The sequence below is a fragment of the Phocoena phocoena genome, chromosome 20, assembly GCF_963924675.1.
Source record: "Phocoena phocoena chromosome 20, mPhoPho1.1, whole genome shotgun sequence".
NCBI classification, from domain to species: domain Eukaryota; kingdom Metazoa; phylum Chordata; class Mammalia; order Artiodactyla; family Phocoenidae; genus Phocoena; species Phocoena phocoena.
Window position 1 is genome coordinate 27,794,214 of NC_089238.1, and position 288,358 is coordinate 28,082,571.

Below are 288,358 nucleotides of genomic sequence, written 5' to 3' on the forward strand. Positions count from 1 at the left end.
GGAGGAGATGCCAGCCCATGTTATGTCCCACCAACCTCCCAGAAACACTCATGCTAGAATCTGTCTTGGCTGAGAGATGCACATGCCACCAGGAAGGGCCCTGAGTCAGACCAAATATGGGCACAAGCAAGCTGATTGGCCAGAGACAACTAGAAAGCTAACCCCATTACTATAAAACCTGAGACTCTGAGCCACACGGCAGAGCAGTTCTCCTGGGTTCCCTTACCCTGCTGCTCTCCACCCGGGCACCCCTTTGCAATAAAGCCTTTCGCTTTTGTCAGTACGTGTGTCTCCTCAGACGATTCATTTCCGAGTATTAGACTAGAGCCCACTCTTGGACCCTGGAAGGGGTCCCCCTTCCAGTAACATTATGTGCAGCCCACTTTTTTATTCACCTGAGAGCAAGAACTCTTAACAAAGGGCCCACGGGGGTCAGCAGGCTTTACAGGGGCCACAAACTCCCTCAAAGTTATATGAAAAGTTGTGTGGGGGGGTATATACGTGTGTGTTCTGGACAGAGGATCTATAGGTGTTATCAGATTCTCAAAAAGATCTATGATTCCCCCCAAAATTCAGAACCACTGCCTTATGACAGCTCAAGAAAGTTTTAATGTGAAGTCTTACAGTAAGTGATCCAGACACAATATATTAATTATATTTTTATCACAATCAAAGAGGCTCCATGAAAATAGCATGCAGTTATTGGTACCAAAGGTCCAACAGAAGCCTTACATCACATTGTCCCTCTCCAGAAACTTGGTTGGGCATAATTTTTTAACAGTTCCCAGTGAAAGAATTTTATAGGTCACCCAGTCCCAAATCCCAAGCTGAACCCCATTTTATTTATATGCTGACAGCAGTGAGGCTCAGAGAAATTGTATGACCTGTCCTTGTCCCCCTGACCCACAGCTGGGTCACCACAGGCCAGGGGTTAAAGCCAAGCTTGTCTCCTGAGCTCCTTTCTCCACCAAGCAGTTGGCTTTTGTTGGACGAGCACGCCTAGGACTGTCACTTGGCTGGCTGCCAGCACCTGCGCACTCTGCTGAGGTCCAGGTTCCTGATACACAGAAGTTAACGCTACATGTATCCTGGCTCCAGCTCATCTGGGGCGCAAACCTCAAACGCCCACTTTTTTGCATCTACTTTCAAATACGAACAAAAGAGAACATTTTGTGGTGACCTTCTGTACTAAGCCAGGGACACCCTCTAGTCTGGGATTCAGAATTAACTACTGTGTAACCGGCACCACTCCCCAGAATCTTATGACCTCTCTCTCAGGGCCTAGTTTCTGAAAGAATTTCTCTCTAAAGACAAACATATTTAATGGTGACCATTCTTTAAAAATAAAGAGAATCTGGCTTTGGAGAGGTCACGTGAGACCTGGCCTCAGAGATGGTAAATGATCCCATCTGGAAATAAAATGGCTTTAAAGCATGGTTTTCCAATAATTAAATTAGGGGAAGCAAAGAGAAATGGTGCTAAGGATGGCGGGGCTGGATAGATAAGCTTTATGGGGTGTCAGGCCTCAAGAAAAAGACTCAACAAGGTAGAAAGAAGGTATCAAGCTAAATCACTAATGAGTTTCCACCAACAATTTTAAAGTAGTGAAGGTCCCTTACACAACAGCCTGCTGTGTGTTCGTGCTCACTGAGAGCCATAAACTGGGCTGGGAACCCTGTGGGATCCAGGGAGAGGGAAAAAATAGCCACTGTCTTCAAGGAGTTTACAGTCTAACTGGGAAGCTAAGCATAAAACATAGCAACCAATCAATGAGTAATGCAAGATAGGGTGTAAACAGGGTGCCATTATTTTGATTTTGGAGAAGAGAGCTGCCAGTGTGAGTTGAAATAGAAAGGGGAGACTTCCCTGGCGGTACAGTGGTTAAGACTGCGCTTCCAATGCGGTGGGCAAGGGTTCAACCCCCGGTCGGGGAGCTAAGATCCCACATGCCACATAGCTCAGCCAAAACATAAAAAAAAAAAAGAAAAAGAAATAGCAAGGGGAGGGAAGGCCTCCAATTAAGTGAGCACCAACTACAATCTGTAGGAAGTATTTACCCGCTCCCCTCTAGCACATGCATCTCGACATTCTAGTGCAGTCAAAAGATGTCTTCTAGGGGCTTCCCTGGTGACGCAGTGGTTGAGAGTCTGCCTGCTGATGCAGGGGACACGGGTTCGTGCCCCGGTCCGGGAAGATCCCACATGCCGCAGAGCGGCTGGGCCCGTGAGCCATGGCCACTGAGCCTGCGTGTCCAGAGCCTGTGCTTCGCAACAGGAGAGGCCACAGCAGTGAGAGGCCCGCGTACTGCAAAAAAAAAAAAAAAAGATGTCTTCTAGTATCAGGTTAATTCAAAGTGACTTTGTTGTATATCCAAAGGACAAATAGGTTATAAGGCTAAGGATACCCTAATAGGTGAGGCTACATAGAGACTCAAGTAGGGCATTAAACACTCAGAAGTATGTTGAATTTCTCTTTCAGATGCTTCAAGATGATGAAGGAAAAAGAAAGTCAACGGCACATCAGGAATAGGAAATGCCCCCCAACATCCATCTACCTCTTCTACAGCAGTCGTGGCTTAAAATGTGTCCCCCACCCCACCTAGAAGTAGAAATGTGTAAATGAGTTATAGATACCAGAGGAGGGTTGGGGCTTATGACATCTGGGGGGGAAGGCAGCAAACCAGGAAGGAGGAGATGTTGGAGAAAGTGAAGCATTCTAGAGGAGAGTGAGAGTTAAAGGGCCAGAGGCATTATGAGGGCAGAGCAGGAGGAGTGGGAGGACTCTGAAAGGGGACGCATTAGTCTGAGTTCCTGGTGATAAGGCCCCGTGCACTTGGGGAATGCAAACTGATGGCATAAAGAGATGGTGCACTGCCATGGGCAGTTTTATCTCTTCTCTCCCCTCCCCTCCACCATCCCACCTTGACTCTGTATGATTTGGATTTGTATCCCCAGAAATGCCAAGTGAAGAGCTGTCTGAACCTCTGTTGGTTTTTGTGCCCTACTAGCTGAAATCTTTATTGAGTAAGGTAAGTGCTTTAAGTGAAATAACTCGTTTAATCCTCACAGGGATCAACAAAGAGAAAAGGTAACTCCCTCCCTCTTCCTCCACCAGTGAAAGGGAATTGAGACCACTTTGGGGGGAAAAGGGTCCACTCCTATAGGAACCTCATCTGGAAAGGAAGAAACAGTAAGGTGATTGCCCTCTCTTCGTTATTCCTTCCTTATCACCTCCCCCAAGCATCCCCACCAATAAAGAACTGCAGAAACCATGGCCCAAACATAGGGAGGCTGGCACCAAGTTAGACTCACAATTCAACCCATCTGCCCCACCCTGAGCCTGAGTATTTTCCTAGTTTATGAAACAAAGGAACCAGCAAATACCCTTGATCAGGACAAAAATAACTTGTAAAGTGGAAAGGAGCAGGACCCTATGAGGCCTTCCCAGACAGACCCCACCTCCTCATCCTCTCCTTTAGCTCCTCTCTGAAGCACCTAGATAATATTATCTGATGCTCATTTCCTGAGTTTTTCAGATGCTAAAACTACCACCAAATGGAAGAAATTTACTACTTGATGATCATGAGCAGTAGCCCCCAGACCTTCTGGTACCTATGGATTGATGACGTTAACCCCGTGAGACTGCCTTGTTACCTCACCATCAACCAATCAGAATTGTACATGAGCTGATCACATACCCTGGGACGCCCCTCCCTCACTTTACCTTTAAAAATGCTTTGCTGAAACCCTTCCCAAAGTATCAAACCACCTGTTCTCCTCTCATTGGTGCCTTACAATAAAGCTGCACTTTCCTTCACCACAACCTGGTGTTAGTACATTGGCTTCACCGCTCATGGGGAAGTGAACCCAAGTTTGGTTCAGTAACAAAAGTTTCCTTGACACAAACTCAGGTTTGCTTTCCCCATGGGTATAAGAGCTGCTTGTGCATGTACACACACACACACACACACACACACACACACACTCACATCCCTTATTGGATGGGAGTATCCTTCGGCCCCTGGAAATTCACTCCCACTATAGCTCATCTTCTCTAGTATCTGAACCCTCCCAGAGTGGTCTTTCTCATTACCTTGTAGATAATGCCAAGACCTTACCAGCCCACTCAAAAGGTAGCACCTCAGTCCCCCATCTCTCTTATACATCCCAAGACTCCCAGCTAACACTGGGCACTGCACAGTCACAAATGAGTCCAGTTCATGTTCCTGACCATTGATCCACCATCAATTTTTTCCAAGCCCTAGGCATGCGATTATCTCGACTTACAAGATAAAATCCCCAGGCCTCTCCCCTCCCCCTCCTCCTCCAACAAGCAGACATTGATTTTACACAGAATGTGCATGGCTTTGATGGTGTTATTGCAATCAACATGAAAAATACCACCACAGTGCTTATCCGGATGTCTCAGTTGTTTTGCCTCACAGCACAAGTGATTGTTTAAAGAGGCTTGACACTGTTGGAGTCTTTAGTTTTATGGATTTTGCAAAGCATTGCTCTTTGTCTCCTGGGCTGGCAGGGGAGAAAGCTCTTTTTTTCAAGGGAATGGGCAGTGCTTTTAGACAATAGGATCCAAGGTGAGGGCTGATTCTGGAAGTCCCTTAAGCGCCCGCATTTAGGTGGCCATGGTTCCGCAGGAAAGGCTGCACCTAACTGGTCCCATGCTTTTAACCTGCTTCCTCTGGCCAAGTTACCCCTTTATCACCGTCTCTTTTCCATGGTGTTCTGCCATTCTTATTCCATGCTGATCCTAGGTAACTACATGGGTTTGTTCCTTCTCTTTTACCTCCCTGCCTCTCTCTTTCCCCCACATCACAGCTGAGCAATTTTCCAGCTCATCTGATCCCCAGCAAAAGTCAACAAAGAAACTTGGAACACACACTAGTCCCTTGCTACTCCTCCCACACAAGCCAAAGATCCAGACACCCCCACGCACACCCCGCAATCTCTTCTCTCCCTCTGCCTGTAACGACACAGTCATTTGTACCCAGTATGCCCACCTCTCCCATCAAAATGAGACGCCCCCTCAAAAGGCTGGAACTCTTCAAGATGTCTGCTGTACCTACCTATGGCTTATTGTCCAATTTAGTGCTGAGTTTTCATTATATTGTGAATTAAAGTGCAGATAAGGATTTAGCTGGATAATAATGAAACCATGTATTTGAGAGCGATTGCTAAATTCTCAAGCAGGTTATCTCAACCTGGGCACTATTGACATTTTGGGCCAGATAATTCTTTGTTTGGGGGGAATGTCCTATGCTTTGTAGGATGTTTAGCAGCATCAGAAGTCTGCAGATGTTGCCGAATAGCCCGTGGGTGGCAAAATCATCCCAGTTGAGAACAGCTATCCTAGGGCATCACAGGGTGCTATGAGACTAACCTTAACACGAGTTCATGAAGAGGTGATGAACTGTAGGGCAAAGTGAAATGTAGAATTTAAATTTAGGCTCACTTACTCATCAGGCCTTTCCCTACCTCTAGTCTCCTTGGCACCCCCTACCAAACCTACACAATGATATTGTCTGTCAAAATCACTGACCTGTCTTCTGAGGGTCAACAGGAAACTGCATTTCTACTGGCCCATCAAATCTCCTGGCTCTAAATCTAATTGCTGAATTTATTAGACAATGTTTAAGCCCAAGCTGGGATTCTCGGCTGATTAGAGTACATAGAACAAAACTGAGCAATCCTTGATGACACCCTTAAAGAAAGGGATCTAAGCTTATAGTTGGGACAAGTGGGTTTGGGGTCCAGGTCAGCTGGGAGCCATTGGGTGACTCCCCTGCCCTCATTGGCTTCCTTGTTTGACTTTCTTTCAGTAGAAGAGCACAAAAAGAAGAGGATGGACCCAATTAAGGATCTTCAAACTGTTGTGTGGATTTCTAAAGTTTAATAAAGGTATTGCAGGAACCACCCTGGGAGACGAGAGAAAATGAGATGAGGGGTGCCAACCTGCTGCTCAAGTGTTGAGTCAATAAGATCCATTTTCCTCTTATCTGTTCTTCATACTGGGCTTCTGGGTTAAATTTCCTTCTAGAAAGAATGTTTCAACATACTGCGCACGCATATGTGTGTTTAATGAAAAAAATTCAATGGCACTTGTTAAAGCACAGTAAAGAAGACTTCAGTCAAAGGGGGAGAGGCGATCTCAATAGTTATAACCACACTAGTGGGATTTTGCAGGAGGGAGAAAGATTGCGCTCAACTCTGAAGGCATGGACAAGAGGGAATTTATGGGCAAGTGCATGGGGTCGGTGGGCGGAAAATTACTAAGAGAAAGCATTAAGGGTAAAGGGGGTTCTGTCTAAACCAAGCTAACATGATTCTTGCTGAAAACTGGCCAGGGTGGTCAGACATCACCTGGAGGGGCAGTGTGGTAGAGAATGAGGAACCTGATCAGATGTCAGAGGTGATCAGATATTGAGGATGGGGGATTCGGATTAAACTGAATCAGTAGTATTCTTGCTAAGACTGGATTTTACCCCCAAAACTCACAGATAGGCCTAGGAGAAGTTTCAGGAGCCTGACTAACGTTTGATCAAGCAAAGAATCTTCATCAGTGTGTATAATTGTTATTAAAGTTTTAAAATCTCTAGGCTACATATTATCAACGAACCATTCTCGTTCTAACATTCTAGAAAAACCCTTAACATAGACATAATTTTGTGTACAAAAATACTTGAATGGCCACTAGAAGCCCGACTTAAGGAGAGCTAGAATTTGACCCTGTAGGGGTTTCCTCTACTCTTCTAAGTTCTCGGCCTGGGCCCCTGGAACAAAAGACAGATTAATAAGAGAGAAGCCTACAGATTTACTGAATATAAGTTTTATGTGACTCAGGAATTTTCCTAAGGAAATGATCACCTGAAGAAACAGTCAGAGGAGTATTTTTATATTAGGTTTGATGAAGAATGGAAAAGTGGCGAAAAGTGATAGGACAAAATAGGGTATGAGGTCATCCTGGCAAACTGGGGGAAACTTAGCAAGGCCTGTTTGTTCAGATTCCTGTTGGTGTCCTTCCACCTCAAGAGATAAGGATGCTTCTGTAGGAGGGCACCTCTCAACTGAGGGTCTTACGATCTGCTTGCGGGGAAGGCCAGAAAGTCCTTCCTGCACCTGCTGTTTCTCAAATTCCTTCAGCTTGAAATATTCGCTATGCCACAGTGCCATATCTTGGGGTAGCATGTTCTGAACCCTGTCAATCCGTTCCTTCTTCGCTTCGCCGGTACCACATAACCGCCATGGGAAAGGACCAAAGATACAGTACATTCAGGAGAGCCTGAATTTAAAGGACATGTGAGATGGTAGCAAAGCAAAGGGGAGAAGTTGGGGTTTAATCAACTCTTCTCTCCTCAACCATCGCCTTCTCCTGCCCAACCCCTTGCCTCTTTGCTCAGGGCTTGCTTGCAGCCGAGATCTACCAGTGCAGGCAACCGTCTCAGCCTCTCCCAGCCCTTCTGAGCCTCTGCGGAGGACTGGAGCCCTCTGACTTATTTCTGAAGGCTGAGCCTTTGATAGCAGGCCAGCCTGGCAGCCCAGCTCCGCAAAGTTTGCCCTGAGCCCGCAGTGCTCCTGTTTTATTAATACTGCACAGAACGAGAAGAACCAGCCTGAGTGGGAGCTACAAAGACACTCATCTCCTAAAATGTGATATTTGATCACAGGAGGATTTTGCGGTGGGATAGTTTATAATCCTAAATTTAAATCCTTCCTGAATTTCAGACGTTCCGGTACCAAAATCCTTTTAGGATTTTTCAAAGGGTGTAATCTGTTTAGAATTTTAAAAAAACTCTCTGGCCCATTCTTTCTCCAAAAATAGGCTTGCTACATTTTTAACTTCCTTTAAAAGAAAGAAAGAAATGCCTTTTTAAAAAATTAAATTTGCTGTTTATTTGATTTCAGGGGCAACTGTTTCTAAGACATCCAATGAAATATTCTTACTAAAATAAAGTGGGATTTGTTTTTTCAGTGACTGCAAATCAACCCAGAAGAAACATTTATTTTAAAAGGGATTAAAGAGGGAGAGAAACAAGCTGTGTTAAGGGGAAGAAACTAGAAATACACAAGAAAAAACCACAAAACTCTGTTCTCTTTCCTCCATACCTCCAGCAACCTAGGAGAAAACAGGCTGGTTGCTTATGCTTATTATAATTTAAATGAGAGGGTGGAGAATAAGTATTCCCTTGAGTGCTGGAGGTAGTGAATGAAAGGGAGAGAAGAGGAAGTGGGAAGGGCAGAGAAGGAAGCTGAAAGGAGGGGGAATGAAAAAGACACTGAAGGTGTGTGCCCTGCTCTGCTTCTGAGCAAGCCTTACTCTCTGGGTAGACCTGGGACCTTTCTGAGGGTTGAAATAAAGGTTGAAGTTAGGAAAGTGTCCCTAAAGACAGTCCACAGGTAGAGATTGACTCAGAATGGCTGAACCTCCTGGACACATTTTTCCATGTGATTTTCATTCCATTTTCATCATCTGTTATAACATAAAATTTCATCAACTGTAAATGTCAGTTCTTCCCTTTATTATTTGCTAATGTCATAAAAATCTGAATTGTTTGCTTTGTTAAAGGGCTTGCTGGGCATTGACTTTTCCTTATTTGTACTTTACTACCCCAAATGTGTGGGGTTTATTTATTTTTTAAAGAAAATAACGTCCCTTTTGAAATGGGATTTAAATAACAGAGCAAGGTTTGCCATTATCATAAATGTATAAAGTGCTTTGTGAGTAATAAAATGGATCATGGATTCAGGATAATTCAAACTGAAATGTTATGTTCAGTATCAAGATTAGATTACGTTAATGCAGTTCCTTTTAAATGGTTTAAAGGCCATCAGATGCATGTGAAAAGAATCTGTATCATAACTTAGAATAAATAGACTGAGACATTTGTTTATAATGTCAGTGCTAAACAAATCTATTACTACATTTCTGCATGTAGCGTTATATTACCACTGCTATTAAACAAACAGAGCATGAAGATAAATTATAGCTTTAATTATAAACATTACCTTTGCGTATTTATTAATTTAAAATGGAACAATGTTCAATAACCTTAGGTTATTTATATCAACTAACATTTTAATTAACTTTGTTGTATTTATGCGTCTTGGTAATTGTTGCTACCAGGCACATGGAGCTCCTTGAATAATGGAAGCAATCTAACTTATCCCTGTGCATATTACCCATTAATGGGATGGTAACATTGTAACTCCTGACAGAGAGTCAGACTTTGCTGCAGGAACTTCTCCGGCAAGAGCCTACGGCTCCCAAATTTGCCTTTCTCCTTGGAAACCACCACTGAGGAGCACCTGGAATTCCTGGACAGGCTGTGGGAAAGGCAGAGGAGCCAGGAATTATCTTGCGAAGTAAGTAGTCAGCACCTTTCCAGAAGGCTGAGCTAGAGAATCAGCATAGTAGAGCATATGGCCAGAGGCCATGGCCCTTCCTCAATAGTGCTCCAACTGAATACGCCCAGCACAGACATGAATCTCGGTTGTAAGATTCAGACAGGCAATAACACAATTCTTTATTTTTCATTAATCAACTTAATTTTTTTTTTTTAAGTCTCAGTTTGCAAGAGGTTGGTGGGAAATCCTTTCTCAGTCTTTATTGGAGTTGTACTAAAATTCAGAATGCAAGACCAAAAGAGGGGGAGACCTCTAGACCCCTTCTCCCACCATATTTTCTACCTATAATCTTTGCCTGCTTTTCCATTACTCTCTTGGAGCCTTGTTGCTACCCATTTTCATGCCCGGAGAGGTCTGTGAAAGCTGCACAGTGCCTCAGAACTTTTTCCTCTCTAGTTAGACCATGTAGTCATACCCTCTGAGGCCTGCCTGTGTATCTCTTCAGGGAGCTGGCCCAGAGCAGTGGTTGAGTCAAGCCTCACTGTGTATACACAGGCCTCTTCTCCTATCCAAAGCCAGGGGAATCTCCACTCCCTCCCTCCTGTGTCCTCATAGTTTTCTACTCATCCCCAAACATTCCTTCCTTTTGTTCTTTTCACAATAGGCTTTGTTAGTCCCTTAAACCTAAAGACAAAATATTCAGAACACAAAAATTGATTTCCCTGTCGCTGAGGGCAGGGTGGGCTTAATCTTCTTATGCTACCTCAGACTCCAAGATATTAGGGGGAAGAAGAAAGTATGATTACACGGGAATGGGGAACAGGGATCTCTCTAAACCCTTGTTCCCACATATGGGTACCCATCACATCCTTTGCTCTCCAATCCCAGTACTAACCACTCTATCTGAAGGACCTCGAGAGGGAGCACGTTGAGGGGAGGAACTCTTTCTTTTTCACTAGACTGTCTCTTGAACTGAGCATGCAGCCAGGCGCAAAGAAAATGCATAATATACATTTGTTGAAACAATGAAAACAAAAAGTAATGATCTCCACAACTGGTATCAGGCAATTCTGATAGTATAACACGATCTGCAGCCAGGGCACTGTCTCCACCTTCAGAAAATAGGAGGGGTCTTCCCTGGTGGCGCAGTGGTTGAGAGTCTGCCTGCCGATGCAGGGCACACAGGTTCGTGCCCCAGTCCGGGAAGATCCCACGTGCCGTGGAGCGGCTGGGCCCGTGAGCCATGGCCGCTGGGCCTGCAAGTCCGGACGCTGTGCTCCGCAACGGGAGAGGCCACAACAGTGAGAGGTCCGCGTACCGCAAAGAAAAAAAGAAAATAAGAGGGTCATTTCTGGAGGTCGGCATATCCCATTGACCTGTGAGTGTTCTCACTCTAGACGTGGTATTACAATAATGTCAGGGGCCAACATGTCCATGCCTTGACTTCCTTGACGAAATTATGAGGTGATCAAAATAGGAAGTGTTTTAAGGGACATACTCACAAAAAAATTATTTAAGTAAACTTTCTTCTTTGCCTATGCATTTTAAAAGATTATTTCCCCCATTCTTGAAAAAATTTAGCCTAATGATGAGCATATGCACACGTACACTCTCCAGTTTTCATCTCCATTCTCCTGCTCTCCCCATAGACCCCTTTGCCATCACCTCCATCTGGAAGAGAGAAGATCTGGATTCTATTTCCTATCTTCTACTGACCAGTTAAGTAAGCCTTAAACATCTCCAGATCCCTAAGACTCTGCTAATTTATCTGTGGAATAGGGTCAATAATTTCATCCTTATCAGATTGATCAGTGTATCCAGTGATATGATGAATATGAAGACATTTGAGCAGAAATAATATCTCATCTCATGAAACAAGCTATTTTACTAAAACTTTCTTTGGGAAGATTCCTAAACAGAAAGCATTTTTAGCAGCAAGGTCATGCACAGGTTCAAAAGCACTGCGTCACATTGTCAGTGGTAGCAAGGAGCTGGATGTCCTTTTTTTTTTTTTTTTTTGCGGTACGCAGGCCTCTCACCACCGTGGCCTCTCCCGTTGCGGAGCATAAGCTCCGGACGCGCAGGCCCAGTGGCCACGGCCCACGGGCCCAGCCGCTCCGCGGCACGTGGGATCCTCCCAGACCGGGGCACGAACCCGCACCCCCCACATCGGCAGGCGGACTCCCAACCACTGCGCCATCAGGGAAGCCCGCTGGATGTCCTTTGATGTCCATAATTTGGTAGGGAGATAGGTAAAGTATGGTATATGACAATGGGATACTATGCAGTGGTCAAAAATAATGACCTCTAGTGAAATAGAATCATCGCACTGAGTAAACCAAGTTAGAAGTACAGTAAGGTTATCAAATAATATCATAATGCAAATTTAAAATAAACACATGGAAGACAACACTAGTGTTTCTCAAGGCTGCAGTCTCTATACATATATCAATGCATATAAGGTGGATTGCGAGTAGGGTGCGCATTTAAGATATTAGCATGGACATCTATAGCGAAAATTGGCATGGGGCTGGAGAGAAAAGGTGATGCAGAGAATAATCAGAAATGAAATAAAAATAAAAAATGTTTTCAAAAGGTTCAGAGGAATGAACTGAGGAATAAGAAAGACCAAATCTCTGCATTTGACATATAAATACAATTTTTTTACAGGAGGGAAAAAAGTGCTTGTATTAGTTTGTTACGGATGCCATAACAAGATACCACAAACTGGGTGGCTTAAACAACAGAAATTTATTGTCTCACAGTTTTGGAAGTTAGAAGTCTGAAGTCAAAGTGTAGGCAGAGCTGGTTCCCTCTGGGGGCTGTGAGGGAAGGATCCGTTCCAGGCCTCTTTCCTTGGTTTGTAGGTAGACATCTTCATGTTCACATGCTTTCTTCCAAGTAAACCTGTCTGTCTCCAAATTTCCCCTTTTATAAGGATACCGATCATATTGGATTAGGGCCCACTCTAATGACCTAATTTAACTCAGTAACCTCTATGAAGACCTCATGGCCAAATAAAGTCATATTCTGAAGTACTGAGGGTTGGGACTTCAGCACACGAGGTTAGTGGGGGGACACATTTTGAGCCCAAACAGTGCTATATCTCAGTCAATTTAGACAGACATGAATATGATGATCTTAAAATTATTTTAGATGTCTCAAACTATGGTCCTGATAAAACATTGTAGTTGAAGATTAAGGGAAGAGTTACAATAAATATTTCTTTAATTATGAGTACAAAAACAATACTTCTAAATAGTTACGTAATTCACGATTTTTAATAAGTATGTCTAAACGAATCAAAGGAACAAAATAAAATATTTGACCATTTCTAAATATCTCTAAAAGTTTATACATTTAAGTTAGCTATAAAATTTTTTAAATCTCCTCATTAGGAAATTAAGGGATCACCCCATAATCAGCTTGCTTTGTATTTGCATATATATTTGTAGCCATAGATAGAAAAGTGTATATCTACCCAACTGTGGCTTACCTAATTAGGTATCTTCTCTAGGAATGGTCCCCACATTACCCATGGAAAATTAATCACTCTCTTTTCTGGGTAACGATTTGTTTATTTATTCTATTGTATGCTACAGTCATTTAAAAAAACATGTTTGTCTTCTTTATTAACTTATGACTTTCTTAAGGGAAGAGATCATCTCATTCACTTTTGCAGCACAACACCTGACCCATTTTTTCTAGTCACTTAGTAAATATTGTGGAACTGAACTCAGCCTTTGTTTCAAGATCTTCTTTTCTTCAATTAAATAAGTAATACATGTTGCTTACAGAACATTTAAGCTATGTAGATTTTTTGGATTGTCTGGAAGGATGATTTCGAACAAAATGTAGACCATATGGTATGTTTGTCCCTCTCAACAGTATATCTTGCATAATAAATAATCTTCTTCATTGTCATGTTTAGTGGCCATACCATGTCCTACTGAATGGATGTCATAATTTATTTAACCTAAAAGCTCAACACTAAGCAAGTGTTCATTTTCAAGTTTTCAGTGTTGGAGATGCAAGTGGAAATAGTTAGAACTTATAATATATGACTTTAACAGTGCCCAATTGGACCTAAAATAAGTAACAATATAAAAGGCTTGAAAAGCATAAGTGTAAGGAAGATCAGATCTTAAGCATAAACATTGAACTGTTCTCCCCAGCCACAGAGAATTTTTCTTCCCCCTCAAGCACACAATGAATAATTTATGAAAATTGAAGATACATTATTTCACAGGAAAAAAAAATAATAGTTTCCATAAGATAAAAGGAATACAGATGACATTCTCAGAACTTCTTTCAATAAAACAAGAAATTGACAATAAAAATAAAAAACAAGTCCTCCTCTCTCAAATTAAAAAACACTCCATTTAACATTCTCAGGTGAAAGTTGAAATATAAACCAAAAGGGCATAAGTCTTCACTTTTTTTTTTTTTTTTTTGGCCGTACTGCACTGCATGTGGGATCTTAGTTTGCTAACCAGGGATCGAACCCATGCCCCCCTGCATTGGAAGGTGGAGTCTTAACCACTGGACCACTGGGGAAGTCCCAAAAGGGCATGACTCTTTAAAAAATTAAATTACAGAAAATGCTACCTGTCAGAATCTCTAGGGTACAATTAAAGTGGTGATCAGAGAAAAATTTGTAGCCTTAAATATTTATGTCAACTAAAATGATGCCATGAATAAATTCCCATCTCAAAAAAGCAAAAAACAAAATGAAAAGAAAGCAGAATAGCATAATAAATAAGATAAAACCCAGAAAAACAATAAGTAACTCAAGTATGATTTCCTTTTTAAAAAAACTGATACACAAACCACTAGATAATCTAATCATGATGAAAAGGCTGGTGGGAGGAGGTGGGTTGGATTCAAATACATAAAGTAAGAAATGACATGTGGGAAATAATGAATTAGTCTGGGCATGTTAACTTTGAAATACTTGCAGGAAATCCAGGTGGAGATGTCTACAAACTGTGGGCATGTGTGTCTGAAGCTCAGGAAAGAGGTCCAGGCTGAAAATAGGAACTTATCAGCCCACGTAGGTGAGTGAGTGAGGTAGACTATTGCCTGGCTATTTCCTGTTCACTCTTAGGTCCATTCTTCACCCCTTACCCTCTAGTTGTAGGACATTTCCTGAGTGTTGTGGACTACTAGTTTCTGCCTGGCTTCACCCAGTGGGATACCCTGGAGGAGACAAGGTGGGCAGAGATGGGAAAAGTCAGTGTATTGGTGCCTCTGCTTATAGTCACTTCTTCCGCAGTGGTTGCCTCTCCCTCTGTGGCTCTAGCTCCCAGCTGGGCAGCCTCTGCTGTGGCTCCAGCTTCCACAGGCAGCCCTGGCTCTGGGATATAGGTATTGCCACCTGCTCCCATTATGCCTCCGGTCCTAGGAGCGATGCCGGTTTTCCATTGTTGCAACTCTCTGGGTTGCCTCAGCTCCCCCATTCAGCTTTGCTGTTCTCCCAACCCTTTTATAACCAGTTGCCCTTATTAACTTTCCTTCTGTTGCACTATCTGGTAGTGCTTCTATTTTCTGAGTAGAGCTTGAGTGTCAACTTCCCACTGCTGAGCAAAACAGGAAGAATTAAGAATCCAAATTGAGGAGCCCCAGCATTCAAGGGTCAGACAATTGTTCTTGTGATTCTTCCTCTTTCCCCCACAACAAAGTTGTATCTTAATTAGTGTCTCCAAGAAACAAAATGTTGAGTGCCAAAGGAGAAATGGCAGGGAGGTACTGGGGGGCTGCCTCTCAAGCTCCTTCACAGCATCCAGGGCACTAGCTGTCTCTTGGAAAAGGGACCCTCAGCCAGACAAAATATTCCACTCAGTGGCTGGACTGGGTTGTGTTTATAATCTTAATAACACACCAGCTAAATCAAGTCAGCCCTACTACCTTAGTTACCATTTAATTGCCTGTAGTTTATATCTTGCATATTCAGTGGTTATGTGATTGAAAACTTAACCATTAAGCCACTTAAGTAAGAAAGAAGACAAATATTAACACACGCTGCATGAGAAACTTGGATTAAATAGAGTGATTTTACATCTCATCAGATTTTTTTTCCACGAACTACTGAATAAAGCTTGAGCACACGTGCTGAGGGTGAATTCTCTTCAACCTGAGCTTAACTATGATTTTTTTCCCATCGATAGAGCTGCTTACAAAATCATCTATCTAAATGTGCCTCATTAACCTGTATTTAACTGTGTTGAGTACCTGGGGATCCCTGATGTTTCTGGAATTGATTATTTCCCTCCAGGTGAGTCTCAAAGAGCTCTGGGCCAAGGAAACTTTAATGGATCTGTTGACGTTTCCAAAGATTTTAAATTCCAGTCCCTCTTCCCTGACCACTAGTCCCTATCCATTTTACTTTTCCTGAGGGAGTTACAAATCACTTTATCTTTGCCTCCAAGCAGAAACTATGACCTAACAGGGAACTTTGACCTCCCCAGAGCTGCCCCAGAGCTCCTGCAGCCCATCAAAGGGGTCTGGTGGTCTAAATGACAGATGACACTTACTGCAGTCAGGAAGTGAGTAAAAATTAATTGTGCTTTCAGGAAGTGTGCAATGTGGTCCCTGAAGGATGAGAAGCAGGCCCTTAAAAGGCAAAGACCAGGGCTTCCCTGGTGGTGCAGTGGTTGAGAGTCCGCCTGACGATGCAGGGGACGTGGGTTCGTGCCCCGGTCCGGGAAGATCCCACATGCCGCGGAGCGGCTGGGCCCGTGAGCCATGGCCGCTGAGCCTGCGCGTCCGGAGCCTGTGCTCCGCAACGGGAGAGGCCACAACGGTGAGAGGCCAGCGTACAGCAAAAAAAAAAAAAAAAAAAAAAATCTCCTTAAAGAAGGCAAAGACCATAGGACACCCACTGGCTCTGTTCACAGCTGTCCAAGCTTTCTGGGCAGTGCCCACAGGTGACTTGGTGGTGGATGCTCCATGAGGGCAAGGGCCCATTCTGCTTCAGTGCTTCCAAAGCCTGGCCCATAGCAAGTGCTCAAAAACTATTTATTGAATGGCTGAATGAATGAATCTCGAGCGACACTAATGTTACTTGTTTAGAATGGCACATAGAGACACAAACTTTCAAATCTGAAGACACTTAGAAATTGTCTAGTTTCCTGCCTTCCCTTTGGAGGCAAATGCGGCATCATAACCAGCCTCTGGAATCAGATGACCACTCCACATGTAAAAATGTTGACTCTGAGTGAGTGACTAAACTTCTCTAAGACTCAGTTTCCTCATCTGTGAAATGGGATAATAAATATAGGTACATTACAGGACTGTTGTAAGAATTAGATGATACACCACACATTATTAACTAAGAAGAGTGGCCAGTCCTCAATATATATTAGCTCTCATTACTTAGGTCAGGGAATTTGGTTTAAGTTTAGTTTATATTTTTTTTGAAAAATGGGAACTTTTTTTCCAGACAAAATATTGATAGAAATCTCACTAATATATAGCAGATTGGACCCTGGTAGACTCTGATGGGAGTAGGGAGTCATAAATCTCTAGTTAGTTTTCTTCTTGTCCCCGGAGGTGGCCCCAGAGTCATTTCCAGTAAAACCTAAGTTTCTGGAGAAATCTTATATTGTATTTATCTGGATCACTCTTCTCATTCCATAGACAAGGACAGTACCCTCAGAGAGGGGAAGTGACTGACCCAAGATCACACAGCAAGTCTCTGACCCAAGTTTCCTGGATTTTCCTCTCTGCTGTGCCACTGCCTTCAGACTCCAGACCAGCAGGACCCTTGAGAGTAAAGCAACTTAATCCTTTCCCTCTATAAATATCCCTTGTTGGTGTTAGACCCGCTCATTTAGGTTTCTCCGTGATTAGGAGTCCTAATGCTATTTGCCTGCTTGCTGTGTCCACTCATAGTTAGTTATTATTTCAGTGTCTTATACCAAATAACCTCCTGAGATGCATAAAGACAAGGTAGTACCTCGCATTTGGCATTGAGGACACATCCAGTTTCAGTGTGGTCACCTGCCCTTTTCTGGATTTTGTAGTTTTGAAAATAAGGCAGAAATGTAAGAAATCTTTAGGAAACCTTGCAGTAATGGTGACTTACAGAATACTTTCCTCTAAGATCACAAATAAAATAAGGATGCCTGATATCACTACTTCTACTCAAAATTGTAATGAAGCGCCTGGGTACTGTAATAAGGCAAGAAAAAAAAGGATAGGAATTTAGAAGGAAGAAATAAAATAGACACTATTTATAGATGATTTAATTTCACATAAGGGAGATTTTTTTTTAATTGACAAAACATTAGAATTAATTAGTGAGTTTAGCAAGATCTCCGGTCACAAGGTTGATACACAAAATTCAACTGTATTAAAAGCTACAAGCAACAAAGAAAAAGAAAATAAATTTTAAAAAATTGACTGAAAACTTCAGGACTTAAGAATACATCTAATAAAAGATATGTAAGACTCCTGTGGTGACAACTACATGACATTGAGAAATAGTAAAGATAATCTAAAAACAATGACTTAATGAGTACTTTGATGTTGTATGCTGGACACTCTGGTAGACTGAGGATACAGTGCTAAGTGAAAATTAGACAGGTCCTTATGCTCTTGAGCTTGCAGTCTGGTGGGATAACCAGTAACCATTAGATAACCATGCAAACTAAATTTGTCATTTTGCAAATGTGGGAAGGGCAACAGAGGAAGGTGCAAGGTGTTTATGAGAGCTTCAGAGATCTGCCCCAATCAAAGAACTAGGGAAGAATTCTCAAGCTGAGCTCTAAAGGAAGAAAATAAGTTAAATGAGTGAAGAGAAAAGAATATTCCAAACAAAAGGAGCAGCATGTGCAAAAACTTTGTGCAAAGAACAAATACGAACCATAATTGAATCAACCATTCTTGGTATTGATGGTTATTTAGGTCATGTGGTAGACTGCCAAAGAGACTGCAAAGATTCCCCTCCCTTGGGTAGTACTCTATTATATGGGCTCTGGGCTACGCCACGCGCCTTGCTTTGGTCAATGGGATGATAGCAAACGCTGATGCAAGTGGAGACTTAAAAAATGTGGTACGGGGCTTCCCTGGTGGCGCAGTGGTTGAGAGTCCGCCTGCCGATGCAGGGGACATGGGTTCGTGCCCCGGTCCGGGAAGATCCCACATGCCGTGGAACGGCTGGGCCCGTGAGCCATGGCCGCTGGGCCTGCGCGTCTGGAGCCTGTGCTCCGCAGCGGGAGAGGCCACAACAGTGAGAGGCCCGCATACAGCAAAAGAAAAAAATGTGGTACGTTGGGGCTTTGTCTCTCTTGTTTCACTTAGAACCCTGAGACCACCATTCAAACAAGCTATTGGAGGTTAAGAGACTGCATGGAGGAAAGAGTAGCTATCTCAGCTGACCATCCAGCCTGCCAACCTTCAGACACATGAGGGAGGCCATCCTAGGCCATCCAGCTGCAAAATGCCAGCTGACCTTAGACATAAGAAAGTCAAAAGAGAGTCAAAAGCCAAGTCAGCTGAGACCAGAAGAACGACCCAGCTAACTCACAGAATCATGAACTAAATAAAATGGTTATTATTTTAAGCCATTATATTTTAGAGTAGTTGTTAGGCAGTAAAAGCTAACTGATGCAGGTTGACTGCAGTTTTCTGTTCTGACCAGCAGGGCTTTAAGAAATGTCTTTGCATATACATCTTGGTACACCTGGCACATAGCAAGCCCCTAGTAATTGGTACTATTACTGTTATTTAGATAAATTAGGGAGCTGCACAGATGAAGAAACTGAGATAGAGCTAAAGTAAACTGAAATACCCAACTCATACATGGGGAAGGAGATATTTGGGATTAGTAGCCAGGTCTTCAAATCCAATTCAACATTCATTTAAACCCATCATCGTCTTATCTTGCTAAGTGGAGAAAAAGCAACACAAATTTCAAAGTCAAAGATCAAAAAAGTTTGAATTCAGTTTGCTGGGTTTCAACCAGTCTACATTTTTAAAAACATGTGCTGTTTAATCCTCACAGCAAACCTTTCTTGTCAGGAAGAGCGTTCCAACAAGAAAGACCATTGGGAAGGTTGGCTTCAGTTTCAACAGAGAAATATTGCTGTGTCCCGGGAAGGAAATGTAGACAAGCATTTCCCCCAACCTGATTGGTCTAATAGTAGCCACAAATCATGAAGGGTTAAACAAAGATAATGAATTCTCTTCTGCAGGGAATGGTAAAGTTTATTTTTTGTCCAGCCTGGGGAATTACAAAAATATTATTTTCCTGGAACTTGGAAGGAGAGTTCGGCAGACAATATGAACTTCAGGAAAATATTTTGGTCATTAATTATGTCATAAGCAAAAGAGTAAAATAAACTGTTTATTATCACATATAAAATGCTTTTGATCAGTCAACTGAAAAACTAATTTCATTTTCTCATTACACTGCCTCAGGCATCCTTTAACATCAATTTTTATTATAGAAAAAGCAAGGAAATTGAAATGATCAGTTAGGGTGCTGAGAAAAACATTTGCTTCAGAATTTTTAAAAGTAAGAATAATAAAGCAATGAACCTCTTTATCATTCATAATAATCACAACTCATCTGGTGAGGGAGGAATTCTGCTCCAAGGGTCTAGAATACCATCCCACTATAACCCTCTCCTTGAGTCCTTGGAACCCTCAGGGTTGCTTAGCACTGAAAGAGATGCCAGGGGCCCTGTTCATGTATGTTGGAGAGACTGTGTTGAATTTCCAGCCCAACTGGCTTGATGTTTCACAAATGGAACCAGGTGGAAGGGTGCTCTATTTTCACCCAGAGAAGCTATGCCTAGGACTGGGGAAGCACGAGCTTGGTCTCAATCTTTTGGCCCAGAAGCTGATATTATGGAAGAAAAATAGCTTGATAAAAAATAAGAAGTTAGGAGACATATTTTCTGAATGTGGCCTTGCCCTTTACAAACTATGTGATCATGGGCACCATTCACGGGCTGAGTGTCCTGACTCACCACGGCGTTAGAAAGCATTAACAAGGTATGTGTGTGAAAGCACTTTGTAAGTAGTAATCAAAGCCCATTTTACAATGGTTGTTGAGATAACAAGGCCTTGGCTGGGGTGGACCTGGGACTTGGCTGCTTCTAGTGGAGGATCATTGACTATGTACAGAGCTCTTGCTTTTTGGCTATAGAGGAGGAAGTTATTCCGGTGTAGCAGTGGGATGAGAAGGGAAGAAAGAAGGCCTTGGCAATGGAGTGATGACAGAACCTCTGGCCCCTCGTCAGCCGAACAATCTGATTGAGGGCCCCACGGAAAGACAGACAGGGAGAAACTAAAAGAGCCGTGGCTCCATGAGACTTGCGTGAACGTCCTGATCCAGGGTCTGGATAACAAAGCTGTTGAGGGGTCTCGTCTCTGACCCACTTCTCCACACACACAGTGCAGCGTCAGCAGTCAGATGCCGTTACATGTCAGGAAACACAGGTGGTGATGCAAGCCTTGACAAGATGGCAAAGGCAGAAGGAAATGAGGAGACTGGCTCTTCAGTACACATAGCCTTCTCTGCCACCCAACCCCCCAAACCTAATATTTCCCTTATTATAACTGCTGTGGCTGGTAAGAATCTTAGCTAAGGCAAAGCACGCTGGGTACACACGGGCCCAGTGGAGAAGCAGTGTCCTCCGAGAGCTGAACAAATATCCCCATTTCCTCAATTGTCAAGGCAGAGATAAATTTTGAGCCTGTACAGCCTAAGCAGCTCTGTATGCCAGGTAGGAGCCAAAAACAGGACAAAACCCTGCCCTTAAGGATAAATCAATCTACCAGGGAGTCAAAACTAGGGCATGACATGACTTCAAGAGCAAATAGTAAATATGTAACTGTGTGTTTCCTGTTAGGAAGGATGGACAATGTGGAGTAGAGGACGGTATCTTCTCAGAGGAGGACAAAGCACGCTCCAATATATGAGACCTTATTATTGATGCCTCCTTTATTTTACTTTTGTCCCACTCACCTCTGAGAAATGTGTGTTGGTTGTACTCCCATTATAGACTCCAAGGAAGGACTTGCTGATGGATCACTATGTCCAGATGCTCAAACAATATGGCCAGTGTGGTGTCCTTATCTCTCAGCTTTGCTTTCCTCAGCACTGGCTCCATTCTCAGACACACGCTCCCATGTGATTGGCTAACGAGGAGTTCCAAACTTACATCCTTCTAGCATCAAAGAAGACTTCAAAGCAACCCAAGTGCCCATCAACAGAAGATTGGTTTAAGATGTGAGATATATATATATACACACACACACACACATATACATAATGTGATATATATATATGGTATATATACATATATATAATGTGGTATATATAATGGAATATTACTCAGCTATAAAAAAGAATGAAATATTGCTATTTGCAGCAACCTGGATGGATCTAGAGAACATTATGCTTAGTGAAATGTCAGGCCGAGAAAGACAAATACTATATGACATCATTTATATGTGGAATCTAAAAAATAATACAAATTAATCTATATACAAAGCAGAAAGAGACTCACAGATACAGAAAACAAACTTATGGTTACCAAAGGGGAGAGGGAGGTAGGGAAGGACAAATGAGGAGTATGGGAGTAACATATACAAACTGCTATACATAAAATAGAGAAGCAACAAGGATTTACTGTAGAGCACAGGGAATTATACCCAATATCTTGTAATGGAATTTCTATAATGAAGTATAATCTGCAAAAAAACAAAACAAACAAACAAACAAGCAAGAATCACTATGCTGTACACCTGAAATTAGCCTTAACACAGTATTGTAAATCAACTACACTTCAATTTAAAAAAAAGGAAAGAAAAAAGAGAAAGAAGGCTTCCTTTTTCTCCTAGTTTAAACTCAAGCTCTAGAACTGAGTCTCTTTGGCCCTGGATGGCCTGGCTTTGGTCAGGTGCCCATAAGAACCAGGACAATACAGTATTCTGATTGGCCAGGTTTGGGTCACATAACCTTTCCTGGGGCTGACAGAAGGGTGGTTTCTCAAGGTAAATAAGGTGCCCTGACTGGTAAAGGAAAGCATGAAGGCAAAAATCAGCAGATGGCTCTGTAAGCACCGACAATTATGCTTCATCCTTTCCAAGTTTTCATTAGGGTTCAGTTTAGAGCCTGAAGTTCATTCAACAGGCACAAGCAGGTACGGGGCAACGACAAAACAATCCTGTTTTTCTCCAGCCAAGATCGCCCAACCTGATGAAAAGGATGATTAATCCAGCTGCCTCCCAGTAATCCACCAGCCCATTTGGTAACCATCTGTCCACAAGGCAGCCCCAATTAAAGAGGCCTGTATTTGTTCTTTTGGAAAATGTTATGATTTTTCAAGTAAACAGTAGAAACTTCATAAAGACATGAGATTTATTGAAACTGCCAAACTGTCTGGACTTGATCAAACTGGTTTATGCTGGTTTCAGTGTGTGCTCCATTCTCTCCATTTTATTATCATAAACAACAATTTCTATTTATTTACGTAGGACCAGAACTTCTCTTTATGTTTTTCACATATTATTTCATTTGATCTGCACCAAATCCATGTGTGGGTAAGTATCATTGTCAGGCCTGCTTGACCAAGGGGGACACTGGCAACCTAAGTGATGAAGGGTTTCCAGAACTCAACTTGGTGCCAGGCATGTGCTGTTTGGAGCCCAGTTCTCCCGACTGAAAACCATGTTTGTTCTGGTGTAGTCTGCTGTGCCTTGTAACACCACTCACATACCCTCTGTCCTCATTCGTCACCAGTACAATATTAAAAAGAAGGAATAAGTGAGAGAAACACTTTCTCATTTTCCACACTTGGGATTTGTGCTACTTCAGACGTAGACAGCCAAGGTCATCATTATATTTCATTTTAATCAATCAGCAATTTATTGTTTTTATGGAAAAAAAAAACAGAACACTGTCCTAAACACTCTGGTAGGATTCACAGATGAATAAGAAATATTACTTACCCTCAGAAAGCTTGATGCCTAGTTGTGGACACAAGACAAACTTGAGAAACCTTTATACATGTTTTTGTAAATTTTATAAAAATTTAGATAGATGATAGATAAATAGATAGATAGATAGATAGATAGATACGGACAGGTAAAAAAGTTTGAGAAAAAAATAAGTGAAAAGATGGCCCTACACAACTCACAATAAAATTTCTACACAAACTGTACAGAGGACAAATGAAAAACGGGTTCAAAGAAAAAATGGTATCTAAAAAACTCACCCTTTAAAGACCCTTCTTGCCAAATCAAACCTGTTAAATGACAGCAAATTGCTTGAAGTTCAGGGTTTCCCCCAAGACCAGCTCAAGACTTGGGTCCTCCTAAAAGTATCGCAAACCCTATCCTTTAGGCTGTTTATGAACAATTAGACATTGCATTTTAAGCAATGAAACTGTTCTCAAATTTGGAAGTGCACGGGCTTGTCTTTATTAGTTAGTCATAAGCCTCGAGAAGACCTAAACCTTGTTTTCTACCTTTTTCTTCCCTCCTCACCATGCCCAGAAAGAGTCTGTATCCACAGCAAAAGCTAAAAGTACACGGCTGCTTTAACCATGCAGTGTTCAGGGAAAACATTCTCTGAGAGACTGGCAGAGCTCAGAGCTCAATGGGAAGCACACCATCAATTCAGGTACTTCCAGTAGCCTGACTCTCATTTGGTCTCACCTTGAATTTTCCACCTAGCATACCGTAGATTACCTTAAAAGAAAGGGAGAGATGATGAGTAGCTTGGTTGACGAGAGGCATACTCTAGACCCTTGGGGTGGGGACATATGTTTAATCTCGGTGGTCCCCACCCTACCCTTAGACACCTCTCCTTCATGGTCATTTGAATCAAAAAGGGACCTATTTCCCATGGACAGCAAATTCAAACAGATTTGAGCACCAGGGGCTATGGGAAGATGCACCTGAATGGTGCACAGAATAAATAAAATAATTGGACTCTTTTTATTAAATTCAATGCTTCAAAAACTTCCATTTTTTTCTCCTCCTCTACCCTGTTAAATGCTTCCACTTGTGCTTGTAAGATCTGTGCTGGAACTGCCTTAATAAATTATATCTCTTCCGAGCAATGAGTTGATCCAGCCTTGTTTGGTACATCTGTTATAACACATCACAGCCTCCCATAATTACTCTTTTATTTAATTCTACACATTCTGATTAGCTGTGTCGGTTCCAGGCGAGCACTAGGAGTGTGGTAAGTGCCCTTCATTCAAAAAGAGTTCTTCAGAACAGTGTGAAGTGAAATTAAAGTAATTATTAAGTCATAGAAACTAAATACAATTCCACAATCGGCGGCAGGGCTGGCAAATAGCTAGCACGCCACAGTAAGAAATGTTCTTTCTGCAATAACTCCTAGTATCTGGTTCTCGACAATGACATGCAGTGAATGAAGAGGCAGGAAAACATAGAGTTGAGGACTGCTTGAAGATTTAAAAGGAGCCTTGTCCCAGACACTGATGGAAACCAGAAAAGCAGCAGTCTCAGAGACAGAGCTGAAGTGATGCGTGTGATACTGTGGCTGGACAAGCCTGCCTTCCTTAGCCCTTCTCTTCAGTTTCATGAATATTCTGTGCACCAAGAAGCTTTTAGTATAGAAGAGACAATTAAATTCAAGCTTTTCACCATTGCATCTCTTGCACCAGAGCGAGTAATAGGGCACAGGGCAATAGACTGAAATTAGATTGTAGCAGGACATGTGTACTGACCTTTTCTCAGAGCAGATCTATTTACTTTGTGCTGCAGCTCCACTTGTAGGAACTGATGTACTCCTAGCTGGAGTAAAGGTTAAGAAATGTGTGCATCTTAATTCATCTGGATTTCAACTCTGCTCTAGTCTTCTGCTTACCTTGTAGACCAGCATGGATTGGCTTCAATGAAACTGAGCACGCAAAATTGTTTTGAACTTAGTCTTCCTCTGGTTCTTCTATTATTGTGTGCAGTGGTTCTCAAAGAGGTGTCTTCAGAGGCAGCGTTAGTGTTACCTGGGATCTTGTCAGAAATGCAAATTTTGAGGCCTTATGCCAAACCTATTGAGTCAGAAACTCTAATTCCACAGGCACTGCCGGTGATTTTTTTTTAAATTAATTTTTATTTATTTATTTCTTTATTATTTCTTTATGGCTGCGTTGGCTCTTCATTTTTTTGTGCCCGGGCTCTCTCTAGTTGCAGCGAACGGTTGTTGTTGCGGTGCGCGGGCTTCTCATTGCGGTGGATCTCTTGTTGCGGAGCACGGGCTTTAGGCGCGCAGGCTTCAGTAGCTGCGGCATACTGGCTTAGTTGCTCCGTGGCATGTGGGATCTTCCCGGACCAGGGATTGAACCCGTGTCCCCTGCACTGGCAGGTGGATTCTCAACCACTGCGCCACCAGGGAAGTCCCGCTGCCGGTGATTTTGATGCACACTATTGTCTGAGGACTCCGTGTGTGTGTGTTTTAACCCTTCAAGTGCTTTTAATATGCAGCCACTGATGTAGTTCACTGGTTCCTAAAATGTGGAATGCAGCAGGTACGACTGGTGACACACAAATATTAAAGATAAGACGCTTTGGGTGGTCTGGAATATGTGATTTCAAATGACACTGGAATGCAATTTTAAATAATATTGAATCTCTTAGCAAAAAGTTAATCCTTTTCGAGCCTTCTCACTACTCAAGAAGACTCAGTTTGGTACTAATAGGCTCTCTAATATCTCTCTAACACTTGATAATCTCTCTTTTAAATAAAGATGTACCAGGACTCCGCCTCAGAACGTTTAGCATTCAATAGTATCAAGAGAGAATATGATTAATATCATTATATTTTATTTGGGTTATCTGTATAGGTTGCTTTCTATTTACCTCAAATGATACCAGTTTTTATTGTGATATAAATTTCCCTTTCAATTATTTTTTCTGAAAGGAGAGTAAACGAATTTAAAAAGAAATACTAAGTAAATCATTTAAATAATAGAGTACAAATGACTCTCAAGAACTCACTTATAGGACAGGGAGGGCAGGCAATTTCCAGGGCTGTACTCCATCAGTAGAGATTAAGCCTAATTTCCAACACCAGCTCAGCCTGTATCTCCAGGCCTTGACCTTTAGAAAGGTGACCTAAAGCCTGAGACGTTTGCCATCAGTAAAGAAAAATTCCATTCTGGTTACTACACAAATTACTAAAGTAGAAAAGTGACTCACATATTTCAGAACCATTTCTTTTTTTTTTGTGGTACGTGGGCCTCTCACTGTTGTGGCCTCTCCCGTTGCGGAGCACAGGCTCCCGACGCGCAGGCTCAGCGGTCATGGCTCACGGGCCCAGCCGCTCCGCGGCCTGTGGGATCCTCCCGGACCGGGGCATGAACCCATGTCCCCTGCATCGGCAAGCAGACTCTCAACCACTGCGCCACCAGGGAAGCCCCAGAACCATTTCTAATCACAACATTTGAAATCAAAAGGGTTCTGGATTACCCCAAAAATTAAAATATCAACAACAGTCAATTTCTCCAAATTCAGATTAATTGAACTTGTGTTGGTCTTGAAGAAAAAACTTACGTTTGCTAATTTTTATAAAAGCTACAAGTTTTTCAATATAGAACTTGGAAAAAAACAGAAAGAAGAAAAGTATCACATCATCTATATAAGTACAGATGTCCCTAAAAGGGACTATTAAGATTTTGGTCAATTTCCTTCTAGTCTTTTTTTTCTCCATGGGATTGTAGTACCAATATACATATAATTCTGTGCATGATAGTGTAACTTTTTCTTTTCTATTTTAATGAGGATTGTATTGTGTGAATAATAAAAGAATAAATAAATGACTTTATAATAAGGGTTTCTATGTCTACATTTTCTGTATATAAAGTATATCTCTTAGCTTTGCTTTGGGCTACAAATAACAGAAAACCTATCTCAAATTGGCTAAAACAATAAAGACGTTTATCAGGTCACATAACAGAAAGCCCAAAGTAGAGCAGACTGCAGGACTTTGACATCAAGTACCCAGGTTCTTATGTCTTCCAAGCATGGGTTCCATCCTCAGACTTGTAGTAAAAAGGTTCAACAGTTCTAGGTATCAAGGCCAGCTTTCCATGGAAGAAGAAAACAATCTCTCCCTTTAGACCTTTCTTAGGAAAAAGAAAACTTTCTGCAGAAATTCCTCCAATAGACTTCTCACTTCTCATGAAATGGAGTTGGATTTCATGCCCACTTTTGACTCAGTCACTCCCTGGTCAAGGAAAAGGGCATACCCTGATTGGCTCACGCCAAGCTTCTTGGGCAGAATGTATTTTGGTGAATCAGCTGCCATTCCCTTCAAAAAAGGAAAACAGGTAGGGAGGTCTTTTTAGCATATTGACATAGCAAATAGTGTGGTGCAATGTTTAAAGGAGATATTTAACCTCTCAATGGCTAATTGCTTTTGCAAAGGGCATAAAATTTAACTAGCCTCTAGATAACTTTGAGTCCCTCTCTGCTTTGGTCCACTCTGTATCTGTGGCTTTATTTACTCACCATTTCCAAGATATTTTTACATTCTAATCAATGTTTATTCTCCCTTGTTCCGTGAACACAGCATTTTCTTCCCCAATGATGTCCTAATCAAGTTTTACTTCAACTGCCACTCCATAACCAGCCGTTTATACTTACTCATATTTATAGAGCACCTCTTAGTTAAACAGCAATGCCCCCGTCCTGTACATTTGTTGATTTACCTCCTACAGCCATGTCTTACATTTTTCTATCCCATATCTACTCTCCCGTGTGTCTCGCTGATGGCACCCTAAATTGCCATGGAGGAATACCCCTACCCTACGGTCAATCCATGTGACCCTAATCTCTGCTCAACAGAGAATAAGGACCAGGCAGCCCCAAAGACTACTTTAAAGAGGGACACATGACCCAATCAGGGTCCATTGGGCTGAATCCCAGAGATTTTAGAACTGTTTAGAAGAGAGAATTTGCTTTCTGTTGGGATTGCTTATGTGATTTAAATCTGGAAATCTCGGCAGATATCTTGTTACCAAAGAGACAGCCTGTCTGAGAACGAAGGCAAAGCAGATGTAAATCAAGAGATAGAGAAGATGAGGGACTTCCCTGGCAGTTCAGTGGTTAAGACTCTGTGTTTTCCACTGCAGGGGGCCATGGGTTTGATCCCTGGTTGGGGAACGAAGATCCTGCATGCGGCATGGCAGGGCCAAAAAAAAAAAAAAAGAATAGCACTGAACATCCAGGATCCAGCTATGCCTAACACACCTAACACCTCTGGGCTTTCAGCTGTGAATCAAAGCATTCCCTTTTTCACTTACCCCAGTTTGAATTTGATTCCACCACTTGCAAACAAGACAACCATGGCTAATATGGCCCCTTCTTCATCATTCTAATTCTGTTCATCCTTAAAGCTTTAGTTCAAGTACAGTGCCATCTCCTCCAAGAATTCTCCTCCATCCATTCTAAGCTTCACTTTTCTCTCTTCTGAACGCATAGCACCCAACCCAGAAACAGTTTCAGCTACTTGTGGCCTATTGTGTCTTTTATTAAAAAATGAGTTTTAACCCTAAGTAAAATATTGCAGGCAAAAGCCATGTTTCACTGAGCTTTTGTATGCATATCAAGACTTGAAATAGAGCTTAGCACATAGTAGAGACTCCCTGATTTACTGTATGACATTTTTTTTTTAATAAGCTAAAGATGCTTACTAAGCATAGGGTACTTGAGAAGGGACCAAGATGTTATCGGACTTTTCAAATATAATGTGAGTTTCCTGCTATGACCCAAGAGGACACACCTGTTTCAATCTCAGAGGGAGGTCCTTGAAAATAGAGCCCCCCAACCACAGCTGGCATCTACGTAAGTTGAAGAGACAAAGAAAAAAGATGAAGGCCGAAACATCCCTCTTATGAAATTAATGGAGACCAAGGTGGAAGATGAGCCATCAGGAATGACAGTCCCATGAGTTTACTAATCCTAAAGCCCATATCAGAAAGAGTTAACTATCTAGTCTTGGCAGCACTGGGCCAGAGGAGCTTCCCTTGGAGTGAAAGAAGCAGAGAAATCATGCTCCCTGCGGACAGCTCACCCTCCCTAGAGGAATAAAGTCATATTTGAGCCTACCATAGCCAGTTATTCCCTTCATATTTACAATCAAATATGTCACTCGCCCTCCCCAAGGAAGGGATGGAGAGGAGAAAACCAGAGGTGCCACATCTGAAGTGTTCCCTCCACCTTGAAGGAAACATCAAGGGAAGGGAAGAAGCATTCCCAGCCCCCAAATGTGCTCCTAGCCACTTACCTTGCTCAAACCTTAGGGGCACGTGACTGATGGTTGCTAATGCCTCCTCTTATATTCTTAGTGGGTGAAAAAGGTTCTCCAAGTGATTTTGTGGAACTAGTCTAAGAGACCGGGTGATACCAATGAGGAGAAGTAGACACAGTGTCACTTCATATGAAAAAGTTCTCCTCTTTCATTATTTCCTGGCTTTTTCTCCTTCAGGGTTTGCTTTCTAAATCTTTCTTTTCCATGTTTTTGGGACTATGCTGAAGTGGAATTTTATGCTTCAAGAAGAGACTTGATGAATCATGGAAAGTGTAATTGACAAAGAATTGGCATGTTTTTCACTCTTCTTTTTTCTGCATCAGCTGAATAAGATTACTGTCTTACATGGATTATTTTTCCAATAATAGGGAAGGCTATGTTGGCAACAAAAATTGCAAAACAGCAACATCATAAGCTTGCCTAACCATCCAGTGGAAGAGAATTTCAACTTGAAAAGCACTCTTGGTCCAGCAAACCAAGGACCTGAGTAACAATTACAACTGACATCATTAAACATTCACTTTTTTTCCTATGGAAAAATCAGATCCTCTAGGATTCTTAGAGGGAAAAGCAGAAACATTAGGGGAAGACCTTACATAAAAACCTCTCTGTAAAGCTTGGATGGCACACATGAGTTTGTCAGACATCCAAGTCCCATGTCATTAATCAGAAATGACAGTCTTTATTCACATATATTTAACTGAAGCTGCATAATTTTAGACTCCAATAGGTCTAGATAAATGACCCTAAGTATTGTACTTTTCCAAATTGACAGTGATTGATGATAGAGGAAAGAAACAAATGCAGAAAAGGAACCCTGAAGTAAACACTGAAAATCAGTTATACTACTTTGGGGGAAAAAAGTTTGGGGATTTTCTTCACGACTTTTCCTCTTTCTTAGCATCTCTACCTCTTTAATTTTCAATTTCATCATTTGCGCTTTGCCAAATGATCCATATTACAACTCAAATCTCAGTGAGATACTGTGACTGATTTAGATATGTTTGTTGAAATAGGAAGGAAAGATAATGACTAATAAAAATTCATCCACTCAACAAATATTTCCTGGGACTATTCTATATACTAGGGATTCAGGAGTCACTGAGAAGGATACAGTTTTAGTTCTTTGGGAGCTCACATTTTAGTGGAAAGAGACAGGCAATATCCAAGTAAACAAATAAATAAATGAGATCATTTCAGAGTGCTAAGTTGCATAAAGAAAATAGAGTGATTTAACAGAAAGTGATGTGGGATTTTGGCTGAATAGGAGCCAGGTTTTTCAAAGAGCATATTATGCGGAGGGAGTAGCAAGTGCAAAGGCCCTGAGGCACAGACAAGCTTAGTACTTGGGAAGACTAGAAAGGAAGCCAGCATGGCTCCTTTAGTGAGTAAGATGAGAATGGTAGTAACTCAGGATGGAGAGGTGGTCAGGGTTCAGATTATATAAAGCCTTTTAGGTCATTATAAGGATTTGGGGTGTTAGGCTATGTGAGTTTTTAATAAAGTGGAAGGAAGACTCAATCCTATTAAAATAATATCTATAAACCATTGGGCCTTTATGTGCAAGGCATTGTGCCAGATAACACTACACTTCCATTATTGTATTAGCTCCTTGCAAAGAAAGGGTTATCATTGCCTTTTAAAGATAAGGAAATAAGCTCTGAGTAAGATCACAGAGCTAGTAAGAAACGAAGGCAAGATTCATATTCAAACTTCAATCCATCTAGTTCCAGAGTCAAACGCTGCCCACTATACCCCACACTGAGTCCCATCATCTGTATTTTCTTATTTTCACAGAAGTATTAAGGAACTAATAACACACATATACCATATTGTTGCCCTTAATTAATATAGAAGAATGTTTATTGACAGTGGATAGAGTTCTCTGTATCCCCTGGAACTAGTTAATAATTCTTTACATTAAACCTTCCCAGTTCAAATTCCTCTATGGCTTCTGTCTCCTGACTGCACCCTGACTAATACCCACACCATTCATAGCCACATCCCCCATCCTGCCTGCAGTGTCATATTGTTCACTGGTGTGATAAAGGCTCTAAAAAGTACCAGCTCAATTTTGTTTAACTATTAATAACCTTCCCAGGTTTATTTGACCACGAGACCTTTTTAATAGCTGAATACTTGTTACTTAAGTACCTTAAAGTGCACGGTATCCCACAATTCAGTTTCAGAAATGCTGCTTTGAGGACTCATCACTAATCTAATTAATGTTTCCTAAGAAGCTAAAAGTGCTCACAGCCTCCAAAGGTATTAATTTCAATTTAATACATTATTGAATATCTAAAATGTTCAGGATACAGAAAGCTTAACAATAAATGGAGATGGAAATGGGAAAGGTGAATGTGAAAAATGCCATAGAGAATTTTCGGTGGAAAAATAGAGGAGTGAGCAATTCATCTTGACTAGAGGAAATATCAGGAAAACATGCTTCTTGGAAGCAGGGATATGTGAATTCAGTAACAGAGGATGAGCAGATTTTGACAGAGATGCATACAATGGATTGGGAAAGGGAAGGAAAAGCTGACATATGAAACAGGATGAAAAGACGTATAAGCATTAGTCAGGACTCTTATGCTACAAATGACAAAACCCAACTCAGTGGCTTCAGGAGAAAAGGGAATTTATTGGCATGAAGACTTGAGAAGTCCAATCTATGATGCAGGCGCCCGGATCCAGAGACCTACATCATGTCACCAGACTCAGGTTGACTCTCCCTTCTCTTGGCTTTACTTTCCTTGGCTGGACATCATTTTCACCCCTGGAGTGTCTCTCCTAGAGTTAGCTGCAATAAACTTATGTATGTTCCTAGGCAACCTGAGTTAACAGAGAGATTTTTCCAACCCTAGAGATCTAGACTGTGACTGAGTCACACGCCCATCTCTAAATCTAACCCTGTGACCAGGAGCGTGTGATGCTCTGTTTGGCCAGGCCTGCTTCACATGTCCATCTTTGGGGCAAGAATGGAGTCACTAACACCCATACCACACAGAAAAGGGAGAACCAGGATTCAGTTACCAAAAGAAGAGGAATAGCTACTAAGCAAGCAAAAAACCTTACAGATTGTACTTCACTACAAATATAGGAAAGAATAGATGAAATGATGCTAAATTTGATATTGAGACTGATGACCCCAAAATTAAGGCGAGTCTTGTCCATACGTGAAATCATGATTTAACACGTGAAAAATAGAAAAGTCATAATTCACTCTAAGGCACACATCAACTTTCTCAAACTATCAGCAAAACTGGGGGTGGGAGGTGGGGGAATCCATAAACGTAGATTAAAGAGAGTTTCACGACAGCAGAAGAGACATCGAGATTTGAAGCTTTTCAGAAGTCATGGGGTTAATTCCACTCTGGTATTTTTTTGAGCAACTTTGACTGATGACACTTTTATGGGGAGGATGATAGGGACTAAAAGTAAGACAAGGTGATACTGCTTCCTGACAGTGGGTTCATAAAGCTGATATTAGACATTCAGGGGCAATACAAAAATAAGGACAGCAAATATTGCCCCAATTCCTCATTACCCAGGAGCCTTAATATTAGATTAACAAACTAAAGCTGCCACAATGCTGATAGGCCCTGGTGAGGATCTGCTAACAAGATGTGAACACGCTTAATAAAATGACCAACTCTTGCTGATATAGAGCCAACTAATTACCTGCCACATAGCCAGGCTGCGGTCTCCTGGCTGGAATTGATAGCAGGCTGTCATTGTGAGAGGGGACAAAAAGGCAGTTCAGGGTTGAGGAATAAGAAGAAAGGGTTGATATATTACAGTGGACACTGTTACTTTATATCAAATAATCTTGGTTTGCCAAGAGTCACACTGTCAGGCAAGTCCAAGCTAGTATTTTTAGGGAAATCTAGAGTGACTCAGAATCCCATCCACATACCAAATATTGGAGAGGGGGCGATGAAAGCTACTTTAAAGTTTGGCTTTCAGGAACAGAGAAAAGAGAAAGTATACTAGTGCTGTCGAGCTCAATTCAAGAAACATATCTTTTTGTAGATATTCTGTACTCTGGGATCCTAAAATATGCATACGTTACATTCCTGGTATAAAGCGATTCCTTCTTACAAAAATAATGTCCGTTTGGGAAACCTCTGCTTATTGCATTGCTATTAATTTGAAGATCACTCAGTTGCAAATCTTCTAGTGTTTAGGACTGAAGTTTAGCTAGAGATTTCTGGTTAAGTAAAAAATACTAGCCACGTAACATGACCACTAGAGTTTGCCCTTTGGCAAGAATATCCATGTGCATTTAGTAGACTCACCTCACTTAAGTAGGCATAAGCTACCTCCCAGTGCCTGGGAATTAAGAAACTTTGAGTGAAAACAGAACAAACCACTGACTATGTGCTCACGTCAAGGCATTCGGCCTGCTGGCCTTTCTTGACCCAGCTGTCACACAGGGGATCATGGTGCTTTTTTCCAGCCACACGTTTATCTCGTACATCAGTGTTACATCCAAAGATGAACGTTCATTCTCACACAAAGGGGATATTGACCAGGAGAGCCTGGGGCATTGGCAACTTTCTGAAAATAAAATGATAGGAAGCAAAATAAGGCAACAGACGCATAATAATAGTTCACATAGGTGTGCAAAACAATAACTACAGTTTGTTCATTTGCTTAAAGGGTCAAAGTCCCTCGTTTATTATGTTTTTCTCCTTTCTAGGGCAAATGAATGGAGGGCGTACTATAGAACGGAATCTTCTTTAACCAGCTAGTGGGTTTATTCCATTAGCCCATCTACTTCATATTCATCGGTATCGTCTTTCCTCCTCTAACTTCAGCATGTAATACCTTTTGGCTGGTCCCTCAAGACACTGTATATTTCCATGTTAGCAGCCTTTCACTGTAAGTAGTAAAAACTAACTTTGATCCATTAAAAGACAAAGGAGAATGCATTAGGCTTATTTATGGAATGAAGTGTTGAACATTCACAAGAATTTGGGAAGGAAGAACCAAGCCTACTATGGAGATCCCATAGAGGAAGTTCCAAGACCTTCTCTTAACAAGTGTTTTCTAAATCAACGTGATGATAGGAATCACCTAAGATTCCTTGTTAAAACTATGATTCTTGGGTCCAATCTGGACCTACTATATCAGAATTTTTCAGGGAGTAGCCTGAAATCTGCATACTTAACAGAAAAGACTAAGAAACACTGAAAAGTGGCAATATGAATTCCACTCCATTGGCCTTCTGGCTCTGTTCCAATTGGCAGTTCCAATCTGATTGGCTCACCTGGGGCCAGGTGTCCCTGATCCATCAGCTATAACCAGAAGGGCTGTGTCAGAGGACTCTGTCCTATGCATCAAGAGGCAGTTCCAAAGAAGGAGAAATCATGAACAGCAGGGAAACCACCACTAAGTCATTCTACCACCAATAAAATAAGCCAAAGTGTGTAGAAATTCATTATCAGGTCTTTACAACGCATCCAGAGTTCTGAAATACCATATCAACAATTTTTAAAAATCATGAAACAAAACTGTGCTGGAAAGCTGGAGGAAATGTCCCATTTGCAAATCCAATCTGGAATTGGTGTTTGGATAGAGCAAGTGGAAAGAAGTCAAAACATAGAGCCTTACAGTGAAAAATGCAACATTGGGGACATCATTTATGTTATGTAGGTCCAACCCCTCTCCCCAATCCCCAGGCCCACACCCTGAAGTGTTCCCAAATAGGAATGCTTGCCTATTGCGCTGTATGGAAAGCATCAAGTCAGTGGACAAGCTTGGGACAGACCCACACCCCACTCTTAGCTGGCTTCAGGGATGTTACCTTCCATGTCTTCTGCTCTTCCCCCAGGAGGCCCCACAAAGACTGATTTTGCCAGTAATAGCAGCTTTACAGTCTTCTTTGTCCACAAGGTCTTAGTCACAGTGAACATTCAATAGATGGCTTTGCTGCAGGCGTAATTTCAAATGCCAGAAAAGCATCTGACGATGTTGGGTGTTTGGAGAGCCATTGTTTGGAAGATTAAGTGCTGTCCCATGTTCAATCATTTATTCGACAGCCAAACAGGGAACCTAACGGGAGGAGGCAAGTGAGGCCTGGATGTTTCAGTGGATGTTGCAGGGAAGAATTTCTCTCCTTATTTTATATGTAAAACCAAGGACAGGGAATCTGAACGACCTGCAGGTTACATGGCCTCACTTTGAGGGACAGACTACTGGAATAGACTCTAGGCAAAGTCCTCACTTAAAAGGTAGGCTGAGGGCACATTCCCAAAGCCAGAAAACTAATTTTGGCACACAGCAAAAGCAAGTGTACCCTTTCCCTGGACTCCTGCTAGATGCATTGTATCAGCCAACTCTCTGAGAAGAATTTCCTTTGCAGAAAGTATTTTACGCGCACTGTTCATGCCGTCCAGTGTGCACTCTCTCCTTCTGGCAACAGTACTCTGATTTTCATAGGGGAACTACCTCTCCCTGTTCTCGGTCCATGTATTGATACTTCTAGGGGAGTTGAATCTATCCTCTCCAGGGATGAACAGGTGACTTGAGCTTAACCATTCAGAGCAGGACGTTGCGGTAGTCCACAGTGATGGGTTTATGCTCGGGCACAAGACCCAATCAGAACCAAATTAATGCAGTGAGATTTTCCTGGGATGGTGAGGGAGTACATCCTTTGTTCCGTTGAGAATGCCAGCAGTAAGGATATCGTGAGCCGGTACTTCCAAGAGTCAGTGAGTGGAACCTGAGGATGCAGATGGCACAGTAGACAGCAGAGCAAAGGCACAGAGAAAATGAGCCCTGACTAGTCTATGACTTGTTTGTGCTCTTGGCACCAGCTGAGCCTGAAGTCAGTCCTGTCCCTGGACTTTTCATTTACTCAAGCAAATAAATTCCCTTATTTTCCCTTGGCCAATTTGATTTTGGGTTTTTATCTCTTGCAACTGAGAGTCCAATTAAAACAGGAATGAAGAGAATAATGCACTTCGTCAATCCTGTTTCTTTAAAAACAATCTATTGAAGGAAAAATAACCAAAAAACTATCTACTGAGCACCTGTTCTGGGCTTCTAAAGAAGTAGAAGGCATCGTCCTTCCACCAAAATTTGCTTCGTCCCTGAAGGAAAAGACAATGTTCATGCGTGCACAAGGTATGGGGTCACTTCTACTTAAAGCGATGAAGAGGGTCAGTATATCAAATGATATACCAAGGGGCTGAGGTGCTACAAAGAGAAGGATCAACATGGAAAGTAAAAGGAGGTTTTCTTGGAAGTGAGGTAAGCTGTGTTTCTTCCCCCTTATGGACCTGGCGGAAAGGGCCTAAGTTTGACACAGCATTAAGTGTTTTGCTCAACTCTGTAATCCTCTTTGGTGCCACTGAGAAATCTAACAAATTCAGCTTCCCCTTCTCAGGTGCTCTTTGGTAAGCTGGATTTGGAGAACTTTTCCAACGCTCCAGAGGTTGGTTCAGATCAGCCAAAGTCATCTTGTCATCCCTCTGCAATAACTGTTAGGGAATGAACTATTCTTAAATGTCTTACTATTGATTACTCATGAAATTATCTAGAAATCAGTCAACCAACATCTTTAAGCGTTTTTTGTGGACCTAGCACTTTCCTTGGTGGTGAGGGGATACAAATGGTCATGTGTAAGACATGGCCCGTGTATTCCCTGCAACATAAAATCACTGGTGACCCACACATCAAATTAAAAGAATCTTTAGGTGCTTATTTGGTATTACGAAAGAGCAGAGGTTGGTTCAAGGAGAGAGAGGTCAAAATGTAAGCTCCCTAAAGAGAGGGTTTGCATCTTAGGCAACTTATTCCCACTAAGTACAATTCATGGCCTTACAGAAGGCACACTCAGTGGATGGATGTGGATTTAACAAGGTTTACTGAAGGTTTGCTGAGAGTAATATTTGGAAGATACAAGCCAGGACGATGGGAAATGCTCCACTTCTACTTGTGAGATTCCGTCATATGGGAAAATATGCTAGACTGTCACTGAAAGACTGATTGGCTTGGCTGAACTCCAGACCATTCTGTACATTCACAAGTGAGTGAAAGATGGTTTATGAGATGCTAAGTTTCTCCATATTGGACTCCAAAAGCATTTCTTCTTTCTAACCTTGAACTGTGCCCTTCTCATTAAAGATCAGAAATAGGGCAAAGATTGGAAAAGTAACTGGGACATAATTGCCTCAGGTAAAGGAAGTCAGAAGTCTTAAAGGACAAGTGAATTTCTCCTGCTGTGGGAATTTCCCTGGGTCATCTTACACTTGCGTACTGTATTCTAGCCAATGCCTGGGTTACCATTACCCCTTCACAGTAAATCATCCTAGCATATTTTGGAATGTCCCCCATTGTCCAGGAGTGGTTGGGTAGAGTGAGAATATGTGTGTTCAGCCTACCTTTCTATGTGTTCAACATTCTATTACAGCCCTCACCAAACTGTTTTATAATTACTTTCATCTATAATTGCCTAGATCTCCTTGCTTCTGCCCTTGCTGCCCTATAGTTTATTCTCAACCCAGAATGATCTGTTTCAAACATAAGTCAGATTGTGTCATTCTACTGCTCAAAATTCTCACTCTTTTTTTCACTCAGAGGAAAAACCCAAGTCTTAATAATGGCCTAGAAGATCCTAGACCAGTTATTCTCAGGGGAATAGGAAATTAAGAAAACCTATGGAGGCTTAAAATAAACAAACAAAAACAACATCTAAGCTGTACCCCAAACCACTTACACCAATCACTGGAGCTGTTATCTGTTTTTAAAGGTTCCCCAGGTGGTTTATTTTTTTGTTATTATTACGGTGAATTTTGAACATACACCAAATTAGAAAGAAAGTATACTGACATCCACAACTCAGTTCCCACATCTCGCAACCCATGGCCAAATGTGTTCTTTCCCCATCCCAACCATTTCCCCCATCTTGCATTATTATGGAGCAAATCCCAGACATCATCTCATTCTATCTATAAGTATTTCAGTAAGCAGCATGAAAAGCCAGGGACTCATTTTTTTCCAACATAAGCACAATATCACGATCTCACCTGATATTGTGTGATCCGGAAAGAAATTAACAGCCATTGTGATCCCCTGTAAGGACTGAGAACCACCACCCTACATGGCCTGACTCCCTGCTTCCCACTTGGAGTTCATCTGCTTTCTTCCACACTCACTCCCCTGCAGCCAAACTGGCCACCCTCCAGCATCCGAAACACACTAACTCTCTAGAGCCCTTGCACTTGCCATTCTCCCTGCCTGGATGCTTTTCCCCCAGATGGACATCCAGTTTTTCCCTTGCCCATCATCACTCTCTCTGTGAGGCTTTCTTTGACTACTCTATTCATGACTGCAGTCCCTCCTCCGCTCATCCCTTGATACCCTCCCTATCCCCCTTCCCTGTTTCTCTTCATCCACTGCATTTGATACCCAAATTCTTATTGAATTAATAAAACCATATCCCCAACACAATATAATTCCATGAGAGAAGTCACCATGTAAGTATTTGCTGAACAAATGCACGAGTGAATGACTCAATTGGGTAATATCATGCCTACCTGTGAACCAATGAGATGGTGGGATAAAAGGTAAGAAGTAAAATAAATACTCTATTTCATAAAGATTAGAGAAAGCCCATACAATTTGTAAACATGAAAAGGTAAGACTGATTAATAATTAATGCATTCACAGAGAGCTATTACTGGAAGGTAGGGTGTTGGAAATAAAATCCTAAGCTCTGAGGTTAACATCAGAAAGGACAGCTGTTCTCTTTTATTAACAGTCCCTTGGGCTGCTTGTACCAGAGAATTTAGCCAGGTTGGTAAAAAGGGACACCACACAAGACAATCATAAAGAAACAGTTGGGACTTCCCTGGCTGTCCAGTGGTTAAGACTCCACGCTTCCACTGCAGGGATCACGAGTTTGATCCCTGGTCAGGGAACCCAGATCCCACATGCCATGCAGCCAAAAAAAAAAAAAAAAAAAAAACACAAAAAACAGTTGCGATATGTCGATCAAGCTTAGCAGTACATATGCACGTGTTGTTATACGTTCTACATAGAAATAATGGAGTGTGCAAGACCAGGTCCAAGTAGGCAAAACCCCAGCATCCTTGCTCACTAAGCATTCATATTCTCTTTTGCAGGAGAACCTGATCTCAGGGCTCATCGTACCGGCTGCTGCTCTCATGGAATCAGGAGCATGCCTGGCCATCTGCCAGGTGTAGGAAACAGCAAGATGGTTGAGAATTTCTGAAAGGCTGGGGCTGCACACAGCCATAATACAGTACTAAAGCCATACTTCACTACCTTCCTCTCCTAGGGCCAAGGAGGACGATTGGAAGCAGTCCCTTTGGAAACCATACTTAAAACAGGCTGTTTCAATCCAGACTTGGAGCATTAAGTATTGGCTGCTGATATAACAAGAGAGGTAACCCTTACTCTCCCTGGCCGCTAAGGCACAGACGTCACGCTTGTTGGTACCTGGTGGATAAATATTCAAGGGCACCATCATTAGGGCAACAGGCGGTGGATGTGCACGAATAATGGTCTCCCGCCTGGCACCCACTCCTCTGCCTTAGGAATCATGGAAACTAGAGAGGTGTCCAGACAGGAAAGATGCTTCTCACTTCTCAATGATAACACGGTGCACCTTGGAAACCTGTGATCCTACTGTAATAAAGACTCCAGTCATCAAAGCGTAGCAGTTACCTTTGAGAGTCTCAGGCAAAAATTCAGCAGTGGCTGCCCACCCATGAGTCAGAGAGAGGGGCAACAGGAGAGCTGTATTCATTTTCATGCCCAATACATGTGTGTTGGAAAACAAGTCTCTCACCAAAGTCTTTTGTTCTGTGATTTACTTTCCATGTTCTACTGTTCCGCGCAAGAAGAGCCGCCGAGTTCTTCGTAAATGCAGGCCTGCTTTGTAAATGCAGTTAAGAGGAAATGAAGTTTCTCTTAAAACCCTAATGAATTTTCTTTTTGGTTGCTTTGCTTAGGGGTGATAGGGACCTAGGCTCATCATTTTTTTTTCGTTTTGGAAGACACGGGTATTTATGTATATAATGATGGGATGTCTGTAGATTCACTAATTCCATCCAGAAACATTAAAATAAGCATTGGGCTGATGTGCAATGGCCACAGTTTGGTCCAACAGAACTTTCTTTTGCTGCTTTGGAGAAAGCTGAAGAAATTAGTACTTTCCACAGAATAGACCCATTTTTTTTCTTCTCTTCTTTTACCTGCTAAAATAGTTATTTGCGTTCACCCATTCATCTGGGTAAGCTCCTGAAGCCCCGTGGGTGACTAGAAAGTGAACTTACTGCTGGAGGTGAGTTAGGGTAAGTGGGTCTCCCAAGGATGCAAAAAAGAGAACCTGGCCTTTTATATTTGCAATTTTGCCAAACCTTGTATAAGTTTGTAAACATCATAAAATATGTTACAATGTTTATAGCGTATGTCTCTTATTGTTAAGAACTATTGTGAAAGTAGGAGCAGAGTCTACTTCTTAAAATATTTTTTATATAATAGTTATGGCATCCAATTATACAATAGTAATTGTGAATAATTATACCAAACCCCAGTCTGTTTTATGACTACTTCTCATGCTGAGCTCGTATACTCTATATAAACACCATCTGTATCAAACATAAAACTCTTAGTTGTTCTAAGAACACAGGCTCACAAAACGTAGCTTATTAGTTCTGGAGCCAAGTAGTTACATGGCTATCGCCCGGGTGCCCACAAACCCCATGAATCCAATGATCTCCTTCTTCTCGGGCTCCGTTCTGTTTTTTTCACTCAGAGCTTAGTTACCTATGCGCTCAGGATCCTTGTGGGAATCGTGGCCCACATGCCCAGACCACTGACCCGCTTCCGCAGAGGTTTTGCTTATCATTGAATGTGCTTACTTTGCTCTGCAGAGTTCTGTTCATTTTCTGTATATGAGGTGGTGATTTAAGCACTTGAAGTTGGTCAAGAGCAGTGCTTCCTGAATTTCTCTTGGTCAAGTGGTATCGAGGTCTTTGGGTGCCAGACTGTTCCTCCAGAAATCTTCAAATGAAGCTTTCCCCTGAAGATGGTCCTCACTATGTGAAAAGTTTTTAACAATGAAAGGGAAGAGCAACTTGAAAAAACATGACTCTGGGCTCTGAACAGTTTTTGGTTCAAGAATTTAAACCGTAAGATCCAGCAATCCCACTCGTGGGCATATATCTGGAGAAAATTATAATTCAAAAAGATACATGTACCCCAGTGTTCATTGTAGCACTGTTTACAATAGCCAAGACACGGAAACAACCTAAATGTCCATCGACAGATGAATGGATAAACAAGATGCGGTATATATACACAATGGAATATTACTCAGCCATAAAAAAGAGTGAAATAATGCCATTTGCAGCAGCACAGATGGGCCTAGAGAGTGTCATACTGAGTGAAGTAAGTCAGACAGAGAAAGACAAACATCATATCACTTATATGTGGAATCTAAAAAAATGGTACAAATGAACTTATTTACAAAACAGCAAGAGAGTCACAGATGTAGAAAACAAACCTATGGTTGCCAGAGGTGGAAGGAGGGGGAGGGATAAATTGGGAGATTGGGACTGACATATACACACTGCTATATATAAAATAGATAACTAATAAGGAACTACTGTATAGCACAGGGAACTCTACTCAATACTCTGTAACGACCTCTATGGGAAAAGAAACTAAAAAAGAAAGTGGATATAAGTATAACTGATTCACTTTGCTGTATACCTGAAACTAACACAACATTGTAAATCAACTATATTCCAATTTTTAAAAATAAATAAAATAAAATACTAAATTAAAAAAAAGAGAAAAAATAATGTGCACCCCAATGTTCATTGCAGCAATGTTTACAATAGCCAAGACATGGAAGCAATCTAAATGTCCATTGACAGAGGAATGGATAAAGAAGTTGTATACATATACAATGGAATATTACTCAGCTGTAAAAAAGAATGAAATAATGTCATTTGCAGCAACATGGATCCACCTAGAGATTATCATACTAAGTGAACTAAGTCAGACAGAGAAAGACAAATATCATATGACATCACTTATATGCGGAATCTAAAAAAAATTGATACAAATAAACCTATTTGCAAAACAGAAACAGACTCACAGACTTCAGAAACAAACTTATGGTTACCGAAGGGGAAACGTGGGGTAGAGGGAGGGATAAATTAGGAGTTTGGGATTAACATATACACACTACTATATATAAAATAGATAATCAACAAGGACCTACTGTATAGCACAGGGAGTGCTAGTCAATATTCTGTGATAACCTATATGGGAAAAGAACCTGAAAAATAATGGATATATGTATATGTATAACTGAATCACTTTGCTGTACACCTGAAGCTAACACAACATTGTAAATCAACTATACTCCAGTATAAAATAAAAATTAAAAAGTTTTAAACCTCTTGTAAATCAAGTATACTTCAATTAAAAAATTAAAGAAAAAAAGAATTTAAACCTCTATAGACAATTACCTAGCCACCTCAAGAATCTGACCTTCATATTTTGTCCAAAATATGAACAATGTACATATTTTGTCCCCAACGGAAAAATAAGTTGTTATTTGTCAATAAACAAACTTCAGACATGACCAACAAATAAACAGAAATTTCTTCACAGTAATTAAGCCCAATCCCAAAAAGATCATTTGTTCCCACTCTAAAAAGTCATTCTGCTTTGACTGGTAACTTGTGTCCAGCAGTTAAATGAGCCCCAGATACACATTTCTGGGCTCTTGAAGATCTAGAAGCAAATAATATTGCCATTTTTTAAACATATTAACCTCTTGCAAATTTTCCCTGATAGAAAGTCCTGATCTTCTTGCTAAGATTTTAGAATTTGTGCTGCAAGAAAATGTAATAATTTTTTGGTAAGAAGTTTTCTCCAGTTAGCATAAACAATGATGATATTATTCTCTACATGAAAAAGGATAGTGCATTTCCCCCAGGGAATTAGGTTCTGCTTTGGAAAGAACTGTAGTTGTACTCACATTCCTTGGCCAAAATATTCTGAATATCATTAAAAAGTTCCATGCTAGGTATGCCAGCCTTTGGACACAATTTATGAAAATGGTGCAAGTCCTCCCAGGTAACTGTCCAAACGGCCAAAGATGGATATCTTAATTTGGCATCCAAAAAAGCACACTAGAGGTCAGACTGTATGTAGGTCATTTCCTCAGACGCTGTTATTTGTCCCCCGGGATTCCACACACTCAATATGAATTACAGAGGAGAGGATTAAGAGTGGGCAGAAAGGGTGAGGGTGGAACAGCAGGACTGAATGATTTGGGCAAAGATCTTGTATCAGATTTGCAAATTACCAATGAAGACAGCTTTACAGCATGGCATCATTTTCGCTCATTGTGACAAACTGGAAATTAAGGCTCCCTCTGCATGTCAGAGGGATGACATTTAACAAGGAATGTCACTGCTTAACACAGGGAGATCAGCTCGGTGCTTTGTGACCACCTAGAGGGGTGGGATAGGGAGGGTGGGAGGGAGGGAGACGCAAGAGGGAAGAGATATGGGAACATATGTATATGTATAACTGATTCACTTTGTTATAAGGCAGAAACTAACACACCATTGTAAAGCAATTATACTCCAAAAAAGATGTTAAAAAACAACCAAACAAACAAGGAATGTTATCAAAAGACTCTTACTTGGTAACAATAGATCCTTGGAGGCAAGGCAGACTGACCAGAAAGAAAAAGTAGGCCAAAAATCTGAAAATAAACATAAGACCTGGATCTCAAAATAACCATGATCCTGTTGACTCTGTGTAAGTCACTCAAACACCTTGTGAATGAAAAGCCTCAAAATATTCATTCACCAGAATGCTGGTACCTGGTATTATGGATGAATATGTTAGAATGTCATTCAATTTTATTTAACCTTAGCAAGTGATTGTTTTCAAGGTATCTTTAGAACTCTGTTCATCTAAAGTTAAGACAGTAATAAAATCTTGTGGACAGGGGACATAGGATTGGAGGTCCTTACTCCTATATTTCCTTTGACAAGTGGCAGCCTGTAGTAAAACACACCCTACTTAGCAAGGGGCCTTGGAAATGAAGTAACTTATGTAGTAGGGCGCAAGGTCACTACCCATAATCCCTAGGAAGACGCGTTCCCTATCCTGTCATTGATTTCCCGTGTTCAATATTGATTCACCAGATTCCTTAAATAATGTGTAACAATGCACACCTACCTGGTGTTTACCCATCTCAATGTTCCCTGAAACCTGCTTTTTCTCCCTTTATAAACACATAGAGAAATATTATGCTTTGGCACTTTTGTGGCACCTCCAGCCCCAACGTTCGAAGCCCACAAGTCAAAGCTGTTTGCCCGAATACAAAATAATCACAGAGAGATCTTGGTAGGGAAAACAATCAGACTGGAAGGTATTCACACTGAAAAAAGTGCCATGTGGCATTATGCCCCATTGAGAACACGGGCTAGGGGGCATTCACTTTGGTTTACTGCCTGACTAGCCATGAGGAAAACATGGATTAATTATTCTCTTTGGTGCTGTGATGGATTTCTGCCATCTATCTATCTATTTATTATCTATTTATATTTATCTATCACCCGTCTATTCACACGCACATATTTATTTACACCTCCTACATACAAATATACAACAGTTATAAATACATGTCAAATATATATGCCATACCTATACAAATATTAGAAGGTAGACGAAATAATAGGTCTAGAAGGAGAAGATTTCCATTCCAGTTCTGACTGTGTCTCTTATAAGCAAAGAGATACTGGAACAAGTCACAACCCTCTCTGTGCCTCAGTTTCCTTTTGTGACATGGGGTTCACTCCTGTCCTATCTAGAGAGGGGACTAAATGACAGAATACACAGAAAACTGCTTTGAAAAGTACACAGTACTATATAAATGCTGGGGATATAATGAGATGTTTTACAAAAGAGCATTATTCCTCTGCTAAGAAGTGTACATCCACATTCACGTTTTCTATCTGTGAACGTTCTTCTTTGAAATTAAATTGAGACCATAACCAACATCCCTCCCAGTGCTGCCTGAGGTTTTACTCAAGCGAAAAAGCAAGGCCTTCTTTTTATCATTCATCGCATTTGAGTTCAAGCACCGAGAGGTACTTTTTAAAAGTGGTGAAAATAGCTTTCTTTTCACAGCAGAAACACAGAAAAGGATCTCCCTCTGGATGCTAATATAAGGATGAGGCTTATTCTGCAGTTGTCACCAAAGATGCCTTGATTCGGATTTGTCGATGGTGTGTTCCGCCACCAGGAATTTGGGAGTGGTGTGAGAGAGCACGTGAAGCCATCATTTTATTTATTTATGTGAATAATTAAAATATTGAGATACATTTTCAAGTGGGAACCTTGTTCCATTTTTCATTTGGCTTTTAGTGCCAACCGGATACATCTTTCTCAAAAGTGAGTTAAGATAAAAATCCTTCATGTATTCAATCAACTCTGATCCTGCTGTTCCTTACTCAGACACTTTCAGTGCTTTTTGAATTGAGCACAAGTCCCCGGCTGGGCGTACAAGAACTTCTACAAATCTAATCCCAAACCTCCTTTCTAGCACTTTCTCCCGCTCACCTACCCCCAAACCACTGTGTGTCCAAGTTGCTATATTCTCTCTCTCTTTTGTTTTTTTGGCCTCACCGTGTGGCTTGCGGGACCTTAATTGTCCAACGAGCCCCTGCAGTGGAAGCGCAGAGTCCTAACCACTGGACCGCCCGGGAAGTCCCTATTTGCTATATTCTCTACTGCTGTTTTAATGGCGCCTGTGCTTTCAACCCAGGTGGCTCTTCTCCTGTTCCCCCTTGTCTGGAGATGCCTCCTTCTTCTACCAGGGTAGGACTTCCGTCTCGGCCTGGTGAAATTCTACCTAACCTTTTAAGGCACATCTTAAATGCCAGGAATCCCACGCAGCTTTCCCTAATACCCCTAACCAATTGCAATCTCTTCCCTTTCTAAATAAATTGTGATTTTTCTCAGATTACCAAAAAAAAAAAAAAAAAAAACACCACCACACGCACACACTACAACCCACATGCCTTCTATGTTGGCACACTGATCATCGACTGCTGGGTGCTTTCCCTCACAACACTGAAAAAATAAAAGCTCCTAAAGTTAAGGATGGCTTTTATTTTATTTTTTTAACGTGTATTATGAAAAATTTCAAACATATACAAAGTCAACAGAAGGCCCTGTTTATTTTTGCATCTCCTTTGGGACCTATCATAGTGTTTTGCATGTAGCAGAAGTAAATTTAAGTAATTAGGGCCTTAGGCAAATAGAGCTGTCTGTCTGCATATCTGACTCCATGCTTGCTGGATGGTTAAGCTTTTCCTTTCCACACAGCAGCACATACAACCCACACACCTGTAGGATCACAGTCAACATGGGTTAAACCCATTCACCAACTTTCAAAATTCAGGGAAAGTGCTTTGAGAATTCTCAGGGTTACGTCAGAGAGTCGGCAAAGCGAACTGTGTCTGAGAGGATGAGGAGAAAAACTCATTAATATTAAGAACATTTTCTAAGAGAATTCTAATCTGGTTGTGTATCTGTGTGACTTTCCAGGTGAGGCACATTTCTTGTAAATGTGAAATATTTGACCGATAACCTACAAGTGTTAGGGCTCTCTCCACATACCAGAGTCTTAGCCTTTCTTCACCTTGCATTATTAACTGACACAAAATATCATTTTGAAGAAGCCTCCCTCTTCCAAACCCTCACCTCAGACCCTTAATTCTACTCTTTGAGACAGACTTTTAAAGAAATGTTGTGCCTACTTAGCCCATTGTTTTGCTATTACTGTGCGTGTGTGTGTGTGTGTGTGTGTGTTTGGGGGAGCAATGAAATCCTTCAAGCAAACCAGAATTCTAGAGTGATAGCTTACATGCCCATGCTGTGTCATCTCCAGTTAACTCAAACTGACTGTACGCTTTGCTCTTCTGTGAGTGCATGGAAGATCAATAAATACGGGGAAACTCCAGCCCAGCTCCCCCACTTTCCCATCCGATGCGAGTAGGTCTGAGGCGGATCATGCGCCCGCGATGTGTGTGCCACAGCTCGGGCAGGCAGGTGGTGCGGGGACACCACTCAAGCTTGGCCTATTCAATCCCGAGTCCTGTACCGCGCATTCATGCATAGCAAAACACCATCTGGTCCTATTTTGCCTTTAGCAATCACAGCTGACCAAGAACGATAATAACAGCTGTTGCAAAACAAAAGCCAGACAAAGGGGGTGGGGACGGGGGCGAAGGAAAGGTTAGATGGAAGTCCAGCGCTGAAAAATGCTCCATGAAGTGAGAAATGGGAAAGAAACCATTCAGATGTCTGAATGGACACAGCAGAGGACCGCTACTTAAACTTGAGATATTAATCCATCTGTCTAGAACGCTTTCAACCCTCCGCCGGGTGGTAAATATATTGCAGAAATTATGCCGCACGAAGGCATTTAAGCTTCTGTTCCTTGAGTCGGGAGCTAATGACCCCGTGTCAGCTAAAAACGAAAACTCCTTATCTTCTTTCATCATAAGGCAGGACAGGTTAATGCAAAAAAGAGAGTCTGTTTAGCCAGAGTAATAAAATAGTGTGCACATGGCAGGGGAGAGAAAAGGTGTGTGGTGGAGGACCGGGTGAGGGGGGGAGCCTCGTTAATGTCTGTGGACCAGTTAAGAGGGAAAGCGGTTAGGCCGTTTAGGTGTCCCGCTAATCAGATACCACATTGCTCATGCCTATTTTTCATTACCCTGATTCATTTTTGACCCGTAAAAGTACACCACGTACTTACTTATGTCTCAGAGATAGGAACCAATCCTGTGTACAAAGTGAAATGCAAGTCGACTCATAATGCGCGTTATCGGATCCTGAGAATAATATGGTAACAAGGTTGGGGAATTCTTTTCACGATTCAAGCTTTTTGACGTTTTCAAGACATAGTTTTGCCTGGTGATTAATGCTTTAAACTGTAGTAATTAAGCTGTTTTTTTTTTTTCTTGAAATTGACCATCAATGGCTTAGCAGTATTTAATCAGATGTGATAAAACCCAAGATTTATAAAAATCATTTAATAGATGATACAACACCTGCTTCTAACTGCAAACAGTTGAAAACAGACTTCATTTGCAATTCAGTCTTATCACTAGTGACATTTTTTTTCCGAGCAATACTTCATGGGTTTTCAAAATGACAATTACAGAACTAATACACAATTACTGTCACATGTAGTTTAGCAATTAATTTTGAAGACATTTGTCTAAAGGCTTCACAACAGAATATAAAATGGTTCTTATTGTTATGTAATGTTAGTTTCAATTCACAGAAAATCTTTTACCATCGGCTCTGCTTCTGATGGGTTTGATGCAAGCAGCTCATTTCTTTGTGGAATACAATTGCTCCCTTGTAGATGCGATTAGGCACCATTCTTAGATTGTTTGAACACTGATACCTGTCAACTAATACATCTTATGAAAAGCTTCAATTTAGACATAAATTTTCCTACAGCCAGAAATCTATAAATTTATAATTAGAATCTCTTGCTGTTCAATATTTGTACATAATGCAGGGGATGAGAAGATGATGAAATATTGAAAGCCGAATTCATTATTCATAGCCCACAACATACAGTAAATATTCTTTGAAATACAACAACTTTGAGGAATCCATATTCCATTATTTTTTGAATGTCTTGCACACAGTAACCACGGATACCACTACTCACACCCTAATTTTTTCCAGATTAGGATTCTGGTCAGGGTTAACACTTGCTGTTTTTAATTTTCATTTTATCATAAGCGGTTGAAGACTGTTGCCAGTGGTAATTTGCAATTTTTATCAAGACCTCTTCATTATAGCTTCTGACAGGACAGATGCTGTAATTAATCATGCAGGACAACTGGGGATAGTGGTCACACTGTTCTCAAAGAGGAGTCACTACAGAGCAGGAAAAGGGGGGAAGAAATGGGCACTGAAATAATTATTTTGGCTTAAGAATTAGCATTCACCATCTATTTTAACAGCAATAAAAACACAGTGCCAGCTAGTCCAAGCCCCAAACAGAAGACAAGTGCTTCTTCCTCTATACTTACCTTGCACTTGCATCTTAACAAAATGATAATCATAAAAAATTTCTCATGGTTCTATTTCTTTTCCTTTTTTTCCCTTTTTTGGCCGCACTGCACAGCTTGCGGGATCTTAGTTCCCCGACGAGGGATCGAACCTGTGCCCTCGGCAGTGAAAGCGAGGAGTCCTAACCACTGGGCCGCCGGGGAATTCCACTAATGGTTCCATTTCTAACGGTTAATTTGTTTTTTTACAGGCTCTGGTTTGGGGCCATGCAATCCACATTCTTGGCTATGAATCTCTTATTTCCAGTTGAAAATGGAAGAAGATGCTTGGGCGCAAACACAGGTTGGTATGGGACCTATTCCCCCCCCCCTTCTACATATTCAAGGAACCCAAAGTGAAATTTGACATATTTTATTTTGAAAAGTGAACAGTAGTTGCCTGGTTGTTGCATCAAAATACAGTCTGCAGTTTTTACTGAAATGTGTTTATTCTATAGCAAGATAAAAGCATTTTTGTTTTAGTTAAGCAAAATACAAACAACTTAATTGCTGCTATCATAACTCATAAAAAAGTATAAAACAGCATAAAAACACAATAAGCAACGTAGCAATGAATGGTTTATGTCACCAGTGTTTACGTTAAAGCCTTGTTTATGAAAACTTTACAACACATGGTATGAAAACTTACAACTTTGAAAGAAAATATTTACATTGATTATTCAGATGTGGTGCGCCTTTTAAATATTCTACCGGTATTACATCATAATAAAGACTCTTGCTCTTTTTTTTTTTAAATCTTAACTTTTGTAATAACTGTCTCCATTTAAGTGCATTTCCCTTTTAAAAATACAGTGTTTTTCATTTTCGAAACTTGTCACTCAAAACACAGAATATAATATTCACATTCTTTTCTTCTAATTGGAATGAATATAATGGGCTAACAGTGGTCATAGATATTGTTACAACATATACTGTGGTTTGATTTGGAGAAGTCATGGGTAAAAAGTGAAAAGGAGTCAATAATTGAAACTAATCACTTGCATTTTTTTTTTTTTCTGGAGAGATTTAAGGAAAAAAAATAAGAGCTTTGGCAAAAGTCTGTGATTTACATTATGTTTTTCATGACAAAAAAAATGCCATCAACGATTGACGTCATACAAATGTTTGTATGAAACTGGATTTTCGTATTTCAGGTAGTTACGACTGTGCTTTTTATTTTTAGGGCTTCGGAAGTTCCAATCGCCTTGAAGTGTGGTTTCTTCACTTCGGGAGAAATAAGGCCATTTGCTATGACTCAGAGAGGCCAGTTTATTATAATCATCAGTATGTCCCAGGATTCATTAAACGGTTTGATTCACATATTGTAGGTAGAGCCTGAATAAATAAAAAAAGGCATCACATAAAAGAGCACAGCTTTTCCTGTTTAAAAACAAAGTGGTTTAGAGTCAGCTAGAAGATGATTTTCAGCTACACTGTAGTTCTTATTGCCTATCTAATAGACACTTGAGAGGACCGCGTGATCTTTTACACATTTCTGCATAACCAACACCGACTCACGAGTTGCAGCCGCACATGGTTTACTCTCGGACGCCACTCTCCTCCAGACGCGCAGATCCGCCTGCCACGTGCGTCTTCAGAAAATACTGACCTGCGATAATACTTGAGTCTGTGTCTGAGACTGTATCTGTGACTGGTGCTGCTGAGAGGCTGGCTGGGGGCTCCCGATGGCGGGGACGGGGGACGTCATCTGGGAGGCGACGGGGGAGTGCTGCCGGGGAGAAGGCTGGGACTGGTGCTGCATGTGCTGCAGCTGCTGCAGCTGGAGATGCTGCTGCAGCTGCTGCAGCTGCTGCTGGTTGATTTGCTGCTGCAGGTGCTGCTGCATGTGGTGCTGAAAATGCTGCTGCTGCATCTGCTGCTGGAGCTGCTGATGCATCTGGTGCTGCTGGAGCTGCTGCTGCTGCATCTGTTGCATCTGTTGCTGCTGCTGCTGCTGCTGCTGCTGCTGCAGCTGCATCTGGTGCTGCTGGGTCTGCACTGAAGGGCTCACTTGGGTGGAGGACGCCGAGCCCACCATGGAGCTGATCAGCGGAGCCCCAATGTTCGATGGCATGTTGGCTGCAATGGTGACCGAAGTGACGATCTGGTTCATGGGGAGTCTCATGGTTAAGGGTTTGGGAGCGATTGACCTAGGGAGCGATTGTTGGAGAGTCTGAGGGGAGGCCGACACTGTTCCGTGCTGAGACAGTGGAGGGCTGAGAAGGAGGGAGGAGGTCAAATTGGTGGACGCCAGGGTCTGCTGAACAGAACGAATGGTCTGGGCTTCTGCTGATTCGGCAGCAGCCTGCATTTTGGGGGAGAAGGTTGGGGTATTTTTAGTATTGTAAATTGATGTCAGAAATGGCCACCATGATTCATGCTTCCCTGAACCCAAGCACTTTGTCATGTGACTTTAAAGCTCCTTCCAGAGGTGGAGTGACACCCCCCACCCTTTGAATCTGGGCTGGCCTGGCACCTTTGCTCTGGTCAACAGAATGTGATGGAAGTGAGGCTTCAAAGTCTGTCTGTCTGTGTCTGTCAGAACCTACCACCTCGTGATGACAGCCATGTGGCCCAGTTACCCACTCAAGAGCCAGCTCACTGCCAGCCAACTGCCACATAGGTGTATGAGTCCAGCACCAACCCCCTGAGGCTGACTGCACACAGACGAGCAGGACTAGCTGATCCTGCCGAGTCTTGGTTGAGATTTAAAGACCCAGCTAGTTAACTGGCACTTTCTGGGATAAATGCTTATCTTTTCAAGTCATTGGGCTTGGGGCTGGTTGTTACACAGCACTATTGTAGTAAAAGATGACTGATACATATATTTAAGAGTAACAATTCTTTAGCATTTAAGTCTGAACTAATGTCACCAGCAAGAACCATTTTGAAAGACAACAGAGTATAGACTGCCTGAGTTCAAATCTAGCTCTACTACTCAACAACTTTGTGGCTTGGGGCAAGTTAATTCACTCATCTGTTCCTCAGTTTCCTCATCTATAAAATAGTGTTATATGGTATTCACCTTGTATAGAGGTTGTGAGAATTAAACTAACTCATATTTATTAAGCATTTAGAACAGTGCCCGGCCTACAAAAAGCACTTCGTAAATGTTAGCTATTTTCATTAATTAACAATTACTACTACCAGAAAACAACTGTTACCAGAAAACTTCAAAGCCCTGTATATAATAATCAAAGCCATGATTATTTATAACAGTGCTCACTTGAGTATAAGAAAAACATAACTGAATTCTTTAGAGACACTAAATTGAAGTACTTTACAACTTTAGAAATATTTTTAGTTTACCAAATATTTTCAGAGATTTCCAAAATTTAGCAAAGGAGTCATACATAAAGGGAGAAAGTTCAGCACTCATGTGACTGCGTAACCTGTTATAAGATAAACAAATGACCTGGGGCTCAACATGGAGAGAAACTGCCTAATATATTTTGTACTAAAAACACATAATTACCTCCACAAAAATAAATTATTTTAAATGCAACTGGGATTGGAATAATTCCTCTTAAAGACTATTTTTTCCTCTTATTCTTCATAAAATTTGGTTTTTTTGTAGGGAGTTGTGTATGGGGGGAACCTTGGCGGCATCAAGCTGCCATCCACTCTCTTTAATGATTCTGAATATTTATTTCTAGATTTTTACTACTCACATTTATAAAATCTACTATTAGAAGAAACCTGAGGAGTGACCTTACATGGAGAATCACTCAAGGTAGGAAAAGCCATGGCCGATGGCTTCTGTTTGAACACCTGATCAGTGTAAAGCTCCGTCCATCGGTGGACAGTTCTCTGGTTTTGTACAAAAGCTCAGGGGGCGCTGCATATTACTGGAGGGTCGTGTTCTGAAGCCTTTGGGTAAGAAGAAACCTGCAAATACTCATAATTATCTTTAAAAACAACCATTAAATCACCCACAAAGTAGAATATACACAGTCTTCTACATATAAACATGAACATTATTTTTATATACTCTAATATGAAAAAATTGCCAAGCCAGTCTTAAGGAAGAAACTACAAGAAAAGTCTATGTTTAAACACCTGGCAATCACACCATTATGCCTATGAGATGCTCCCCTAGTGCAGAATGGAAAAGGGTGGATGGCTGTGAAGAGCTCCTGCTCGTCCGCCGGGTCTACTCCCTCATGGTTGAATATTAAGCTTCTATTAATTTTGTTGGTTGTTGTGAAGATTAAAAGTGAGAGTAGGGCTTCCCTGGTGGCGCAGTGGTTGAGAGTCCGCCTGCCGATGCAGGGGACACGGGTTCGTGCCCCGGTCCGGGAGGATCCCACATGCCACGGAGCGGCTGGGCCCGTGAGCCATGGCCGCTGAGCCTGCGCGTCCGGAGCCTGTGCTCCGCAACGGGAGAGGCCACAACAGTGAGAGGCCCGTGTACCGCAAAAAAAAAAAAAAAAAAGTGAGAGTAGAGTCACATCTTAAGCGAAAGTCCCAGGCTCTGATTGTAGAGACTTAAGTTAAATGCACATGTGATGTTTATCATTTCTAATGCTGAGGCTGAAATCTCGCTCACTTGTAACCTCACTGCTTGGATGAGTTCTTCCATCCAGGGCACAGAGATCAAGCTTAGGCTTCCCTTCCATGATGGCTCTTATATTTGAGGACCAAAATCATACTCCCCCAAATCTTTGCTTCCATGATTCTTTCAATTATTTAAGTATTATTGGATTTTCGGTCCTTACCATCATGGAGGCAACCTGCTGGAGGGCCTTCAATTGGTCAACCACTGGGAACCAATTCCTTACATGTGATCTAATCAGCAGGCTGTACAGTCAGTTGCTGCTTCCTGTGAGGTCACCAGATTAGCAGCTATTTCACACTTTGGGTTCAGGTTGAAATTATTCTAAATTTAGACCTCAAGGACTAGTTTAGTTGCCTGTCATGTCTCTGACTATAAATTTAGGGTGCACTTACCTAATGAAAAAAACAAAACAAAAACACCCCTCCCCCAGTTTGGATTTATCCTTTTTAAATTCCATCCTATTGAATAGCTTTTTAGAATCAATGTAATCAATCAATCCATTTGGAAACATTTCCGAATCGGATTTTAGTATCCAATGTAAAACGTTTACGTTATCCCTTCTAAGTCGGTCACAGACCTGATCAGCCCAATCATGGATGCTATTTCCAGAACGCCTTTTGAGTTACTGGCTCTTGGCTTAAATCCATGTATGATCAATTATTCATGCTCTAATGCACAAAGATCACCTACACCTGCTTCTAGGTAAATGAATGAATAAACGATCCACGCAAGAAGTACATGCACATTGTTACTCTAGTCATGTCACTCTGTCTAATTAGCCATCAAGTACACCTCAATTCTTAACATCTGTGGCCCACACATTCTACCAATGTGCAAATCCCCATCCAGAATAGGTATATCTCTCAATGTGCACCTTCCAGAGTCTCAGAAAAAACTTTTGCTATGGACCTGATGAATGTTTTCTCTTTCTAATGAGGTGGGAAGAGTCCTAAGAGCTATACCTACGAGGTATGGGAGTACCTCTCTTGATCTGGTTCTGAGCAGCTGCCAACGGTGGATCTTACAATTCCGGTGAAGACGAGAAAAGAGGGCTAAACCCTTTTTAAATGGCTCTGCCGGCAACACTGACCATGCCCTGAGGCCCTATGTGGTACTCTGAGGCAACAACAATGACAATGAAATGGAATCTCTGCTTGCCAGGGGAAATACATCACGAGCAAAAACATTAGTTCACATTATCCTCCCCAAAGCCTCTCTAAATTCTAGAAAGGCTAAGGACAAAGTTAATTAAATGTTAAAAATATAAGGTAACAGCTCATGCTTCTTTTGGATCAAGGTAATAGTAATCCAGAGTGACATTTGCTTTGGACTACTGTTGCATTTTATAATACATCAGGGCCCAGTGTATATTCTATGTATAATACATGTATAAATGTCTTTTTTAAAGTACTTGGAGCATAATTTTATTTTAAATAATCATGAGGCTTATGTATTTATATGATGTGGAACAGTTTGGTCAAAAACGCAACATCCTCTATCATATTATATCCTCTACAATGCAACCATTGAAGAATTTATGATCTGATGTCCAAAAATGCCTAACATACTTCTCAGTTTAAATAGAGGACATTGACACAGATCTCAGTCCCCTATGGGAAGAAAGGGGCTGTTTGAAATCTGTCTAAATAGCTTCAACATACATATATAGAGATCAGTGACTCCTGGAAACAATTTGGATTCATCAGCTTGAATGAACACTTATTTTCCATGCCATCCTTGGGGTGATCTCTAATGGGAACAAATAAGTTTATGAGTTGTTCGAGATGTTTTGTTTTTTTTTAATCAACTCGAAGAGGAGTTGCATTTATGATTTCAATGCTCCAGGGCTCCTAACTCTCTCAGAGACTGGCCGCCCCTGTCTGGGTTTACCTTAGAAACGAGGCTGGCCCTATATGCAGCCAGGGCCTTCAGGTATTCTTTTTTGGCGGCTTCCGTTTTCCTTTTATAGACCTATTAAAAGACCACAATTAGCACCACCTTTAGCACACACATTCTCAGCCATAAAATAACTGCTGGGCAAATTACGTCGCAACAGAACTCACATAAAAAGTTGGTCTCCCTGGCTTTGATTTTTAAATGTAGAAACACACACACAGATATTAAAACAAAATGAAACCCTGCCACACCCACTGGGGCACAACTCTGACGTTTACTACGGCAAACAGAAAAAGATTTCCGGTTGCGGCATAGAATTCATGAGAGTAACAGCTAAGGGCCTTCTCTTCGGGCAGTAAATAAGGTAACAAGGATGAAATTTGCGGCAAATGGTTTAAATTATAGAAAGTTAAGGAACTTCTCCATCCATGTCTTCTTTCCCTCACACCCATTTCTAAGCTGAAACAAACCAGAGGATGAAAAACCAACAATAATAGGGAAAGTGTGTGAAGACAGAAGAGATAAGATGGAGGCCTTTCAACCTGGGTTTTCTTTTGGAGAAAAAACAAGAAAAATCAGAGATAGTGAAAGATGAAAGATTTCCATTACTGAGACCAGTGAGTTACATAAATATATTCCAGTATATTAAACCTCATTTGGGCTTCCTTTTCTTAAACTGTGGTGTCTGATGGCTGGCTGTTATACCAAAGTGCAACTATCCTTTTCTCCAGAATTTAAAAGTTAGATGCAGCAGTTTGCCAGCCCCCTTAGGATTACATTTCTAGGGTAGAAAATCAGTCTGCCGCATAGAGCATGAAGCTCAGTGCCAACAAACAGGCAGATTCTACAGCTGCACCATCCCAAGGTAACCAGTTGGTAGGAATGAGGAGGAAGGAAGAAAGAGAGAGAGAGAGAGAGAGAGAGAGAGAGAGAGAGAGAGAGAGAGGGAGGGAGGGAGCGAGGGAGGGAGGGAGGGAGGGAGGGAGGGAGGGAGGGAGGAAGGAAGGAAAGAAGGAAGAAAGAAAGAAAGAAAAAGAAAATCAAGGGTTTTCCACTCCTTATTCCTGAAACAATTATTCTGGTTTATTACTAATAGGGGTCTATTCTTGTGAGGATATGGAAAATCAACGCCCACGAATGGTCACTGGAGCTTCATGCAAGGAGCCAGGGGAGGATTGAGCCCCAAGAAAACCATTCTTCTCTCCATTTGTGTGGAGGACTTGCACGGGGGAAGATGGGAAGCTGGACCTTAAGGAAGTGTCTCCCACCAGCATGGCTAATCTCTCAATGCCTCTCATACAGCCACGCTTTCAAATGAACTTGGAATAAAATTTCAAATGCCCGATGACAATAATGAGACACGCAGAGTCAGCTTCAAAGTTTGGAAACCCCCCAGGAGAGCACAAGAGTTCAGAAAGATGATCAAAAAAAAGGCAAGCAGGATGGACCTAATCCCTTTGTAGTGCCTTTTTTTAACAAAGGGGGGAAAAATTCCACATTATTTAAAATGAAAAGATTATCATCAAAAGTTTATGCTTGCAGGATACTGCCTGGATCTCCTCCAACTCTCTTCTGAATGGGTTCTGAACACACACCCTTAAGGGAACTGAGAAATCCATATAACTGCAGAGTGGTTTGGATTTACGTGTTTGTGTTTTTTAATTCCATAGCTTAGAAAGGCTTTCATGAGACGCAATCATATTAAGTGGATGTATTCACTCAGAAAAGGTGTAAAGAATAATCTTGCAATGACCATGATGGATCTTTGCCTCACCTGCTTTTGTTCTTCTCCAAGGCTGTCCCACATAGATGCTACGATTTTTGAGACCTCTCCAAAGGTTGCATTAGGGTTTTGACCTTTAATTGCAGCCTGTGTGTCTCTGAAAAACAGGGCATATGCTGACACTGGCTTCTGTGGCTCATTGGGATCTTTCTTTTTCTTTTTCTTTGGAGTCTTGGGCTTCTTGCCAGAATCTGGAGCAGCTCTTTTCTCTCCAATGGCCTGCAAAGCAGGAAGAAAATTCACTGCCTAGAATGTACTTGCAGAGAATGCAGAAAGACTTACTCAGGTCCCCAGTCGTTCTTTTAAAGTTTTGTTAAACATCATCAACAGATGAATCACCACCAAGTGTGGGGGAGGGGTAAGTTTGCTTAGAGTTAACTGGACAGCAGAGATTAGCATTTAGAACATTGATTAATGAGACCCAGAAGTATCTTCAATACATTCGCAACATATGTTCTAAATAGCAATTATGAATAATGAAAAACAGAACGCTCTGTACCGAGTAATGCCATATATATATATATATGTATGGGCTACACATGTACCCATAAACAAAGTATTTTACATTTTCAAAGGTTTTAGAAGTAAACCTAAATACTATTCAGGATGTTGATCATATTCAGATATTTTATATCAGGTCCCTTAGCCATAGAGGCATACCATATGTATGATCGGTCTGAATTGATTTTTTTGAGGCTTGGTCTTTTATTTTACCAGAATATTACTTTGCTAATGGTCTCCGGAAACTCAAATGGAAATTAGCTCTAATCCCTAAGCTTGCACAATAAGGGAAAGGTCACTTTTATTTTCTAAAACAATAAAAACTTCCTAAAGAATAGGATAACAAGAAATGTAAAAATGTCAAAACTCTAAGTAGAGCTAGAAAGGAAATGGATACTTTTCATAAAATTAAAAACCTGTGAAAGAGCAGCAACAGTAGATACTTAAAATCACCAAGGCTAAAAAGAAGACTAATAAGGCGATGTTTATTATTACATATAGTAAGTAACCCTGCCCACAAGAATACTGGCCTAGAGACGCTCACACATATTCACAATGAACTCTGAAACTGAAACCACAGAGATGATCTGGGTACCGTTCCCCACATTTATATACCACTGAGCTCCAGTACTCACCTGCTACCATCATCTAATTTCAACAGTCATATAACATACTCATCAGAGAAGCAGGGGAAATGATTTATCAACCTTGTTTTATCTCCCCCTAGATTATGATATGACTATACTGGAGATAATTTTGCCGTTGACTTCATCAAGAATGCTGAAGTGTTTGACAGAATCTGTTTTAAAAGCCAGCCTTGGGCAAGATCAACAGAGATAGATTCAAGTAGTAACAGATTGGCTTTTAATGGCCTTGAGTCTTGAATCTTAATTCAAATTTTCCAAGAGTATCATTACTTTCTGAAAGAGGGTCATTGGGAACTTAATCCAATTACTAGCGTTCTTAGGGAGGAAACGGATAAGTAACTTTTCTTTGAGAGCTCTGAACCCTCAAGGTGTTAGGAAACCAAGAACCTACTTGTAGGTGGGCCTGTTGTTTGTACTGAGTAATAACCACACCCATACTTTATACCAGTAGTTTATGCACTTCAGTAGGTGTTAAGCTAGATCTCACCTCTCCTCCAAAATGCCATCTTTCATAACTCACACGATTAATTCAATAAAATTCTGTAGACCTCATAGTCTTTTTTCTAAATCCTCAGAATAAGTGCAACTTGTTTAATCTAGTTAATGAATCTGAACTTGCAAGGGAGTCAGATGTCTGTTCAGTTAGAGCTTCAATTGGAGCCAAGTTTTCCTTCAATGAAAAAATATTATGTAAGCCACATGAAAAAATATATATACACAGATTTTTCTGAGTCAAACAACTCTATTCTTTTCTTGGAAGAGAATTTGGCACTGTTTCCGCCAACAATACCCTGACCAATGGCAAGATGAAAGTTATTTCCAGTAAAGCTTTTTCTAAATAAGAAGAGTTCTATTTCATTCTTTGTGAAACAACATTCAAGTGTTGACAACCTTTGACGTCTTTCTTGGACAACCATGACTTGCCTTAATCATCATTAGCTTTTAAGAATAAACCCAAAATGAAGAACCTCACAGTGTAAATAAAAGCTCAGAATTAATTCTCCTAAAGAAACTTCTGCATAGTTGACTCAAAGGGCTGTGAAAAAATGGAGAAATAGCTTTACCCAAAAGACATAATCAACAATAACGTTAATCTTCCTTTTTCAGCTAAGTTGCTTAAGAGATATACTGGATTCCTTGTCTTTACACAAAACCTAGACCCTGGCTTAAAATGGAACAAGCTAAGAGTCACATAAAAGGTTCTCTTTAGAGGTGACAATTTCAGATTGATACAGAGGTAATTATTAAGATCAGTAGAAATGTGAGACAAATGAAAGGACTCCATTTGAATTGTGTAATAGCCAGTTATAACTCAGCTGTATCTTATACACATCCCTCGAGTTTCTTTATTACTTTCCACTTCATCCCACTGAAGTCCTTGTGAGTGTGAACACAGACTGCTAAGTGCATTTCCCCACCTTGTGTCCAGTGGGGAGTTAACATAATGGGATAGACCAAGTCCTCTTTCTTAAAATCCCTGCAACATTTCTCCTCTTTTCAGCTAACCTCCCTCCTCTTTTCATCACCCACAATCTTTTCTAGCTCCTCTTCTTCCATTTCTATTTAAACGTAAATGATGCTCAAGGTAAAAATAAGTGATGTTCAATGTTCTGGCCTTGTCTCGCTCCTTGCGCACTCTGAGAAATCCTGATTACTTCTATGTGCTCACATCTACGTGCAGATGGTCCCCAAATCTATAGCTCCATCTCCAACAGACTGAGTTCTAGACTCACATGGAAGCAACTCAAATTCAACCCCTACCATGTCAAACTCTCATCTTCCCCGTGGGGGAAAAAAATAACACTCCTCTCTTCCTAGGTTGAGCCTCTCCATTCACTGGTAGCTACGCTGGCTCTCAAGCTAAAACCCAGTGTATCTTTTATTCCTTCCAATTCCAGGGGATCACCAAACCTTAATAGATGATTCTTTCTCTTGAATGTCTCACTAAACCGGTACCTCCTGTCCATGCCTTCCTTTGCTAAAATAAAAAGCAAACACTTCATAACAAAAGGACGTTTTAATTGAGTTCCTTCTCTCTGGTCCCTCTCTTTATAACACATTCTATAGACAGCCCAAGTTATCTTTCTAAAGCATAAATTTGCTTATGCCATTCCTCTATGCAAATAATTAATCAGCTCTCAACTACCAACAGGGGAAAGGCTACCACATTTCAGCCATTTCTTTCTTCAACTCATTTCTTTCTTCCCCCATGTCACACTGCTCACGATACCCATAAATGGACATGTAATATCATTTCTCTTTCTACCAGAATGCTGGCCTCTGTCTTCTGCCTCACAAACTTTTATGTATCCTCTTAGAGCTAATTCAAACATCACCTTCTCAATAAAGGCTTCCTCAAATCACTCCCCTGGGCAGAATCGATGACCATCTCAGCACACCAAATACATCAATTATACCTCTAATCACATCTGGGGCTAGTTTTAAACATTGCTATTTGTTCCCAGCGGGAAGTCCCAGGGGCAATAATTCTCTTAGAAATCTTTGTATCACCAGAACACAGTAAAACGCCAAGCACAGAGTAAGTGTACCACACATAATTAATAAATGAGGAACGAGTGATTTTGTACCTACAAGTAAGTTCAGTGAAACAGAATACTTTCCTAGGCATTCAGAAAAGTCGTACCTGCAACTAAGTTTTTACTTCACACTGTGCGTATTTGAATCACGTGTCATTTCCCTGACAAAAGCAAAGATGTAAAACGATTGGAACTCACTACGTGATAAACCTCATCAAAGGTGCAAGACTGTCCAATGGGCCAGCAGTTCAGCCAACCAACCAGATGAAACTTGCCTACCTGGACATTAACTTAGAACCAGAGCAGTTCAGAATTTCTGGAAAGTCTAGTGCAAGCCTTCCCTTTTGCCGATTTAGGAAAATTAAGCCTAAGAGTTAAGCGACTTACTCAATGCCTTACAACTAACAGGAGAAGCCAGATCTTCCAATTTTCAGTTGAATACACTTTCCACAGAAAATAAGTAAATATAAAAGAGTGAAGAAAAAAATTAAACCACCATAAATTCAAATGCTACTCCAAATCCATGAAGCAAAAGAAGGTACTACTGTGAATGAAATTCAAAGACATGCGCATGGGGTGATTCCCAATTCTCTGGTAGGTTATATACTAAAGGCAATTAACTCACTCTGTTGGATTCATCAGCATCCTCTTCATTGATGGAGCTAGAAGGGGAGGGAGTCGCCGATTTGCTCGCTGGAGGTGAAGGAGACGTGTGGGGCACACTGGCACCTCCCAAATTCAACCCCAACTGGGCGCTGAGCTGAGACTGGTTGATGGTGGTGAGCTGGGCAGGAGGCATGATCCCAGAGCGAGCAGCATCCGTCATGTGGATGATGGACCTCATGATCAGGGAGGGATCCTGACGGTATTGTGAAACTTGGGTGTGGCTCTGATCCTAAAGGGGCAACAGCAAGGGGGGGAATTCTTAGTTTTCCCAAACATCAATGAGCTTACAGGGGTTGGGAACGAAATGGGGAAAGGGGATCAAAAGGTACCAACTGTCAGTTACAAACTAAGTCCATCATAAGGATGTAATACACAGCGTGGTGGCTGTAGGTCACGGGACTGTATTGCATATTGGAAAGCTGCTAAGAGAGCAGATCATAAAAGTCCTCTTCACGATAAAAAAAAAACACCTTTTTGGTAACTGTATGATGACAAATGTTAACTAGACTTACTGTGGTGATAATTTCGCAATATATACAAATATCCGATCATTACATTGTACACCTGAAACTAATATAATATTAGATGTCAATTATACCTCAATTAAAAAAAAACAATGAACTAATAATGTCAGCAGTTCCTTAGATAGGTTTGACAGATCTGACTTATCTCAGGATAGCTATTAACTGTCTAGTTATTAATTTATTAATTAGAAGGACTCATGCCAGAAAGCTGAAAGGTCAAAAGCACAAAGCCCAAATTATCCAGCCTAGTCTACTGCACCAGAGAACTATCACTGGATGACTTAACTAAGTGATAACAAAACACTACCAGCAAAGGGAAGAGAAACAGCCACCCCTTGCTTCGTGCTGAGGAAACTGATGACAAGGAAAGGGTGGAAACAGAGGTCTAACCCCTTCAGGCTCACCAGTTGGTTTGCCATCCTTCTCCTGCACAGTTCTGGTTCTACTACCCTTTCCCCAGCTCTGCAAAAGGGGAGAATCAGTTCTCTATTTTATCCTCCCAGGCATGCATATGCCATATAGAGAGGATGGGCTAGAGAAGCACCGAGCAAGCATCTGTTTGCTTCAGGGCACCCTCTCTGTAAAACCCTCTGTGGTTAACCAGAGGGTCATTCCAATTCTGGATTACATTGTCAATGACATTTGGAAGTCAGTCCATGTCCTCAGGATTGGATATCACGTTTTTCATCTTAAACCTGCTTTGTTTTCTTCTGTTCAACCCATCTGATTTAACGTACTAATGAATTTTTAAAAATATGTATAAGGAGGAGGTAAAGACAATCAGAATTAGCTTCTCTGAAGGTTACTGCCGTCACTTCAAATGTAGCCTTCTCTGTATTGGGCAGTCACGTAAAAGGCTTTAGAGTTGCTTCTTCTTCTTCTTTTAATTCCAAAGAATCAAAAAATGAAGACATGCTTTTCAAATGACTTACTTTAAGACTTGTCATTTAGAGTGAGTCTGTGATTTTCTTGAAACTCTCCTGACTCACAGTGACCCAGAATCTAATTTTATACGCAAGCCTATGTATTCCTCTTTTGAATCTTTCTGATAAGGCTTATTTTGCTCTTTAAAGAAACAAATGAACTGTAACTTGGAGCGTTTGATTTCTTGATATTAAATATTATAATGCCACTAAATAAGAAGCCAGAGCTATCAGTAGGAAACTAGTTGAATCAATCATGATCGACCATACTACAAAGTATTATGAAGCTTTTTAAAATAATGAATTAGATTTATGTGTATTGACCTAGAGAAGTGATTCTCAATTTTGGCTCTAATGACGTTTTGGACCAGATAATTCTTTGCTGTGGGAGCTGTCCTTTGCATTGCAGGATGTTAACAGTAACCTTGGCCTCCACCTACTAGATGCCAGTAGCAACCTCCCTCCCTTCAACAGTCATGACAATCAAAAATGTCTCCAGACATTGCCCCCTGGAGGGCAAAACTGCTCCCAGTTCTAGAAAACCACTAATCTAGAGTGATATGCAAGATATAGCAAGTGAAAAAGCAAGTTGCAAAACAGAGTACAGACCCTTTTTGTTTAAAAAAAAAAAGTGTATAAACAATGGTTACATTATATCGGATTGGATTGGAGGGGCAAGGAGGGAAGCATCTTAACTTTTTCCATTTAACAAAACAAAAGAAGCAAAAACTAAAACACTCTAGTTAGGAAAAACTAAAAAGAAGAGACACAAGTAGTTAAAAAAGTCTGTAGCTAATTGCTAGGGTTTAATATTAAATATATAAATTTTCCACTTCTTAATGATTTCTGAGTTATCAAATTCCTGTGGAATCCTGGAGAAATGTGTCACTCATATCAGAAGAACCCCAACTCTTCTTTGTCTCACTGACAATATCCTCTTCCACTACTCCTAAAATATTACCTTCTCCGGGCAGGCATCCTTCTGCAGACTTGTATGGCAAAAGTGGATTTTACGCTATCAGTTTGTCCTAATTTCTTTTTATTAGCATTCTTCACACATTTAGCTATTTCTCTTCAAAAATCTGAGCTGACTGTCCACTCTTCCTCATTCTTTTAAAGTTCCACCATCTCTTGCTTACGTCACTTCCAGCCCCCCGACTCCTGGGATTTAAGCTATCTTATTCTTTTCTTTTTATTGTTTTTTAACATCTTTATTGGATTATAATTGCTTTACAAGGGTGTGTTAGTTACTGCTGTATAACAAAGTGAATCAGCTATACGTATACCTATATCCCCATATCCCCTCCCTCTTGCATCTCCCTCCCACCCTCCCTATCCCACCCCTCTAGGTGGTCACAAAGCACCGAGCTGGTCTCCCTGTGCTATGCGGCTGCTTCCCACTAGCTATCTATTTTACATTTGGTAGTGTATATATGTCCATGGCACTCTCTCACTTCATCCCAGCTTACCCTTCCCCCTCCCTGTATCCTCAAGTCCATTCTCTACGTCTGCGTCTTTATTCCTGACCTGTCCCTAGGTTCTTCAGAACCATTTTTTTTCTTTTTTTAGATTCCATGTATATGTGTTAGCATATGGTATTTGTTTTTCTCTTTCTGACTTCACTCTGTATGACAGACTCTAGGTCCATCCACTTCACTACAAATAATTCAATTTTGTTTCTTTTTATGGCTGAGTAATATTCCATTGTATATACGTGCCACATCTTCTTTATCCACTCATCTGTCAATGGACACTTAGGTTGCTTCCACGTCCTGGCTATTGTAAGTAGAGCTGCAATGAACATTATGGTACATGACTCTTTTTGAATTTTGGTTTTCTCAGGGTATATACCCAGTAGTGGGATTGCTGGGTCATATGGTAGTTCTATTTTTAGTTTTTAAAGGACCTCCATACTGTTCTCCATAGTGGCTGTATCAATTTACATTCCCACCAACAGTGCAAGAGGGTTCTCTTTTCTCCACACCCTCTCCAGCATTTATTGTTTGTAGATTTTTTTTGATGATGGCCATTCTGACCGGTGTGAGGTGATACCTCATTGTAGCTTTGATTTGCATTTCTCTAATGATTAATGCTGTTGAGCATTCTTTCATGTGTTTGTTGGCAGTCTGCATGTCTTCTTTGGAGAAGTGTCTATTTAGGTCTTCTGCCCATCTTTGGATTGGGTTTTTGGGTTATTTTTGATATTGAGCTGCAGGAGCTTAAGCTATCTTATTCTTAATTTTAGTCTCCAAATACATCTTTCAGAAGGCTTTTTAAAAGTCCTTTCAGACTTCTTTAAATCTAAGTATTTTAAAATATCTACAGGCCACTCTAGAGTATTTTAATTCTGACTGAATAATAATAAATTAGTTAACTGGCATGGCCATGAAATAGGAGGATACGACTTACACAGTTTTCTCATTAACTGAGGAGTCACTTTGTTTTCTTTACTTCTATGCCCACGAACATCAGCACGTATAGGTACTTGACTGATGCATCCCAGACCTACAGTATTTCAGAGGAATCTCATGGTCACACAGAAGGCCAAGGAGTTAGTTTTCTTGGCTTTATCAGCTCTTCCTGAATTCCACCTGCAATTTATGCCTTTATGATGGATCTGGTTGCCTGAGAGTTCCTGTTGACAAACAGCCAAGGTTCACAAACAAGGAACATTGACTGTATATTTACTTGGGGCCAGGATTTGTGGTAAGCTTAATATGCATTTTCCAATTCAATCCTCTAACTTTCTGAATTAGATACTATTATACCTATTCTTGGCTAAGAGTGATTCCCTAGGCTACTGAGCTAGCTGGTGACTGCTTGATGGAGAAACTGTGCTCTAGGGAGCCATGGTGCCACTACAGTGGAAGCACGTACTGACGGAAAGAGAGAAGAATGGGGCTCTGAGTTCTGCACTGCCACCATCCATCCCCCTTTAACAAAAGCAACTCAGTTTTCGTTTGCTTTATAAATTGAGATTCCTCACAACATTTCACCAAGAAAAAATGGGTTTTCCTGAAGCAGGGACAGTGTGAAAACCACTCCTGAACCATACTGGTGGTGGGGCTAAGGTCTTGCCAAAACTTAGAGCCATCTACATGGTCTTCAGATCCAAAAAATGCTGGCGCACCTTTTCTAATCTCCCACAGGACCATACACCAAGGACCGTTAAAATATTGTCAAGTAACCTCTGAACAACATAATCAATGCATCAAATTGTGCTAGCATTTACCACGGTACACAGCTCTCCAATAATAACTTCCTATATGTAAGGATTACAGTATAAGATTAATGGTGAAAATTATCTCTTTAGAGAGTCAAGTTCCTTTAGGGCCACCAATTATTAACAACTTCCTTGGGGAAGCTGACGATCCTGAAAATCTCCAATCATTTTCTATTTAAAAAAAAAGGTAACCTTTAAAAGACACTTCCTTGGATCTTAGGATTTCTACCTAAAAAGAAAAAGATGTCAGCTCAGTTGAAAAGTGTTTATTGAGCACTTACTATGTGCCAGGCCAGATATCTTTGAAAACTAGAAAATTACCATATGATTCTTTTAAACATGACTCTAATTTAGAAGGGACTGATGAATTTACTATAACAAAGTGTAAGCAAGAATAATTCATATATACTCCTCCAAAATAGCTCACCATTTTTCCTAGCAGTACTGACATGAGAAGAAAATGTATAACCATGGATATAGCTCTAAGAAATTTAATGCATTTTTGAGACTTCCCTGGTGGTACAGTGGTTAAGAATCCGCCTACCAATGCAGGGGACACGGGTTCAAGCCCTGGTCTGGGAAGATCCCACATGCTGCGAAGCAACTAAGCCCATGTGCCACAACTACTGAGCCTGTACTCTAGAGCCCGCGAGCCACAACTACTGAGCCCACGTGCCACAACCACTGAAGCCCATGTGCCTAGAGTCCGTGCTCCACAACAGGAAAAGCCACCGCAATGAGAAGCCCGTGCACCCCAACGAAGAGTAGCCCCCACTCGCCGCAACTAGAGAACGCCCGCGTGGCAACGCCCCAACGCAGCCAAAAATAAATAAATAAAATTTTAAAAAGGATATTACACAGATACAGACTGTATTTCCCCACACTGTACATTAAAAAAAGAAATTTAATGCATTTTTGTAAATCATTACGTTTCACTTATTAAAATTAAGGCTTGAAATATTTACCAATGATCACTGAAAGGCAAAGCAACTAGTGGGTTATAAGAGATTGCTATTAGCGCATCCAACAATAAGGACTGAATGCTGGTAGCTTCTTCAACTCCTTTCACAATTATGTTTCATGTGGAGAGTTTACTTGTATCACTTCCTAAACTGTTCATCATTTGGAAACAACTCATTCTCTCTTCTTATCTCACTCTGTCTTCTAATTGATAATATTAGATAAGAGTTTCTCAACCTCTGCGGTATTGACATTTTGGTCTGGGTAATTCTTTGTTGGGAGAACGCATCATATTCTTTGTTTACAATGCACCTTGAGCATTGTAAATGCTTAACAGCATCTCTGGTCTCTACCCACTAGGTGCCAGTAGCCTCCCCTGCCCCACAGGTTGTGGCAGCCATATGTCTCCAGACATTGGCAAATGTCCCCTGATGGGCAAAATCCCCCCCTTTCCTGTTTGAGAATGACTTTATTAGACAAATATAATGGAACTCATCTTCTTGAGGGGGAGGAGGAGGGAGTGTCCAAAGATTAGGTTCTGTCTGTGAAAACAGAACACATGTGCATAAACAAGATTCAAACTGTGATACTGTGAAAAAAATAAGCTAGACCAAAAAAAATTATTCTGGGGAGGGTAGCTACATTTGATTAAGTCAGCAAGAAAGGCCTCTCCAAGATGACTTTTGAGCTGATACCTGAAGAATGAGGAGAAGCTAATCAGGAAACGAGGAGAAAGTATGTTCCCGGCAGAGGGAAGAGCATATGCAAAGTCTGAGGTGGGAGAGGGCTTGGCACTCTTGATAAATGGAAAGGAGACCCGCAGAGGTGGGAGCCGGGTAGGCAAGGTAAACAGCGAAATGCAATGGGATCGGAGAGATGGGAATGGGCCAGATCATGCAAGGTGGGGAAATCAGGGGATGCTTCCTTGCAGAGGTGACCCACTGAGCTGAGGTGTAAAGGAAGAGAAGAAGCTAACTGAGCTAGAAAAGAGGGAAGAGCATCGTATGCAGAGAAGAAGAACTTGTACAAAGTCACGTAGCATAAGGAAGCGCATCACGGATAAGTAAGGGAGAGGTCAGCGTTACTGGCCAGGGAAAGCGAGGCTCGCTGTGAAGCTGGAGAGGCAAGTAATGGCCAAAAGTAACAGGCCTTGTAATCCAGCCTAGATTTTATTCACGATGTAGAAGGATGCCACTCAAAGTTTAAAGGCTTGGTACCTATCCAGCGATGTTACTCATTCCAATAAGTATTGACTGATCAGGGGACTTCCCTGGTGGTCCAGTGGTTACGACTCTGCCTTCCAGTACAGGGGGTGCGGGTTCCATCCCTGGTCGGGGAGCTAAGATCCCAGATGCTTTGCAGCCAAAACACCAAAACATAAAACAGAAGCAATATTGTAACAAATTCAATTAAAACTTTAAAAATGGTCCACATCAAAAAAAAAAAAAAATCTTAAAAAATACTATCAACGGACAAAGGATTAATCTCCAAATTATATAAACAGCTCATTCAGCTCAATATTAAAAAAACAAACAACCCAATCCAAAAATGGGCAGAAGACCTAAACAGACATTTCGCCAAAGAAGACATGCAGGTGGCCAAGAAGCACATGAAAAGCTGCTCAATATCACTAATTATTAGAGAAATGTAAATGAAAACTACCATGAGGTATCACCTCACAGCAGTTAGAATGGGCATCATCAGAAAATCTACAAACAACAAATGCTGGAGAGGGTGTGGAGAAAAGGGAACCCTCTTGCACTGTTGGTGGGAATGTAAATTGATACAGCCACTATGCAGAACAGTATGGAGGTTCCTTAAAAAACTAAAAATAGAATTACCATATGACCCAGCAATCCCACTACTGGGCATATACCCAGGGGAAACCATAATTCAAAAAGACACACGCACCCCAATGTTCACTGCAGCACTATTTACAATAGCCAGGTCATGGAAGCAACCTAAATGCCCATCGACAGATGAATGGATAAAGAAGATGTGGTACATATATACAATGGAATATTTCTCAGCCATAAAAAGGAACGAAATTGGGTCATTTGTAGAGATGCGGATGGACCTAGAGACTGTCATACAGAGTGAAGTATGTCAGAAAGAGAAAAACGGATATCGTATATTAACGCATATATGTGGAACCTAGAAAAATGGTACAGATGAACTGGTTTGCAGGGCAGAAATAGAGACACAGATGTAGAGAACAAACGTACGGACACCAAGGGGGGAAAGTGGCAGGGGCTGGGGGTTGTGGTGTGATGAATTGGGCGATTGGGATTGACATGTATACACTAATATGTATAAAATAGATAACTAATAAGAACCTGCTGTATAAATAAATAAAATAAAATTCAAAAAAGAAAGTATTAACTGATCATACTTCATGGGCATCCATCAATTGTGGACAACTTGGGTTTAATTATAAATAGTATAAATATATAGCCTAACACCTCAACTTATGTTTTGAAGAGTACTCAAGGATTAGTTTTTGCAGTCAGAAAGGTCATTCAGAATGGGCAGGCCGTGGACTTCTAACAGGAAGCACATTGCCTTCTATCTATAAGTACAATTCAACGAAGCCTTTGCGCAACAATGCCTTGATGGTTTGTCCATGTCTTGGTAGGGGGAGTGCTCAGCTGAGGCTTGCTTCTCTCTCTACCTGATGAAAGAGCCTCTTTGTCCTTTGTTTTTTTAAAACAGGAAACCAAGGAACAGTGAATTTGGGGTAGAGGTCCCCCGTTTTCTTAAATTGCCTGAAATCCAGTCTATTATTGAACGTTAATCATTTGAGTGAATGGTTAAATCTGAATAATTTTATATTAAAAAGGAAATTTTACATCACTAGCATAAATTAAAAACTGGAATCACCATAATCAATGGAATGCCAGATAAATACTAAGTAAAGGAAACACTGAATAATTCTATTACAGTCCATCTAAATATGCAGACCTGCCTAAGGTTCTGAGCCAGAGTTCTGCTCTCTTTTTTAAAAAGGATGAAAGAGAGATGTGAAAGACTCATTAGCCCCAAACTGAGACTTCCTTCTTGACTTAAGATTGAAACAGAACGGAAAGGTGAAAAAATGTCCCTACTGTGTAAATCACCGTGTTATATTACCATGTCCATACTTCATATAAAATATGTGGGGTTTGGGGGGATGGGAATGGTTTGCTCTTATTTCTTTAGCCAAGAAAACTCTCCCTCCTCTACATATTCAAATCTTTTTCACTCCTACTTTCCAGGCCTGTCCCTCCATGAAGTCCTCTCAGAATGAATTTCCCTTTCCTTCCCATGCCTGGAATTTATCTTTGTGATGCATACTTGGTGATACATAATCACACATCCTCCTGTTTTGCGTTTTTGTTTCTTTTACAAATGTAAGATATAAGCTTTAGAATAGATTTTACAATTTTAAGTACCACACCTTATTCTATTTTATCTATTGATACTTTAACTCAGTTCAGTGATGCTTACTTCCATCTGAGTTGATTTTATCACAAAGGATTTTTAAAAATCTAACATGCAAATGTATTTAATGTACCTTCCATCTACATTTAAAGTAAATATTCTCTGTAACAATGTAATATCAGATTTTTATAATAAAGGGTAACATCTAATTAAGAAGCAAATAACCCAAATATATTAGAAAGTGCGACTAAATACATTTTCACTATGTGGTTTTTTAATTAATATTTCTTGAGAAATGGAGTAATTAATTATCAGTAATAAAAACTGCTTTGTATTAATAAATATCAGAGAACTACAAATAGGAAATCCAGTAATTTTATGCTCAATTATTTAGTTATGTCCTATAGCGAGGTTAAAATTTTATTTCCAAATAAACAATCAATCAACATTTATGCATAGCGAGTGCATTCCTAACCCAAATAGAAACTGAAACAAACACAGTCGTGCCAAATACATCAATGATAATTACAGACCTACATACCCTAAAGGTTATATTTATCAAAATATCTGCACCGAAATAGATACTTTTTACTTAATAACTACTCTCAGGGTTATAATCAAACATACCTACACATGAAAGTTTTGTGAAAACCAGTCTTCCCCAAAGTTAATAGTTTCTTAGCAAAATAAAAATTTCAAGAGTTTATCATAAAACAATGGTATTTTCTTTTGTACCCTCTAACTCCTTTGTTTTACCAAGGAGTCAGCCCTGTGTTGATTTTATTCAATCCTAAATTAAAATTTTAAAGAGGAATTCCATTTTTACAGCTGTTGATACTTTAAACCTCCTCCCACCTCCATTTTTATTTAGTATTAAGGTACATTCTTAATAACAAATAAATATTCTTTCATTATCCTTTCATTCATTCATATATTCCACAAATATAATATTTATTGAGAGCCTCATGTATTCCAGCCCAGACACTGTTCCAGGCCGGAGGATGACAGTAGCAAACAAGACAGATGAGGGGACAGGACAGGCCGTAAACAAGCAAAGGAGACCGTTTCTAAGGGTGACAAGTGAGGCCACAGTACAGGAGTAACTCTCATCCCTCTAAAAACTGTTTGACCCATCAAGCCAGTTTTATTTGGGAATCTGAGTGACGTAGAATGGTGTGTCTTCTGTCCCTAAGCCACAGGGAAATACTGCCAGCGCTATAGAAGGTTACAACTGTAGCGTATACATGTTAAAAACAAGATACAGGGAAATAAACCATAGCCTAACTTTTTAATAACATGTTTCCTTGAATGGGATAAATCAACCAAGTAATCACATGTTGCCCTTCACAAGAGCTAATTGGGTTTTGTAGAAGTTTGGAACATGCCCCTCCTTTAATACATGATCCTAAAGTTAACTCAACCTTAAAGACAACACTCATACGTTCGGGGTCAGTAGGCCTTTCCAGGCAGAGAATAAAGAATATTTCTTTTAAGCCGTGTATGGTACAAGGTTATTTGCTCTACCAAAAAAGGCAGCTCGTAAAATGTCTGTGGCTTGGGTATTTTGGGTAGACGATTGTCCAGGTGTAGCAACAGTTAATTAAAGTGGCCCTTGGACAGCATGCCTCTTTGAAGCAGTCATCAGACTCCGAAGTTTTGTATTACATGGAAGAGACACTGCTGACCGAGAACTCAGTTTGATAAATGATCGGTCTCTAATGATTAAGAACAATACATAGCACCTAGTAAGTGCTCAGCAAACGTCTGCTAGAGTTAATATGGTTTTAATTATAAACTTTGGGCTTGGCACAGATAGGTCCCATTCCACTCAAAGTGAGTTATTTTGCTTATGTAAGATGTGCCTTTTCTATTGTTAATTTACAATAAGAATACGTTTGGACCATGACCTGACCAAAAATAAACATTACTGAGTTAATCATTCAATTTGTATGAGAACTTGTTGGTCCCCCCAATGGCTAAATGGTAATCGTCCTGTGGAATTTAGCTCTGCCGCCTCTATTGACAATGGCAATGAACCTGTCCATAACAATAATAAGGGCTTGTTCTAATAGAACGTTCCATGCATTAAACACATTAATGACCCATGAAATAACTGTTTTATCTGTAACACATTAAGCTACATTGCTAAAACGATGTATTAATTGAAAAGTCTGCGATTTCTCTTAACGTAAGACTTTGGATAGTACAAAAATGGCATGGAAGTTATTTTGTGAAAATAAAAATAATTCAGAATTAGACCCCTACTAAATGACTGTACGAGAAAATCAAAACTTCTAAAATAAGCCTGGTAATTTTAGGAGTATTATTTTGATACATTCTTATTTTTCTGATCAAAAATGATGTCTGTCTGGATTATGACATAAGAGCTTTGTGAATATTTTAAAAGCTGGTACTTTTCTTCTCTGTGTGCATACCTTCTGTAAGACTTTTTTCTCTCTCATTCTCTTTCCTTAATGGGTACAGAGACTGCCATACCCAAATTTAGCTCCCTTACTTCCATCTTTGTCAATTTTCTAGTACTATGTTTGATATTATCAGAGCACCAGTAGTGTTCTCTATAAATATGTGCTATCGCAATTAAGTCCAAAGCAACATCAAACAGAAAACGTCGCTCTTCCAAACATGAAACATAATGCACGAAGAAAAAATATGTGAATTATCAGTGTGTTTTATAAATTCTCTTTTGGGGGGCATACAAAATATCAGACTAGAGACAATTATGTTACTGTCTGTTTCTTGGATATCAAAGAGAATTTTGAAATTCATCAAAGCTAACCTTCTGTTATGTACAACAGGCTAAGCTGAAAAGAATGTTAACAAGTTCAATTTTCATTCAATCAGCACTACTGCTCTCTGAAATGTTTCATTGCAGGAAAGAAATAAAAATAATCTATATGATAATTATGAGGATGAATCCCCCAGTAACTTTCAGCTACATGAAAGGTCAGTTCTATTCAAGATATTTTATCAGTCCCCTGCACATACTCCTGTCCTGTCATTTTAAATCTGAACAGCATTTTATTTTCCCATTTACTGCTACCTGCAGAATTAAGTACTTAAGCCAAATAAGAAAAAAAAAAAAAAGAAATGTTGAATGCTGGCAAAGGCTATAATAGCATAGAGATAAATCGTTCAGCTGCTCTCTCAAGCCTCTAGGGCTGCAGATTTTTCTTCTCCTGGTGCACTGTGGGTATTCAAAACTTGTTCAACATGATTTCATTTCATTTCAGGCACTGCCTGAGAAAACTAAATTACAGAATCAATCATACAGAAGGTCAGAGTGAGACTTCATTACAAGTATTGCATGCTTGCATGAATATCTTTCATTTATGACTGACCCAATATGTCACAATAGCTGTCTAGTAAAAATAATCCACTTTCTGAAATTGATGTACTACTGATGTCAATGCTACTCAGCAGGCTGGGCAGATTATAGAGAGGTGTTAAAAAAAAAAAAAGAAAGAAACCTTTTGGAGCACACGTTGTAGATTTTTAGGATTGCAATCTTTTGTAGATTAAAATAATTTCCAGTTGATCATCTAAACTGACAATAATGCTTAGAGGTAACCAAACTATGACTGTTGATTTCAACTTGCCAGCGACACCCTGTGTGAAAATACACATATCCACAACAAGCAAATCAAGGTTGTTCTTTGAAGTCACAAATGCATCGACTTTCAATTTTTTCAACAATTCTCTTTTGAATACCAGGGCATTATTTGCATATTTTGAAATGGGAATGCTAATCATTAAGACTCTTTTTAATCCCCCCTTTTCTTTTCTGTTCCTGCTTTCTGTTTTTTAAATATAATGGCAGAAACTTAAGGAAGATAAACATGTTGTGCTGGTTGCCAACAAAAATGCAGCTAATCAGTAATGTGACAAACTGTCACTCTTTCTGAAGGAAAACCAGTGAAGCTCTGAAGAAAAGCTGGTTCAATACCCCATAAACAAGCTGGCTTTTCTTCTTATATGAAAGTCTTAATTCACCATAGCAATCCTTAACAGACAGCCATATTCATTTGGATAATAAAACTTCTTACTTGCATAAGGTATGATAACCGGTGCACACTGGGAAGCCGAGTGCGTGATGCATAAAGTATTATTTATTATTTTTCTGGTGACCTTCCTAAGGGAAATCTCCGAGGAGCTGCTGTGGAGCATTACGATGTCGCCAGCCACCTCGGTACCCGGAGGGAAATATAGAAGAACCTTGACATAACCTATTTTTAACCATGCCTCTGGCGATTCTGAATTCAAGTTTATAGGTGAACATGTCAGGTAGTACATAGAACAAAGCCAACGACACATTGTATTCATCATAATTCTGTCCTGGTACATTTTATTTTTTCCAACATTTGTGATTTAAAATCCCATGACATTTCTTCAAGGTGAAATTCTACTAGAATTTTCAACAAGATTAGTTTGTTTCCAGCCAAAATAAATATCATTTGGGTTCAGCAAAACTTCAGAAAGGCTCCAATAAATGTGATGAGGTCCATGTAAATACCATGACATCTTGCACTTGGCTAAAGTACTCATACTTTTAAAAATCAATGAAATAAGTCAACGGCTTGAGTGATTAGCAATACATTACGAAAGAAGCATTAAAAATTGAGTCCTCTCTTCCAATGCCAGTCCGTGAAAGCATTGTTCTTTAAGTGTATGTGAATATCATAATTATTTTATGATTCCATCTTTAGTTCTTTCCCATATAGTAAATTCAATTGACCATGAAATGAAATTTCATAGTCAAAATGCCTCCTTTACACTTTTTTTTATAGCAGCAATAACAGTTTTATAGCTTTAAGGCAAGGTAATTCATCAGATGTTTAATTTAAAGGCAGATTCTTATATTATTAATAAATATTTACCAATTTAATAAAGCACACATTTTAGCATGCATTATATGGTCTTTTAACTATTTCCCTAACTTAAATGAGCCTCGCTGAGCATCTATGAATAATGGTGAACCCTAGGCAAACTCTCTTGGTGACTAAACACCCTTTTTATTTTTATTATTTTCCAGGCACAACGTTGCAAGCCTCATTATAGAGGAACAGAGGACAGAACCCTCCCTTCCAGTGTCAAAGGGACAAAAATGTAAGAAAGTTCACAGGAAACAATTATTTGTGATGGCGAAGAACGTTTATGAATACTTAATGACCATTTCCCGACTGTTCCCTGCATTCTTTTCTGACAAAAAAGTAAAAATAAAAACCCTGATGTTCAGCTCAGACACAAAAGATCACAGGCAAAGAAAATTATGTTGCCGCAATCCTATTTGGGAAAGTAATCTTATATTTCAGAGAGCACACGGAATCTTTGCACTGCTAATCCACTACATATTTGGCAATCATCTGTTGTTATCTGGGGAATTAACAATGAAACCAATAAACATCGCTGGCATGGTCACAATGTGCACAGAAATATGTAAACAAGCAACAGGAATTGTTTTTTGTTATACCAACACATCTGTTTCATTTTATCAGGGTTAAAAAAAAAGCCCTATAAACTATTAATCTTGTTTGAAAATGTCTGCCTAGTACCTCACCTAGATAGACACAGATGCATTATATACTATGGTAGAGAAAAAAAAAAAAAAACAATCCCAGCAGATGAGCTTAAAATACTTCAGCAGATTTACTCTGGTGATTGCTAACTATAATTGCACACTAAGAAAAACAGAACCAAAATTATTGCATTAGTAACCTTGGCTCTCTGGAGGGCCTTACTTGATGTTTACGACAATAAATACCACAATTAGGTATACTTCACACAATAACCCGCTCTATATTTTTCTCTGCTGGTTATAAGCAATTATTCTTTCTCCCTTTCTCTGTACCACAGTTTGATATTTCATCTCAGATAGGAGCAAATCATGTATCATAAACGTGATGCTTTAATCCAACAAATGCAAAAGACCCGGGCACTTGATAAGGGCTTCCATTTCTAAAAACTCTCCTGGGCAAACTTTCAACTCAAGTACACCTCTTTGTCAAACCAAAGGCAAGGGGAGACGCCTTTGCTTTCAAACCAATGAATCAGACTTCTCAGAAACTCATTTCAAACCAGAAGGAACTTGTTGGGTCCTCCTCTTTCAAGTCAACCAACCCAGCGCGCTCTTGTCCCACACCAGGGATTAATCCACTACCTGCATTTAAACGGCATTGGGAGGAACAATCCACACGTCCTCCGGTGGATAGGCACGAGCATGTTTTAGCACATGGGCTCTCAGATCTTTACCCTGCGAAGGACAAACAATAACTAAAACACTTTCAAGCAGTAAATTTGCTGCCTACCATATGCAACCCACTGCTATGAAGCACGCCATCTTGTTCCACGAGATTTCTTGAGATTGTAATGGAAGGAAGATCCAGGCTTTGAGGGGGAAACTGGGGCGTGAATTCACTTCCCTGGGAAGGCAACGGATCGCTGAGGCCTTGAAAAGGTAGAAGTACATCAGGCATGCCCAGAGCGGGGTCCGACTCTGGAGGTGGCGTGATCGGGGGTATTTCAAACTCCTCATCTCCGAGGCTTGGTGTATGGAACGTCTGCTAAAGGAAACAAAATACAGATATCTTCATATTCTCTTCCTATATCTTATTTCTCCTTGGAGGGAAAACGAAAGATTTCGCATGAAAGTACTACAGAGCTAGGCCAAATATGGATTTCTCAAATGAAAATACCTTAAACACAGATTTCCATACATAAAGTTTTGCTGATCATTCTGATTAAAGATTTGAGTCTCATTATCATATGATTTTAATGGAGTATCAGTATTAACAGTTTTTTAATGCGTACTTAATTAGCAACATCTGTCTTTGTTGTTAGTTGGAGCACCAGCGACATTAGATTTGGCTATATAACAAATTACCACTTTATTGATATGTTAGTGAAACGACTCAAACGCTTACATTATCCACATGCTTCATCAAATGCTGACGATTTTGTGGAGCACACACATGACATTAATCCAGAAGTGAACATTACACATATTTACTTTCTGCCACAATATATAAAACAAGTGATATTGAATGTATGGTTTGCTTTTTAAATTTCCTTATTGGTATATCCTCAAGTGCAATGAATGCTTCCATGGAAATTGTTACTGTTTGTAATAAAGCATTTCATATAAGGATTATCAGAGTACATATATCCGCGGCTTTTATTTAAATTGTAAGGAGAGTTATTTTCTTTTACAGGAAGATTTTGATATGTATTTATCAGAACACTTTTCTTCCAGTCTTCAGCTTTTTTTTTTTTTTTTTTTTTTTTTTTTTTTTTGCGGTACGCAGGCCTCTCACTGTTGTGGCCTCTCCCTGTTGTGGCCTCTCCCGTTGCGGAGCACAGGCTCCGGACGCGCAGGCTCAGCGGCCATGGCTCACGGGCCCAGCCGCTCCACGTCATGTGGGATTTTCCCGGACCGGGGCACGAACCCATGTCCCCTGCATCGGCAGGTGGACTCCCAACCACTGCGCCACCAGGGAAGCCCCAGTCTTCAGCTTTTAAAGACCACTGAACGAGCATAGAGATATACTGATAGAAATGTTCTAATTCCATGGATGTTGCTCAATTACCTAGACAAGTGTTACTTCTCAAGACCTAGGTAAATAATGCATTGTTTTCTTCATGGCTACTTAGATTCTCAAAGATAGTGTTTTCACATAGGGCCTTGAGATGCAAATCAGGGCTGCCTTGCTGAACCCCATGAATTGTCTTTCTTAAAATAGAACTTGGATTTTGTGGGGAGAAGGGTCAAGGTCTAGAATATTTTTTTGGTAGGGTGAAGGGGTTCAGGGACAGCTCAGATACTTTTTATTCCTAGCTCAGAGGGTCAACATTATAGTTCATTTATTACTAATAGCATTTTTTGAAGAATGAATTGGTGCCACATAATTTGAATCTGTTGTAAGTGGTTAAAAGGACTAATTAAGGGCTGAAAATCATCCTTCTTCAAGCTATCAATGATGATGTAACTTAAGAACCATTTGAGAGAAAATAGAAACAAACGCAAGGGGAAAACAAACAAACAAACAAAAAAAACATTTCTTGGGCTTCCCTGGTGGCGCAGTGGTTGAGAGTCCGCCTGCCGATGCAGGGGACGTGGGTTCGTGCCCCGCTCCGGGAGGATCCCACATGCCGCGGAGCGGCTGGGCCCGTGAGCCATGGCCGCTGAGCCTGCGCGTCCGGAGCCTGTGCTCCGCAACGGGAGAGGCCACAACAGTGAGAGGCCCACAAAAAACAAAAACAAAAACAAAAACAAAAACACATTTCTTGCCTATAGAACCTGTCAACTACTATTTGTATCTCACCAGAAATAAAGAGGTCACAAGCTATGGGAGTCTATGGCAGGACAATTGAACATCTTGAGGTCCTTAGCAGATTTAATAGATGCAAAACATTAGAGCATAATAACACATTTGAAAGCTAGAATGAAATATTAGATTTTCTGACATATTTATTCCAATAATGACCCCCCCAAGGATGTCAATTTCTGACTGTGGTACCCCGAGTTCTCAAACACAAAGGGATGAATTGGCCACAAGCGTGGTTGGCTAATGAATGTAACCCTATGGCTGCATTTGCCGTTATTTTGGCACTAATGTGGCCTAGTAACAGATGCAACTGTAATTTGTGACTCATTTGCTACCCCATTACTGCTTAATGAAATCTAACATATCACATTAACAATACGGATAAACACTCATTCTTGATATGTGGCATTTGGCTGTTTTCATTACCACTGTAATTAACACTTGAAATATTATTTCAATAAATATTTAAAGTACTTTAAAAATGGTCAGGGTAATCATGACACAGACAGAAAACATAAAGCAAATGTGTGAATTTCAAACTCAGAGCATCCTGGTCCCCGTAGTGTTATCTACAGGGCGATACCTGTGGGAAGGGGATCGGTTTCAGGCACAATTTAGACTTTACAGCATCAAACCTAAAGTCTTCCTGAATTAGTCTGTACTCGTTAAAATGTTAAAAAAACAAATAAATTTACTTTTAATGCAGTGATTGGGAAATTAGGCACATACTATAACATAGTGCATTAACATTTACTTGGGCTTTATTTTTTGTTCAAGAAAAGATGTACAGTGAAATAATTATATAAGATTACTTCTTAAATTCTAACATGTCTTAAGTGAGGCAGTTAAAGTTAAGGAGGTTGTCATTTTTATTTCTGTTACGGAATAAAGAGAGATCTTACATATTATGTGTTCCTCCAGTATATTTTTTAAAAGACAAATTAATTTTGAGCTAGAATTTAATATATTACTATTTCACAACCTAATAAAATAATACCATAATATATTATATAACTAAGAAAATGCTAAAATCTTAAATGACTTTTAAAGAGGGGTAATCCATTAAATATAAAGTTAAACGTTCCTTAGAGAAAAGAGTAATCACAACACTGGTTATCTGAGATAATAAAAATAACCAAGTATGGCAGCAACCAAAGAAAAAGACATTGACTTTTGCAACTATGCCATATGACCAATATCAGGTTAATCAGTTAGAGTTTATATGATTACTTTTTGCAGATATTGACTTCCCAGTGTTTACCTTGTACATGTTAAAGTAGTATGTACATGATTAAATACCATCTGTACTGAAATGTTCAAAACATTTGTTCCTTTTGATAAAAATGCAAATCTGGAGAACTGTTGTATCAACATATAACAGCCAATGTCTGACACGGTGAATTATCACAGCTGGAATTAAATTGTCTCTGAACAGCTGCTGGCAGTAGAGCTTTCATCAATGTTTGATTCAAATGTAGGGAAAAAAATCCTACAGAATGAAACATCATGTTGTCCTTACAGATGGGGTTTGTGCTCATTATCACAAACAACACAGCAGCCAGTGCCAAACAATATTCCCTTATCTAGGCAGTATCCTTGGTTAGAGAGATGATGGTCACTGCAAAAATGATTAATCTACGGATACCCTTAGTTCTCGATTCCCCAACTTTTTCTACTAATTTCTCCAAGTTAATTTCTTCCATACCACTTGCTTCCCTGTAACTGAGATCATTTACGAAGCCATTATGATTTTCATTCTCTGGGGTCAAGCTGGTCCAGTTTCCTGTATTTGAATGTATTTGGAAAATGAAGACTTTTTATTACAGGAATCACAAGAGGAAATGTTCCATCTGGACCAATTTCACTTCTGCTTGTTCTTGTTTTAAAATCTTAAATCTCACACAGTCTACCATTTTTAAGAAACCATTTCTTTTTTTAAAAATTTGTATTGGAGTATAGCTGATTCACAATGTTGCGTTACTTTCTGCTCTACAGCAAAGTGAGGCAGTTATACATATACATATGTCCGCTCTTTCTTGATCTAATCAAGATGGAGGTTGTTCTGGAGGGCAGGCCAATGAGACCAAGACAGCAGCCTTAAGTCACTAAGTAGGGAAGGGCAGTGAAAACAGCAACAAAAATATGTTTGTTCCATGGGCACTGGTAAACTGCAGACAAACTCAGAGCCACCATGGTGTTGCATTTCAAATCCATCGCCTGATTTTCCTAGCTATAGCCGAGTCTTGGAGCATGCCCATTCATTCATTCATTCAATACATATTTATTGAGCAACTACTATGTGCCAGGCACCGTACTCGGGTGTGGGAATCTAACAAAAACACTCATTTTACACCACTCTCACTGAAGACCCCAGAAATTGTAATACTGTTCTGCCACACTGTTCCCAAACCATGTCAACTTAATGAAATTATCCCCAGAGCTGTGTGAAGTTTAAATATTTTCTATTAGGAGTCCCTTCCATCCTAGTTTCCAAATATAGTTTGGATAGATATTCTATCCTTTCTTATATACTTACTTTTGCTTGCATCTATACTCTTTTCATCAAGAGATGTGTATGTGAATTACTAACGTTCCTAACAGCCTATGGACGAGTGATAAAGACTTGTCAGGTTATTTTCTCTTCCAATAGGTTTTTCTCGTTTTTCCTCCAAAGTCGTTACCTCGTGCCACATAATAACAAGATAAATTCAATACTCGGCTTTTCCCTTCAAGCCTGTTAAATGATCTAAATAACACACAAAACATGAACAGATACATTAAGGCAGACACCTACCTCGCTGGCTGCAAAGAAAGCGTTGTTTGCTTCAGCCATATTCATGTAGTTATTGTTATTTCCAAACTGAAAGAAAACAGATCATTTTATGTTAATATGCAGCATCATAAAGAATTCTGGGGGTTTACTTACTGCTTAGATGGGATTTGGAAAGAATGTTGGTGTTGTGAGATAAAAGGGTGGTTTCACTCGGACCAAATGTGAACTGTGACAGATTTCAGAGCACTATGCTATATGCTGTCGGCTGGTTCCCTCAGAAAATAAAGCACCGAGTTAAGCTAACACGATAATTCTAGAAAATAGTGTTGTTTCTCATCGAGACTAATAGCAAAGGGAGACAATTGTAAACATTTGGCCAACTGGTCACTAGTGGGTGTTGTTTATCGAACTGGCATTTGTCAGGTTAGCAGGAAAAGAGTTTCCAAGAAAATCACCCTGACACATTTTTAAAGCATGTTGGGATTTCATAGCTTACTTTTCAAGAACAGATGTCACAAGTGTGGGTAGGTTAAAATGTGAATTAAAGTGAATAGAATTCAATTCCCAGGACTCAAATTCTATTTTCCCGTGAATGGGGTGTGGCATGAATATGAATAAATAATAAGACTAAAGAGTATTTTTTAAATCTCCAGAGTTTAAAACGATATCTATATCCATCAGAGCTGTTGAAAACAGTGGTATTTAATCTCTCAATGTAACGTTAAGTGCAAAGAGGTTTAACATATAAGCGGGATCCTATGAACACAGCAATTTTTATTTAATTCCCTAACACAATAGCCCATTCAGGCCATCACAAATAAGACTGTATCAGCATTTCAGACATAAGCTCTTTCCTTCTAGAGACCTGTTATCAAAATATAAAACTTGGATTTTGGCAGAAACGTATTTTCAGGTTCAGATGGTCTAAGTAGGAACGTTTTGTTGCTTTAAACATTCTCTTATCAGTCTGGCAATGTGGAAAGGCTCTGTGAGCATAATTATCCGGAGCTATATTATTTTCATGATTTTTAAATGGTAAAAGAATGCCCTTCTTTTTATAAAGTGTATTATTTCCTCCCTTTCATGCATCAAATAACACATAGGTTTGGTCTCCACAGGGTGAAATGTATATCCATTCTCTATTATAAATAGAGCTAGTAATTATTTAAAGTAAAAGGCACAATTTTCCCAAAGAGATGGGTACACAGATAGATACAAACACACAGATAAATACAGAGAATAAATATAGATACAGACACATAGATATGAAAGACCCACATAGTCCTCCTCCCAATAAACCCACAAGCACTTATTTCTGGGAGGCTCTCATCCTCTGACTCTGAACCTGTAGGATTCGTTCACAGAAGCAGGACTGACACGCTGCACTTTCTCATGTCAGCGATCCAAGAACCAAGCAGGATTTATACGGAAGGCTCTAAGGGTTTCAGAACGCTGTTATGGTCTACAGAAGCAAAATCCCACCCTGTAAAATCACACCTAAATACATCCTCACACAATGAGCCCTCAGATTCATTTGGATAAGTATCTTTATAAGGATTTATGAAAGATGTATTTGTGGCGCTTAAGAAAGCCCTTTATCTAGTTTCTCTGAAGGCATGTGACATCAAAAACACATGGTGATGGCTTCACAAATGTATACTTATCTCCAAACTCATCAAGTTGTATACATGAAATATGTACAGTTCTTTTGTAGGTCCATGATACCTCAACAAAGTGTTTTAAAAAGCATTTTAAAAGTAAAAAGAAACACGTGAGCAGGAGCATGAACACACACACACAGTTTTCCCCCATTTTTTTTTTTTTTTTGCAGTACGCGGGCCTCTTCCGTTGCAGAGCACAGGCTCCGGAAGCGCAGGCTCAGTGGCCATGGCTCATGGGCCCAGCCGCTCCGCGGCACGTGGGATGTTCCCGGACAGGGACACGAACCCGTGTCCTCTGCATCGGCAGGCGGACTCTCAACCACTGCGCCACCAGGGAAGCCCGATCTTGGAATTTTTGATGAATGAATGATTTTAGAATTAAGATCTCGGGACTCCATTTAGAATGTTCTTTTTGGAGATTTATGAGAACTTGGGCCGCGATGTATATTCCGCGTACCAATTCCTGACTCAAACCTCGCGAAAGCCTGTATCACAACTTTACTGTTATTTAAATGTAGGTTTTGTTGGGGAATTAGAAATCCATTTAAGGCAAACAGCTCATTATCAGCGAGCATTTTTTTAAAGATTAAACTCACTTATTATCTAATAGCACCTAAAACAACAAAGAAAAATAAAATGGCTATTTAACGAAGGGCCTAAACAATTCAAAAAACAAATTAAGCTTAGAGTGAAATAAGAACTGGGTTAGAAATCCTCTTCTGAACAGTTAGTATGCGAATGTAATTACTGAAGAAACCACAGCTAATCAGCTGTGAATTGTATCCATTAATTAGTATTTGCCCTGGAGAAATGAGAAAAATCAGTAACAACGCTGGCACGGTGGCGCACTGATGAGCCACGAGACGGCTCCCACCGTGGTTCCTCAAGCAGGTGGCTCCAGTGGTCCACGTAATTTGAAAAGCTCTCACCTGAAGTACTGAGCTGGAATTACAAAGCACTCCTCGAATATCTTTTGTATCTATATAAGGCCTTAATTAATGGCTTTTAATTTGGAAACACTCGGCGATCAGGCGGGAACAGCTATAAATCATTTCAAATGGAAGCAAAAGTTCCTATTCTGTTTGGGGTAAAATATCTCCTCTGCACACATGGATTCAAACGTTGACTTGTTGCAATCATCTTTCTTCTGTGCAGTGGGCTGGGCCCCTGGTTTAGAGAGGAAGGGTGTTCAGAAAAAAAAAAAAAAAATACAGGATGCCCAGTTAAATTTCATTTTTAAATATACCACTTTTTATTTTAGTATAAGTATGTCCCTTGCAGTATTTGGGATTTACTTATAGAAAAAAAATTATTCTTTATTTATGGGGGATTCAAATATAACTGCATGTTGTATGTTTTTATTTGCTAAATCTGGCCACCCGACTGCCATGGTGGACCTGATCGGGAAGAAAGGGATCCCACGTTTCCCTGGCTTTACCTTATCGAGTAATGCTAGCTTAATTTTATTTATTTTCTTTTAAAACATGACCTCTGAATCTCGTGTTGCTTGTTTCATGTGAGAACAGGTCCAATTCTGAGAGAAGAAGTGATGCTTTGGGGCAGATCTCTAACAGTTAACTTTAACTGAATTGTGTACAATTAAATTTATGTTCTAAGAGACCATGACATCGGTAAACACATTATATTACAAAAACCCTAGGTCCACGAGGGAAGGGGCCTTAATTGCGTTCACTGCTGTCTCCCTCAGAACTAACAACTACGCCTGGCATATGAGAAGCCCTCCACTATTTGTTGAAGGAAGGGAGAGAGGGAGAAAGGTCGATCGCATTTTAACTTCAGTGTATCATAACCAACTAACTATCATAACCAACTAAATGGAGCAATTTTATCCCTTACTTTTTTTTTTTTTTTGCGGTACGCGGGCCTCTCACTGTTGTGGCCTCTCCCGTTGCGGAGCACAGGCTCCGGACGCGCAGGCTCAGCGGCCATGGCTCACGGGCCCAGTCGCTCCGCGGCATGTGGGATCTTCCCGGACCGGGGCACGAATCCGTGTCCCCTGCATCGGCAGGCGGACTCTCAACCATTGCGCCACCAGGGAAGGCCTATCCCTTAGTTTTTTATGATGATAATGATAATAAGGGTTTACCCAGTGAAGTCCTCTACATAGTTTCATTTAACTTTCCAGAGTGGGACCAAATGTAACTTATTTTCCCAAGAACCAGTTAGAGAAATATAATTACTATCCCTATTTTACAGAAGAACACACTGAGGCTTTTCGGGGTCATGCAACTTGCCCCAAATCGCAGATACAAGCAATGAAGTCTGACATCCCTCCTGCTGCATAATCTGTATCACTTAGGTTCCAATCGCAGCAAAAAACTTGAATATTTCACTCAGTGATCAATTTCAAAACTTTATTTTTAACTATCTTACTCAAATCTTGAATTTCCCAGAGGGTATCTCGTTTACTAAGTCTAGTAAAACGTTCCTCAAGAAAAGGGTTCCAAAGTCCAATAAGTTTGGGAAAGGCTGCGAATCACCACCCTCTCTTGGATGAGTCACAGTGCTCACTGTAAAGTTAAAGGCTCTGAGAAGTCCTGCAGTTCACTCTTCAGCAAGTATTTCTATGCCTACAACATGCAAGACACTGGAGACAAAATGACACAAAAGACAGCAAGGTTCCTACTTGGACACACCTGACTCTTCTTTAAGTGGGAGACAGTAAACTTCCCTCCCAGGTTCGCTGTGGAGCACTTCCTTTTCGTTTCCCCCACGACACCTTGTGGGAACACACTCTGGGAAACCTTGTTCCAAATCCTTTATTGACAGTACTTTCTTACTCTCCCTGGATCCTTCTTATAAAAGCTAATATCGTAATTTTGCACCATGGTAAAATTTACACATTTTGCGAATCAACTAAATGCGAATTTCTACATTATGTGATTCTAAGTCACCTTAATTTGGCCTATTTCCAAACTTTTTCGATGGTAGCTCTCCACTGATGTTCCTTCCAGGATCCCCTACCCAATGATATAAGGTTCTTCTACGCGATTCTAAGTCACCTTAATTTGGCCTATTTCCAAACTTTTTCGATGGTAACTCTCCACTGATGTTCCTTGCAGGATCCCCTACCCAATGATATAAGGTTCTTCTATGGGATTTCAAGAGTCAGAACAAAATATTTCAAATAAATTAAATGAAACTCAGGTGAAACAGAGAGTTAACCACTCTAAAGAGCATTTAAAAACATTATGAAAGAAATAGGCCAATTCCAAGTGTTTTAAAGACCTCATATATATTGGGAAATGGTCACTGTGAGGCAGGGGCATTTATGAGGTGTGCTGGTGATGATCGGTCCTTTCCAATTTGATAGGCTCTAATAGGTGTGATCCCCAAAGATACATTCCCAAAAGATATAATTATAAAGCAGTGCTAAAACAATTACTCTGCGTGTCGAACTTCTGTATCTTAATAATTTCACAAAAGAACATCTTCATTGTACTTGGAGGTAGGTTTGCTTTCACTGCTTGATGAGTAATTATAGCTTTGGCAAATACAGTTTATGAAGTACATCAATTAAAAAGGAGCATTGCAGGATTAAAAAAAAAATTATTAAAGACCATCGTGTTTGTGGCCTGACGAGCCATGTGAAATGCCAAAGTGAATTAATGGAGATTGTTAAGTCTAGCTCGTCCAGCAAAAGGCTTGGAAGACAGTGAAACAGCAGACAATAACCCATCTGTAATCACAAGACGAAGACTTCAGCCTGATGAGTCCACACAACATCATTTTCACTGAAATTATTTTGACACCCATGTGAAGAATTGTATGGGCTTCTAATAAAGCAGCATTAACTACAGGGTATCAAACAGCTAAACGGCACAGATTTAATCCTAAAAAAAAAAAAAAAAAGATAATCCTTTGAATTCTCTTTTCTTTTTTCCCATTAGATTTGTTAGCAGACACCATCCAATTTGATGCCTCAGTAAGGACATCTGTCAAGTTGCTTACACAAATGAACTGTGCCATCATGGATCAAGTGTGCCAAGCATGGTCACATGGTAGAGAAGGCTGCACTACTAAGTTCACACACTCTCGAAGCCTCTGTTAACTGCCCCGCGGAAAAGAACTTACCAGAGATAATCAAGTTTTAACCATTTTCAGCAGTGGTAATCTGTTTCAAGATAGAAAGCCCAAAAGAGTGAACACAAGCCCCAAATGGTGAATGATAATAATACTGATGATGATCAGAGGTAAATTTGGAGTGCCATACCAGGAAACAGAGAATGACTTGGTCAATAAAGTCAGTCTGTACCAAAGGTTAGGGGGTCAACAATAGGCTAGAAACAAAAAACTGCAAACAATGGACTATGAGGTATAATTAGCAGAAGAACAGACATACATATACACACACAATTCTGCTAATTATACAATTATATATTGAGAGAATTATGCACCCACATATATACAATTATACACACTTACATATATACATATGCACATACAATAACAGGTTCAAGTATAAAGCAAGATTTTTTTTTAAAGAAATAAACTTTCAAAAACATTATTTACCTTTGCATACACTAAAAACTCCTAGATAATTATCTCCCAAGCACCGGACTCATATATACAATTGCCCACAGCACTTCCCCTTGGTTGTCAATAGGCAACTCAATCATGTGAGCAAAACTGAATTCCGCATCCTCTCCCCCAACCACTCCACCCGCAGCCTCTCCTCATCTCCTTTGATGGGGAAGTGACTCAGTTCCGGTGATTCAGGCCAAAAATCATCCTTGAATCTAGTCTTTCTCTCTCCCTTCCCTCATCAAGTCATCAAAGGACTCTGTTGGCTCATCTTTCCAATTATATCCAAAGCTGACCGCTTGCCACCCCTCCGCAGGATTCAGGCAGGCCCCAGCCGTCCGTTCCCTCCTGCATCCCTGCTGCAGCCTCCTGGCAGGTCCCGCTGGCTCTGCCATGCTCCCACCACAGTCTATTCTCAGCACAGAGCCAAAGAAATCCTTTGAAAATCCAAGGCAGATCACATCGCTTCTCTGCTCAAAACTGGGCAATGGCTTCTCATTCACCCAAGGGAAGAAGCCCAAGTCTGTACAATGGCCCCATTTCTTCTCTGACCTTTGCCAGTGTTCTCCCCCCTTGATTATCCTACCCTAGCCCTGCCGGCCTCCTTGCTGTTGCTTCAAGACCCGGACACATTCCTGTCTCAGGGCCTTTGCACTGGCTGTTTCCTGTGCCCAGACTGTTGTCCTTCCAAGTGTCCCCATGGCTTGCTCACTTCCCTCCTTTTGAGTCTTTTCTCAAATGTCACCTTCTCTCTGACCACTGTATAAAATTTCTTTGCAGCCCTCCTCCACCTCTAGAACTCTACCCTTCTTTTCCCTACTTGATTTTTTCCATAACACTTTTCAACATATTTCTTGTCTTTCTCCCCCACTAGATTGTAAACTTAATAAGAATGTGTTATCTGTTGTTTACACTGATGTCCCAGTGCCAAGAAGAGTGTTTGATAAATAGTAGGTGTTCAATAAATCTCAATTGAATGAACAAACAGGTGAATTAATTTCTAGATGTGAAGTGATGGTATGTAGAATTGTCCTCCAAGCCAAGCAGGGCACAGAATAAGCACTCGAAATTCAAATAAAGAGGATAAACCAAGCATCTGTTACCACAGGCCCCTCCAAAAACCACGCTTATGGGGAAAAGTGGTAATAGGAAGAATTATACATTCTAATAAAATGAATATTTGAAACACTAGAGATACTTAGCTTGAAAAAAATGCTTTATTCTAGCAAATGCACTTACACTTTTCTAGAAAAGATAAAGAGGCCTTGGAGTGGTAAGGATGGATGCCTTCAGTGGCCAAAAACAAGCTGCAGTGAAAAAAGGGGCAAAAAGAAAAGAGAAAGCCAACAATCTAACATCACTGGGGCAAGAATTTGAGCATTAAATTTGATAGTTGATTTTTTTCTCATTGAAAAAAATCCTGGTTTTTGAATTTTTTGCTTTGTAGTCTAGGTCAGAGTTTCTCAAAGTGTGCTGCTAGGGACCACGGGATAAGCAGATGCCTGGTAACGGTGCAGATGACCTGATCCCCACCGTGGATTTACTATATCAGAATCTCTAGGCAGCAGGAACCTAAAAATCTGTATTTTTTTTTACGGGCTTCTCAGGAACTCTAAAATACACTCATACTTGAAAACGATGAGCCTGATTAATTTTAGGCTAATGGGTAGAAATTTCTTTTTTTAAAAAAACCTTTCCATATACTGGATGTTGATCTTCCCGAAATGCTGATATAGCACGGGCTGTAGTGTTTAGAGTAATAAAGGCTTCGTTCAATTATTTACAATCTCTTATTACCTTTCTTGCTTAGAGGAAAAAGTAATCACTTGTGAGGTGACCCCCCCCTCCCCTCCCCTCATGACCAGAAGGACTGAAACATCCTAACTTGGACCAAGTAGGAAATGCAAGTTCCACTGTTAGATTTTTCAACACGTTCTGTGGACCCACACAAGAAACAACAATGCCTAAACATATGGACTCTACCCAAACAGGGAGGCCTTTGGATTTTCATGATCTGGACACATTTGAGTCTGTGAATTACATAGCCATCTGGACTAATTAGAAGTAGCAAGAAAAAAAAGAAAAAGAAAAAAAAGTCCCAACAACTTGTGAAACCCAACTGCACTTGTTTAATATCAGAAAAACAAATATAAGTAGGGGAGAGGGTACTAAGCTTCTCCAATCAAGTTTTCTTTTTAGCAAATATGGAGCAATCTTTGGGACTGGCCCAGCAACCGAGCATCACCAACGTTCAGAAAATAGGAGAAGGGCTGATTTTCCTTAAATACACACCAAAAGGGGCCAAATATGCTGTGGAGTGACCATGCCTTTTGTGTAATTATAGTTTATCTCACTTCCTCCCAAAAGCCTTACCAACACTTCAGTGAGTACCTATTAGATGCTAATTAAAAGGATATGGTTGGGGCTATATCTACCTTTCTGAAGACTTCAAGAAGTAGAAGTAGAAGGCATGTTTGTTGGTTTTAAGCGATGACAATTCAGTTAGGGTGATACGACAAAAACAGTTATCAACCGAAGGGCCAGGTCAGTGAGTGACACGGACAAATGGTCTGCAAGTTTAGAAGACGGAATCAAAAGGGAATGGCCTTTCCGAGGAACACGTCTTGAACCAAGGAAGAAGGCATTAGGAGGGAGTGTCCCAGGCAGAGAGGATGGGGTGAGCGAAGCTGCAGACCTCAGTGTGTACTGGCTTCTTTCCAGGAACAAACAGAGACCTATCTGGCTGCAGGGGAGGGGTAGGTATGGAGGGAAGGTGGGGTCAGCTGGGAGAGACGGTCTGCAGCCAGGCTCTGGAGGGCCCTGAAGGACAGTCTAAGTATGTTGAAATGCACTGAACAGGAAGGTCCAGGAAGGATTTTGTTGGAGGGAAGAGGGAGCGAGAGAGATGTAAAGCCCGCCCCTGAGCACACAGCTAGTGGGAGGTATGCAAGATTGGTATCAGGAAAGACAGAAGCTGGGAGAGCAGTTAACACGGCAAGCCTGGCGCAAAGTTGCAGATGCCAAGACTGGGCAGAGGCAATAGAAGGAAGAATGAAATACAGACAGCACTTTGAGATCACGAGTCAGACTAACCGGCTTTGTGCTCCAATCCTGCCGAGCTAGTTATGGGATGGTAGGCAAGTTACCGAGCTCATCTTAAGGACAAGTTCAAACCCCAGCTGGGCTACTTGCTAGCCATGTAATTGTGCACAAGCTAGTTAGCCCCTGTGGCCTTCCGTTTTTCCATCTCTACTGCTGGGATAAGAATACCATTTGCCTCATCCGGGGGGTTTTGAGAACTAAATGGGTTAAAGCACAAAAAGCCACCTTTTCTATCTGTACTCATGGCTAAGGTGACATTTCAAAGAGTCTTGCAGAAACCAAAACAGACCAAGCATAGCTGTTTTACAAACTGCTGTGGCTTATATGACAGCACAGGAGGGTGTTACTACCTAAAGAACTCCAATGGCTTCACAGTGATATTCAGAGTAAAATCCTTACTCCTCCTGTCCATGGGCTACAAGTTCCCACATGATCTGGCTGCTGGTTTCTTCTCCAAACTCCCGCCTAAGAGGGTCACTCTCGCCCGCTCAGCTCCAGGCGCTCTGCCCCAGCTGTTCCTCACTCCCTTCTCCAGGCCAGCGCCCTGCTGCCCTTCCTGCCTGGACTGCTCTCCCCTCTGTCATTATTTTATGTAGGTTTCTGCTTAATGTCCCTCCCCAGGTCAGTTTAGCTACAATGGCACATACACCCCCATCCTCGGTCTTTTGTCTATTCCCTTGCTTTATGTCCCTTCACAGGACTTCACTTCACTGCCTGACTTCACTATTTGGTTGTCTGTCTCTCATCTTACTAGAACGGAGTCCGTGGTGACAAGGAATTCGTCTGGTTCCATGTGGTTTCCTCTGGTCCCAGTGTAAGTATGGCTGCCCCCAGTAAGTATGTATCAGTATTATCAGTGGAATGCGTGAGTGAATGAATAAGCCAGAAAGATCCAAGTTCAAGTCCCAGCTTTACCACTTACATGCCGGGTATCATCAGGTATGTTGCTTCATGTTACCTCTCTGAGCTTCTGTTTCCTCATTTTTTTTTTTTTTTTTTTTTGCAGTACGCGGGCCTCTCACTGTTGTGGCCTCTCCCGTTGCGGAGCACAGGCTCTGGACGCGCAGGCTCAGCGGCCATGGCTCACAGCCCCAGCTGCTCCGCGGCATGTGGGATCTTCCCGGACCGGGGCACGAACCCGTGTCCCCTGCATCGGCAGGTGGACTCTCAACCACTGCGCCACCAGGGAAGCCCCGTTTCCTCATTTCTAAGGAGGAAAGGATAGAACTTTGTGGGACTGGGCTACGTAAGGAGAAGTAACATAAGACAAAGCCCCCAGCAAAGGGTCTTATATGGAAGAGACACATGATTTAAAAAAAAAAACACACACAAAAAAGTTGAGAGTGAAGAGCCTGGGAAGGTAGGAATTTGGTAATGTGGGAAAAATAAATGGATCATTGAAACATTTCATGCAATATTTATTAAGTGCCTACAATATAAAAGACAGTAGATATTGGGTAAAAAATATGTGAATAAGACTCAGTTTCTACCCAAGAAAAGCTTTAATGGAAAAGATAGGTAGGACGCCACATGACAGGTGCTGCACTAGAGATATAAGCAAAGCACTCCCCCCCTGGAAAGTCAGCAGACATTTTCAAATAAGAGGAGCCATTTAAATGGGGGTCTTGAAGGATGTGTAGGAACTTGCCTATGAGACAAGAGCATTCTGGTAGAGAAAACTACTTGTCATGAAGTTGGACTGGCAGACAAAGAAACGGGGATGCGTGCATTCTTGGCAGAGAGGACAGAGGGAGAGTAGATATGGGAACCAGTAAGTACAGACTGCTCTTTGGAGAGGTTTAGCTCAGACATGCTGTATGGATAAAAGGCCACTTGCAGATGTTTGCAAGTAGAGGTAAGACTGAAGACAGAGGAGAAGGAATATCAGCCGACAATAAGCAGAAGAAAAGTTTCAGAGTGTAACCTGCAGAAGGTAAGAATAATGCTTTTTCTGTGTGTCTTCCATTGTATTTGACAAACTGTGGGCATCTTTTATATAATGATAGCAACTTGTAAATTAGACGTGCTTGGTCTGTTTTGGTTTCTTGAAAAGTACTGAAATGAGAGCTAAGAATAGCCATTAATCCGGAGAGAAAAAGTGGCTACTTTCTTTGATGTCACTGTAAGAACCAGAAAGATCCCTGCCCTGCCCCCAAAAGATCTGACATTCACATGCAAATTTCTGTTACCGGTAGTGCATCGGCTGGGTTTAGAAAGGGCTGTGTCTCGTAATAAATTCTAATATCCCTGGGAGGAAGAACAACTTAGTTCTCATCTGTCACGGGCACTTTAGTGTGGATTCGTTTATAATAAGTAGATCCACTGATGCACACAGTAGGTATCATCTACAAGGATGCTCAGGAAACAACACCTTGGAATGCGGAGAAAAGGAAGGGAACACTTCTGCACTGTTGATGGGAATGTAAGTTGGTGCAGCCACTATGGAAAACAGTATGGAGATTCCTCAAAAAATTAAAAATAGAACTACCATAAGATCCAGTAATTCCACTCCTGGATATTTATCTGAAGAAAAGAAAAACACTAATTTGAAAAAATATATGCACCCTGATGTTCATTGCAGCATTATTCACAATAGCCAAGATATGGAAACAAGCTAAATGTCCATCAATAGGTGAATGGATAAAGAAGATGCGTATGTAGTAGTATACAATGGAATACTACTCAGCCATAAAAAAGAAAGAAGTCTTGCCTTTTGCGACAACATGGGTGGACCTAGAGGGTACTGTGATAAGTGTAGTAAGTCAAACAGGGAAAGACAAATACCATATGATTTCATTTATATGTGAATCTAAAAAACAAACAACAAAAAAGAACAAACAGAACAGAACAGAAACAGACTCACAGATACAGAGAACAGATGGCTGCTAGAGGGGAGGTGGTGGGGGGGAGGATAGAAATAGGTTTCTGAGAGTAAAAGGTACAAACTTCCAGTTGCAAAACAAAGTAAATGAGTCACAGATACGAAATGTACAGTGTGGGGAACACAGTCAATAACTATGTAGCATCTTTGTATGGTGACATATCGTAGTGATCATTTTGAAATGCATAGAAATGTCGAATCACTATGCTGTGTAACAGGAAATAACATAGTGCTGTAGGTCAATCATACTTCAAATACAAACAAATTTATAGAGAAAGAGATCAGATTTGTGGTTACGGGGGCGGGGGGGGAGGGGGAGAAGGAATTGAATAAAGGTAGTCAAAAGGTACAAAATTCCAGTATAAGATAAATAAGTACTAGGGATGTAGCATACAACATGATAATTAACACTGCTGCGCGTTATATATGAAACTCATTAAGAGAATAAATCCTAAGAGATCTCATCGCTTGGAAAAAATTTTTTTTCTATTTCTTTAATTTTGTATCTGAATGAGATGATGAATGTTCCCGAAACTTATTGTGGTAATCATTTCATAATGCAAGTCAAATCATTATACTGCCCACCATAAACTTATACCATGCTGTACGTCAATTATATCTCAATAAAACCGCAAGAAAAAAAAAGAAAACAACACCTTGGAAAAGCCTTCCTTGGCACCACCTTGCCCACCCCTGGCTGCACTGGATTCTCTTCTTCCAAGCTCTGAGGCAACCTGTACATCACTGTGCTAAAATGATCCATTTTCATATCTCCCTCGAGGGCAGAGGCTGTATGTGACCCACTGGCCATTGCAGCACCATGGCCTGGCCCACAGGAAATACTCAACTGATATGGCCTCAGTATCAACTCAGGGGTCCTTGCAATTGGCAGCTTCGGTGTGTAGCTAAGCCATTATATTTTTGGGCACATGACTCAGTCCACTTCAAATTCAGGTGAACCACTGTGAGGGTTTGCCAAAGCACTGCCAAGTCTTAAAACAAAATAGAAATGGAAAGTCATCTAAGATAAAATCTGAGTTATTTTCCTTGTACTGCCAGACTTTGTAGTTCACGCTGCAATCAAAAGACTTAAGGACCTCAGAGACTTTGCACTGAAAGCAAACTTTCAGGTCTCTAATGACACGACATATTTATACTGAATACCTTCAATCAGTCTCCCGGGCCTTGCTTCTCACACAACCCTATGAAATTTCAAATGTAAAAACGGAACCACACATTAAGCAAAATGTCCCTCAGTATTTTCAAATGAAAACATTTCAACTAATTACAGCATTTCTCTAGTTCAGTAACCAAACTCTACCAACCAAAGGTAAAACAACGTGTTCTCTAATTTCAATCAATCCCTCTAATTATGAGTTAGTATGAATTCCGTCAAAACATCAATGATTTTCTACATTGTCTTCCACTCTTTGATCGCTAAAGTATAAAATTTAATGCTCCTAAACTAAACTGTGTCATATCATGTTTGGGTGCCTAAAACAAATATGCTCATATAGAGATGCAGATAAAGCTATAGATATACAGATACAAATACACAGATATACGGATCAGTGGTTCCCAACCAGGGGCAATTTTGCCCCCCAGGGGATATTTGATCCTGACTGGAGAGAGTTTTTATTGTCATGACCAGAGAGTGTTCTGGCATCTAGTGGGTAAAAGCCAGGGATGTTGCTAAACATCCTGCAATGCACTGAGCAGCTCCTGCATCAAAAAATTATCCCATCCAAAACGCTAATAGTGCCAAGACTGAGAAATCCTGATATAGATCAGTTCATACGTTAAGCATAAACAAAAGCTATTTAAAGTATTTTAAAATACACATTACAGGATTATTGCTTCTACACTCTCCAAACACAATCAGTGTTCTTTCTTCAAGTGGGCATTATGCTGATTTTGGATATATCTACTTATAAGATAATTGACTGCAATTAAGGATTATCTTAAATGTGTTTCAAATATGTATCAACTAGTTGGTTGTCAACTCTGAAGCTTTCCATTTATATAAATACTCAGTTGCGTGTTTCTTCCCTGTTTTGAATAAGTCAAGAAGTAGAAATAGTTTAAGACGTTATTCTAAGGCTAACATTTTAAAAAGAGCAATAAACCTATAAATTCTTCCCGAAGAATGATAAGTGACTTAATGTGTTTATTTTCCAGTCTCAGTCATATTTGTTACACCAAATACTGGAAGCCCGCTTAACTCAAAAATCATCAATGGTAAGAGTTGGCCAGCACACATAATACAGAATCATTTAAATCAAACAGGATTACATATGATGTCTATAAATGTCTATTAATTCACATCTATCATTTCCAAAAGCTTAAGAACAAGTCTCAGATACTTGATAAGAAATTATAAGAGTGTACGAGAACCCTGTTTCTGTTCTGGCTATGGAAGCATGTCAAGGCTAGTGCTTTACAGTGTAGGGTTGGGAGTTTTTGCTAACACTGCAAGAATATCTTGATTACATACATTTTTCTGTGATTTTATGATTGCCTGAATTCTGCAGGGACAACTTTTTACCAGATGGGAGATCGTATAGCTTTCATTAGTTCTCTGTATCTTGCCAGTTATGTTTGCTTATTTATCTAAAACCTTTTACTAGGAAAGGGCTCACACGAGACTCTAAATCCCACTTCTGATAAGGTCTTGGGGCAGGAGGGAGGGAAATTACATTCCTCCCAAACAGCTATCCCGAAATCCGTAACTTAAGATTTTATACCTTATATTTATTTTTAAAGGAGGTTCCCCCCCACTTCTAGGCCTATATTTCAATTTGTTTGAGTATGAGGCTAATGGATTTTTAAACATAATCATAAAATAAAATCCCTTCAAAGTAGGAACTGTTGGCTTTCATCTTGAAGACAAATAATGGAATTCAGTCAAGATGTCAGTGTTAATCTGGTGTATAGCTCAAACTTATTTTAGCATTTTACATAAAATAACCATGAATTTAAGTATCCCTAAATAAGGGAAGCATTTTATTCTTGGAATCCCAAACAGTCGTTGTATACCAGTACATTCAAGATTACCTTAACATTTCTTTGCATGAATTTAAAAAGATGTGATTATACAGCAATTTATAAGCAGCTATTCTTAAATCATATATCAAATTTTACTCACTTCAGCAAAATCCAAATTCTATTCCAGAAGAGTGACTCAACTATATGAAGGCAAATTATATCAAGTTGTAAAGGCAAAAGTTACCCCAAAGGCGGTAAGACATGTAAAAATCTTAAAACCATCACAAAGGGATATTAGCTAGACTGCACGTTAAACTAAAAACAGTATGTGCACCCTATCTAAAAATGTACTCATTCTCCTGCTAGCCACAGTTAAAATGCAACCTATTAGGGGAGGAAGTTTTTGCTCAGAAACTTCTTAAAAAAGACAAGCTAGGGGGACTTCCCTGGTGGCGCAGTGGTTGAGAGTCCGCCTGCCGATGCAGGGGACATGGGTTCGTGCCCCGGTCCGGGAAGATCCCACATGTCGCGGAGCGGCTGTGCCCGTGAGCCATGGCCGCTGAGCCTGCGCGTCCGGAGCCTGTGCTCCGCAACGGGAGAGGCCACAACAGTGAGAGGCCCGCGTACCACAAAAAAAAAAAAAAAAAAAAAAAAAAAAGACAAGCTAGGGGGCTTCCCTGGTGGCGCAGTGGTTGAAAGTCTGCCTGCCGATGCAGGGGACGCGGGTTCGTGGCCCGGTCCGGGAAGATCCCACATGCCGTAGAGCGGCTGGGCACGTGAGCCATGGCCGCTGAGCCTGAGTGTCCGGAGCCTGTGCTCCGCAACGGGAGAGGCCACAACAGCGAGAGGCCCGCGTGCCGCAAAAAAAAAAAAAAAAAAGGTTAATATTGAAAATAAACCCTGTATAATAGGGCCCCTGGGATAAGGAACAGATTCCGTGAGGGATGTCCATCTGGCACTGGCCACGAGCTGTTCCCTTCACTGTGCTGTCTAAACACTCCATACCCAAAATAAGTGCTCACAGAAGGACCAGGCCCCCCAAAACTACACCTACCGCCCAAACTGTTTCACTTTCATCATGTTTTAATGACTTTCATCAGATTATAAAGAGGTGAAGCTGAATATCCAAATGCACAACTAGGGGGGAAAAGGTCCATATAAAAGGGAAACTCTCAACATAAAAGATCATGCTTCTACATGGGAAAATAAACCCTCCAGAGATAACAGGAAATGTATTCTATCAAGTCAAAGTTCTTGACCCTTGCATTGACCAGAAAAGAAGGGCTGACAAAACACCAAGTGTTCATCTCATTCTGGCATTGCACAACTATCAACTCCCTGCACGTGCCTTTGGAAAACAAGAGCTACAAGGAAACCCTCACCTGCTTTCTCTCCACTGTTGGGCAAAAGTTTTTAAAGTTGCTTCCCCTACTAGTCAGGGCATTTTTTAATACAAGGAAAGTAACTTTACCAAAGAGACAAGATTTAATTTCTAATGGCAGAACCTGAAGTGGATGCTGTAGATGGCCATCTGGAACTATATCAAGTGTTGATTTGGGACAGATATTAACCACGGAATGCTCACCCTGGTCTTGTGAAATCTGAATGATGGAAGGTCCAGATAACAACATGGAGTTTTACAAAGTAGCAGTTGTACTGAAGTAGAAAACATATCTTTGACAATAAGCACAACGTCACATATTTTAAATGGAGCCTAACAGTCATTAAACCTTACGAACTCCAACAGTTCATAACTCCATGAGCTAAACAAGGTCTTCCCAAGAATGATACTGCATCAAATATAAACATTCTAGAAAGGCTGTATGTCGTGGACTTTATTTTAAACAATTCTAAAGTGGTTTTAATGTCGTAGGAAAATGGTCCTGGTTTAATAGAAAACCATGATTCAAAACCATATACAGTGTGAAATAATTTTTTCTTTTTTTTATGCTTTCTAAAGTTAGCACCTACTAGTTCTGTAATCAGAGAAACTATATATTTTCAATGGAACTGCTCCCAAGAAGGATTTCTTTAATCTCTATCAGCACAAAGCACATAATAAATCAAAATATTGAAAAAAAGAAACAGCAATAATCAATTTTTACTGTTCATTCATTTACTCATTCTTGCAACAAATATATTCTGAGAACATCTATGTGCCAGGGAGTTTGCTTAAATACCGAGAATATGACATGAGCCAAAAATGATGGTTCCTGACTCCGTGGAACATATAGTCCGGAGAAGAGAGATAAGATAGCAATTAAATGATTATAGAAATATTTGGTGAGACTTCACCTGGGAAGTATGCCTTGAAGAAGGACAGAGGGTACGGAATGGATTACAATAGATGCTGGTAGACCAGAAGGAAGATATTGCAACAGACGAGATGAGAGGTGATAGTAGCATTAACTGAGGTGGGAATGGTGGGGGTAGGGAAGTGAAGATGGGGAAAGTTGAGGAGTGGATGGAATCCAGGGATTTCGCCTGGACTCCATAATGAGTTGAGAGGGGTGAGGGAGAAGGGGCTGCTATCAAGGAAGATGGCTAGGTTTGGGGCTCGTGTAACTGGAGGGTGGCAGTGCCATTCATCCAAACAGAGGAAGCGGGAACAGAATCAGACTTGGGGTTGGGGGGTGGGCTGAATCATGGGTGCATTTTAAATGTGTTGAGATTGAGGGACCAAGAAACATCTGTAGTTTTATAATAGGCAAGAACAAGCGACTCCATATTAGATCTGTTCTACTGCCTGTGCTTAAGTCATGCTGGCTCTGCACCTTTTGTAAAAAAAAAAAATGTTGCCTACAGCCTGCAATATACAGGATAGCTTAGTCTCAGGGCTCTGACCTTTAAGAGCCCATTCATATAGAGATAAAAAGTTGCAGAACAGAGAATAGCATTTGGTCTGTTGGAGGTTTACAGGAACATGTGACCTGACCTGTATGGACAGCTACAAGAACAAAGGATTCCGAAACCAAGAAGTCCGCAACAACTAATCACACCTCTCCCTCACCTTGCCTTTAAAAGTGCTTTGCTGAAACCCTTAGAGGAGTGCAAGGTTTTCTGGGCACAAGCCACCTGTCTCCTTGCGTGGCCCTGCAATAAACCTTTTCCTGCTCTAAACTCCGAAGTTTACGTATCGTGTGGCCTCACTGTGCATTGGGCACACGAACTTGTGTTTGGTAACAACTGGGACTGAGGGACCAAGAAACATCTGTAGTTTATGGGAAAGGCCTGGAATAGAGAGAATTTTTTGTGAGAATCTTTTTAAGACTCACGGGTGCAGATGTTCAGTGAAGCCATGAACATGAATGGCACTGGGAAGAGAAGAGGCCTAGAACAGAACCTTGAGCAACTCCGATATTTAAAGTCCAGGATGTTGACTCAGCAAAGGAGCCTGTGAAAGCGTGGCGAGGGGTGTAGAAGCGCAGCCTAGAGAGAGTGGCATTCCCAACGTCAAGAGAAACGACAGTAAGAAGAGAGGAATTGGCCCCGTTAAATACTGCGAAAACTTAAAGTACGATGAAGTATTTCAACGTCTATTGGACTTAGTGACACCAAGACTTTGCTGTTCACAAAAGGCACTTAGCAGAAAGATAAGGGAGGGGTAGTACCAGCTGCCCTCAAGGGGTCGTGAAGACAATATAGACACACAGGCAATGACACGGAACCACGTCCAAAAGAAACTCTAATACTCAACTCCAGCTTTGGTGGGAGAAGAGAAAAGTGAAGAAGCAAGAGGGAAGGTTGTGGCTACAGAAGATTTTACTTATATAAAGAAAATGTGATGAAACTTATTTAATGTTTTAAATCAATGTTGTAATAAACAAATGAACAAATAAGTAAATAAATGTGACGAATGCCTACCCTGCAATCTTGATTTATTATGGGAGAAAAAATAATAAGCATTATGCTCTTAGCATATAAATTATCCCTCAATAGATAAACAGAGTCCAAAAACATCTTTAAAGGAAAAACCCGTAGAACAAAGGGACAAAAGAGATTTTCTTATAATAAAGCAGAAGATGCATTTTCTGGGATTAGTGAAAAAGCCTTGTTTGCCAATGAGCTCGAAGAGCTGTATGGCCCAGAAACTGCTGGTTTCGGGCCATGATAAGCACACGGCAGTGCCATGCCTTACCTCTCCACCTCACATCCCTCCCCACCGGAGCAGCTGAGTCATAGATGAAAGAAAAGGAAAAAGGAAGACATCCGCTTCATCACGAGTGGTGCCAAAAGGGAGAGAAATGAGCTTTCCCAATACCCTTTCACAGCTACGAAATGTCATATGTTAAAAGGTATTGTAGATTGATTTCACCGCAGTACTTAATTCTAAAATAGGGGTAGCTCAAAATTAAACATACATGTAATGGAGCAAGAAATACTTCCCCTCTCCAATTTTATTCACCCACACCCTTTAAATATGAAGAATTATCCAGATGTGTTCAGAAGGAAAGGACATCTAGAAGACACAGGGTTAAAAGGACTGCTTCTATCTCTAGGACAACGAATCTGGAAGCCTGAAACTGCCACTGTCACATCTTCTCAATATTGATTTAAAAACAAGAGAATCAGACCAGATTTTGTAGTTAAAGTTAATGAATGAAATATTAACTGGAAATTGGAGGAAATTTCTAAGAAATGTGAAGCCACTTCTCACAAAGCAATTTGGTTGTGATAAATGTTGATGTTGGGGCCCTTTACAACTCACAGTTTGTCTATGAAGCCATCAATATGAATTCTTACAAGTCTGTAATTTTTGGAATCAAAAACTTAGCGACTAATAGAGGAAAGTAAAATTTCCTCCAGATTCTGATATGTATAGTGAAATTCAGAAAGAATGCCATTTGCAGCAACATGGATGGACCTAGAGATTATCATATCAAGTGAAGTAAGTCAGACAGAGGAAGACAAATATTATAGGATATCATATATGTGGAATCTAAAAAATAGTACAAAGGAACTTATTTACAAAACAGAAACACCCTCACAGACATAGAAAACAAACTTATGGTCACCAAAGGGGAAGGAGTGGGGGAGGGATAAATTGGGAGTATGGGATTAACAGATGTACACTACCATATATAAAACAGATAAACGATAAGGGTTTACTATAAAGCACAGGGAACTATATTCACTATCTTGTAATAAACTATAATGGAAAAGAATCGAAAAAAAATGTAGATATATACATGTATGTGTGTAACTGAATCACTTTGCTATACACCTGAAACTAACACTATGCTCCAATAATTAAAAAGAATGAAATTCATCCACCTTGAATCTTCCGCCCTTCATCTGAGGTCCTGTGAGCTCTATTAAGTAAGCAAAAGACAAACTTCCAGGTCCCCGAACTTGAAAATGAGTAACTAGCTGTACTTTCTCCATCTGTAGCCTCCTGGTATATATTTTCTTTCTTGAATACATCCCACTCTTTCCCAGCTTCAGGCCACCTCCTCCATGTGAAACGCTGCTTCTCTCCACCCCCATCCCAACATAACCCTGCCCCCGGCTAATGGCCTCCTGTTGAAATTCCATGCTTTCATCAAGATGCAGTGCAAACACCTTCTCTCCTGCAGGATTCTTCCCAGCTCAGGCTACCAGAGTTGCTGTCTCTTTCTTTGGAATCTTCAAAGCCCTTCCTTCCCATCTCTTTTATGATGCTCAGCATGTGCTGATAATGACGAATACTTCCTATGCTTTATCCCACCGCCCACATCTCCTACCACACTGGAAGGTCCTTAAGGGTAAGGACCATCTTGTGCCCTCTGACTCTTTTGCAAGACAAGCTACCTACAATGCGTTATCCATAGAAGAGACACAATAAGTATTTGGATTTACTTTTTCACTCTGACGTGAACTTTTTTTTTTTTTTTTTTTAGTGGAAGGGAAAATATCAACTGAAGAGAAAGAAAACCAGGGTCACAAAAGTAAAGCATAACAAGGAAAAGGGATTCAAATCTTGACATATTACTTGGGTCCCAAGAAACAGACTCCCCCAAATTGTCTGCAGATCTACAAAGACTGACTCATTTATTCAACAAATGTGTACAGAGCCTTCATTACAGAATACACACACACACACACAAAGGACTATGGAAACATGAGCACCAAAAATATGTATCTCCCAATAGGCATGACCTCTATATTATTCGGTTTCTGATCTCAGCAGAGCCCCTGCAAACACTCAGCAATCCCTTGTAACTGCTGATCCATTTCCCAGAGCATTTCTGCTGAACCTCTCCCCTCCCCTCCAGCTCTCAGCCAATCCTCACCTACTCCTCCACTAGAGAACTCTGTCCCTTACCAAAGAAAGCAGAGGTCCTCAACTGAATTCTTCAACTGTCTATGCCAAACCAGCACCTCAAATCATCCTTTTCCTTCCTTTGCCAAGGAGAACGTGTTCTTCTGCCTCTACTCTACGTCCCATTCCCATCTAGACTGACTCTATCAATTTACCTCTCGTTTGATTCTTAACTTTTCCCACTTCACTGCTTCCTCCCTAGACTTATAAAAATATTCAAATCCTTGGGGGGAAGGGGAACCAAAGACCACTGAGACCACTGAGCCCCTCTCAAATTAATCTCCTCCCCTCCCCGCCATCCCCACCAACCCAGATTCCACCTCCACACTTTGATCTTTCATTCACTCCTAAGGCTTCAATCTGTCTTCTTTTCTTTAATGAACTGCTGTTGTTGAGTCTACTACCATGGACTCCTAATTACCAAATCCCACGGCCACTTCCCTGTAGTATCTCTGTCTCAAACAATCACTTTCCCTCCTCTGACACTTTCAACCATTCCCTTTATGAAAGAGTATTTCTCGTTTGGAAACTGTGACTCTCCGCCAGTTTTCTTATCCCCCCGAAGATTTCTCAGTTTCTTAACACATGCTCTGATAATTCATCACGTCCAATGCATCAGCCACCACCAACACTCTCCAAGCTAAATATCTATCATTGTACTGAGTTGCAATTTTCCAATTCCTACTGAATATTGCAATGGATGTCTTATCAACTCAAATTCAACACATGCAGTGCAGAACTAATCTTGACCAATCTCGGCCATATTTCTCTCAAGTAACCATCCCAAACAACACCTTTGATCTTCTCTCTCATCTTCCACATAAGGTCTGCAGCTCTGCCAACATCTTTCACATCGCTTCTTCTAATGGCACTGCTAATCCTCACCACCCTCAGACTCCAGTTTCTCTCTTTCTAATCCATCCTCCACATGACATCTAGAGTTACCTTTCTCTCAATTTATCTTCCTCTTCTTCTCCTCCTTCTTTTTTTTGTGGTACGCGGGCCTCTCACTGCTGTGGCCTCTCCCGTTGCGGAGCACGGGCTCCGGACGCGCAGGCTCAGCGGCCATGGCTCACGGGCCCAGCCACTCCGCGGCATGTGGGATCTTCCCGGACCGGGGCACGAACCCGTGTCCCCTGCATCGGCAGGCGGACTCTCAACCACTGCGCCACCAGGGAAGCCCCTCAATTTATCTTCTAAACAGCATTTTCATTACATTATTTTAAAAAAATGGAAGGTACTGAAAAGCATGACAAACAGAAAAAGCCTTTCTCCTAACAACATGATCATTCAATCTTTTGGTGTAATACTTTCCCAATCTTTTCTGGTTTTCCATTCCACAATATACATAATCTTTAAAACAAGATCAGGATCAAGGTGTATATTTAATACACTTTTTAAACTTAAAGATATTCCACAACCATTTTCCTCACTGTTACCATCTAGGAGGTGATTTTTCACAGCCACGCTGGATGCCAAGTCATGGCTTCAGCATCATTTACTTCATCAATTCTCAGTGGGGTTAGCCTTCCAGAATGGAACTCTGATCACGCATGCCCCTGTGGGGCTTAAAATCCTTCAAGGCTGCCCACAGCTTACTGATTACAAACTTTCATCAGTAAGGAAAAGAGGCCATTCACAAGTCCACACCACCTTATCTATACAGCCTCATTCCCTTCTGCTTCTCTTCTCTACTGGCTACCTCACCCTCTTTATCTCTATGATCTTTCACTTCTTTGGTTCTGCCAGTCTCTCTCCTAGAAGTGCCCTTTCCTCTTACCATCCAACTATCCCATCCATGCCCGGGCTGTCTTTCACACTAAGTATGACTGCTTCCTTCAACTTCTCCCTAATTAGGCTTTAAAGCCCTCCAGAAGACATATCATCTTATGGCACAGCTAAAGACTTAGAGCAGCCCCTCGAGTTTGTGTTAAATACGTGGGGACAAAGGCTTTTCGTGGGGGTACGTCACCAGTGTAGGACTTAGTATGTAGTATTTATAATAAGAGCTCAATTTACTGAATGCTGAGTATGTGCCATGTCAGCTGTTGTTTGAGCTTCAGAGTTGCAATTGTATATGTATTTGGATAATTATTTGATGGATGTGCTTCACCCGCCCATTGACTGTAAATGTCACAAAGGAACTGCATCCCTTTTTTGCTATTTTGTTTTGAGTACTGGATACACTGTGTGGGACTAGACAGCTGCTAAATAAATATTTCCTGAAAAAAATGAATAAATGACTCCATGAGGTCCCTGACAGTGTGATCGCCATCCTTAGAGAGTGGAAACTGAAGTACAGACACTTTAATTGAGGTTTCATATAAAAAATCATTAGATGACACATCAGTATGCTTGAGTGTCCCATAATAATTTTTCGGAAGGTTTCTTGTTTCTTGTGAAAGAAGGCACTTTCAGCCATGTGCCAAGCTGCTTTCAGGGCTACATGCCATGTTGCTGGGTGCAAGAGGAAGTCTGGCTTTTGAAGGGCTCCAATCTGACCAGTTCTGCTGGGCCCCCTTGACACGACAAAGGCTGACTTTTAAATATTATTCCCTCAGTTGTTCCAGGCTTTATAAATTACATCTCTTTCTCAAAATGGATCTGTATGATGAACCTTGGTATCAGATTACTTTGGCAATATTTTTAAAACTTTTTAATGGCGCTGCTGTTGTCAGTCACTTTTAAATCTACACAAAAATCCCTTAATTTTCCTCTTCTGTAGAATATTTGTGAGCAACCGAATTTTCACACACTGTATCTGGGACCTAAGACAGATGGCCAATCAAAATAAAGTCACTCTTCCTCTTCCCTATTGAGTCAGGGCTCCAAACGTTACCAGGTGTTATCGGATATGACGAGAAAAATGAAAGGCCGTATCTTTGCTTCTGATTTGCAGAATGATGAAAAGCGTCTTTATTTTTTTCCTCAGGAGTAGACTCTTTCAACTCCCAATTTTGTTTTCATGAGAGGCACAAGGTAGATCAGACAACCCAACTAAAAAAAAAAAGTTCACCCCAGCTTTCTTTCTGAGAACAGTCAGATGAAAAGAATTTTTCTAAAGGCAAAACAGGTGGATTTTTCCCCTTTATACTTACAAGTGAAACAAACATGTACTTTGTACTTTCACTGAACACAGAACAAGTGGACAGAAGCAAGCTTCCCTCTGCTTCGTTAATACTCGCACCTGCAAAGGACTCCTTTCCTGCAAAAGGCAGAGGCATGTGAAACTAGTGACTTAAAACTGGAGCAAAGGAAACAGGATCTCAGTGCAGTATTCCAGACAACATGTGAAGAATAATGTACAGCGGAGAAATAAATGTGAGGTAATGTTAAGAAATATTTAAACTTGGACACACAGTCCCCTCCCACTGCGCCCCCCCCCCCAGAAAAAACCACACACTTATACGCCCACATGCACATCCACCCTCTTTTTCTCAGTAGCTAGCTCTCTGGAAAAGTGAGAGCTACAGTCTTTATTCAAGTTACGCATTTTCATAAATTGGACCATAACATAAAAGTAGTAACGGTGAGTTCTCAGGAGAGGTTAAAAAATAAATGCACAAATAAACTACAGGGTGATGAGAAGCCATAAAGCCCATTTTATACCAAATATCATCTCAAGAGAATTACTTACTGGCAAGAAGAGAGGCAATCGGTTATAAATATTTGACCACCCTGAAGAGTCTCTTTTGCCCTTCCCAACCTCTCTTTTTCTCAAGAGAAAACTTCCTCAATTTCTTTATTTTCACCCCAGTCCATTTCAGAATCTTCTTAAAAACTGTGTCTTGTTTAGAGAAGATGCCTTTTCATCCAAATACTCAGCACCTTTGCTTCTATCTCTTGAAAACCCACCTTTCCTACAAAGTGTCCCCCTTCATACGGAAGAAAGATGGTAATCATTTCCCAAAGTCCTAGCCATTTAAGCCCACAATCATCCAGACAGCTCTTCTGTCATTGCCACACTTCCTATCTTCAATGTCAATACTTCAGATGCTTTTTCAGTGTTTATAACTCTCCCTGTGTTTAAATGCTCTTTAAACATTTATCTTCACCAATACTGAAAGGCTTGAATTTTATACCTTAGGAGAACAGATATTTATTTTCTGACTGATAATCCAAAACTCCCCTACAACCCTTCCACCCACAATTTTAAGAATAATTTTATAATCTCTTCTTCCAACTCCCCAAAGAATCCTCTAATACTAGCAAACAAATCTGCTTGTCATGTGTGGCAGCTCCAGCTAATTATTTTCTGAAAGTCAGGCTCCTCTCTCCATGGTATAGAATTACTGGCTGTTTCTAAACCCCTTTTGGCCGGGCCGTGCAACTCGCTCTCACCAATGCAGAAGGAATGAATGTGTGTCACTTCTGGAAGAAAACAGTTGAGAAGTAAGTGTGTGGCTTCTCCACCTACTTTCCTTTCTATCCCAGCTGGTTGCTGGCACTCAAAAGAAGATGACAGAATCTCCACCAGCCTAGCTTCCCTGCCAACGGGACCAAACTTGAACTGCATGGGTGAACAAGAACTACACCTCTATTATGTGCACCTCGTTACATAGTTGGGGCTATTTGTTAGAGCTGTTAGGCTATTCTGACTGTATCACCATCTCCTATTTGCTCATTTCTAATCTCGTAACTTTTGAGGCCATCTCAATGGTCCTCCGTGACTCATTCAGTGTCCATCTTGACCTTCAAAGCTCTGATCAAATCCATCTGTCTAATAAAAAGTTCCACCAAAGACCACCCTCTCAACACTTGTATATTGTTTGTATTACACTCACTGGCATCTGGTCAAATGACTCTTCCAGTCCCTCCATCGATAAATATTTATTTAGTACTCTTACATCAGATGCAAAGTTATTTGTCAACCTGATGATATCATACTGGAGGAGAGAGGAAGTTTTTTTAAGTTTGCTTGCTTTCCTGTGACAAACCGTTTACCTGTGTAATACACCAGCAGATTCAAGAGTTTACATCAAATGGCCAACAGGGTGTCATTAGCTCATTGACGACAACACCCTCCTCAACACCATACAGGGAGGGCTGGTTAATAGATCTCCCACAAAGAAGTTTTTCTCCTAACAATAGGATGACTGCCTGCTGTAGCTGAAGAGGGCATGGGTTTGCAGCCCGCAGCACCGACCCACCAGCTGGGGCGATATAATCTCCTTATAAGTTCCTTAAATCCTCTAAGCTCCTGTTTCCTCATCCAGAGGACAGAGATAACAATGACCCCAGACCTTGCAGGACTGTCGACCATCTGCTGATAAGAGATGTGAAGAAACCCCTTTTACCTTTAAGACTTTAATATATATTGTGATTTTTAAAAATTTTTATTGGAGTATAGAGTTGTTTCACAATGTTGTGTTAGTTTCAGGTGTACAGTGAAGTGAATCAGTTATACATATATCCACTTTTTTTTTTTTTAAGATTCTTTTCCCATAGAGGCCATTACAGAAGTATTGAGTAGAGTTCCCTGTGCTATACAGCAGGTTATTAGTTATCTATTTTCCTTTAAGACACCTTTACCTTTACATTACCTTCAAAGAAGTCAGGAGTTCAGAAAGTACTTTTGGAAACAGAGATCTTCCTATCTCCTCAAAATGCAATTCCCTGATACCTAATTTTTGTCTTCCAAACACACTTCTTGAGAAGATATGAAGAATCGCCGTGTGACCTTCCTAATTAATTATGAAATACTTGGCTGGTGAAATGAAAGTAAGTAGTAACCACTCTGGACCCGCTTTCCCAAATCTCCCTAGTTCTAAAACATCGCACAGGTAGACCACACTAACAGTCACATTTCTTGGCATTGCCGTACATTTCACGTGGATCACAACCCTAAATGAAGGAAGTACTATTGTCTCCTCTGCTTGCAGATGCAGAAGCTGATGCTCAGAGGAGTTAAGCATCTTGTTCAAAAGTCACACGGTGCGTGCACGTGTGGCGGACACACGATTTGAAGCCAGGCTGGATCCTGCCAGATGGCGTGCTCTCAGTGACCACCACAGCGCTTATACACACCCCTGTCCTTCCACTACACGCTGGCCTGTTGATAATCTCCAAATTCTTGCAGCAAGGTACTTGATCCTGAAATCCCCCACCCCAAATTCATCCAGAAATGCTCGAACTGACCATGGAGGGAGGGTAAAAGAGGATCTATAAACGTCTATTTGAGTAGAGTGATACCCGAGTATTACATTTCCTTCCAGTTAGTCTCACTAGAAGTTTGGTCTGAGAAACTTTGAAAACGACCTCCACCACAACAATCAAACCTTGTCACCACGAACCGCAGGCTGTAGAAAGAGGTGCTATATCCAGTTTTACTAAACGCTGTTCACAGAAGAGTATGGAATTCTACTCGTGAGATTCTTGCATTCTTTTCTAACTAAAGACTAAAAAGCCTGCACAAAATAGTAACTGGGAGCTTTAAAAAAAAAAAAAAAACCTGTAAAATACCATATAATCAAGATTGTTTAAATGTATAAAACTGTCAAGTAGATTATCCTTTATGCAATTCAAATGAGCCTTTGGGAGACAGAATTAACTGAGGGCAAACAAGAGCTTAACTTTAAAAGACAAAGGCTTGGCTTATATCAAGTTGACAATTCCAGATAAGATACTGCATTATACCAGGTTATATACTCGCAATAATAATTTTTGATTGGCATATCATTTGCCACTAACTACTGCTTGGCTTCCACGGAGCACACGCAACATACCATAAACTGTTATGAGAGATGTCTTTGTATTGTTCAATATTTACAGGGTGCGTTATTTTATAAATGTTCGAGTTGGCATAAGCAAAAAAAAAAAAAAAAAAAAAAAAGGCATTAAAACATTTCAGATCAAAACGATCCCCTTCGCCTTACAAAAGAAGTACTTTCTAAAGACAGGTAACAATTCTGTTCAGAAATTTTCACACCAAGGCTAAGTAAATGTTCAACAGTAAAAACAGAATTGCCTTGTTTAGCTGTACAAACAGATTTCTCTATCGCCTCTATTTGCGTATTCCTGAATATCCTCTTTCAGATCCCACTTTTATGGGAAGCAAAATCAATTTTCTTTTGGACAAAAAAAAAGTGAGATCTGGTCTAATGATTTTAATCTTTTAAATAAACATGAACTGAACTTGGAGCACAAGCTTTTCTCTTAAGAAAAGATCTTTGTTGTCCAGAAAGATCTCTTTCAACCTATGAACGGTTAATGCCAGTGACAATCTAACCTGGGAAAAAAAAAGGAAAACACGTATTTATACCCCTGTTCTTTTAAAAGAAATAGCAAACGTTTAAAAACACACGCACGAAAACCCTGCAACCAAATTATCCTGCCCCCAATGTAGACTGATGTTAAGTTTAATTTTTGAAACAAATTAGGTTCCCCAATTCAATTTTAAACAAATAGAAAACGAGAAACAGAAAACTATAACATAAAACTTTTATTGCTACTTTGCTAAAAAAGCACACTCATGTTTATGAAATAGAGTCTCCCTCAGCCTCCAAAGGGGAATTATTCTAAAATTCGGCAATACTTCAGGATCCTCACAAACACCCGCCCAGAGTAGCTTTTCCAGGCCTGTTTCAGCCCTGCTAATAGTTATTGTTTGTACAACTGTAACTAAGTACATTACCAACCAGTTGTTCGATCTATATAAATTTAAGAAACACACATTGCCAAGGAGTGACTCATATATCAGTCTATTATATGCTACAGGGCTGACTGTTTTAAACAAATCACTCTGCCTACAGCTGAAGAATAGAAGCTATATACAGAGCAGAGGTTATTGTCTAATTTAAATCTTGGCTCGCTTCCCAGTGCTGTACAAGATTCCAATTTGTGGAAATGTTGCTCTTTGCTACTGCCAGAAAGGCTGCAGAAAATGGTATTGGGAGCCTTCCAGAAATATGTCTGCAAAATGCCAATCAACAAGTCACTAAAGATTAACAGTACGACTGTACCAAATTAATTTAAATTATAGAAACATATGGCTAGGATGTTTGCTTTGCACTTAAGACAACATCAACCTCACAAAGAGCTAGGTTTGTTCCATAGGATAAAATAATATCCCAATGTTCAGATTCCTGCAAAATGTATCAGCTAATAAATCGGGATGTCCTTGCAGAGCCAATCTTTTCGACTATTTAGGGTTTTATCTTTAATATATTCAAAACATATGAGAAAATAATTTGTGTAACAAGGTACTTTTCTCCCACAAAGAAAGGAAAAAAAAAATCAACATTATTCAGTGACTGAAAACAATTTGCTCTACAATGTGACGAAAATTCTAGCTTTATTGAGATTCGCCGTAGAACCCAGGGGATGATGCGATCTATTACACATTATTCCCAATTCTAAAATATGATATTGGGCTAAGAATTTAATATATAGCCAAGAGAAATTCACCAATTATATGACCAAATCAGGAAAATCAAAAGACAACCCAATTTATACCCCGCCAGCTGCTCTCAATATATATTACATTCATGCCGCTTCCCCATTATTTTCATGGGAATCTCTAATATATACAATCATGTCATCAACCGAAAGGGGGGAAATCAATGGCACTTCAAGCCGTAGTTATACATTAGTGTACGCTGTATTTCAACTGAATAGGAAGGGAACTGTTTTATGTTTCTCTCCACTGCTTTTCTATTATTGCCTAGCTAATGGAAATACATCAAACAAATGTTCTACAAGAGCAATAAATATTAACGGTGACCTATCCATCTGGGAGAAATGAGAACAATACTGCTCACTTTGAGCCCAAATATGACACTGATAAATGAAGCGATGAGATTCCATCACACTTTCAACAACCTGGGCTGGGAGCCCCCGCGTGATCCTGGTACTGGCACTTTTCTTCATTCATCTTCATTAGGCAGTCACTTGACCTGCCTCCCAACATCCCTGTCAAATCAGAACCTTTGGGGGGCTTGTTGTACTTTCTAACAATGTAGCCTAAAAGTGTTCTTCAAGTTGGCTTTTTTTTTTTTTTAAGCCAGAGGAAGGCCTGGATGAGCATGAAAGAGGGCGCAAACAATTCCTCTGGAAGCAAAGAGACATCAAATGTCACTCATGATTAAAAGGGAAGCCGCGGTACAAAACTGGTCATGCAGCCTCTGGCTCGCCAGCCGGAGCATCACCCTGGTGGCAGGAAGGCCTCCGAGTGTGCAGACCAGCACTCCCTGAGCCATAAAAAGACAATTACGTATTCAAATGAAGATTATATGTGGGACCTTATCACAGATGTAGAAATGCTTTCCATTTCCTTCCTCAATCACAGTTTCAAGTGAGCTGGAACAAGAAAGGAGGACATTCTTACCCTAACACAATGAGCGAGTTTCATCACATTCGCGGTTTTACATTACAGCCCATTATTTTCTATTTCAACAGCATAACAAGAGAGGTGCTGATTTGATTATTCCGTAATAGTGAAAATGAATACCAATGCAATATAAAATTGCTATTATAACACAAAGCTACTAATATGATTCACAAGACCCCCTGGAAATTAGGTTTTATAACTATGATCACAGGGGAAAAATTAGAAAGCCAGTACGCAAGAAGGGAATTAGGTGCTCCCACACCAGTCTTAGCGGTGCAGAGAGGGGCTCAAAGGAAGCCAGGCGGCATTTACGTGGGAACGACACGCACACCCCATCCTTGTGAATTATTTGAAAGGTATTCCTTCGTCTTTCTTCACGGTGTGTGTTCCAAATACTCACGATGCTAACTAAAGCTGTGTTCACCTATACTATCGATATAAGGTTTCTGATTCAAGAAAAAAAAAAAACCATAAGATAACCAACAAGGGACCTACTGTACATCACAAGAACTATACTCAATATTTTGTAATAACCTATAAGGGAAAAGAAGCTGAAAAAGAATAGATGTATATATGTATAACTGAATCACTGTGCTGTAACTATCACGATATGGCAAATTGACTATACTTCAATAAAATTTTTAAAAATTAAAAACCATAAAAGAGAGGATTCTAAACAAAGGATGAAGAATCCATCACTTCTGGAATCAGATTTTTTAAGACCAGGATGATTCTAAAAATCCATGATAAACAAAATGATGAAGTAAAACTGCCTGAAGGCTTTCGGTCAAAGGCCCTCTTTTCTCCCTGTCCCCCAGCCCAAATAAAAAGGATGTAAACTTCGCTGGATTATTTATTTCTAAACCAATCTCCTCTCTAGCAGTCTGGAAGGATCTAAGACCCACCTCAGGATACTCTTGGTGTATGGCAGAGCGCACACCTGGACTAGTGGTTCTAGCGAGCTGAAAATGTGCTTTCCCTATGGTCTCAAATATATACCTGCCCAGACAGGTAGAGGGTGAGCAGAGAAGCACTGAACAGCAACTCTAGCATCACCCTAGGTACGAGGTAAGGATGCATGGCCCTTCACAAAAGCTTTTTCCAAGTCAGTTCTCTGTCAGTTTCTAAGAGTGTATAAGATGTCTGGGACAAACAGAAAACCGTGGGAGGCATCAATCTTTGGTTTAACCATAAAAGTCACTGGCTTCAAAGTGATAACTATGAATTTCTGCTCTGGCTCCATGTAAGAATAGATACTATAATGTAGGCCAGAAGTTTTCCATCTTTGCAAAGACAGGGCATTCTAGAACTGGAAAAGGGTTTGCAGACCACGGTTTCCCTCTCCAAATAAAAGAGAGTATGCTATATTTAAGAGATTTAAAATAAGTAACTCACTAGTTGGCCTAGAAAGTCACACTGTGTCAAATTGTACCCTGTATCTGCACGTGTCCTTCTTGTGTTTAAACATCTCAGTTATTGGAGGAGGTGGCAATATGACATGAACAAACACCAAAGAGTATGTAAATAAAACGTGTACATCCCGTGCATATCAGCTGCTCAGCATAGGCCATAACTCCTGACACAGCCTTATATTCAACAAATACCCAGCTAACTGACCAGTACTGGTACTACCTCATCAGCATTTGATCACATGAACCAATAGTATCACACAGGATGTTTCACAAAGATCTCTGGAGAACATTAAAATGCTGCCACACTTCTCAAGCTGGGTGCCATAGAAGCATTTCCAAGTGTGTGAAGGCTGAAATCTATACTCCCACTAGGTATCAAGAGCTGATCTCTAAAAACCTTCCAACGACTGTCATTGCATTTTGCTTTCTCACCTCCCTTTTAGAAGAATCCATATGCCAATGTGTCTTAATAACAACAGTTAATATTTATTGAGCACCTTCTGTATGTTAGGCATTCTGCTAATCACTTCCCATTAATTATCTAATTCATCCTTCACAACATCTTTACGAGGTAAAAAAAACGATCATATTTTATAAAATCTAGGACACCACTGATTGTAAAACACAATCCAACTACAGGCATGTTAAAATGTGAATAAATGTGTGCCTTAGTCAATGAAATACGGTATTTTTATTATTACTATCCCCATTTATAGCTAAGGAGGCAAAGCTCAGAGAGGTTAAGTAACTTGTCCACAATTGCACAGCAAGAAAACCCGGACTCAAACTAAGAACAGTCTGATTCTGAAACCTTAAATTCTAATTAAGTAGTCTCCAATTATTTTTTATTACACACCTCTACTAAAAATATTCTCATAAACAATAATAACTAACCCTTTCATTTACTTACCAAGTTACCAGGCACAGTTCAAAGCCCTTTCCATATGTTAATTCATTACTTCCTCACAACAACCTCTGAGAAAGGTACCATGACTATGCCCATCCTACGAACTGAGGACCTTGACCAAGGCAACCTGGTGATGCAGAAAGCGGGCTCCACACTCTTGAGTCACTGAACTGTCTCCCTAAAACCACTGGCATCCACTGACAACATAAGCAGGTTTATTTAGTTATAATGTATACACCTAATTACCACCATTCTGACATATTATGCATATTTAAAAACATATCAAAAATTGCAATTAAAAAGGATGAGAAACACAGAATTACTAATATTTTCTTCTCCAATCCTAAAGTCACTCCCTGAGCTACGTGAGACCATACTGGGGAAACTCCTGCAAAAAATTCCTTTTGACAACCCTCCTTATCTAGAATGATCTATAAGAGACAACCACACCACCAACTAAGGCTCCCTCTGCCTTCCTTCCTGGGGTGGCACGGACTTGTCTCACCATCCTGCAATTACTTGAGGGAAGGAAGCAACAGAAAAGGGAAGGAAGATATCAGTTTCCTGTAATTTGAATACCCACCAAACAAAATGTGGGTATGTCAGTGAGTCCTGTCAGTAAAGTGGCCACATCTTCCCAGGTGGCTTATCAATGCATGGTTTTCTGGGACACTGCAACTCCACTTTTTCCTGAAAGTTCCTTCTAACCCAACAATAAGACAAATAGTCAAGCATTTCCTGAGCGCCTACTGTTTGCCAGCCCGTGTGCAGTACCAGGAACACACACACACAAGCTGCAGCCATAAAAAACAGGAAGAAAATCTAACATGTCTAGAAAAAGCTACACTCTTTCATGCTTCAAGTTTAACTCTTACTTCTAAAATGTCTTCTCTTGTATATTGGCCAGGCCAGTTTCCCACAGGATAAGCAGTAGTAAATATTATGCAGATCAAACCTACAAGAATGGGTCTTCAAGAAAAGAAAATAATTTTCAGTTAAAACATAGAAGCCTATTCTCAACAAAAAGGACAGACTGAGAAACTATTTCAGTAGCAAAGAAGGAAAATTACTATTGATCCTGGCTGCCACATCTAACGAACACACTAAGGTTTTTACGGGTAATCTTTAGTAGTGAAGTTCAACCACATAAATTGATTGTGCCGTAGTCAAAATGAAGAATTCCAGAATGAGATCTTAAATATCACTCTTAACAAAACTAAAAGCAGAGGAAGTATTTCACAATTATTACAAAATTTTCTGGAGAGACTAAGATAAGAATTCCATAGTATCCTAATGAAGAATGAACCTTGGTAACTCAGTTTCTGGGAATTTCAAAATATTATCAAACAGTACTGCTTCTTGCTTTAAGTATAACATTGGCTTGCTGGTATAATATTAATATGAATAATAACAGTAACAATGCATTTTTACATGTTACAGAGATCAGCAAACTTTTCTTAAAGGACCAGATAGTAAATATTTTAGGCTCTATGAGCTATCTGGTCTGTATTGCAACTACTCAGCTCTGCCTGATGGAGCATGAAAGCAGCCACAGAAGACAGACTTAACATAAATGAATGAGTGTGGCTGTGTTCCAATAAAACTTTATTTACAAAAGCAGGTGACCAGCCCACAGGCCACAGTTTGCTTACCTCTGGTTTTAAATTATTACTTGTATCTACTTAATTTTTTTAAGCTTGATGTTTATTGGGATCATTCCACCATAAGAATTATGTTTGCTCCTTAAAGAAATTTAGAAAGTATAAAAATGCAGAATGAAGAAAGAGCCTTGGGCTATGACATCAAACAGGGTTGGGTTCCAGGACAGCTGTATGACTCTGGGCAAGTGACCCACCATAACGAGGTGTCAGTTTCCTCACCTGTAAAATGGAGATGATGACAGTCCTGACCTCATACTGTCATTCCTTGCGAGGACCAGAAAATGAATATATGTAAAGCATATTCCTTCTGCCCACCCTATCACAACTGTTGCTATCAACTTCCTTCCAGCTTATCTCTAATGATATTAAAAACCCAGCACAATGCCAACAAACCTAGTTACTCATATTGAATGCACGAGCAAATGAAACAAATGAAAGGGAAGGAGATGGCAAAATGTTACCTTAGTTTCCAAATCAAAGTATAACCTGGATCTTCTAATGTTTTACAAGAGAGAGGCAACAGAAAATAATAGTTAATATTTCAACTCTATTGATAATTTTCCAGAGCAAATTCTATATAATTTGTTTCTCTCCAACTTTCAAAGAATAAGGAACAAAAAGTAAATGAAAAGAGCTGTTATTTTACAACATTACTTGAACCAAGGGATGCATTTATGGGAACAACACACATATTGTAAATTAACCAGTTTCAACACTACAAAACAATACTCCAAGGACAAAGGTGTGAGATAAGTGATTGCACATCACTCCAAAGCCTGATTTATTGTTGTTCTTGAAATCAAGTAGTCATATTCTGGTATTTGTTCTCTACTACAGAACCACTACTTCATATTCACTACAGTGTGAGATGAGATATTTAATAAATAATAGGTCTTGAAAGTCCAGGGATTAAGTAGTTTTTTTTAGCAAAATTGAACATCAGGGCAGCATATGCCAACGATTCCTAGCTGTGCAACAATTTTTGTGGTTGGGAAAGGACGAAAAGGCCCGGCGTATTCCCTTAAGATGCTCATGTTCTAAAATGAAGAGAATGAGAAATGTCTGTGTGTACACAGGGCTACACACACGCACGCACACGCACATACGCACACATGCACACACACACGCACACACACACTGGTTGGAAGGCATAGTCATGGCTACGTTCTTTCCCGCTCACATGACAACACTGCAAAGCACAGGTGAGATTCAAAGGATGGAAGGGATGTTGTTTGTTACACTGTTGGGATAAAGGAGCCTCTTAAAGACCTATTGGGATGGACAAGTAGAGGATCAAGCATGAGAGACAGAAAGGCAAAGCAAGGGACTTGATCTAGGGAAATGGACAGTGGAGATGAAAGAAGTCCGACAGAACAGCAGTGATATATTAAAAGGAGAGAAACTTTTAAAGAAGCAGGATAATGAAGATCAGGTAAGGAGACCAATACATGGGAAAGAAAGAGCCTGGCTAGTAATCCTTGAATCTTACTTTTTCGCTACTCTCATTTTAGTCATCAATGCAGTTAAGACGTAATGATTAATTTATGCCACCAATAGTTCTGATTTATTAAATTCTCATTCAAATAACAACAACTGGCTAATCCATTTTTTTCAGAGGGATTACTTGTTTGCTTGTTTCTTTAGCTATAATAAATTCTGAATGCCAGGGTCTCCAAACTAAACATTAAACAAACTGATTGACAATTTGGAAGCACAGGAATAATTACAGATTATGTTAGACAATGTAACTAAATTGAGTTTTCATAAAGCTGATGACTGGATTTTGCCACAAAAATCACCAACTGCTTTGGCGTCCAGAGAACGGCCTCATGGATAAGCCCCAAGTTCCTTCTGGAGAATGCAAAACAGTCAGAATCACAATCAACTAGCTAATAATTTTATATCACAAGAAGAATTAAGAATCTCTAGGAGAATCTCAATTTTTATCTAAATCTATTTGAGACCTCAATGATGAATTTTATTAACTTAGCCCTGAATTGACACTGCCAGTCAGAATTACAATCACCAGAGGAGAAGGGTCTCAATATTAAATTCCAAGTCTATTTTAGCTACATCCAAGAATTATGGGAACAATGCAATTAAAACTCTTCTCATGCTAAAAACAATGCACCAAGTGCCTCTTGGTTTCAAGCCTTAGCAGGCACATGCCTGAAACACACAAACTGCTCAAGCTTCATTACCCATGTACCCAAAGGTCTAACTACCGAAAGACATGAACAAATACAACAGATAAAAGAGGAGCATTTTCTCCAACTGCTAGAAGCCAGGTCCAAGGCGAGAAAAGAGGAAACAACAAGAAGGTAAACAACCTCCCATAGGTAAGAATTCAAAACACATAGTCATCAGAGACTTCATCTCAACCCAACTCACCAAGGGATGCATCAGACTGAATGGTAGACAGATTAGAGGCATTATGAAAGGGCTACAAGTGCATGACTCAAGGGTCTCGTGGATTCTTGGCCTTTCTTTTGAAGCTCACAGGGTCATGGTAGCCAGCCCCTACCATAAGTTGTTTACCACAAACATATCGGTCAGGTTCATAAAGTAATCAGAGACTGAAGGCAAGGTGCAGGTAAGAGAACTTTCATGGGGGGTAAGGGGGATGTAATTATTGTGGAGGCCTCCAATGATGAGATACCACTTATAATCATTTAAAAGATTCAAAAACATGATTAAATCACATGTTAACATTCTCCTCCTTAGAACTCTGACTTCCCTTAGGATGCCCTTCTAAATCTACTTCATCTAAGAAGTGCTACCATTTATAATGTAGAATTGTTTGTGTCAAGTTCTCAAAGAGGTTATCATGGAGACTAATGGATTTAAGTGGTTGGAACCTGTGATTAGAGTCCTCCACAGAGATCTGAATTTTCCTCACACTGTTCAAAGACTTCCAACAAAGTGGTCATTGGCTCTCAAGATGATGAGATTCACATGGTTCATATTTAATGCTAAAATGTGTGGCACCCCACTATTTAACTGGGGTACACAGCAGACATGTAGGATATACATAATAATGTTTTCAGAGTTACAGAATGAAGTTGACAGCCTTCCAGATAACCGATTTTACTCAAAGACTGTGGTGGAGGGGGGAGTCATGACTTTTGTATTATAGCAAACGTGGAGAAACTACGTTAAAAAATTGCAACAACTGTGTTAAAAATAAAACAAGAGACTTTAAAGAATTGCTGGCAGCTAAGTGACCTTGAAGAATGTGAGTTCTCTGCCTTCTTTGCCATCGGGGGGCTTCTGTGATAAAGTGTTAGGAAGGTGAACCTTATAGGAGTCATGAAGTCTTCATTTCAACATTTATGCTTAATTGTTTGCACACAATTCAGTAAGCAAAAGAAGCCACAAATAAGAAAAGAACTATTTAGGAAAACGTTATGTCAAAAATAGAAAATGATGTATACAATTATTTCCATATTAATAGAGCAAAGAAATGCCATAGGTGACCCAAAGTATCAGTTCATCCAGAACTGGTACTAAAGTCCAGAAGTTACATACTGAGGATTTGATTTATACATTAGATCATTTTTACAGTTTATCTAAGATCTTAATTACGTTTTACTAGGGCTAATACTATCTTTTTTCCTTTCTTTTTGGTATCTAGATTATACTACTTGAAAATAGTGACTTTCAATCATGTTAGGTGGTAGAAGAAAGCCCAGGAAGGAGTGAAAGTAAATCAGAGGACTCAACTCTATCACAACTAAGCTATGGAGTTTGCATAACTATAACAATATTATGAATGAGTTTCAGGCTTGTTTCTGAACATATTTAATATTTGATCAAAACTACTGAGCACTTTCGACTAAGCGCTATAATCAAAGAATTATGCTAACATAGCAGAACTCCTGTAAGTTTCCATTATATAGGAAAAGTTTCCCTTTGATCTAATTAGATAATTAATTAATCATACAAGTATCTGATGACATTAATACAAAGGCCGTTTTGGAGGAGACGTCTAACATCTTGGGTGGGAGTGTAAATTAGTACAATCACTCCGGAAAACAGTGCAACATCATCTAGTCAAGCACAAACCCGACCCTAAAGCCCATGAGTTCCACTTCTAAGCAAACACATGGGAGAAACTCTTGTATGCCGCACTTCGGTACAGATACAAGATGTGTGCAGTGATACTGTTCGTAATAGCAAAATGTTGGTAATAAAGTCGTGTCCACCGACAGAAATGGTATATCCATACAATGGAATAGTGTACAGCAGTGAATACCAAAAAAGTACAGCCACAGGCATCAACTTAGGTGGCGCATAGTATAATGCACAGTATAATTCCATTGATTTAGAAAGATGCAAAATTAAACAATATGTTGTTGAGAGATAACTAGATGTGTGGTAAAACTGTAAAGAAAAAACAAGGGAATGATAAATGTAAAACTCAGGAAAGTGACTGTCTCTGGGGGTGGGGATGGAGGGAGTTGCAACTGAGAATGACATGGAAGAGGCTTCAATGTTATTGATAACTTTCCATGACGTTGGGTGTTGGGCAGGTAGGTGATGGCTTTATTATTCTTCTTGAAACATACTCATTAATTATACTCTTGTATGTGAAATATATTAACTTAAATTCACACATATAGTCATATATACACACATATATCATATATATATATATATATATATATATATATAACAATTAAGAGGCTTACAATACACTAAAAGAGCGAATAAGCCCAAATCTTTTGCACACTGACAATCAAAAGATGATTGTTATTGAGGAAGTAATTCAAAAGGAAGCCTTAGAGTATTTCCAGAAATGCTGGTTCTTGTGATGTTCTTTCAACCCAAGATAATAAAGTTTAGGAAAGTTCCACTTTGTGTATCTTTCTTATAAGCTGAAAATATGAATAAATGTTTACTTGGAGTTATCTCTATAACTATGCTTGAAGCTAACGTTGCACGTAAAGCTATTTATATAGCCTCGTCATTGGTCTGAATGCTTATCGCTGCAGTTTTATTATAAAGAACATCTAATAGACTTCTTTCCAAGCTAAGAAAAAAACAGTACTATAATAAGGTATCATACATTTGTGGGTAAAAATACTCCTTTTAGAGAACATAACATAATTAGTTTCTATTCCAAGTCTGTCAGTGTGCACTGTTAACCTCTGACAGCTATACATGAACCTTTTAATTAGTATGTTATCTTTGGTGCAATGAATAACTTGTACCTCACGTTATAGGCAAATTAAAGATTTCCCACTAAAGCCAAATTCTTCAGTGTAGTTCTAAAAGTGTTTTGCCATTTAAATGAAATTTTACCATTCCGACTTCTTGCTCCCAAAACACATAAGCCATTTTTTCCGAAGCTAGACAGCTTTTCGCTATCAACGTTCTTTCAAATATTTTACTTAAGACAGAGAATCTCATATTAAATTCAATTTCACACTTGCCAATCACACACACCCACTCACAATTCCTCTAGATGATGCAATGTGGCCTAACATGTATGTGTGTGTATGTGTACACACACAAACACACAATGCTTAAATACGTATAAACACATTAACTGCCAGGTATTGGTTAAAACAGATTTTAGCCTATCACCTTATTATATATTGAACATAATGGTTGATGTTAGCAGTTCTACTAATATAATTAACTTTTAAACAGGAATTGGCAAGTTCAAAGTCTATGATCCATAGCAGTAGTTCTCAAGCTGGTGCTATAACAGCCCAGTCATGATATTTGCGAGATGCATCTAAAAGGATCCCCAGTCCCACCTCCACCCCCAGAAACCAGAGCTATTTCCTGCTGATAATGGTGAGGAGGGAGCATCTAAGTACAAAGTCAGCTATATTCCTCCGATCCCTCGAAATCCATCCCCCCCTTATACTCAAAAAAATATCTGTTGCGTTTCCAAGAGAAACAACAAAGACATAAGCCTTGGTAAAAATGATGCCACTTACAAGATAAAATGCGAGGCTCTTTTTCACGTGTATTTCCCTTTTCTCTTATGACAAGCATGGATAATCTCAAAATATTTGTGTCAATAAACTGATTACAATAAAGCGATGGCAAGACATTAAAGATTAAAGAAGAGAAAGGAATAAAATTACATAATACTTAGAGGACAAGGGCCTTAAAAATCTAGACTAGGTCTGCTGAACAGAAATATATACAAAAATTGTATATTAGAACAAAATAAAGATGGATTTAGTAATGCTGGATTTAAACTGGAAATAGCTATTTGAACTCCTGACCTTGACCTTTTCAGCACTCACCCTAAAATGACCTAACAGGGGAGTCATTTCTTCTTTCCAGAGGCACTTGAATGGCACAGCATACAAATTTTAGACTCTAATACTATTCTCGACTAAAAGGATTCAGAGCTCCTTGGAGAATAGCTGATTCCATGTGCTGGGATAGGAAAAAAAATCAAGGTCAACTGGAACTCGTGGCTCTTAGAAAATAAAAGTGCTTTCAGGAATGCCTGGGGTGATGCTGACAGGACCAAGAAGGAAGCTTAAGAAAACTCCCACAGTTCATGCTGCGACCATCTGAGCATCAACCTGAGAATACGAATCATAATTAATTAGAACAAGTACAGCCTATAAAAAGCTCTGAGTTCAGGATGCTAGAATAGAAAAGTTAATGTAAAGTATACCCAAAAGAAAGATATTTGTAATACAAAACAAGAGTATGTGAAGATATCTTAAAATCAATTGTAATAGGTGGTGAAGTGTTCGCAGATTTGAATGTTCTGTTTCTCCTACTAGGCATGTGCTTCCGTATAAAGTACGGGTCTGCATTTTTCATTATGTGTGTTTGTAGGAAAGAATGAATACGGGAACTCTGAGTAACCCAAATAGTCCTAGAAAAGTACGAACTATTCCAAGGAAACATGATGAATCCCAGCAACAGTTGGGAGAGTGAGTCTTAAGGTCTGAAGAAGTTCGAGACTTTTTTTTTTTTTTTGGCGGTACGCGGGCCTCTCACTGTTGTGGCCTCTCCCGTTGCGGAGCACAGGCTCCGGACGCGCAGGCTCAGCGGCCATGGCTCACGGGCCCAGCCGCTCCGCGGCATGTGGGATCTTCCCGGACCGGGGCACGAACCCGCGTCCCCTGCATCGGCAGGCGGATTCTCAACCACTGCGCCACCAGGGAAGCACCCCCCCAACAAAAAAAAAAAGAGGAAGTTCGAGAACTATTAGCCCATACTCCAAAGACTCAAAAATAGAGTGTACTTGAAAAAAAAACCTCTTCAGTGTAAAACTGTGTTTGACTGTATAATTTCAAAGAATGCTTAAAACCAAGCAAGATAGTTAAGGCCTAACTGGATACGTTCAGGACTCCTGAGGAAGGCAGCAGAACACACAGAGAAGTGAACATGGAATCGGAGAGTCCAGGTTCAAGTACCACTTCACCTATTTTCCATTGTTTTCAAATGTTAATACTTGTCAGACCTCCCTCCAGGGTAAACATGAGGATCAAATGTAAGATAATATATGCAAAGTGACCATCCCTGTATCTTGTATTTGTTTGTTCATATATACAGAACCATCTGTATTTGGTGGTTCATCTTTAAGACAGTTTGACTATGAAAAGAGTAAGATATTTTTTATTACTATACCCCAGAAATCAGGACACATTCTGGAAAAGACACAGAAATATGGGCTCCAACTGATTTTCTTTCAACTGAGTCAAGGGAATAAAAATTTGCCTCAGAAATAGTTGCCAAAACACCGTGAAGGTTTTTGAAGGAAAAACTACAAAAAGCTGATGGATTGTGTTCAACCCTCTCAAAAACGATCCCAACCCCCAATGCTCTATAACCCAGAACTTTACTCCAGGGATATTCCACCCAACATGAGCCTCTGTTTCCTATTTACCCAGAGCATAGTTACTGCTCAGTACATCTATTTATGCGTCAAATGCCATATTTATTATCACTATGCTACGTGCTTAAGATGCAGCTAGCAGTGAAAGAGACCAAGGTCCCTGTCCCTGATGAGGGGCTACAGACAAAGATAGGTGACAATAAGTAAGAATTTCAGGAAGAAAATAAAATAAGATTATGTTACTAAAAGGGCCTTGTGGGAAGGATACTTTTGAGAGGGGGAAGAGGAAAGGCTTCTGGGAGGAGGTGACATTTTGGGCTAAGACATCAACAATGAGAAGGAGCCAGCCTTACCAAGAGCTGGAAAAAGATCCCTTGCAGAAGAAAGAACAAGCAGAAAAGCCTTGAATTAGGAATGTGCCTGGCATGAGGCTGGAAGGAAGGAGAGAAGAGAAGAGAAAAAGGAAGAAAAGAAAGAGAAAAAGAGGTAAGAAAAAAAAGAAAGGTAAGATGCCTTAAGCAAAGGGAATGCTAGGGAGGATTATGACATGAGCTTGGACAGGATGGAAAGGACTATAGAAAATGGTGTGAGCGAGGTAAGCAAAAAGAGTGAATAGTACCCCTCATAACAGTCAACAGTAGATCAATTCTCTTTCTGCAATTCCGAAAACTATATACGTACATAACGCCATACTGTGCACCACAGCAGTGGATCACAAGGAAAGAATAGCTATAATGCAAACAGACAGCAACTGATTCTTTGGGGGGCTTAAGAAAAATGAAGTGGACATACCAACACAAAAGGTTGAGTAAATCACAGCTTTTCCCAAAGCACAATATTAAGGCTGTATGCTGTAGAAAAGGCAACTGGATCTCCATTTTCATTCCTGCCCACTGAGAGCCATCACTACCGGTAGCACCATCTTCCAAACAACTGGAAATACAATGTTACCTGTGCTCCAGAAACATTTTGTGTTATGATACCTGGTGATGTATGATATAGTTATCACAAAGAGATGATAAATAACCATTTCCTCTTTGTATATTCAATGTACAGAAATAGCTAAGACCAGGCTCACACTTCACAAACATTCACATAATTAGAACTGTTACAAGGGTAAAGGCATGAGTTAAAATTACAGAAGCCTAGATGAGAGAGAAATTGGAAACATACTGAAAACTATTTCTTTCATCATTAAAATGGGATAAGAAATGCCAAGGTCCTAGCAGAGTACCTAGGGTCCTATAAGGGCTCAGTAAATGTTGGTTTCCTCTCCAAAATAAAAGTGACATGATTTTTCTGTGTTTCTTCTATTCTAGTTCTAAAACTAAAATTCTACTGAGTAAAAGCAGAGTGACCTAGAATTGGGATGGAAAGGCCAATCTAAAATTGAAAAATCTAAAATGTAGAACTTTTACAATAAGGGGAAGTTCACTACTCATAAAATACTTAAAAGGAGGGCAGGGAATTTACATATTTTTTTCTACACGCTTTACATTCATTAAGACTTACAATGGTCCTGAGGTAGGTATTACTATCCCCTTATTTCTGAAGAAATCATGGTTCAGAGATATAAATGATATAAACAAAGGAACCAAGCTAATAAATGGTAATCATGGGAGTCAAACCGAGGGCTATTAGGCTCCAAATCTATGTTTTTCCACTATATCAGACTGTTTCTCAAATATAATACAAGTTTAGCAAATTCCAAATTACTGAGGCCTAAATAGATACCTTTTTTTTTTTTTCTTTTTCTTTCTTTTTTTTTTTTTTTTTTTTTTTTTTTTTTTTTGCGGTACGCGGGCCTCTTACTGTTGTGGCCTCTCCCATTGCGGAGCACAGGCTCCGGATGCGCAGGCTCAGCGGCCATGGCTCACGGGCCCAGCCGCTCCGCGGCATGTGGGATCCTCCCGGACCGGGGCACGAACCCGCGTCCCCTGCATCGGCAGGCGGACTCTCAACCACTGCGCCACCAGGGAAGCCCCCCTACCTTTTTAATTAAACATTGTACGTCTTCTGTTTCTGGGTATCATTTCAGCCATAATTCAAGAGCCAATGCTTACAAATTTAACTCCACATGACTGGTTTTAAGCAAGATCCCAACTGGTACTTAACCACTAAACTGCTCAGAGCACCCTTCATTCATCTTTAGAAGAGCCATTTAAAAACAAGGAAAATAGGTACTGTTTTCTCAAAACGGTTGTAAAAGCTGATATAAGAACAGTACTCACAAGTTCAGTTACGCCAGAAACAGAAGGCTTGCGAAAACTAGGGGAGGGTGAGTATAGTGGATGAAGACCAGTGAGTTGAGAATCTAAGACGAGGTATTTATATGGAAGATAGGAATTACCTTGGAGGACCAGCTAAGCCCCAGAAGAAGAGAAGGGGCATATAACTTTAATAGAAGAGCTAACTTTATAAAAGGACCCAAGAGAATACAAGTTCCATGAGACTGGGGCTCTGCTCTGTCTTGTTTTGTCACATAGTAGATACTCAATAGGTAACTGCTGAATGAGTAAACGAAGCAAGTGGATAACTTAAAAGCACAGCTATGAAGAGTTTACAAAAAAAAAAAGTTCCAAGAGGGAAGAGGCATGCCTGTGTCCCTGTCCTTGGTGCTGAATAACTGTGTTTGGCTAGGTATGACAGTATCCTGAACCCACTTCACTGGTGTCCAAATTCTACTCATGTTTCTTTGTTTGAATTCTCAACTTTATTAAATTTTTTAAAAAGTCTGCTTTTTGAGCTGCAGAACAAATCATTTCATGACTTCTGTTCGGAGTTGGCATAGCTGACTGCGTGTACTTTCGACAGTTCTACCATGTTTGACACTTATATTTTCCCTACTCCCACTGGGAAGTTAAGCGTTATGTGTTTCTCATCCTCCCCTGATGTTATACTTTAGTTTAAAAATAACAGTCATTATCACTCAATTATTCAGTGATCAAGTGTAACACCAGGTGCAAACAAAATTTCTGACAACACTAAAACATGCCCTTGTTACTGCAAAGGATTTGAGAGCTTGGCGTTTATGAAGCTAGTGATCATGTTACTCTAAATTTGAAGGAGGTGAAACAGAAGAACAGAATAAGCTGATTTATTTTTTCTTTTTGCGCTTTTAACTTCCTTTTTCTTGATAGTAAGGGTACCTATAGCAAAATGTTACTCTTGTAAATCAACTATACTCCAATTAAAAAAAAAGTTACTCAGCTTTACTTCATCACTGTTCCCATTGGTATAATCAACATATAGGATGTTTATTTTAATGATCTTTACAATCTTCTGAACATGATAGCTCTAGCTACAGCTCAATCACTTCGGTTCTTCTCTTTTCTTTCCGTTTATAATCCATGTGTGTGTGAATCTGTATACACACACTTATACAGATACACCTATACACACACACATAAATCAAACATGTACACATATATATGTAAAAAAAAGCTCAAAGAGTCATATATTTCAGAACTGAAAAGTCATTTGAGCTCATCTGATTAAAGCCTTGGTACTGCAGATGACCTCAAATAACTTTCAAATTCCACACAGATATCCAACACGGTCATGGATATGATACCTAAGAAAATCAACCAAAGATGAACATCAATGCACTTAGATTTGAAAGTCACCTCATTTAATATTTTTAATTAATTCTCAAATTTCAGGAAGGAGGTCTATATAGCCCTGTGGATCTAACTAACATTATCAAAGAAAAATTACGATATTTTTCCCATGTAGAAATAGACACACAAGTGAAAAAATTTAATTGCTGGAGAAAGGGACCTGGATGCATCACTTACATGTTTTTAGAAAAATCTGTCTCATTCATCAGCAAGAATGAAGCAGAAAAGTTGGCAACAGAGTCAATTATATTATTTTCTAAGTAACATATAATTTGGGGCTTTTAAAAATCCTTTCTCCTATAATTGATATAAAATTTTTACTCAAATTCTGACATTTCCTCTTTCTGGTAATGACTCAACATTACCAAAATGTAGCAAAAGATTGAAAAAACAGAACATTTATGCTAACCATAAAGGTTTGCCAATATGGATATATCTAAACATTTACACACTTACTGATTTAACCTAGTTCTCTTAAACATAAATGCGTATCATAAACAACATGCGGACAGAGAGTGGACCAGTGGTTGGGGGTACGTTGTGCTAAAGGGCACGAAGAAACCTTTCTGGTGATGTAAATGTTCTATAATCACGGTGATGGTTGTTCACAACTGCAAATATTCGTCAAAATTTAAACTGTGCACTTAAAATTAGCATATTTTATTGTATGTAAATTATATCTCAATAAATCTGACAAAATAAGACCCCAAACCCTAAATGTACCATGACGCCTAAAGAAAAATTTCTATCGAGTACCTGCCATGTACAGACAAATATTAATGATGACCCAACATAATACCAAGAATGCATTAAGTAAATAGTGATTCTCCTATTAAACACACACACACACACACACACACATTATATGTTAAGGAATGGTAAGTACAAAAATTAGGTTAGACACTGTTAACACAGAGCAAAAAATGGATTTCCTACCCCCTGCCCTAACTCTTCCTTACCAGTGCTCAGTCTAATTTAGGATAGAGCTGGGGGAACTTCCAGGAGTGTCTTAACTCATTTCCTCTAGACACCACCACTCAAAGCTTCCCTTGGACACTTCAGTCTAGTCTCATTGACAATCATCATTATTTTGACCAGGAAAGAAGAGTGGCCCACCTCCAGCTATGCCTCTGCCCCTACACTGAAAGAATCAGAGAAAGAGACTCAAATCCTGCAAAAGGATGTAGTGGCAAGCTAGGGTGGTTTGCTGTGGCAAAATCTTCTCCTCTTGTCACGCTGAGAGCTCCCTTCACCTTGGCGGTGCCCTAGAGAGTGTCTATAAATATGCAGGAGAAGAGAAAAGCACTAATAATGATGAATGTTACATAATTAAATAATTTATGAAGGATAAAATATTGGAGCCACGGGAGCTGTGAAGGAAGATAGGCTACATGTATCTTATCTGCAAGTTCAGTATTTAAGTTCTAACTGTCCTCTGCTGTCACACCAAAAAAAAAAAAAAAAAAAATTTGGGAACCACCCAATCTTTTCCATCAGATTAAACACACCAAGACCGCTTTGGAAATATATAGGAAAACATACAATTAAGAAGAAAAATGACATTTAAAAATATAAACTATGAAGAGTATGAAAAAAGTTTCTATTTATTCCACCTGTGATCCTTCTCCCAAACCCCTAAGCAAAGGAGACGCAGATTTCTGCTTCCAAAAAATGATTTCTTGCAAACCATATAATACATATGCTTTCAATTTTATTTAATAAAAAGTAGGGCAAAGTAAAAAACAGGTGCCTCTACAGATGGAGTATGCTAAACACATGTAACACCTCTGATAATGCTGAATCCCACCCTCCCTTTGGAATTTAAAACATCCCTAAAAACCTGCAGGTCAAATATTACCAAATATTTAGAGTCTAAAAGGATGAAGTTCGTTATTTTGCACAGTAACGCATCTTCAAATAATATTTCAGTCTCATTTGGAAGAACTGCAATTGATATCTTTTCCATATATATTTAACCTCCTACAGATTTATTTGATTCTCAATAATTACTATTCTCTGGTAAAAGCCATATGTTATTACGGTACACTACGCTCCCACAAGCTGTCCATTCAGTGTATTTTAATAAATCTCTCCCAGAGCTGTATAAATTTGATCCTGTTTAAATTTAATAAGGATCAGAATATATCAAAGCACAAATACCCATGGGAGAAATAGATATTTTGCATAGTTATTGAATGGCCTATTCAGGGATACAATATGTAAGACCCAGACCATCAACCTTGAATTAAAAAGAGAGATTAATGTGCTTAAAGCCGGCTACTTGTTAAATAACATATGAAATTAGTATTTAATAAAACATCTTCTCTATATTGCTGCTAACGGTATCAGTCCTAATACAGCTTTAATATCAATATTCTCGTACAGAATTCTAATATTTACAAGAATTGCCAGCAACATATTTCTTAAATATCTACATTTACTTTTATAAAACACAATACTATGTGGCAGAGATGGAAAGTACCTTATAGTAACTTAGAATCGGGGGATTTAATGTCCCTCTGAAGAATATAAATAAAAAGAACAACTGCGTTACTTGATATATTTCTCACAGATTTCAAGCGTGACGAACAATGCACTGCTTTTCCAAACATTCTCTTCTATGGTAGGATGGGATGTTTCTGATCTGAATCATATTTCAATGGTCATTAATATTCTGCGGTTAAGTAAATCAATTCTTTGTTCTACCCAAATTTACACTTGAGTGTAAACACCAAGGACAATGACTAATGAGCCTGGATTTAGAACCTGGAAGAAGTCAGAGAAGGGCTAAATGTCAGTTATCAGGAAATCCTTCCTGGCAGTGAGGACGATTAAGAGACAACTATTGCCAAGAAGATCAAAGAGAAGCAGTGTCACTCAAGGCACGTAAAACCAACCTTTTCTAGCATTAAATGTCCTTGGCAGATGGATGGACTAAACTGTCTTGAGTCATCTACAAACAGTTTGGAGGTTACAAATTGTTTAAAGCCCATGAAATCTACATCAGCTCATGCCTGTTATATTGAAATCTACACTTCCTTATTCCCAAACACTTTTCATCTTATTTAAACTAGAAATGCAAGGATCAGTTCACTCATCACGCAATGTGAGAAAATACCCTGTTGATTAGGCCACCAAGATCCATTAGCCAACCATACCAGAAGATTAGGTCTCTCAATGGGACAGGTGGTTATCAGGTAACCAAGGCAATGTGGTGTGGCCTGCTCCTGAGCCAGGCTGCCCCCAATCGCTTCTCACTGTATCCTCTGTGAGCCCCTGAGTCTTCCTTCTCTACCACTGTTGTCTCTTCTCTGCTGGATTGGGCTGCATGAAAGAAGTGAATCCTAGCTGAGCAAAATAAAAGGATGTGATGGGTGGGCAATCGGCCATTTTTCACGCTGAGAAGACAAGCTTAAACACCAGATATCACTTCTTACAAGAAGTGGTAAAATGACCTATGAATACCATGGCCTAATGGCTGATGGAAACTGGAATATGGGTCTAGATATCGCATGACAGATATGCCCAGTTTTACGAAGCACTGGTATATAAGATCCAAACATAAAAAGCAAATCCATGGGAGTAATTAGCACATTAAAAAAATCCTGAGATAGTATCTCTAAATCCATTAAAAACCTGGCTCTTGGTTGAATGTCTTCAGTTTGCCAATGAACATGATGTCATTTATTACAACTTTCCTGAAGAGCTTTTATTCTCAAAGATCAGGCTTATTAGCAGCTGAACTAGCACCTTATCTTACGTGAAATACAGTTACAACAAATAGAGATGCAACCACTACCAACTGTTAATAACAAGCCAAAGCTGAGAAACTCCATTAAGTCTTATGTTTCTTCTGCTGGTGCTAATACACTCACCTCAAATCACAGTTCTTCACCCTAGATCAGTGTCTGTCAAATTTCAATTATTTGTATACCACCTTTATGAACTTTTCCCTTTAAAGCAGGTCCACATTCTTCCTTCTCCAAAATCTTGGGGCCAGATGGGTTTTACAGTTGAACGTTTTTAAGATTTAGAAAAGTAATACAATGCATATTCCATCTATGACCTAATACCTCTAGTGGTCTGGGGCAGCATCCCATAATCAAATAGACAAATATTTCTGCAGCAAAATGTCTGAATATTCACACAAAGGGAGATGAATAGAGAATAAAAACAGCCTCCCCTAAGTTCGGTTCAGATTTTGTTGCAAATGTGTTGCCATAAATTTTTTAAAAAACACTTTGTTTTTCAGAGCTTTCAGAATTTGGGAATTATGGATACAGCATTGTGAGCCTTTATTTCTCTTTAACTCAGCCATCTGAATAAGAATAATTGTGCTTTTTTGTGAACAAAAGGAAAATTTATGTCATAAGTGGAAAACCAGTATTTGCCATAAATAGAACATAACCACCAAAAGTAATACAATAAAAGAACAATGATGAATTTCATTCTAGCAAGCCATTAGCTACAGAAGGTTTGTGACCAAGTCCTGTGTTTCCTCCCTGCCTCCTTTCTCTCTGCCTCTCTCTCTCTCTCCTTTATCCCTCCTTCTCTCCCTCCCTCCCTCTGCTTTCACCTCTCCCTCTTTCAATCTCTTTTAGAAAAAAAAAAAAAAGACAGAGAGAGAGAGAGTAACAAGTATTAGGTGTTAAAAACATAGTGGCACCACACTGAGACTTTTCTCATTGCTGTAATAAGGAAGACTGAAAGGGAAATGGAAAAGAAACCCTTCCTACGTAATTCAGTGTGGTTTAATGACATATCCTCTTAGCTGAGAATCATATCACGTCCCACCAATGGCAGAAGCTCACCACCACCTACCTCGCTTTAGTCTTACACAAACTCATCCCAGTGTTTGCTCCCGTCCCCAGCCAGCCCTACCTTCTCTTGTCAGATGTTTGGAAACACACGGAGGTCTTCAGTACGCAGCTGCAAAGAAACTTAAGTTGTGTAAGACCACAAGGGTCCACGAAGCGCTTCATTTTACGTGAAACCCACTTTATACCTGTTAGATGTGTTTTGCCTTTGTCTATGGCTGCCTGTGTGGAAGACACTAATTACCAGAGTAGGCAAGCATGACTGGAGAGACCAACTGTGTGTACACAATTCCGGTGGCTGCGAGTATATTCTCCTCGATGGTCCCTGGTCCCTTCAGAGGCCTCGGGATGGTTCAGAGCAGTGGTTGCTCAGACTGAGATCCTATGACAGCAGCATTAGCATCACCTGGGAACTTGTTAGACAGGCAAATTCTTTGGCCCCAGCCCAGACCAACTGAATCATGAACTCTGGATGTGAGACCCAGCAATGTGGATTCTAACAAGCCCTCTAGGTGATTGTGATGTTCATTAAAATTCGAGAAGCATGGGGGAAAGGAGCACAGGCTCTGAACCAGCCTGCTGAGTTTGAACCCCAGATCCACCCGCTCCTAGCCTGTGACCTTGAATAAGTTATTTAATCTAGCCATGCTCTATTTCCTCATCTATAAATTGGGACCTTAATAGTACTTACCTTATGAGTTGAGGATTAAATTTATTAAAAGATGTAAAGTGCTCAGAATAGGCTTTGGAAATGTTCCACAAATATTCATATTCCAAATTACCACATAAAACCTTTACTTACAACTAACAATGATATTGCCTTTCTCCAAACAATAAAGACATTTAATAACTATGTTTTCATTTTGTGCTTAAAATTAAGGTTCACAGGCCTTGTCTCCTAAAGAATTGGGAGCTCAAGTCTACTTCAGCCGAGGTAGCCAAATGACGGCCCACAGGCCATACACAATCCTTAGATGGTTTCAAATTAGTTGCCAACATTTAAAAATTGAAAAATATCACAGAATCAAAATTTCTGGATCCCCGTGAAAACTTTGGAGCTCAGATAACACTGGCCTCTAACTCCCTAGAGCTATGGTTGGTCAGAGTGGAGTTGCAACCTTGCCCTTTAGAGGGGCCCGTGTTCTTCTCATACGGTCCCCAGCCACACACAGGCAAGTCAGCTGCAGTCATGTATCATCTTCCTGGTGTCTATGACAGGTGGGTTTGTGAGCCCTGTCCTCCTGCAAACTCCAAAAGCTTCTAGTATGTTCTCTGTGCACAGAGTAACCAACCGTCCCAATCTACCTGAGACTGAGGGGGTTCCCAGGACATGGGTCTTTTGTGCTAAAACTGGGACAGCCCCAGGAAACCCACAACGAGTTGGTCACCCTATCCGTGCTGATCACTCCCAAATCCACAGGCCAGGAGTCTTTCCTGATATTCTGGTTCCCATTTCCCACTACCATGGAAAATATTTCCCCTGCAAACTCCACTTTTACCTGAAAAAACACTTTCTTCACTCATTTGTGCATTCCACAAATACTTCTTGAACGTTCCCTCTAGAGCAGGCACAGCTCTGGGCAATGGGGATAAAGCAATGAAGAGGTAGAAATCTCTGCCCTTACAAGGTTATGTCCTAGCACAGGGGAGACGAGCAATCAGTAAAAGAAATGCGGTGTATGTTCTAAGACCAGATGCGTGGAGACAAATGAAGAGGGGAAGGGGGATGGAGAATATCATGGAAAGGGAAGGGGGTTCATAAAAGGGTTCCCTGAGTAAAGGACATTTGAGAAAGGCCCTGAGATGGGAGGGTGTCTGGAGTTTCCGACTGTGGCGGGAGCAGAGGGAGCCTCACCTAGGAGATGAGGTCAAAGGAGATCATGGCGGCCACCCAGCTAAGACTGTTTAGGCCTTTATGTGGACCTTGGCTTTTAGTCTGAGTGAGTCAGAGGGCCACTGGGGAGCTCTGAGCAGGGGAGTAATAGGAGTAATAGGACCTAGCTCAATTATTTTTCTAGAATAGCCATCAATATAACAGTTGTTTTTTCTTCATATCCAAGTAAGTCAGTTCAAGGAAACTCCTGTAATTTCAGCGTCTTTCCTGTTAAAGACAGGAACCCCGTTTAACATCATGGGGTCCTTGGGCAACAAAGATTGATGTAGAACCAGACAGTGAAAAGAAAGACTTACCTCAGTTCATCTACTGGGATTTATGGACTGCAGGCTAATATGCTTTTGCACAGGAATATTTGTGTTTATGAAGACATTCTGATGAATGGTACTTTTTTTTCCCGTTCATGAAATTTTCAACATAAAAGAACCCAGAATTCCTATTTTGAAATCCATTGTGCCATTTTTATTCTGCCTGTATTTTAATATAGCATCAATATTTAACTACTCATTAAATGAAGTGTGACTTTTATAGTGAAAATGTCAGTCTTTGCAGTTCATTAAATTCATTTAAAGTATAGCTGCTTGATTTTTTTTCCCCCGGAAGAATAAAAGGATTACGAATTGAAGGCATAAACTTTAAATTTAAGCATGTGTTTTCTTCAAAATTAACATTCAGGATCTGTAACATTATTCATAAGACCAAGGGAGTGTTTGCATCTTCCTGCATTTTACTTAGTGGCTGTCGTCTTTACAGAGTACAGAGCTGTTTATCACAGTTGGATATGACCAGTGGAATGTCACTGTGGACATTAAGATGTCATAAGCTATTATGAATCTCTGGAATTCTGCATGTAGTATTAAAAAAACATTATCTTGAACTATGGCATCAGAAAAAATACACCCTGGAAGATGTGAAATTTAATAACTTGCTGAATCCAATAGGTCCTAAGAGTAGTCTATTTCCGTTTTTAAAAATCATTATGATATGACATTTGATCACCTGAAAGAAAAGGATATATTAGAGGTGGAATTTGAGAAATGAATTATAATGAATTTTTTAGATGTTTGTGATTCCTTCTTCCTAAAATGACTATAATTTACACGTATGGGGCAGTAAAATGCAAATGATGTCAGATCACCACCGGTACGTGTTCACGATGACAAAGTCTCTTAATGAGATTTCAGAAGACTTCAGCATTTCTGAACAAGACATAAAGGAAATGAACACCCCCAGGTCCACCTCTTCCAACAGAGGCTAAAAGGGACCCAAGTCTTGTGACAAGAACACAGCCACGCACACACACACACACACACACACACACACACACACACCCGCTGCCCTGTTACCCTCCCCTCCCCCCAGGCCACTCCTCATGCCAGGTCCACCCACCCTCGAAAACAGAAATCTAAGCACAACCCCTGAAGCAAAGTGCCTGAAAGATAAAGCTCAAACTCTGAAGCGTGCAGGGAGAGACCTTTCGAAATCCAGCCTCTGTCTTCCCCTACGGGTGTCCACAAGAACCCCCGTCCTCTGCCTCGTCAAGGCTCCATGACTTTGCGAGATGCTGCCTCCTCCCCCCGGATACCCACCCTGAAGTTCTGTTAAGGTAAAATTCCCAAAACAGTTTCCTTACCTGGAATGATCATTATAAAAGAAAAATTTTACTTTGTTCTATTCTGGTTTCAAAAGTCTAAAAGGCATTATATTTGAGAAAAAAACAAGGTCTGGGTGGGGCGGCTTTTGAGAAAGAAATATGCAGGACCTGACGGCCACTGTACGTGCTGAACTCACCGCACCTAATCAGCTACAGTAAATAAAATGACTGGGGAATCTTTCTGATGAACCCAAAGGTTGATGACTGGAGGAGGAGGGCTATCCATGTATTTGTTAAAGTGTAACGATCCACTTGAAGAAGTTTGTGGGGTTGTTTTCTCTTTTACTTCTGCCCTTTTCCCTGAAGCCCTCCTACTGGAAAGGAAATGGGAAAAAAAACAAACAAACAAAAAAAAAAACTTATCTGGAGTCCAGAGCACCTACCTAAATTACTAAGACAGTAGAACACATACAAAATAAAATAATAAATCAAATTCTACTTCAGGCATCTGGCCGCTTGCTAAGAAGCATGCAGCCTGCCATCAGCAACTTTACCAGCTACACCTAGAGGGGCAAACATTAATTTCAAATCAGTGGCTATTGTCAAGCATGTATGAATGTATTTCATTGCTTCTTTGTGATCAGTGACAGTGGACTGGTAGGTTACAAAGGCAGTAACTAAAGGGAGGGCCTCTTCTCACGCCTCTGCTGCTTTCCACCACTGGGAAGTCCATCCGAGTCCCATGGAGTGTAGTACCCATGCGTGCGCGCGCACACAGACACACACACACCCTTCCAACATTTCCCAATATTTTTGCATTTTCCCCACTCCCTCCCTTCCCTGTTATGAGTATTAAGACTATATTAATTTATAACACAAACCTGCCAGGTAAATCCAAAAGGAACAGAAAATGAAAAAATGTACGATACATCCCATTGAAAGATACCCACAACTGAATTATCTGTGCCTCTCTTTAAATTGCAAAAATTTTGGTCTGCCCATAAAGAACTAAATGTTCATTTGTTTTCATTTAGATCTTCCAGGATTGGCTCTCCAGGAGCTGCCCATATTGGCCAAAGTAGCTACTTTTTATAAGCTACTGCTGCCTCTAAGACATTCTCCCACATTCCCATTGGCTTAAGTATTCTCGTACTTTTCTCAAATTTGTAGCTGCCCAAGTTTAATTACCCCAGAACAATCCAGTCATCGACAGCTAACTGAAAGAGTGTGGAGTTTTTCTTCCCCCATAAATCTATTCATTGAGATTCCACCAAGCCTGGAATGTCCAGGGAAAGATTCAATAATCAGGGTAGAAATGAGTTGCAGAAACTCAAAGAGAACAGAATAGCCAAGGCAGGAGATTACAAAGCCAAGCGATGAGGACTCACTGAATTAAACATTCTTAAGCAGACTTACATACATAATGAATTGGTCAATTCTGTCCAATGTTTCTGAAAGAGATTACCCTTCCAACAAGCCAAACGAGTGTTCAAGGATGGTAGCTCGGATGGATTCCCGAACAAAATAAGTGTTAATCACTTTATCTCCCCCGATCTTTTTTTGTGAAGAAGAGCAACTTTTCATTTCCATAAAGCCTTGAACTCGTTGGCTGGTAGGGGATGGGGGTGGAGCTGCGGTTGAGGGAGGGCTGTTTCGAGGATGCAGACAATGAAGTCCCTGAAAAGGGGGATTTCCTGACAATAAAACCCTCCTGATCAGGGCAAGAGAGGGGACATTGTTGTCTGCAGCGCTCCCCCTCTCCTTTGGGAATTCCAAGCATGGTGGAGAGGGGAGGGTCATGGTGACAACTGCTCTGGGAAGGATCAGCCAGGTAGGCTTTGCGATTTACTGCTTGCGAAACGCTGGACCACCACAAAACATTCGTTCTTTTAAACACATTGCTACGGGTTCCTTAAGACATCCTGTCAGTTGTTTAAGGAATGTGTAAAGTAATCAGCCTATAAAAACTTTAAGCAGAGGGCCACCGACTATTAGCAAAAAACCTCCCAACTAGTTATGACTGGAGATTTTTCTGTACACCAGACACAGTGCTGGGTTCTGAGGACAGAGCATCCAATGAGACAGACATGGTCACTGCTCTCAGAAGCTCACAGTTTAGAAGGCCGACGCTATTTCTTAAGCTTCTAGGCGCGCCACACCATACAGAGTAACCCCTGCAAAATATGGGAGGGATGAATGAAGAAAAGACTTCTGAGCTTGGGGTTCACGTGGCTCAAGACTAAAAAATAATAATAACAACTCGCAGGTAGACTGGGAATGACCAAATATATGAAATAATCAACTGGAGTGTGGCCCCCAAGTTAGAAGAAATGGGACGAGAAAGAGAAATAACCCTGACATCCAGATCCTATCTGTTATTTCATGCAATCACTGCATAGAACCAGTCATCAGTGGTGTTTTAACAATTCACTCCAAATAGCTTTGTGACTGACTTACTTCGAGTATCTAGAGACACAGGTGAACCCTAACTGAGCCAAGTCCCAAGTTCATGAACAATTATTCCAATTATTCCCTCTAGTGAACACAGACCTTCTCTTCTCAATCTGCTATATCACACAGCTTTGCAAATTCAAAAGTTATTTCTATTAACCCAGAGAGAGCCCCAAACAAAAGAGAGAGGAGGAAAAAGAAAGAAAACAGTTGCCAGATGTCAAGACAAGTGTTGATTCTTTTACCTGGTCCAGGGACTTCCTTCCCTGGTGACTCCCCCCAAATGGACACTGGCCTTCTTAGCTATTCCGAGGCACACACAGTGAGGGAGCCTCCTTTTAGCTCCATCAGGCCCTAGAGAAATAACTGCCCTATATTTAGATAAATGCCCTTTGTAACGAAGGAATGATTCATCCCAGTTAGCACTTTCTAAATGACAAAGCCACAGAGTTTTCCAAAATATTCCTCTAGCTCAGTGGTTCCCAACCAGGGGCGATTTTGCCCCCCAAAGGATATTCGGCAATGAGATGGTTTTGGCTGTTTTACTGGAGGTGCCACAGGCATCTAGTGGGTAGAGGCCAGGGCTGCTGCTAAACATCCAAAACTGCACAAAAAGCCCCAAAACAAAGAATTATCTGACCCCAAACATCAATAGTGCTGAGGTTGAGAAATCCTGACCTAGTTATATATTAAGCAAAGAACAGAGGGTCCACATATAAATATTTAAGGTGTAAAGTCCTCCAAATAGTTCTGTTCATATGTCGGGATATTCTGGGGCAAGATTCTTTCCCCACCGTCTATGTTCCACAATCTATCCGTATCTTAAGAAATTTACCTGATCTTCGGCTAAAAATAATATCCTAGAATAATAACGATGATAATATGTAATATTAATGAAGTGCTTAGTATATAGACAGTTACAGTCAATATTTACAACAACCCTATGTTATAGATGGTCTACCATTATTCTCTACAAAGTAAGCTTATTTATTGCATACAATGATCCCACAGAGCGGCTGGGTTTGTAAGCCTCTAAAATGTTAGTGCTACGGGGCAGGATTTTCTCTGTTTCGTTCACCCATGTCTATCCACCACCCAGCAGAGTAGAATCCCCATTTTCGAGATGCGGACACTGAAAGGCTCAGGAGCGAGCTGGAGATCACAGAGCCCATACGTGGTGGAAAGTGGCTCAGACCTGGCCTCTGCCCACACACCCTGCCAGCCTGCCAACTGCTCGATATTTGGAGTCATTAAAATCCATTAGACCTCTTGGGCCAACCTTAGATAAACAACCTAAGGAGGAATGAGTCAGGCTGCTTTCCAAAGTTACCAAAATAAAGTTTCCCACTTTTCAGGAAGCTGATTAAACAAAACAGTGGCACCAAGACAATGGTAAAGTACATCTGCATTGCCATGAGTCACGTTAAAGCAATTTAAGCGGGTGGCTGGTTTTATGAGAGGTTAACTGCTTCTCTTAATTTGGGCAGGGCTCACGTGGCATCAGGAAGGCTTCCCTGAGCCAAGACAGCAGGGCTTTCTCAAAGATCAAATGCCCTGGGTATGCGCAGAAACGCTTTCCAACCCCTAGGGAGCCGATTCGTGGATCCTAGGATGCATGTGTGGACCAGTCTCCACTTGACAACTGGTCCAACAGACCCCTAATGCTGGGGTCATCTTAGCAGTCTTCAGGTAAAATTAAAACTACATCTACTCAATTAAGGTAGATGCTAATGATGGCAGGATGTGAACATTTAGGAATTAGTACTTTTTGAATGATAAGAGAGCTCAAACACTGATTTGAAGGCTCAGGGGCTATCCCAATTTCCCTGTTTTCATCATTTCAATAGATTCCCTAACTCTGGGGGAAATATCCTAAAGGAGATGAACTCTGGCAAGCGCTATAAATTGAGAGTTATACTCGTCCTTATAAAAAGACCAAAAAGGGAAGGGATACGTTTGTTTTTTATTTTTACAATATTGACACAACCAGTAGACTTTAATTTCCTAAGTGGAAATTTCTCTTGTAGAAAGATACTCCAAGTATTCTTGACACTGTGCAAACATGCTCATTGTACTTAGAAGTATTTTAAGTATTTATTCATAAGCTGCTTTTCTCCACAAAAGAATTGGGTGACTTTTATTTGTTTTTTGGTTTTTTCTGCGGTACTCGCGCCTCTCACTGTTGTGGCCTCTCCCGTTGCGGAGCACAGGCTCCGGACGCGCAGGCTCAGCGGCCATGGCTCACGGGCCCAGCCGCTCGGCGGCACGTGGGATCCTCCCAGACCGGAGCACGAACCCGTGTCCCCTGCATCGGCGGGCGGACTCTCAACCACTGCACCACCAGGGAAGCCCCTGGGTGACTTTTAAAAGTACAATTGATTCTAAAGAGAGAGGTAATATTTCTAAGAATCAAGGCAAAAGAAAAATTAAAATAATAAAGCCAAGATGACTAGCACCCAGGAATGCACATCCTATTCTTCTGGATAGTTACTAAATAAGTTTCATGCTGGACTCCAAGCTTCCTGACAGCCAATGCAAAGAAATGAGTATAACAAGATTAATAATACCCATTAGATAAAACCAAGTGATGTTTTTTCCAGCTCTTCCTGATACAGTAACCTAAAAAGATCCTCTGGTAAGTCATCCTAAAAAAAAAACACTATGAATATGTAATGGACTATAATTAAACAGAACCCCCCAAAAAGGATGTTCATGAAACTATAATTCTGCTCAATGCGAAGTCCTAGGAGTGTGTAATCAACACCTGAGAGAGACCCAGTGAAGGCAAATGTGGAGTGGGGTGTACAACAGTGTGTCGTCCTAAGCATTCAGCTCTCAGGCTGGCAGAAGCCTCACATTAAGTTAGGTTATCTGGATGAATGGATGCACTGCACCTTCTTCAGGCCATTCTCCATAAATATATTATTTCTTAAAACAGTTTTTAATAGGGACTGAGCACCAGATTTAAGGGACTTCCCTGGTGGCACAGTGTTTAAGAATCTGCCTGCCAATGCAGGGGACACGGGTTCGATCCCTGGTCCGGGAGGATCCCACATGCCGCGGAGCAACTAACCCCATGCTCCACAACTACTGAGCCTGAGCTCTAGAGATCGGGAGCCACAACTACTGAGCCTGCGCACCATAACTACTGAAGCCTGCGTGACCAGAGCCCATGCTCCCCAACAAGAGAAGCCACAGGAATGAGAAGCCTGCGCACCACAACGAAGAGTAGCCCCTACTCGACGCAGCTAGAGAAAAGCCCGTGCGCAGCAACAAAGACCCAACACAGCCAAAAATAAATAAATAAATAATTTTTTTAAAGAAAGGACCATCATTTCTGATAAGAAGCTAAAGGACAAGAATTCTGCATCAACCATCAAGTATGATGGCCAAACATCATCAGAAAAAAATTTCCCAGAAAGTTAAATTCTCATATATGGGTTATGCTACACTGGGAAATTTTAGTAGTCAAGCAATGAGGTGTCGTCTATTGTCCAAAAGTTATCTGTTAACTTAGGGTTGAACTGGCCTCTTTTAAAAAAAAAAATACCCTTTTCTTTTTCCTCTCCACAACTGGACACTGTTTTTTGTCTCTCTTTCTAGATAAGAATCTTCTCGATCACTCTCAACTATTGTCACTCTTCTTGTCTTCTTTTGTCACTCTTCCTACTTTTCGTATTAGTCTATCAGAATTCTTTAACCTGACTTGGTTTTCCTTCACTTGGTTTCTGCCCTGAACTTCCACAAGTTTCACCTTAATAAACACACAGGCTCAAGAATCGTAGGGAAGCGGGATGGATGCCAACTACAACCTGCCATCTTGCACCTGCTCGAGTGCCAGTGTTTTCAAAGTGTCTAACCATGAAGAGATGTTCAGATGATCAAAATGGTATATATCACAACGACAGTGTTTCCTAGGAATCTAGGATTAAGACAAGCCATACAAAAAGGGCATGTGTAGTATAAAATTTAGCCCACTGGCAGTTAAAAACCTGTTAAGCCAAAGCCAGAATTGGAAACAGTATTTGAAACATTATTAATGCAGACAGAGCAAGGCTATTATGCTACCACGAAAGTTATTTACTGTGAACAACTGGGCTTTGAGGGCCAGCAAAAAGAGCTATTTCAAATTAATATTTTCAAAACAACTGATATGTCTAAGCCACGCACGAAAATATTAAGACAGGCAATCCTACTTTGTGGTGCTGATCTATAACCACTGAAATGACCCCGAGCAGAACTCTAGTGTTTAATAAAATTCAACAATCTTTTTCTAAGGAATTTTGTTTTTGCTTAAGGTGGTTAACTTTGATACTAGATACGGAGGGTCTTCAATGTCAAGTTGAGGACAAAGCAATTTTTCTTGTAGGCCAGTACTCCCATATCTATTATGCATACTGGATTAATTTAATTGATATATACACACATTTTTAAATTTTAATAGTTTTGCATTTATTGTATGGGTGATTTTTACATGTTGCCAGCAATACAAGGTTCCCTTATGCAACAGTGATATAAGTTAAAAGGTGAGTCAATGTAAAAAAATTTTTAATAAATAATACTGGTGGTATGTAGGTACGGCCAAAAGGAGGTGGCAAATCTGAGAAAGCACTGGTATAAACAAAGACGAGTGCTTTTAGAAGGAGAATGATGCTTAGACTGACATCCTTTTGAGGGACCAAACCGAAGTGGAGTGCAGGTTTGATTGCAGGCGGGAGAAATTTAGAAAATACAGACAGTCAGGGAGGAGCTTGTGGCTATGGCAGAGGCCTTGGCTAGGACACTGGCAGTGGAAAGAGAGAAGACAGATGCAAAAGAGGTCATGAGAAGAAAAATGAAGACGGCATGAAGAGTTATTGCCTTAAGAGAATGAAAGGGGCCAAGTCATCACAATTAATTTTTTGTATCCGAAAATGAGGAGGGCATTGAGAGAAGTGGTAAAAACTTGAAGGGGAGCTCTGGGGCAGAGGGATGCAGGTTGCCATATGGCTTATGTTTGATTTAAACTGATGGCAGGCAGGGAAGTGGTGATATCCTATAGAGAGCTGCCATATAGGGGATGAGAAATGTAGATCAAGCCAGAGATGAAGATTTGAGGCCTTGGGGAAGACTGCGAAAAAGGCCCCAGTTCTTCCACCTCCCTGTATCCACGCCCCTTTGTCATGTGATTTTGCAGCAGCTCCTTTCAAGAAATGGAATCTAGCTCCCCTCCCCTTGAATCTGGCTTTGGGCAGTAGAACGTGGTAGAAGGAACAGAATTTCTGAGCCTGAGCTCCCCTCTGCACTTCTCAGAATGCTACTACCATGCAGGCACTTGTGTACATCTTGGCATGCTGGAGGGGAGAGACTACACGTATGTGCAGGAGAAGCAAGGGGCCCCAGTGGACAGTCAGCCAATCTCCAGAAACAAAGCCTCACAGCCAACCTGCCACTGCCCACAAACACATTAGAGAATCCAGCCAAGATGAGAATAACTGTCCCACTGGGCCCAGACTAAATTACTGACTTGCAGAATCACAAGTAAAACATGTTTTCTGTTTTAAGCCACAAGGTTTACTTTGTTACGCAGCAATAGATAGCCGATACAAACAACATCAGAGAGGGAACAGCTAAAGGCAGAAAGCAAGATCCACATACAAAGTGAAAATAATACAGGGGCAAAAGAGCAAGAAGCCAAGCTTTGGGAGGACATTCCCACCGCCTGGGAAGAGGAGGGAAAGCCGCAGAAAAGACAACAGAGCAGGAGTACCCAAATATGTCAATACAGTATTTGGGAACCAGAGACATGGGCGATCACAGGACACAGAAGGATAGTCATCAGAAAAGCATAGCCCCAGGGCTCAGAGCAGGATCTAGCTTAAGTAGGCACTTCACATTCTTGCAGGAATGAATGAAGTTTGATCCGGCAAGGCAGAGCTCACAGGAGAAGAGGAAAAAGGTAGTGTCAGTAATGCAAGGAGGAACAGAAGCAGACTGCAGGGTGTTGAGGTGGGCCTGAATGGGAAAGACATGGAAGCCCAGGGAGAGACTTCTTGTTTGCGCCATTGTTCAGAGAGATGTTAAAAAGGGGGTCCACAGAGTCAGACAGAAGAGTCGATGTGGATGGTCCTTTCTCTAGGACTCACAACTACCAGCATAGCCAGGACCAACAGCAACAGCATCACCTGGGAATGGGTTAGCGATGCCAACCTTCCGGCCCACCCAGACCCGCTGATCCGCATTTTATCCTGACCCCCAGCTGACCTGCATGCATATCCCTCGCAGCACTGCTCTACGAGGTCCAGAGACGAGGAAGAAAGAATGTTTAATTACATCTTGAGAAAGTCATTCTGTTTTGAACTCCTTTCAAGCCTCCAGATAAAATCAAAGCCAGAGTCTCAGTCTGGTGCTAACACATCTTCCACACCTCCCTAACACTTGCAAATCCCCCTTTTCAACAAACAGAGAGCAGAGCCTGAGGCCAGCAAGGTCTCCAGTGAGCTCTCCAGAATACTGTTTACTCCCCTGGTATTTATCTTTAGGATTTTCTTCTATGTCTGGGAAGTGATAGGGTTTTCCATTTGAGATGGTCTTCATTTCACATTAATTTATGTAAGGGAAAAAAGTGACTTAAACAAAACCATGACATGTACTATAATGTGGATAGAATGAGGAGACAGCCAAAGCCGTGACAAGTGAGGTGGCCCTCAACAAACTGTAGATTGGAAAATCTGTAGTGGAGGTCAGAGGACATCTGGGCACATTTGAAAGTAGAAAAAGGACTAAGACGGGAAAGATGGGAGCTGTCCGCAGAACCGATATTCAACAATCAGAAAGGGAACGACGCTGTTGGGGGAATTTCTCCCAAAGAGTAGAAACTGCTCTCCTCTGGGTCTGGATAAAAGAGAGAAGCGGTCCCTACACGAGTGAGGATGACACATGAGCAATTCCTAGCAGATAATATCAACGTTCCTCATGAAGTGAAAGATGAGAGTTCCCTCCTAAGAGTGAGGGGAGAGCTGGTCTGACTGTGACTTAAAAAGAGTGGAGACGACTTGGACTCTTCGTTTGGAGAATGTCCAAGAGAATAAACAGATAAACAGAAGGACCCAAGTACACTCAGAGAGCTTTCGTTTTTAGAAAGGAAAACGGACACAGTGTTCAGTTACCCTAACGTTGAGAAATGAGGCTGACCAAGGGCTGACACAGACTACACAGCAAAAGGAGAGGGGGCTGAGGAAGCTGCCGTGTCTTTGCCGTCAAGGTTGCACGGTCAAGGGTAAAAGAAGGGGGCCAGAGGGTTAAGTGAGGAGAAAGGGAGTAAAGAACTGCAGGTTTCTGGGGAAGAAGATTTGGTGAATGTGTGGATACGATGAGTCACAGGTAAGCTGGGTTTGATCAAAAAGGAAACCCATTAGTTGAAAAACAATCTAGTTTTAAAAAACGCAACTGAAGATTGACTTGTGCGCAAAACTCTATTACCCAGAGTTAGGACCTGAGAAATGGCAGTGTAAAAATTCAAGAGGTATTTTGAAAAGAAGAAAAATTTGGGCCTAAAACATAGATAATGAATTAATATTAGGACATCGGATTTGCAGTTCCTACAAAGACACAGATCAATCATCGGGTATTTTAAGCATGCCCAAAATAAAACCCCAAAGCTGAAGAAAGGATTGAAAAGTTAGCACAGTGTATCTCTTTCACCAAAAGAGGACCCTCCAGGAGCAAATAAAACCGAAAATATTGAACAAAGTTTAGCAAAATACAATATTACAGTTTGTTCACAAAATCTCCAACTTGGAGATACCCCAAAGCGTTCCTTGGACCTCACCCATCACTCACTCATAGGCACTCACCCCTGCTTCTGCAGTAACTGAGTGTTCCCTGGGCACACGGCCAGCCACAACCTGGCAGTCACAGGTGTGGCCATGTGTCTCAGTTCTGGCCAGTGAGAAATAAGCAAGTGTCCTGTGGCAGCCTCTGGAGACCTCCCTTGACATTTCCTTCCTGCCGGTTGGACCACGATGATGACTGGCACTCTACCTTGGACCATAAGGACAAGGGTCACATGAAAGTTAGAGACAGCTTGGGTCCCAGATGTCTATGAAGCCCGCATAACAGCCCAGAACTACTTACCTCTGGTCTTCATTAGGGACAAGAGAAAATCTATCTCATTTAAGCCACTGCTTCTCAAGTGGTTTGGGGGGTGTTACTGTTTGTTTGGGGGGTTTTTTGGTTTGTTTTGTTTTTATTTGGCCGCACTGCACAGCTTGTGGGATTTCAGTTCCCCAACCAGGGATGGAACCCGGGCCCTCGGCAGTGAGAGTGCGGAGCCCTAACCACTGGACCACCAGGGAATTCCCTCAAGTTTTTTTTTCTGTTACTTGCAGGTGAACCCTAACTAACATACCCTTCTTTGCCTGCATTGAAGTTTCCCCTTCCTTGACCATTTCTGGAACACTTTCACCAAACCAACCATTGGCTTCTGCCTAGAACATCTCCCTATGTACACATATTCACACACACACACGAATTTCATGAACACTCACATATGCACACCTGCTCTCCTACCAAACTAGAGGTCTCTTGAAGGCAGACCACATCTAATGTCAGCCCCTCTCAAGAAGTGCATTCCTAATAAATGCTTGGTAAATAACAATGATGACATTTGCATTAAATAAGCACAGGCTATTTCTGGTTTCCACAAAGGATAAGAAACATGGACAACTCAAATCCTCAAAAATCGTCAAAATCGTCAAGCTCCACTTCATTTAGCAGTTTAAATGGACTTTTTTTTTTTTTTTAACTACCTCACGCCCACTTCCCTTTGCTGTGACATCAGCGTTTTGCTCTCCCTCTGAGGATCCATTGCTCCCGACTCTTGGCCTATGTGGTTTCCATGGGGCTGCCAGCATGCGCCCCTGATCCTGAGATGGGTATGTGATGTTGGGCCTGGGCACGTGACCCAAGTCTGTCCAATGAGACTCAGTGCAGAGGAGGTACAGAAACAAGCAGGGAAGAGAATCTCCCCTTCTTGGGGAAGCTGAGCTGTGCAGGTGTGACTTGGAGCTGCTACTGAACATCTTCCCACCACCCAAGTATAACCTGACTGAGAAAGAAGCCGAACAGATGAAAACAGAACTAATATAAAGGAGTCTTGACAGCATCCCTTTGTAACACCTGGATCCAGCTATGCCTGAAGCAAAACTTACAACCCATTTTCTATTTAACTCATTTTGAGGACTTTTCCCCCACTTGGAGTCCAAAGAATTTTTTACTTATACAACAGTTTAACCACTTCTCCATTAAACATTGTTGTTAGAATTCTTTGAGTAAGCCAAATAATGAGTTGAGTTTCTCCCTGGAGACAGGCATAAAGGAGTAGCAAAACAGTCTACTAGTACGCTTTATGAGTACTCAATAGTTCTAAATTTAACTCAGCCTTTTTTCGAGAAAAACCAACTTCCAACCAAACATACATATTTCACAAAAGTGTTCTAGCCAGGTCAGCATTTGAGACTTCTCCTTCCTATATCTAGAAGATTTTTAAAAGAAAGTGGAAAAATTCTGCAGCACACCAAAATCCCCTGCTCATTATAAACTAGCTGTAGAAATTGCTGGAAAAAATCTCACATTATAGTAGTTACACTACATCAATTTAAAATGTTTTGAAAACTCACTTCCATTACAATATTTAATATAATTCTTCTATATATACAACTTACAGTCAATGTAGGAAAGGCCACATTAAACTCGCAAGATATGGAATAGAAGGGCCCACCTTAAAATCTATCTCCTCCAAAAGAACGAATCTATATCATTCAAATGTGTATTTAGAGTGAAATCCAAACACTTCTTGATATTGGCCAATTTCTTTAACTTATGGATTATCAAGACATGACAAGTATTCTTTTATAAACAGAGTAAAATTAAATTAAGATTAAAGATAGAATGTTAGTCATACAAGAAGGGCCATTTTCCAATGGCTAATGTGTTTTATACAAGAGTGGAACATATCTAAAAGAACATGGCCTCCCAAAGGAAGGGATTAGGATACAAACCTAGGAAACAAAGAAAATAAAATGACCTACCACAAAGAGAGAAGATAAAACCTGTCAGAAGCTCATGCAGACCTTGAATGAAAGCCTCTACTCCTTTTATTTTGATAGGGTTTTTTTTAAAAGAGTGCTGAATCCACCTTTAAAATACACTGAATTTATAAGCATACTTAGCAGAAATCCTGTTCCTTCTTTATTAACCACACTCAAAACAGATTCCCCAAGATACTTATGACATCATGAACATGTTACAAAATCCAGTTTGAAGTTGCATCTCTTACACAAAGAAAAACACATGAAATGTTTTAATTCATAAATGGCTGATGTGGTTGTAAAGTATGGTATTGCAAATTTTGCATTATTCCCACTTGATGATAGCCATTTAAGACTGTTTCTTTCCAAATAACTGTTAATCTAGAAAAGATATATCATCACACACACACACACACACACACACACACACACACACACACACACTCCTTTTTTATACCATCCTTGTCATGGTACAGTAAGATTTCCAAATTTTCGGAGTTTCACGTGTTACGTCCTAAAATACTGCCTCCCTAACTGGGAAGTTGGATTACCAAACATCGCACCAGCCTACCCTCAAGACCAAGGATGCGTCCTTGTCACCCCGTCTCCTTACTCTTAGAGAAGTCACTTCTGTTTCCATCGCTTTATCATTTACAGGAAGCCCCCGACTTTGGTTCTCCAACCCTGAGCTCTCTGAGTTCCAAGGCACGGGTAGGTTCCAGGGCACCTACTTGACATCTCTGTGGGAATGTTCCACCCAAATATCCCATATCAGCATTATCTTTCCTTCAACCCCAGCTTCTCCTCTGGCCTCTCTGCTTCTGTTCGAAGTCTTAACATTCATTCAGGTCCCCAGTTCAAACACCCTGAGTCATCTCCACTTCCTCTTTCTCCTTCCTAAGCTACAGAGATGCTCTGTTTGGTGCCCTCCTCTCCTTCACGTCCATATTCACATCTACTTAGTTCAAATCCTTCTCGCACCTTTATCTCGACTGGCTAGTGGCGTCCTCCCTGGTCCCCCCCGTCCACCACTTCCTGTCGGGCCCCACGCTAATCTAGTCAAAAAGTCAGACTCATCTTCACAAAATTCAACCCCTACCACACGCCAGCCCACTCAAAATTCTTCAAACGTGCTCAGCAGCAGGCACGGGTGTCCTTCCAACAGCCCCCATCCTTGCTAACAGAGTGTAACGTCAGTTATGCTCATGTGACAAGTGTCCAGCCCCAGGGGATGACATGGGATTGGTCTATGCTGATCACAGCAGTCCCCTTCTGCTTTGCCGATGACTGTCCTAGGGTGGGCATGTGATCCATTTCTGAACAGTAAGATGAAAGAGTCTAGTGGAACTGTTTCCAGGAAAGCTATTCTTTCTTAATAAGAGATGTGTAGAAAGAGAAAGTGCTCCTTTACTACCACTGCCACCCACACCACTGCCCTGCTTCTCACTTCGCAAGCTATCATGTGAGGATGTGACGCCTAGAGCTACAGCAGCCAACCTGTGACCAAGAGGAGAATGTTGAAATTCCAAGGATGGCGGAATGAAGAGAAAAGTAAAGGGGGTCCTTGAAGACATGATTGAACCATCCAAAACAGCCTGAAATGGCCCACCTAAAGACCTACTAGTAAACAAATGTCTTTAGGGTTTATGCACCGTTTGTTGTTTATTCTGTTACCTGCAGCCCAAAGCATTCTAGTTGATAAACTTACAAACTACTTCCCTTACCACTGAAGGCCCTCTGTGCCATGCTACTCACAGTATGACATCATCACCTGAGAGCCCCACCCCAGACCTATGATTCAGAAACTCTAGAGGTAAAGTCCAGTGGTCTGTGTTACAGAAAGCACTCTGGGTATTACTCGTGTATGCTAAAGTTTGAGGAGCACGGCTCTATAATATGATCACAAATTACTCTTTTCCATTTCATCTACTATCCTACATACCGCAAGGAACACTGGGTCTGTAGTTCTCCGATGACAGTGACCTCATTTCACTAGGTCTGAGCATCATTTGATGCTCGCTTAATTTCATCTCTTTCTAATCAAAGTTTTCAAACTCGAAGCCTCCTGGGACCTGAGAGGTATACAGAAGGCTAAGTGTGAGGTGGCGGGAGTGGACAGGACCACGGTGAACTGTGGAGTACACACACAGCCATCTGAATCAGGGCAACTAGCAGACGATGTCACGCCAGGGTACAGGTCCAGTATTTACGATGAAAGAAAAACTGGAAATCCAGATTTATATGCAAAGATTTTTAGAAACAGACAACTAATTTATTTGTTTAAATACTGGTGCAAAGTAAACAAAACAAGTCCTCAAGTGGATTCAGTGTCTCCCTGACAGTTTGTGACCTGGAGTAGACAGTTCTTGAAATAACCACACATACTTTGAAGGCTGTGGCCACGTACAACCATTGACTTCACCTGAAATGACTAAAATTAACATTCTTTGGCTAACTGTATGTTAGGCTTCACTGAGCACATGGTTCTCATCAATATTCCACTGGTTGACGTGGGAAAATGGGGAGTTTCTGGACCTCAAGCTTGTGTCAGCAGGACTGCTTTATCCAGTAGTCACCATAGACTGGACACCTAGAACGATAAGCTTCTCAGGAGCCTACAGAAATGTTTAAAATGTAGAAAAAAGTAATTGGCCACACAGCACAGAAGTAAGCGTGCGTGCACGCACACACACACGCTACAAAATTAAAACTAGTAGATGCTCAATTAAATGCCTACAAAATACAAACATAAGCCACCTAATCAACATCAACTCAGATATGGTATCATGTCATATTGTATTAAATGCAGGATGTGGAGGGGAGCCCAAATCAATAGGGCTTAGGAATTGCCAAGGGCCTCAAAAGGCCCTGAGTGCCGACCAGGAACCAACCATTCTGTCCTAGGTCTTGTCTTCTTTATAGCAATCACAAACTTCGTACCCAGTTTTACTGCCCCTGGCCATTGCTCACTTCAGGATCCTCAGCCCTAAACAAAGTTTCCAACCATAGCTGTGTGTTGGAATCACCTGGGGAGCTTTCAAACACACTGCTGCCTGGATCCCATCCCCAGAGATTCTTACTGAACTAGTCTGGGGTAAGGCTGAGCTTGAGTATCTTCTACAAGCCTCCTCCTACCCGACCATGGCTGAAGCCAGGGCTGAGACCCCACTGTTCTAGAAGCATTTCCAGAAACATTCTCTGAGAGAGTCATCTTTCCAGTTAGGCCATCTTGATTTTCTTTCTACTGCCTTGGCTTGGAACAAAGGAAGATCACGGTACCATCAGTGGACTGATCATCTAGAACAGGGGTTGGCAACCTTTTTCTATAAATAATAAATGTTTTAGGCTTTGCAAGCCATGCAGTCTCTGTCACAATGACTCAACTCCGCCACTGTGGCATGAAAGCAGCCCCAGACAAGATGTAAACAAATGAGTAGGGCTGTGTTCCAATAAAAGTTTATTTATGGACACAAAAGCCAATTTCATGTAGTTTTCACAGTCACGAAATATTATTCTTCTTTTGAATTCTTTCAACAGTTGAAAAACGCAAAAACCAACCTTAACTTGCAGACCATGACCTGTGGGCTGCAGTCTGCCAGCTCCTGACCTAGCATGACTATTCCATTGGTTTGAGACCATAAAACTAACGAATGATAGACTCCAAATTATTAGATTAGAACTACAGTGAAAGTGGTTAAATTATACCTCCTCCACTCACTCAACTGAATTATCCACACAGTCGAACACTGTAGTAGAACTGCCCACAGAGTTGAACGTAAACTAGAAATGATGTATTTAAAAATGATTTCCGAATCCTCACCTGAATATGAGTTTGTTAAGACAAAAGTTGCAAAGGAGCAGTACACAGGCACGCTTTGAGGGTCCCACATGATGGTTTCACGTATTTGTTAATTTGCAGCCAATACTTAAAATTCAGGATATTTCCCATAAAAACCCAGAATATCATTTTCTTGAAAAAAAAGAATTGCAGAATGTGGAGATACTGGGTCAAATGTTGGCATGGCAACAATCTACTAATGCTGAGCAAGGCTCCCCCTTTAAATGGGGCATGTTCTCCACTTGACCACAACCTCTAGCTTCATGAAGGTTAACTGGCTGTCCCTACAGACAGAGTTTATGACCCTTGCTCTAAGGTCCCTAGAAGAACCTTTTATTTCTTTCACAATGTGGTTTCCACATCTTGGTTAAACACCTGACATGGAAATCTCTAAATCTGCTCTCAAAATTCCACACCCCCATACTCCAGACCCTAGAAATAAAACCATGAGTTCTCATGCTAGCGCAAGATATCAACTTAAGGAGAGTTTCAATCAAATCCCCCTTCCCTCTCAATATGTTCTCAACTTGAACCATGGGCTTCAATAAGGTAGACCAATGACAGACCACCCTTCAGGTCCTCTTCAGGCTAGCCAAGGTAGAGGCCCATGAGGTGGAGGGAAAGTGCTCACATGAGAACATCTTAATTAAGCAGAGTGATCAATAACACGTATAATAATTAGGAAGCAATGTTTGGGCCAGATGGAGTTACAACAGCATAGGACTATTCTACATAGGGTAAGACGTCAATAGCCGTATTTTGAAAGGGGGTGGGGAAGCCCTAAGAATATGCAGAAAAGCTAGTAACTAGAGTTTAGTCCAAATTCATTATTAACCCAATGCGTGATTTTACCTGGCTTACACCCACATTAAACGTAACAGTGTATTTGGGGGCGGGTGGGTGAGGAGAGCAGGCTTCTGACCACTACATGCCGATTGATACGTTGCATATTAGCTTCTTACTGGTGAAGACAAATTGAACCCAGGGAAAGAAAAGTTCCAGATATATAGACAATGGGTCACTAATTCACTTGAATAACATAAAGCTTTTTTTTTTAAAAAAAAGGTATAGGTGTTAGTTTAATTTGTTAGCTGCATCAGAAAAAGAAATGATCAAACAGTAGATTTTCCACTTGAAATTAAAATGGAAATTAGCCCTGAGGAAACAGAGATGACTTTGAGTTTATACATCAGTGGCTGGTTCATGAATTATTAACTGATTTTAATGATCCTGGCTATATTTTATTTGAAGTTATTCTCCTACTTGCAATGACTTTTGAACCCTCAAAACTCTTTCATCCATTCTCCATAGACAGAGTACACACTTTCATGAGCGCTGACATTTAAAAAGGATCCATATACTCACAGAACAGGAAGATAATACACATGCATATAAGTTATACAAAGGACTCGGGTCATTTGTTAAAGAGAGAAATGAATGAAACCCTATTATTCACGGTTTGTAAATAAATTTAACGATAAGCGCTAACTTTTCCCTTGTTAAGCCTGGAGCGGAGGGTTCTGTATTTCTTCTAAAGTTTCCCAGATGGTCGTTAAAACAAGAAAGGGCAGAAACAGACTTTCTTTGAAAGCCATCACTTCCCATCCGGAAAGATAACGCACATGATCAAAAGTTAAGTCTTAAAAGATTAATGATTACAGGTGTTTTCAAATAAGATACATGCATGTCTTTGTACGCTGGTTTTTACATTTTCAGTATAAATCTATTGAATAACGTCACTTCAGACACACAAGTTAGCTATGAAATGAAATGCTATAAACCTTTAACTAGCACTTGCTGTTTTACACCCATAAAGTTAATACTTCTTCTTCTACTGCATTCTCCCCATAAGGAAAAATTACGGGGAGTAAGGTTGGTTTTTTTCACTTCTGAAATTAAGAGTAGGAAAATACAGTATCGTGGCTCAACTTAAAGATTATTGTATTTTTATCTGCAAGGAATGAAATGCAAACATCCCTTAAAATAAGTACAATCTGATTTCTACCAATATTAAGCACTGACTTTCATAAGTTGGGTACACAGAGCACTTAAGACGACAGATTGTTGAATAACTAAGAAACCGAGTTATTTCAGGCGAATCGCTGCATTAGGAAAATATGACAGCAATCCATCTTGCATCCTCACTCCTGAAACTGAACAAGCATCTCAATAAATATTGTCTGTTTGCAAGCTTTCTAGGCGCTCCCAGAAGTAAATGTTCTGAGTTTAAATTGACTCGAAATAGCCTTTCTCAAAAAATAAAAAGAGACACACACAAAACACCCACAATTTCCTCTGGTCCCTTGAAGTACCCTTTGGGATCCTAGTGAACAGAGAGATTTGCCACGCATTGCAGTGACTGGATTAGTACAAAAGGTTTCTATTTTGGTGTCATTCGAGTGTTGCTGATCTTAAATCAGAGAAAGAAGTAGTTACATTAGGCAAGGTAATGGCTTCCAAAAATAAGAGCATGCCCAGCTATACAAGGCTTGAATACACAAGGCTAAGTTGTAAGGAGATAAATAATACCCCACTGGAACAATTAGGTGGATTCTCAGAAACACTACATACTTAATTAGGCTGCCTAAGTCCCTAACTGAGCATACATGGGAGACTTTTGAAAGCATTTAATAACTTGAGTAAATCCAAAATCAGAGGCCTGAAACTAAACCTGAACTCTGGCTACAGGGATAGGCCTTTTCTTGCTTCTCTTTCAATGCTTAATGTTATCACTCTAGGAATTTTGAGAGCATGAACGCCCACCATCACCAAAGGGTTAAAACACACTGAATGATGTCCCTTCCTTCTATACTTGTTGGGAGGCCCCTCCGTGCCAGGCGCAGAGCTGGGTGATGATGACACAGGGCAGAGGGGTGAGGAAGAGAGACCCTAATGGTGTTTCACAAACTTCAGCACTGGAGTTGGGAACGGAGTATAAACAAACAGAAAGGAACACGAGCCTCCATCAGCCACGGGGCACAGCAAACTGTTCCTCACTCTTAGATACAAATCCTCCTCTTCCTGCTATGTATTCATTAGTTTTGTATAGCACCTTTCTTTCTGCAGGCTCCTTATTTCCTCCTCTGTTATCCAAGCAATCATAAACAAACTGCGATTTGAAAGAAAAAGGAGGGGAGGAGGGAGGGGCAGGGGGGAAGGAGAAAGAAAAACCACATTCAAAAGGCACAGGCCAGCCAGAGCACAGCTCTTTCTCTGAATATCGCCCTCGGGGTGATGTTTCCTCTAAAGCTTGGCCTTGGGGGCTTCAGGAAAGGATTGAGAACGGGAGTACGCGCTGCGCTGGCCCAAGGGCCGCGGTTCTCGCACCGACTCGCCGCTCCGAGCTGCGGCCAGCTGTCCTTCTGAGATCCACCTTTGGCCACCTGAAACGCCGGGTCCTCGAAGTTGGAACCGGGGGAGGTGAAGGAGGTGGGGTGACCCAGGGCGTGGTGTGGAGGTCTCTAACCCTGATCTCCCCGAAATGCCAAACTTACCCCTCCCCCAAAAATGAAAGATAAGAAGCCACTAGTGCTAACCAGGGAGGGGCGGGCACCTCCATTGCATGGTCCAGAGCGCCCTAGCGAGAGGGCAGGAAAGGCCACCTGCGGGGGTCCCACCACTTCGCGGCTCCCCTCTTCGAAGACCCCATCCAGGGCACGCTCAAAAGTTAGTTCCTTTCCTTCGCTAAGCGGCCCTGGGTCCAGCTCTCGGGGGCGTGGGGGAGGTGAGATGGGCTGGGAGGGGGGCGGCGAAGTCATCAGACCACGAGATGGGGGACTCCTGCGTTGCCCCCTTCCCCCCGCAAACTCAGGGGAACTGCGATCGTGTTTACTAATAACAACAACAAAGAATCACACGCGAGTCCCCCCTTGCAGTTCTTGGGCTGCTCTTTGGGGCAGCCAAAGAGCGTCGGCCAGGGTGGGGGGGGGGGGAGAGACAGTGGGAGGAGAGGCGGACGAGAGAGGGGAGCGCCGGCTGAGGGACAAAAAGGGGGGTGGGAAGGGGGCAGAAAGAGTAGAGCGGGAGAGTTGGACAGAAACGAAGGCGCAAAGGGAAAGGAGCGGAGAGGGGAGAGAAAAGTGAAGCAGGCGGAGATCTGGACCGCGGGGCGCGCCCGGGATGGGGAGGTGGCCCCCGACCCGCCGCCCCCCGGCCCTGGCCCGGCCCGGTCACCTTGCTGTAGCCGTAGTACCCCAGGCACTGCGCGAAGTCCAGGCCGGCGGGGTCCCCGGCCGCCGCGGGGTAGAATCTCACATCCATGCCGGAGCCGGGCCCGGGGCCGGGGGCCGGGACTGGGGCTCGCCGGGACCGGTGCCCGCCTCCTCGAAGCCGCTAGATCCACCGTCGGGGGCGCCCAGCCGGGGTTGTCCGGGGGCGGCGCGCGGGACTTGGGCCGGAGGGGCGCCGCGACCGGGAGCCAGAGGAGCCCGGGAGCCGCGGCCGCCTCACACAAAGGCGCGGCCACGCGAGCCGCGGGAGAGCGGGAGGCGGCCCGGGGGACGCGCCCCGCCGGGGCACCAAGGCAGCGCTGCGCACCGGCCGGGCGCCCGGGGCGCGGGGCGCGGCGCGGGTGCCCGGGGCGGCGCGGCGAGTTCAGGTGCGCGGGGCGAGGCTGGGACGACGACGGCGGCGGCGGCGGCGGCTGGCCCCGCTCCTCCTCCTCCTCCCCGGGCGGACTGAGGAGAGGAGCCGCGGAGACAAGGGGCCCAGCCCCTCCCCTCCTTCTCCCCCTCCTGCCTCCCTCCGCCGCCGGTCCCCTCCCCGCGCCGCCGCCGCTCCGCCCCTCCCACCGCGGGCAGCTGGCGCGCCGCCCGCCCCGCCGGTGCGCTCTCGGCCCGGACCGCCTCCGGGCGCGCGGACCCCGCCCCGCCGGCCCCTGCCCCGCGCGGCCCCTCGCGGCTCACCCCGCGCCTCGCGCAGCCCTCGACCGCCCCGTCGCCCGCGCCGCGGCCTCCCCCTCTCCGGGGCCCCTCTTCTTCCCACCGCGCCCCCCTTCCCTCTCCGGTCCTCTTTGTCCCCGCTGCCTCGGAGCGCTCCTCGCTCCCCTCCTTCCCTCGGCCGCTTCGGCCAGTCCCGTGCCCGGTGTGGACCCCCGCCCCCTTTCGGACCACCGCTGCCCTGGGCCCCCGGCTCCTGCCAGCAGCATACACGCGCCGTCCGCTCCCTTCCCACCACTCCTCTTTCCCTCGGTTTCCACTCCTCGTCCCCATTCCTTCCTCGTGGGTCCCCCGATCCCTCTACCCCACTCCGCCTTCCCCCACGAGTGTCCCCTTCTTGGAGGCACCTAACCCAGCAGGTAATCTGCACGATTGCCTCCGAAGAGCCGGGAGCTGGGAGCCCCGTGTACACCTGTGGTGTTTTCCAGGAGGGGTATGGGGGCCTGACCTTTCACAGGTAGGCAGACTTGAAGCTCCCCGGGTTAAGCCTCATGTCGCTTCTCTTCGTATTTTCTTTGCTCTTGTTTGTATTCGAAAGGCATTTGAGTAACTGGATCTAGGCGGATCACTCACCGCTCTCTGAGAGAAAATGTCCCTATTTTCCTAAAAGGTTCTGGGTGATTAACTTCTTCACAGTGCACTCACCCACCCCCCTCTTGATTTCTTTCTCTTTCTTTAAGCTACATCTTCCCCCCCCGCCCCTCCTTGCTTTGGGTTCATCTGACAGTTTGGCCCTCAGCCTTGGCGAAGGGAAGGGATTTGCTACCAGATGAGAACGTTAAGGAGAGGCTGTGAGATTTGCCCCCCTCCCCAATATGGTTGTCTGGTAACTACTTTAACAGGAAGGGAGAAATTTACAAATATTTTAGCTGACACTCACTCACACTTTCGTCCCTGATCACACTTTGCTGGCCCACGGCCTGAAGTTTTTCAGACAAGCATCACAGGACTTTCTCTTCATTTCGTCTGTTCTCCAAAATAGGCACCCTGGCTTGGTGACACCTTGTGTATGTACCTTTGCCCAATATTATCGTTCTGGAACCAAGCAGGAAAAATAAACTTCAATTAGGCGAAAGTTTGTGTATTTGCTCTTCTCTTAGGAGAGTCGGGTGTTTGGAGACTGCGTGAGAGAGCGTTGTGTATTCAGGAAAGGAACAACTGCTTACGTTGTCGCTGGGTTGACTCCAATCCCCCCCTCCTGAAAAAGCTTTGGTCTCCTCTCCCGAGTCTCCATTTAACGTTGGCAACCCAGCGGCGCTCCCTAATGGCCCAGCGGGTTGCACAAATTGGCAGTGAGCTGAGATATTATCAGGACAACACCCCATTGAGCAGGTTCTTGAAACGCAGAAGTGGAGGCCCTTTCTCCGGGCCACTGGGCGCCTGTGGCCTTTCCACCAATCAGAGCTGGTGGTTGCAGTGGCCACCTGTTGTCTCGCAAGAGTACATCTTTTAAGTTTCACTATTAGTATTTAACAATGGCGTGGAGTGCAGCATCTGGCCACAGGCGAGGAGCAGCCTGCCGATCTGAGGTACCAAAAAGGAAATTATATATTTTTTCCAGATAGTTGTTAAAAGGAGCCCCCAAAAGGCTGGGAAGCGGAGTTTTTCTTTGCACACTCACATTCCTCACCTTCTGCTCATTCTGTCGTGCATCTGGAGCAATCTGAGCTTGATTACAGAGGATGAAGCAAAGTATAATCAAAGTTACATAGAGACGGAACCTGAAGTTGTAATCAGACCTCGAGGATCAGGAATACAAATATTCGCACTGGAAACCCCACTAGCTGCGAGACGGGGAATTGCATGTGGGCGCCTGCGTGGCACTGAACGTTGAGCTGTGGAGACTAGAAACGGAGGGGACAACCTTCTCCCAGGAGGCTGAAATGCCCGGTGCTAGGGATACCACCTCCCGGCCATTGTTGTGGGAAAGGCTTGCTCTTAAAATCCCCTCCCTGTCACAATGCAAATGTCTTGGGGAAGGAAGCAATATTCGGTCAGTCAATATTTTAAGATGATGATGATTTAGGAAGTAATGTAAGCGAAAGTTCTGAGTGTAGATCTTGATTAAGGAGAGAGGAAAAAAGAAACGGATGAGTCTGAAAATACATATGTTGAGGCACTTTGAATGAAAAAAATCACTAGAACAGAAACAGTCATTTGGGAAGGCTGCATACTGACCACGTGATTTTGCCCACAGTCCGTCTCCGTGCACTCCACAGATACTTTTTACATGCTTCCTCTGTGCTGGACACTGTTTTAGGCACTTGTGAATGATAAAGAGGAGCCCAAAGTGACACACATGGAAGCCCTCAAAGGAGAATTGGACCCATCACACTCCTATACACACACACACACACACACACACACATACATAGTCACCCGCATGCATGTACACATGCCCTGTCCCATCCAGGTACCTGGAGATCCCGTCATGACATGGCTACTGCTGCTATGGGGAGAAGCAATCTGACAAGCAAATTTGCATCATGGTATTTGTAAAAGAAAGCTCCAGGGAGGGGGCCAGACACTCTGCTCAAGAGCCCAAGCAGGATCACTGCTGTATCCCAAGAACGTTGGACCACGCTTGGTACTTAGGTGGTTTGCAATAAATAAATATTCATTTAAGAAAGGAAAGTGAGAAGGAAGAACGGGGGTGGGGGGAGGGAGAGAGAGGGAGGGAAGAAACACAGATGTTTTTGTAGTGGAATATCCCTCCCAGGGAACCGGGTCAAGGTAAGATTTGGAAACAGTGAACCCAACACTTCTGATTTGGAGAAGAACAAACTACCTGAGGGTTGGGAGAAGAGAGCCTTTTGCACCCTGCTGTTTTAGATCTTTTGTATACATTAAAACTAGAATTATATGTTGTTTCATTTAGAGCTGTTCTGATTAAGCATTGCATTCAGAATGCCCCCCCAATTTTAAGGGTGCCAGTGGATTTGAAGCCCATCCATTAAAAACTTTAGAATGATGCTTTTAAAAATTTAATGCAATTGTAACTGTCATGCTATTTGTCATCGTAAGAGTGTCACCTTTTTCAGGCTGTCAGCGGTTTGTTTCTGAAATGCCACAGACAAAGGCTTCCTTTGTACTATGTTAGCCTTGAATTTGAAGAAACCTCCAAGAACATATCTTAAATATGCTTTGAATTTATGCTGCATGGCGCTAACGGTCATTGATTTAGAAGAGGGCAGTACAAGAATCAGTTTTGAACCCAAAATACAACTTCTGGGCATAAGAAAATTCCTGTAAGGTTTTTATATGATTTGGGTCAAAAACGTCTGTCTTATTAGCTTGATGTTTGTAACTGGATAGTTGGTGTCATCCAAGAATCTCTAAAAAATGGGGGGGGGGGGGCGGAAATACACAAACTTTATGTAATAGGAACACCATTTTTACATCTTGACAGAACTCAAAAACTTTATTTCTCTACTTTATCTGGCTCCAAAATTAAGCAAGAAAGTCCCCATGAGGACTGCATTTAAACTTACTGAGTTTTATAACTAAAGATCTGAGACTCCCACTTTTAGGGATCTATGAACAGTAATTTAACCTGTGTTCTGCTTCCTCAGTTGAGATGAGGATTGTATTAAACATTACATAGAGTTTAATTTTCTTGAGTTTTGGTCATGAAAAGTTCTACCCAAATATTATAATCCTTGTTTGCAATGTGTAATGCAGCCAAATTAACAGCAGCTCCAAGTGGAAATTAGCAGGGCCAGAGCTACTCAAGTTTCTTTTCTTTTCCCATAATAACAGCTAATGCATTATATTCATAAAATGCCTTATACTTGGTTTTATATCTGAATTGGACTTCGTGTCATAAAGCATAGCATTTCTATCTCGCATGGGTTCTTAGTGTCTGTATTAACTCATCTCCATGAAATTTAAGAGAGTTTCATGCCGAGAATCAACACTTCACGTTCATAGTCTAAATCACATGCAGATAAAATCAAGTCAGGACCTACCAAGGCTCTCACAATAGTGAATGTACACATGGTATAGAGGAAGCATTCTGACCTTGGGGCCCTCATTACACGTCTCCAGCGCAGGCTTGAAAACTAATCACCAGGAGAGAGTTTCACACAGGAATTATAGTGTGAAAATAATCCCCAAGCACTGTCATTGTTAGTTTCAGTTTTCAGTGAATCCAAACTTTTCTGGTCTGGAAATGTGAATTATTTTTATAGTTTTACTTAGGTCAAGAAATACAGACACATGAGCAAATGGGGAAAAAAATAAGCAAACTTTTCATTCATGGTAATAAATATATTGTTATGTATATGAGGTTGTTTCTCGTATTACAACCAAGTTTGGCCATATTGGTTTCTGTGCTACCAGGCGCAAGAAGAGCTCTAGAAAACAAATCATTTTCCCAGCTGAGTATGACTTTAACTAAGAATAGACACACCCATAGGTTCTGACAGATATATAGTAATTATAGAATGGTAACCCCCAAAACCTTAGTAGCAAAAAAAGTACTGAGCTGAGAATTCATTCCCAGAAATGTAGCAAGTATTTGCTTGCGACCTAAGTAGCTCTTCAATAAAGCTATTTTAAAAACCAATACACTCCACACAATCAGGAGGTGTGCAATTTTCGGTGTGTTTACACCCTGCCTTAAAAAAATATATCCTGTGTTCACAGAAATCCTAAACTGTTGTCCTGCCTGTTTTCTGAAATGTATTCTATTTCTTCTAAAGTGAAAGAATGACCTCTTTTGCAGGAACAATTTTCAGAGACAGCGTGTTTATCGAATGGTTTCTCTGCTTTCATAAAAACAATTTATTTTCACTGAACTCTTCAAGATAAGCATCAAAGCCAGGAAGAATGTACAATGAAGTTTATAATTACACTCCAGAAACAAATACTGGGTAGTTTTTATTTTGCTCCAGTGAAAAAGGTTTTTTTTCTCCCAAAGAGACAAAGGTAGTGATGGGGGAGGAGGTTTATGCAGGAGTGGAAATCAGGAAGCTCAGAGGATTTCCAGCAAGAGGGGCCCTGCAGTGTCGCCCACAAAGCCCACTGGCTGAACAATGAAAGCTGAGGACCCAGAACTCTCTTAGCGATGGGTGGGGGTCAGTACATTTTTTAATTCTTCACCAAAGGACAGCTATTGGGGCCTTAAGGAGAGAAAAATCATCAGACAGATATTAATTAACTCCTTCCATGACAGATCTATATACCATTGTACATAAATATCTCCCATAGTTGGAGCCTCTGATGACATCCTTTCTTTGATAAGCACCCATGTTTCTAGGTTTAATTTATAGGGCATGTTATTTTTAATAACCATAGAGCAATAAAATTGTAAAAAAAAAAAAAAAAAAACCGAGAAAAGAACTGAGTCTAATAAAGATTCTGTTTCTTACGAATTGGGTAACCATTGCATTTTGATCACAGAACAGCCAAGGACTAATTTACATAGATCTGTGCGCGCCAAACAGACGAGTGTTTGCTTTTCAAGTAATAGTGCAGGTGCGTATCCTGCAGTAACGAAATCTCTAACTCATCAAACTGTTTCACCAGAGTGGGACATGCCCTCTTTTCTGGAACTGTTTCAAGCTTTCTCCCCAGCATTCCAGCCACCTGTTTATGGAGTTCATCCTGGGGAGTAGATGCATGGAGTTAGAAACAAGAAAATGAAAATAAATGACCTTGTTTGTTATCTATAACAAAGAAACTCAGCAAAATTAATGCCCTGGAGCTTGACCTCTTGACCTGGGAGAAAGAGCCACCTCATGGCTTTGTGGCCAATGAACAATAGTCCGGCAGCTCCCATTGTCCAGCTAGGCTGACTTTTGGATGGTCATGAAAGCCATATATCCAAAATATTAAATGTTTTACAAGTTAGATTACAGGATTTGCCTTTTGTTTTGTTTTGGTTTTTTTTAAAAAAAGAACATGTTTAAAGAAGCAAAGCTAGTTAGCAAAAGAGCTTTTCTGTTTAAGGTGAGCAGGTAAAATCATTTTGTTTTATCTACTCAGTGTGTCCTGTATCAACAACATGTTGAAGAAAAGGAAAATATTAAAAGTTTCGAACCAGAACTCTGAGAATTGAAGGACGGTTACGTATATAATAGAAATCAAATAGAAAGATGGGCTTGGCAAGTGGTTCAGGGAAAACATCATGTTTCCTCCTTTTACGACTCTCAGTGGGAAAGGAGAGTGCAACTTCCTTCAGTTACATAAATGCAGTGTGGATGGTGTCCCCTAGAGTTGTTCAGTGAAATAGCACCGCCTTTCCCTTCTTCCACTTACCTCAGCCCACACCCCAGAAACCCAGGGCAGGCAGGAAATGAAGGCTCTTCAGAACTGATGCCTGCTTGAAACATCTTGAAGCAGAATCTCTAGTAAAAATGACACCCTCCTACCTTGTGTAGCTGGTCCTAAGGCTGGCCTCTGCCACCACCCACTGCCTTCCTTCCTGCTTTTAGTTCCTTCCCTCGTTCACCTACAACACATCCCATGAGTGTCTTGGATTCTTCTAGACCTTAAATCACAAAATCCAAATTTCATTTTTCACCTCCTATTGCTTATTTATTGCTCTATCTGTCCAGTGCTACTATGCCTTTAACTGTTTTATTTTTCCCCAGGAGCAAATAGCTGGTTTTTTTAAGGATTCTCTACTGTTCCTCAAATATCTTTTTCACTATAAAATGAAGCCAGTTTCACAAGCTACACAGATCACCATGCAGACACTACCCCAAGTATTACAGGCCATCCCTCCTCCCCCTTTTTTCTTTTTTGACCCCAAGGGGTGGTTCAGCACCTTTCACTGGGGATGCTACCTTCATAAATCCAGAGAGAGCCCTACAACCCCATTTTGTTTTCTCACATACCCACAAAGCAACAAAAAAATTATAGCCATAAATGGTCCAACTTTCTGGCTAACATCTGTGGGACTAGCCAATGCTCAGTCCCAGGGAAAAGAGCTTCAGGAAGTTTTTGCATTTAACTGGTCTAAAGAAACCCATTCCGCTGTCCAGAGCCACATGTCAGCTCTTGTTTAACTGAAAGACTCTCTTAATCTAGGAACATCACCAAATGAGTTCCCACTGTGAGCCTGAAGTACCAAGTAGCTGCGCTTAGTGGGAGAGATAGGGTAGAACGTTATTACTCCATCTTACCCAGAACTGAAACTCACATCATTTCTTGTTCAGATTTTTACTATGCCTTTCTACATACCTGGTGCTAAATTTCCAGAAATGGAAACAAATGTGATCCCTGTTCACACAGTGAAGATTATAAGACACAGGGAAAGTATTATAATGATGAAAAAATTTTTTCTTACTGTTTTTTTGGCCGTGCTGTGCAATGGCATGTGGGATCTTAATTCCCCGACCAGGGATCAAATCTGTGCCCCTTGCAGTGGAAGCGTGGAGTCTTAACCACTGGACAGCCAGGGAAGTCCCAGTGATCAAATATTGTCATCAGGGTCAGAGGAGAAGCATTCCCTCCCTAATGTAGCCAACAAACGTTTATTCACAGATACGATTGCAGATAACATGTTGGGGTGTTGCTTAGAGAAGGGAGAGATTGTTTGAGATCAGGATCATCAGGGGAAGCTTCATGGAGAAAACATTTGAAAGCAGGAAGCTTTGGGGGGAGGCAAGAGGGAGGAAAAAGTGTCCTGGGGAGGGAGCTTTTGAACACACAGTCATTAAAAAGAAGAGCTCGTGTGTGTGGTGGGGACATGGGGTTGTGTCAGCCACCTCTTGGATAGATGATGCTCCAGTAACAAATAACCCCTAATATCTTAGTGGATAACCACTACAAAAGACTGTTTCTCACCCACGTTTTTGTCTACCAGCAGCCACATTTTCACTTCAGGGCCAAAGCTGACACAGAAACTTGTATCTGGTCTTGTGGCAGAGAAAAAAGAGGTAGTGGAAGCATGCTATGCCTGTCGAAGCTTCTGCTCACATCACTTCCAGTCACTTTTTACTGGTCAAAGCAAGTCAGATAGTCAGATGGCCAAGCCTGATGTCAACGGGACAGAAAGTACGGTACTCCCATAGGGAATGGTCTGATACGGAGGGGCCCCCAATATTTTGAAAAAATGCAATCAGTGACAAGGGAAGAGTTTAAAGAGGCTTTTATCAAACGTCTCAGGCAGCAAGTTAAGATTGTTTAGCCAGAGCGGTGAGTGAATACTGAAGAACTTGGTGAGATAAGGCGCTGGGAAGTTGTACGGGGGAAGAGGCAGGATGAGAATGTAATGGAGGTTGGTTTTTTTTTGCAGTACGCAGGCCTCTCACTGTTGTGGCCTCTCCCGTTGCAGAGCACAGGCTCCGGATGCGCAGGCTCAGCGGCCATGGCTCACGGGCCCAGCCGCTCCACGGGATGCGGGATCTTCCCGGACCGGGGCACGAACCCGCGTCCCCTGCATCGGCAGGCGGACTCTCAACCACTGCGCCACCAGGGAAGCCCGGTAATGGAGTTTTGAAGCCCAGGCAGCTGAGTTAGATTTCACGCAAGAGTCTACGTGGAGGATGACATGAAAACATGGCTGGGTGCTCTGATCTAAAATTTGCTTTGACTCATATACAGCAGCCTCGTTTAACATTTAATGAGTTTATCCTGTGTGCCAGTTGTGGTGCGATGTAGACATTTGCATATGTATATTTAAAATTTTAATCCTCATGACATCTCTCTGAAGTAGATAGTATTATTCCTTTTTTTTTTTTTTAAGTTGAAGAAGTAAGCTCCCAGAGGTTAAATGACTTGCTTAAGGACACAGAAGGAGCACGTAGGAGAGCCATGATGCAAATTGAGGTCTTTTCTTTCTACTGCATCACTGCAGGGCAAAGAAATAAAAATGCCACCTTTCTTTAGTATTGACTTGTTATTCTTTATTTTCTCCTTAAACCCACAGTCTGAAAGCAAGGTTAACACGATACTTTTTCTCCTCAAGCGGAAGCTGTCATTAAAATGCTGTGTATATAACCACTCCTTGCATAGAACAACTTTATAAGTGACTAAAGAAGAAACAAATCTTTACTTGAGTTTATTTATTATAAAATCCTATGGCAGAGACAGTTACCGTTTTCAAAGTGTTCATGTGCTGCCCCTCCCCCAACCAAATATTTCCCAACCCTTTTTGTCATTAAGCAAGGGGTCATGTGATCATTTCTGGCCAATGGACCGTGAGCAGACATGTGTCACTTCCAGGCTGAGACAATTAAGAACTGACATGCATCCTCCCTATTTCTCTTGCCCTGCTGTGTTGTCATTGGAGACCAGGTGTTTCAAATGTCCTAGGTGGAAGCTAGAGGAGGGCCATTCACGCCTCAGAATTTACATGAACAAAAACACATCTTTATGGTTTTGAGCCAAATCAGTGTTTGTTACTGCAGCATAGCCTAGCCTATCCTGATCAATACAGATCCCCCTGACTTTTAAGTGACACAAGGAAAGGCACCGTATCTGTCTCGATTATTCCCTGATCCCTACTGCTGAATACAGGGCCTGCCTGCTACATGGTATGTGCTCAATAAACATTGGTGAAGGATAATGAATGAATCCCAAATTGAGTATGGTCCCTATATGCTATTTATTTAAGCCACCTGTGAACTGTTTTCGGAAACGAGCTGTTGATCAGTCTTCCTGAAATACCATTGCATCTTGTCACTCCTCAGATTAAGATCTTACTATGTAGTTAATCAGTTTTAAACTCCTCTCCCCAACATGCAAGGCCCTCATAATGTGACCTAGATTCCTATGATTTTACATCTCTGATTTTATATCTCTAATCTAGTCTATCATTACTCACTGACATGTGCCCACTAGACATTTTTCCATTGTTCCAGGAGTAAATATGTTCTTGAGCAAATTATTTGAAGTCTCTGAGCCTCTCAGTTTCTCATTCTTGTAAAATGTAGCAGATGAGAGAACGTAGACAAAATTTTTAAATTAGGCAAGATTATGAAAATACGAACACCGAAACTTATTTTTATTTGTTTTTGTTTGTACACATTAACAAGATTAATAGATTAGAGGAGAGATATTAAAGAAGTATTTCTATTTCAGCAACATATCTGTCAAATTTTTCTGTAATAATCTTGTACATACAGTTGTGATCTAGGGAACATTGGTAAAAGGAACCAGAAAGACACTGTCGGTTACCTACTCCAAATTCACTTCCCCTTCTTTTTGCTTAATCCTGCCTCCGTTTTATGTAGGCCCTTTCCTCCTCCATGGAGCCAGAATCATTCAGGGTTGATCCTATCACGATGTCCCCATTTTTCACTGCTAGTGATTAGTTTAGTCATTGGCTAGTACGCATTTCTGTTTGATGAGATGTGCAAAAGAGTGCAGGAGGGCTTCTAAGAAGCGTTTCTTTGCTCTTAAAAGGAAACACTCAAAAAGCTATAATAATTTCTTCTTCTGGACTGTGTCACGTCTGGAAATGTTGCAACCATCTTGTCAACGTGAAGGGATCTAGCCTAAGGTCAGAGCTGACATACTGAGATAAGAATGGTGAAGCAGAAACATGCAAAGAACATAGATTCTTGACAATGTCATGAGTCACTGAATTAACCAACCCTGGAGCTCTTTTTCCTCCCGCTTTCTAGTTATGTGAAATAATGTATATTCCATCCTTTGAGCCAATTAAGTCTAAGTCTCCTGTTACTGAAAGCAGGGACACCCACCTAACTTGCTGTATTAGTTTGTCAGGATTGCTGTATAAAATACCAAAAACTGGGTGGCTTAAACAACAGAAGTGTATTTTCTCACAGTTCTGGAGGCTGGAAGCACCAGATCAAGGTGTTGGCAGGTTTGGTTTCTCCTGAGACCTCTGTCCTTGGCTTGCGGATGGCCAGCCTCATGCTGCCTCTTCTCACGGTCATCGCTCTTTGCTAGTGCATCGCTGCTATCTCCCTGTATGTCCTAATCTCTCCTTACAAGGGCGAAAGTCAGATGTGTTACAGACCACCCTAAAGGCCTCATTTGAACTTAGTCACCTCTTTAAAGGCCCTATCTCCAAACACAATCACATTCTGAGGTACTGAGAGTCGGGGTTTCAACATACGGATTTTGGGGGGAAGCACAGCTATAAGATTTGCTCAAGCCAAACAGGAGTTTATTTTCAAACTATAGAAAAATTCACAGAATCAAAGTGCAGGTTATAAAGTTAGACCTCATGGGAACTGAGAAGCCAACAGACAGCTATTCTTTTCATCTTTTTCCTGCTTTCTGTTCTCAAACTTCTATTTCTCTCAGCATGCATGCTTTGGTTTTTTTTTTTCTCCCTAAACATCAGCCCCCCCACTCTTCTGCTTGGCCCATCATAGATGGTCCACAAGAGTGGCCTCAGGCCCCAAGTCACATGACCCTCCTTAGAGCTAACAGACTCAGGCTCCATGCCTCTTTTGAAAATCTTTTAGTTTTATTGAGATACAATTGACATATAGCATTGTATAAGTTTAAGGTGTACAACGTAATGATTATATGTGTGTGTGTGTCTCTGTGTGTGTATATGTGCATATATATGTATATATATAGTTGACTCTTGAACAATGTGTGTGCTAGGGCTCTACTCTCCTGCACCCCTCCCCCAGTCAAAAATCTGCATACTGTCTCTGCCTCCAAAGCAAAGGAATTGATAAATGACTCACCCACCCGAAGGCAGGAAGCTGAAACAGTTTGGATAGAGTCAGGACTCAAACCCTAGTTCTTTCGATGCCACGTGTTGTGATCTCTAATCAAGCTCAAACTTTTCCCCACACTTAGTTAACTTAAAGAACTGTAAAATGAAATTACAGGTACTATATTTGTTGAAAAAAATCTGCGTATAAATGGACCTGTACAGTTCAAGCCCAAGCTGTTTTCAGGGGTCATACATTGTGAAATAATTACCACAATATATTTACTTAACATCCTTCACCTTACGGAGTTACAATTTTTTTTCTTTTGATGAGAACTTTTAAGATCTACTGTCTTATCAATTCTTTACCAAACCCTTGAGATAGAAAATCTGATTGGCCCAGGTTGCTCATCCTTAGTCCAATCTAATGTGGCCAGGTACATGAGGGTTGGGTGTATGGTCTGTGACTAAGTTAGTTCACCAAGGAGAAGATCTGAATGGGAATGAAATATTTGGTAGCTCTAGTGGAACAAAGGAAATGTGGACAGGTTTATTCTCTAGTCAGGTGGATTTTAAGTAGATCGAATGATCATACACAAAGGATGTTGATTTATTATTGACAACCTGAAGCACCCGTTAGTAAAGTCTCACTTTATTCTGTCCCTGATTCTGATTAAAAAAATTTTTTTTCCAACATTTTCATAAATAACTTAGATGAGGACATAGAACACATGGCTACTGAATTTTCAGTTGACAAAATGATGGAAGCGTTAGTTAATACAGTTGGAGACAAAATTCGGACTCAAAATAATCATAAAGGATTAGAAACCTGGGTAGAATGAATAAGATGAAAATTATCTCAGATGAGTATTCACTTCCAAATATGGATTTCAGTATTCACTTGAAGAGCAATGAAATGGAGTTTTCAGATTGAGCCTTTATAAAAATTGTAGCACCCTATATGGGTCTGTATCTCTCTCTCTCTAAGAAGGAAGTTCTTTTTAATTTAGTTGCATGCCAAAGTTAGTCTGGAAAAGTCAATGTTTTCCGAGAATTGGAAGAGTCCTATAATTTTGGTTGCCCCTGTTACCAAGTAGATAACAAGAAGCAGTAAGTACGTTTGTGTCCCCACAAGTAACGCACCAACATAGAAAATCACTGAACTAAGAGGTGCCTCCCTAATGTAGCTTTGTAAGGAGAAGCTACTGTAACCATAACACGCTCTCTCCACATACAACTTGATATTCTGTAATCTTGGCTTTCTTAAATTAAGAAACAGAGATAAAGACAAGCCCACTTTCCAGGTGCTTTGTCTTTTATGCCATTTTTGTTTCTTTAAATTTTTAAATGACCTTATAATTTCCCCTTATATATGAATATACCCTCATTGAAAAGTGAAGCCCAAACATTACAAAAATATCTAGCATAAAAAATGAAATGGGGACTTCCCTGGCAGTCCAGTGGTTAAGACTCCGTGCTTCCACTGCAGGGGACAGGGGTTTGATTCCTAGTTGGGGAACTAAGATCCCGCATGCTGCACAGCACAGCCACCAAAAAAAAAAAAAAAAAGAAAGAATGAGAAAAAGAAGAAAAGAAATAGTGCATAATGGGTAACCAATGTAAATGGTTAGGTGACTCCATTTCCAGATTATATTTCTGTGAATATTCTAACAAATTATTAATATTTTTATTTTATTGAGTATAGGCTCATACTACACATGTTCTTTTATAACTTCCTTTCCCCATGTAACAATATATCTTGAAGCCTGTAATGGTAGTCTTGTTTGCTGTACACTAATCCATCACCCAAGGACAATTAGAAAAGCCAGACAAAATATTTGATTGATTTGGGTTGAAGGCATCAAAGAGCTACCAAGCCTGCAAGGATTTGAGGTGCTAAGATCCTTGAGAAAAGGCAAGAGCAAAGATGTGAGTTCAATATTCAGTCTGCTTTCCCTCTCAAGGCCTTTATCTGATTCACAAGCAGTGTCTGGATCCGAGAAGCTGAACAATACCTCTGGCAGTCTTACAATACTGAGGAGGGAAATGGGAGTTTTTCCAAATAAGGAAAAGCATCCCATGTTTTCAGTTGGCATCATCAAAAGGCTATATCATAGAAATAGAGGTGAACCAGAAATAAACCAGCCCTCACAAAGAGTGAACTCCAGTTTTAATAAACTCAGTCCCTGATTGGATTAGGTGACTTGTTTCTACTCAGTTTGCTAGAAATAAAAGCAAATCTTCTTTGTAAGAAAATAAAGTTACCCAGAGTCTCAAATTATCTTAATTTTTAAAAAATAAACAACACCTGGCAGTCCAGTGGTTAAGTCTTTGCCTTCCAATGCAGGGGGTCGGGGAGCTAAGATCCCACATGCCTGGGGGCCAAAAAACCAAAACATAAAACAGAAGAAACATTGTAACAAACTCAACAAAGACTTTAAAATGGTCCACATCAAAAAAAAGATAACTAAATAAAATAAATTAAAAAATATAACATCTGGTATCTAATTTGAATCTACCAGTCATTTCAGGAGGCAAAGCCACATGGCTGAATAAACAGGTGATAGAGTGTACAGATACTAGGGTTATTAGACATGAATCTTAAAATAATCATGATTAATACCTAAATGAAATTAGACTTTCAAGAATTATACTTTAAAGAATCAGAATTTCAGCAGAAAACTGGAAATTACAAAAAAGGAAATAAAAACTGTAATTTAAAAATAAAATAGCTGAAATTAATAAATCAGATAGATTCAACAGTAGTTTAGGCACAGAGAAAGGGAAGATTAGTGAACTGGATGCTATGTGAGACTAAAATAGCTGAACTAAAGCCGAGAAAGGAAAGAAAAAAGATGAATGCAGTTGAGAAGCTAGTAGACACATGGACGTGGTTTTTCTAAAAAGATATTTAAGTATAGTCTCAAAAGATGAGAAAAGAGCAAACGGAGCAGAAATAACACATGAAGAAACAATGGCTAAATTTTTTTCAAAACAAATAAAAGATGCCAGTCTACAGATTAAAGAAGGACTTTGGACCTCAACTAAGATAAATATAAAGAAATGAATACTTAGCACATTATAATAAAAGTACTAAAAACTAGGACGAACAGAAAAATCTTAAAAGAAAGAAACGTACTTCCTTTAAAGGAGTAACAATTAGACTTACAGGTGACTTCAAAATGAAATGTCATAAGACAGTGGAATAACATATTCAAAGTGCAGAAAGAAAATAACTGCCAACCTAACATTTTAAAAAGAAAGCTTCAAAAACAAAGGCACAGTATGTAAAGGTATCAGCTCTTCCCAAATATTTATGTAGAATAAATGCAGTACCAATGAAAATCTCAGTAGATACTTCTTGGAAACTGAGAAGTTGACTTAAAAATGTCCAAGAATAGCAAGACCATCTTGAAAAAGAAGAGGTTGAAGGAGTTACACTACCAGAGCACAATATTTATTATAAAGCCATAGTAATTAAGACAGTGTGGTATTGGTGTGAGGATAGACAAATTGACCAAAGGAGATAATTGAGGGTCCAGAAGGAGAGCCACACACATATGGACACGCTTTTTATGAAAAAGGGGTCACTGCAGAGCAGTGAGAAAGCATGGTCTTTTCAGAAACTGGTTCTGAATTCTTAAAAATCCATACGAAATGAAAAAAAAAACAAGAGTCTTCATTCATACTTCAGCTCATATACCCAAAGTGGATTATAGATGTACATATGAAAGGTGAAACAATAGCGTTTCCAGAAAACAATATAGAAGAATAGCTTCAGGATCTTGGGATTAGCTAAGATTTCTTAACTGAATATAATAAACACTACAAAGGAAAAGATCAGTAATTTGGGCTTCATTAAAATTAAGAATTTCTCTTCAGTAAAAGGCATTATTAAGAGAGTGGAATTATAGAGTGAGAAAAGCCAATTATAGAGTGAGAAAAAAACTGGAATACTGAAACTAAAAGAGACATATCCAGAATATATAAAAACTCCTACAACTAGATAAGAAAAATGTAGAAAAATAATAGACAGACGATTTAAACAGTTATCTTTCAAAGGGGCATGCAAATGGCCAATAAGCACATGGAAAGGTATTTAATCTTAGTCACAGGGAAAATGTAAAGTAAAGCTACAAGGATTTACCGCTGCATGCCCACTAGAACAGCTGAAATGAAAAAGACTGTTAATAGTAAATGAGGTAAGGATGTAGAGTAAGGATTCCCATACCTCTGGTGGGGATTATAAACTGGTAGAAACCACTTTAGAGACTCTTTGACAGTATATGTAAAATTGAACATGCACATACCCTGTGGTCCAGGAATTCCACTCAAAGATATATGCCCAACATATTTTTGTGCACCAAAAAATATATTCCAGGTTGATGCTAACATGTCTTACACACTATCCTAACACTATTTGATTTTCCTTTTTAACAAAGGACAGTCCTCAAGCTTGGACCACTCGCAGATTATATCCTGGTATCTCTTCTCTGGGGTTCTTAGGGAAGATGCCACGGCTCCTTTGGAAATCTGGTGAAGCCTATGGACCATATATCAAAATAACGTTTGTAAATGCCCACAGCAAAATGCCTAGTATCACAAAGAAAAAAATATACTGAAGTAGAGTTCTATCCACCATCCCTTTGGCACTAAGGTTTGGATCACTGTATTTATTTTTATGGTTACTTTCTCTGTATGGAAAGTGATACTGGTTTCCATTTACAGTCATGACATACAGTGTATGTTTGAAAGTTATTAAAAGAGGAGAGATGAATTAGAGAGATATATTAAATAAATTAGAGGAAGAGATATGACCAAAACTGTGAAAGTGCTGTATCATGATTGAGTGAAGAATGCTGACTTACCCCAAAGAGGTGAGTTTAGTGGTGGGAATTTCAAGCACCACTTCGGGCTAGTGATTGCACTAGACCTAAGGCTTGGAACAAATCTTACTTATCTATCAGTCGGTCAGTATCTATTGATTGAGCAGCCCCACCCAGTCTAAGACACTCCTCCAGGTGTGGGAATAGGGCAATGAACAAGACAGATGGATCTCAAGGCGTTTCCATTCTAGTGGAAGGATACAGAGACCAAGAGGACAAAAAAGTTCAATAATAGGATAACTTCCGATGCTGATACTTGCGCTGAAGGGTCACTAGAGAGGAGTGACTTGGAGTAAAAGTGGGGGAGTGAGGGTGGGAGTCTTGATCAGGCTGGGTCAGAAAAACACACCAGGCCTCCACTCCAGTAGTGCCTGGAAAAATGCAGAGCGGCAAGCTGGGATTTCTGGGTCATTACCGTGAGGAAAGGAATAAATGTGTGTTCTCTCTCAGCGGCTCCTCTTGACACCTGGGTAAATGGCTGTTTACACAAGCACATCGCCCGGCCGCTCCCTCAAAGGTAAATAGCTGCTTCCTGCCTTCCCTGCTAGCACAGATTGGGGCCCCGGAACATTGTGTACCCAGGGGAAAGAAGAGGTATCCTCCATTCATGTTTTTGTTAATTCATTCAAGCAAGATTTATGAAGCACCTCCTAAGTACCAGGCACCGTGGTAGATACTTGGGATATAGTATGGAACAAGAAAGAGGACATTCCTCCCCGGACCTCTGTCCACTGCACTTAGAATCCAGGGTTGTCCAAGCTACAAGTGCCTCAGAGACCCCAGGCCAACCCTCTCATGGTACAGATGAGAATATCAAAATCTGAGGAGGAAAAAGGACTTGCCCAAGATGCTGAGCTGGGTCATTGCAGGTTTCAAGCTAGTCCAGTCTCACTACTCCTTTGCCAACTGTGCTTTCATTACCTACTCCTTCTGAGGTTATCTCGGACGGTATTTGAATAGACTCTTCCTGTTAGCTCAGTGCGTTCTCTGTTACCAAACTATCATGACTTAGGGAGAAACCAGAGGTACCCTCCAAGTACACTGAAATGTAATCCAATTCTAAGCCTAAATTACCACATGGACTACTTGGACTGGCTGAATTCGTCTTATCTTTATGTACCTTTTCTCCAAGGGATGCTACTCAATTTCAGTTTCCCATGTTGAAATTAGCACAGCCTACAGTCAGGACAAGCCTACATTACATTTAACTACATCTTTCATTTTCATAATGCCATGTATTATCCATTGTTTCCTTCATATGTTAAATCAGCAGGTGTTTACTGAGTACCCACTGTGCGCCAGGCCCTGTAGGAGAGGCTGGGATTTAATGTAGGCCAAAGATAAACATATCCCCAAACTGACCCTGCCTTCATGGTCTAGTCTGGGAGGTAAGCATTCATCAGATAATTACATATATAAATATAAATTTTTACCATTGTAATAGATGCTTGTGTTATTTCATGGACTCCAAGAAGCAGATGCTAAGACAGGAATAAACATGAAGGAGGTTTATTTGTGAGTGAGACTAGGGAGGGGGATGGAGAAGGGAGGGGCTGTGCCTGGGCGAGCCATCAGGCAGTGATGCAGCTCTGGGAAGGAGAGAGATAGGTAGTCTTGGGCTGCAGTGTAGTTCTAAGGAAGACCTGGCAAGGCCAAAGTTACCCATCAAAAGAGTCTTAAGGTCTCAAGAATGAACCTGCCTTTGTATTCCTGTTGTGCTCAGTCACGGGCTGGGAGCGGCCCATGGGAAGTGTGGCCTCGGCAGAGGGGTGGTGGTGGTGGATCCACAGTCAGCAGTTTGGGATGTCAATCACACTCCCCTCAGTGAGAGATCTAAGAAGTGCATTTTCGTGGCTGCCATAAAACTACAAAGGAGCAGAATATAGCAATAACATAGGATAAAGTGAAACTTGATCTGGTCTAGGAGGATGGAGATTCCCTGAGCAAATTACCTTTGTGTTGCGTAAATGAGGTGAAAGTTCAGTGTTCCAGGGAGAAGGAACAGCAAGTATAAAGGCCCTGTGGCAGAAAGCATGGGCTGGTCAAGAAACCAAAAGAAGGCCAGTACAGTTTAGTGATGAGTGGAATGTCAGGCTGGAGAAGTGGGCATTACTGGGGAGCCCCCAAGGGTCTTTCAGCAAAGGACATTATTTTGAACATACATCTCAAACTCATCATAAGAGACATAGTGTAGAAGCTGGGCCTGGATTTCCAGGTGATTTAACCACAGCATGACTGGTGGGAATGGAAGATTGGAGAGGCCAGGGCCTTGATGTCATACACTTTTGTTAGGGTTAAAGCAAAGGTCACAAACTGGTGACCTCCATGACAAATATAACTTAAAGATGTGTTCAGTGTGGCCCAGGCAGTAGTTTAATCCTTTTAAAAATTTGTTGCTTACATTGAAAAACTGGGTCATTCTACACAAAAATCTAGCAAAATAAATCAGATCTAGCAAAAATTAGACACACATTCCTGAAAATAATTTTCTGGAAAAGAATGGAGGCTGTTTCCTTCAGACAGGGCCTATCACATGGTAGTTGATCAATAAACCTTTACTGAACGAGTGAATAAATGAATGAAAATACAGAGACCTATGGGTCAGCAGGGCCTGTGGTAAAGGAACCCCTCTCAGCCTGAAAGAGAATGTGATTTAAGACTAAGTCCAGGGTGTGCTGGTAAATGTTTAACAACCAACTCTTTGGGGGAAATAAAGGAGGCCTGATTTGTAACGTTTGCCAGTTTGTAATGCTGTGAATATTCCCACCATGGCCAATTTCAAGCCACTGACATGAGGTCACTCAATGTGAATTTGAACATGAGCCCCATCAGGGCTCCTGAAAGGGCCCAAGCTCACCACTCCTGCATGTGAGGCTAGAATTACTGAAATACCGACCTTCTGGAACAGTGCCTGGAACATAACAGGTGCTCAACAAATGTTTGTTAAACCACCAACTGAATGGGTTGAAGCCCATACATGGAAAATCAGTGGGAAACAGGAAAGCATAAGAAGGGGGATAAAGAATTGGGGTGCTGACCATGAGTCAGGGGAAGATTGTCATTTTTTGACCATTAATCATCCTTTGAGATTTTCAGATCTCTCATCGGTCAAATGAAGGGGAAGGGTTGGGTGATCTCTCTAAATCCTCTTATAACTCCATGATGTAAATTAGTGATTTTCAGCCATTATTAAAAAGCATAATTATCTTTTCAAACAAAATATCACAAATCCGATAAAAGGGGATATACATCTGTTGGGAGCCCTGATCCCCTAACTAGTTAGTTTCCCCTGAAGTCCCCTGTAATGGTCTATCAGATTGGTGACCTCCAATGAACTCCATCTCCCTAGATCCACACCCCTGTGAAGTCCCTTCCCTTTGAATCTGGGCTGAGCCCATGACCTGGTTCAACCAATAGAAGACAGCAGAGGTAAAGTTAGGCCAGTTTCTGGCCTAACTCTAAGAAGGCTTGGAAGCTTCCAGAACTCTGAGTCACTGCATAACCAGTCCAGTTACCCTGCTGGGGAGACCACATAGAGAGGCAATGGAGGGTTCATGGGGAAAGATAGTGGCCCTGAGACTTAACAGAGTGACAGCAAGAGACCTAGCCATCCCAGTGTGCCAGCCCCCAACCCACCTGCCAGCCGAATGCACCTCCAGGAATGACCGCAGTCAAGACCAGCAGAATTGCCCCACCAAGCCCAGTTCAGATTGCAGAACTGTGAGCAAATAAAACAGCTGGTGCTTTTGTTTTTTTTGCGGTACGCGGGCCTCTCACTGTTGTGGCCTCTCCCATTGCAGAGCACAGGCTCCGGATGCGCAGGCTCAGCGGCCATGGCTCACGGGCCAAGCCGCTCCGCGGCATGTGGGATCTTCCCGGACCGGGGCACGAACCCGTGTCCCCTGCATCGGCAGGCGGACTCTCAACCACTGCGCCCCCAGGGAAGCCCAAAATCGCTGGTGTTTTAAGGTTTTAGATTGTTACAGCTTAGATCATGTTAAAGAAGCGAGATTACCTAAATAGCCATCAACGCAAAACTGATCCTTATAATGGAGAACTTCACAACTGTTAAAAGGAGAAGGCAAGTCTAGGTTTACTGGTGTGAAGTGATCACCAAGATTTACTCTCATATGAGAAGGCAAGATTCATGAGTCTGGAGAGTATAGTGCAGGATTCTACCAGTACTACAGGGACATAGGCCTGTGGGCCTGTGTGTGCTGTGTGTTTATGTGTGTGTGTGTGTGACTGTTAAAGCACAGAGTATTTCTGGAAAGGCACTAGTAACAGAATGGTAGACTTAGGATGGGGGGGTGGTGCTTACTTTCATTATCTATCACTGTGCACATATTTTTACCATGTTCCCATTTATTACCCATTCAAATTATAGAAATAACATTTTGACAAAAACAAACAAAAAAGTGAGCTCTGCTAACACAATGTTGCAGATGACAAGCTTCAACATTACGGTAACACTCTATGATACTAACCTTGATGACTGAGGGCTTTGACTAAATTTTGCTCAGAAATAGTATACAAAAATAGAGGAAATAATTAAAAATCTATCTGGTCAACAAATACCCTTGTCACTCTTTCCATCAGAATGGGAGATGCTAGTGAGGAGGGAGTTCTTATCACGGGAGAGGTCTCAAGTTCTCTAGTGCTTTCGGTTCAGTTTTCCAAGAAGCAGGTCCAGAGTCAAGGATTTTAGTGCAAGTAATTTATTTGGGAGGTGATCCCAAGAAGCACCAAAACATGAGTGGGAAAGCGAAACAAGAAAGGCAAGAGGGTCAATAAGGAGTGCGGCAATGGTTGACGCTGTGGGCAGCTGGGACTCAATCCCTCTGGGGACCTCCAAGAGCCAGGGTAGAACTTGTTGAGTTGTCCCACCCATAGAAGGAGGAATATGAGGTATTTATCCTCTGCTCCTGGTGGCATCAATTCTCCAGCATGTCCAGCCTACCCTACGTGCAGGCTGAGAAAATGTTGGTGGTAGGAAGTCATCCACGAGCAGAGGACGCGAGTGCCAAGGGGGTAGGGGCAGGGCACCATGAGCATCGGCTTACCCAGAGGCAAAGCTTGTGGCAAGAGCCTTTGTGCCTAGGGAGCGGGGAAGGAGAGAGAGCCACATAGGGAAGTGCATTGCTCGATGACACGCTGATTGCTTAGTTTTACTGGATGTCTTCTTTTTTTTTTTTTTTAAAGGGAAGGTTACCCAATTACAAATTCTAGATTTGTTTTGTTTTGTTTTGAAATTTATTTATTTATTTATATTTGGCTGTTTTGGGTCTTCGTTTCTGTGTGAGGGCTTTCTCTAGTTGCGGCAAGTGGGGGCCACTCTTCATCGTGGTGCGCGGGCCTCTCACTATCACGGCCTCTCTTGTTGTGGAGCACAGGCTCCAGATGCGCAGGTTCAGCAGTTGTGGCTCAACGGGCCCAGTTGCTCCGCGGCATGTGGGATCCTCCCAGACCAGGGCTCGAACCCGTGTCTCCTGCATTGGCAGGCAGATTCTCAACCACTGCGCCACCAGGGAAGCCCCTGGATGTCTTTTTGAAGTCCATAGGAAACCACCTCTTCTCCATCCTATGTGTCTGTGAGGAAGAAGGAAGAAGGATGTCCAAGAGACTTCAGCTCCTCTGCACTTCTGGGTCGTAGGCGTGAAGGTGCCTAGTGGATGTCATAGCGTTTTGCACTTCAGTGGCAGTAGGCAAGTCCTGGGGCAGGATCTGAGCACCTCAGTGAGCCCTTCCACCTGTAACAGGTGATCCAGCTGTAGTGATCCAGATGCTGTAGCAATCCAGCTTCATAACTATGGGAGCAATGCGTTCCCATGTTGGGGCCGCCTAACTGCTCATGAGGTCAGGATGGATCTGGGATGGTGCACAAATGCCTCTGGTCCAGGAGACAATGTGGGAGACTGAACCAAGTGCAGGGGATGTGCCCTAAGACGCATAGTCTTGGAGTGCATTGTACCAAATTATGCTACTACGTGAATGAGAAATTTCCTTAAAATTTTTAAAGATAGATTCTCAAGACTAGAGACATTATTTCAATATTGCTTCCTGATAGTTATATGGTAGAAGTTATTAAACAATGGTGATAAGCACATAGAAAAGAAAGAAGTAATTACTAAGACCCAATATCGGTTCTCCAAGAGCAGATCATACTGTACCAACCAATTTCCATTTTTGATAAAATTATTCCTCTGATAAACATTGATCTAAGCAAGGCTTTTGAACATGTCACTCATAATGCTCTTGTGGACAACATGCTAAAACACAGGTAGGATGACTGTACAGTTAAAAAGGGATTTGTTGGGAATTCCCTGGAGGTCCAATAGTTAGGACTGCATGCTTTCACTGCCAAGGGCCCGGATTCAATCCCCAGTGCAGGAACTAAGATCCCACAAGCCATGCAGTGTGGCCAAAAAATAAAAATAAAAAAATAATAAATAATAAGTAGATAAATAAATAAAAAGGGATTTGTTGGGGCTTCCCTGGTGGCACAGTGGTTGAGAGTCCGCCTGACGATGCAGGGGACATGGGTTCATGCCCCGGTCCGGGAAGATCCCACATGCCGTGGAGCGGCTGGGTCCGTGAGCCATGGCCGCTGAGCCTGCGCGTCTGGAGCCTGTGTTCTGCAACAGGAGAGGCTACAACAGTGAGAGGCCTGCGTACCACAAAAAAAAAAAAAAAAAAAAAAAAAAATAGGGATTTGTTGCTGACTTCAACCCACCATACTTATATTCAACCTACAAGTCTCTAGAGATATGCCATAAGGTTATTGTCTTTATATCTGCTATGCTCAATATTCTTTCTTCGGTAATTTGGATAAAGACATAGCAGGCATACTCACCCAATTTATGGATGGCATAAATAGGGGAGGAATAGTTGGTATGTTTGATGGCAGAATAAGGATTTAAATTGTACTGACAGTTCAGGTTGCTAGGTCAAAATCAACCATACACAATTTAAGTGTAATAGAATCTGTCTTTAACATCAAAAAAAGTCAACTATGTAAATACAGGGTCAGAGAGCTGGATTGACAGCAATTGACTCAGAAAAAATCGGAGGGTTTTAATTAACCCAAAGCTCAATATGCTCCAACAACAGAACTGCTTTTTTTATTTAATGCAATTTTAAGCAGTAATAAAGTATTATTTTCAGTTGAAGGGCAATGACGATCCTAATAGAATCCATGAGGGGCATATTACATCTGGAGTATCATTTGCTCAGTTCTGGGTGAAAGAGTGAGCGATTATATGCAGCAGGGATTCAGAATGCATGTCACACAGAAATGGTTATCAGCACTGAGGACAAATGAGAACAAAATGATAATATTTTCGGGGAATAATAATGACGTCCATCTATTTGAAGAGCATTCAGGTGTAAAAGGGAGTAAACCTAATCTTTGTGGCTGTATGTTTTAGTGCACTATTGCCACATTAATGCTGTGGCTTATTACCACATCTGTTTGCCTCATAGGTATCTGCAGGTGAGCTGGAGTTTGTCTGATCTGATGTAGGCTTGGCTGGGCTCTGCTTCAGGTCATGGCTTGGGTTCAGTTTTATTCTCCATGTTTCTTTGTCTTTGAGAATCAGTAGGAATATTTTTCTCATAGTGATGGAAGAAGCACAAAAAGGCACACAAAAATCAAAGCCTCTCTGGGCATCACATCCAACAATATTCCAGTTGCCCAAATCAAGCCATCCCAAAGTCAAGGGTCAAGAAATTACAACGAGGCCATGGGAAGGGAACTGGATGTATTAGTATTACAAAGTAGTAAAACCAGTAGTTCAACTTATCCGACCTCAGACTAGTAGGGCAAAACTAAATTCAGTGGGCTAAAGAACATTGATTCTGGTATAATGTAATAAAAAACTGAATGATCATTGAAACTGTCCAATGACAGATGTAAACTAGCAAAATCCTTGTCCCAGATGAAGTTAGAGTCCAGTGGTCCGATTTCTGAGAACATCATAAATGGAAATCCAGTATCATTTAGGAAGTGAGATGCTGAGCCAGCTGGTAGCTTTCCACCTCTAACATCCTACAATTCCATGATTCTGTTCTACCTCACATGCTTCTCTCCAGACTCTGACATCCTGAGGCTATTACTCCCCAAGCCATCCCCTGGGAAGTTTAATTATATATGGCTTTTTTGTGTCCCTGAGGGTTTCACATGAGTATTCCTTATCTTCCCAATTGCTTTGGAAGAATTTCAGTGGTACAGGCTGGATCTTAAACTTCTCTTGCACTGTCTATAGCCACTAGCTCAGTGTCAGGCACCAAGTCCTTAGCAACGGCATTGAACAACCACCCAACCCCCAGCCCAGCCCAGACAGTCCTGAACAAAATCCAGACTGAACTGAAAGCTACAAAGAGGGGAGGATGGCAAACAAGAAGAGCAGCTTGTATCCACAGATGTCCCATGGGACAGTAAGCTTGCTGAGGGCAGGAACGTATGGGCACACAGAAGCTTTATGAATCTTCAGAGATGCTCCATAGTCCCTTGCTACATAACTGAACCCTCTCCCTCCCAGCCATTGTGTCTTGAATGCTATTTTTATCCTATTGTAATGCATGCAGTCGCGTGCGCCACTTATTTTGACTTCTGAGGATGTTTATTTCCCTAGGATCTCCAAATATGTCAGGTTTTCACTGAGGGCTACAGAGCCCTCATAGGTGTAGAAAGCATATAAATATGTGCTAATGGTTTAGATTCCTAGAAAAATGTATATCTATGAAGGAAGCATGGATTAAGCATAGTTAGTATGTAAGATTTTGTCTACCTATCACCTGCCATGAGGCAGGATGGGAAGTGAATGTGTCAGACAAACCTGGGATCAAATACAAGCTCCAATATTTACTGCCTATGTGACCTTGGGCAAAATATTTAACCTCTCTGAGCCTTAGTTTCCTCACATGTAAAACATGAACCTTCTCCCAGGGATGCTCTGTGGACCAATGCTGGTAAAAACTGCAATGATAATAGCTATCACTATGAGGGCCCAGTCCACAGCTGGCCCCATTCTAGGTATTTTACATACACTATTACTTTTAATCTTCACAAAAGGGTGATGAGGTAGGGGATTGCATTGCTTCTGAGGCTCAGAGAAGTTAAGGAACTTACCCAAAGTCACACAGCTCATGCGTGAGGGTTGAACCCAGGTATTTGACTTGAAAGCCCGTTCTGGAGCATATCAATTGCTCAATATTTCTTGGTTTCCTTTTTCCTTTTCTTCAGTTATTTGATGCTATTCCAGAATCCTCCATGTGGTTGCTGTAGGCAATCTTTGCCTTAATTCTATAATGCATCATTCCCTTTTTCTCTTTTCTCTGCTTGGTTCCCAGGTAAATGTTTAGTATTTTTTAAATGCCCGTATATTAAACGTCCTTGCTAATATACAATTCTTTTAGACTGCCCTGCCTCGTTTGGATTAGGGAGAAGTGGAAGGGAGGCAGGGAGAAAGGCCCATGAACTCCAATAGCCTTTGTAGCTTTTATTCTCTGTTCTCATTTCAGAATGCTGTGTCATTCTGTGATACCCTCCTCTCAATCTGCCTTTTCCTGGAGAACGCCAGCCTGATTTCACTCCCCTTTTAAACTATCCACGGCTCTGTGTGGGCCCTGATCACTTCAGCTGTATTGCACTGGGCCTCACGAATGGTACAATATCCTTTTCATCAGAAGGTATCCAAAATGGCACAGTAGACTTTTGTACACAGCCAGAATCACCGCATTTATCACAGATACCACGCACTGATCCAACGAATACCCTCATTTTCTCTTTTCAGGAATGGCTGGTGTCAGCTTTCATCCTGCCTCTTACGAACCAGGAGCTTATTTTCTCAAAGTCTTGTGACTGTTGTTTTCCAATCTCTGCCAGTTTCCATTTCTGCATGACATCAGTTGACCGGGATGCCCCTACCCAGGACCGGGACCTGGGTTAATCAACACTTGGCATTCTCCCCAAAGTCTGTTCTGCAGACCTGTTGCTCTCCTGTTTACCATCTTTCCTCCATAAGTAGAGTGTAGTGGACACATCATTCTGTTTCTTTGCTTCTTGCATAGCCTCACCTGCTCATCATAAGGCAGCCATTCTTATTGCGAGAGCTGATAGATATCCTACAATGGCGATTTAGCCTGAATCTGTTGGGGCCACAAAATATGCTCTAGAAAATTTAAAAGAACAATATAATAAAAAACCCTGCTGTGACCTTTTCTTGAAATATGAATATAGCAAAAAACTTGAGAGGAGGGTTTCCCTGGTGGCACAGTGGTTGAGAGTCTGCCTGCTGATGCAGGGGACACGGGTTCGTGTCCCGGTCCTGGAAGATCCCACATGCCGCAGAGCGGCTGGGCCCGTGAGCCATGGCCGCTGAGCCTGCGCGTCCGGACCCTGTGCTCCGCAATGGGAGAGGCCGCAGCAGAGAGAGGCCCGCGTACCGCAAAAAAACCAAAAAAAAAAAAAAAAAAACTTGAGAGGAGACAGCCTGAAAATAGGTTAATTGCAGTTTAATTGTATATAACAAGAGCTCTCATTGATGGAGCCCATAAGAATGCCAGGGCAGTCTCCCAAACATGTTCTATACATTATATCATTTAATCTATATCACAAGTCACAGAGGAATACATTATTTTCACCCCAGATTTACCAAAAAAATGAAGGCTAAAAAGGGTTCAGTCATTTGCCCAAAACCATGAAGCTAGTGAGTATCAAAGGAGGGATTTGAACCCAGGCTTTGGCTGATTTCCAAGGCCACGAGCTTCACGACTGTTATCCAGTGCCCCTTGCTTTTTGCTCCGTGCACCAACCCTCTGATGTTTCTGTATTTGCCTTCTGGTTAATGTTTAGTCCCTCTTTCCTAGTAGCACGTCAAGGGTGTGGCATGGGCTTTCTGCTTCCTGAATAAATGTTTGTTACGAGTTTAAACCAGCCCTACTCCTTTCCAAAGAGACATTAAAATTGACACCCCTAAGCTGAATTGAGAACCCATGCACGATTAGCTACGATGTAGGGTTCTGTTTTCCCTTTTACATTGTTGAAGCTTCTTTAGTAGCAAAATGACCCAAACATTACTTAACCTTCAGACAATCCCAGAGGACCTGGAGGACACCCCCAAACACCCAGGAGGGGTCACTGGGGATGCAGGGATTAAGGAAAGACCCTGACATAGGATTGTTGGTGGAGGGAAGAGAATTGTGGACAATTCTTTTTCTATTGCAAAAAGCAACGTCGTGGAGGGAACGTGGGCTTTCAGACCCAGGCCTGTGGGATGACCTTGGGCAGCATTCTGGGCATTTTGGCCCTCCTCGGCTTCCTTGAAATGGAGATGGCCATAGGCTGTCCTAGGAACATCCCGTGGGTTTATGAGATTTTTGTCTATAAAGTACCCAGCACATACCTGGCACATTGTAGATGCTCCCAAAACCGAAGCAATAATTCTGAGAGACTAAGCTTGCCTCACTCTGAAGTCCCATGTGACCCAGGGTTTACGCTCAGCCTGATCTTTAAGCTGCTGAGTGAACCTGGACTTGTTCATCCCATTGCTGACTCAATATCCTGCTCGGGAAATAGATCTCATCATCCCAGTCTGCCTTTTATGGATTTTGACAAGGATAACTGAGAAGTCCATGCAGCATTTTGAAAATCTAAAATACTATTAGATCACTCTTTTGTTCACACAGTAAAAAGAAAGGAAGGAAAGGAAGGGAGAAAAGGAGACAGAATCCAAAAGTGATGTTTCCGAATTTGCAAAGTGAGTGAGATTGGTGTTTGGTACTTTTGGATCTCTCCTTTCCCTGCCCCTTTTTCCTCCATTAAAAAGGGTGGGGGGAGTATATTAGGATTCCCCCATGCAGAGAGAGAGAGACAGACAGACACACACACACCCTTCCCGTTATCCTTCAAATTATGCCACCAAGAAAACTGCTTACTCTGCTTTTATGCCAATTGACCTCACTGCCTCAGTTTCCTCATCTATTGAAATGTGTTTAGTAACAGCTGCCCTGCACACCTGCCGAGTCATCAGAGGAGCCCAACGGATAAGGGTGTGAGGAAATGTAAGGTAGTATTCAAATTGAGGTGAGAGACTTCCTGGTAGAGAAGGAGCAGTGGGCCAGGAATGAGCAAATCTGAGTTGGAACTCTCATGTTGACAGTCAGCAGCTTTGTGACTTTGGGCAAGTCACTTCACCTCTTTGGGCCTCACGCAATGAAGCAGAGCACAGCCTGGCTGCTGTGCCTCTCCGGCTTGGAGGACCCATGAGCTCTCACGTGTGGGGACACCTTGAAAACTGTGTTTTCAATTTGTTTTCAATCTTTTCTCACACAGTAAAAGCACAGACATGGAAACTCCCTATCCTTGTGCATTTTTAGGAGAATCTGATGTCTCTTTGGGGTTCTACCTTTCCCCAGCCTCTGACAAACCTAGAAGTAGGGTGATGGTAAGACAGAGTGGGCTCTGGGTGGGGAGTACACGCCTCACCTAGAAGGGACAGCAGAACTCAGGGCCAACAGACAGTTGGCATGCATGAGTAGAGGTCCAGGGTGGCCAGATTTGATTTTTCAAGGAATGACAATGATCTTGAATTTTCTTAAATGTAAAATCTACCATTTAAAAATAAATTGTATAAAAACTTTAAATTTAAAAAAAAATAAAACTAAGCATAGGTCACTGACTCTAAAAAAAAAAAAAAAAAGGCTCAAAAATAACAGTAAACAGCATAAGAAAAGTTCTCTTGTCTTTTTAAAAGGGCTGCAAACCATAATCTGGTGCATGTGTCCTGTGTTGCAGATTGGGGGCTGAAATCTAAAGAGTGGAAGAAGGCTGCTTGGCCGGTGGGCAGTCAAAGCACTGAGCTGGGACCTCGTAGCTCAGATCAGCATCCCTCGTTCTTCGCTAGTTACAACCAGGTCTCCTGATTTCCTGGGCAGGTCTTGTTCGACCACATGGGCTTCCTTTTCTGGAAAGGCTATGGCAGAAGCGAGAGACAAATGAAGAAGAAAAGGGGAGAAGGAGCTAGTGTAGAAAAGAGAGAGGAAGAACCTGCCTGGCACGCCCTAGCAAGTGCTCAGCATGCCCTTCAGAGGAGCACAGGCGGGTACCCCCTTCCTCGGGCGGGCTCCAGCAACCCCAAAATGACAGTGCACCCTGGTCAGGTTTGGCTGCTGCCCCCACGCAAGGAGCAGAACGCATGCAACCGCCAAAGTCCACCTTGTGGGGCTTGGTACTGCTGTGTCGTTAGTCTCAAGTACTGACCAAGAGTTTTGGAGGCATAGCTTCTGATGGCTTGGCAGGGTTGGCTCCATTCCCGGAGCCCTGCCACTACACCAGGTGAAGGGGAAGTAGATTGTGAAACACTCTGGATATTATCACAGGTTATTAAAAGAAAGCAGCAACCGCCCAACCTGATTGTGCCACGTTCCTGATAGGAAGCAGAGAGAGGGAGGGGGTCTTTGATGTTCTTAATGACCCTCTTTTCTTGTCTGACCCTTGACCCACCTGCTTTCTCTGGGGCAAATCAGGGGATGTAACTTGCTTTCTTGATCTCCTTCATCCCTTGCCCACTCCCCACCGCAGGGTCCCAGGTAGGACAGTCAGCGTCCTGAAGTCACGGCTTTGGTATCTGTTGTGCAGGTGTCTCTGTCTGAAGCCAGACTCTTCCACTCACCAGCTGTGTGATTTAACCTCTCTCTGAACCTTGCCGTCCTTAGCTCCAAAATGGGAATGAGAAAATTAAAACAAAAGAATGAATGTAAAGCATTTCCTTTAGGATGAGACACGTGAGAAGTAGTCAACAAATGACAGCTATAGCTGGGGGAGCAGTGGTCTCTAGAGCTTCTAGACTCAGATCCCAACCAGAAAGCTGGAGGAGCAGTCTAGCACAGCATCCCAAAGGGTACGCTCTGGGGCCGAGCTGCCCAAGTTTGGCTACCCTGACTACCACCTTAGTGAGTTACTTTAACTCACTGTACTCCTACAGCCTCACCTGAGATGGAAGTAATAACAGCCTCACGGGGCTGTTTTGAGGATTGGTAGAGCCAACCCTGGGATGTGCTTAGCATTACACCCACCATGAGTGCCTAATGGATGAGACGTATGTTTACCCAGGTGGGCAATATGGAACACAGACAGATGCATGAGCTCAGCCCTTGTCATTATGGAGCTCACCGTCTGGGAGGAGACAGTATAGACACACATGAGATAGTTTAGAGTGAAGCTGCTGACACCCACCCATGTCCTCTCAGGTCTTAGCCTTGTGGTTCACGTGTATTGCAGGGACCCACCTTCCAACTGCCAGCCTCTGCAACTCACCTGAGATCCTTCTCTGGCTTCCAGAGCCTGCTCTGCCCACGTGTTCAGCAGGGCAGAAATCCCTCAGAATTAATGCCCCCCGGACCCACCACAACCCAGGGAGAAGTCCTCAAGCAATGGTTGACAGGGGCTGCTATAAAAATACTCCGGGTCCCTCATGCCTCAGCGAGATAACTGCATGCACATTCTGTGTTGGCTCTCCGAGTTCCCCTGACAGGATTGAGCCCCAGTTGCCCACTGGCTTGATGACACATCATTTATTGGCTGTCTTCCTGCCTTGTCCCATTCCCTGCTTCCTCTCCTGGTGCTTCCTGGGATCATCTCCAAATAAGTTACTTGCACTTGAATCCTTGTCTTAGGAACCATATTATGATAGATACAAACTGCAGAGCCAAGCTGAATATCCCAAAGTGCTATGATGTTTGTATAGGCTGCAGGTGCCAGGAATCCACGGTTGGGACCTGGAGAGAGGTTCTTTGCTGTGGTTTCCCTTGGTGGGAAACCGCTGACCACCTGAAGACCTGAAACCTGCGCTCCACGAATCCACCCTCTGGTCCTTGTTCGGGAGCAGGCTTCCTTAGCAATGTCCCTGGAGCCATGGGTAGACTGATGCAAAAAGCTGGGATTGTGTCTCTAGGCTGGGACCACATCCCAACTGTGGGCTTCTCAACTCTAACACAGCCCCTGTCGACAAGAAGCAGCACATTCCAGCTGGGCAAACTGGAGTTCTCTCTTCATTGGTTTTCTTTTTTTTTTTAACAGGGGGTAAAATATAAAAATACTTAAGTCTCTTGGCCATTTTTCTGTAAAAAATAAAAATAAAGAATTAGAGCAGTAAATCCAGCTGAGAGGAGTCTATCTCATGCCAATGAGACCAAAAGATGTGTTCCCTAAACAAAAAGGGAGACAGTGAGGGAAAAAGTAAAACTCAGAAGTGCTGCTTCTCAGCTGGGTAATTGGTGTGTAAATAAGTCAAGTTCTGGCTTCCCTGGTGGCGCAGTGGTTAAGAATCTGCCTGCCAATGCAGGGGACGCGGGTTCGAGCCCTGGTCCGGGATGATCCCACAGGCCGCAGAGCAACTAAGCCAGTATGCCGCAACTACCGAGCCCACGTGCTGCAACTACTGAAGCCCGCGTGCCTAGAACCCGTGCTCCGCAACAAGAGAAGCCACCGCAACGAGAAGCCTGTGCACCGCAACGAAGAGTTAGCCCCTGCTCGCTGCAACTAGAGAAAGCCCACGCACAGCAATGAAGACCCAATACAGCCAAAAATAAATAAATAAAAAAGAATAAGTCAAGTTCTGGCTCAATTTTCTATGAAAAATAAAAGCATAAAAGAGAAGAGAAAAAACCAAAATGAAACAAGACACTCAGAGCCAGCTCTGACACTCAAGTGTTCACAGGAGAAACTTAGCACATTTACGAGATAAATCTGCCTTCCCCCCAAAGTTGCCTGCTCCGGAGGCATGTGCAGTTTGTCGGGACATTCTCCACACTGACAGATCATTTGAAAATCTAACAGGAGACTCGAGTGTGGGTGCCCAGGCCTCAGAAAGAGCAAAGAGATTAAAGGACAGGCTTTTCTTCAAAGAAATTAGATTTTTGCAAAAAATCAGGGTCCCGACAGTTTAGAGGAGGACAAAGGACACTCAGAAAATCCCCTCCACAGGCTCTTCCAAAACAAACACAGTAATTTCCAACCACTCACAGGTGGTCTTCCTCCCAAAACAAATACGGAAACAAATATTTACAGAGTTATGAAAATTCAACAGAAGTCACCTGGGCACTAGGTTTCCCACCTGTGCCCAAGATCTCTGGCCTGGGATCATTAAACAGAACCTCACAACGAGTTTCCATTGTGGGACAGGAAACGCTTGGGCCAAAGAGAATTCGTTTCCAGAATGTATTCATAAAGAAAAGCAGCACATCTTTTCAAGAAAGTGTTTGCAGCTCCAGGGGAAGAAAGGCGATACCAATGGCTTTCTCTTCATCTGCCAACATTTGCAGAAATGCCCTCAAAGAGCGCGTGACAGGGCTTCCCTGGCGTCGCAGTGGTTAAGAATCCGCCTGCCAATGCAGGGGTCATGGGTTCGAGCCCTAGTCCGGGAATATCCCACATGCCGCAGAGCAACTAAGCCTGTGCGCCACAACTACTGAGCCTGCGCTCTAGATCCTGTGAGCCACAACTACTGAAGCCCGCGCGCCTAGAGTCCGTGCTCCGCAACAAGAGAAGCCACCACAATGAGAAGCCCACGTGCTGCAACAAAAGTAGCCCACGCTTGCCGCAGCTAGAGAAAGCCCGCATGCAGCAACAAAGACCCAACACAGCCAAAAATAAATAAATACATACATAAATAAATAAAATTTATTAAAAAAAATAGAGCGCATGACCGCCTTGCAAATCAATCCATTACGATCATCAACGGCACAAAATGTAGTTCTGGCTGTCGTGCTGACCACCTTGAATAATATCTCATTTGGTTGTTTACAGGAAAGGCCTTCGTTGGCTTTTCCCAAATGTCCCAGGGACGTGAATGGGTCTCAAAATTAGGAAATGCAGCTGGGAGGGGTTGCTGTCCACACTCCTCATGTATCCTTTTGCTTTCTTTGATGGACCTGGAGAAAACAGGCAAGACAAGAAAGTGAATATGGTCATGGCAGGAGGGAAGAAAGGACAGAGAATGAGAAAAGGATGGAAGGAGGGAGGGAGGGAGAGACAGAGAAGAAAGATGGGAAAAAGGAAAGGAGGGAGGAAGGAAAAATTACAGAAAAGAGAGGGATGGAGAGGGATGGAGGAAGGAACAGGAAGGAAGGGAATGAAGAGCGGAGGGAGGGAGAGAGATAGCGACGAAGAGATAGAGAGACAGAGTGAGATCTGTGGCTGTCAGCCCCTCACTGGTTTACACTGAGGAGCCAGATAGCCTCTCAGCGAAAAGCTGAGATTAAGCTCACAACATAATTTCCATTATGTTAATGTTGCTTTAAAACATATTGCACAGAGTGCTGCAACAATCAGATTATCAATTATGATGTCTACCCAGAGTAGAAAAGTGTTGCAAACAGAGGGCTGATTACTGCTTCAGTACACCCAATCTGCATACTCATTGTTCAGTACAGGGAAAACAAATTATCTTGTGTTGGCCCCAGTTCAAATTTAATTAAATGAGTGCAAAGCAATTATAATAAAGTACAATAGTGTAGTAATGAAAGGAAAATAACTCATTAACCTATTAATCTTTATTTATGTTCCTCTCAAATAACTATGTAATTTCTTTATCACTGCATCCCATAAGAAAAAGTAGGGTCTCACTGCTTGTGGCCTGGTTTAACAGGTCCTATTTGGTGAAGATGCCTTCGCGTGGACCGTTTATACCAACTTTCCTTAGCTTGGGGGCCACCCCTCCTGTCAAGCTCCATGCCTATAGGGACATGTACATGGTCTAGATTGAAACTTCCTCATTCACAGTTTCCTGACACTTGTCAGTTGTCCAAGGTAAAGCTCTCTGGAAGCTGACATGTGCTTACCACAGCATACGGGGAAGAGGTATCCTGCACATCTGCTGTGTAAGGCATTGCAGAGCCAGAGAGAGGACAGAGTCACTCAGGTTGAGAGAGAGCCCAGCCCTTTAAGCCTGAGGAGATACTAAGAGCTCACACTTCACAGTGCTTTCTGAGCGACAACAGTTCTCACATGTACAAGCTCATGTAAGCCTCACAACACCACCCTGAGGTGGTATGATTATTGTTGCTTGCTTTAAAGGTGAGGACACGAGTTTTGAAATAAGGAAATGCCTTGCCCAAACCTCGAAGTTCACCAATGCCAGATCCAGGATTCTAACTTAGAATAACCACTGCTATATCCTCATGTCTTGCCCCTGGAACCCCGTTATACAGTCCAGGGACCGGTATCTTTGGCATCATCTCAGAGCTTGTCAGAAGTACAGAATCTTGGGCCCCACCCTAGACCTAAAGAATCAGAATCTACATTTTACAAGATCCCCTGGTGATTCAGATACATGTAGAAGTTTGAGAAGCGCCGGCAGGGGCTACTGGGTACCACGGTGCCTTTCCTGGATGGAGGAGCAAATCTTGCATAACAACTGTCCTCTGGTTTGCCCTATGGACTCTCTCTCCACCTGTCTTCACCCTTCTGTACCCTACTGTGTTCCCCAGGAGGCTGATCGTTATGAACCCTATTAACTGGCCCCCCGGCCCTGCGCCTTCCAAGTGGATGAGGCCATATGAGGGCTTGGAAGCCAGGAGGAGACTGTGGCGTGTGTTCCCCAACTCCATATCTGCAGAGCTGCCATGCACTGATTGAATCTCTGTCCAGAAAGCCACAGCTCCTATCAGGAAGCTGGGAGTCAGCAAATCAAGCCGAGACTAGTGCGGTGGCTAGCATGCAAAATTTAAGGAACTACTGACTCTAAGACCCTTGCCTTGTCCTGGCACTGATGTAAATTTTTTCTGTAAAGTGTCAGATAGTAAATACTTTAGGTACTGCAGACCATACAGCCTCTGATGTAACTATTGAATTCCACCTTTGAAATGTGACAGCAGTCACAGGCAATATGTAAACAAACGGTCACATCTATGTTTAAATAAAACTTTATTTTCATAAACAGGTAGCGAGTCATATTTGGCCCATGGACCATGTCTTATACAGAGCCAACCCCTGCTCTATGTGAGACAATCGCCCATGGCTGCTACCTCTAGGGTACAACACTGTCCCTTGGGGTTTCCTTTAACCCTGCTCACATCTTTGCAAACAATCCTTTTCTAAGCTTCCCTCGAATTATCCAAATTGAGTGTGCCATCTGTTTCCTGCTAAGACCCTAATTGATGCACTTGGCTTTGCATTCTCCATCACAGACTTTAATTGCAAAGTAACAGCAACAACAACAAAACTAACAACAAAAATGGAAACTCTGACCAATTACCGTGCAGTGGGGACAGAGTGCTTTACATGTATTCATCCATCTCGGAATATGATGGAATATTTCACAGAGTTGCAATATGCTCTTAAAGTTGGCTGGAGCTGAAATAAATAAATCTTTTTTTTCCTTGGGGCCTGGAGTCTCAATCCTGCTGCCCTACTTGTCCTCTTCTAATGGAATGGAGGTCTGTTCTAATTAAACAAGAAAACACATCTTTTCACAAGGGGAGAACGGAAGGCATTGTACTCTGTGCTCAAAGAAAGCATGCTTTAATAAGAATCCTTTTATAATCCCTGCTTTTATTTGTTGCTTCCCAAAGCTTTTGCTGGTAATAAAAGGATTGTAAAGTTGACAAATATAAGCAGGGACAAAGAAGTTTGGGGCGATAATGCCTTGGTGAATGGGCAAGTATTTGAAAGTGTATTGATCCCACAACACGTAGAAGATGATCCTGAAAAACTACAACTGCCATCAGGGTGATATTTCTATTACAAAGTAAAAGTCCCTCCAGGCAGGACCATATATACCTCATATCATGTAAGAATTATGCTCAGTCTTGAGGAGGAAAATAATTCAAGCTGAAATGTAGAATTTGAGATCTGAATATCTGGGCTCAGATCTTGGATGCATTGCACTTCTCCTAACCTACTGTGTTAGTCTAAGTAACCAGCAAATGTGCTGCGTTCTGTTATGGGTATGTTATGGATGTCTGTTGTCATTCTGCCACTATTACTGTCACCAGCAGCATCCATTACTCCTCTTGGCAAGAGCCAACAATTTTTATTTGAGGTTCGATCACTCCCCTACTCAACCTTTATGCTTCTAGTGGGGCTTCGTCTCCAGTGCATGGGTGAAACATGTAGCCAGACCTGGGCTGATCAATGTACTGCATCACCTGGCCACAAAGATTGATTTAGTTATAGGCACACAAGACCCAGTTAGCCAATGAGACTGAAAGCAGTAAGCAATCAGACGGGCTGTCCTTTCCCACTAGACTTGAATGTGAGGGCTGGAACTGCTGCAGCCATTGTGCCAATGTGTGGAGCTGGAGGCTGAAGTCAACAGAGTAGAATGATGACATTGTTCAAGCCTCCGGTATAGCCTTGCCTAAAGCCAACCTTAAGGAGATCAATTGGAGAAAAAAGTAAAGAAGTTTTTACACTTCCCTGCGTCCAAACCCTTTGGAATGTGTCTGTAGATTCTCTCACTGAGAACATTAAGAGACGGAGAATTTCCTACCCCATAAATACGAACTGGTCTTGTGACTTGCTTTGGCCAGTGCAATGACAGTGGAGGTCATGGTCTGCACTTACTCTTTCCCTTAGAATCTGGTCAGGATGCAGTAAAGCCTGGGCTAGCCTGCTGAAGGAGGAGAGATGAGGTAGAGGAGAGCCAAGCATCCTAGCCAACTGCCAGAAGCAGTGCTACCTACCCCATCCACTGCTAACTGCAGATGAATGAGGGAAGCCAGTGGAGAGCAGCAGAACCTTCCAACTGAGCCCAGCTTACACTGCTGATCCACAGGTTTTGAGCTAAATAAATAGCTGTTTTAAGCTACTATATGTTGAGGGGATCTATTACTCATCAATAACTAACTCAAACACACAACGACACCCCACAATTTTGCACTTATATGAACCAATAATTTATCTTTTTGTTTGAGCCAGTTAGGATCAAGTTTTATGTCACTTGAAATGAAAAGAATCCTAATATAATGAAGGTGTGTCTTCATTCCCCATCCTGATGGGGATCCTATCTCTGATCTGGATCCAAGGTTTGTCTCATTGGGATCCATGGGTGAGTGATTGATCAAGAAATTCTTAATGATTACATAATATTTGGCAGGTCCTCAAATCACATTTGGATATATTTGCTCTTGAATCTCCAAAGTAATCTCTACAGGGATCATACTTTCCTGGGCCTAACTCCTCAACAGGAATTTGGAAGATATAAGGGGCTTCTCCAACCATCACAATAGGTGAAAACAGGTAAGCTTGAATATCTAAGGAACACCACTGAGCCGTCTTCCTCAAGGGAATCCCCCCAAATCCAGGGCTCAATTCTACCCTCCTTCTTATAGAAACCTGAAGTTAAGTGTCATCTTTTTCTTTCTAAAATAAAAGGCAGGTACTCTTTTTAGACAAGAAGCCCCAATCCACCTGCCCTTCCTCTCCTCTAGGACTTCAGCCATTCATTGCTATAACTTGCTGCATTTTTCCTATAATTTTCCTTTGTTTTAAAAAAGAAAGAAACTAAAGCAAGGACTCCGTAGGTATCATATTCCACCCTAGTAAAAGATAGAATCCGCCTGACCTATGTCAGGGTGGAATCTAGCAGCAAGTTCTCACCAACTGTTGACAAATTGCGAGTGTATGTGTGGGAGCAGGGGAGAGAGAAAAAAAAAAATACCATTATTTTTTTTCTTCAGTCAGAGGATAACCAGACTTTCTCCACCCTAAGTTAGTTTACATTTTAAGTTCTTAAATGGTTGTTTTTTTCTCAAATCCACAGCCAAAGGTCAGAAGAAAGAAGGTCTTGTTGAAGACTGAAAAGAGAAATACACTCTGAAGACAGAGATAACTTCTCTCAGCCCAGAGGTCAGGCAAGGGAATCACTGGCTCACATTCACCCTTCTCTCTAAACTCTCTCAGGCCTCAACAGCTCCTTTCCTTCCTTCTCAATCCTCCTCACTTATAGGCTCATCTTTTTTTTTCCAAAAGGCTCAAAGAAAAGTCCAAGGTAATAAATTTCATTCATGAGAAAAGGAAGATATACGTTCATCTGATTGATCTCTTCCAACCTAAGCAACTGATGTGTCTGACAATTGCCAATGACCATAAGGAGGTCCAGAGCCATTCAGATTTTCCTTCCTCAACAGATTGCAAGTATACAGACTAGAGAGAACACCACATTGGGAAACTGGATGCCAGTGAGAAGAAATTCAGAAGGTAAATCACTGATCAGAGTGGAGGTGGGATAGGTAAACTCTCAGGAGACAGGGAAACGGACATGTGATGGAGAATAGTCAGTTGAAACTAGAAACAGAAAAGTGACAAAGCAAAAGAAGCAATAATGCAAATTAGGGAGATAAGCAGGGTGGTGGTGGGGGGGTGGGAAAAGCAGTGAAGAGCTTTAATTCTCATCACTCGCCCCCTTTATTGAATTATAAAGTGCAAACTCCATATCATAGTCATATGACCCTACATGATTGACCCTCCCCCATCTCTTCAGTCTCTTCCCTATAAAGGCTTCCCCTTATTCCAAGAAAACAACCATTCGATAATGATTTAATAAAACAAAATATTAATTGTCTTTACAACAAATGTGTCCTTACTTAGTCTTTGGAGTTTGTGCCTCATGAATCTTCACATCCCAAAGGGCTGGTAATGGGTGAGGACAGGAGTGGGCAGTGTGGAAAAGTGGGACAGGAAACCAACCTCAACCATGGGGCTTAACTACCCCGATGGTCCCTGCAGGCTCCAAAGGTGCTGTTCAAGGCACAGCATTAGGGATGGGGACAGCCGTTTAGAATTGCTGGAGTATGGTGACAATGAAAAGCAAAACAACTGTTAGTCAGTTTTATCATTGTTTTAAATTCTCTACAGACTATGCACCCTTCATTGCCTGGACCCTGGGTGGACTGTTCCTACCTTCACCTGTTCCTACCTTAGCACATCACTTGTTTTTTCTCTGTTCTTGTCTGAGCACGTTTATTGAGAGAGCAGGTGTCCTTGAAATCACCCTGGAAAGCCAGGTCCACGACAGCATAGATGTTCTCACAAACACACATATAAGTGAACATGGTAAAAATGAGAATCTTTACCTTGGCTACGGGGCATCCTTGCTCTCAGGCTACTAAAAGCACCTTGATAATAGATTTTTTTTTTTTTTTTTTTTGCGGTACGCGGGCCTCTCACTGTTGTGGCCTCTCCCATTGCGGAGCACAGGCTCTGGACGCGCAGGCTCAGCGGCCATGGCTCACGGGCCCAGCCGCTCCGCGGCATGTAGGATCTTCCCGGACCGGGGCACGAACCCGTGTCCCCTGCATTGGCAGACGGACTCTCAACCACTGCGCCACCAGGGAAGCCCTTGATAATAGATTTTTGCCCACTAACTCCATCTCCTGTTGCCCTGGCAGAAACTTCATCTCTCATTCCAGCCCCTCTCTGGAGAGCAGGAAGAGCTCTGTTTAACCAAGTCCATGAGCCGTGCTAACCGATGGCTCACGGCCCCCTCTTCTCCATTAGGGCCACATGGACAAAGATGCAAATGGAGTGGGGTGTGGGGAGGAGGAGAGCTGGTCTGTTCTGGCAATAGGAATGGCGTGATGGCAAGAGACCTACGTTTAGTGATGCTTATTTCTCATCTCTATTCTGGCGCTTTCCACATTCAGTAAACTATGGCTATCAGGACATGAACAGTGCTGGGCTGAGTGACCTGCCATCCTAGCTTCTTGCCGCTGGACACTCCATGCCACAACCCCAGTAGGGTGCCTTGGTCACAACAAATATCTACTCTATGTGCTATCTCCTTCTTGATTCCTTTCTTGATCTTGCTTCTTCTTTTATCCCAATTAGCAATTTTGTATTATTACTTTTTTTTTGGAATTTTTGAATTTTATTTTATTTATCTTTTTATACAGCAGGTTCTTATTAGTTATCCATTTTATACATACTAGAGTATATATATCAATCCCAATCTCCCAATTCATCACACCACCACCACCACCCCTGCCACTTTCCCCCCTTTGTGTCCATACGTTTGTTCTCTACATCAGTGTCTCTATTTCTGCCCTGCAAACCGGTTCATCTGTACCATTTTTCTAGGTTCCACATATATCCGTTAATATATGATATCTGTTTTTCTCTTTCTGACTTACTTCACTCTGTATAAGAGTCTCTAGGTCTATCCATGTTTCTACAAATGATCCAATTTCATTCCTTTTTATGGCTGAGTAATATTGCATTGTGTACATGTAACACATCTTCTTTATCCATTCATCTGTCGATGGGCATTTAGGTTGCTTCCATGTCCTGGCTATTGTAAATAGTGCTGCAATGAACATTGGTGTGCAGGTGTCTTTTTGAATTATGGTTTTCTCTTTGTCTATGCCCAGTAGTGAGATTGCTGGGTCATATGGTAATTCTATTTTTAGTTTTATAAGGAACCTCCATACTGTTCTCCATAGTGGCTGTATCAATTTACATTCCCACCAACAGTGCAAGAAGAATCCCTTTTCTCCACACCCTCTCCAGCATTTGTTGTTTGCAGATTTTCTGATAATGCCCATTATAACTGGTGTGAGGTGATACCTCATTGTAGTTTTGATTTGCATTTCTCTAATAATTAGTGATGTTGAGCAGCTTTTCATGTGCTTCTTGGCCATCTGTATGTCTTCTTTGGAGGAATGTCTATTTAGGTCTTCGGCTCATTTTTGGATTGGGTTGTCTGTTTTTTTAATATTGAGCTGCATGAGCTGTTTATATATTTTGGAGATGAATCCTTTGTCCGTTTATTCGTTTGCAAATATTTTCTCCCATTCTGAGGGTTGTCTTTTAGTCTTGTTTGTAGTTTCCTTTGCTTTGAAAAAGCTTTTAAGTTTCATTAGGTCCCATTTGTTTATTTTTGTTTTTATTTCCATTACTCAAGGAGGTGGATCAAAAAAGATCTTGCTGTGATTTATGTCAAAAAGTGTTCTTCCTATGTTTTCCTCTAAGAGTTTTATAGTTTCCGGTCCTACATTTAGTCTCTAATCCATTTTTGAGTTTATTTTTGTGTATGGTGTTAGGGAGTGTTCTAATTTCATTCTTTTACATGTAGCTGTCCAGTTTTCCCAGCACCACTTATTGAAGAGACTGTCTTTTCTCCAGTGTATACTCTTGCCTCCTTTGTCATAGATTAGTTGACCATAGGTGCGTGGGTTTATCTCTGGTATTTCCATCCTGTTCCATCGATCTATATTTCTGTTTTTGTGCCAGGACCATATTGTCTTGATTACTGTAACTTCGTAGTATAGTCTGAAGTCAGGGAGTCTGATTCCTCCAGCTACATTTTTTTCCCTCAAGACTGCTTGGCTATTCGGGGTCTTTTGTGTCTCCATACAAATTTTAAGAGTTTTTGTTCTAGTTCTGTAAAAAATGCCATTGGTAATTTGATAGGGATTGCATTGAATCCGTAGATTGCTTTGGGTAGTATAGTCGTTTTCATGATATTGATTCTTCCAATCCAAGAACATAGTATATGTTTCCATCTGTTTGTTTCATCTTTAATTTCTTTCTTCAGTGTCTTATAGTTTTCTGCATACAGGTCTTTTGTCTCCCTAGGTAGGTTTATTCCTAGGTATTTTATCGTTTCTGTTGCAGTGGGAATGTTTCCTTAATTTCTCTTTCAGATTTTTCATCATTAGTGTGTAGGAATGCAAGAGATTTCTGTGCATTAATTTTGTATCCTGCAACTTGGCCAAATTCATTGATCACCTCTAGTAGTTTTCTGGTGGCATCTTTAGGATTCTTCATGTATAAGTATCATGTCATCTGCAAACAGTAACAGTTTTACTTCTTCTTTTCCAATTTATATTCCTTTGTTTTCTTTTTCTTCTGAGTGCTGTGGCTAGGACTTCCAAAACTTTGTTGAATAATAGTCGCGAGAGTGGACATCCTTGTCTTGTTCCTGATCTTAGAGGAAATGCTTTCAGTTTTTCACCACTGAGAATGATGTTTGCTGTGGGTTTGTCGTATATGGCCTTTATTATGTTGAGGTAGTTTCCCTCTATGCCCACTTTCTACAGAGTTTTTATCATAAATGGGTATTGAATTTTGTCAAAAGATTTTTCTGCATCTGTTGAGATGATCATATGGTTTTTATTGTTCAGCGTGTTAATATGGTGTATCACATTGATTGATTTGCATATATTGAAGAATCCTTGCATCTCTGAGATAAATCCCACTCGATCATGGTGTATGATCCTTTTAATGTGTTGTTGGATTCTGTTTGCTCATATTTTGTTGAGGGTTTTTGCATCTATATTCATCAGTGATATTGGTGTGTAATTTTCTTTTTTTGTAGTATCTTTGTCTTGTTTTGGTATCAGGGTGATGGTGGTCTCATAGAATGAGTTTGGAAGTGTTCCTTCCTCTGCAATTTTTTGGAAAAGTTTGAGAAGGATGGGTGTTACCTCTTCTCTAAATATTTGATAGAATTCACCTGTGAAGCCATCTGGTCCTGGACTTTTGTTTGTTTCAAGATTTTTAATCAGAATTTCAATTTCAGTGCTTGTGATTGGTCTGTTCATATTTTTTATTTCTTCCTGGTTCTGTCTTGGAAGGTTATACCTTTCTAAGAATCTGTCCATTTCTTCCTGGTTGCCCATTTAATTGGCATAGAGTTACTTGTAGTAGTCTCTTAGGACACTTTGTATTTCTGCAGTGTCTGTTGTAACTTCTCCTTTTTGATTTCTAATTTTATTGATTTGAGTCCTCTCCCTCTTTTTCTTTATGAGTCTGGCTAATGGTTTATCAATTTTGTTTATCTTCTCAAAGAACCAGCTTTTAGTTTTATTGATCTTTGCTATTGTTTTCTTTGTTTCTATTTCAATTATTTCTGCTCTGATCTTCATGATTTCTTTCCTCCTACTAACTTTGAGTTTTGTTTGTTCTTCTTTCTCTAGTTCCTTTAGGTGTAAGGATAGACTCTTTATTTGAGATTTTTCTTGTTTCTTGAGGTAGGCTTGTATTGGTATAAACTCCCCTCTTAGAACTGCTTTTGCTGCATCCCAAAGATTTTGGATCATTGTGTTTTCGTTGTCATCTCTCTCTAGGTATTTTTTTATTTCGTCTTTGACTTCTTCAGTGATCTCTTGGTTGTTTACTAATGTATTGTTTAGCCTCCATGTGTTTGTGTTTTTTACATTTTTTCCCCTGTAATTGATTTCTAATCTCATAGTGTTGTGGTCAGAAAAGATGCTTGATATGATTTCAATTTTCTTAAATTTACTGAGGCTTGGTTTGTGACCCAAGATGTGATCTATCCTGGAGAATGTTCCATGTGCACTTGAGAAGAAAATGTATCTGCTGGTTTTGGATGGAATGTCCTATAAATACCAATTAAATCTATCTGGTCTATTGTGTCATTTAAAGCTTGTGTTTCCTTATTAATTTTCTGTTTGGATGATCTGTCCATTGGTGTAAGTGAGGTGTTAAAGTCCCACACTACTATTGTGTTACTGTCAATTTCCTCTTTTATAGCTGTTAGCAGTTGCCTTATGTATTGAGGTGATCCTATGTTGGGTGAATATATATTTATAATTGTTATATCTTCTTCTTGGATAGATCCCTTGATCATTATGTCATGTCCTTCCTTGTCTCTTGTAACATACTTTATTTCAAAGTCTATTTTATCTGATATGAATATTGCTACTCCAGCTTTCTTTTGATTTCCATTTGCATGGACTATCTTTTTCCATCCCCTCACTTTCAGTCTGTATGTGTCCCTAGATCTGAAGTGGGTCTTTTGTAGACAGCATATATATGGGTCTTGTTTTTGTATCCATTCAGCAAGCCTGTGTCTTTTGGTTGGAGCATTTAATCCACTCACTTTTAAGGTAATTATCGATATGTATGTTCCTATTACCATCTTCTTAATTGTTTGGGGTTTGTTTTTGTAGGTCCTTTTCTTCTCTTGTGTTTCCCAGTTAGAGAAGTTCCTTTAGCATTTGTTGTAGAGCTGCTTTGGTGGTGCTGAATTCTCTTAGCTTTTGCTTGTCTGTAAAGCTTTTGACTTCTCTGTTAAATCTGAATGAGGTCCTTGCCGGGTAGAGTAATCTTGGTTGTAGTTTCTTCCCTTTTATCACTTTAAATATATCATGCCACTCCCTTCGGCCTTGTAGTTTCTGCTGAGAAATCAGCTGTTAACCTTATGGGAGTTCCCTTGTATGTTATTCGTTGTTTTTCCCTTGTTGCTTTCAGTAATTTTTCTTTGTTTTTAATATTTTTCAGTTTGATTTCTATATGTCTTCGTGTGTTTCTCCTTGGGTTTATCCTGCCTGGGACTCTCTGTGCTTCCTGGACTTGGGTGGCTATTTCCCTTCCCACGTTAGGGAAGTTTTCGACTATAATCTCTTCGAATATTTTCTTGAGTCCTTTCTCTCTCTCTTCTCCTTCTGGGACCCATATAATGCGAATGTTGTTGTGTTTAATGTTGTCCCAGAGGTCTCTCAGGCTGTCTTCACTTCTTTTCATTCTTTTTTCTTCATTCTGTTCTGTGGCAGTAAGTTCCACCATTCTGTCTTCCAGGTCACTTATCCGTTCTTCTGCCTCAGTTATTCTGCTATTGCTTCCTTCGAGTGTATTTTTCATTTCAGTTATTGTATAGTTCATCTCTGTTTGTTTATTCTTTAATTCTTCTAGGTGTTTGTTCTTTAATTCTTCTAGGTCTTTGTTAAACATTTCTTGCATCTTCTCGATCTTTGCCTCCATTCTTTTTCCGAGGTCCTGGATCATCTTCACTATCATTATTCTGAATTCTTTTCCTGGAATGTTTCCTAGCTGCACTTCATTTAGTTGTTTCTCTGGGATTTTATCTTGTTCCTTCATCTGGTACATAGCCCTCTGCCTTTTCATCTTGTCTATCTTTCTGTGAATGTGGTTTTTGTTCCACAGGCTGCAGGACTGTAGTTCTTCTTGCTTCTGCTGTCTGCCCTCTGGTGGATCTGTATTATTACTTTTTACTTCAAAAATATGTTGCTTTGTTCACAAAAAAACATGCCCCAGAGAAAAGTATGTTAAATACCTTTGTGTGTTCATTTTTTAAAAACATCTTTATTAGAGTATAATTGCTTTACAATCGTGTGTCAGTTTCTGCTTTATAACAAAGTGAGTCAGTTATACACATACATATGTCCCCATATCTCTTCCCTCTTGCATCTCCCTCCCTCCCTCCCTCCCTCCCTATCCCACCCCTCTAGGTGGTCACAAAGCACCGAACTGATCTCCCTGTGCTATGCAGCTGCTTCCCACTAGCTATCTATTTTATGTTTGGTAGTGTATATATGTCCATGCCACTCTCTCACTTTGTCACAGCTTACCCTTCCCCCTCCCCGTATCCTCAAGTCCATTCTCTAGTAGGTCTGCATCTTTATTCCCATCTTGCCCCTAGGTTCTTCCGATCATTTTCTTTCTTTTTTTTTTTTTTTTTTGAGATTCCATATATATGTGTTAGCATATGGTATTTGTTTTTCTCTTTCTGACTTACTTCACTCTGTATGAGTGTCTCTAGGTCCATCCACCTCACTACAAATAACTCAATTTCGTTCCTTTTTATGGCTGAGCAATATTCCATTGTATATATGTGCCACACTTTTTTTTACCTATTCATCTGTCGATGGACACTTATGTTGCTTCCACGTCCTGGCTATTGCAAATAGAGCTGCAATGCACATTGTGGTACATGACTCTTTTTGAATTATGGTTTTCTCAGGGTATATGCCCAGTTAGTGGGATTGCTGGGTCGTATGGTAGTTCTATTTTTAGTTTTTTAAGGAACCTCCATACTGTTCTCCATAGTGGCTGAATCAATTTACATTCCCACCAACAGTGCAAGAGGGTTCCCTTTTCTCCACACACTCTTCAACATTTATTTTTTGTAGATTTTTTGTTGATGGCCATTCTGACTGCTGTGTGGTGATACCTCATTGTAGTTTTGATTTGCATTTCTCTAATGATTAATAATGTTGAGCATTCTTTCATGTGTCTGTTGGGAATCTGTATCTCTTCTTTGGAGAAATGTCTGTTTAGGTCTTCTGCCCATTTCTGGATTAGGTTGTTTGTTTTTTTGATATTGAGCTGCATGAGTTGCTTGTATGTTTTTGAGATTAATCTTTTGTCAGTTGCTTCATTTGCAAATATTTTCTCCCATTCTGAGGGCTGTCTTTTCATCTTGTTTATGGTTTCCTTTTCTGTGCAAAAGCTTTTAAGTTTCATTAGGTCCCATTTGTTTATTTTTGTTGTTATTTCCATTTCTCTAGGAGGTAGGTCAAAAAGTATCTTGCTGTGATTTATGTCATAGAGTGTTCTGCCTATGTTTTCCTCTAGGAGTTTGATGGTGCCTGGTCTTACATTTAGGTCTTTAATCCATTTTGAGTTTATTTTTGTGTATGGTGTTAGGGAGTGTTCTAATTTCATTCTTTTACATGCAGCTGTCCAGTTAGCCCAGCACCACTTATTGAAGAGACTGTCTTTTCTCCACTGTATATTCTTGCCTCCTTTATCAAAGATAAGGTGACCATATGTGTGTGGGTTTATCTCTGGGCTTTCTATCCTTTTCCATTGATCTATATTTCTGTTTTTGTGCCAGTACCATACTGTCTTGATTACTGTAGCTTTTTTTTTTTTGCAGTACACAGACCTCTCACTGTTGTGACCTCTTCCGTTGTGGAGCGCAGGCTCCGGACGCGCAGACTCAGCGGCCATGGCTCACGGGCCTAGCCGCTTCACCACATGTGGATCTTCCCAGACTGGGGCTCGAACCTGTGTCCCCTGCGTCGGCAGGTGGACTCTCAACCACTGCGCCACCAGGGAAGCCCCATACTGTAGCTTTGTTGTATAGTCTGAAGTCAGGGAGCCTGATTCCTCCAGCTCCGTTTTTCTTTCTCAAGATTGCTTTGGCTAGTTGAGGTCTTTTGTTGTGTAGACAGCATTCTAAGGGTGGCAAATAAGTTCATTCCTATGTCAATTCTAATTGATTAGTAGGGGCTGACTACAGCATTGTGTTGAGAAAGTTTCTGAGGTTGCATCTGAGTTCAGTGGCAAAGAATGCTGAGGTCAATTAGCAATGCCTGCCATACGCTTAGAAAGGGAGAGGGACAGCATTTGGGCTGTGTTTTGTCGCCACTGCAGTAATTCCCAGGCATTCATGGATTTAAAATTCTTGGGTTCAATTATCGCAGAGAAGTCCCAAATGTTCCAAGACATGTAGCAGTTTATATTTTGTGTATGGTTTGGATTTGAATCCTCATACTTGGTGTCTGGGAACAAGTCACTTTGCTGGAGAGCTTAGTGGAATTTCCTCACACCCATATTATAAAGCTACTTTGTGATTCTCACCTCTCTTCACATGAAAAAATCCTTACAGAAATTTATTTTTTAATTATTTTTTAATGGTAAATATTAATGTTCTGTCACAGTTGTTTTTTTTTCAATTTAAGTATAGTTGATGTACAATATTATGTAAGTTGCAGGTGTAAAATATAGTAATTCACAATTTTTAAGGGTTATACTCCATTTATAGCTATTATAGAATATTGGCTATATTCCCCATGTTGTACAATAGAGCCTTCTAATTTATTTCATGCATAATAGCTTGTACCTCTTAACTGCCTACTCCCATGTTGTCCCTCCCCCCCAGTAACCACTAATTTGTTCTCTATATCTGTGAGTCCAGTTCTTTTTCTTTTTTATATTCACTAGTTCGTTTTATTTTTTAGAGTCCATATATTACAGTATTTGTCTTTCTCTGTCTGGCTTATTTCACTTAGCATAATATTCTCCAAGTCCATCCATGTAGTTGCAAATGGCAAAATTTCCTTCTTTTTATGGCTGAGCAGTATTCCATTGTATTTATATACCACATCCTCTTTATCAAAACCACAAGGAGATATCACCTCACACTTGTCAGAATGGTTATCACCAAAAAGAACACAAATACCAAATGTTGGCAAGGATGCAGAGAAATGGAAACCTTTGTACATTGTTGGTGAGAATGTAAGTTGGTGCAGCCACTGTGGAAAACAGTATGGAGATTTTTCAAAAACCTAAAAATAGAACTACCATATGTTCCAACAATTCCACTACTGGTCACATATCCAAAAGAAATTTAAAAAAAATTCAAAAAGATACATGCACCCCAAAGTTCAATGCAGCATTGTTTACAATTGCCAAGATATGGAAGCAACCTAAGTGTCCATCTTTACAGAAATTTAAATTTTAATTTGTTGTGGAAAACTAAACATAAGCCCCTTGAAGGGAGAATTCTTGACTCTCTTTGTTACTATCGTATGTCTTGTACCAAGTAGGTGCTTAGAAGATATTTATTAAATGAAAAGAAGATAGAAACTGAGGAAGAGAAAGATGGAGGGGAGGATGGAAGAGGAGGGTGGGAGGAAGGATGGAGAGAGGGAGGGAGCTTGGGGAAAGGAAAGAGGGAGCAGGGGTGAGGTAGGTAAAGAGGGAAGGACTTAAGCTGGTCCTGAAGGACATGTGCTAAGACTGGGGGTAAAGAGAGTATAAGCGGTCATAGAAGAAGACATTACTTACCCAGAAGGCATAAGTTTGGGATAAAACAAAAAAATTAAGTGGCCCATATTCTTAGAATCATTACGGGCTTGAGGGGTCATTTAAATGTTTGTTAAGGGACTTCTCTGGTGGTCCAGTGGTTAAGACTCCGTACTTCCACTGCAGGGGGCATGGGTTCAACCTCTGGTCAGGGAACTAAGATCCCACAAGCTGCACAGCGCCGCCAAAACAAACGAGCAAAAAAAAACTTCACTGCTTGCAAAGGAGAAAATTATAACCGAAGTGCTATTTGGGACAAAAACATCTATGGTACCGGCCTTCCCATTTCTCATCCCAGAGTATGGACTATGTGTTGGTTATGGCTAAAAATCCAACAGTGTCTTTCCCCTCCTGGGGTTTACTGTGTATTTATGGAAATGACAGGGGATTTAATGAAGATGCTAAGTTTGTACGTCTCAGTCAGTAGTGGGCACTATTTAAGCCCAAGACAAAAAACGGGGTGGGAGGGGAGGGTTGGCCCAACACCAGCCAGAGGAATTTGAAAATGTGAAGGCAGAGAATAGAAAAACTGAGATCACATGACCTAAAGTCAGACGTATGCTGGGTTTGGATCTCAGCCACACTATTTACAAGTCATGTGACTCTAAGGAAATTACTTCAGCCCCCTGAGCCTCAGCTTACTCATCTATAAAATGGGAATAACATTAAATAAGGTCACACACACAAGGCATTTAGCTCAGGGCTCGGCACATGTTAAATGAAAATGTTAGCTATTATTACTATTATTTTTGTTGCTGTTATTATTATAGCCAAGATGCCTATTGCAAAACTAAGTGTGCATCAAATGTTTCCCCCCTGGGCTCATGGCTCGACTATATTTTCTGGCTTACCTTATAGTTAGATGCAACTATGTGACTGGGTTCTGGACAAGGACCACTTCCCGGCCTGGCTTATAAAATCTCCCTCCATGCTCTCATTTCTCTCACCTTCCAGCCTGATGGAGATCTCCAAAGTCCTAGGGATGCCAGGCCACTAGATGGAAAGAGCCTGATCCATGAATGATTTGTGGAGCAGAGTTCCCATTCCCACCCCGGGAACCCACATTGCACAGATATGTGAACTAGGAATACACTTCCATTCTCTTCTGTTGTGGCAATTAGGGGTCTTTGTTATAGCAGCTAGTGCTACTTACCTTAGCTGTTATGCCAACAAAGTCCTGCAGATGTGTTGTAAGAAGACCCACATAAACACAGCTTCTCTGAAGTTCCTCTTTCCCATGATTTATGTCTCCTGGGCCTTGGAACATGGGTTCCAGCTGCTCCATCGACCAACGGCTAGCACCGTTTTCTCTGTTGAGCACAAAGTCTTCATTCATTGGGTGCCCTCCAAACACATTGATCCCTTGGTGCTGGTTTCCTTGCCTATAAGAATGTGAGGGGCAGAAGACTCCCTAGATTTTTACTCTCTATTACCTGTATTAGTGAGAACACCAGGCTGCGGCCATCCATCATCGGCCAGGCCAAAATGATTCACTCTAGACTTAAAGGTTGAAGTCAACTGAGTATCATCTTAATTGGAGGGAGAGGCTCTTCCATAAAGTGGAGAGAGGTTTATGGCAAAAAGTTGTATTAATGACCCCACTTCCGTGCTTATCAGGAGGAGGTCATATAATCCCTTCCCGGAATTACATGCTGGCCAGTTCAGATAAATAACACAGATCGCCACCGTTCATAATCCAAGATGTTAACAATTAATTTTCGAAATCAATCCTGAAGGGGGCTGGAAGCCCAAATCCCTAGGCCCAGACAGACCTTAGATGGTGGATTTCTCATGAGTCAAAATTTAAACCACAAACTCGTAACAAACTGTTGTCAAGAGACAGCTGACTTAAGCAATCAAGATAATATTATTCAGCAATAACCTGGGTGAAACATACTCTAAGTGTGAATTAATAAGTCGGCTGACACTAGGCCCCAGATGTTTCCCACTCTGGCAATATGCCCAAGGTGATGATAAGCAGATTTACATACTTAACTAATATGTTTATTTAAAGGAAATTTCCAAATCCAAAATAACAACCAGATTTTTTATTTGGCTGCAGATCAAAAGACATCCTATCAATAAAGACAGAATCCAGGATAAACCTTTTCAACATCTGCTTAAAACCAAACAACAGATTTGAGGGTTGGGGTAAAACTTAATTGCAGACAAATTTTACTGCCTCTTATATAAATATATATTTTCATGTCCCTGGGGTGGGTCTGACCTCATCAATTCCCCTGTTCACAATACACAACATTGTTCTTTTACCGGCACCAACAGTTCTGCCTTTATGGAACATTCCAGTCTCAAGGTTTTTTTTAAGACTGAAGGACGAACAGACTTTCTCCCTCATCAGGGAAGTCGAGCAAAAGTCAGGGGCATGAGCCAGAGCTCAGAATGTTGTAGAAAAGAAAAATTTGCCCCTCTACCAACAGGAAGCGCTTTGTTTTTCCATAATTACTACAAAGCATTTATTTGGTCTCACTCTCCCTTCGTTTTAGAAGGAGATGGTAGAAATAGTGGTCCTCTTTGCATATCGACGTTTTTCTTTTCCTTTTTTTTTTTTTTTTGCGGCACGCGGGCCTCTCACTGCTGTGGCCTCTCCCATTGTGGAACACAGGCTCCGGACGCACAGACTCAGCTACCATGGCTCACGGGCCCAGCCGCTCCACGGCATGTGGGATCTTCCCGGACCAGGGCACGAACCCATGTCCCCTGCAATGGCAGGCGGACTCTCAACCACTGCGCCACCAGGGAAGCCCTCAACATTTTTCTTTTTGTTATTGTTGTTGATGATGATTCCCCAAGGGAGAGCTCAGTAATTGGATCAAAGTGTTAATAGATTTCTGAGCTTGTGAAGGAGATGGTAACAGAATGGGTGTTGGCCCTAATAGCTCACATCCCTTGAATGTGAATTAGTTCACTTTCTGTAGGTGTTAACTGCCTAAAATTGAACCAGAATTGTTGGGCACAGAGATATTTTTTCTACCCACTGGCCAGGGCTGTAATTAAACTAGGGATCTACTTCAGAAAATCCCTTTGCCTAGGGATCTGTTTTGTGTCAGGGCCAATATTAGCCGGTTGACCCTGGCATGGGGGGACTTAGAGAATCAGAAGTCATCCATCTTCGCTCCCACTCCATCCTTCGAACTTCGTCGCGTTAAACTTCTGGGTCCAATCGCATCACAGCCGAGATAGGAAGAATAGGTTGGTGAAAGCAACCAAAGAAATGCAAACTAAAACAGCAATGACATACCATTTTCCTCCTCTCCATTGGCAAATATATTTCTAAATACCCCCTTTGTCATAGTTCAGATTTCCTCAATTAGACATGATATGCATAACAATTATATATGTATGAAATATAGTTATCAAAAGCCTTAAAATTTGTCTAAACTTTGACGCAGAAATTCTACTTTTAGAATGCATCTTAAGAAAATGATTAGAGATTTGTGCACAGATTTAACTATGAGAATGTACGGCTTTGCTTATGATAAGAAAAGAAATATTACAAATGACCTAAGTGTCAAACAATTGAGACCAGCTAATTAAATGATGGTCCACAATTTATAAAATTATTCAAAATGATGTAATAGAATAAAATTCAATGACAGTGAATGGTGCTTGTACTATATTACTGGGGGGGACAAAAAGGAGATAGAAAAAAAAACCCATGTATTGCATCTTGCCATTAAAAGATATGCATGTACAAATATGTAATATGAATATATCTTAATGATGTACAAAAAATTATGACAGTGGTACAATTATGCATATAGTTTGTTTTTGCTAATTTTTATAATTAAGTGTTCTATAGTGAACAAGTATTACTTTTATTACCAAAAATTCTGAAAATATTGTGAAGCTTTTGATTTTAAATCAATTGTATAAAAGTATAATTTACATACAGTAAAATGCACTCATTTTTAAGTATTCATTTCAGTGAGTTTTGACAAATGTATGTGCTTCATATCACCAGCAAATTAAGATACAGAACAATTAAATTATAGAATAATCATATAATTTCTACTACCCTAAAAAGTTTCTTCATGCCCCTTTGTAGCCAAACTCCTTCTCACCTCTGGCTTCAAAGCAACTTTCTGTCACTGTTATGAGCTAAATTGTGTCCTTCCCAAAATTTATATGTTGAAGTCCTAACCTTCAGTACCTGAGAATGTGACTGTATTTGGACATAAGACTTTTTAAAGAGGTAATTAAGCTAAAATGAGGTCACATGGGTGAGTCCTACTCCAATATGACTGTTGTCATTTTAAGAAGAGGAGATTAGGACACAGACGTGCACAGAGGGAAGAGCATGGGGACACAGGGAGAAGACAGCCAACTACAAGTCAAGGAGAGAGGCCTTCAGAAGATACCAACTCTGCCGGCACTTTGAACTTGGACTTCTAGTTCCTAGAATCATGAGAAAATAAATTTCTGTTGTTTAAGCCACCCGGTCCGTAGTATTTGTATGGCAGCCCTAGCAAACTAATAAAGTCACTATGATTTTGTTTGTTTGTTTCATATGATGGAATTGTACAGTATATGTGCCTGATTTCTGTGGCTCAGATTCAGCCTGGATGTTTTTGAGATCCATCCTTCTTGTTGTGTGTTATCTTGAGATCGGTAGATTATTTAACCACTTGATGATTCCTTTTTACTGTTGAGTAGTATTTCATTGTTTGGCGATACCACATTTTTGTTTATTCATTCACCAGATAATGGACATTTAGGCTGTTTCCAGTTTTGAACTATTATGAATAAAGCTACTGTGAAATTCTTGAGCAAGTTTTTTTCATAGACATATGTTTTCATTTATCTCACGTAAATATTCATAAGCAGAATAGCTGGATCATAAGGGAAGGGAATGGTTAACTTTAAGAAACTACCAAGCTGGCTTCCAAGGTGGTTATACCATTTTACAGCCCTGCCAGCAATGTATGAAAATTCTGGTTGCTCCACATCCTTCCCCAAACTTGGTTTCCCAGTCTTTTTTAAAATTTATTTTTTACATCTTTATTGGAGTATAATTGCTTTACAATGGTGTGTTAGTTTCTGCTTTATAACAAAGTGAATCAGTTATACATATACATATTTTCCCATACCTCTTTCACTTGCGTCTCCCTCCCTCCCACCCTCCCTATCCCACCCCTCTAGGTGGTCACAAAGCACCGAGCTGATCTCCCTGTGCTATGCGGCTGCTTCCCACTAGCTATCTACCTTACATTTGGTAGTGTATATATGTCCATGCCTGTCTCTCAATGTTAGCCATTCTAGTGGACATGCAGTGTGTGTCATTGTAGTTCTTACATTTTCCTAATGACTAAGAATGTGAGCATTTTTTATGTGCTTATTGGTCATTTGTATATGTTATTTTGTGAACTTTCTGTTCAAACCTTTTGTCCATTTTCTCTTGGGTAATTTGTCCTTTACTAGGAGTTCTTTATATATTCTAGATACAAGTCTTTGTCAGTTACATGTATGGCAATATTTTCTCCCAGGCTGTGGCTTTTCTTTCTTTTTTTTTTTTTCTCCCTTTTTACATTAAAAATTTTTTTAATACACTTTTTAAAGGTTACATTAATTTACAGTTATTACAAAATATTAACTATATTCCCTGTATTGTACAGTACATCCTTGTAGCCTATCTTACACCCAGTAGTTTGTACCTCCCACTCCCCGGCCCCTATATTGCCCCTCCCTTCCCCCCCACTGGTAACCACTAGTTTTTCTCTATATCTGTGAGTCTGCTTCTTTTTTTGTTGTTGTTATATTCACTAGTTCATTGTATTTTTTAGGTGACATGCAAGTGATATCATACAGTGTTTTTCTTTCTCTTTCTGACTTATTTCACTCTGTGTAATGTCTTCCAAGTCCATCCATGTTGCTGCAAATGGCAAAATTTTGTTCTTTTTCATGGCTGAGTAATATACATATATATGTGTGTGTGTGTGTGTGTGTGTGTGTGTGTGTGTGTATATGCGCCACATCTTTATCCATTCATCTGTTGTTGATGGACACTTAGGTTGCATCCATATCTCGGCAATTGTAAATAATGCTGCTATGAACATTGGGGTGCATGTATCTTTTTGAATTAGTGGTTTTGGGTTTTTTTGGATATATACCCAGGCGTGGAATTGCTGGATCCTACTGTAGTTCTAAATTTAGTTTTTTTGAGGAACCTCCATACTGTTTTCCACAGTGGCTGCACCAATTTACATTCCCACAAACAGTGTACGAGTGTTCCCTTTTCTCCACATCCTTGACAACATTTGTTATTTGTGGTCTTTTTGATGATAGCCATTCTGACAGGGGTAAGGTGATATCTCATTGTGGTTTTGATTTGTACTTCCCTGGTGATTAGCAATGTTGAGCATCTTTCCATGCGCCTGTTGGCCATCTGCATTTCCTCCTTGGAAAAATGTCTGTTTAGTTCTTCTCTGTGTCTCTTCTTTATACTTTCTTTCTGGTATTTTTCAAAGAGCAGAGGTTTTTAATTTATTTGGCTTCTGAGAAAAAGAAATGACCAGTGGTACCTCATGTGAATTCAAGAGCATCTGCTTTTCGATCTCAGCTGAGCCTCTGGTTTTCTTACTTGATTTCTATCTCTTTTTCCACGTGGGCTTTTCCTCATTAATCCAACCAACTGGCGCCTACTGGTGGAAGCTGCTAGCAGAAAAGGCAAATGAGGTGTCAGGGAAGCCACAACAAAAACAAAAGCAAAGCATAACCTGTCCTGGTGCTTCTTCTGACCTCTAGGAAGGGAAGTACCATGTCTCCTGAAGCACATTCTAGTACTTTCTGGCTTTAAACTGACAGCAAACAGTTCCTTTGTTCACAACCATCACATTTTTTTAAAGGTATGATTTGTTAAGTGCTGTCATGCTGCTTTCCCAAAAGCAGAACTAGAAAACAGAGATCCTTCAAAATTCTATTAAAAACTAGACCTTTCAGGAAATGCAGAATTGGGCTTTCTGAGCTGTAGGGCTAATTCATCCCTCTGCTCCTCTAGAAGTGCCTGCTTTCTGCTGCTTGCCCCACATGAAACCCAAGCACACATATCTCACACAATGCAAAGTTTTTAGGGTGCATATTTCTTTACATGTCTATCCCCTGCAATCACACAGGAAGCCCCTTGAGGGCATGGCCATGTTTTGTCCATCTTTGTATATGTGAACTGGCACAGAATAAGAGCTCGATGGATACTATCCCAACTTCTAAGATACCTCTTCCTGTTCTATACTCTACTTGATAAAAGCTTTCACTCTGAAGTTGGACCGACCCAGGATCACGTCTCAGCTCCAACTCTTGTCCTTGAGTTACTCGACGTTCTCAGCTCTTGAGCCTCGGTCTCTTCAACTTACCTAAGGAGAATGATGGTTATAGTTACAATAATCACCTTACTGGTTTGTATGGGATTAAATGAGGGAACACAGTAACCCATTGCCTGGCTCATAGTAAGTGCTCTGAAAACGTTGTCTCTGATTATTCATATGTAGTACTTTAAAAAATTCTATTTTATATTGGAGCATAGTTCATTAACAATGTTGGGTTAGCTTCAGGTGTATAGTATATGCATTATTTTATGCGACTCATCTCATAAAATTACTCTTAATGTTTGCTATGGTTAGAAGATAATGGTAATGGTGATGATGATAAAATAACTATCAGACTAGCTGCCTTATATGCATCGTATTTTTTAATCTTTACAACACAGATTTGAATCACTGTCATTTCATCACTGTTTTATAGCTGTAACTGAAGTAACTGCATGAGGTCATGAGTCTAGTAAGTGATGAAACTGGGATTCAGGCTCAAGCTTATCAGCCTCTAAGCTCTTTCAAAACAGTCATTCTGTCCCTTCACCCAAGAAGGTGTTTTCTGGTGTAGAGGAGAGGATGCCTGTGGCCAAGGAGGAGAGAATAAGTTACAGGATTGGGGTTGTCAGACTGTTCAGTCCAGTGGTCAGCCAACTTTGGGGACTACTAGTTCAGTCCTTCCCTCCTTTAGATACTATGTCAATTAAGATTAAGTTCTGTAGCATATTACAGACAATACAAATAACAGTGGCTAAAATATGATAGCACCTTTTTCCTCTTACTTAAGAACAGAGATATTTTATCTAAAGCTGGTATGGTGGGTTTCAATCAGCAGAATCAGGTTTCTTCTAACTTTCCGCCCCCCAAAATGAGCAGTTGGAAGAAGTGTTCCCCTTCCTCACAGGGCCAGAAACTTCCCAGCACCACTGAGAGATATCCAGCCTCAAGAAGCAGCCCAGCCCAGAAACCCTCTTTGTCTTGAAGATTTGAGACTCTCCTACCCCACCAAGTGCCACTCTTCTGCTGGCCTGGGGAAACCCCTCTATCCCCTAAGGAGGCTCTACTAGAGGCCAATGGGAGCCCCAGCAGTACCAAGCTGACCAAAATCATACCACAAAGGCTCTGAAAATTAAACGGCCATTGGACATGTTCATCCTAGACTCATATCAGCTCCCCCTCTCACCAGCCCACGAAAGCATGCCAGGGACTGAGCCTAGTTCACTTGCTAAAATAAGAGATTTAAATAGGACCCACAGTCTCCTACCAATGATAGCCCAAATGTCCAGGATACAATTGAAAACCACCATACCAAGAACCAGGAGAATCACAATCTGAATGGGAAGAGATAATCAACTGACACCAGGACTGAGATGAATCAGATGCTGGATCGTCTGACAAGGACTTTGCGGCAGCCATCACAAAAATGCCCCAACAGTCAACCACAGTTCTCCTGAAACAAATGAAAAAATAAAAAATCTCAGCAAAGAGATAGAAGTGTTTTTAAAAAAGAACCAAAAGGAAATTATAGACTGAAAAATATAATAACAGAAATACAAAGAGTATATCTCCCAGCTAGGTCAGCCTCTTCAATGAACCCCAGAAGAACCACTCAATGATTTCCACTTAATCTCATTGGCTGCTTTCTAGCTACCAGGGAGGTTGGAAAATGTAGTCTTTAAGCAGGGCCACCAGGAATAGATTGGAGTTTTGTTTATTGAGTAAAAGGAAAGAATAAGTATTGGGTTATTAACTACCCATGTCTGCCACTGAAACAAAGGGCTCATACAGTGAGAATGAGACCAAGGCTCTAGGAGTGTATTAGAATATGGACTTATTATGGATAAGACCACGAGAAATCATGTGCCCATCCATGAATAGGATAAACTTTTAGTTCTGTCTGACGTGATCCACAGTTACCATGATTCCTAAGAGTCTGCATAAAGACAATCTGATGTGACCTAATGTCACTAACACCTCAACAGGCTCACCTTCTCAGGGAAGGCCACTTAATTACCTGATTAATTTGCTCATCTTAATTAACTTGTCCATATTGTTGATAACCTTGTATTGATTGCTCTGCTGGTAGTAATTAGAAAAATGGTAGAGAAGTAAATGGAGAAGCCACAAGAAGGAAAAACACAGCATGCATTCCTTTCTCCCAGGAATCTACCCTCTAGCCTTTGAGCTCAACACTTTTTCTTCTCCTTCTGGGTTTAATATCAATATATTAGAGATGCAAATCATTTCTCTGCTAATCATTTCTACCTGCTCCATATTCCTTCTTAGAAGATCTGCCCTTTATATTTTCTCAAAGACTCTGTCTTACCCCTCAACCACAGCTGACTGGACAATGAATAAACATATAACCTAAGGTGAACCAATCACATTCTATTTTATCAGATTTTTGGAACATGAAGAAACAGTATCAGTTAATTTTGGATGATGAAACTGTAGGATTATGTAGACTTGGAGGTGGCCAGGGCAGCCATTTTGTAGTAGCCATCTTTGTTTTTTTCTTTTTTTAATTGAAGTGTAGTTGATTTACAATGTTGTGTTAGTTTCTGCTGTACAGCAAAGTGATTCAGTTATATATATATATATATATACATATATATGTATGTATACATATTCTTTTCCACTATGATTTATTACAGGACACTGAATATAGTTCCCTGTGCTATACAGTAGGACCTTGTTGTTTCTCTATTTTATATATAGTATTTTGTATCTGTAGAAGCCATCTTGAACCTTGTACTCCCACCAGAAATCAGAGACACCTGGTCAGTCAAGCTTACCAGACCCCTGAAAGCTTTACAATTCCTGATCCCAGACTTTTTTTCCCCTAGTCATACTTCTTACTTGGGAGCTTATAGGATACCTCTGATTCTTTCACAAAAGTTTCCTTGTACAGAAACTCACTCAAGTTTGTTGCCATTTCCTGCAATCCAATGAGCCCCTCATAGAGTAAAGCACTCTCACCATTGACTTCTCTCCATTCTAGTTTTAAATGCCTCTGGTGAAAATGCACATTTAAGGGACCTACGAAACATCAGTAAAATGGAAGATGCTATCAAAAATATATAAACTGAAAACAGATTGATGCTTGGTAGGGGCAGGGGGTGGGGGTAGGAGAAATGGGTGAAGGTGGTCAAAAACAAACTTCCAGTTATAAGACAAATGAGTCCTGGGGATATAGTGTACAGCATGATGACTATAGTTAATGATACTGTACTGAATATTTGAAAGTTGCTAAGGGAGTGGATCTTAAAAGTTCACATCCCAAGAAAAAAAAGTTGTATGTGAGGTGATGGAGGTTAACTAAACTTACTGTGGTAATCATTTTGCAATATATACGTATATCAAATCATTACATTATACACCTTAAATAACTAAAATTCTGTTATGTTAATAGTATCTCAATAAAACTGTGGGAAATGTATAAGCTGATACACTGCTCCCCAATCAGGACCGATGCTGTGTCTATCTCTTTCCTACCCAGGAAATCAGGGCTCTGCCTGCCATGAACATGTCACCATTTCACCACTGACTTCAGGGTTCCTTTGGAACCCCCTAATTCTCAGACCTCACCCAGATTCCCAGAAATCTATTGCCTCCCAGAAGCAATCCCAGTCAACACTTAGTGCCAGTTATTTTGGTTTGGGGCTATGGGCTTGCGATGCTGGAATTGAAGTGATGCTCTCCTATCTAATTTGATTGAATCGAGTGTTCCAGTAAGACTGGTGAAGTTTTCCGTGCTTCAGGGTCCATCCTAATGAACAAATGCTGCCTCCTTTTCATAGAAGCCCACAAATATGGGCTTGTAAAGAAAATCTTTACAAACGCTTCTTGGTGTCTCAGAGATCACCCAACACAATTACATGTGGGGCTATGCTGGAAAAGACTAAAAGAAACCTGATTTACCCTCCACAAATGCCTTTTATTATTGTAGCATCAAAGGTGAAAAAACAATGTTTCTCCTAACTTTGTTTATTAATTTAGAGTATCATGGAAGTGAAAGAGCCAACAAAAATTAAAAGCAGCTTAATCAGGGAGACAGAGTCATGACCATCTGGAGTCCCATATTCCCAACCCCATTGTCTAGAGTCTTCATTAGCCCTGCCTAAGTTCACGCAAGTCACACAAACAAGAAAGCTCCAAACTTTGTTGAGAAGAATAAGGACATCTTTACAAAGAAGGAACAGTGCAGAGGAAAGCCATGTGCTTTTTACCACTCTCTGATGGCTACTCAGTGGTACGGGTTTTTACCATTCCTGACAGAGCAACAATCTAGAAGCTCAATTCTAGAAGACCGAGGAGCCCCATCACAGCTCTAAACTTTCACATAAGACACTAAAGCAACACCTTTTTTCTTCTCTGTTACCTGAGCCTAACCTAATCCTCATGAATACACAACCTTCTGTGTTGACAAATATATGTCTACAGCACCATTTAAATGGCAGCAGGAAAGGAAAAGACCACAGTTTACTCACAACTTACTATTGTAGAATGTTTAAGCTCTTTCCAATATTTCACTATGTTAAACAAGGCATTGATGAACACCCTGGTAGTTAAACATCTATGTTTATCCTCAGATATCTCTTTAGGATAAATTCCTAAATGAGTTTATGTACACCAGTTTACCTGCCTGCAGCTAAACTATTGAACGTATTTAAAACTTTCGAAACTTTTGGCCAACATCCTTCTCCAGAGAGGTAGTACCAAAGTATGCTTCTACAAAACTTGCAAGAAGTCTGTTTATCGACACTCTCAACACACTGGTGATGATTATTTTTTATCTTTGACCATTCAATTTATGCTGGGCTTTTGCAACCAGAACCAAGGAAGTGCGTTATCTCTTAGTCTAATAATAACTCTCCTCTCCCCATCACCACTACCAACATGACCAATTTCTCTGCACTAAGGGTACCAGCACCAGTTATACTTCTACCACATTTACTTCATTTGGAGGAAGAAAAAAGTTGCAACCGTTCCTTCATTTATTCAGTTCTCCAATATTATTGAGTACCCACTTTGTACCAGCATTGATGTAGGTGCTGATGAAATAGTGATGGATGAGACTGGCCAGATCCCTGTCTTCAGGGAGCAGATGGTCCCTGCCACCGTTCACATAGCAGACTGCCTGGGGCTCGCCATCTGCTTCCATCTCAGCACACTAGAGGCAGGACTGATCCCAGATCCTCCTCTCTCTCCCATAGGTACTCACTCACCAGCCTTGGAGAGCTTCACAGACACTGTCTTCTTAATCCTGCTGGTCATAATTGGAGATGGTCACCATGACAACACTCTAATGGGCAACTCGTGAGTAACTTGCATATTAGACATGTCGGAGTGGTCCAAATACGCTAGAGAGGAGACTCAGTCTTAATCTCATAAAAGATTAAGTTTTCCTGCGTGCAGTCTCTCAACTGGAGGTGGTATTCTCTCTGACATCCAAATGACTTCGACCATATGGAAAAGCCATAGGTCCCACCACCCTTCCATTCCTGAGCACCTAACCAGCCCAAGGAGGTCAGAGCTTTGGAATATTCCAGGAATCACAGAATCTCTAAGGCAGATTAGATCTTAGAGAAAGTAGAGTACAACCCACCTCCTATTTAGGAATCTCTCCATCTTTCACATACCCTCATCCTCCAGGTCTGTAGCTTTCTAGGATAGATACACAGGGGACGTGACCTAGGAGCCATGATCCTTCCCCAGATGCAGCCAGACACAGGTTTTGGAACTGCAGAGAAATATGCTAAGTGAAATAAGTCAGACAGAGAAAGCCAAATAGTGTCTGATATCACTTATATGTGGAATCTAAAAAATAAACAAACTAGTGAATATAACAACAACAACGAAAAGAAGCAGACTCACAGATATAGAGAACAAACTAGTGGTTACCGGCATGGCGGAGGGGCAATATGGGGCTGGGGGAGTGGGAGACACAAACTATTAGGTGTAAGATAGGCTTAGGGATGTACTGTACAATACAGGGAATATAGTCAATATTTTGTAATAACTGAAAATGGAAAGTAACTTTTAAAAATTATATTTATAAAATATTTTTAATTAAAAAAAAAAAAGAAATGCCCAGATGTTCTGATCTGAGGGACCATGACCCGACAATGGCTCCAAACAAACTAAGATCTCTCTGGATTCTTGACTATATTCTCAGTAAGATCACATGTATCTGTCTCTTGCAGATTTTACAAGAAAAAATAATGTATATTTCAGGAGCATTACAAGTCCAAGAAGATGGTGTGTGTCTGTGTTCATGTGTATATTTATATATATGAGTATGTGTCCATGGAGGGGGAAGTTCTTTGGAAACCACCCAGCAAATACAGGTGAAAGAGCCTGATCATATATGCGCTTGCAAGTCTCCTCCTTTTTGCTACTTTCCATAGGAGCAAAAGAAAGAGATCTAAAGTAATTGAGCTCTGCAGCTTTCATTGTGCATTTGTTTGTTTGTTTTTGTCTATTTCCTGATGGAAGATAAGCTCTATGGGAGCCAGGATCTTGTCTATCTTGCTTGCCACTAACTCCCAGTAGCCTAGAGTGGTGCCCGGCATATAGAAGGTGCTCAAAAGTTAATGTAAACCAATACATCATCACATTTCACACAACTACGCTGCGAGGGGACCTCTGTTATTCATTCAGTCATCCAACAATTTTGCCTGAGTGTCTACTGTGTGCCTGACATCATGTCAGCCACAAGCCATAGTTAATCAACTTCCTCGTCCCTGCCAGGTACACTTTTGGGGCCTAAATGTATCCCAGGAGATGAGAACGTGCCGTCGTTAGCAGGTTGCACAGATACCTAACATGTCATCTGTCCCTTCAAACCCATTTTGGAACAAAAGAAGGGAATAAAGACATTTGACGTATTACATTGTGGATGAATTTAGTCCTCCTGCAACACACACACACACACACACACACACACACACACACACACACTCACTCACTCACACACATATGAGATTCAGTGGAAAGGATGTAGTTCTAACTATTCTACATGAATGCTCCCCTGTGCCCCCAGGGCAGGCAGGCAGGATCCCACCCAACTCATACACACATCTCAATGTCACCGCCTCTCCCCTTCCGCAGCACGGAGTCTCGGCTTACACAGAACCTTGTCCTCCAGAGAACGAGCCTTTCTCATCCCGAGCTGAGCTCTCCAAAGGGGACTATACATCCAGCCAGGTACCAGGTGAGAAAGTCAGAAGCATGCTGGGGTAGGGGGGTGGGGGGGTCTCAGTGTTCTCAAGGGGAGGGGCGGAGAAGGGTCCCCAGAGGGTGAAGCCTCCTGCAGCCGGCTCGTGAGTGATTGGCACCTAGGTTTAATGGAGCTGGCTTTGGGGCACACTGCCATTTCAACAGATGGGCACGTGGGTAGATAGCCAACAGATAATGTGTGAGCAACAAATGTGTTTGTTGAGGGCAGTTTTCCCAGGCAGGAGCATCAAAAGAGGCTCCCCCTGAGTCTCCACGCCTGGGCTCCTCTTCTGTTTGAAAAATCTAATAGAGGCTGAGATCCCAAACACTGGGCAGGGGCCTCCACCACCGTTATCTAATTCCTGCGGGAGAGAGAAAGGGGTGGCTCCAGGGAGCACAGGGAAGGATGCCCCCAGGGGGCAAAATGATGCCAACTCCTATTCTCAATGAAGGGAGGGGTGAGGTTGGACACAAAGAAGATCCCCACGGGTTTGTCTATACTTTTCCTCTTATAGCTGAGAAATTGCGAAAACCCACTTACGACACTCAGGTAGCCATGATGGGTTTTTGAGGAAGAATGGGAAACGTGCAAAACATTGGCAACTGCTGTAGGATCTTCTCCCTGGGAAATAAGAAGCTCTATCTTCACGAGGTACAAGATATGGAAATCATGACTAGTGTCCAGACATAAGAAATGCACAGCTCATGTGCAGACACTGCCTTATCTTGTGTCATGGGAGACCCCACGAATTGATTACAACGTATTTAGTATTTTCTCATGATCCCAAGGTAGGGCTTCAGATCTTTTAAAATGTATTCTCCAGTACATTCACAGGGGGAAAACACAGAAGTATATATACTTGAGAAATCTCCCTCCCACCCCGGATCCCCAGCTACCCAGTTCCCTTCCCCAGACTGGGACCAGGGTGCTCAGGCTCAGAATCTTTTGTGAGACAACATTCAAGGCAACTGACAGCTTTGAGGGGATGTGGCACAGGAGGTGATACTGATTTCCCATTCAGAATCTAGTCTTTTGATTTCAGAAAAGTGGCCCAGAAAAATATTCCTAGCTTTAGTCTCTGTCCCCCAGTGGTCAGCTGGGACAGAGAAGACTTGGCTTCGGGGCAATGATTAAATCTATGATAACAATTTTGGGCACTTCTGTGTCCACAATACCCCGAGGAAAGTCTGGGCTTCCCAGAGGCTGAGACCCCCAGTGCAGGATCAATACCGCTGGGCAAGTCTTTGCTGAATAGACCTTCTCATGGACTGAGTCCTTCTCCTGTGGATGAGGGTCGGATGCCAAGCTGGAACATTTCACTGGGCTGTGGATGTTGACAAAGCCTTGAGAAAGCAAGGGAGAGAAGAGCAAGCACTGGCCTGGGAATCAGAAGAATCGAGGCTCTTCTTCCCATTCTGGTATCTCTTAGTTGTGGGACCTTGGGGGTGCCACTTCCCACTTCTGGTATAAAATGAGGGGGCTGCCCTGTTGAAGAGAAGGAGCAGGGTGGTTGCATCCATGGACTTTAGATCCAGGCCTTCTAGGTGGGAATCTCGTCTCTAGCACCCACCAGCCTTGTGACCCTGTGTGAGGCACATAAGCTCTCCTAACCTTCGTGTTCTCCTAAGTAAAGGGAGGATAATAATTGTACCTCCCTCCTGGGGTTATTACGAGAATTAAATGGGCTTCCAATCCACTTAAACTGTGGGGCATAATGCATAACACATGGTACACACTCAATAAATGTTCACTATTATTACTTTATGATGACTTTCAAAGGTAGCCGTAGATAGTAAAGGGAGTAGACTGAGGAACTAACTACCTATTTATATGCCAATACTACTGAAGACAAGCAGTTACTAAGTAATTTGAAACTTCTCAATTTGCTACTGCTGCCACCCATGCCCTCCAACGGTAGTAACATTCATTGTAAGTCAATGATTCAGTTTAGAGACATCGATGGTAGTAACCTGCTTCCACCAAAATAAAGCTTCAAAATCACTTAGGCTAAAAGAGAAATAAGAAAATGTCCATAGGGAAGCCAGGCATTGGAGTCTTTCATGCTGAAGATGGGGTCATGGCTTTTGTCCTAAGTAGGCAAAATATGGAAGATCTGTCTGGTGGTAGGAGGGTGTGGTCCCCGTGTTATCAAAGTAGTACTAGACCTCCCTTAAGAAATTTCCCTGAGATATGTCATCAGTGCCTCTGCTATGAGTTGAAATGCGTCCCCCCAAAAGATATGTTGAAATCCTCACCCTCAGTACCTGTGACTACGATCTTATTTGGAAATGGACATGTAATCTGGTTAGGATGAGGTCATACTGACTTGGGGTGGGCCCTCATCCAATATAACTGGTATCCTTATGAGAAGAAAAAAGACACAGACACACAAGGAGAATGTCATGTGCTTATGGAGGCAAAGATTAGAGTGATATGTCTTCGAGCCAAAGAATGCCAAGGATTGCTGGCAAACACCAGAAGTTAAGAGGAAGGCATGGACATACTTTCACCTAGATTCTTCAGAGAGAGTGTGGCTCCATCAGTGCCTTGCTTTCAGACTTTGGCCCTTAGAACTGTGGAGAGAACAAATTTTTCTTGGTTAAGCCATCCAAGTTTGTGGTATTTTGATACAGCAGCCCTGGGAAACTAATATAGTCTGATTATGGTCAAGTTGGAGGTTTGGGGAAAAAAATCAAGGAAGGACAGGAAACATATATAACTATCCTCATTTGAACATATTGAGATAATTATGCCTGGAAGGATTATGTCACCAGTGTCCCACTAATCTCATTCCCATTTCAGGGTCCATCTTGCTGTCCTCACCCTGGAAATCTTTTGTCCCAGATCTTACCATGTAACCTCTCTTCTTGCACTCAGCTTTTCTTCCTCAGAGAGGCTTTCATGGACCATCCACACTACAGTAACCCAAGCCTCTTGGCATTCTTTATCATTTTTTTCTGTTGAGTCATTTCAAAACACTATACTGTATGCAATTCCTTGCCTATTTGGCTTGCCCCACTCCACTGCGGCAGGATGTGAATACGTCGAGAGAGGGAACGGATTGCCTTGGGCCCCACTCTCTGCAGCACCCAGAGTAGAACCTGGTTTGTAACAGGCACACGATCCCATAATCCATCACATCTAAGATGACCTCGATTGCAAGATGCATCGTTATTGTGTGCCTCTAAGAAAGAAGAAGATGCTGCTAATGAAACTCTGGCCAGACAATGACTGAGAGGCACATCCCAACCCAGAGATGTTACATTACGGGGGGAAAAAATTCATGTCTTGGATGCAAAGACATACGGTAAATGTTTCAATAACAATGACTTCAATAGCAATTGGAGAAATCTCTTGACCCCCGTGAAGACCCACACAAGTTACTGTGCTGACCCTGGGTGTGGTCCCAAGGCTATGAAGGTCCCACACATGCAGAGCGGAGGGGGAGAGCAGGATGGGTGCTAGGACCTGTGGGTAGGGACCAATGTGTCTGTAACAAGGGAACTTCTGGCCACTTCCAAAGCTCATGACGACATCCCTGAACTTCAGAATCCCAGCATAAGGTCGTGTGGCCTCTTGAATTTCACAACTTATGTTTGATAGCACTTCCCAGCCTACAACACACTTTCACAAGGATTCCCACATTTCCTTCCACCTCACAACAACCCTTTAAGGCAGGTAAGGGAACTGAGGTTAAATGACTCACTCAAGGTCACACGGATAATTAGTGCCATAGCCAGGACCTGAACAAATTCTCCTAATGCCGTGTCGAGACACCCAATTGACTCTAGTGCCTAACTCAAGCTAACTACAGAGCTTGCTAACTACAAATTCTAGTATTCAACAGAATTGAATTGAAATGAATTCAGCCGATGAACATTCTGGAAGATTCCAGAAAAGTATGAACATGCGTTTGTGTGCCCTTGAAAGAATCATCTAACCACGGCATTCCTGACTCACCTGTTAGAGGCCCTCCAGCCATCATGTCTCCCATTTTGGTTCCAAAGTCCTTCATGTAACTGAGCTATTGAGCCAGCGGGAGAAAAAGTCTGAGCTCCTTTGGGGGTGCGTTTTGGAGCAGTTTGCTGTTTTCTTAAAGCTTGGAGAAGAGTAAGCGGTAATCAATAGTGAAATCTGCCCGAATCTCGGAGGCTCAATGAAGGTGATTTTGAAGCACATCTCAGAGCTTGATTTTCTGTTATTTAGTGCCAAAAGTTATTACCTCAGCTGCAGTGCAATGTCTAATTTATACCAAATTGTTAGCTGAAATCTATTAAAGTTTATTAGCACCGTCTCAGAATACAGTAACATCTCACTGGTTCTGCTCCTGTTTAAATTGACCAGCTGGTTTAACTCTATTAGCTTTGAGGCTGAGATAAACTCGAGTCCATGGGAGCCATCCACGGCACCAGGGGAGAATGAATACAGATGAGGCTCGGGGTATTTGGGGTGTTAGCTGTTACCAAATTGCTACAGGCTTCATCTCTCTGGATGCAGCCGCGACCCTATTATTCCATTACCAGTGGAATGGGGAGCCCTTCTCAGAATTCAGAAAGCAGCTGTCAGTGTGATGGAGTTTCCAGCAGAGAGGGAGGCATTCCTGGAACTGGAAGGCTGACAGCCCACAATAGTGACTTGGAGGAACTTGGATTGCCTGAAACTGATTTTTCAAGACATTTCCCCGTTGCCTGCAAATCTGGGACTTCTAGAAGGGTACTTCCAGTTGGACTGAGGGAAGATTGAAGATCTAATGTTACCAGTGGAGAGATGCTCTGACCTTGGGTCCATCCTACCTGTCCTCAGGGTCAAGACCTCAAAGAAATCAGACAATGAACACACGGAAACATTTAACTAGGGGCTGAATGGTACTCTGGAATGTACTCTATAACGTACTCTGGAATGTAATCTAGAATGGCACACGGTGTTTGGTTATTCTGAACTCCCTGGAGAAATGAGAATCTTAGCCTTAAAAGCCACCCAGATCTGGTGTGAAAACTGACTTCTTTGCTTACTGCCTGCACAATCGTGAACAAGTGACCTAAACATTCTTGGTCCTAGTTTCCTCTTCATAAAATGGTTTGGGGGAGGGTTCGGGCGTTGTACACTCAGTGTTCAGTACAGGCACCCAGGAAATACATAATCAACATTAGTTTCTTTATCTTTCCCTCTGCTTAGCATTGTACAGCCATTGAGTCCATTATATTTTCATTTTGCTCATAATATTCATCTAAGCTCCCTTATTCAAGTCTGAAAAGAACCCAAAAAAGTAGGTGGAGCAGGAATTGATAGCCCTGTTTTACCTGAGCGAAAGCCCTTGATTCAGCAAGGTAAAGAGACCCACCCAATGTCATATGGTTAATGTAGAATGAGGTAAGAAGGCGAGGCTCCTAAGTCCTCCTCCAACGTTCCCTGTACCTCCCCATGTGGTCACTGTGCCCCAGCGTCCTGTAAGGGACATGTGCTTCAGAAAAAAACAACTAGCACACCACACCCCAAGCCTATGTGAGGGCCAGAACTGCATTGTCTCATATAGAAAACAAATTTATGGTTACCAAGGAAGGGGGGTAGAGGAAGAAATTAGGGGTATGGGATTAACAGATAAAAACTACTATACATAAAATAGAGGAGCAACTAGGATTTACTGTATAGCACAGGGAATTATATCCAATATCATGTAATAACCTATAATGCAATATAATCTGCCAAAAAAATCAATCACTTTGCTGTACCCCTGAAACTAACACAATGTTGTACATCACCTATACTTCAATTAAAAAAACAAGAACTGAGTCCGCCTGCCGATGCAGGGGACACAGGTTCGTGCCCCGGTCCGGGAAGATCCCACATGCCACGGAGCGGCTGGGCCCGTGAGCCTTGGCCGCTGAGCCTGCACGTCTGGCCCGCATACTGCAAAAAAAAAAAAAAAAACAAGAACTGAGTTGTCTCAGAGGCAGCAGAAACAAAGTGCTCAATGGCTTAGAAACACCTAGAACACTGCTCAGAAGGTAGCAGGTGCTCATTCCGTGTTCACTGAATGGCTGCACTGAGGACCCCAAGCTACATTCGCTCTATCAGGATCTCCAGAATGGAAGTGGGAAGAGGGTACGCAAGAAGCTATGTTAAATAAGGTGCAGAGTGGGAAGACGGTAGAAAGACCTCAGAGTTTCCTAAGTACATGACCATGGTCATTCAATGAGCACACCTAAAGTACACTCTGTTCTGAATCAAGGGCAGCCAGGCCAACAGGAGTGGGGAAGAGAAGGCCCCTGGGGTGCTGGGCTGGTGGTGCCCGAAGGGCAGAGCTCTGGAGGGGCAGAGTGAGTCAGTCCCAAGTCACACACCCTCTACCCAGCCCCTGACACCAAGCGTCCAGCACTTGACCCTCCTCAAGACCCCTTGAATGTTTTCAAGATAATGCGTGTCCCTGGTACTTAGCAAGCAGCTTTTCTGTGTTAAGTGGAGGATGTCTAATAAAGCAGGTGTTGTTAGCTCCACTTTACAGCTAAGGAAAATGAAACCAAGAAAATGAGCCCAGTGGAAAGACTTCATTCCTTCCCCAATATTAATTAAACAATTTAGCATCTACTCTATGCCAGCACTGTCCTAGGTGTGTGGGACAGCACGATAAACAGGGCAGACAGGGACTCTGCCCTCCCAGGGGAGGAAGACAGACCCCAAGAGGAAAGTCCACCCACATCACACAACTACATCGCGGTGTGATGAAGTTTAACAAAAGATGGAGACAGAGAGCGATGTTTAGGGGGAATTTAATCTAAGTAGGGTAATCAGAGATGGTCTACCTGAAAATTAGGGATTTACGCTGAGATCTAAAGGATTATAAGAAAACAGAGAGAGAAGAGTTGACTGGTGGAAACAGCAGCAAGAGTGTTCCAGGTAGAGAAAAAGCCCATTCAAAAGCCTGATGTAGAGAAGGGTTGGGGCAGTTTGAAGAACAAAAGTGAAACTCAGGGCCTGGATCATGGGGAAGGAGAGGAAGTGAGGTGGGGATAGAGCTTGAGAGTTAGGTTGAAGCTGGGTCACACACAGCTTGGTTGGTCATCATGGGTTTTATTTTAAGTAAAATTGGAACCCCAGTGGAAGGGTGTTAAACAAGGAAGTGACATGATTAATTTACAATTTAAGAAGATCACCGTCTGTGGCAGGGTGAAGAATGAATGGGGAAGGGGTCCAAGAGTGGAAGCAGATTGGCTGGTTGAGATGCCTTTTCAGTTGGGGCAGGAGATGATGGTGGCTTATTTTGGGCTGATAGAAACCTCGGAGGAGACTTGGCCAGAATCAGAGACAGCTAGGGCTACAACCAGAGCTAGAGACCAGGTCTCCAGAGTGTCCAACTGGATCTGCTAAATTGACTATGCTCTGCTGGTGCACAGGGCAAAGGGAGAAGATTGGCAAGAGAAATGGAAAGGTTGTTAGGAGAATTCATCTAGAACACTGTGCTCACACCAGAGTCCACAGCCCCTGAGTGTCCACACACATTATTCTCTCCAAAAAAATTTTCATTGTCACATGCAACCTCAATGACAAGCGAAAAGTAATCAATAGGAACAGACTGTGGATCATTTGGATGGCCACCTTCTAATGGAGTTCAACCACACTATTTCAGAAAAGACCTTTGCATTTTTTATTGACCATCATGCAGGCTCCAAGTACTACTTACTACCTTTTCTCTCTGTAGAAAAGAATACAGGAGAACTCAGTGCATACATTTTCATATGAGACGGTAAATTCAAGCCAAGAGATGAGAAAGAGAAGACAGATAGTATTGTTGGTAGCTTAGGTCTCCTACCCCAGGAGAGCCTGCACAAAAGCCCAAAGTATGACAACCGTATTCAAAGATGGGAATCCATTTCGGCCAAACAACATGTTCCATCCTATTTATTGAATAGTTTTAGTTTGAATCTGCAATGATGTTTATATTTAATATCGAATTTGTTTTGGCTTCACAACTGACTAAAACAATAAGCACAAGGAGATTGTATTTGATTTTACATTCATATATATTAACCTTTGGGCTTCCATGGTGGCGCAGTGGTTGAGAGTTCGCCTGCCGATGCAGGGGACACGGGTTCGTGCCCCGGTCCGGGAAGATCCCACATGGCGTGGAGTGGCTGGGCCTGTGCGTCCGGAGCCTGTGCTCGGCAACGGGAGAGGCCACAACAGTGAGAGGCCCGTGTACCGCAAAAAAAAAAAAAAAAAAAGCACCCAACATATATATTAACCTTTAATAAAAATACTTTATGCTCTCATTGGGATCTATGAAGATTACTTTCCTCTAAAAAGAGTCTACCTATGACTCAAGTTTGAGAAATCCTGTTCTCAACCAAATGAAAATTAAGCAATGGTCTGCCCTATTCTAGACTACAAGACATTTTTTGGCATGAGAGAAAAGGAGTACCAGACATAGCAATCCTCTGTCCTTCCTGGTACAACTCCCCAAAGGTGCAAAATCTACTGAAAGTTCAGTTTAAAGAACGAGCTTCAATGCTATTAACTTATTATTGTATTCCCCCATTACAGTGGGTATAGGTTCTACCTTTTAGGATGAAAAGCAAGTTACTATCCTCACACCCCCTTAAGAAGAAGTCAAGGGCCATGTTCCACGAAAACTGCATATCTGTAAACCTAACCCTTGCATTCGGTGTAGAGAGCCATTCAGGTTATTGAGAGGTCAGCAGGTACTGAGACCATCAGACTCTCCTTCCCCTTCTCAACCTCCGATGAAGTCTTCAGCATTCTTTACATCTTTTCTTTTCCTCCTCCTTTTGGTTGCCTGCTTTCTAGTTGAATTCTCCTAAGATAAAAGTGCCTATAATGTAGATACGCTATGTACACATCGTTAGAACATTAAGAATAAGGCACAGGGGAATGTTAGCTTTTGATGAAGGAGAGAAGGGCAATGATGCTATGTGTTATTCTCTATGTGGCACCCAAGGCATTCAAGGTGAGGTGAGGACCCTGGGGCTCTGGGCTGGATATTTTTAGAAAGAGACACATAATTTTTACCCAAGACTCGCACCAATGGAAGGTACCATTCCTTAGCTGTCTGATTAGGGATAAAGAAATCTTAGCACCAAAAAAAATGGAGGCTGCTCACTGGAGGACACAGACCAGGACAGGGAGGCTGGGATAGAGAGTGCAGATGACTGCTGATGTCTTGACTGTGTGTCTCTTTTCACCCAGTTCCGGGATGGAATGGTCCCATCAAATTCCAGAGAGGATAAAAGCCAGGTGTGTTAGCCCAGGGAGGGGAATGGCTACTGAAATAGATTTCCTTTGCTTTGCTTTGTGCATCACTACTGACCTCTATCATCCCCCATTTGCAAGGCACACAGAGCACATCCCTGCCCCATTGCTTTTTAGGTAAACATTAAACAGCACTGCGCGTGGAGGACAGCCAAAGTGTCTGATAATTTGTCAGCAGTGGCAAACCTGAGTATTTCCATGCGATGCAAATTGCTTTGGCTTCCACACTGCTCCTGTCGCGTCAAGTGCTGATGGTAAATAGCCTTCCTTGGGATCACTATCAAGTATGCATTTTAACCACATTAATTTACGACGTGTCATCCCACTTTACGTTGTGCTACCTGACTTATTCACAGAGCTGGCCCTCTGGTGACTGATGTTTATTCATTCTAATCACCGTACTTGCCTGAGATTTTTAGGTTAATGGGACCCGGACTGGAAAAAGATTGTGTGCAGGGTTGTTCACGTGGGACTCATTCATGATAAAGACAGCAACACCTTCTGAAAAATCTATGTCTTTGTGGCTGGGGAGTGGAGAGGGAGGAGGCCACTGGTGGGGGCTGAATCAAATCAATTTCCTCACCTAAGGACTTCCTGAGACCTGCACATTGAGGAAGCAGCAGTAGCAACACCAACAGTGCAGATCTCCTTATGGTAATTTACATTTTTCAAATCTCTTCCTATCTATTGTTCTCACAATAACCCTGTAAGGTAAACGTGGAGGGTGGCTTAAGAGTATGGGATCTGGGCACTGACTGATGGGATTGCAACTTGGCTTTCCCACTTACTACCCAAGTGACGTTGGGCAGGTTACTCAACCTTTCTGGGCCTCAATTTCCTCATCTTTAAAATGGGCACAGCAATCATAATTACTACGCAGAGTTGTTACAGTAAAATGCAGAACCGAGTTGGCACGTGGATTATGGTAGTTCACCAGTGGTCTCGGTCCTCTTCCTCCACACACGTGGAAGGACTGCCTTTTCCTATGCTGGACCTCAGGTGTGCCCACATGTCCACCTTCGGCCGATGAAATGAAAGTGGAAGAATATGCATCACTGCCGAATGGCTGCTAGTGCGAGACGCTATGGTGCACCCATCCCCTGCTACAGGGACAGCAGAAGCCCACGCCACGATGGAGCCCCTGAGAGCTGAAGTCCTGGAGAAAGGAGATGTGGAGCAGAGCTCCAAGACAACTCACAATGGAGCATGAGTGAGAAATAACACTTTGTGATTATAAGGTTAATTTTTTTTAACTGAAATATAATCCTACTTACCAAAGTGATCTAGCAATGCTAAGTATCATTATCATCCTTATTTTTGTTTTACAGAAGAAGAATCTAATGCTCAGAGTCCTGGTCCCAACATGACACAGCAATGATGTGATGGAAGCGCAATGACGCCCCTGTTCTTAAAGTGGATACTAAGGGGAACACAACAGAAATAGAAATTTCCTGACACAGGGAGCACTTACTACACAGGTGCAAACAACAGGCTTCACTACTTCCTGGCTGCGCCTCAGTTTCCTCATCAGTAAATGGGAATAATAAAATAGTATCTAGTGTAGAATTAGATGAGATAATACATATAAGGTACTCAAAGAATTATCTGGAGCATACTAAGTGATCAATAATGTTAGCTATTATTATTACTGTTATTAATAATATAAAGGACCGATTACATTACAATCAATATCACCTGGTCTCATCAGTCTGTGGATACAAGCGGTTATATTTCTATAGATATGTAAGTAAGTAATAAAGCCAGACCAGAGGCTCCTAATTGCCTTCATGCTTGCCTCTTCCTTATCCTCGAATTTAATCCCCTTGTCTGCCTTCACGTGGCCAATTCCTCCTACTATTCAATAGCTCATCGACCTGGAAGCCTTCCCTGCTCATCCCACCCAAGACTGTTAGGTGCTCCCACAGAACCGGATACAACATTTTCATAGGCTGCATTTGCTTCTTTTTACCTTTGTTCAAGGTCTCTCTTCCCTGCTGGACTGGAAGCTCCATGAGGGCAATCTATCTGACAGGTTCACAACAGTAGGGGTTCAATAGTAATTAATGAGAAGAAATAACAACAACCAAAAAACACAATAGACAAGTGATACGTGATATGAGCAGCCATTCACAGAAGAAACACATTCAGTCAACAAACGTGAAATGATGCTCAGCCTTGCCACATGCTAAAGAAATGCGTAAAAGCAACAATGAGATATTATTTTCACTTTATAAAATGTGGGAAAAAAAACGACCTTGAGAACATTAAGTGCAGGAGAGGGTAAAGAGAATAGAGCAGATCCAGACTCTACCTAAATATTGGTACAATATTTTGGATGGAAAATTAACAGTATCTATTAAAATGTTAGATGTGACCTAATAATTCTATTTCCAGGCTTCTATTTCACAGAAATAACAGCATGAGTATGTAAAGATATATATTCAAGAATGTTCATTACAGTAATTTTTATAACAACAAATCAAATTGAAACAATCTAGAATGCCTACCTATGGGTAATTAGTTAAGTGAAATTTGGTACTTCTTTTTTTTTAAACTCTTTATTTTATATTGGAGTATAGCTGATTAACAATGTTGTGATAGTTTCAGGTGTACAGCAAAGGGGTTAGCCATACCTACACATGTTTCTATTCTCCCTCCAAACTCTCCTCCCATCCAGGCTGCCACATAACATAGAGCAGAGTTCCCTGTACTATACAGTAGGTCCTTGTCGGTTATCCATTTTAAATATAGCAGTGTGTACATGTTAATCCCAAACTCCCTAACAATCCCTTCCTGCCATGCTTCTCCCCTGGTAACCACAAGTTCGTTCTGTAAGTCTGTGAGTCTGTTTCTGTTTTGTAAAGAAGTTCATTTGTATAATTTCTTTTTAGATTCTGCATATAATGGATATCATATGATATTTCTCTTTCTCTCTCTGGCTTACTTCACTCAGTATGACAATCTCTAGGTCTATCCATGTTGCTGCAAGTGGCATTATTTCATTCTTTTTAATGGCTGAGCAATATTTCGTTGTATATATGTATCACATCTTCTTTATCCATTCCTTTGTCAATGGACATTTAGGTTGCTTCCATGTCTTGGCTATTGTAAATAGTGCTGCAATGAACATTGGAGTGCATGAATCTTTTCAAATTATGGTTTTCCCCGAAGTGGGATTGCTGGATCTTATGGTTTAATTCTTGAACCAAAAAACTGTTCAGAGCCCAGAGTCGGGTTTTTTTTCAAGTTGCTCTTCCCTTTCATTGTTAAAACCTTTTACATAGTGGGGAGCATCCTCGGGGAAAGCTTCATTTGGAGATTTCTGGAGGAACAGTCTGGCACCCAAAGACCTCGTTAGCACTTGACCAAGAGAAATTCAGGAAACACCACTCTTGGCCAGCTTCAAGTGCTTAAATCACCACCACACATATAGGAAGTAAACAGAACTCTGCAGAGCAAATCAAACACGTTCAGTGCTAACCAAAACTTCTACAGAAGCGCGTCAGTGCAAGTTATGTGAACCTTGGTTGGACCTAACACAAACTGTGTGACTAACAGAAAGTTATTTCACGTCCTTGAACTCAGTCCTCAGAGCTGTAAAAAGAGAGTAACATGTTAGTGAGGGTAATTAGCGTTAGCTGCTGTCATAAACAAACCCAGTTTCAATAGCTTACTACAATCACAATTTACTTCTTGTTCACACGAAATTCGACATTGATGTTCCTGGTTGAGTGGCTCTCCCAGAAAGCTCTCCATGCAGCTGGGTGTCTTAAATGGGGTCCTACAGAAAGCAGAGCCTGGGGAAAGGATTTATGTGCCTGCACTTTATTGGGGAGCATGATACCAGGCAGCAGGAGTGAGAACGAGTGTGAAGCAGGTTAGAAGGAAGAGTGAATACAAGGACGCCTCACCAAGTTGTTGGCCACTGAGAATGATGGGGTGTGTGATGCCACAGACTCTGAGAAAGTGCATGAAATGGGCCTTATAACTATGTATCTGATAGAAAAAGGGGGAAGCATTTATCCACTGGCTCCCACCCCCATGGATCAAAAGTTTACTCCGAGAACCTAAACAGACATTTTGCAAAGAAGATATATGAAAGGACAACAGGTGCATGAAAAGATGCTCAAACCACAATGAGATATCACCTCACACCTGTTAGAATGGTCCTCATCCAAAGAGATAACAAATGCTGGTGCGGATATGGAAAAAAGGGAACCCTTGTGCACTGTTGGTGGGATTGTAAATTGGTACAGTCACTAAGGAAAACAGTACGGAAGAGCCTCAAGAAAAAGAAGTATAACTACCATATAATCCAGCAATTCCACTTCTGGGACTATATCTAAAGGAAATGAAAACACCAACTCGAAAAGATACCTGTTCTGCCATGTTCATAGCAGCATTATTTACCATAGCCAAGAAGTAGAAACAACCCAAGTGCCCATCAAAGGATAAATGGATAAAGAAGCTGGCCATATATATATATATATATATATATATATATATATATATATATATACACACACACACACACACACACACACACACAAATGGAATATTATTCAGCTATAAAAAATGAGACAATCCTCTCGTTTGCAACAACACAGGTGGGCATTGAAGGCCTTATGCTGAGTGAAATAAGTCAGAGAGAGAAAGATAAATAATGTAGGATCTCACTTACATGTGGAATCTAAAAACCACAAACAAAAAAAAACACAAACTCATAGAAAAAGAGATCAGACATTTGGTTACCAGAGATGAAGGGGTGGGGGAGGGGAAATTTGCAGAAGGTGGTCAAAAGGTACAAATATTCAGTTATAAGATAAATAAGTACTAGGGATGTAATGTATAACATGAATGCTGTGTAATATATAGAAACGTTGTTAAGAGGGTAAACCTTAAGAGTTCTCACCACAAGGAGAAAAATTATTTCGTTTTTTTATTATTTAGTTTTTCTCTTTTCTTTTCTTTATATTGTATCTGTATGAAATGATGGATGTTAGCTGGACCTATTGTGATACTCATTCTACAGTAGTATATGGAAGTCAAATCATCACACTGTATGCCTCAAACTTATACAATGATGTAGACAATTATTTCTCAATAAAACTGGAAAAACAAATAAACAAGAAAAAATTTTACCCAGTGGAGGCTTCACACCTCCACACTTTAGAATTATCTATATATTCACCATCAACAATGAAGCTTTGGTGTAAATAAGACTTGCAGGCTTGAACCTTTGGCGAGCTGGTAATCAGAGCATGACTTGAATAACGTACAGGGGAATCTGAAGAGGTGCTCCTGGGATGTCACACACAGAGACTCAAGGATTAAGGGGCATAGGCTTCTTCCATGTTGTAGCTTGACCATCTTCACACACGGCCACCACACCACGGAAGGGGAAGACAGAAGAAAAGAAGGAGCCTGGCCTGGAGATAGCATATGTTGTTTCTGCCCACATTCCACTGACCAGATCTGATTACATACCCTTCCCTGCCACCCGCCCTCCCATCAAAGAGGAGACAAGAAATGTAACCTTCCTGCGAGCTCAAGAGGAAAAAGAAATGGTTTGGTGAACGCAGAACATTGTTTCTTCCACTGGTTATACTGACAATCTCTCATAGCAGTTGAGTGCTTTGACTGACGGTGTACGTTCCAGAGACTGGATGTTCCAGGCACATAGTAGGTAGTTGAGAAATGACGTCTCTACTTAGCACTCTGCAAAATGAAAAATCTAAGTGACTACAAAAGATATTTCTCTATGAGAAAGCTATAAAAATGATCTTGGCTAGTAGAGATCTCACTCAAGAGTATGAGGCTTGGTGCTAACTGTGCTCAAATAATGGACCCATGGTGACATCCCTGTTATCTGGGGCTCATGAAATGACACCGCTAAGCATGACTTGGGCAGAGGGCTGCACACAGGAGACCAGTCCTCTTGCTACTGAGCTAAGCCTTTGCTGTTGACCTATGCATGTGTTCATCATATCACATTCTCACTGGGTGTCTTTCTCATCAGGTGGGCAATCATTGATCAGACAATATAACTTTACCCAGAGGGTCAGGAATAGATCACCCACCTGTATACTCTCTGCCTGGAATTCTCTTATCTTGTAGCTTAACAAAGATAAGGTGACCTCTACCTACACCTTGGCTTAGAGCTGGGGAAACTGGCTAAGAGCTTGGCGTCCTGAGTTCCATGCCTGACTCCGCTTGTCATCCATTCAAAAAATACTGAGCAGCTAGCAACAACAGGCCAGGCTCTCTGCTCAGCGCTGGGGACATAGCAGAAACGGGTCAGAAGGTCTTAGTTTTAGCCTAGTGAGAGAAAAAGATGTTCAGAAATACTAACAAATAAAGATCTAACTACAAGTTGGAGAAGGAAAAGTACAAGGTTCTATGGTAGTAGTCTTTTCACACCCATTCCCCCCTTCTCACTCATCATCAGAACTCTCTACTTTTTAGCTGGGCATAAAGCCTTCTAGAAAAAAGATTAGTTGCCCCAAACTCCCTTGCAGCTAGCTGTGGCCATCTGACCAAATCCTGGCCAATGCAAGGTGAGCAAAAGAGACAAGCTGTTCTACTTTCTCTTCCTCCTTCTGGCTGACTGGAAGTCATATGTGATGGCAGGAGCTAAAGCAATGTTTTTGGACTCCAAGACAGAAGGCATGTTGAAGAAGGAGCCTGGTCCTTCATGATTATGGAGCTGCCTACCAGCCTTTAATGTCTGCACACACTTTTGCTTGAGCAAGAAATAAATACTGCTATTTGGAGATGTCTTTGTGAGAGGGCAGGACCTATTTTTTGTTAAGGTCACCTCATCTGAGAGATGTAAAGGAGCCAGGTACATGAAGAGTGTACTTCTTCATGGGAACCTCATAGGCAAGAACTCTGAAGTAAACCTGAAAGAAAATGAGGGTGGCTTACAGGCAAAAGGCAAGAAGAGGGTGGCGTGGAGTGAAGTTAGGCAGGGGATGGCAGAGCATGAGTGGCTTTGCGATGAAATAGGTGTTCATCCTTGGATCTTTTTTTTTTTTTTTTTTTTTTTTTGCGGTATGCGGGCCTCTCACCACTGTGGCCTCTCCTGTTGCGGAGCACAGGCTCCGGATGCGCATGCTCAGTGGCCATGGCTCATGGGCCCAGCCGCTTCGCGGCACGTGGGATCTTCCCGGACCAGGGCACGAACCCGTGTCCCCTGCATCGGCAGGCGGACTCTCAACCACTGTGCCACCAGGGAAGCCCTGATTGCTTTTAACCATTTAAAAAATGTCAAAACCATTCCGAGCTCAGCGGCTATACAAAAAGAAGCAATGGAATGGACACGGTCCATGGGCCATAGTTTGCTGATCCCTGCCCATAAATATTTGGCACAATGCGTGGCATATAGTGCGTGCCCAGTAGCTGATGTTAACACGTTTGTTATTCATATTAGCAAGCGAGCATCAGAGAGTGGCTTCCTAGTCCTGCAACCCATCATTCCACAAACACCTGGAAATCAGCCCTAGTCCGGGACTTTGCTTTTTCTTCTTGTCCTTCTAACAACTGGACCTGACCTCGGTCGGGGCTGGGATTTGGGGTGGAGGTCGGGGGAGGCGGGTTGCATAAAGTCAATGCCTTGGTTTCACAGCTTCCTAAACATCCTGACGGCTTGGACCCAAAACTGCCAGATTGAAAGGGGCTTTATAACTGAAGAGCCTTTAAAGCAATTCAGAATCTGGTTTTGCTGCAGAAGCATGATTTTTAAAGATCTGTAGCTGTTCCCAACATTTTAACACGGTCTCCTGTGAGTCAAGAGATTTTGATCTTGTAACTAAATTGACTCTGCCACAGGTTTGCCATCCTCCTGGGTAAATTCTCTGACATGCACGGCTTCAGACCCAACCCCCTCTCAAAAAAAGAGAAAGGAAGAAAGAAAGAAAAAGAGAAAGAAAAAACCCCAACTCTCTTCGGTACCCAGTTATCCCCTATCTCGTTTTCTCCAAATTGAAATATTTTTTTAAAAACATCATAACCAATGTCAGAATCAACTCCCTTCAGCCCTAAACCTCATGTTCTTTTATTTGGGGTAGGAGACATTTCTTTTTAATCCTAATGTTAATATTTAGAAACGTGGCAGCAGATTTTAAATGGTTATTTGCATCATGCCAGAGATCTATCACGTTCCCGGGCCAGTTAATCAGTGTGTGGCGATCAGGCCATTTATTTTTATGTTTTTTTTTTTTTTTTTAATTTTGAGACTGATTGTTGCAGAATCCAACAAGAAATGGTTTCAAAATAAACAGCTCAAAGAGGAGCTTGGCTGGGGCCCAAAAGCAGCAGCTCTGGAAGTGCAGGCTTTTCTGGATGGGGCAACATTATCCGCATTCTGTAGCGCGAGGCAAGAGGCTGCCGGGCAGTGTTCCTGGGCTAGAATCCCTCCGGGCATGTGTCTGCCCACAAAAGCTGTGCTCAGGCGTGATGAACACAGTCCTGCGGCTGATTTTGTGGAGGTGGAAATGGGTCCCATCTTTTAGTGTTGAGAACAGAATTATGACCAGGAATGTATAGCCTCCTCCAATGATGGTGGGGGAGAGAGAAGTAGGAGGAGGAGGAAGAGACAGGAGAGGGGAGAGGGGAGAAATACAGAGAGAAAAAGAGATGAAAGAATGGACGAAACAATGAGCCAGTATATAAGTGGCCTGGAGAAAGCATGCCAAGGTGGGTGAGTGTGCAGAGATGCTCCAAACCTTTGGTCCTTGTGCCTTTGAGGATGTGGGCACACTTCAAGATGGATCACCCTCCAGTGAGATCCAGAAAGAAGCGCTGTCCCCAGCAGACTTAACAAAAAGCTGTATTTTCTTACAAATTCAAAAATCCTATAGCTCACATACAGAGCAGGGTTTGTATGTATAAGAGAGAGAGAGAGATAGATTTTTTTTTCTTTTCCTTTGCTCTTTCCCCCCAATCTCTGCTTTCTCTTGCAGAATAAGAGGTTATTCCCCCTGGAGTTCTGGTTGAGAAGGTCTGAGTTCTAGAACTTTACAGAAACTCCTCTGATGTTTCAAGTTGGACATTTTTCTGGGATGAATTGAACACAGGCTTGGCTGGTAAGCAGGGAGAAGGATGAGAGAGCTCTGGAAGGACATTTCATCCCAGTAGTCTCGTGGCTGTGGAAGAGAATCCCTAGGTGCAAAATCAAAGCTCAGCCTGTATTTCCAATTCTTACCCATCTAGGAAAAGGGAAAATGAATCAAAGCTAAAAAGCGCACAGGAGATGAAACTGAATTTATTGACCAGAACCTCTTGGTAACCAGCACTTTAGCCCATCTAATGGACAATGGTTTATCATTGTTTTTAGGAAGGATCCCCAAGGCACACAAGATTTGTTGTCGTTGTTGAAATAGAGTCCCTTCCAAGTCATCAAACCACAGAGAAATTCTGTTCAGAAGATTTTTTATAATAATATCTAACATTTGTTGAAGGCTTTCTAGATTACGCATATTATCTCATTAAATCACCACATTATAACCCTTACAGGTAAGTCTTAAGATTATTCCTATTTTATAGGTGTGAACACAGACTTAGAGATTGAGATACCTTGCACAGGGTTACAGCTAAGAGTTGGAAAAGCTACGATTTGAACAAAGATGGGTCCATCTGTCCAGAGTTTTTGTGCTTAATCTCCAAGCTACACTACCTTCCTGTCCAAAGAGGTGTTTACAGGGGAATAAACATGAAGATAAATAAAACAAAGCGGTCCTAAGGAGTTTAAGGTCACATCTAGTATATGTGACTAATTCATGAATGAAGAAAAGGTGAAGGGTTAGAGGTGGCGCTTTGCATGGAGGCCCCCAGACTCAGAGTGCCACTTTGTGCTGGGTTCGGCCACTTTGTCATCCCATTCAGTGGTGTGTGTGTGTGTGTGTGTGTGTGTGTGTGTGTGTGTGTGTGTAAGTCTCAAGGAGAGCTTCCTGGAGGGGAATATATTTGAGTCAGCTTTAACAGGTGATTAGGAGTTTGTGATATGGACAGGCGATGAGAAGGAGGTTCCAGAAAGAGGGAATAGGATGTCCAGAGGCATGGAGTCACAAACAGTATGCATTGTTTCAGGAATTACATGCAGTCCTAAATGTCTGCAACATAAATTGCAAGATCAGGAGCGATCATAGTTGAGACTGGAGAAGGAGCAAAGGCCTTGAGAGTCTAAAAGGGCTTGTGTTTGAGACCAAAGAGTTTGGACTTGCTAGGGCCTTCATGACCCTGCCTTGTTTGGGAGCATCATATACACATCTGTAAGGCAGAATGATGTACCTGGTGGAAAATGAAGTTATTGTACGCACGGTAGGAATATTCAGAAATACAACCTTGATATGGCCAAAGCTTGAGTTCACAAAGATTAGGTTCACATCACTGTTATTCTGAAGGATGGCATCTAAAGTTAGTAATGCTCTTTTTTCTGATTTCTCCCTATACACGAGCTTTCCCTAACCTGGTCATTTGTGATTCTCCTGCAGCAAAGGCACTTGGAAAGGGATAGATCGTATGTACTTTTTAGAGATGAGGTGGGAGGGAGTGATCTGCCCAGTGTCTGAGCAATACTTCTTTTTTAAAGAATTTCTTTCTATCACAGGAATGGGACACTGACAGTTGCGTTTATACTCTTTGACCCAGCCTATGGACAAAGGCGATCGGTGTGATATTGTGATTTGTTAAAAGAAATACACAGTTGACCCTTGAACGACATTGGTTTGAACAGCGTGGGTCTAATTATATGTGATATTTTTTTCCGATACATATAATGCCTGTATTTTCATTTTACATGTCTTTAACTAAATGTGGAGAAGAGTTTGTGTTCAATTAGAGGTCAAAATAGGTGGAATCAAAATTGAGTCCTGATTCTATCCAAACTGTTTCAACTTCCTGTCCTTGGGTAAGTCATTTAACAATTCCTTTGTTTCTGAGGCAGAGAGAGCTGTACTCTCAGATTTTTGACTCCACAGGGATTGGCACCTATAAGCCCTGAGTACTTCAAGAGTCAAATGTATATTTGGTTTTCATCCCCATTTCTGTCACAGAGCTCCTAAAACCCTTGGAATTTCTGCTGCTAAGAGCAATAAAGGTGTCTCTTGTTATGTTAATGAGGTGACTGTTGGACCATACCTAAGGATGGGGGCTGGTTGCCAGGAGAACCAACTTTGTGATTAGAGGGTTGGAATTTTCAGCCCCACCTCCGACTTCTGGGGAGAGGAGAGGGGCTGGAGTTTGAGGTCAAACACCAATGATCAATGATTTAATCAACCGTGCCTATAGAATGGAACCTCCATGAAACCCAAAAGGACTAGGTTTAGAGAGCTTCCAGGTGGATGGACGGGTGGAGATTCAAGGACGGTGGCAGTCCTGGAGAGGGCATGGGAGCTCCGCCTCCTTTCCCCATACCTTGCCTCATGTATCTCTTCCATCTGGCTGTTCCTGAGTTATATTCTTTTATAATAAACCAGTAATCTATGTATAACTGAATCACTTTGCTGTACACCGGAAACTAACACAACATTGTAAATCAACTCTACTCCAATATAAAATTTTTAAAAAGAAAAGAAAGCCTAGGAGAAGGCGACAGAGAGACTTCGTCTGAACACTGATGCTGTCCCTGCCTGAGCGCACCGCCCACAGATTGCTGAGCAAGTAAGAAACAAAGGAAGTGAAGCGCTGAGGTCAGTTAAAATAGCATGCATACCTGGATCCCCGACTGCCTTCCGTAGGAAGGAAATCCTGCACTTCACTGATGGTGCAAAGCGTCCACCAGCCCCCCGACACGTGACCCCTGCAGCACAAGGCTGGGACCAACCTGTCCACCTACAATGTCAGGCTGGCCTGGCAACGACCCCATCTCAGGTCCCATCTGTGACACTGCCTCTGTCTCCCACCTCCAGGATGACCCCTTGTACCTGGTGGGCCTGAAGAGCCCAGGACCTCGGCATTTCTCCAGCCCGAGTCTGTCTGTGGAAAGTTCCAGAGGCCTCGAGGCAGGCTCCGTGTCCGAGTCGAGTGGGGCCTGCAGAGGCAGCTGCCTGGTGATCCCGGTTCCCCGCTCGGCTGGAGTTTCCCAGATTCTCTAGGCGGAGTCCACCCTGGGTTTTCGGGGCAGAGCAATATTGGAAGGGGGCCTCGACACCCTCCACCACCTGTACCTTCACGAGAAGTGACTGGCTCTTTCAGGAAAGTACCTTAAGGGACCCCGGGAGCCCGAAGCGGGCACCTTACTCCCTGTGTGAGCGCACGCTGGGGGCACCTGGCCTGGCCTGCTGCGCGCAGATGTCGCGGAGAGCCCAGACCACCAGTGAGGGCGCTCCGAGACCCGGGACCCTGAGCTGCTGGCGGCCTCCGGGCTGACCCCGCGCACCCAGCCCTCCTCGCAGGAGATCCAGCAGTCGGCCACCGTGGGGCGCCAGTACCGCAAAGGACCTCAGGCCACGCGCTCGCCGTCCACATGCGGCAGCTCTATGCGGACAGCCATGAGTTCCAGCAGCTGGGGCTGAGGCCCCTCATCCTACAGGAGGACAGCCAGTACTTGGAGGACTCCCTGGAGACCATCAGGGGGACGAATGGCTACCACATCACTGTAAGGGCAAGGCCTTGGGCGCTTTGCCGTCCCCACCCACCGCCTTAGTCTCTGTGCATCCCAGGAAGAGATGTCCACCCTTCCTGACCCTGGGCTGGGGGCTCCGCAAGAGGCTCCAGGCACAGGTATCTCTCTGCTGTAAAGGAGCACTTATATATCAAGAAACAATATATCAAGCAACACAAAATGATAACTCATTTTATGATCATATTAAACGAAACTTTCCAGATATTTCCACTCCTTGCTAAAAATAATGATAATGGTAATAATAAACCAGTAATCTAGTAAGTAAAATGTTTCTCTGAGTTCTGTGAGCCACTCCAGCAAATTAATCAAATCCAAAGAGGAGATCATGGGAACCTTTGATTTGTAGCCAGCTGGTCAGAAGCCTAGGCGACTACCTGGACTTGTGGTCTGAAGGAGGGGGGCAGTCTCATAGCACTGAGCCCTTAACCTATAACCCAAGGAGGAGGTCACTGGGACCTACAACCTATAGCCAGTCGGCCATGCAGCACAGGTAACAACCTGGGCTTGAGATTGGCATCTGAAGTGGAGGTCAGTCTTGTGGGACTGAGCCCTGAGCCTGTGGGATCTGATGCTCTCTCCAGGTAAATAGTGTCAGAACTGGGTTGAATTGTAGGACACCCAGCTGCTGTCAGAGAATAGCTTGAATGTGTTGGGAACCCAACACCCACTGCAGTTAGAAATGGGTGTTAGACGCTTAACTGGACCGAAGGGAGACACATGGCTCAAGTTAGTTTAAACAGGTTCGCCTAGACAAAACTATAATTCGAAAAGATACATGCACCCCTATGTTCATAGCAGCAGTGTTTACAATAGCCAAAAATGGAAACACCTAAATGTCCATTGAGAGTTGAATGGATAAAGAAGATGTGGTATGTATATACAATGGAATACTACTCGATCATAAAAAAGAATGAAATAATGCCATTTGCAGGAACATGGATGGACCTAGAGATTATCATACTAAGTGAAATAAGTCAGAAAGACAAAGACAAATACCATATGATATCACTTATATGTGGAATCTAAAATGTGACACAGATGAACATATCTACGAAAAAGAAACAGACTCACAGACATAGAGAATAGACTTGTGGTTGCCAAGGGGCAGGGGAGGTGGGGAAAGGAAGGATTGGGAGTTTGGGATTAGCAGATGCAAAGTATGATATATATAGGATGGAAAAACAATAAGGTCCTACTGTATAGCACAGGGAACTATAGTCAATATCCTGTGATTAAACCATAATGGAAAAGAATATGAAAAAATATATATATATTATACACATATATGTATATATATGTGTATAATATATATATGTATAATTGAATCCCTTTGCTATACAGCAGAAATTAATACAATATTGTAAATCAACTACACTTCAATAAAATTAAAAATAAAACCTGAAAAAAAATAATAAATAGGTTCTCTTTACATGGAATGTGAAATAGGAATTCAGAGATAACCAGTTAATTCATGTGAATGATAGAATATGACAGACACATTAAAAACTTGACATCTGGGGCAGCCGTCTCTTTTTTATATGGACTGAGAAGCAGTATGAACAGATATATAAAGAGAAGAATGAAAAAAGATGCTCAGAGAGAAGCAGAAATGAGAGTGGGGGAGATATGCCTGGATCCCTAGCAGCTTTTCCAGTTTCTGATAGCAATTCTGTTCTGAGACTCAACTATATTCCTCCACTTGGGTTTCATAAGGCATTCACATTTTTAGCAAATTCATTTTTTTTTTGCTGGAGCGCTCTTGAGTTGGCTTATGTTACTTGAAACTCAAATAGTTTTGACAGTACCTAGATCAGAGCCCCCGCACGCTAGTGGCCAACAAGAATCATAAAGACCAAAAAGATATACAGAAGGAGATGAGAAAAATCTCAAAGGCCAATAGTGCTGAACCAAGTCCCGTATCTAAAGACTGAACATGATTTCTAGGACCTTTTCTCCAACATGGCAAGTCAAATACTCCTCAAAGCCCTCTTTGATCAACCTGGTGCTGAAGCCTTGTGAAGCGAGAGTGTAGTGACTGAAGATATTGGTTTGATCCCCACGGATAGCCCTTGCTAGATTGTCTTCCTCCTCCAAGGAGCTTGCTTTACTCCCTCAGCCCACACAGATGGCTTCCTCCCGGCTCTTTCAATGAATTCTTGCACGTGTATTACAACACGTAACAATAGTCTAGTGCCATCATTGCCTCTGTACAGCTCTGGCTCCCCCAGCAGATAGAGAGTTATCGCGAAGAGGATCATATCTTACTTATTTCCATTTATTCCACAGTTTTCTCACAAAATCTTGAACCGACAAGCCTTTAGATGAATGCCTTTAAAATGCCTTTAAAATGCCTTTAAAGGGAAATTTTCATCAGTGAATGAGGTGCACACTGAGATATGGTTTCCTCAATCCCCTCTAAGCAGCATTTGAAGGAGAATAGAGTGCTTTTAATGGACGGGGCCTCAGTTTGGAGCCTGCAGCTCTCCCCACACCAGTTTGATATTTAGATACGTGTCCATTGGAACAGGGGAAGAGGGACAGGGTTGCTTCAGTCAGGGTGCAGAACCCAGGATCTCTGTTGAGTGCTGTAAATCCTGACGCTGTCTCCCCTATTTGGAACAGTCCACACTTAGTTTTTATTCCATCACTGTGAGATAGAGATTGTAGAACTCCTAGAAGGAGAGGCTGACCAAAAGGATTCACCTGCTCTTTACTCACTATCTTTTTCTTTATTCATTTTTATTTTTTTATTGAAGAATAGTTGATCTTACCCACTATCTTAATAGCCAAATCATATGCACACATTCCTTTCAGCCTCAACCTGAAGGTGAATTCTTCAAGTATCTGAGTGGCTCGGAGCCTCAGGGCTAAAACCAAGTCCCCCTCCACCCCCAGGCCACTAGTGCGACAAAAGAAAAGAGTGTTCTCATTCTGGTCCTCAGTCAAGTCTATCACCGTCTTCAGAATTCAAGGGAAAGTTTATCTGCGGAGAAATACCAAGGAGCAAGCTAACCAAATTCTTAATCAAATGGGCTCTCACCAAGAGCATAGGTATTTCTCTCTTTCCCTTAGTATAAGCATGAATCTATTTTACAGGAAATAATACAGTGACCTCTGACCTATTAAATAATGATCCTAATTTGTTAGTATTCTGTTCCTGAAAGAAGGAAAAACATCATCTCACAGTGTGTGCTAAACTTTCAGGCTTCCGCCATCATCTTCCCAGAAAATCCTCTACAACAAAACTCTCAAGCCAGCTTCCTAGAAAATTGTAGAGAAGAATCTAAACTTAGCTTTTCAAATCCTTGTGTAAAGAACAGACAGGGCCCGCAAATCATTTTCATCCTCATTAAGTCTTGCTTCGTGCTTTGTAGTAGACCTTCCAGAAGCTGGAACCTGTAAAGGTTACCCTGTGGCAAAAAGAGACATTATGCAATCAATGTTTGTTGGTTTCCTACTGTGTGTTCAACACTCTTCTAGCCGCTGTGGGAAGGTTAGAAGCAAATGGAAGACAAGAAGTTCAATATTATTGATACTCCTTAAATGTTCCAGGATTTTCAGTTTATGAAGTATTTTTGCTTCATTAGTTCACTTACTATTACAGTTAGTATTACAACTTTTTTATGTGACAAGCAACGTAACACCTCCATTTGATACACAAGGAAACTGAGGTTTCAAATGGTTGAGATGCTTGCCCGGTGTTCACATGATGAAGACATGACGCTGTGGAGATGAGAGCCCCTTGTTTATTTACCTTAGTGCATTGGTCTGTCCATCCCCCCGTGCCTCCACTTAACGTACAGGGGAAGGCAAGGGGGTGAAGCAAGGCAAGGCCATGTGTGATTGAGTGTTAAACTACATGGTTCCATAGATTGCCCGAGAGGATAAGGAGGGAAAGATTGGTGTGAACCAAAGGGTTATGGGAGGCTTCAGGGAGGACATGTGTCTTGGGTGGGACCATCAAGAAGAAAGACAACATTCCCATGAAAGGAATGGAGCCTGTGAGTAGAAGAAGATTCCTCAAGGAGACTGGTAGATCCCCAGAGTGTGAGACTTAGAAGAAAACAAAACTGAAAAATGCTAAAGCCCATTTTTTGGGAGAATAAATATGTTTTTATTTTTGTTATTAGAATAGAAATTGATCTCAAATCTATCCCCGTACTTGATTTCTAGCTTCAATTATGCATGTAACTTAATGGGCTAAGATCATATTTCATCATAAGCAAACAATATAAGGCCAGTGAAGACCATAACTTCATTTTACATATATGCCAACTGAGATCTAGCCTGTCCAATTGGTTCCCAAGATTTTCTAGCTCTTTCCATCAAAATATCTTAATGAAATCTGGATGTTTAAAAAAATATGGATTTTTTTTTGACCTCTTCAGATTTTTGGAAGAATGTTTTCACTTTTAATTTGCATGTTAGTTCCCATGCAGTTAAGCCTTTGTCCTCTTCAACAAGAAACTATGATGTAACTCTCTGTAACAGAGAGTTTGGAGTTGAAAACTGTGAAGCCCATTTTTTGAAAAAAAAGTCCAAGAAAACTGAGCAGAGACAGTAGAAAAATGTCATTCTTCATTCTTTGCCAAATCAGAAGGGCAGGAGAGAGAGAGCCTGAGAGCCAGAAGAGAGGTCTGAAATTCATCCAAGTAAATGAGAAGCAGTGAAACAAAGGGGCTTGCTTGCTCTATACGAAGAACAGCCAGGCCCTCTTGCAGGCTTCTTCCAGAGCTCCAGTCTCTGAGAGGAGAGACCCTCCGAATGCAGAGCTTGGCAGGTCTTCCAGAACTCCATCCTCCAGGATGTAGATAATGCACAACTTCCACCAGCTCTGCCTTCACTTTCACGCAGACTTTGCTGTGTGGAGATGCCGAGAGGACGGGCAGTGATGGCTGAGAGATGAGTTGATCTTTGGCACTGGAGAGAGAATTCTAGCACGCTCTTTTTCTCCTCTCCTGAATTTCCATTCTGGCCAAGTTAGCTCTCCCAGCAACATGCTGAACTCTCCAGGCCAAGGTGAAATTTGAGAGCCTGGGCCTTTCATTGGGTTGGTGGAGGAACCATCCATTGGGTTGGTGGAGTAACCATCCACTGGGTTGGTGGAGGAACCATCCTGCAAGTCTCCTCTCTGCTCTGTATGTTCTAGAGCAAATATCCATTGAACCAATGGAGCAGTCGACTTGACCTTGAGGCAGAAGGGTTTGGACCACCTCACGTGGAGCCGCCCAGCTGGAAGAACCCATTTCTGTAGTCAGAGTGGCAAAGAAAAGTCAAGGCCAGCAAAGCAGGCAAACGTAGGGCATGCTTTTCCCTGCCTGCCCCACCTGACCCACTTCTCCACGATCCAACTGTTTCAGCCACCTCAGGCCCGGTCCCAGCTGCCAGGTTCTAACTGAGGCAGCTCCTCAAATTGCCAGGAGATTGCTCTCCAAACTGTCACCCCCTGATCAGAAATGAAGGAGTCATGGAAAGTAACTGACAGCACCTGAGAGATCTCTCATCGGAATTAAATCAGGATCTTTAAATATTTATAAAGTTCTGGTTTCTAAAATAGCCAGCCCTTGCCTTGCACACAGGCTGTTGAAATATGGGCTTACTGCATTCTAAACTGGATACTTGTCTGAAGAGTCATATATTTTGTTTGTGTGTGAGAGCGTATGTAACAGTGTGTATGATTGTGTGTGAGAGGGAGTGTCTGTGTGTGTTGAAAAACTTACTGCATTATGTTAAATATCCCAAGGGCTCCGTATAGAACATGACCAGAATGAATATAGGACAAGAATAACTTCTATCTCATTAGATGGTCTGAGTTTTGAAATCTACTCTGAAAGTGTGGTAAAGTGTGCAGTGTTGTAGATTAATGCACTGAATACATTTCTACAGTTCTTGATGTGTTTCATAAAAGGTCCATTTCAGAAGTGTGCTGTATTATAGGTGAACACTCTCAGTAAATAATCTTGTTACAGAAACCTAAGCAATTTTTACAAGGCGTATTTCTGGCTGACTGAACAATTTGTTCTCCAGATGTCACATTGTATTTTTCCAATATAAAATGAAACAGCTTTTTTTTTTCTCTTTTAAGGCCGACTGGGCTGCTTTGTCTGAGTCTAGAACAAAGGATCTCTCCTTAAGGAGGCTGATGCAGTGTTAAAGCCCATTGCTTTAAAATTAACACCACACCTGGGAAGAGCAGGCAGCGCCATCGCTGGCTTTATTTTCAGGAATGGTACTTGACAATCAAGGAAGACATTCTCCTGGGTCATCCAGTCAGAGAAAACTCTCTGGGCTTCTTGAAAAGCCAGAGAGAGTGAGAAAAAGAGGGTGAAGAGAGTGAACAGGAGAGGGGAGGAGAAGAGGAGACAATGGGGGTTGGAAGGGGATGGGAGAGGAAAGAAGAAAGAAGAGAAGGAGGAAGGGAAGAAGGAGAAATAGGAAGCAAAGGTAGAATGATGAAAGGAGATGGAGGAGCAGGTCACAAAAGAAGACAAGACAAAACAAAGGCGAGAGTGAAGACAAACAGTGAAATAGATCGATGGCTGGAAGAGATGGGAAATTTCGGAGAAATATGCAAATTCTGTTGCCACCAAAGGCAGCATTTGCTGAGTTTTTTTGCAGAGCGTTAAGCCCATGTAATAGTCTATGAAAAAGAAATCCCATTATCAAACAACTTTGGAAAACAGTGAATTCTGTATCACCCTCTTCCCTAGGAGACTCACAATGTACCTCAGCATATTAAAAACTCTGAGAAGTCTTGCTGGAAAGAATCCTGTTTAACTTCATTTAACCCAGTGTTTCCAAACATATTTGAAGTCCAAGTCTCTTTTTTTTTCCACAAAACACCTATGATCATGTGGTTTGGACACATTCTTCCAAAGTTTCTGGCACATCTATCATAGGTTGTGTCTAGAAAGGTTGGATGGTCTTACACCCTCCACACCATTGATACCAACAGCTTATGTAAACCAAAAGCTCTATAGCTACATGACACTAACTCTGGGCAAGCCCTGGGAAAGTTATTTCTTAACATGGCATTTAATGCTGACAAAGTGTATTAGTCAGCCTTGGCCAGGTACAGCTACAATAACAAACAACCCCCAACATTTCAGTGGCTTTCAAAGGTTTATTTCTCACTCACTCTATATGTTGCTACAGCAAAGCTGAGGCTTAACACTTCTGCTCTATGTGTCTTCCAAACCAGATATCTAGGACTCATAGCAGAAGGAAAAGAAGCACCATGACTGAATCATGCAGTGTCTTTGAAAGCTTCTGCCTAAAGTACCGTACATCACATTCCATTGGCCAAAACAAGTAACCTGACCAAGTCTGAAGTCAAGGGGGAAGGAAGTACACGTCTCTCACAGGGAAGCACTGCAAGTTGGCAATGCATGAGGAAACTATAAACCTCTTACAGGGAGGGAGTGAATGAATGAGAACAATAACACAAGCTACCACATAGAGGTTAGAGGGAAAATGATGGCTTATTGGCATGTCTTTGGGGGGCTCTTTATGTTAGGTTCAGCCACCTCATCATCCCAGAAGGTGAAAAAAAATAGACAAAGGCTGGGAATGAAGCTGGTTCCAAGGTAGTTGTGTTAGGATATTAATCAATACAGCTGGGTCCCGCTTTAAGAATATTTAATGTATGAAAAGTTGCAGGTATATTCAGGTTGAAGTGTTCACAGAGAACAAGAAATCTTTGCTTAGCAAAAGATTTCTCAACAAACGTCCACTGAACAGAGCTGTATTTAATTCAATGGACTAGATTGAACCACATGAAATTGTCATTTTTTAAAAAAAGTTACCTAATAGCAATTTCATATGGTTTGACCTAATACAAAAATTCCATTTATATGTATATTATCAGAAACCATCATAAAAGATGATCAAAAGGTTTCATTTTGGGTGCTATTATGACTAACTTGGAGTGTTAAGAAGGATTCTGAAGTGGCATCTAATCTCAGCAAGAAAGAGCACCATGATCAACAAGTGCTACCTGCCATGGGATCTGGGCACTTGTGGTATATATTTGTTATCCTTAGTCTCCTGCAGTGGAGTATGGGGTACCTCATTCCTTACAAGCCTTCATCAGCAATCCCTGAAACTAGGATAAGTGTCAGCCACCTCTCAAAACTCAAAGTATTTCTGCTAGAATGCAAGCAGCATCTTATTGATGGAGACACCATGGACCAACTCAAAATTTCCCCTCCTTTGGGAAGAAAACCCTCTATTTCTGGGAATTAGAGAAAACCCTACAAAAATTATCCTATGGCATAGGCTAGGCTTGAGGCAGAAAGAGGTACCCTGGTGACAGCCATCTCTGTGGAGTTTCCCACTTAAGCTGTCTTCTACAGAAAACAGGCTTGTTTCTGCAAATGGAATAGAGCCTTTGCACTGGTTATTCCTTCTGCTAGAATGTTCTTCCCCTAGATAGCCACATCTCTTGCTCCCTTAATTTCTTCAGGACTCTGCTCAAATATTGTCTTTGTGGAGAGGCCTTCCCTGACAATGCTATAAACAATAGCTACCCCTGCCACACTCAGTTCCCCAACACCCTGCTATATTTTCCTTTCCTATGACCATCTGATGTGATGAATGATATAGGTATATAGTAGACACTCAATAACTCTTGAGTGAATGAATGAATGACTCAGACCAATAACACCGTGGTCCAGCAGAAGAGGGACTCCTTGGAGAAACAGCCTTTCTCACATAGATTTATTGCTGAAAACTGAAAAAAAAAAAATTAAAAGAATTCTGAATAGTGATTTCAAAAATATTTAATATAGCATTGCATCTGTAGAATTAGACTAGATTGTCATAAAGGAATAATTTAAAAGTAGGAGCCATTTCAGAGGAGTGTACAATAGAATGAATACTGAAGAAAAATATCAAATGAGTGAGGTGGAAGACAAACTTGATTATTGCAGCCTGATGTCAAAGGACAATAAACCTTAGAAATGAAAAAAGGAGGGAAGGAAAGTGGGCAGGCATATGCAGGAGACCCAGTTTACAAGTCAAAAAAAATATATCAAAGAGGAAAGAATAAGAGGAGCAGAAGCAAAAGTCAAGGAAAATGACAGTAGAAAACTTGCCTGACCTAAAGGCAAGAACAAATCTGAAAACAGAAAGGGTTTTCTGAACACCAGGCAAGTTAGAAAAATGAGTCTTTTGAAAAATTAACTTAATTTGAGGAGTTAGTTGAGTGAGTATGCCAATCACTCTGTTCAGTGTTTGCAATACACCCTCTCATTGAATCCTTACAACCACAGACGAGGTGCTACTTGTATTATATGCATTTCACAGATGAGGAAACGGAGGCCTGGAGAGATCCCGTGAGCAGTCCGAGGTCACATTGACACTGTCAGGAGTCAAACCTTTCTGGCTTCCAGGCCTCATTCAATTGTCCCACCCTGTCTTTTGGTGAATGTGAAGTGCTCAGTACATACTGATGGGTAGCACGCCAAAGGCCACTTACTGGTACCTATGAGGTTAGCAACGAGTAAGATGTGCCCCCTTCCTGCAGAGAGCTCTGAGGACTTTGCCTTGATTTTCCAGAGGTGGGGATGTCTTTCACTGAGACATCCCCTCTCTCCCCCGCCATCCCCCCTCTTCCACGCTCATTGCCAGTATTGATAGGCAAAATCAGGAGGACGGTACCTGTTCCTGGAGCAAAGCACAATGCAGTAGTAAAGCTCAGCGTCCAAAGCCAGACAGCCTGAGGGTCTGAATCCCAATTCTGCCACTTACTAGCTGTGTGACTTTTGCAAGTTAATTAACTTCTCTGTGCCTCAGTTTCTTTATCAGAAAAAAAAAATAGCTGCCTCATAGAGTTCATGTAAGGAATTAATAAACGGAGACACATAAAATCTCAAGGACACAGGCACATAGGAAGTACTCAGTGGAAGTGAGATGTCATTAGCTCTCTGGCCCGGATGGAGCTCTGGCTTCGCTGTCATGCCTCCTCCCCTCCCGCTCTCAGACCCCTGCTACAAGGCGCTGCGGCCGGCCGTGCAGATGCTGCTCCATTGAAGAGATTCAACTCCCGTTTAACTGGTTTCTGGTCAACTCCACTTGCCACCCAACTGTAGTGGGCTGTGGCAGACCCTCTGCAGCCTGGCTCTCTCTCCTCGGGCCTTCTGCATGGTCTCTCCCCCTTTACACCATTTAGTCAATGCCATTAATCAAAATCCTATAGTAGAAAACGCATGCATAAGTCCGACACATTTATTGCTATGGCAACAATTCAGGCACTTGTTCCAGTGTCAAGCTATATCAGTGGAGATATATTCTATTGTTTTCACAGTGACACTCTTCTCTATGTTGGACTTAATCCACGGAAAAATATAGCCTTTCTTCTTATTTAAGAGAGTGAGAGAGAGCTCGAAAGAAAGAGAAAGTGACCTCTGGGTTTCTTACCCTGTGCTTTCATAACTGAAACCAAATTTTTTCCTTTCTTTTAAAGGCAGGAAGACATTCAGTGATTTGCAGCAGCGTCAGACTGATAATCGATCAGCAGGGTCCCTATAAGCAAGATATCCTGTTTGGAAACTGCACTTCCAGGAGAACCCAAGTGCGTGAAGGAAATTTGCCAAATCCGGCTCTGCAATGGCCTTCCCTGTCTTTGCCTGCACCAGGGCTTGGTTCTTTGGATACCCTGGGTGAATTCAGCCTCACGCCTCAGCAAACAGTTGTAAATAGAAACGGGCTTGAACATTTCCCCCGATGAATAGCATCTCTCGTCCAGAGAAACAGCCTCTTCTGTGTCTTGGAGATGATGAGTCAAGAGTCCTCTCTCCCATCTTCTCCAGCATCTTCGCCTGGAGCCTCCCAGCAAGGTGGCGTTAAAACCTGGCTTCTGTGTTATGTGTTCTTGGAGGTAACCTGCACTCACCGCCCTGACACTTCAGGCAAGAAGTCAGTTTGCCTTTTATAAGCTCCTACATCCTCTTCTATGCTGCGTCTCTATCCCGTCTCTTCTTCTGGCATAGCTCAATCCCCAAAGGTGAAATTCAGGCTGAGTCTATTTGAGCGTTGGTGTGTGAGCAATACTCTGTTAGATGCTGGGTGGTATATAAGAGAAGAAATACTAACCTCACTTTCCTGATAGTCTAGTGGGAAACACTAATATTCATTCATTCAGTCAGTCATTCTCTGATGTCAACCATTAAAGTACCCACTGTGTGCCAGGGACTTTACACACAACACCTGTGCATTAGTTTCCTCTTGCTGCTGTAATTACCACACAGTGGCTTAAAGCAACATATTCTCTTACAGTGCTGGAGATCGGCAATCTGAAATGGGTCTCGCTGGCTTAAAAGCAAGACATCCACAAGGTTGTGTTCCTTCTGGGTGCTCTAGGGGAAGGAGAATCCATTTCCTTGCTTGTTACAGTTTCTAGTGGTTGCCTGCATTCCCGAGCTCTTAGCCTCTTCCTCCATCTCCAAAGCCTGCGACCTGAGGCTGAGTATTTCTTTCAGCACCATCTCTTTGGTTTACGTCTGCATCCCTCTTCCGTTATTAAAGACCCTTATGATTACATTGGGCCCATCCAGATAATCCAGGATAATCTCCTTATTTTAAGATCAGTTGATTAACATCCTTAATTCCATCTGCAGGTTTGATTCCCCTTCGTTGTATAACATAACATATTCACAAGTTCCAGTGGTTAGAATGTAGACATCTTTGTGGGGGGAGACATAATTCTGCCTACCACAACCTGTAAATGTTGACGTTCTTTGGAAGGTAGGTATTATTATCCCCATTTTACACATGAGAAAACTCTGGGTCAGAGAATTGGAGAGACTTGCCCAGAGCCATACAGATAAATTAATGGTGCAGCTGGAAATGGATTCAGAATTCCAAAGATTCCTGCATTCTTTCCTACCTGGACCACAGTACATCACTCACTTATTCACTCAACAAATAGTAATTACTGAGCACCTCCTATGTGCATCTCTGTGAGACACCATTTGGAGGTCAGGGTTGAAAAACAAGAAGGGAAGGAAAACAAGGCAATGCCCCTAACAGAAAGACAGGATAGTAATCCAGGAAGGCTTCCAGGAGGTGGTGGGGCTAGGGCTGCATCACAAGGAGATACAGAAAAATAGCTCCATTCCTTTGAGACTGCTGGGTGTATAAGTATGGAGGAGAGGGGGCGTTGTCCCCAACTCTTGCCCTCATCTCTTTGAGGAGCCCCTCCCAGGACAGGAAGTCTTGATTCTTTCCAAACCTGGAGTTCAAGGTTGCTGTTCTAATTTCCACAGAGGCCTCAGCAAATTTCCACCAAGGTCATTTCCGCTTGAGTTTAGGGTAGAACTTGATGCCATGTTCCCTCAATCCCTAGAGGCAGTGGGGGTAGAGACAGAGCTCTACTTTGTTCACGTTAGATCCAAGACCTGCCTTTCACATACTCAGCACCAAGCTCAAAGCCTCCTTTACTTTTTCTGTTCTTTCTTCCCCTCCCACCCTCCCTTCCTGCTTCCCTTCTTTTCTCTCTTTTCCTTTCCTTTCTTTTCTCTCTTGACTTATTTTTCACAAAAGGAGGTTGGGAGACGGGGGCACAGGACGGGTGCTGTATGTCCTCAGGACTCTCCTGGGAACCTCCTCCAAATGAAGGAACAAGGCCTGTGTGTCTTAGCTGGGCATCCCCACTGTGGATCACCTTAACTCCTTCTGTGTTGAGACCTGGCTGGACCTCGGATCTAGGGAGGCCTCAGTCCTGAGAGCACAGGAGCAGAAAACGAGACTGCACTGCCATCCTGACCAGAGTCCTCTCCTGGTTCTGACATAGAGAGAATTACTTGAGGGTAAAGGTCCTGTGCTCCTGGGCCCTTTGTCCTAGAAATGAATACCAAATTGCAAAGAGGAACTCTGTTTCTGGTTCAATGTATGAGTGCCAGGAGAAGAGGGTGATGGGTTCTAGAGAGGGGACTTGGTGTCTTGCAATGGCATTTCCTAAACCTTGAGAAACTTCTCTCCATGAATTATGGAAGAAGGGTGACATTTAAACGCTGCGTTTTCAGTAAGTAAGCCTGAAAGGAGGCCCAGAGAACATAAAAGAAGAAAACCAAGTGATAGAAGCCTGTAATGGGAGAGGGAGGGAAGAGAAAGAAACAAGAAATGGCAGGCAGTGAAGATGAGCTACAGCAGCTAAGCTACAAAGGAGGGAGGGAAGAATTCCGTGGAAACAGCAAGAATTCTAGACAGGAAGGGAGTAGTAGAAGCAAGCTGGCAGGAAGGCAATCTTTTTTTTTTTTTTTTGGCGGTACGCGGGCCTCTCACTGTTGTGGCCTCTCCCGTTGCGGAGCACAGGCTCCGGACGCACAGGCTCAGCGGCCATGGTTCACGGCCCCAGCCGCTCCGCGGCATGTGGGATCTTCCCGGACCAGGGCACGAACCCGCGTCCCCTGCATCGGCAGGCCGACTCCCAACCACTGCGCCACCAGGGAAGCCCCAGAAAGGCGATCTTGAAGTTAGATAGGTATAGTATAGTTATATAGGTAATAGGTATACCATCGCCATTTCAAACAATGGGGGGCAATGGAGATTATGGGAACATAATGGCATTCTTTGGTGCCAAGACTAGGTGTATTAAACTGGAAAGAAGATGATGAGTGGCCTCCAGAAGCTCTTGCAGTTTGAGCCGAAAGATGATAAGGCTGGGGTCACAGCAGCAACCAGACCAGGTTTAGAGACCTCACTGTGGTTGGGGGGATGAAAGGATGGGTCTCATGGGTGGATATGGGGGGTTCTTTTTTCTTTGGCCTTCTTGTTATTCATGTCAGTGCCTTTAGTTATAGACAGCAGGAAGTAGGAATCTTATTGCTGCACTGAATCAAACACAGTTGCCAAAATCCACCTGAAGACTAGGAGACCTCTATACCCTGGGGAAGAAGGGGGCCATAGAGCATAAAAGGATCTCAGGGAAATGCTAGCAAGGAACAAAGAGGATTTTGAAATTGAGGTTGAGACAGGTTTTCGTTGCCCCCACAGTACCAAGCAAAAGCCTTTGCTACAGGCAGTTCCCCAAATTTCAGCTGACCATGTTCCATTTTCATCATCTGGGCCACATCCCTGTGCTATGTACCATGTGTGTGCTTCTCCTCTATCTCAGATCACCTCCTTGTTTTATCTGCTTATTTACTTTTAATCGACTTCTTCTGTTCATTTTATTTAAAAGGGAAATGTATATCACTAGTGTAATTGGAAAATGAGTGTCATTTACCATAAAGAGAAACTAAACAGAATAAATACACTGGATATGAAATGATGTGATTACAATTTCTGCTGAAGATTTTGTGCCTTCAATCTGGTCTCTGCTGAGAGGGAATGTATTGAATTGGGGAGAGAGTTATTTAAGAAAAGTCACTCCAAATAGAAATTTTCTCCATGGGGTAATTAAAAGGACTGAAAGCAAATTGATAAAGAAGGAACTTTCTCATCAAAGGATTCAGTGTTGTATCTGTGGCAGACCCTAAAATAATCTCCCAAATGCAAGTGCTGATTGTCCGGTATTGGGGGAAATGCTGTGGAAAGATGTTGTCTTAGCACAGTTCCTTAGAGCACAGCCTGAGGCAAAGTTTGCCCACCAGGGCTTTATGAGAATGTACAATACCAGGACATCAAGAGTGAAGGAAAAAAGATGCAAGGCAGTGATGAAGGAGAAGCAAATACAAGTGGGTGCATCACTGAGCTGGCCACAGCCTCAAAAGAAACACAATTTCTCGGTCATGACGGACATCCCTGGAGAAACGATGAAATCATTGCAACTCGGAACTATCTATTGGAAGAAGGAAGGATGAGGAATTTATCTACAGATTCTCTGCTATCCTTTTTCTCTCATTGGATGGAGTTTGCTTCACAAACTCATCAACCCTTCTGGTTTGGGCTGCATCTTTGGACGCTGTGGGTCCCATCTGGTTAGACCTGGGCACTGCATCTACTAGAGTGAGCACGATGGAGGCCACGCTGAAAGGCAGCTTCATTCTCAGGGGAGCATGAGGTCACCAACATTAAGAGATAAGGGGATGGTGGTGGCTGAGACATCTCTACTTCTTTTTCTCTATAGTGACAAGTTGAGGAAAGCAATGCAGGAGACCCCACTGTATGCTGAAGTTCTGTGGATCTGAACAGATGCTTCACGTCTGTTCCTTCTTTCGGAGAGTGAGAAACCATACAGGTCGTGCTGGAGATCCCTTCTCATGATGAGGTTCTTGGACCAGATGGGCAGGTAGGGCCAAGCAAATCTAATGAGGTGCATCAATTTGTTGCTGCACTAACGTCAATGATAGTCCACCTGATATCATTGAGTTAATAGGAAGACTCATGGCAAGAGGAAATGGAGAGAGATGTAAGTTTATGTGGAAAGTTATGATTTGGAAGAAGGACAGTATACTTGCTTTTCCATGGTTTGTAACTGGAAGGGGCTGCCAAAATCATCTCTTTTAACCCCTGCATTTAATGAAAGGAGGGGTGACGGGGGACTAAGAAGCCCTGGACCCTCCTCCCCACTACACACACACCAAGTCAATAGCAATTTACAGCCAAATTCCCTTGTGAGAAATCCAGAAGTCAGTTGGAGGCTCCTGCACCCTGGGAGGGCATGAAACTATCCACGTAGAGGCTGGTAGGGAAATTCAAGACGCCCTCTGGCCATAATCCTTACCTCCAGCACAGTGTTACAGTATTGAGAGAAAACTCTTCAGTTCTCAGCTTCTCCCTGGGGAGGGAAAGAGGCAGACACATCCAACACCCCCAACTTTTCCAGGGGCTACTCAGAGGACTTGCTTCCATCAAGCCTCTCTTGAGGTGTTGACAGAGCCCAGAATAATCTAGCCACCTGGGGGCCAGTGAGAACAGATATGGTACTAGAACACAACTAGTTACCATAGCCTCTTCCTTGGTTAAGCATGGTGCAAATAGGTGAGTAACTCCAGACCCCAGCTTCTTCTTGGGGAGATAAAGAGGTGAAAAGAGCATCTAATGATCCAACTTTTCTGGGGGCTGCCTGAGGAATGGGCTTTAGTCTCATTTGTCTTGGAGAGCTGACAAGATCTAGTATACTCCAGATGTCTGGGGGCAGCTAAGAACGAAGAAACAGATTAGACTAGCACCAAATTTAGAGAAGACCCCAGAATCTGCTGTCATACAGGGATGGCTGTTTGTTGTCTAGGACACAGACACCAACACAGAGAGTCAAAGAAAATGAAGAAGCAGGGAAATATGTTCCAAATAAAAAATAAGATAAATCCTCCTAATGAAATGTAGTTAGATGATTTACTTGAAAGAGAATTCAAAATAACCATAATAAAGATGCTCACCAGAAACAATACATGAGCAAAGTGAGAATTTCAACAAAGAAATAGAAATATAAGAAAGTACCAAACAGGGCTTCCCTGGTAGCACAGTGGTTGAGAGTCCGCCTGCCGATGCAGGGGACACGGGTTTGTGCCCCGGTCCGGGAAGATCCCACATGCCGCAGAGCGGCTGCGCCCGTGAGCCATGGCCGCTGAGCCTGCGCGTCCGGAGCCTGTTGCTCCGCAACGGGAGAGGCCACAAGAGTGAGAGGCCCGCGTACTGCAAAAAATAAAAAAAAGAAAGTACCAAACAGAAATTAGGGAGCAAAGAATACAATAACTAACTTGAAAAATTCACTAGAGGGGTTCAAGAGCACATGGGAAGATCAGTGCCCACAGTCCCAAGCAAAGCTCCGGCTTGAACCCAGCTCTTCCAACCTTAAACCTAAGGCAGAATCCACTCTAGTACAATGTAGCCTCAAGATGAATGACCTTCCCCACCCCACCATGAAATGACACAGCATTGACCAGAATTACATCTCTAGCTTATTACTTTGCTTAAAAGTGTATTTAATGTGAATTTAATGCTACAGACCCATGATACAGAAACAAGAAATTAAGGTGGTAAAGCTGTGTTTACTGATGCCAGCCTACTCTTTTAACCAATATACTGCATTGGTTTAAATTATATATATTATTATATTATATTATATTATACACTCGCATACACACACTTCTAAAATTGTCAAAAAATTCCTGTTCCTAAGCCAGTCACTTTGACTTACCTTAATGACACGGAAAAACTCTTCAGGGAGCTTGGCATTATATTGCATCTTTTCCCTGGTAGGTTTACATTCTTTTTCATTTTTTTCCATTTCCTTAACTGACATTTTGAAATGTGCATTTATTTTTCTTTTTTGAAATGCTTTTTTGTGGAAATGAGACTGTGTTTGCATAACAACTAAGATCTTTGTTTTAAAATACTTGGGGTTGTTGTAAGAAACTTTCATCTCTGGGAAAAAATAAACCTGTGAAACAAGCCCAAACAGAGAATTGATTTGGGCAGTTGGGTTAAATTGGGTCTAAGTGGAGAGGAAAATGAGGGAGGGTTTGTTTTACTTTAAGATATGAAAAGTACACAGCAACCTTTTCCATCAGAGTGGAGAGCAGGGTTTAGTTTTGGTTCCAATGCTAGTATGGAACTTCCTGTTTTGCTCAAGGAAACAACAAGATGTCAACATACTATGGATACAAGGTTGTGCAGTGAAAGGATCATTTTCTGAGGAGTCAAAAAGCGCTAAATGCAAGCTCTTATTTTCCTTAATTCTCAAATTTCCCAGGTGCAAAATTGGGATAGCAATACCTTTCCAGTCTCACTAGGAACTTTTAGATCAGAAACCAATTATGGGGGGAAAAGGTATAGTGGCAAAACTAGAAAAAGTCTCACTTCTGCAATCAGTCATGCTCAAATTAAAGAAATCTAACACCTGCCCAAACTCAAGAGTGGATCTTTATCTATTGGAGGAGGCTGTCCCTCATTTCCCCTTCCATGGCAAAGGCTTCTCTCTATCCTGCAAAGGTTTATGCTTTCCTTCCATGGTGCAGAGCACTTCTGGGAAGTAATTACCCTGCTGGGATTTATATTTTCCAACTCCCCTTAGAAATTCAGTGGGACCATAAGACTGACTTCTAGCCAATGGAATCTGAGCAGAAATGATGTCCACTACTCCCAGATGTGGCCCATTAAAAAGGGGTAGGGCAATCTTCCATACTCTTTTTCTCTGAAATATAGAAACACCTACAGAGTTTAGGGACCACATATTGAAGATGCAGGGCTACAAGATGGAAGGAACCTAGATCCCTGAATCTCTCCTTAGAAGTGAGCCTCCCAGTTAGGAACAACCAGAGGATATAAATCAGATGGCCAAATAGGAGATTCTAGCCCTCATACCCCAACAGAAACATTGATTTTAACGATCATCTGTGAAGAAGAATACCTTTATGGGAGTCCAGGAGTATAGCTAAGAGGTTCCAGCACCTCGATGTAGCAAAAAATCCAAGAATAGATGCATTGAAGCAGTTAAGACCAGTTTCACTTTACCCTTGTTGTTCCTCTCCCAAGATGGGGGGAAAGAGCCAAAGAGACCCTCCAGGTCCACAATTTCTCCCACCAGGGAAAGTGAGAGTGAAGTGAGCACCTGGCTTCCCCAGCCTTGCAGAACATGCCCAAGAGGCCTATTTCTCTCTTGCCCTACCCAGAACATTAAGGGGATTCTCATGGCTGAGTAGTCCGGGGACAACTAGGAACAGAGAAAAGAGGTGATGGTTCAGAGCAACCAGAATGTGGATCTCAACAACTGACCATAGGCCCTACTAACCAGCTAGGGAACTCCCACAGCTAGCCAATTCATGCTCCCAGCAGTTCCCACTGTCCACTCACCTTGTGGCCAGTGCACCATGCTCCCCTGAAGAATGCATACATGCAAACTCCTCTAGACACCACAGAGATATCATTCATTATAAACAAAATAGAAGACATTACATCTGATACCACAGAAATATAGAGGATCATAAGAGACCATTATGAACAACTATATACCAACAAACTGAACAACCTAGAAGGAATGGAAAAATTCTTAGAAACTTACAGGTTACCAAGACTGAATCAGGAAGAATAGAAAATCTGAATAAACCAATTACTAGTAAGGAGATTGCATCAGTATCAAAAATCTCCTAATGAAGAAAAGCCCAGGACCAGATGGCTTCACTGGTGAATTTTACCAAATATTTAAAGAATTAACACCAATCCTTCTCAAACTCTTCCAAAAATTCAAAGCAGAGGGAACACTCCCAAGCTCTTTTGACAAGGCTAACTAGCATTATCCTGATCCCAATACCAGAAAAGGACACTGCTTAAAAAGGAAACTACAGGTCTGTATCCCTGTTGAATATAGATGCAAAAATTCTCAATAAAATACTAACAAACTGAATTCAGCAGCACATTAAAAGAATCATTCACCATGATCAAGTGGGATTTATCCCTGAGTTGCAAGGATGGTTCAACATACACAAATCAATCAGTGTAATACATCGTATTAATAGAGTGAAAGAAAAGAATCATGTGATCATCTTAATAGATACAGAAAAAGCATTTGACAAAAGTTAGCATCAATTCATGATTAAAAACTATTAACATGGGCTTCCCTGGTGGCACAGTGGTTGACAGTCCGCCTGCCGATGCAGGGGACACTGGTTCGTGCCCCGGTCCGGGAGGATCCCACATGCTGCGGAGCAGCTGGGCCCATGAGCCGTGGCCACTGAGCTTGTGCGTCCAGAACCTGTGCTCCACAACGGGAGAGGCCACAGTGAGAGGCCCGCGTACTGCCAAAAAAAAAAAAAAACAAAACATAAAACTGTTAACAAATTAGACATAAAAGGAACGTATGTCAACATAATAAAGACTATATATGACAAGCCCATAAATAACATCATACTCAAAGGTGAGAGGTTGAAAGATTTTCCTCTAAGATCAGGAACAAGACAAGTGTGCCTACTCTCAGCCCTCCCATTCAGCATAGTACTGGAAGTCCTAGCTAGAGCAATCAGGCAAGAAAAAGAAATAAAAGTTGTCAGAATTGTAAAGGAAGAAGTAAAATTGTCTCTATTTGCAGATGACATGATTTCCTACATAGAAAATCCTAAAGACTCAACAAGAAAACTGTGAGATCTAATCAATGAATTGAGTAAAGTAGCAAGATAGAAACTTCATATACAAAAATCATTAGCATTTGTATACACTAACAATGAAAGATATTGGAGAAGACATAAATAAATGGAAAGGTATCCCATGTCTAGGGATTGGAAGAATTAATATTGTTGAATGTCAATAGTACCAAAAGCCATCTATAGATTCTGTGAAATCCCTATCAAAAATCCAATGCAGTTTTTACAGAAGTAGAAAAAACACTCCTAAAATTTACATGGAACCACAGAGACACCAAATAGACAAAGAAATCCTGAGAAAAAGGAACAAAACAGGATACATCACATTCCCTGATTTCAACCTATACTATAAAGCTGTGGTAATCAATACAGTATGGTACTAGAATAAACATAGACAAGTAGACCAATAGAACAGAATCCAAATGCCTGGAAATAAACCCAAGCATATGTGACCAAATAATATTTGAAAAGGGAGCCAGGAATACCCAGTGGAGAAAAGACAATTCTCTTCAATAAGTGGTGCCAGAATAATTGGATATTCACATGTAAAAGAATGAAACTGGACCCCTATCTTACACCACTCACATAACTCAAACTGGATTAAAGAAGTAAATGTAAGACCTGAAACCATGAAACTTCTAGAAGAAAACATAGGAATAAAGCTCTTTCACATGGGTCTTGGAAATGATTTTTTTTTTTTTTTTTGGATATGACACCTAAAACACAAGCAACAAAATAAAAAGTAAACTAGTGGGACAACTTGACAAACATCAAACTAAAAAATATTTGCAGCCCCTTATCCGATAAGGGGTTACCATCCAAAATTTCTAAAGATGTTTGAAAGGCCAACAGGTACATGAAAAAATGCTCAACATCACTAATCATTAAAGAAATATAAACTAAAACCACAATGAGGGGGCTTCCCTGGTGGAGCAGTGGTTAAGAATCCACCTGCCAATGCAGGGGACACGGGTTCCATCCCTGGTCCAGGAAGATTCCACATGCTGCGGAGCAACTAAACCCATGCACTGCAACTACTGAGCTTGTGCTCTAGAGCCCATGAGCCACAACTACTGAGCCCACGTGCCACAAATACTGAAGCCTGCACGCGTAGAGCTCAACAAGAGAAGCCACCACAATGAGAAGCCCACGCACCGCAACAAAGAGTAGCCCCTGCTGGCCACAACTGGAGAAAGCCCATGCACAGCAACAAAGACCCAACATGGCCAAAAATAAATTAAAATAAAATAAATTAAATATCACCTAGTGCTGTTAGAATGGCCATGATAAAGAGACAAGAGATAACAGATGTTGGTGTGGTTGTGGGAAAAAAGGGAACCCTTTATGAACTGCTGATGGGATTTTAAATTGGCATAGTCACTATGGCAAACAGCAAATGGTGATTCCTCAAAAAATTAAAAATAGAACTACCATATGATCCAGCAATTCCACTTCTGGAAATATATCCAAAGGAAATGAAAACACTAACTCAAAAAGATATCTGCACCCTCATGTTCATTGCAGTATTATTTTTCATAGCTAAGACATAGAAACTAAGTGTTCACTGATGGATAAATGGATAAAGAAGTTGTATACATTTATACAATGGAATATTATTCAATCTTTTAAAAATGAGGAAATCCTACTATATGCAGCAACATGGATGGACCTTGAAGGCATCATGCTAAGTGAAATAAGTCAGACACTTATATGTGGAATCTAAAAAAAAAAAAACAACCCTCATAGAAAAAGAGATAAAACATGTGGTTACCATATTTGAAGTGCTGGGGAAGGGGGAAGTGGAGGAATGTGGTCAAAAGGTACAAACTTCCAGTTATGAGATAAATAAGTACTAGGGCTGTAAATGTACAACATAGTGACTATAGTTAACACTGCTGTATGCTACACAGGAAAGTTGTTAAGAAAGTAAATCCTAAGAGTTCTCATCACAAGGATAAATTATTTTTTCTTTTTTTCTCTTTTCTTCTTTCTTTTCTTTATATTGTACCTGTGTGAGATGATGTTATTTGAACCTATTACGATAATCATTACACAATATATGTAAATCAGATCATCGTGTTATACACTTTAAACTTATTCAGTGATGTATGTCAATTGTTTCTCAATAAAACTGGGAAGAAAAAAAAAGTTGGAAACAACCCAGGTGTTTGTTGATGGATGAATGGATAGAGAAAATGTGGTATAGACATACAATGGAATATCATTCAGCCTTAAAAAAGGAAATCCTGTCATTTACAATAACATGGATAAACCTAGAGGGTGTTATGCTAAGTGAAATAAGCCAAACACAGAAAGATAAATACCGTATGATCTCACTTATATGTGGAATCTGAAAAAGTTGAACTCATAGAAGCAGAGAGTGGAATAGTGGTTACCAGAGACTAGGAGGAGGGAGAAATAGAGAGGTGATGGTTAAAGGACACATAGTTCAGTAATGCAAGGAAAATAAGTTCTGTAGATTTACTATACAGTCAATGATTATGGTTATAGTTAATGATTAATGATTATAGTTAATGATTCTGTGTTGTACACTTCAGAGTTGCTAAGAGGGTAGATCTTATGTTGTGTATTTACTGCTACTACTACTACTAATAATAATAATAAGAGGAAGAGGAAACTTTGGGAGGTGATAGATATGTTTATGATGTTGATGGTAGTGATGTCTTCATGGGTGTATATTATGTCCAAAGTCGAGTTGTATACATTAAATATGTACAGCTTTTTAAATGTCAATCATACTTCAATAAAATACCTTAAAAAAGAAAAATCCAATTAGGAAAACTAAAGTGGACTCTTATGTAATGGAGAAATAAACTTTTACTGTGTTAAGCCAACGAACAGAAGTAGGAATATTACCTGTTATAGCAGCTGGCATTATCCCAATGAATATCACTTTCGAACAGCTTAATGATTTCCTTTCGGGAAATTACTTCTTCCATTGTGTGTCACCTGGATGGCACAGCAAATCGGGTGTCCGTTCCCCACTATGGAAAGTCTGAAGAGATTACCTTTTCTGTCTCCTCCTCAGTACAGCCAGGGAACAGAGACATGGCTTAAGCTCAGTTAGTCAGATGTCCTGTCCTTGGAGAGAGTGAAATAAAGGGAGAGGTACTTTCACGGTTGGAGGTGGTGGCAGCACTCTGGCCACACTCTTCTGCTACAAGAGACTTACTCTAAGTCCTATTTTCCAGCCCTTCAGAGTTGCCCTGGCTCCTGCCCATTCTCCTTCAAACTCAAGGCTCTCAACAATTCTGCGAGCTCCTGATATCCTTCCAATAAATTTCCTCTTCTTCAGTTAATTGGAGTCAGCTTCTGTTGCCTACAGTCAAGGAACCCTAACTAAAACCATCCCCTCAAAAGAAGAAACTCTGAAAATAAAATTTAAAAGAGCCCATGTTCCAGTAAATACTTTGAAGTGTAGATTTGGTGGGAGTTTGGGATTAACGTATACACACTACTATATATAAAATAGAAAATCAGCAAGGACCTACTCAATATTCTGTAGTAACCTATGTGGGAAAAGAATCTGAAAAAGAATGGACATATTATATATATAACTGAACCACTTTGCTGTACACCTAAGACTAACGCAACATGTAAATCAACTAGACTCCAATATAAAATAAAAACTAAATTAAAAAATAATACCGAAAGCAAATATAGGTCTCTTAAAATATAAATATGCTCTACTAAGATGCCTCCTTAAGTTTGGCCAGGGTCAGGGGTGGGGAATGTAGGAAAGAATTAAGTGTGGTTTTCCATATACTGCAATAAATATGAAGACAGCGTAGTGGAGTCAGAGGGACCACGATTGATTTATTACATTATAATTCCTTAACAGTGTTTCATTGCCTTTTTAAAAACCATCCAGTCATTAAAAAAAAATCTTTGTGATTACAGTTTCCAATATCATTCTAAGGGATTCTTGACAGCTCTTCATTTTTAATGGCACTGTTATAAACAGGCCCCATAATGGTTCTGTTTAGTGGGAGACTGGCTTGGGGCCAATGACTAAAGGAGTCTGGGCTTACGTGGTGGCCCTGTGCAAAGACTAATATGAAGTTAATTTGTGCAGGGTAATAGAAGAACTTTGGTTTTGCAGTGTGATGCTGACAGTACTTTTTCAAAGGGGCTAGGCTACCAACCAGGGCTGTAAAATGTGTTTTCTCTTTTAAATCTGAAAGATGAGGAAAAACTACTGAAGTGTCAGATTGTCCTCAAACATCCAACAGGAGGACATCGTACTTACATATGCAATTCAAATTGGAAGGGAAAGCTTGTGCCTCAGGCCAACTGAAAGGAAAATGCTGGTTTTCTAATTTGTAGCAAATGGAGATGAGCTCTCATCTGGGTTGGCCAGGGTCTCCAAGAGACCTGGCTGCAGGGAAAAGATTCCAGGAATGGAGTAGGGCTGCATTTGGGTCAGCACTGCACCCCTCTATTCTGCCTATCACCCACCCACCATAGAGAAAATACAGGAAATCCAGTCTGCCCCACCCCTGCACCCAGGGTATGGAAAATGCCCATTGTGCTCTAGAAATAAATGCATAATACAAGTGCTCAATCCAATTCCATAAACATTTACTGAGCGCTTACTTAGTCCCCGGTACCATGCCAGACATTCCTGGGATATAGAGATGAATAAGGTATAACATTTGACTGAATAGTAGAGACACAGGGAAATAGGAACAAGGCAGATAGTAGAAGCGCTGGAAGGGTTCAAGGAGACACCGACTATTTATGCCCACCTAGCATCCTCCCTTTTGGGGACAAGCACCTTAATTTAAGCAAGTTGTCCCTGCCTCACCTCATTCATCCGACTTGGTTTCCTGCCTCCACTGATGGACACCTTGATGGACACGACCAGAATATTCCACTTTCCTGGCCCTAGAGGTCAGTGCAGTCATGGACATTTGACCCAAGCCAGGCCAACGAAACTCAACTCTGGGACTTTGGCTGGAAGGGTTGAGAAAGAGGTGCTGAGTTTTCACTAGGGCTGCTTGGCCAATGGATGCAAGTCCAGAGCTGCCTCTGAGAATAAAGACAGAGGAGCGGAGAGTTGAGTGATGGACAGACAGTCACCTGAATTCAACGCGGTTGAATATCTGCACCCATCTGGGCCTGAAGCCTTTTCACCCTGGACATTTCAGGAAAGTGAATCACTTGCAACTGATAAGGGTCCTGTTTGCCACTAGTACAATCTGGAAAGGATTAAGCCAGACCCTTTCAGGGATGGCTACATGGCCGGTGGTGTATGAACTGGTTGAAGGGCAATCTGTGACACTTCATGTGCCTTCCATGCCCTCAATTCCATTCTGAGCCACATGGTCACAGCAGTTCCTTGGAAGTACTTTGCCTTGGTTTGTGTCACGTGACACTGAGTGCTGGTCACTTGCCCCATTTATGCTTAGACCCCCTGTCCTGCCCTCTTCTGTATCCCAGGGGACTGACCCCTGCAAATTATGGCACTCATGCTTCCTTAGCAACAGGATTCTGGTAATAGTCTCATGAGAAGCCCCAACAGGAGATTGGATGATGGGAGCAGGGAAGAAGCTAAAATATTTATACCGCCCCCCCCCCCCCCACTTTGGACTCTGTCTTTGGCAGTAGCTAAAGTTCCCTCTCCCACTAGGTATCTCCACCATGGCTCCAGCTCCTGCCAGGTGGCCCTGGCTCCTGGGCACAAGTAACACCTCCTACCCTCTGGGTCCCTTCAGTCCTATGAGCAGAAGTGACTTCCTGCCATTGCTAACTCTGGGTGGCTGTACCATTCCTTATCAGCCCTTTGAGCTCTTCCACCATTTTTCTAATCGGTTCTCTACGTTAGTTGCCCTCTATTGAATTATCTGGCATGGATTCTGTTCCCATTATCTATTGCTGTGTAACAAACCACCTCTAAACTTACTGGCTTTAAACAACAGAAGTCTTTTTAATATCTCTCACAGCTTCTGTGGGTCCGAATGAGGGCAATGGAAAAGTAAGATCACCTGCCATAAAAGAAGGCAACCTAAAACTAAATGCAAGATAATATTATTAAATTCTACCAAGATAATGTTGATTGCTGAAGGCTCTTACCTTAAGTCCTATCCTCTCTTTGTTGAAATAGGAAATTAACAAGTCTTAGGTGTTAAAGACAAGCACAGAACTGAGATAACCAAAAGGGCTGAAAGGGAATTTCCTCCTCGTGATGGAAATCAATGGTGATGTTTTGAAAGTCTGTAACAGTGCACCACGGAAAATCATCTCTCCTGTCACATAAATAGCAGCTTGTGCACCACGGAGGTGGACATCCCAGATTTGGGGGAGCAGTTTGGGTCAGGACAAGGTTTCTGGCAGAGAACAGAAGCCCAGTTAAGCTAGCTGGAATGACAAGGGCTTTATTTTAAGAAAGCAGAGCCGAAGCCTCCACCACACCCTTCTCCAGAAGGCTGCTCTTCTCTGCCTGCAAGTACCCCATCCCAATTGCCTGGAACTCTTACCCCTCACATCTAAATGCCCTGCTAGGTCCAATGATATCTACTAGAGATCCATTAATTTAATTCTAAAAGTGGCCCATCTTGGGTGAGGAATCCAGCTGACTCAGCCAGCCATAGCCAGGTGGGGTGTGGACCTTTGTGTGCAGGCACCCCGAAGATACTGAGCCCAAGCCTTGGAGGGAGTTTGCTAGTGGCCTAGAAGCCACTGGGGAACCTAGGCAATTATCTCTGTCCAGCGGACTCGGCAAAGCCACTGGCAAGGTGGGGAGAGCCTGAGGTAATGGAGTTGCTATGGGCCTGTGACTTACTCCCTGAAGCTTCAGGGCCCTGCCTAGAGGCCACTTGTGTCTTCTAATCAGTTGTTGATGGAACTTTGGTTTTGCATAAGGTTGCTCACTTCTGGGTAAACATACCAACAGGAATACAAATGCTGCTCTCTGTAACTACTCAAAAGTTATTTTTAAGTGAATCTTTTGCTCATTTTTTTTTTCTGTTCTTATATCCTCACATTCTTAAATTCCCAGAAGCAAAAAGTAATAATGACTTACTTACACTGTGTCCTGTTTTGACTTGTCAAATTGTTCAGTTTTAGGCTCACAGCCTGGGATGCTGCGGGGAAGTAATTAGAGTGATTTTGGCTAACCTTCCTGCTCTCTGTAATTAATGATAACAAAGATGTTTAAATAACTAAGACAACAATCCCTTTCTCCTAACCCCCCAAAATTCCTGTTTATGTTTTCCTAACAGTTACACCATTTTGTCCTTTTCAAAATGGTGGTAACATATTGTTATATCTTTATCCCTCCCCCATGATTAGGTGGGACATTGATCCCCAGCCTGCAACCCTAGTATCAGCCCATTCAAAACCTAGATCAGAGACCACAAAGGGGTTTTATTTTACACGTCAACTCTGATCAGTCTTGGAGGCTGCATAGAGAGTTGTGTTGAAAAAGGATTGTAGAGTCATATCTGGGTTGAGCCAGAAAGAATGCTAGGATCAATTGGTGATGTCTGCCACAGGCAGAGAAAGAGAGCACTGACATCACTCGTGCATGTTTGCCATCTCAGACCAAGACAGGTCAGCATAGGTCCAGATACAACTCCTGGGAGTATACAAACAACACTTAATTTTAAAGATCTCATTGGGTCCTCACAACACCTGGATGGAGTAGGTAGGGCTGAAAGTATTATGACCATTTGATAGATGGGGGAGAATGAGGGGGAAACGAAAAGCCGTGGAACCAGAATTCCTGTGCATCTGACTCCTCCTAAGAAGGAAGACCACAGAGGTGTGGGGAAAGGCCCAACACTGAGTATCCCATGATATCTTGTCATTCTTTTCTGTTCCATGGTGACCTTGTGAATTAATTAATCATTTAAATATCCCCTCCCATTGCAGATGGATTTTTGCCCTATGGTGGAGATCATGGCTGAATCCTCACACCGTCACCCAGAGAGGGAAGTGAGCTCTTTCCTCCCAGCTGAGTTGGAAAACGCCCAAAGGACTCTAATTAGCCCAGCCCAGGCCAGGTGCCCACCTCTTAGGTCACTCACTGTGACCAGGATGGTGATGGATGGTTTAACTATACCCCACTCTCTTTGAGGGCTCTGTCGTCAAAAGAGAGAGTGACCTCTCCAAGGATTGTTGTAAGCCAGGTAGCCACGCCCAAATATACCTATAACGGACCCTTTCCTCCAAAAACGCACATACTCATATACATGCAGTTTTTCACATGAAATTTCAAAGAGTTTGTAGACCCGTCAGGCCCATTCCGGTCCCCTAATTTAACCCTGTTTACCAAATAATTTGAATAGCTAGTGGAAGTGCCCCAAATGGCTGATAAACCTGTGGGGCAGAATCTTCCCAGTAGCCCCTCAAATCCAATCCAGCTCCATTCTCCTCATCTGCCCCCTTGTCAGTCTGCCCTGGATTTGCATGCCCCATCCTCTCTTCCTTCCCCCTTCCTACCACTCAGTACTCCAACCCCACTGGGAAGATAGGAGGCCATTTCTGTGCAGGAACACCTAGAAAGAACTACATGATACTCATCAGCTTTGAACATCACCAGGGAGTTCAAACAATGACACTGAATTATGAATTGTAGAAGTATAGAGATAGAGTGTTGTTCTCAGAAAAGAGGGTGGTGGGTTCTCTAAAGAAGAAAGTAAAGGAATATTTTCTCAACGTGTCATAAACGGTCATTTGAAAACTGTCGTAGAAGAAACTGGAAACCAGTACAATGTCCAGACTTCACTTGTTGGAGCTGGAAGCAATGAGCACACACATGCTGTATTCTCTTTACATACATATTTACACACAATATACATAAAGAATGACCTCCTTTCCCATTCCACCCTTCCGTTGCCTGCAATGGTAACATTTACTGGAGATTTTATTACAAAAGCCACAAAATGAAATTCTAATCAATAAGAGTTTGCGGGATGGTGGAAAAAAAAAGGGAATTGAATACATTCATAGGTAAAAGATGTTATTATCTCAGTTCAGTAACTATGAAAGAGAAATAGATGAAAAAATCTGGGTTTTATATTAAAAACCAGCACAGCTGTAGAGTTACATAATAAAGTATTGCCTGTATCCATGGAAATGGAGAGTAATTGATGCACCACAAGTTATTTTTATAAACCCAAACAAAAAAATTCAATCAGAAATGTCTTTCCCCGTTTTGGGGACATTGTATATTTTGTATCTGTACATAATGCACACATTTAGAGTGTGAATGCACTCATTATTGATCAGCCGTGTTGAATAGGACATGCTGCTTTCCCTGAATATTCAAGATTAGAATCCTGTGGCCTAGCTCCCACTCCTTCTTGAAAGACTTCCTCTGAATAAATCGTGCCGTGCTTTAAAATTCAGGCAGTTCCAACTCAGGAGAATAAAGGAGCCCATTCCTGGTGCTGAAGGGAGCAAGTTTGCAAGATGGGGTTCTGCAAAAGGCATACAGTTGACTCCCCGCAAAATACCTGCTGTTCCCTCTCCCTCTCTCCCAACACATACACAAATTGCTAAGCTCAGAGCAGGTCCTCCAAAAAAGCCAGGATGCACAGCCCATTGCAATTTCCCCAGTTAAAATTCAGATTCCAGGGCTCCACCCCAAACCCATGTATTGGATTCTTCAGAGTAGAGACAGAAAAATATGTAAAATCTATACACCTCCCCAAGGTAATTCTCGTCATTAGGCAAATTGAAGAAACATAAATGCAAGGCTGGCTTCATAGGTGTGTGACATGGACAGTCGAACAGGGCCCTGTGCTCAGTCACAATCACCCTTCCATCCAGAGACGTGTTCAACTTCAATCCATGCCACTTACTTAACACTCGTTTCCTCTGACTTCGTCATGAACTCCATTTTCCTGCGTGTTTAGTGGCTCTTTAAGTCATCCGCCGTCTCACTGAGATCCTAGGCTCCGCTAAAGTCTCTTTCCACGGTCTCAGCACACTCATGCCTGCAGTCACCAGATTCGAAATATAGAAATTCCCACACCCACCATGCAATTCCCGAATTATCCCATTGCTCAGACTTCACTTCCAGAATATCTAAGCTCAGCTTCCCATCATCCCCACTGGACCTCCTCTTACATTGACTTTTCTTGATCCACACCTTCCTTGACTATAAACCTTGTCCCTTTTTCTGTTCTAGCTCTAGCTAAGTGGGTAACCCTGGCTCTGACCTATCACGTCCTATGGATATTAGCGCCGCACATCACAGTAACAAGACAGAATGGCCCTGCCCAAGTTCTCTGTATATTACACTTTCCTCCTCCTCCTATCAGAAGAATGATATCAGACGGCATGAAGTAGTTCCTAGTCACATTGAGTGACCCTTAGCCCCTGGCAAAGTGCCTGGTGCGCTGTAGGGTCCCCAAACGGATATCAGAGTGTTAATTCTAAAGTGTTCAGTGTCAGAGTATTAATTTAAAGAAGGAAGGCAGTATGAAAAGAGTGTATTACAAAATAAAGTTGGAAATGCTTTCTTTGTATAGACGTAGCCTACGTGACTGTGGTCTATTTATGCTTGGAAAATTAGGATATGTTCTACCCTGGTCTCTTCATGCATATTATGAAATACCATTATTGAGGGAGAGACCGAGTCCAGAGTGAGCTCCAGTCAACAAAGGAAGAAATTCCAACTCGATCATAAAGCTTTAGTTTAGGATTTGTTGTTGTTATTTCCACAAAATAGAGGCTCCCAAATTCTAGATGAGCAAACATTTCCTGGAAAACCAGCACTCAACAAAACAAAACAAAACCCTGATTTGTTGTGTTGGTCAATTTCCATGGAGTAAATATTCCCACTACAGCCAATTTCAATCTACCCTGGGTTTTACAATTGACTCGCAAAATTTCCAAAGCTTGCGTAAACCAGGACAAATCAGCTCCAGCACCCCATTTTGCAAACCACTGTGCCTTGTGCTGTGAAAGATACAAAGCTCCTCTCCCTGACCTCAGTGAGCCTATAATCTAGTGGAGACACAGACATATTAACTTCGATCAATTCAAAAGAAATATGCATCAGCCTTGGTGTTTACTGTTATTTGGAGCCCATCAAGGTAAATACAATGAGCTTCCCATAAAGGTTTAATTCTCAGAGATTGCTAGGCTGCCAATTTGTAATAATGCAGCTATAATATCATCTACTCTAAATATTCTACCTTACTACATTTTCATGACTCACATTCTAATGGAGTTCCTGGTTATTTTTTTTTTCAACATGAAGGCATTTGTGCTAGACACAGCTAGTCTTTCAAGACATTTAAAGACCATTAGCAAAAAAAAAAAAATTTCCCCACTCCAACAGAAATTCTTTTAATGGAAGAAGATAAAATTCCTCTATTTGTTCTCAGATTTTGTATTATTTATGAACAAATCACAAATCACAGGGGTAGGGAGCAGCAAATAGAGATGAAAGCATGTTACAGAAACACACGCTGATGTATGTACAGCACGTACTGAAAATATTCCCCTATTCCCTAGTCGAATGTGTAAAATGATATCTCTGGTAATACAGTTCACTCAGTAGTGAAACTAGTAACCTTTAGAACCTGCAGAGATTTCTGTCTCTGGTAATAGGTGAAGTCTTTAAGGTTCGGGTTTGTCTTGCAAGAAAATTTTAGGAGAAAACCAAGACTAAAAGTCAGGATGAAGAAAGGCTTCCTTTAATAAGTTTTCTTAAGAGGGAGCCATTCTCTGATGACACATCCTATAAAGATTCAAAGGTCTAAACAATGAAAACGAGAGAATACCATATTCCGTGTAGCTCATTTTGAATATGGCCACTAAATTTTTTTCTTTCAAACTGTGCTCAGCTTTCTGGCTGTGGCCACCATATTCTCTCTCTCTCTATCTCTGAGCTACCGCATCTCTTTCCCACTGGGAATGGGTTCTTCAGAGAGCCTCGAATTCTGGGACCAAAAAAGTCATACGCTTACTGTTATGCAGCTTTCTTTACAGATGATGGTCTGCAAATCTTTTGCTACCCTTGTTCCCTCACCCTTCTATAACTTCTCTCTCCATCTGAGAAATCTCTCAACACCCTTTAGTATGAGCCTGGGAAAGTAGACAAGTTCATGGGGCTCTGTTGCCAGATATCTATGCGTGGATTCAAGTTCCATCTGCATCTCCCTTCCATCTGCTGCATTCCACTTGGGTAAATTTCTCAGCCTTCTGAAGGATTTTTCCCATCTCTAAAATGGGTCCATTGTAATTCTTAATTAATGTTGTTTTCAGTTATCCAGTTCAAATGCATTCATGAAGGTTGGTACAATCTTCCCAGCCAGAGGGAATCTCTCCCTTCTAGTTTTCTGATAGACTCCATTAGGTAAGTGTCTCATCGTCCTCATTAAATTGAGCCTACCTGAGGCAACCTCCGTTCATTATATTCATATTCATTCATCATGGTCAACCTTGAGTGCCCAACAATGCCTAGCAGAGTGCCTTGCATTCTGGAACCTCCTTAAGGAGTGGTAGCCCGTCCGTCTTTCTCACCGCTCTGTGCTTCAGCCTAGATCTAACAGAACTACACATGCAAAATGTATTCGTGAGATGAAGAATAAGCAGGTAAGTAATAGCTTAATTAATACAGTTTGTAAGAAATGATGCATAAATCAATGGGGGCCAATTGCAAGTTCTTAAATGTCCTTGTTCACCATTGTACGCCTGGTGTTTAATATGATCATGTTCAGTAAATGATTAGCGAGTGAATTAATCAATGGATCAATCGATTGATCCAGTGACCTAGTGTCTTCTATTGTTCCGTGGAAAGCAAAAAATACTACTGGAAAGTCTGAGTAATATTTTGCTGTTAGAACCAATGAAACATAGATCACACAAAAACAGATGAGTTTTCCCTAAATCAGTGATTCCCAACTAGGGCGATTTTGCTCTCCTAGGGGATATTTGACAATGTCTGGAAATATTTCTGGTTATCACACTGGGATATTGCTCCTGGCATCTGTGGGTAGAGTTTAAGGATGCTGCTAAACATCCTACAACGCACAGAGCAGTTGCCACAACAGGGAATTATTTTGCTTCAAATGTCAATAATGCAGCGTTTGAGAAACCTGCTGTCAATGATCAGCTATGGAGATATTTTTTTTCATAGCAACACACTGAAATGTGAATCAAAATTATCGAGACTTTATCATGCCTGCCTCATTCACAGAGTCATAGAAAGTCAGGGTTGAAGGGACCACTAGAGATGATCAAGTCCAAACTCTTCATTTTACCATGGGGACCCTGCAAGTCCTGAAAGGGAAGAGAACGCTCCAAGCCGCACAGTTGGTAAGTGGCCAACCCAAGACAAGAAGCCAGGATTCCACTGCCCAGGTCATTCTCAAGACCTTTCCCCCACCCTTTCCAATGTGTCAGCAACTGAGCCTCCATTTAACTCTCCCCTGCAGGTTCAGCCCCAGCCCAGATGCTGCAGCCCGTTTTACCCCTGGAATAGAGCACTGTGTCCCCAACTCCCATCATTCACATCCTACACTGATGACTTCTGCCGTATCCATGAACCACCGGTACTATTATTTATATAATAATTTCGTTTAAATGGACACTGACTTTTTTCTTTAAAAAAAGTCTAATAAGGAAATCTTTCATCAGCACTAGAAGTAAAAGCTGGTATCATTTGCCATAATTAAAGGGACCCGAAATCGACACAATACAAACAAAAATGTTGTTCAGTGCTAGGTGGATACTGTTGCATCTGTACGTCTCTGAGCCAGAGACCCTTTGTTATAAAGAGAGATTCGGAAGCGTAGGAGGTGTTAAGGTTAAGGTTATGCTGGCAGCAAACTGAGACTTTCTCCTTAATGTAATGAGGTATTGGAAAAGAATTGAAAAGGGAATGCATTTCTCAGCATTTGCTTCAATATAATTTATTACTGTGACCCTGCACCCCCTTCAGATCATCTTGTTTTCCCTCAGCGACATATTTATTTTTGGAAATATTGGATTCGAAGAATGAGTGACCAAAATCACTTCTGCCCTCTTTGATATAAGTTTCTTCTTTTGTCTCCCAGACTGAAAGATTGAGGGCGTCCTGAGTTTTTCTGTGCTCACATGCCAAGTGCAATGAGCTAGGAAAATGAGAGTGACTTGATGAGGAATCATTCACTGCACAGCCAACTTTCACAGGATACATTTTAGGTGGTAGAAGCGTGTATAGGAGAATTCTAAAATAATCCCCAGTGACCTTCACCTTTGTATAATCCCCTCCCCTTTGACTGTGGGTTGAACCCGTGAATATGATTATATCACAAAACACACCTGTGATTGTTACATTCTATTTCCAGAGGGAGATGACCCTGGGTGGGCCTGACCTAGTCATGTGAGTGCTTGAAAATCAGAGTTTTCTTCAGCTGGTTGCAAGAAAGAGCTGGCCTGGAAGAAAATAAACATCCCTGTTGGGAACTGCCTATGGGGACCACATGGCCAAGGAACTGGTGGGAGAAGACTGGAAGCTGAGAGCAGTTCCCAGCTGCCAACTAACAGGAAAACGGGGCCTCAGTCCTATATCTGAGAAGAAATGAATTTAGCCAATAACCAGTGTGCTTACAAGAGGACCCCAAGGTCGGACTTCTGACCTACAGAAACTGTGAGATAGTCACTTTGTGTTGTTTTAAGCTGCTGAGTTTGTGGGACTTTGTTGCCTCGAAAGAGAAAACTAGTATGAAGTGATACAGAGATGAATATGGTTGACTCCCTGGCACCAGGGAACTTATATTCTAGTTCTGGATATAAGATACGCATAGAGGCAACTTAAATATTAATCAGGGTATATAAGTTTATGTCTGAGGAAGACACAAGCAAAGTGAAGAAAGACATGTGGCAGAGGAAAGCCAGAGAAGGCTTCATGGAGGAGGTGACATTTGCACAGGGCTTAAAATTCAAAGAGAATTTCGGCAAGCAGAGAGGTGGGCCCAGTGCATGTATCTACGGGATTGACCAGATTCCGCCTTGGCCTTGTGCACAGAGCCATGGAGTGTACAGGCCCTGGGTTCAGAATTGTCTAGTTTCAGTCCTGGTTCTACCACTTACTAGCTGCATGACCTTGCACAACAAAATGAAGCTCTCAGATTCTCAAAGTCCCCATCTGGGAAACGGAGGTAGTAATAACAGTGTCTACTTATGGTAGGCAGAGTCACAAAGCCAGAACATGGTAGAACCTTCTTCCCTCGCTGTGCTGACTCCACACCTGTATCCACCTACGGGGATTCGAAGCTTCTGATACTGAACAACTTCCTTGAGTCTGCCTCCATCATTTGTAGGGCCCAGGGCAGGACTAAAACTAGAAGCCCACGTACCATATGTCTGGATATTTACAAGCTATAAATCAAGCTAAAAGCTGTTAAATAAAATAAGTGCCATCCTCCCACTCTGCCAACTACACCTTCATAATGACAACATTTTTTAAAAATGTTTTTTAAAAGATTGGCTTCGGCTGCCTTGCCTCAACTTGGGACACTGCTGAAGGGCCTCCCCAGCCCCAGTGGAGCCGAGGCCTCAGTTGTAACCACAGAAAGGACCAGCTTCTCCCTTTGCCTGTCTCTTTCTACTCCCCTACAGGAACATCTCCTGAGAACATGACCCAGGAACCTTCTGCGTGCAAGTCTGTTCCCAGGGGACCCCATCCAAGGCAACCACCCTCTTACCTCTCATCAGGTGTGGAATCTTTCACCTGTGGAATGTCTCCAGCAAGGGGCCCTTCTAATCTGCACCGTTGGCTCCTGGACCCATCTGCCTAGCACATGCTGGTCCATACCTGATGGCTTCAAAGCCAAGAGCCACAGTTATGGAGGGAAATGTTGTTGCCGTTACCTCTTCATTAAAGCAAAGCAGTGCATCCTCCTTTGGCAGTTTGCCACGTGAATGCTCCCCTGGGGAGGACCAGCTCTGTGTGCCGATCGCATTCGGTATTTTAAAAAAAACAGCAATATTTCCTTATGGGCAGAGAGAGTCCATGTGTCACTTGTTGGCTGGGTTTGTTTGGGATTTTATTATCATCTGTATCACTGTAGCGTATTATTCCTCAGCAGATTGGACAAGTTTCAAGGTTAATAAAAACGTTCTGGCAAATTGTTATTTTGAAAGTGATTGAAGGAAATGTCTCGCTCGAAGCATATGTTTGACCTTTTGCGGGAGGATAAGGAAGAAAGTGCTCATGGAAGCCTCATGCCGTTTGAGTTCCTTGGACAGCTCTAAATTGTTTGGCGAGCGTTAGGTTGCTCTAAGCGCCTCAGAGACAGCACTTCCTTCCCGAATCCCTTTCCCTCCGCTTGGACGTGTCACGTTAGGTAACAATGATAATAATCAGAAAGTAATAAGAAGTTCCATGTTTTTGAGTCCAGCCCAGCGCTCCATTGTGTAGAAGAGGGAACTGAGATTTAGAGAAATGAAATCACTCGTCCAGGGTCACAGGTGGTGGAACCTGGGTGAAAACCCAGGTCTCTCCATCCCAAATTTCCCAATAGTGTCTGTCTTTTGCCGCAGCTGGGACACTACAGGCGCTGGCAGCCCCCGGCCTGCCCACGGCTGTCCCCTGGCTGCCTTCCATCTGCCAGTACCTGTGTCTCTGTGCCTGAAGCCTGGCTTTCCCCAGCTTTACCGAGGTATAATTGACAAATAAAAATTGTATATACTTATGGTGTGCAACGTGATGATTTGAAATACATATACATTGTGAAATGATCATCAAAATCAAGCTAATTAACACATCCATCACCTCACATAGTTACATCTGTGAGTGTGTGTGTATGGTGAGAACACTTAGGATATCCATACCCATTCAAGTCTATACAATACAGTATTCTTAGCTATAATCAATCACCATGCTGTACATTACAGCCTCAGAACTTATTCATCTTATAACTGAAAGTTTGTATGCTTCGACCAACATCTCCCCGTTTTTCTCTCCCCCCAGAACCTGGTAACCACCACTCTACTCTCTGCTTTGATGAGTTCAACTTTTTTACATTCTACATATAAGTGAGATCATGCAGTATTTGTCTTTCTGAGTCTGGAATATTTCACTTAGCAACTTGTCCTCCAGCTTCATCCAGATGTGTAGAAGGCTGCACTGCCTTGCAGAGAAGTGCTAGGGAATTGCAACCCCAGAAGAAGCCCTCAACACTCGATTCTTGAGTGTTGGCGTATAAATGTCCCAGCCCCTTGGTGGGAAAATTCTAAGGCCATGTGTTCCCCCTGGGGCTAAACTCCAGCCACCCACTGTGGTAGCTGATCTTATAATGCACATTTTATTGGCTGCCTTCCCTTCCCTGTGTCACTTCTCTACTGTCCCACGGGTGTCCTCAACACCTCCCAAATGAATACTTGCACTTAAATCTTTGGTTCTTTTGGAGTAACTTTGGAGTAATCCAAACTGAGACAGGAATTCCCTAAAAATACCTCTGGGGGGCTTCCCTGGTGGCGCAGTGGTTGAGAGTCTGCCTGCCGATGCAGGGGACACGGGTTCGTACCCCGGTCTGGGAAGATCCCACATGCCGCGGAGCGGCTGGGCCCGTGAGCCATGGCCGCTGAGCCTGCGCGTCCGGAGCCTGTGCTCCGCAGCGGGAGAGGCCACAACAGTGAGAGAGGCCCACGTACCGCAAAAAAAAAAAAAAAAAAAAAAAAATACCTCTGGGATTGGGACATCTGCGACCAGTGGGGACTGAGAAAGGACAGATGTTGGGCTGCCCTGCTGTTGTCCTGGTGATAACACTGACCTCTGAAAATTCTACCACCAGTCACTTTGGTCCTAACACTATTGTCCACTCAACCACCTTCATATTGGCTGGAAAATGCTATTCCAGGTAAAATCATGCCCAAGGAAATATGTAACCAGTAGCTATGCATTTAAAACTTCCCAAGATGCTAAAGGACACACACAATCAGACAGCTCTAAACAATGCCTCTAGGTGTGATTTCTCCCCCACCCTACAAGGCAGTGTGCAGTGGTGGTCTGTGGTGGTCAAGTCGACGGACTCTGCGCTCAGGCTCTCTAGGTTTGAATCCCAGCCCCACTACTTAGAAGATGAAGGCAAACATCTTAATCTCTCTGTGACTTTATATCCTCAGTAGTAACGTCATGATGTTAGTACCATCTACCTCACGAAGTTGTTGTGAATACAATTTAGTTTGTATAAAGAGTTTAGATAGTGCCTGGAACATAGTAGGTGCTGGATAAGTATTACTTTTTCTTCTCCTTCTCCTTCTTCTTCTTCTTCTTCTGCTGCTGCTGCTTCTTATTATTATCATTATAATTATTAACACATTGGGAAAGAGATAAGGATGAGCACTTAATAAATGCAAGGCATCATTTACCAAAGTTTGCCTAACTCTCCTCTTACAGGACTCATGTTTCCATTTACAGAACCACAGTGGAAATCAGTTTATTTATTTCTTTATTTTTAGTTGAAGTAATATTGACATACAGCATTTTATTAGTTTCAGGTGTACAACATGATTCGACATTTGTATTCACTGTGAAATGGTCACCACAATACGTCTAGTTACCTTCTGTCCCCATACAAAGTTACAGAAAAAATTTGTCTTCTTGTGTTGAGTACTTCTAAGGTTTACTTTCTTAGCAACTTTCAAATTTGCCATAAAATACTATTGACTATAGTCACCATGCTGTACATTATATCCACGTGACTCGTGTATTTTATAGCTAGAAGTTTGTGCCTCTTGATCCCTTTCACCCATTTTGCCCATTTCACCCATTTTGCCCATTCCCCCAACACTCCTCCCCTCACTTTATTCACTTTATTTATTCACTTAGCATAATCCATTCATTTTGTCACAAATGGCAAGATTTCATTCTTTTTTATGGCTGAGTAACATTCCATTGTATATCTATATATTACATATATGTATATATTATATGTAGTATATATATATATATATATATATATATACACACTACATCTTCTTTATCTATTCATCCATCAATAGACACTTAGGTTGTTTCCATATCTTGGCTATTGTAAATAACGCTGCAGTGAATATAGGGGTGCATACATCTTTTCGGATTAGCGTTTTTGTTTCCCTGGATGAGCAATTCCAGAAGTGGACTTGCTAGATCGTATGGTACTGTTATTTCTAATTTTTTGAAGAAACTCCATACTGATTTCCACAGTGGCTAGATCAGTGTACATTCCCACCAACAGTACCTGAGGATTCCCTTTTCTCCACACTCTCTCCAACATTTGTTAACTCCTTGTCCTTTTGATAATAGCCATTCTGACAGGTATGAGGTGATATCTCATTGTGGTTTTGATTTTCATTTCTCTGGTTATTCGTGGTGTTGCAAATCAGCAGTCTAGAGTCACCAGGATGCATGAGTTTGCTGATGGCTCTGGGTCACTCCCTGCTGAAACTTTGTGCATACCTGTCCAAGCGGCACATTTCAGTAGTAGTCCAGATGTACTGGAAATGTCACATTTCTAAAATAATACGTCCCTTTTTCATACGAAGACCCTGTACTGCCTCACAAGCCAGCCCCACCATGACTGGGCTCTCCTTCACCGATCCAACCTCGATTTCACCTGCTTTCCGCTTGTGGGATGTTCGTTGCCCCAGTGTCCCGCTAACGTTACACTCTGTCCAGCCCTACTTTTGTGTAGTTGCTTCTGCTATTTCCCTTTTGAAGGCTTGCCTTTCCCTGCCTTTCTTGAAAACTCCATTCAAGGGATCCTTTAGAGTTTTCCTTTCTGCCAAAGCCCATCTATTCTACTTGACCCACCTCCTCCATGGATACTTAGCCTTTCATTACCCTCTTCTTTCCTGGCTCATCATCCATACACACTGGGCAATTCATTATAGTTTGTCTTGTGAAAAGGAAAACGTTCTGGGTTTACAGTCCAAAAAACCCTAGGCACGTATCTCCTTTAGCCAAGATACATAACCTTTCCGAGTCTTGGTTTCTGTATCTATTACCATTCATTCATCATTTGGTCAACATACACTTTTGAACAGCTGTTATGTGCCAGCCCTTGTGCCAGGCCCTGGAGATGTGACAGCATTGAGACTACATGGTCCCAGCCTTCGTGGAGCTTAGAGTGAAGCAGGGGGAGACAGACACTAAACAAATAACGACAATTAATTTAGCTAATTAACTATAATTGTGGTAAGTACCAGAGTAGGTGCTATGGCTACCATGCCCACATCCCCTCTTTTTACCAGGAGATCTCCTGCACCTGCCATGGACAATGGTACCAAGTTCCCCTACCAGCTGACAGCTTCCTCCTCTAAGCACTGATGCCTCTATACCTGAGGGCTTCCTCAGTAACAGGAGCCCCTTGCAGCCACTGAGAGAAGGGAGTAGGTGAAGAAATACTCCACCTTTCTTGCCTCTCGATAGGACAATTCTAGGGTATGTTTTAGAGCAGGGTTTAGCAAACTTTTTCTCAAAGGACTAGATAGTAAGTATTTTAAGCTTTGCAGCCCTTACAGTCTCTGTCACAACTACTCTGCTCTAGACAACACATAAACAAATGAATATGGCCGTGTTCCAATACAACTTTATTCACGAAAACCGGCAGGTGACCCCAGGGTCGTAGTTTGCCAGCCCCCATTCTAGACTCTCAGAGGGTCCCTAGGGGAACTGGGTCCAGTCACCCCCAGCTGTAACTCACCCATTAACTCTTTGTCTGACCTCCCTCCTTTGCTCCCCTTCAGCACTCCATCACCTCCCAGATCCTAGGCTTGGTTCTGCTTTGGGAGAATCCAAATTGAGACTAAGGGCTGTGAAGGGAAAGTGTAAGGAGTTATGAGACCCTATCATGGGAAACTCATCCAGTCTGATGGGGTCAGAGGAGTATTCAGGAAAAGGGAACAGCACGTGCAAAGCCCTTAGCAGGAAGAAATCATGGCTGCTTTGAAAAACTGGATAAAGACTAGGTGTGGTTGGAGCATAGGAGGAGATAGAAATAGAAAGAGAGAGGGTGGCCAGAGCCTATGGGCCCATAAGGCCTCGAGCCTAGATCCTGAGGCAGTGGGTGCCACTAAAGTGGTTAGGTAGCTGACTGGCGTGATGTGATGTGAATACACAGGGCTGCACTCAGTGGGCCCACAAGAAATTCTGCCCCTGCCCCCTGGCCTCTATTAGTGGCCTGCACCACCGCCACACACACCTCTATTCGCTTAGAATTCCAGGCAGGAAATCACCCTTGAACAGGACTCATAAACAGTTAAGTACCCTCTATCAACAGGGGATCGAAGGAAAAATAACCAATAAAAATACATAATAAAACAACTACTGGACAAACAGAGCTGCCACACTCGAGCCCTGCCACGTTATTACTTAGACCTGGAGGAGGATTTTGGAGGATTATGATTTGATTTGGCTGGCTCCCTGCCAATTATTTCAAAATGCCATTTATTCTTTCCCATTTCGTATCTTTGTCTTGGAGAACTGATGCTCTAGAGTCTTTGGTGGGGAAGCCTGGAAAAATAGCCCCATGCCTCCCTTACACAGACGAGAAAGAAGGAAATGTCACCCAGAGTTTTCTGTGTATTTTGATTTCTTCCAGAAAGCCCTTTCTTTAAGGCACATAGGTACTTCTGAACCTAGCATCCTCTCTGAGAGGTAACCCTGCACTGCTCATGAGCTGAAAAGACTGTCCACTAGCCTCCCCTGCAAGAATCCACCCAGTATTGGGAACTTGAGGGTGGAGTAACTACACAGAGACCTAGGGAAGCTCTTAGAAGACTCTGGGCACAGTGACCAGGTTGGCAGGTGAGTATTCCCTAGGAGAGGTTCAAGGGGGAGACACTTGGTCCGTGTGGATTGATCAGTCTGTAATAGCAGCCAGGCCCTCCAGCAGTAGATTTCAGGACAAAGCCCTGCACTTCTCTGGGTCTAAAGTTTTTCAGACGCACACCACATACATGCTGTATAAGCATGTGAGAGGCATCCTTTCAGTCTCTTAGCCTTCCTTGATATGTTGCCCCAACATACGAACCTGTGTGTGTTTGTGCACATCTGTTAACTAGGTTTCTTCTGGGTTGTTCTGAGGAAGTAGTACCATCCTACAAGTAACATCAGAGCTGACATATTTCTAGACCCAAAGGAAAAGTCAGCCCATGTGTCTCCTCCAGAGGCAGCACTTGCATTCCAAAGTTGGCTAGACCTCTCTAAATTTCTTATTTGATTTCTTCCGCTCTTCTTCCGACAGAGGTGAACTGAATGTATTCCTAGGTCTGGTAGTTAGGGAATCATAAATCCCAAAAGGGTAGGAGCGTCCCTTTGGCTAATGTTTTAGTTAGATTTCTTTTGGTTTCAACTGACAGAAAACCCAGCTCATACCTGCTTAGGCAAAAAAGGAGAGTATTAGGCAAACCCAACTAAAAAGATCAGGGATAAGACTGGCTACGGATACAGCTAGGTTCCTTCTGAATATTCTTATTTATTGTCTCCTCTGTTAATCATCAGATATGATGAATGTCAATCGCTACAAGTTAGTTTTGAAATCTCTTCAAGATTTTTAAAAATAATTATTTTACCTACGGGAAGAGGTTACCAAAATTTATCACTCACTAGCAATGACTCAAGACATTTTTGACCCTTAACAGCAAATACATTTCATTGCAACCCAGTTATTCTTTTCATTTAAAAAAAATGTTCTTGATGACCCACTGAATTTTTTTTTAACAACTCACTAATGGGTTATGACCTACAATTTGGAAAACACTGTCTTGGGATATTCTGCTCGAGCTTTCCTACTGAACTGCCCAAACAGCAGGCAGGAAGGAACTGAGTCATGGAGACTCAGTTTCCCCTTCTCTCAGCTGGGTCTTTGCTGTGATGGCTTCATCCTTGGGTTCCACAAAGAAGCGAAATGGCGCCAGTGGCTGTAGAATTTATGTCCTCTCTGTTTTCATGCAAGGGGCCCATGGCTCTCCCAGTATTCCTAGCAAAAACTTCATCGTGTCTCACTGGCTTTGATTAGATCAAGCACCATTCCTGAACAAATAGCTGTGACCGGAAGAATCCTGTTTATGGATTGGCCTAATGATGTATTGCATCCAGGTATGGAGCTCTACCCAAGCACATGGGCTGAAGGTTGGGGAAGGAAAATCAAGGCATGCTTACAGAAAAAAGATAATAGGGAAAAAAACCTGCAAAAACAATAGATGCTGTCTACAGGGTTAGTCCTAATCACAGGTGAAACTGGTAACTAGCCTGTGGTTGGCAAGTAGGGGATGGGGGTCACTGCCCCAAGCAGTGGCTCCCAGCTGTCTCACCAATACCTGGGATAACTTTAACAGAGGTCTGAAGCTTCCCTTTCACAATAGAAAATAAAGCTTAAGGTACAAATGCCTGTAGGAGAGAGGAGTCAATGCACACTAAAGTGTAAATGGCTGATGCAAAATTTTCTTTTGACTGGGGTGGAAGGAGAAAGGTATCATAGAAGGATCCATGCAATGGAGTGGAAGAGAGGTATAGATAAGAGAAGTTCAAATAAGAAAAATTTATCTGCCTCCATCAGGATTTAGCTTAAGGTTATCCCTGCTCTAGTGAACTGGAGAAACCATCATATTTTAAAGTTAAGTCCAAAAGGAGCTTCTACATTGTACAAAGGAATTTGTCCTTGCTGCTACAAGTAAAAGGAGAAAATGGAAAACATATTTCCAGCCCTCAGAAGAACTAAAATTTACTTGGGAAACAGAATATATGGTTACAAAATCAGGATCACTCTTTACAGGTTGCATCGTGAATGGCCTCCCCTAGAACTGTGTGGGGTACAGCCTGTAAAACCACATCCAGTGGCACTGTAAAGAGGGCTTAAAGTAAGTCATTAGCAAATCTAAATAAACTTCAGGAAGAATTCCCCAAATTGTGTTCCATGGAGTACTAATTCTTCAGGATTTTAATAGGTATTAGATAATGAAAAGTTCATTGAATTAAGGAGTTTAAAACATGCCAAGTGCACGAGGACCTCTGCAGGACTTCTCAGAGCCTTTAGTATGTTAACCTGTGCAGTAGATATCCAAGAGGGGAGTATAGAAAGAGACACTATCCAAATATATTTGATGATAGAGTTATGTGCCCAAAAATTATGCTTTGAGAAAAGCTGACCCTGTGTAAAATGAATAGCAAGCAGTTTTCCTCTTTCAAGACTTAGTTACCTTCATTCAGCAAATCATTATTGAGCACCTACTCTGTGCCAGGCACAGTACCAGGTGCTGGATACATACCGTTAAGACAAACATAGGTAAGTTCCATGCCGCTGATGCTTACAATCTAATGAAGGGAAAGACATTAAACAGATAATCACACAAATAATATACAATCTACCCTTGAACAACATGGGTTTGAACTGCATGGTTCCACTTATACGTAGAGGTTTTTTTTCAATAAATATAGTACTTGCATTTTGATTTTACAGATCTTTAACTAAGTGTGGGGGAAAGGTTTTGTTCCAATAATGATCACAATATG

General features: G+C 41.6%; 1 protein-coding gene across 1 annotated transcript; it reads right to left on the reverse strand.

Annotated features, from left to right (window-relative positions):
- Nucleotides 1-50,814: 50,814 nt before the first annotated feature.
- TOX3 (TOX high mobility group box family member 3) lies at nucleotides 50,815-157,710 on the reverse strand. The gene is made up of 7 exons (XM_065899360.1): nucleotides 157,624-157,710; nucleotides 82,583-82,648; nucleotides 77,773-78,027; nucleotides 62,359-62,628; nucleotides 58,040-58,267; nucleotides 56,260-56,340; nucleotides 50,815-52,116 (listed from the first exon to the last, which is right to left on the reverse strand). Exons 1-7 carry the CDS (start codon nucleotides 157,708-157,710, stop codon nucleotides 51,406-51,408), a joined length of 1,698 nt encoding a protein of 565 aa, XP_065755432.1. The 3' UTR covers nucleotides 50,815-51,405.
- Between the last annotated feature and the right edge of the window lie 130,648 nt (nucleotides 157,711-288,358).

Coding starts and splice junctions, on each gene's coding strand:
- TOX3 (XM_065899360.1), bottom strand. CDS start 157,710: ATGGATGTGAGATTCTACCCCGCGGCGGCCGGGGACCCCGCCGGCCTG. Junction 82,649..157,623: donor GGTACTACGGCTACAGCAAG/GTGACCGGGCCG, acceptor GTTTTCTTTCAG/TTTGGAAATAACAATAACTA. Junction 56,341..58,039: donor TTGGAGAAGAACAAAAGCAG/GTGAGGCAAAGA, acceptor GTCTTTTAATAG/GTCTATAAAAGGAAAACGGA.